Here is a 288,358-nt window from a genome sequence, read left to right as displayed (position 1 = left end):
CCTGGAAATGTAAGAACTTTACTTTATGGACTTCCTCTGTAATCCCTCCTGGAAATGTAAGAACTTTACTTTATGCACTTCCTCTGTAATCCCTCCTGGAAATGGAAGAACTTTACTTTATGCACTTCCTCTGTAATCCCTCCTGGAAACGTAAGAAATCTACTTTGTGCACTTCCTCTGTAATCCCTCCTGGAAATGTAAGAACGTTGTGCATTTCCTCTGTAATTCCTCCTGGAAATGTAAGAACTTTACTTTCTGCACTTCCCCTGTAATCCCTCCTGGAAATGTAAGAACTTTACTTTATGGACTTCCTCTGTAATTCCTCCTGGAAATGTAAGAACTTTACTTTGTGCACTTCCTCTGTAAATCCTCCTGGAAATGTAAGGACTCTACTTTGTGTACTTCCTCTTTAATTACTCCTGGAAATGTAAGAACTTTAATTTATGCACTTCCTCTGTAATCCCTCCTGGAAATGTAAGAACTTTACTTCATGCACTTCCTCTGTAATCCCTCCTGGAAATGTAAGAATTTTACTTTATGCACTTCCTCTGTAATCCCTCCTGGAAATGTAAGAACTTTACTTTATGCACTTCCTCTGTAATACCTCCTGGAAAAGTAAGAACTTTGCTTTATGCACTTCCTCTGTAATCCCTCCTGGAAATGTAAGAACTTTACTTTATGCATTTCCTCTGTAATCCCTCCTGGAAATGTAAGAACTTTACTTTATGCACTTCCTCTGTAATCCCTCCTGGAAATGTAAGAAATTTACTTTGTGCACTTCCTCTGTAATCCCTCCTGGAAATGTAAGAACGTTGTGCATTTCATCTGTAATTCCTCCTGGAAATGTAAGAACTTTACTTTCTGCACTTCCCCTGTAATCCCTCCTGGAAATGTAAGAACTTTACTTTGTGCACTTCCTCTGTAAATCCTCCTGGAAATGTAAGGACTCTACTTTGTGCACTTCCTCTGTAGTCCCTCCTGGAAATGTAAGAACTTTACTTTGTGCACTTCCTCTGTAAATCCTCCTGGAAATGTAAGGACTCTACTTTGTGCACTTCCTCTTTAATTACTCCTGGAAATGTAAGAACTTTACTTTATGCATTTCCTCTATAATCCCTCCTGGAAATGTAATAACTTTACTTTATGCACTTCCTCTGTAATCCCTCCTGGAAATGTAAGAACTTTACTTTATGCACTTCCACTGTAATCCCTCCTGGAAATGTAAGAAATCTACTTTGTGCACTTCCTCTGTAATCCCTCCTGGAAATGTAAGAACTTTACTTTATGCACTTCCTCTGTAATCCCTCCTGGAAATGTAAGAATTTTACTTTTTGCACTTCCTCTGTAAATCCTCCTGGAAATGTAAGAACTCTACTTTGTGCACATCCCCTGTAATCCCTCCTGGAAATGTAAGGACTCCACTTTCTGCACTTCCTCGTTAATTCCCCCTGGAAATGTAAGAACTTTACTTTATGCACTTCCTCTGTAATCCCTCCTGGAAATGTAAGAACTTTACTTTTTGCACTTCCTCTGTAATCCCTCCTGGAAATGTAAGAACTCTACTTTATGCACTTCCTCTGTAATCTCTCCTGGAAATGTAAGAACTTTACTTTATGCACTTCCTCTGTAATCCCTCCTGGAAATGTAAGACCTTTACTTTATGCACTTCCTCTGTAATCTCTACTGGAAATGTAAGAAATCTACTTTGTGCTCTTCCTCTGTAATCCCTCCTGGAAATGTAAGAACATTGTGCATTTCCTCTGTAATTCCTCCTGGAAATGTAAGAACTTTACTTTCTGCACTTCCCTTGTAATCCCTCCTGGAAATGTAAGGACTCTACTTTGAGCACTTCCTCTGTAATCCCTCCTGGAAATGTAAGAACTTTACTTTGTGCACTTCCTCTGTAAATCCTCCTGGAAATGTAAGGACTCTACTTTGTGTACTTCCTCTTTAATTACTCCTGGAAATGTAAGAAGTTTAATTTATGCACTTCCTCTGTAATCCCTCCTGGAAATGTAAGAACTTTACTTTATGCACTTCCTCTGTAATCCCTCCTGGAAATGTAAGAATTTTACTTTATGCACTTCCTCTGTAATCCCTCCTGGAAATGTAAGAACTTTACTTTATGCACTTCCTCTGTAATCCCTCCTGAAATTTAAGAACTCTACTTTGTGCACATCCCCTGTAATCCCTCCTGGAAATGTAAGAACTTTACTTTATGCATTTCCTCTGTAATCCCTCCTGGAAATGTAAGAACTTTACTTTATGCACTTCCTCTGTAATCCCTCCTGGAAATGTAAGAACTTTACTTTATGCACTTCCTCTGTAATCCCTCCTGAAATTTAAGAACTCTACTTTGTGCACATCCCCTGTAATCCCTCCTGGAAATGTAAGAACTTTACTTTATGCATTTCCTCTGTAATCCCTCCTGGAAATGTAAGAACTTTACTTTATGCACTTCCTCTGTAATCTGTCCTGGAAATGTAAGAACTTTACTTTATGCACTTCCTCTGTAATCCCTCCTGGAAATGTAAGAACTTTACTTTATGCACTTCCTCTGTAATCCCTCCTGGAAATGTAAGAACTCTACTTTGTGCACATCCCCTGTAATCCCTCCTGGAAATGTAAGAATTTTACTTTATGCACTTCTTCTGTAAATCCTCCTGGAAAAGTAAGAACTCTACTTTGTGCATATCCCCTGTAATCCCTCCTGGAAATGTAAGAACTTTACTTTATGCACTTCCTCTGTAATCCCTCCTGGAAATGTAAGAATTTTACTTTATGCACTTCCTCTGTAATCCCTCCTGGAAATGTAAGAATTTTACTTTTTACACTTCCTCTGTAAATCCTCCTGGAAATGTAAGAACTCTACTTTGTGCACATCCCCTGTAATCCCTCCTGGAAATGTAAGGACTCCACTTTCTGCACTTCCTCTTTAATTCCCCCTGGAAATGTAAGAACTTTACTTTATGCACTTCCTCTGTAATCCCTCCTGGAAATGTAAGAACTTTACTTTTTGTACTTCCTCTGTAATCCCTCCTGGAAATGTAAGAACTGTACTTTATGCACTTCCTCTGTAATCCCTCCTGGAAATGTAAGAACTCTACTTTGTGCATTTCCTCTTTAATTCCTCATGGAAATGTGAGAACTTTACTTTATGCATTTCCTCTGTAATCCCTCCTGGAAATGTAAGAACTTTACTTTTTGCACTTCCTCTGTAAATACTCCTGGAAATGTAAGATCTCTACTTTGTGCACATCCCCTGTAATCCCTCCTGGAAATGTAAGGACTCTACTTTGTGCACTTCCTCTGTAATCCCTCCTGGAAATGTAAGGATTCTACTTTCTGCACTTCCTCTTTAATTCCTCATGGAAATGTAAGAACTTTACTATATGCACTTCCTCTGTAATCCCTCCTGGAAATGTAAGAACTTTACTTTGTGCACTTCCTCTGTAAATCCTCCTGGAAATGTAAGGACTCTACTTTGTGCACTTCCTCTTTAATTACTCTAGGAAATGTAAGAACTTTACTTTATGCACTTCCTCTGTAATCCCTCCTGGAATTGTAAGAACTTTACTTTATGCACTTACACTGTAATCCCTCCTGGAAATGTAAGAAATCTACTTTGTGCACTTCCTCTGTAATCCCTCCTGGAAATGTAAGAACTTTACTTTATGCACTTCCTCTGTAATCCCTCCTGGAAATGTAAGAAATCTACTTTGTGCACTTCCTCTGTAATCCCTCCTGGAAATGTAAGAACGTTGTGCATTTCCTCTGTAATTCCTCCTGGAAATGTAAGAACTCTACTTTATGCACTTCCTCTGTAATCTCTCCTGGAAATCTAAGAACTTTACTTTATGCACTTCCTCTGTAATCTCTCCTGGAAATGTAAGAAATCTACTTTGTGCTCTTCCTCTGTAATCCCTCCTGGAAATGTAAGAACATTGTGCATTTCCTCTGTAATTCCTCCTGGAAATGTAAGAACTTTACTTTCTGCACTTCCCCTGTAATCCCTCCTGGAAATGTAAGGACTCTACTTTGTGAACTTCCTCTGTAGTCCCTCCTGGAAATGTAAGAACTTTACTTTGTGCACTTCCTCTGTAAATCCTCCTGGAAATGTAAGGTCTCTACTTTGTGCACTTCCTCTTTTATTACTCCTGGAAATGTAAGAACTTTACTTTATGCACTTCCTCTGTAATCCCTCCTGGAAATGTAAGAACTTTACTTTATGCACTTCCTCTGTAATCCCTCTTGGAAATGTAAGTACTTTACTTTATGCACTTCCTCTGTAATCCCTCCTGGAAATGTAAGAACTTTATGCACTTCCTCTGTAATCCCTCCTGGAAATGCAAGAACTTTACTTCACTTCCTCCGTAATCCCTCCTGGAAATGTAAGAAATCTACTTTGTGCACTTCCTCTGTAATCCCTCCTGGAAATGTAAGAACATTGTGCATTTCCTCTGTATTTCCTCCTGGAAATGTAAGAACTTTACTTTATGGACTTCCTCTGTAATCCCTCCTGGAAATGTAAGAACTTTACTTTTTGCACTTCCTCTGTAATTCCTCCTGGAAATGTAAGAACTTTACTTTATGGACTTCCTCTGTAATTCCTCCTGGAAATGTAAGAACTTTACTTTGTGCACTTCCTCTGTAAATCCTCCTGGAAATGTAAGGACTCTACTTTGTGTACTTCCTCTTTAATTACTCCTGGAAATGTAAGAACTTTAATTTATGCACTTCCTCTGTAATCCCTCCTGGAAATGTAAGAACTTTACTTTATGCACTTCCTCTGTAATCCCTCCTGGAAATGTAAGAATTTTACTTTATGCACTTCCTCTGTAATCCCTCCTGGAAATGTAAGAACTTTACTTTATGCACTTCCTCTGTAATCCCTCCTGAAATTTAAGAACTCTACTTTGTGTACATCCCCTGTAATCCCTCCTGGAAATGTAAGAACTTTACTTTATGCATTTCCTCTGTAATCCCTCCTGGAAATGTAAGAACTTTACTTTATGCACTTCCTCTGTAATCCCTCCTGGAAATGTAAGAACTTTACTTTATGCACTTCCTCTGTAATCCCTCCTGGAAACGTAAGAAATCTACTTTGTGCACTTCCTCTGTAATCCCTCCTGGAAATGTAAGAACGTGGTGCATTTCCTCTGTAATTCCTCCTGGAAATGTAAGAACTTTACTTTCTGCACTTCCCCTGTAATCCCTCCTGGAAATGTAAGAACTTTACTTTATGGACTTCCTCTGTAATTCCTCCTGGAAATGTAAGAACTTTACTTTGTGCACTTCCTCTGTAAATCCTCCTGGAAATGTAAGGACTCTACTTTGTGTACTTCCTCTTTAATTACTCCTGGAAATGTAAGAACTTTAATTTATGCACTTCCTCTGTAATCCCTCCTGGAAATGTAAGAACTTTACTTTATGCACTTCCTCTGTAATCCCTCCTGGAAATGTAAGAATTTTACTTTATGCACTTCCTCTGTAATCCCTCCTGGAAATGTAAGAACTTTACTTTATGCACTTCCTCTGTAATACCTCCTGGAAAAGTAAGAACTTTGCTTTATGCACTTCCTCTGTAATCCCTCCTGGAAATGTAAGAACTTTACTTTATGCATTTCCTCTGTAATCCCTCCTGGAAATGTAAGAACTTTACTTTATGCACTTCCTCTGTAATCCCTCCTGGAAATGTAAGAAATTTACTTTGTGCACTTCCTCTGTAATCCCTCCTGGAAATGTAAGAACGTTGTGCATTTCATCTGTAATTCCTCCTGCAAATGTAAGAACTTTACTTTCTGCACTTCCCCTGTAATCCCTCCTGGAAATGTAAGAACTTTACTTTGTGCACTTCCTCTGTAAATCCTCCTGGAAATGTAAGGACTCTACTTTGTGCACTTCCTCTGTAGTCCCTCCTGGAAATGTAAGAACTTTACTTTGTGCACTTCCTCTGTAAATCCTCCTGGAAATGTAAGGACTCTACTTTGCGCACTTCCTCTTTAATTACTCCTGGAAATGTAAGAACTTTACTTTATGCATTTCCTCTATAATCCCTCCTGGAAATGTAATAACTTTACTTTATGCACTTCCTCTGTAATCCCTCCTGGAAATGTAAGAACTTTACTTTATGCACTTCCACTGTAATCCCTCCTGGAAATGTAAGAAATCTACTTTGTGCACTTCCTCTGTAATCCCTCCTGGAAATGTAAGAACTTTACTTTATGCACTTCCTCTGTAATCCCTCCTGGAAATGTAAGAATTTTACTTTTTGCACTTCCTCTGTAAATCCTCCTGGAAATGTAAGAACTCTACTTTGTGCACATCCCCTGTAATCCCTCCTGGAAATGTAAGGACTCCACTTTCTGCACTTCCTCGTTAATTCCCCCTGGAAATGTAAGAACTTTACTTTATGCACTTCCTCTGTAATCCCTCCTGGAAATGTAAGAACTTTACTTTTTGCACTTCCTCTGTAATCCCTCCTGGAAATGTAAGAACTCTACTTTATGCACTTCCTCTGTAATCTCTCCTGGAAATGTAAGAACTTTACTTTATGCACTTCCTCTGTAATCCCTCCTGGAAATGTAAGACCTTTACTTTATGCACTTCCTCTGTAATCTCTACTGGAAATGTAAGAAATCTACTTTGTGCTCTTCCTCTGTAATCCCTCCTGGAAATGTAAGAACATTGTGCATTTCCTCTGTAATTCCTCCTGGAAATGTAAGAACTTTACTTTCTGCACTTCCCTTGTAATCCCTCCTGGAAATGTAAGGACTCTACTTTGTGCACTTCCTCTGTAATCCCTCCTGGAAATGTAAGAACTTTACTTTGTGCACTTCCTCTGTAAATCCTCCTGGAAATGTAAGGACTCTACTTTGTGTACTTCCTCTTTAATTACTCCTGGAAATGTAAGAAGTTTAATTTATGCACTTCCTCTGTAATCCCTCCTGGAAATGTAAGAACTTTACTTTATGCACTTCCTCTGTAATCCCTCCTGGAAATGTAAGAATTTTACTTTATGCACTTCCTCTGTAATCCCTCCTGGAAATGTAAGAACTTTACTTTATGCACTTCCTCTGTAATCCCTCCTGAAATTTAAGAACTCTACTTTGTGCACATCCCCTGTAATCCCTCCTGGAAATGTAAGAACTTTACTTTATGCATTTCCTCTGTAATCCCTCCTGGAAATGTAAGAACTTTACTTTATGCACTTCCTCTGTAATCCCTCCTGGAAATGTAAGAACTTTACTTTATGCACTTCCTCTGTAATCCCTCCTGAAATTTAAGAACTCTACTTTGTGCACATCCCCTGTAATCCCTCCTGGAAATGTAAGAACTTTACTTTATGCATTTCCTCTGTAATCCCTCCTGGAAATGTAAGAACTTTACTTTATGCACTTCCTCTGTAATCTGTCCTGGAAATGTAAGAACTTTACTTTATGCACTTCCTCTGTAATCCCTCCTGGAAATGTAAGAACTTTACTTTATGCACTTCCTCTGTAATCCCTCCTGGAAATGTAAGAACTCTACTTTGTGCACATCCCCTGTAATCCCTCCTGGAAATGTAAGAATTTTACTTTATGCACTTCCTCTGTAAATCCTCCTGGAAAAGTAAGAACTCTACTTTGTGCATATCCCCTGTAATCCCTCCTGGAAATGTAAGAACTTTACTTTATGCACTTCCTCTGTAATCCCTCCTGGAAATGTAAGAATTTTACTTTATGCACTTCCTCTGTAATCCCTCCTGGAAATGTAAGAATTTTACTTTTTGCACTTCCTCTGTAAATCCTCCTGGAAATGTAAGAACTCTACTTTGTGCACATCCCCTGTAATCCCTCCTGGAAATGTAAGGACTCCACTTTCTGCACTTCCTCTTTAATTCCCCCTGGAAATGTAAGAACTTTACTTTATGCACTTCCTCTGTAATCCCTCCTGGAAATGTAAGAACTTTACTTTTTGTACTTCCTCTGTAATCCCTCCTGGAAATGTAAGAACTCTACTTTATGCACTTCCTCTGTAATCCCTCCTGGAAATGTAAGAACTCTACTTTGTGCATTTCCTCTTTAATTCCTCATGGAAATGTGAGAACTTTACTTTATGCATTTCCTCTGTAATCCCTCCTGGAAATGTAAGAACTTTACTTTTTGCACTTCCTCTGTAAATACTCCTGGAAATGTAAGATCTCTACTTTGTGCACATCCCCTGTAATCCCTCCTGGAAATGTAAGGACTCTACTTTGTGCACTTCCTCTGTAATCCCTCCTGGAAATGTAAGGACTCTACTTTCTGCACTTCCTCTTTAATTCCTCATGGAAATGTAAGAACTTTACTATATGCACTTCCTCTGTAATCCCTCCTGGAAATGTAAGAACTTTACTTTGTGCACTTCCTCTGTAAATCCTCCTGGAAATGTAAGGACTCTACTTTGTGCACTTCCTCTTTAATTACTCTTGGAAATGTAAGAACTTTACTTTATGCACTTCCTCTGTAATCCCTCCTGGAATTGTAAGAACTTTACTTTATGCACTTACACTGTAATCCCTCCTGGAAATGTAAGAAATCTACTTTGTGCACTTCCTCTGTAATCCCTCCTGGAAATGTAAGAACTTTACTTTATGCACTTCCTCTGTAATCCCTCCTGGAAATGTAAGAAATCTACTTTGTGCACTTCCTCTGTAATCCCTCCTGGAAATGTAAGAACGTTGTGCATTTCCTCTGTAATTCCTCCTGGAAATGTAAGAACTCTACTTTATGCACTTCCTCTGTAATCTCTCCTGGAAATCTAAGAACTTTACTTTATGCACTTCCTCTGTAATCTCTCCTGGAAATGTAAGAAATCTACTTTGTGCTCTTCCTCTGTAATCCCTCCTGGAAATGTAAGAACATTGTGCATTTCCTCTGTAATTCCTCCTGGAAATGTAAGAACTTTACTTTCTGCACTTCCCCTGTAATCCCTCCTGGAAATGTAAGGACTCTACTTTGTGCACTTCCTCTGTAGTCCCTCCTGGAAATGTAAGAACTTTACTTTGTGCACTTCCTCTGTAAATCCTCCTGGAAATGTAAGGTCTCTACTTTGTGCACTTCCTCTTTTATTACTCCTGGAAATGCAAGAACTTTACTTCACTTCCTCCGTAATCCCTCCTGGAAATGTAAGAAATCTACTTTGTGCACTTCCTCTGTAATCCCTCCTGGAAATGTAAGAACGTTGTGCATTTCCTCTGTATTTCCTCCTGGAAATGTAAGAACTTTACTTTATGGACTTCCTCTGTAATCCCTCCTGGAAATGTAAGAACTTTACTTTTTGCACTTCCTCTGTAATTCCTCCTGGAAATGTAAGAACTTTACTTTATGGACTTCCTCTGTAATTCCTCCTGGAAATGTAAGAACTTTACTTTATGCACTTCCTCTGTAATCCCTCCTGGAAATGTAAGAACTTTGCTTTATGCACTTCCTCTGTAATCCCTCCTGGAAATGTATGAACTTTACTTTATGCACTTCCTCTGTAATCCCTCCTGGAAATGTAAGAACTTTACTTTATGCACTTCCTCTGTAATCCCTCCTGGAAACGTAAGAAATCTACTTTGTGCACTTCCTCTGTAATCCCTCCTGGAAATGTAAGAACGTTGTGCATTTCCTCTGTAATTCCTCCTGGAAATGTAAGAACTTTACTTTCTGCACTTCCCCTGTAATCCCTCCTGGAAATGTAAGAACTTTACTTTATGGACTTCCTCTGTAATTCCTCCTGGAAATGTAAGAACTTTACTTTATGCACTTCCTCTGTAATCCCTCCTGGAAAAGTAAGAACTTTGCTTTATGCACTTCCTCTGTAATCCCTCCTGGAAATGTAAGAACTTTACTTTATGTACTTCCTCTGTAATCCCTCCTGGAAATGTAAGAACTTTACTTTATGCACTTCCTCTGTAATCCCTCCTGGAAATGTAAGAAATCTACTTTGTGCACTTCCTCTGTAATCCCTCCTGGAAATGTAAGAACGTTGTGCATTTCATCTGTAATTCCTCCTGGAAATGTAAGAACTTTACTTTCTGCACTTCCCCTGTAATCCCTCCTGGAAATGTAAGGACTCTACTTTGTACACTTCCTCTGTAGTCCCTCCTGGAAATGTAAGAACTTTACTTTGTGCACTTCCTCTGTAAATCCTCCTGGAAATGTAAGGACTCTACTTTGTGCACTTCCTCTTTAATTACTCCTGGAAATGTAAGAACTTTACTTTATGCACTTCCTCTATAATCCCTCCTGGAAATGTAAGAACATTACTTTATGCACTTCCTCTGTAATCCCTCCTGGAAATGTAAGAACTTTACTTTATGCACTTCCACTGTAATCCCTCCTGGAAATGTAAGAAATCTACTTTGTGCACTTCCTCTGTAATCCCTCCTGGAAATGTAAGAACTTTACTTTATGCACTTCCTCTGTAATCCCTCCTGGAAATGTAAGAATTTTACTTTTTGCACTTCCTCTGTAAATCCTCCTGGAAATGTAAGAACTCTACTTTGTGCACATCCCCTGTAATCCCTCCTGGAAATGTAAGGACTCCACTTTCTGCACTTCCTCGTTAATTCCCCCTGGAAATGTAAGAACTTTACTTTATGCACTTCCTCTGTAATCCCTCCTGGAAATGTAAGAACTTTACTTTTTGCACTTCCTCTGTAATCCCTCCTGGAAATGTAAGAACTCTACTTTATGCACTTCCTCTGTAATCTCTCCTGGAAATGTAAGAACTTTACTTTATGCACTTCCTCTGTAATCCCTCCTGGAAATGTAAGACCTTTACTTTATGCACTTCCTCTGTAATCTCTCCTGGAAATGTAAGAAATCTACTTTGTGCTCTTCCTCTGTAATCCCTCCTGGAAATGTAAGAACATTGTGCATTTCCTCTGTAATTCCTCCTGGAAATGTAAGAACTTTACTTTCTGCACTTCCCCTGTAATCCCTCCTGGAAATGTAAGGACTCTACTTTGTGCACTTCCTCTGTAGTCCCTCCTGGAAATGTAAGAACTTTACTTTGTGCACTTCCTCTGTAAATCCTCCTGGAAATGTAAGGACTCTACTTTGTGCACTTCCTGTTTTATTACTCCTGGAAATGTAAGAACTTTACTTTATGCACTTCCTCTGTAATCCCTCCTGGAAATGTAAGAACTTTACTTTATGCACTTCATCTGTAATCCCTCTTGGAAATGTAAGAACTTTACTTTATGCACTTCCTCTGTAATCCCTCCTGGAAATGTAAGAACTTTATGCACTTCCTCTGTAATCCCTCCTGGAAATGCAAGAACTTTACTTCACTTCCTCCGTAATCCCTCCTGGAAATGTAAGAAATCTACTTTGTGCACTTCCTCTGTAATCCCTCCTGAAAATGTAAGAACGTTGTGCATTTCCTCTGTATTTCCTCCTGGAAATGTAAGAACTTTACTTTATGGACTTCCTCTGTAATCCCTCCTGGAAATGTAAGAACTTTACTTTTTGCACTTCCTCTGTAATTCCTCCTGGAAATGTAAGAACTTTACTTTATGGACTTCCTCTGTAATTCCTCCTGGAAATGTAAGAACTTTACTTTGTGCACTTCCTCTGTAAATCCTCCTGGAAATGTAAGGACTCTACTTTGTGTACTTCCTCTTTAATTACTCCTGGAAATGTAAGAACTTTAATTTATGCACTTCCTCTGTAATCCCTCCTGGAAATGTAAGAACTTTACTTTATGCACTTCCTCTGTAATCCCTCCTGGAAATGTAAGAACTTTACTTTATGCACTTCCTCTGTAATCCCTCCTGAAATTTAAGAACTCTACTTTGTGCACATCCCCTGTAATCCCTCCTGGAAATGTAAGAACTTTACTTTATGCATTTCCTCTGTAATCCCTCCTGGAAATGTAAGAACTTTACTTTATGCACTTCCTCTGTAATCCCTCCTGGAAATGTAAGAACTTTACTTTATGCACTTCCTCTGTAATCCCTCCTGGAAACGTAAGAAATCTACTTTGTGCACTTCCTCTGTAATCCCTCCTGGAAATGTAAGAACGTTGTGCATTTCCTCTGTAATTCCTCCTGGAAATGTAAGAACTTTACTTTCTGCACTTCCCCTGTAATCCCTCCTGGAAATGTAAGAACTTTACTTTATGGACTTCCTCTGTAATTCCTCCTGGAAATGTAAGAACTTTACTTTGTGCACTTCCTCTGTAAATCCTCCTGGAAATGTAAGGACTCTACTTTGTGTACTTCCTCTTTAATTACTCCTGGAAATGTAAGAACTTTAATTTATGCACTTCCTCTGTAATCCCTCCTGGAAATGTAAGAACTTTACTTTATGCACTTCCTCTGTAATCCCTCCTGGAAATGTAAGAATTTTACTTTATGCACTTCCTCTGTAATCCCTCCTGGAAATGTAAGAACTTTACTTTATGCACTTCCTCTGTAATACCTCCTGGAAAAGTAAGAACTTTGCTTTATGCACTTCCTCTGTAATCCCTCCTGGAAATGTAAGAACTTTACTTTATGCACTTCCTCTGTAATCCCTCCTGGAAATGTAAGAACTTTACTTTATGCACTTCCTCTGTAATCCCTCCTGGAAATGTAAGAAATTTACTTTGTGCACTTCCTCTGTAATCCCTCCTGGAAATGTAAGAACGTTGTGCATTTTATCTGTAATTCCTCCTGGAAATGTAAGAACTTTACTTTCTGCACTTCCCCTGTAATCCCTCCTGGAAATGTAAAGACTCTACTTTGTACACTTCCTCTGTAGTCCCTCCTGGAAATGTAAGAACTTTACTTTGTGCACTTCCTCTGTAAATCCTCCTGGAAATGTAAGGACTCTACTTTGTGCACTTCCTCTTTAATTACTCCTGGAAATGTAAGAACTTTACTTTATGCATTTCCTCTATAATCCCTCCTGGAAATGTAATAACTTTACTTTATGCACTTCCTCTGTAATCCCTCCTGGAAATGTAAGAACTTTACTTTATGCACTTCCACTGTAATCCCTCCTGGAAATGTAAGAAATCTACTTTGTGCACTTCCTCTGTAATCCCTCCTGGAAATGTAAGAACTTTACTTTATGCACTTCCTCTGTAATCCCTCCTGGAAATGTAAGAATTTTACTTTTTGCACTTCCTCTGTAAATCCTCCTGGAAATGTAAGAACTCTACTTTGTGCACATCCCCTGTAATCCCTCCTGGAAATGTAAGGACTCCACTTTCTGCACTTCCTCGTTAATTCCCCCTGGAAATGTAAGAACTTTACTTTATGCACTTTCTCTGTAATCCCTCCTGGAAATGTAAGAACTATACTTTTTGCACTTCCTCTGTAATCCCTCCTGGAAATGTAAGAACTCTACTTTATGCACTTCCTCTGTAATCTCTCCTGGAAATGTAAGAACTTTACTTTATGCACTTCCTCTGTAATCCCTCCTGGAAATGTAAGACCTTTACTTTATGCACTTCCTCTGTAATCTCTCCTGGAAATGTAAGAAATCTACTTTGTGCTCTTCCTCTGTAATCCCTCCTGGAAATGTAAGAACATTGTGCATTTCCTCTGTAATTCCTCCTGGAAATGTAAGAACTTTACTTTCTGCACTTCCCTTGTAATCCCTCCTGGAAATGTAAGGACTCTACTTTGTGCACTTCCTCTGTAATCCCTCCTGGAAATGTAAGAACTTTACTTTGTGCACTTCCTCTGTAAATCCTCCTGGAAATGTAAGGACTCTACTTTGTGTACTTCCTCTTTAATTACTCCTGGAAATGTAAGAGGTTTAATTTATGCACTTCCTCTGTAATTCCTCCTGTAAATGTAAGAACTTTACTTTATGCACTTCCTCTGTAATCCCTCCTGGAAATGTAAGAACTTTACTTTATGCACTTCCTCTGTAATCCCTCCTGAAATTTAAGAACTCTACTTTGTGCACATCCCCTGTAATCCCTCCTGGAAATGTAAGAACTTTACTTTATGCATTTCCTCTGTAATCCCTCCTGGAAATGTAAGAACTTTACTTTATGCACTTCCTCTGTAATCCCTCCTGGAAATGTAAGAACTTTACTTTATGCACTTCCTCTGTAATCCCTCCTGAAATTTAAGAACTCTACTTTGTGCACATCCCCTGTAATCCCTCCTGGAAATGTAAGAACTTTACTTTATGCATTTCCTCTGTAATCCCTCCTGGAAATGTAAGAACTTTACTTTATGCACTTCCTCTGTAATCTGTCCTGGAAATGTAAGAACTTTACTTTATGCACTTCCTCTGTAATCCCTCCTGGAAATGTAAGAACTTTACTTTATGCACTTCCTCTGTAATCCCTCCTGGAAATGTAAGAACTCTACTTTGTGCTCTTCCTCTGTAATCCCTCCTGGAAATATAAGAACATTGTGCATTTCCTCTGTAATTCCTCCTGGAAATGTAAGAACTTTACTTTCTGCACTTCCCCTGTAATCCCTCCTGGAAATGTAAGGACTCTACTTTGTGCACTTCCTCTGTAGTCCCTCCTGGAAATGTAAGAACTTTACTTTGTGCACTTCCTCTATAAATCCTCCTGGAAATGTAAGGACTCTACTTTGTGCACTTCCTGTTTTATTACTCCTGGAAATGTAAGAACTTTACTTTATGCACTTCCTCTGTAATCCCTCCTGGAAATGTAAGAACTTTACTTTATGCACTTCCTCTGTAATCCCTCTTGGAAATGTAAGAACTTTACTTTATGCACTTCCTCTGTAATCCCTCCTGGAAATGTAAGAACTTTATGCACTTCCTCTGTAATCCCTCCTGGAAATGCAAGAACTTTACTTCACTTCCTCCGTAATCCCTCCTGGAAATGTAAGAAATCTACTTTGTTCACTTCCTCTGTAATCCCTCCTGGAAATGTAAGAACGTTGTGCATTTCCTCTGTATTTCCTCCTGGAAATGTAAGAACTTTACTTTATGGACTTCCTCTGTAATCCCTCCTGGAAATGTAAGAACTTTACTTTTTGCACTTCCTCTGTAATTCCTCCTGGAAATGTAAGAACTTTACTTTATGGACTTCCTCTGTAATTCCTCCTGGAAATGTAAGAACTTTACTTTGTGCACTTCCTCTGTAAATCCTCCTGGAAATGTAAGGACTCTACTTTGTGTACTTCCTCTTTAATTACTCCTGGAAATGTAAGAACTTTAATTTATGCACTTCCTCTGTAATCCCTCCTGGAAATGTAAGAACTTTACTTTATGCACTTCCTCTGTAATCCCTCCTGGAAATGTAAGAATTTTACTTTATGCACTTCCTCTGTAATCCCTCCTAGAAATGTAAGAACTTTACTTTATGCACTTCCTCTGTAATCCCTCCTGAAATTTAAGAACTCTACTTTGTGCACATCCCCTGTAATCCCTCCTGGAAATGTAAGAACTTTACTTTATGCATTTCCTCTGTAATCCCTCCTGGAAATGTAAGAACTTTACTTTATGCACTTCCTCTGTAATCCCTCCTGGAAATGTAAGAACTTTACTTTATGCACTTCCTCTGTAATCCCTCCTGGAAACGTAAGAAATCTACTTTGTGCACTTCCTCTGTAATCCCTCCTGGAAATGTAAGAACGTTGTGCATTTCCTCTGTAATTCCTCCTGGAAATGTAAGAACTTTACTTTCTGCACTTCCCCTGTAATCCCTCCTGGAAATGTAAGAACTTTACTTTATGGACTTCCTCTGTAATTCCTCCTGGAAATGTAAGAACTTTACTTTGTGCACTTCCTCTGTAAATCCTCCTGGAAATGTAAGGACTCTACTTTGTGTACTTCCTCTTTAATTACTCCTGGAAATGTAAGAACTTTAATTTATGCACTTCCTCTGTAATCCCTCCTGGAAATGTAAGAACTTTACTTTATGCACTTCCTCTGTAATCCCTCCTGGAAATGTAAGAATTTTACTTTATGCACTTCCTCTGTAATCCCTCCTGGAAATGTAAGAACTTTACTTTATGCACTTCCTCTGTAATACCTCCTGGAAAAGTAAGAACTTTGCTTTATGCACTTCCTCTGTAATCCCTCCTGGAAATGTAAGAACTTTACTTTATGCACTTCCTCTGTAATCCCTCCTGGAAATGTAAGAACTTTACTTTATGCACTTCCTCTGTAATCCCTCCTGGAAATGTAAGAAATTTACTTTGTGCACTTCCTCTGTAATCCCTCCTGGAAATGTAAGAACGTTGTGCATTTCATCTGTAATTCCTCCTGGAAATGTAAGAACTTTACTTTCTGCACTTCCCCTGTAATCCCTCCTGGAAATGTAAAGACTCTACTTTGTACACTTCCTCTGTAGTCCCTCCTGGAAATGTAAGAACTTTACTTTGTGCACTTCCTCTGTAAATCCTCCTGGAAATGTAAGGACTCTACTTTGTGCACTTCCTCTTTAATTACTCCTGGAAATGTAAGAACTTTACTTTATGCATTTCCTCTATAATCCCTCCTGGAAATGTAATAACTTTACTTTATGCACTTCCTCTGTAATCCCTCCTGGAAATGTGAGAACTTTACTTTATGCACTTCCACTGTAATCCCTCCTGGAAATGTAAGAAATCTACTTTGTGCACTTCCTCTGTAATCCCTCCTGGAAATGTAAGAACTTTACTTTATGCACTTCCTCTGTAATCCCTCCTGGAAATGTAAGAATTTTACTTTTTGCACTTCCTCTGTAAATCCTCCTGGAAATGTAAGAACTCTACTTTGTGCACATCCCCTGTAATCCCTCCTGGAAATGTAAGGACTCCACTTTCTGCACTTCCTCGTTAATTCCCCCTGGAAATGTAAGGACTTTACTTTATGCACTTCCTCTGTAATCCCTCCTGGAAATGTAAGAACTTTACTTTTTGCACTTCCTCTGTAATCCCTCCTGGAAATGTAAGAACTCTACTTTATGCACTTCCTCTGTAATCTCTCCTGGAAATGTAAGAACTTTACTTTATGCACTTCCTCTGTAATCCCTCCTGGAAATGTAAGACCTTTACTTTATGCACTTCCTCTGTAATCTCTCCTGGAAATGTAAGAAATCTACTTTGTGCTCTTCCTCTGTAATCCCTCCTGGAAATGTAAGAACATTGTGCATTTCCTCTGTAATTCCTCCTGGAAATGTAAGAACTTTACTTTCTGCACTTCCCTTGTAATCCCTCCTGGAAATGTAAGGACTCTACTTTGTGCACTTCCTCTGTAATCCCTCCTGGAAATGTAAGAACTTTACTTTGTGCACTTCCTCTGTAAATCCTCCTGGAAATGTAAGGACTCTACTTTGTGTACTTCCTCTTTAATTACTCCTGGAAATGTAAGAAGTATAATTTATGCACTTCCTCTGTAATTCCTCCTGTAAATGTAAGAACTTTACTTTATGCACTTCCTCTGTAATCCCTCCTGGAAATGTAAGAATTTTACTTTATGCACTTCCTCTGTAATCCCTCCTGGAAATGTAAGAACTTTACTTTATGCACTTCCTCTGTAATCCCTCCTGAAATTTAAGAACTCTACTTTGTGCACATCCCCTGTAATCCCTCCTGGAAATGTAAGAACTTTACTTTATGCATTTCCTCTGTAATCCCTCCTGGAAATGTAAGAACTTTACTTTATGCACTTCCTCTGTAATCCCTCCTGGAAATGTAAGAACTTTACTTTATGCACTTCCTCTGTAATCCCTCCTGAAATTTAAGAACTCTACTTTGTGCACATCCCCTGTAATCCCTCCTGGAAATGTAAGAACTTTACTTTATGCATTTCCTCTGTAATCCCTCCTGGAAATGTAAGAACTTTACTTTATGCACTTCCTCTGTAATCTGTCCTGGAAATGTAAGAACTTTACTTTATGCACTTCCTCTGTAATCCCTCCTGGAAATGTAAGAACTTTTCTTTATGCACTTCCTCTGTAATCCCTCCTGGAAATGTAAGAACTCTACTTTGTGCACATCCCCTGTAATCCCTCCTGGAAATGTAAGAATTTTACTTTATGCACTTCCTCTGTAAATCCTCCTGGAAAAGTAAGAACTCTACTTTGTGCATATCCCCTGTAATCCCTCCTGGAAATGTAAGAACTTTACTTTATGCACTTCCTCTGTAATCCCTCCTGGAAATGTAAGAATTTTACTTTATGCACTTCCTCTGTAATCCCTCCTGGAAATGTAAGAATTTTACTTTTTGCACTTCCTCTGTAAATCCTCCTGGAAATGTAAGAACTCTACTTTGTGCACATCCCCTGTAATCCCTCCTGGAAATGTAAGGACTCCACTTTCTGCACTTCCTCTTTAATTCCCCCTGGAAATGTAAGAACTTTACTTTATGCACTTCCTCTGTAATCCCTCCTGGAAATGTAAGAACTTTACTTTTTGTACTTCCTCTGTAATCCCTCCTGGAAATGTAAGAACTCTACTTTATGCACTTCCTCTGTAATCCCTCCTGGAAATGTAAGAACTCTACTTTGTGCATTTCCTCTTTAATTCCTCATGGAAATGTGAGAACTTTACTTTATGCATTTCCTCTGTAATCCCTCCTGGAAATGTAAGAACTTTACTTTTTGCACTTCCTCTGTAAATACTCCTGGAAATGTAAGATCTCTACTTTGTGCACATCCCCTGTAATCCCTCCTGGAAATGTAAGGACTCTACTTTGTGCTCTTCCTCTGTAATCCCTCCTGGAAATGTAAGGACTCTACTTTCTGCACTTCCTCTTTAATTCCTCATGGAAATGTAAGAACTTTACTATATGCACTTCCTCTGTAATCCCTCCTGGAAATGTAAGAACTTTACTTTGTGCACTTCCTCTGTAAATCCTCCTGGAAATGTAAGGACTCTACTTTGTGCACTTCCTCTTTAATTACTCTTGGAAATGTAAGAACTTTACTTTATGCACTTCCTCTGTAATCCCTCCTGGAATTGTAAGAACTTTACTTTATGCACTTACACTGTAATCCCTCCTGGAAATGTAAGAAATCTACTTTGTGCACTTCCTCTGTAATCCCTCCTGGAAATGTAAGAACTTTACTTTATGCACTTCCTCTGTAATCCCTCCTGGAAATGTAAGAAATCTACTTTGTGCACTTCCTCTGTAATCCCTCCTGGAAATGTAAGAACGTTGTGCATTTCCTCTGTAATTCCTCCTGGAAATGTAAGAACTCTACTTTATGCACTTCCTCTGTAATCTCTCCTGGAAATGTAAGAACTTTACTTTATGCACTTCCTCTGTAATCTCTCCTGGAAATGTAAGAAATCTACTTTGTGCTCTTCCTCTGTAATCCCTCCTGGAAATGTAAGAACATTGTGCATTTCCTCTGTAATTCCTCCTGGAAATGTAAGAACTTTACTTTCTGCACTTCCCCTGTAATCCCTCCTGGAAATGTAAGGACTCTACTTTATGCACTTCCTCTGTAATCTCTCCTGGAAATGTAAGAACTTTACTTTATGCACTTCCTCTGTAATCTCTCCTGGAAATGTAAGAAATCTACTTTGTGCTCTTCCTCTGTAATCCCTCCTGGAAATGTAAGAACATTGTGCATTTCCTCTGTAATTCCTCCTGGAAATGTAAGAACTTTACTTTCTGCACTTCCCCTGTAATCCCTCCTGGAAATGTAAGGACTCTACTTTGTGCACTTCCTCTGTAATCCCTCCTGGAAATGTAAGAATTTTACTTTATGCACTTCCTCTGTAATCCCTCCTGGAAATGTAAGAACTTTACTTTATGCACTTCCTCTGTAATCCCTCCTGAAATTTAAGAACTCTACTTTGTGCACATCCCCTGTAATCCCTCCTGGAAATGTAAGAACTTTACTTTATGCATTTCCTCTGTAATCCCTCCTGGAAATGTAAGAACTTTACTTTATGCACTTCCTCTGTAATCCCTCCTGGAAATGTAAGAACTTTACTTTATGCACTTCCTCTGTAATCCCTCCTGAAATTTAAGAACTCTACTTTGTGCACATCCCCTGTAATCCCTCCTGGAAATGTAAGAACTTTACTTTATGCATTTCCTCTGTAATCCCTCCTGGAAATGTAAGAACTTTACTTTATGCACTTCCTCTGTAATCTGTCCTGGAAATGTAAGAACTTTACTTTATGCACTTCCTCTGTAATCCCTCCTGGAAATGTAAGAACTTTACTTTATGCACTTCCTCTGTAATCCCTCCTGGAAATGTAAGAACTCTACTTTGTGCACATCCCCTGTAATCCCTCCTGGAAATGTAAGAATTTTACTTTATGCACTTCCTCTGTAAATCCTCCTGGAAAAGTAAGAACTCTACTTTGTGCATATCCCCTGTAATCCCTCCTGGAAATGTAAGAACTTTACTTTATGCACTTCCTCTGAAATCCCTCCTGGAAATGTAAGAATTTTACTTTATGCACTTCCTCTGTAATCCCTCCTGGAAATGTAAGAATTTTACTTTTTGCACTTCCTCTGTAAATCCTCCTGGAAATGTAAGAACTCTACTTTGTGCACATCCCCTGTAATCCCTCCTGGAAATGTAAGGACTCCACTTTCTGCACTTCCTCTTTAATTCCCCCTGGAAATGTAAGAACTTTACTTTATGCACTTCCTCTGTAATCCCTCCTGGAAATGTAAGAACTTTACTTTTTGTACTTCCTCTGTAATCCCTCCTGGAAATGTAAGAACTCTACTTTATGCACTTCCTCTGTAATCCCTCCTGGAAATGTAAGAACTCTACTTTGTGCATTTCCTCTTTAATTACTCATGGAAATGTGAGAACTTTACTTTATGCATTTCCTCTGTAATCCCTCCTGGAAATGTAAGAACTTTACTTTTTGCACTTCCTCTGTAAATACTCCTGGAAATGTAAGATCTCTACTTTGTGCACATCCCCTGTAATCCCTCCTGGAAATGTAAGGACTCTACTTTGTGCACTTCCTCTGTAATCCCTCCTGGAAATGTAAGGACTCTACTTTCTGCACTTCCTCTTTAATTCCTCATGGAAATGTAAGAACTTTACTATATGCACTTCCTCTGTAATCCCTCCTGGAAATGTAAGAACTTTACTTTGTGCACTTCCTCTGTAAATCCTCCTGGAAATGTAAGGACTCTACTTTGTGCACTTCCTCTTTAATTACTCTTGGAAATGTAAGAACTTTACTTCATGCACTTCCTCTGTAATCCCTCCTGGAATTGTAAGAACTTTACTTTATGCACTTACACTGTAATCCCTCCTGGAAATGTAAGAAATCTACTTTGTGCACTTCCTCTGTAATCCCTCCTGGAAATGTAAGAACTTTACTTTATGCACTTCCTCTGTAATCCCTCCTGGAAATGTAAGAAATCTACTTTGTGCACTTCCTCTGTAATCCCTCCTGGAAATGTAAGAACGTTGTGCATTTCCTCTGTAATTCCTCCTGGAAATGTAAGAACTCTACTTTATGCACTTCCTCTGTAATCTCTCCTGGAAATGTAAGAACTTTACTTTATGCACTTCCTCTGTAATCTCTCCTGGAAATGTAAGAAATCTACTTTGTGCTCTTCCTCTGTAATCCCTCCTGGAAATGTAAGAACATTGTGCCTTTCCTCTGTAATTCCTCCTGGAAATGTAAGAACTTTACTTTCTGCACTTCCCCTGTAATCCCTCCTGGAAATGTAAGGACTCTACTTTGTGCACTTCCTCTGTAGTCCCTCCTGGAAATGTAAGAACTTTACTTTGTGCACTTCCTCTGTAAATCCTCCTGGAAATGTAAGGTCTCTACTTTGTGCACTTCCTCTTTTATTACTCCTGGAAATGTAAGAACTTTACTTTATGCACTTCCTCTGTAATCCCTCCTGGAAATGTAAGAACTTTACTTTATGCACTTCCTCTGTAATCCCTCTTGGAAATGTAAGAACTTTACTTTATGCACTTCCTCTGTAATCCCTCCTGGAAATGTAAGAACTTTATGCACTTCCTCTGTAATCCCTCCTGGAAATGCAAGAACTTTACTTCACTTCCTCCGTAATCCCTCCTGGAAATGTAAGAAATCTACTTTGTGCACTTCCTCTGTAATCCCTCCTGGAAATGTAAGAACGTTGTGCATTTCCTCTGTATTTCCTCCTGGAAATGTAAGAACTTTACTTTATGGACTTCCTCTGTAATCCCTCCTGGAAATGTAAGAACTTTACTTTTTGCACTTCCTCTGTAATTCCTCCTGGAAATGTAAGAACTTTACTTTATGGACTTCCTCTGTAATTCCTCCTGGAAATGTAAGAACTTTACTTTATGCACTTGCTCTGTAATCCCTCCTGGAAATGTAAGAACTTTGCTTTATGCACTTCCTCTGTAATCCCTCCTGGAAATGTATGAACTTTACTTTATGCACTTCCTCTGTAATCCCTCCTGGAAATGTAAGAACTTTACTTTATGCACTTCCTCTGTAATCCCTCCTGGAAACGTAAGAAATCTACTTTGTGCACTTCCTCTGTAATCCCTCCTGGAAATGTAAGAACGTTGTGCATTTCCTCTGTAATTCCTCCTGGAAATGTAAGAACTTTACTTTCTGCACTTCCCCTGTAATCCCTCCTGGAAATGTAAGAACTTTACTTTATGGACTTCCTCTGTAATTCCTCCTGGAAATGTAAGAACTTTACTTTATGCACTTCCTCTGTAATCCCTCCTGGAAAAGTAAGAACTTTGCTTTATGCACTTCCTCTGTAATCCCTCCTGGAAATGAAAGAACTTTACTTTATGTACTTCCTCTGTAATCCCTCCTGGAAATGTAAGAACTTTACTTTATGCACTTCCTCTGTAATCCCTCCTGGAAATGTAAGAAATCTACTTTGTGCACTTCCTCTGTAATCCCTCCTGGAAATGTAAGAACGTTGTGCATTTCATCTGTAATTCCTCCTGGAAATGTAAGAACTTTACTTTCTGCACTTCCCCTGTAATCCCTCCTGGAAATGTAAGGACTCTACTTTGTACACTTCCTCTGTAGTCCCTCCTGGAAATGTAAGAACTTTACTTTGTGCACTTCCTCTGTAAATCCTCCTGGAAATGTAAGGACTCTACTTTGTGCACTTCCTCTTTAATTACTCCTGGAAATGTAAGAACTTTACTTTATGCACTTCCTCTATAATTCCTCCTGGAAATGTAAGAACTTTACTTTATGCACTTCCTCTGTAATCCCTCCTGGAAATGTAAGAACTTTAATTTATGCACTTCCACTGTAATCCCTCCTGGAAATGTAAGAAATCTACTTTGTGCACTTCCTCTGTAATCCCTCCTGGAAATGTAAGAACTTTACTTTATGCACTTCCTCTGTAATCCCTCCTGGAAATGTAAGAATTTTACTTTTTGCACCTCCTCTGTAAATCCTCCTGGAAATGTAAGAACTCTACTTTGTGCACATCCCCTGTAATCCCTCCTGGAAATGTAAGGACTCCACTTTCTGCACTTCCTCGTTAATTCCCCCTGGAAATGTAAGAACTTTACTTTATGCACTTCCTCTGTAATCCCTCCTGGAAATGTAAGAACTTTACTTTTTGCACTTCCTCTGTAATCCCTCCTGGAAATGTAAGAACTCTACTTTATGCACTTCCTCTGTAATCTCTCCTGGAAATGTAAGAACTTTACTTTATGCACTTCCTCTGTAATCCCTCCTGGAAATGTAAGACCTTTACTTTATGCACTTCCTCTGTAATCTCTCCTGGAAATGTAAGAAATCTACTTTGTGCTCTTCCTCTGTAATCCCTCCTGGAAATGTAAGAACATTGTGCATTTCCTCTGTAATTCCTCCTGGAAATGTAAGAAATTTACTTTCTGCACTTCCCCTGTAATCCCTCCTGGAAATGTAAGGACTCTACTTTGTGCACTTCCTCTGTAGTCCCTCCTGGAAATGTAAGAACTTTACTTTGTGCACTTCCTCTGTAAATCCTCCTGGAAATGTAAGGACTCTACTTTGTGCACTTCCTGTTTTATTACTCCTGGAAATGTAAGAACTTTACTTTATGCACTTCCTCTGTAATCCCTCCTGGAAATGTAAGAACTTTACTTTATGCACTTCCTCTGTAATCCCTCTTGGAAATGTAAGAACTTTATTTTATGCACTTCCTCTGTAATCCCTCCTGGAAATATAAGAACTTTATGCACTTCCTCTGTAATCCCTCCTGGAAATGCAAGAACTTTACTTCACTTCCTCCGTAATCCCTCCTGGAAATGTAAGAAATCTACTTTGTGCACTTCCTCTGTAATCCCTCCTGGAAATGTAAGAACGTTGTGCATTTCCTCTGTATTTCCTCCTGGAAATGTAAGAACTTTACTTTATGGACTTCCTCTGTAATCCCTCCTGGAAATGTAAGAACTTTACTTTTTGCACTTCCTCTGTAATTCCTCCTGGAAATGTAAGAACTTTACTTTATGGACTTCCTCTGTAATTCCTCCTGGAAATGTAAGAACTTTACTTTGTGCACTTCCTCTGTAAATCCTCCTGGAAATGTAAGGACTCTACTTTGTGTACTTCCTCTTTAATTACTCCTGGAAATGTAAGAACTTTAATTTATGCACTTCCTCTGTAGTCCCTCCTGGAAATGTAAGAACTTTACTTTATGCACTTCCTGTGTAATCCCTCCTGGAAATGTAAGAATTTTACTTTATGCACTTCCTCTGTAATCCCTCCTGGAAATGTAAGAACTTTACTTTATGCACTTCCTCTGTAATCCCTCCTGAAATTTAAGAACTCTACTTTGTGCACATCCCCTGTAATCCCTCCTGGAAATGTAAGAACTTTACTTCATGCATTTCCTCTGTAATCCCTCCTGGAAATGTAAGAACTTTACTTTATGCACTTCCTCTGTAATCCCTCCTGGAAATGTAAGAACTTTACTTTATGCACTTCCTCTGTAATCCCTCCTGGAAACGTAAGAAATCTACTTTGTGCACTTTCTCTGTAATCCCTCCTGGAAATGTAAGAACGTTGTGCATTTCCTCTGTAATTCCTCCTGGAAATGTAAGAACTTTACTTTCTGCACTTCCCCTGTAATCCCTCCTGGAAATGTAAGAACTTTACTTTATGGACTTCCTCTGTAATTCCTCCTGGAAATGTAAGAACTTTACTTTATGCACTTCCTCTGTAATCCCTCCTGGAAAAGTAAGAACTTTGCTTTATGCACTTCCTCTGTAATCCCTCCTGGAAATGTAAGAACTTTACTTTATGCACTTCCTCTGTAATCCCTCCTGGAAATGTAAGAACTTTACTTTATGCACTTCCTCTGTAATCCCTCCTGGAAATGTAAGAAATTTACTTTGTGCACTTCCTCTGTAATCCCTCCTGGAAATGTAAGAACGTTGTGCATTTCATCTGTAATTCCTCCTGGAAATGTAAGAACTTTACTTTCTGCACTTCCCCTGTAATCCCTCCTGGAAATGTAAAGACTCTACTTTGTACACTTCCTCTGTAGTCCCTCCTGGAAATGTAAGAACTTTACTTTGTGCACTTCCTCTGTAAATCCTCCTGGAAATGTAAGAACTCTACTTTGTGCACTTCCTCTTTAATTACTCCTGGAAATGTAAGAACTTTACTTTATGCATTTCCTCTATAATCCCTCCTGGAAATGTAATAACTTTACTTTATGCACTTCCTCTGTAATCCCTCCTGGAAATGTAAGAACTTTACTTTATGCACTTCCACTGTAATCACTCCTGGAAATGTAAGAAATCTACTTGGTGCACTTCCTCTGTAATCCCTCCTGGAAATGTAAGAACTTTACTTTATGCACTTCCTCTGTAATCCCTCCTGGAAATGTAAGAATTTTACTTTTTGCACTTCCTCTGTAAATCCTCCTGGAAATGTAAGAACTCTACTTTGTGCATATCTCCTGTAATCCCTCCTGGAAATGTAAGGACTCCACTTTCTGCACTTCCTCGTTAATTCCCCCTGGAAATGTAAGAACTTTACTTTATGCACTTCCTCTGTAATCCCTCCTGGAAATGTAAGAACTTTACTTTTTGCACTTCCTCTGTAATCCCTCCTGGAAATGTAAGAACTCTACTTTATGCACTTCCTCTGTAATCTCTCCTGGAAATGTAAGAACTTTACTTTATGCACTTCCTCTGTAATCCCTCCTGGAAATGTAAGACCTTTACTTTATGCACTTCCTCTGTAATCTCTCCTGGAAATGTAAGAAATCTACTTTGTGCTCTTCCTCTGTAATCCCTCCTGGAAATGTAAGAACATTGTGCATTTCCTCTGTAATTCCTCCTGGAAATGTAAGAAATTTACTTTCTGCACTTCCCCTGTAATCCCTCCTGGAAATGTAAGGACTCTACTTTGTGCACTTCCTCTGTAGTCCCTCCTGGAAATGTAAGAACTTTACTTTGTGCACTTCCTCTGTAAATCCTCCTGGAAATGTAAGGACTCTACTTTGTGCACTTCCTGTTTTATTACTCCTGGAAATGTAAGAACTTTACTTTATGCACTTCCTCTGTAATCCCTCCTGGAAATGTAAGAACTTTACTTTATGCACTTCCTCTGTAATCCCTCTTGGAAATGTAAGAACTTTACTTTATGCACTTCCTCTGTAATCCCTCCTGGAAATATAAGAACTTTATGCACTTCCTCTGTAATCCCTCCTGGAAATGCAAGAACTTTACTTCACTTCCTCCGTAATCCCTCCTGGAAATGTAAGAAATCTACTTTGTGCACTTCCTCTGTAATCCCTCCTGGAAATGTAAGAACGTTGTGCATTTCCTCTGTATTTCCTCCTGGAAATGTAAGAACTTTACTTTATGGACTTCCTCTGTAATCCCTCCTGGAAATGTAAGAACTTTACTTTTTGCACTTCCTCTGTAATTCCTCCTGGAAATGTAAGAACTTTACTTTATGGACTTCCTCTGTAATTCCTCCTGGAAATGTAAGAACTTTACTTTGTGCACTTCCTCTGTAAATCCTCCTGGAAATGTAAGGACTCTACTTTGTGTACTTCCTCTTTAATTACTCCTGGAAATGTAAGAACTTTAATTTATGCACTTCCTCTGTAGTCCCTCCTGGAAATGTAAGAACTTTACTTTATGCACTTCCTGTGTAATCCCTCCTGGAAATGTAAGAATTTTACTTTATGCACTTCCTCTGTAATCCCTCCTGGAAATGTAAGAACTTTACTTTATGCACTTCCTCTGTAATCCCTCCTGAAATTTAAGAACTCTACTTTGTGCACATCCCCTGTAATCCCTCCTGGAAATGTAAGAACTTTACTTTATGCATTTCCTCTGTAATCCCTCCTGGAAATGTAAGAACTTTACTTTATGCACTTCCTCTGTAATCCCTCCTGGAAATGTAAGAACTTTACTTTATGCACTTCCTCTGTAATCCCTCCTGGAAACGTAAGAAATCTACTTTGTGCACTTCCTCTGTAATCCCTCCTGGAAATGTAAGAACGTTGTGCATTTCCTCTGTAATTCCTCCTGGAAATGTAAGAACTTTACTTTCTGCACTTCCCCTGTAATCCCTCCTGGAAATGTAAGAACTTTACTTTATGGACTTCCTCTGTAATTCCTCCTGGAAATGTAAGAACTTTACTTTATGCACTTCCTCTGTAATCCCTCCTGGAAATGTAAGAACTTTACTTTATGCACTTCCTCTGTAATCCCTCCTGGAAATGTAAGAAATTTACTTTGTGCACTTCCTCTGTAATCCCTCCTGGAAATGTAAGAACGTTGTGCATTTCATCTGTAATTCCTCCTGGAAATGTAAGAACTTTACTTTCTGCACTTCCTCTGTAATCCCTCCTGGAAATGTAAGAACTTTACTTTATGCACTTCCTCTGTAATCCCTCCTGGAAACGTAAGAAATCTACTTTGTGCACTTCCTCTGTAATCCCTCCTGGAAATGTAAGAACGTTGTGCATTTCCTCTGTAATTCCTCCTGGAAATGTAAGAACTTTACTTTCTGCACTTCCCCTGTAATCCCTCCTGGAAAAGTAAGAACTTTACTTTATGGACTTCCTCTGTAATCCCTCCTGGAAATGTAAGAACTTTACTTTATGCACTTCCTCTGTAATCCCTCCTGGAAATGTAAGAACTTTACTTTATGCACTTCCTCTGTAATCCCTCCTGGAAATGTAAGAAATTTACTTTGTGCACTTCCTCTGTAATCCCTCCTGGAAATGTAAGAACGTTGTGCATTTCATCTGTAATTCCTCCTGGAAATGTAAGAACTTTACTTTCTGCACTTCCCCTGTAATCCCTCCTGGAAATGTAAAGACTCTACTTTGTACACTTCCTCTGTAGTCCCTCCTGGAAATGTAAGAACTTTACTTTGTGCACTTCCTCTGTAAATCCTCCTGGAAATGTAAGAACTCTACTTTGTGCACTTCCTCTTTAATTACTCCTGGAAATGTAAGAACTTTACTTTATGCATTTCCTCTATAATCCCTCCTGGAAATGTAATAACTTTACTTTATGCACTTCCTCTGTAATCCCTCCTGGAAATGTAAGAACTTTACTTTATGCACTTCCACTGTAATCCCTCCTGGAAATGTAAGAAATCTACTTGGTGCACTTCCTCTGTAATCCCTCCTGGAAATGTAAGAACTTTACTTTATGCACTTCCTCTGTAATCCCTCCTGGAAATGTAAGAATTTTACTTTTTGCACTTCCTCTGTAAATCCTCCTGGAAATTTAAGAACTCTACTTTGTGCATATCCCCTGTAATCCCTCCTGGAAATGTAAGGACTCCACTTTCTGCACTTCCTCGTTAATTCCCCCTGGAAATGTAAGAACTTTACTTTATGCACTTCCTCTGTAATCCCTCCTGGAAATGTAAGAACTTTACTTTTTGCACTTCCTCTGTAATCCCTCCTGGAAATGTAAGAACTCTACTTTATGCACTTCCTCTGTAATCTCTCCTGGAAATGTAAGATCTTTACTTTATGCACTTCCTCTGTAATCCCTCCTGGAAATGTAAGACCTTTACTTTATGCACTTCCTCTGTAATCTCTCCTGGAAATGTAAGAAATCTACTTTGTGCTCTTCCTCTGTAATCCCTCCTGGAAATGTAAGAACATTGTGCATTTCCTCTGTAATTCCTCCTGGAAATGTAAGAACTTTACTTTCTGCACTTCCCCTGTAATCCCTCCTGGAAATGTAAGGACTCTACTTTGTGCACTTCCTCTGTAATCCCTCCTGGAAATGTAAGAACTTTACTTTGTGCACTTCCTCTGTAAATCCTCCTGGAAATGTAAGGACTCTACTTTGTGTACTTCCTCTTTAATTACTCCTGGAAATGTAAGAACTTTAATTTATGCACTTCCTCTGTAATCCCTCCTGGAAATGTAAGAACTTTACTTTATGCACTTCCTCTGTAATCCCTCCTGGAAATGTAAGAATTTTACTTCATGCACTTCCTCTGTAATCCCTCCTGGAAATGTAAGAACTTTACTTTATGCACTTCCTCTGTAATCCCTCCTGAAATTTAAGAACTCTACTTTGTGCACATCCCCTGTAATCCCTCCTGGAAATGTAAGAACTTTACTTTATGCATTTCCTCTGTAATCCCTCCTGGAAATGTAAGAACTTTACCTTATGCACTTCCTCTGTAATCCCTCCTGGAAATGTAAGAACTTTACTTTATGCACTTCCTCTGTAATCCCTCCTGAAATGTAAGAACTCTACTTTGTGCACATCCCCTGTAATCCCTCCTGGAAATGTAAGAACTTTACTTTATGCATTTCCTCTGTAATCCCTCCTGGAAATGTAAGAACTTTACTTTATGCACTTCCTCTGTAATCTGTCCTGGAAATGTAAGAACTTTACTTTATGCACTTCCTCTGTAATCCCTCCTGGAAATGTAAGAACTTTACTTTATGCATTTCCTCTGTAATCCCTCCTGGAAATGTAAGAACTCTACTTTGTGCACATCCCCTGTAATCCCTTCTGGAAATGTAAGAATTTTACTTTATGCACTTCCTCTGTAAATCCTCCTGGAAAAGTAAGAACTCTACTTTGTGCATATCCCCTGTAATCCCTCCTGGAAATGTAAGAACTTTACTTTATGCACTTCCTCTGTAATCCCTCCTGGAAATGTAAGAATTTTACTTTATGCACTTCCTCTGTAATCCCTCCTGGAAATGTAAGAATTTTACTTTTTGCACTTCCTCTGTAAATCCTCCTGGAAATGTAAGAACTCTACTTTGTGCACATCCCCTGTAATCCCTCCTGGAAATGTAAGGACTCCACTTTCTGCACTTCCTCTTTAATTCCCCCTGGAAATGTAAGAACTTTACTTTATGCACTTCCTCTGTAATCCCTCCTGGAAATGTAAGAACTTTACTTTTTGTACTTCCTCTGTAATCCCTCCTGGAAATGTAAGAACTCTACTTTATGCACTTCCTCTGTAATCCCTCCTGGAAATGTAAGAACTCTACTTTGTGCATTTCCTCTTTAATTCCTCATGGAAATGTGAGAACTTTACTTTATGCATTTCCTCTGTAATCCCTCCTGGAAATGTAAGAACTTTACTTTTTGCACTTCCTCTGTAAATACTCCTGGAAATGTAAGATCTCTACTTTGTGCACATCCCCTGTAATCCCTCCTGGAAATGTAAGGACTCTACTTTGTGCACTTCCTCTGTAATCCCTCCTGGAAATGTAAGGACTCTACTTTCTGCACTTCCTCTTTAATTCCTCATGGAAATGTAAGAACTTTACTATATGCACTTCCTCTGTAATCCCTCCTGGAAATGTAAGAACTTTACTTTGTGCACTTCCTCTGTAAATCCTCCTGGAAATGTAAGGACTCTACTTTGTGCACTTCCTCTTTAATTACTCTTGGAAATGTAAGAACTTTACTTTATGCACTTCCTCTGTAATCCCTCCTGGAATTGTAAGAACTTTACTTTATGCACTTACACTGTAATCCCTCCTGGAAATGTAAGAAATCTACTTTGTGCACTTCCTCTGTAATCCCTCCTGGAAATGTAAGAACTTTACTTTATGCCCTTCCTCTGTAATCCCTCCTGGAAATGTAAGAACTTTACTTTATGCACTTCCTCTGTAATCCCTCCTGGAAATGTAAGAAATCTACTTTGTGCACTTCCTCTGTAATCCCTCCTGGAAATGTAAGAACGTTGTGCATTTCCTCTGTAATTCCTCCTGGAAATGGAAGAACTTTAGTTTATGCACTTCCTCTGTAATCCCTCCTGGAAATGTAAGAACTTTACTTTATGCCCTTCCTCTGTAATCCCTCCTGGAAATGTAAGAACTTTACTTTTTGCACTTCCTCTGTAAATACTCCTGGAAATGTAACGACTGTACTTTGTGCGCTTCCTTTTTAATTCCTCATGGAAATGTAAGAACTTTACTATACGCACTTCCTCTGTAATCCCTCATGGAAATGTAAGGACTAGTGTTGAGCGAACATGCTCGACACTGCTCGGTACTCGCCCGAGCATCACGCTACTCGGGATGTTCGGCGAGCACCGAGCATTTCCGGGTTACTCGGGCGGGAGCTCGGGTCTCCGCCCTGCATGTTTGGCGCTCTTTACAGAGCCAATGAACATGCAGGGATTGCCAGCCAGTCACTGTAATGCCGCAGCCATGTTGTTTGTGGGCATTACAGTGATTGGCTGGCCGCACAGCGTCACCTCGAGTATTTAAAACCGGGTGCCGCCATCTTGGACACAGTCGCTCCGGATCAGACAGTGTAGGGACAGCGCTGCTGATTTAGGGAGAGATATATCCTGCAAAATAGTTAGTGTAGGGTCTGTAAAGGCTGCCAGATCAAACAAACAGTCCTTCTCAGGACTAATATCCATCCCAGGTATATCAGGCAGGCAGGCAGGCAGGCTGTATAGGAGACGCAGTGGTTATACCAGCAAACGCTGCATTACAGTCCTGTGTGCTGCTCCTGTTGCTGAAATTGCTGGACTTAGCTCCAGGTCCCGGGGGCCAGGAAAAATCCTTTTTTTTTTATCAAAATCCTCTTTTTTTTTTCCTCCTTCACAATGTACAAATACCCATCTTATTAACCTTTTGCTGTCCCGTCCCCCCCCAAAAAAAAGTGTGCCTCTGATTTTTCAGACACAAATATATCTGTTGAAAATAGTCTGGTGTAGGCCAGAGAAACAGAAGTGTGGTTTTGCAGTTCTATGGGCCATTTGTATCTAAAAAAAACAGTTTGAGTGTGTCGCTCACTGTTCAGCCGCAAATATATATATATTTTAAAAAGCCTGGTATACACCAGTAAATTATTACTGTGGTTTTGATGTTCCACGGTAAAACATCTCTATTATCCTGTTTTTGGCATTTTTTTCTGTATAAAAATAATAATAGTGTCTCCCTGATTTTTCAGACACAAATATATCTGTTGAAAATAGTCTGGTGTAGGCCAGAGAGACAGAAGTGTGCTTTTGCTGTTCCATGGTAAAAAATCTCTATTATCCTGCTTTTTGCATTTTTTGTTGTAAAAAAAAAAAATAGTGTCTCCCTGATTTTTCAGACACAAATATATCTGTTGAAAACAGTCTGGTGTAGGCCCGAGAAATACAAGTGTGGTTTTGCAGTTCCACGGTACAAACCTCTGTATTATCCACTTTTGGGCCATTTGTATCTAAAAAAAACAGTTTGAGTGTGTCGCTCACTGTTCAGCCGCAAATATATATATATTTTAAAAAGCCTGGTATACACCAGTAAATTATTACTGTGGTTTTGATGTTCCACGGTAAAACATCTCTATTATCCTGTTTTTGGCATTTTTTGCTGTATAAAAATAATAATAGTGTCTCCCTGATTTTTCAGACACAAATATATCTGTTGAAAATAGTCTGGTGTAGGCCAGAGAGACAGAAGTGTGCTTTTGCTGTTCCACGGTAAAAAATCTCTATTATCCTGCTTTTTGCATTTTTTGCTGTAAAAAAAAAAAATAATAGTGTCTCCCTGATTTTTCAGACACGAATATATCTGTTGAAAATAGTCTGGTGTAGGCCCGAGAAATACAAGTGTAGTTTTGCAGTTCCACGGTACAAACCTCTGTATTATCCACTTTTGGGCCATTTGTATCTAAAAAAAACAGTTTGAGTGTGTCGCTCACTGTTCAGCCGCAAATATATATATATTTTAAAAAGCCTGGTATACACCAGTAAATTATTACTGTGGTTTTGATGTTCCACGGTAAAACATCTCTATTATCCTGTTTTTGGCATTTTTTGCTGTATAAAAATAATAATAGTGTCTCCCTGATTTTTCAGACACAAATATATCTGTTGAAAATAGTCTGGTGTAGGCCCAAGAAATACAAGTGTGGTTTTGCAGTTCCACGGTACAAACCTCTGTATTATCCACTTTTGGGCCATTTGTATCTAAATAAAACAGTTTGAGTGTGTCGCTCACTGTTCAGCCGCAAATATATATATATTTTAAAAAGCCTGGTATACACCAGTAAATTATTACTGTGGTTTTGATGTTCCACGGTAAAACATCTCTATTATCCTGTTTTTGGCATTTTTTGCTGTATAAAAATAATAATAGTGTCTCCCTGATTTTTCAGACACAAATATATCTGTTGAAAATAGTCTGGTGTAGGCCAGAGAGACAGAAGTGTGCTTTTGCTGTTCCACAGTAAAAAATCTCTATTATCCTGCTTTTTGCATTTTTTGCTGTAAAAAAAAAAATAATAGTGTCTCCCTGATTTTTCAGACACGAATATATCTGTTGAAAATAGTCTGGTGTAGGCCCGAGAAATACAAGTGTGGTTTTGCAGTTCCACGGTACAAACCTCTGTATTATCCACTTTTGGGCCATTTGTATGTAAAAAAAACAGTTTGAGTGTGTCGTTCACTGTTCAGCCGCAAATATATATATATTTAAAAAGCCTGGTATACACCAGTAAATTATTACTGTGGTTTTGATGTTCCACGGTAAAACATCTCTATTATCCTGTTTTTGGCATTTTTTGCTGTATAAAAATAATAATAGTGTCTCCCTGATTTTTCAGACACAAATATATCTGTTGAAAATAGTCTGGTGTAGGCCCAAGAAATACAAGTGTGGTTTTGCAGTTCCACGGTACAAACCTCTGTATTATCCACTTTTGAGCCATTTGTATCTAAATAAAACAGTTTGAGTGTGTCGCTCACTGTTCAGCAGCAAAGATATATATATTTTAAAAAGCCTGGTATACACCAGTAAATTATTACTGTGGTTTTGATGTTCCACGGTAAAACATCTCTATTATCCTGTTTTTGGCATTTTTTGCTGTATAAAAATAATAATAGTGTCTCCCTGATTTTTCAGACACAAATATATCTGTTGAAAATAGTCTGGTGTAGGCCAGAGAGACAGAAGTGTGCTTTTGCTGTTCCATGGTTAAAAATCTCTATTATCCTGCTTTTTGCATTTTTTGTTGTAAAAAAAAAAAAATAGTGTCTCCCTGATTTTTCAGACACAAATATATCTGTTGAAAACAGTCTGGTGTAGGCCCGAGAAATACAAGTGTGGTTTTGCAGTTCCACGGTACAAACCTCTGTATTATCCACTTTTGGGCCATTTGTATCTAAAAAAAACAGTTTGAGTGTGTCGCTCACTGTTCAGCCGCAAATATATATATATTTTAAAAAGCCTGGTATACACCAGTAAATTATTACTGTGGTTTTGATGTTCCACGGTAAAACATCTCTATTATCCTGTTTTTGGCATTTTTTGCTGTATAAAAATAATAATAGTGTCTCCCTGATTTTTCAGACACAAATATATCTGTTGAAAATAGTCTGGTGTAGGCCAGAGAGACAGAAGTGTGCTTTTGCTGTTCCACGGTAAAAAATCTCTATTATCCTGCTTTTTGCATTTTTTGCTGTAAAAAAAAAAAATAATAGTGTCTCCCTGATTTTTCAGACACGAATATATCTGTTGAAAATAGTCTGGTGTAGGCCTGAGAAATACAAGTGTGGTTTTGCAGTTCCACGGTACAAACCTCTGTATTATCCACTTTTGGGCCATTTGTATGTAAAAAAAACGGTTTGAGTGTGTCGCTCACTGTTCAGCCGCAAATATATATATATTTTAAAAAGCCTGGTATACACCAGTAAATTATTACTGTGGTTTTGATGTTCCACGGTAAAACATCTCTATTATCCTGTTTTTGGCATTTTTTGCTGTATAAAAATAATAATAGTGTCTCCCTGATTTTTCAGACACAAATATATCTGTTGAAAATAGTCTGGTGTAGGCCCAAGAAATACAAGTGTCGTTTTGCAGTTCCACGGTACAAACCTCTGTATTATCCACTTTTGGGCCATTTGTATCTAAATAAAACAGTTTGAGTGTGTCGCTCACTGTTCAGCCGCAAATATATATATATTTTAAAAAGCCTGGTATACACCAGTAAATTATAACTGTGGTTTTGCTGTTCCATGGTAAAAAAATCTCTATTATTCATATTTTGGTAGTTTTTTCCGTAAAGAAAAACAGTAGTGTCTCCTAACTGTTGTGACACAAAAATATATCTGTTGAAAATAGTCTTGTGTAGGCCCGACATCCCAGTGTGGTTTCGCAGTTCCACGGGTCAAATCGCTGTACTATCCAGTTTTGGTCCTTTGGTATCTAAAAAAAAAGCAGTTTAAGTGTGTCGCTCACTGTTCAGCCGCAAATATCTCTATTTAAAAAAGTGTGGTATACCCCAGTAAACAATAACTGTGGTTTTCCTCTGCCACGGTTCTAATCTACTCTTTATTACCCTTTTTCCATTGATAGTGCAAGTGTAAGCTATTTTACTTCATTTATAATGGGCAAGGCGCGTGGCAAGGGACGTGGAAGTGGACGTTCTGTGATGGTTCGTGCAGAGGACGGCGCCGTGGCCAAGGTGAAAATGTGCCACAACCAACAGCCACATCTTCTCGCTCCCACTTCTTGACCGAATTACTAGGGAAGCACAGAACAACACCAGTATTGAGAACTGATCAGTGTGAACAGATTATTAATTGGATAGCAGACAATACTTCCAGTTACCTGGGCACCACCACCTCCGGTCTGTCTTCCACACGGTCAACTCTTAGTAGCCGTGAGTCTCGACCGCATACTCCTCCTCACCCTGATGCTCCTTCCTCCCACCATGCCGAGTGTCCTCAGACAGCAACTGATCCCACACTTGGACACTCTGAAGAGCTGTTCACTGGTCCATTTCCATATTTGGGCCCCTCGCCTGATACGCTTGAAGTGGTGGCAGAGGAGATCCCATGTTGCGATGCCCAAATATTTGAACAGCCATGGCCACAGGAAGTCGACGTTGGCAATCTGTCACAAGAGGTGGACGATGACGAGACACAATTGCCAGGAAGTGAGGAGGAGGATCGTGGTGCGCAAGTGGAAGAGGAGGAGGTGGTGGATGATCTAGTAACTGACCCAACGTGGAAGGAGGACATGCAGAGTGAGGCCAGCAGCACACAGGGGGAGGGAGGCAGAGTACCCCAACAGGCAGGAAGAAGCAGTGTGGTGGCCGCAGACAGAAGGCAGGCAATCGTTCCCCGTAACACCAACACGAGGGACGTTGCCAGTACAAGCGGTAGGTCTTCCAGAGTCTGGAATTTTTTTAAAGACTCTGCTGATAACCCCAAAAAGGCCATTTGTTCCACCTGCCATGCCAGCATCAGCAGGGGTGACAAAACTACCAGCCTGACCACCACCAGCATGATCAGGCACATGGCAGCAAAGCACCCGACTTTGTGGGGTGAAACCCAGGGTCCACGACAAGTGTCAGCGGGTGTCACCACTGCTTCTTCCACTGTTGTGCGTGCAATAGAACCCCCTGTTGTGTGTGCAAGGCAATCCCCTGTCCATACTGCATGTAAAAATGCCCCCTCCTCTCAGTCTTCACTTGTTATGGCAGTTTCTCAAGAAACAGCATCAACGTCCACGTCCACGTCCCACCGCAGCGTTCAATTGTCCATATCCCAGACCTTTGAACGAAAGCGGAAATTCGCAGCTATCGCCCCACAGGCCACAGTCCTAAATTCGCACATTTCACGACTGCTTGCATTGGAAATGCTGCCTTTTAGGCTGGTGGAGACGGAATCCTTCCGCAATCTTATGGCGGTGGCCGTCCCTCGGTACTCGGTCCCCAGCCGACACTATTTTGCCCGGTGTGCCATCCCCGCACTACACAAGCACGTGTCCCAAAGCATCTGCCGTGCCCTCAACAACGCAGTTACTGGGAGAGTCCACCTGACAACGGACACGTGGACAAGTGCTTGTGGCCAGGGACGGTACATCTCTCTGACGGCACACTGGGTAAACATAGTGGAAGCCGGGACCCAGTCGGACCTTGCAACGGAACACATCCTCCCCACACCGAGGATTGCGGGCCCTATGTCAGTCAGAGTTGCCCCCACAGTGTACAGCTCCTGCGCATCCTCCTCCTCCTCCTCATGTTCAGCCTCCATCTCAGATATCACCACATCAGTTACAAGCTGGAAGCATTGCAGTACTGCCTCCGCCAAGCGGCAACAGGCTGTGCTGAAACTCATAAGCTTAGGTGATAAACCTCACACTGCTTGTGAGTTGTGGACAGCTGTGAAAGAGCAGGCAGATCTGTGGCTGAGACCGCTGAACCTACATCCCGGCATGGTCGTGTGTGACAATGGCCTTAACCTGGTGGCGGCTCTGAGGCGAGGTGAGATCACACACGTACCATGCCTGGCTCATGTGCTTAACCTCGTGGTTCAGCGGTTTCTTAAATCGTACCCCGAGTTGCCAGATCTGCTCGTGAAAGTACGCCGCCTGTCAGCTCATTTTCGCAAGTCGGCTACAGCTTCCGCCGCCCTTGCTGTGTTGCAGCAGCGTTTGCAGCTTCCGGCACACCGACTGGTGTGTGATGTCCCCACATGCTGGAACTCTACCCTCCACATGTTGCAAAGGATTTGTGAGTAGAAGAGAGCAGTTGTGGAGTACCAGCTGCAACAAGGCCGTCGATATTCAGGTCAGACTCCACACATAAGACCTCAGGAGTGGACCTGGATGTCTGACATTTGTACCATCCTGACAAACTTTGAGGAGGCCACCAAGATGGTGAGTGGCGATGACGCCATCATTAGTGTCAGCATCCCACTTGTCTGTCTTTTGCAACGCTCTCTGCAGAGAATTAAAGAGGAGGCATTGCAGCCAGAGTATGATGAGATGGATCAAGAAGCCGTAGCGGGCGATTACACACAGCCCAGCCTCATCTCATTCCAATGTGCATTGGGGGACAATGAGGGAGAGGAGGAGGAGGAAGAACAGGAGCTGCTATCATGCGTTGTAGACGGTAGTACCTGTACAAGTGTCATACCGTCGGTTCAGCGTGGGTGGCCTGAGGACGGGGGGGGGGGGAGAGGAGGAGGAGGAGGAGAGCATGGTCAGTCGTCATCTTGGTGAGGACACGGAAATCTTGCCCGTTACCAGTCTGGCACGCATGGCTGACTTTATGTTACGCTGCTTTAACCGTGACCCTCGCGTTGTCAAAATGTTGGGTGACAGTCATTACTGGTTGGTGACACTTGTAGACCCCCGCTACAAGGAGAACTTTCACTCTCTTATTCCTGAGGTGGAGAGGTCTACAAAAATGGGGCAGTACCAGAAGGCCCTTGCTGCAGAACTCTTAAAAAAATTCCCATCTGAACACGCTAGCGGCAGAGGTTACAGTTCGTTGCCCAACCAAGGCGTACAGGCGAGAGAGATGCAACTCCAATCCAGCAGAGGCAGGGGAACACTGTCAACGTTCTGGGACAGTTTTCTGACACCCGCCCAGCTTACAGGCCCTGAGGCGCGGGGTACTCTCACAAGGAGTGGAAAGTTTCAAAAGATGGTGAGGGAGTACCTTGCCGATCGTACCAGCGTCCTCCGTGATTCCTCTGTGCCTTTTAATTATTGGGTATCCAAGCTGGACTCTTGGAATGAACTCGCTCTGTACGCCTTGGAGGTCCTGGCCTGCCCTGCCGCTAGCGTGTTATCGGAGCGTGTTTTTAGTGCCGCTGGGGGAATTATAACTGATAAGCGCACTCGCCTGTCAACTGACAATGCTGACAAGCTGACCCTTATCAAAATGAACAAGGGCTGGATTGGGCCAGACTTCTCATCACCACCAAATGACAGCAGAGTAACATAAAGTCAAATCCACTGTGTTATTTCGGGAGGTGTATTCACATGCACCGCTTCACACCCACACATGGGTATACGCTTCCTCGTTTCGGCTGTTTTATCTTCTTCTCCTTATCCTCAGCCTCCACCACCACTATACCACCAGGGTGCCAGCATTGCAAGTTCCTCCGTCCTTATTTTTGGCAGCTTTTGCTTGCAAGGCATAAGCAAATACTATGGGACACCCACTCCCCAATAATGGGACTTATGTTTGTAATATGCTGTACTGCATGGCTCTTGTAAGGGGCATTGCAAGTTGCTCCGTCCTAATTTTTGGCAGCTTTTGCTTGGAAAGCATAAGCAAATACTATGGGACACCCACTCCCCAATAATGGGACTTATGTTTGTAATATGCTGTACTGCATGGCTCTTGTAAGGGGCATTGCAAGTTGCTCCGTCCTAATTTTTGGCAGCTTTTGCTTGGAAAGCATAAGCAAATACTATGGGACACCCACTCCCCAATAATGGGACTTATGTTTGTAATATGCTGTACTGCATGGCTCTTGTAAGGGGCATTGCAAGTTGCTCCATCCTAATTTTTGGCAGCTTTTGCTTGGAAAGCATAAGCAAATACTATGGGACACCCACTCCCCAATAATGGGACTTATGTTTGTAATATGCTGTACTGCATGGCTCTTGTAAGGGGCATTGCAAGTTGCTCCGTCCTAATTTTTGGCAGATTTTGCTTGCAAGGCATAAGCAAATACTATGGGACACCCACTCCCCAATAATGGGACTTATGTTTGTAATATGCTGTACTGCATGGCTCTTGTAAGGGGCATTGCAAGTTGCTCCGTCCTAATTTTTGGCAGCTTTTGCTTGGAAAGCATAAGCAAATACCATGGGACAACCACTCCCCAATAATGAGACTTATGTTTGTAATATGCTGTACTGCATGGCTCTTGTAAGGGGCATTGCAAGTTGCTCCGTCCTAATTTTTGGCAGCTTTTGCTTGCAAGGCATAAGCAAATACTATGGGACACCCACTCCCCAATAATGGGACTTATGTTTGTAATATGCTGTACTGCATGGCTCTTGTAAGGGGCATTGCAAGTTGCTCCGTCCTAATTTTTCGCAGCTTTTGCTTGGAAAGCATAAGCAAATACCATGGGACACCCACTCCCCAATAATGGGACTTATGTTTGTAATATGCTGTACTGCATGGCTCTTGTAAAGGGCATTGCAAGTTGCTCCGTCCTAATTTTTGGCAGCTTTTGCTGGGAAAGCATAAGCAAATACTATGGGACACCCACTCCCCAATAATGGGACTTATGTTTGTAATATGCTGTACTGCATGGCTCTTGTAAGGGGCATTGCAAGTTGCTCCGTCTTAATTTTTGGCAGCTTTTGCTTGGAAAGCATAAGCAAATACTATGGGACACCCACTCCCCAATAATGGGACTTATGTTTGTAATATACTGTACTGCATGGCTCTTGTAAGGGGCATTGCAAGTTGCTCCGTCCTAATTTTTGGCAGCTTTTGCTTGGAAAGCATAAGCAAATACCATGGGACACCCACTCCCCAATAATGGGACTTATGTTTGTAATATGCTGTACTGCATGGCTCTTGTAAGGGGCATTGCAAGTTGCTCCGTCCTAATTTTTGGCAGCTTTTGCTGGGAAAGCATAAGCAAATACTATGGGACACCCACTCCCCAATAATGGGACTTATGTTTGTAATATGCTGTACTGCATGGCTCTTGTAAGGGGCATTGCAAGTTGCTCCGTCCTAATTTTTGGCAGCTTTTGCTTGGAAAGCATAAGCAAATACCATGGGACACCCACTCCCCAATAATGGGGCTTATGTTTGTAATATGCTGTACTGCATGGCTCTTGTTAGGGGCATTGCAAGTTGCTCCGTCCTAATTTTTCGCAGCTTTTGCTTGCAAGGCATAAGCAAATACTATGGGACACCCACTCCCCAATAATGGGACTTATGTTTGTAATATGCTGTACTGCATGGCTCTTGTAAGGGGCATTGCAAGTTGCTCCGTCCTAATTTTTGGCAGCTTTTGCTTGGAAAGCATAAGCAAATACAATGGGATACCCACTCCCCAATAATGGGACTTATGTTTGTAATATGCTGTACTGCATGGCTCTTGTAAGGGGCATTGCAAGTTGTTCCGTCCTAATTTTTGGCAGCTTTTGCTTGCAAGGCATAAGCAAATACTATGGGACACCCACTCCCCAATAATGGGACTTATGTTTGTAATATGCTGTACTGCATGGCTCTTGTAAGGGGCATTGCAAGTTGCTCCGTCCTAATTTTTGGCAGCTTTTGCTTGGAAAGCATAAGCAAATACCATGGGACACCCACTCCCCAATAATGGGACTTATGTTTGTAATATGCTGTACTGCATGGCTCTTGTAAGGGGCATTGCAAGTTGCTCCGTCCTAATTTTTGGCAGCTTTTGCTGGGAAAGCATAAGCAAATACTATGGGACACCCACTCCCCAATAATGTGACTTATGTTTGTAATATGCTGTACTGCATGGCTCTTGTAAGGGGCATTGCAAGTTGCTCCGTCCTAATTTTTGGCAGCTTTTGCTTGCAAGGCATAAGCAAATACTATGGGACACCCACTCCCCAATAATGGGACTTTTGTTTGTAATATGCTGTACTGCATGTGACGCGCCCCCTGGGCCGTGTGTACACGTGTGTGGGATACCCGGTGCCGGATCTCTGGGGTCTGTAGACTCCGTGGCAGTGACCCGGTCCCGTGGCTCAGGCTGGTCAAACCAGTGGCAGTCTTTCTTAAGTTTTGAGGTTAATTGTCCGACTGCGCCACCCGTGGATTGCGGTCAGGGAGTACCACCGCTGCGAGGCAGACCGCTGAGGCTGGTGTTGTGTGCGCAGCATAGAATGGGATAACTCCCCTCGGGAGGAGCATAGCCTCAGGGCAGTGAGTGTGGATGATGGGGGTGTTGGTGCACGAGCGCAGCAGGAACGACTCAGAGTCTTTGCAGTGCAGTTCAGGGTCTTTACTGATGATTATAAGGTAGACCCTCCCGGGAGTACTGGCTAGCATAAGAGGCCTGGTCAGTCTGTGAGCAAGCAGGAGTTCCCCTGGCCAGGTGGAGTTGTAGGCCTCCCCGTCTGTCTGCACTCTTCCTGGCTACCTTGCTGTAAGCGGGTAGAAGTAGCCCACGTCCCTGAGTGTACCGTGTAGTGCTCACCCATATGGCTGGTGACTTGGGGCCTTCTGTTAGCCTCTGCTCCACGACGGCGGTGCTGGTCCCTTGCTTGTGACTGAGCCACCGGGCTTCTATGGCCAGAGGACCTGAAATCCCCTGCCGGCTGGTTTCTGCTGCTGGATATATAAGTCCTCACAGCTTCGGACTCCTGTGTCCGGTTCCTATTGTCTTCTGCCAGGGCGAGCTCTGCTCAGCTTCCAGCCTCTGGTCTTTAGCTCCTAGCTCCTACAGAGCTCCTTGCTGTTACTTTCCCTTGCTCTCACTCTGACTCTGACTGTTCTCTGACTCACTCAACCCCGCCCCAGATCCAGTTTATAAGGGCAGAATTCTCCCCTCCCAGGACTGGGGCAGGAGGATGTTGCATGTTTAAGGGATCCTGACCAGGAAACCTCCCACTTGCTCTCCGACGTAATATCTCTATTACTGTGGTGACCAGACCCCTGGGGTGCCAAACATGGCTCTTGTAAGGGGCATTGCAGTTCCTCATAATTTTTGGAAAGCCTTCCATTCACTGCTTAGGCCAACAGTGCACGGGAGACCCAGTTGCTATAAATGGAAAAAAAGGTTTAGTTAACGCCCTCTGACCTCCATGTCATTTCCAAGGGGCATTGGAGTGGCTCGAAATTTTTGGTAGGCATTGCACTCACTGTATGCCCTATAACTGTGTAGCCGAACCGCTCCTTTTGTTACAGAAACATATCCTACAAGACATATCTGGTTGACTGGCCTGATATTGATGTGAATGGTCCCTGTTCCTCCTGCTCTTTCTCCTTTGCCACTACCTCATCCATCATTTATCACCTGAAGCTTTGTTTTAACGGGAGTCATAGAACTTGGATAGTAGCAGGAAAACATCCAGCAATCCTCGGAGGAGGTAGGATATGCGCCAAAACGCTGACCACCTCAGGTCTAGCCGCTACTACATACATGCGCTTGCATTACAACAAAACAAAGCAGATGCTAACTTCTATCATCCTCATCATGCTCCTCACCTTGGCACTCTCAACTCCCCTGATGGAGAAGCCAGGGCCCACCGGAGGAGTCTGATAGTCCGGTGGGCTCGGCCAATGCTGCCCTAAAGCAGGCCAGGCTAAGAAAAGTGTGGGAAAGGTTACCGGGACAAATAGGGGTGGCTGGGGACCGAGTATGGACACCCGGCCATGCCCTGGAGGCTGGGGAGCAAGCGGGGACACCCGGCCACCAGGCGGCTGGGGACTGAGTATGGATACCAGGCCGCCGACACAGCCATGGCGTGGTGGCCAGATTCCGCCTCCACATGCCTAAAAGGCCCAATTTAAAGTGCAATCAAGCAAGCAGTATGGTATTGCAGCCTGGGGGTGGGTGGGTGGCAGGCTGCATACTTGCGCTTGCATTGCAAGGAATGGGAGAGGTACAATTGAACACTGCCCTGGGACAAGGACTTGAATGGGGATAGTTGCAAGTCTGCAATGACAGGTGCAAGGTGGGAGGCATCTTCGCATGTACCATGAACAGGGTATACGCGCTTAATCTTATGTAAAAGGCACACCAGGACAAATATGGGCGGCTGGGGACTGAGTATGGATACCTCGCTGCCGAAGCAGCCATGTGGTAGTGGCCAGCTTCGGCCTCCTCCAAACTAAAAGGCCCCATTTCAAGTGCAAGCTAGCAGTATGGAATTGCAGTCTGGGGGTGGGTGGGTGGCAGGCTGCACACTTACACTTGCATTAAAAGAAAACATAGCAGATGCTAACTTCTGTCATCATCATCATGCTCCTCACCTTGGCACTCTCAACTCCACCGATGGAGAAGTCAGGGCCCACGGGAGTAGTCTGGTTCTCTGGTGGGCTCGTCCAATGCTGCCTAAAGCAGGCCGGTCTAAGAAAAGTGTGTGGGGGGATGTTCCAAGGAGAAATAGGGGCGGCTGGGGACCGTTTATGGACACCCGGCTGCCCCCAGGCGGCTGGGGACCGTGTGTGGACACCCGGCCGCGGGGCGGCTGGGGACCGAGTATGGACACCCGGCCGCCGGGTGGCTGGGGACTGAGTATGGATTCCAGGCCGCCAACACAGCCATGACGTGGTGGCCAGATTCCACCTCCACATGCCTAAAAGGCCCAATTTCAAGTTCAAGCAAGCAAGCAGTATGGTATTGCAGCCTGGGGGTGGGTGGGTGGCAGGCTGCATACTTGAGCTTTTATTGCAAGAAATGGGGGAGGTACAATTGAACACTGCCCTGGGACTAGAACTTGCATGGGGATAGTTGCAAGTCTGCATCTTCTGATGCGGTAAGGATCACTTATGATGGGCACACTTTTAGACAGTGACCTGGGAGTCAGAGATGCTTCCAGGGGTCTTCCCCATGCTGTTCCCTTGTCTTTTCAGCACTTTATGCATGTGTCACACAGCACATGGCCAGATAAGGTTGTAAAATGTTAAAATGACATTTCACGGTGAATGCATTTGTCATAGTTGAAAGCAATACAAAAGTGCAAAAACGCATAAAAAATGCTACTTGTGAACATAGCCGAAGGTGTGGAGGAGTATTTTTGTTTTTGGTCATTTATTTTAACTTATACACAAGTCTTTTCCCTGGAAAGGATGTTCCTTAACATATTTCACAGTAAAAAAGTTTCACTTTCGTTTTTGAACGTTTTATTGTGAGCCCGTAAAAGTGGCTTAATACCTCTGACCACGTTGTTGACAGCAGTGACCTGGGGGTCAGAAATGCTTCCTGGGGCGATCCCCATGCTGTCTCCATGTCATTTGAGCACTGTCACTATCGTTTTGGGCACTTGTTAGGCTTTTTAAAGACTGCCCGGGGTGCCACCGCAAAAATGCTCGAGTCTCCCATAGACTAACATCGGGCTTGTTGCTCGGGTCGAGCACCCGAGTATCATGGCGAGCTCGGCCCGAGCTTCGAGCACCCGAGCATTTTAGTGCTCGCTCAACACTACTGATAACCCAAGAAGGTTCTCACCTGGAGAAGGATGCTCCTCCACAAGCTAAGCAACTGTGGAATGAGAGAAGCCAGCAGTTCATCTACAGAGAGAAGCTGTGCAGAAGGTATGTCAACCCCAGAACCCATGAAATGGTGTGGCAGATTGTAGTACCCAGGACAGACATCCAGATGGTGTTAGAGGCCTACCACAATCAAGCAGGTCACTTTGGTTGGAAGAAACTGGAAACCCTGCTGAAAGACCGGTTTTATTTGGTTGGAATGCGGAGCTCCATAGAAAGGTGGTGCCGGAATTGTGGGCCCTGTAGCCTCAGAAGGAAGGACTACGGCAGCCAGAAAGCACCCCTGCAGCCCATCAAAACAACTCGACCCTTGGAGATTGTCGCTCTGGATCACGTCAAGTTGTCACCCAGCAGGTCAGGCTATTCCTATGCCCTGACCATGGTGGATCACTATTCCTGGTTCCTGGTGGTAGCCCCTGTCAAAGATCTGATAGCAGAAACTGCAGCAAGAACGTTCCAAGCATACTTCTGCAGGCCCCATGGATACCCGGACAAGGTGCTGACAGATCAAGGCCCTGCCTTTGAAGCCGAGCTGTTTAAAGAATTCTGTCATCTGTATGGGTGCAAGAAGATCCGGACTACACCGTATCACCCTCAAACCAAAGGTTTGTGCTAGAAAATGAACAACATCGTCATAGACCTGCTGAAAACCTTATCCTTGGAAGAAAGGAACCAGTTGCCAGACAAACTACCTGACCTGGTAGATCTGTACAATCACATACCTGTGAGTTCTACTAATTGTACCCCAGCGTACCTCATGAGCGCAAGACCCGGAAAGTTGCCCATGGACCTGGACCTCGGAGTGGTAGAACCTGATGCAGATGTGTCCACTGAAGACTGGGACACAACTCGACAAGAGCAGTACAGGAGAGTACAGGCCTGTGTCAAAGACAGTCTAAACAGAGTAAGGGAAAAGCAAGAAGGCTAGTATAATAAGCATGCAGCAGCAGAACCCTTGGCACCTGGAGAAATCGTGCTCAAGCGGAAAAGAAGAGGTCACAAGCTCGATGACCAGTGGGAAAGAGAACCCTACACTGTGTTAAATTCTAGATTTGATAACAGCAAAACCTGCCTGATCAGTAAAGACGGAGGTAAGACAACTGCAACAGTCTCAAGAGACCACTTGAAATTATGCCCAGGTCTATTGAAGCCACAGGAGAAGGAAGTACCTCTTAGAGTACCGGAAGAACCCAAAGAAGATGTACTTCATACAGTTCTAGGAGATTTCCCTGCAGACTGGCCTCAACTTGATGGAGCAGTTATCATACCAGTGATGCACTTCTATCAGCAACCAGAAGAACCTCCACAGCAAGTAGAACCTGTAAGCGCCCAGGAAGAGCCTGCTCAGGAACAAGAAGAATCCCCAGAAGAAGGATCACCAGTTGAAGCAGAGCCAGAAGGCCCAGTAAACACTGTACTTGCCAGTCCCATAGAGAGATTGAGGCAGTTCTATAATTTACCCACACGTAGATCTGATAGGTTAGCGGATAGTGCACGCACAGACACTAATAACACCCCAGTGCTACGTAGGTCTACACGCAGCACACAAGGCCAAATCCCTGCCAGGTATAGGGAATAAGTTAAAAATGGCTGCAGTGTAAATAGTTATCCAGTTGGGTATTGCCTGCTGTTATTATTTATGTGAACTGAAAATATATATGTGTGTTTAGTTACCCGTAAGGGTTTAAAGACTTGTAGGCTGAGGACTGTGAGCAGCCAAAAACTTTATTTGTAAATAGTTGTACTCCTTAAAGTGCCCCCTTTATTGATTTTATTTATGCAACACATGACCTCAGAACAAAAACCCGTTTGGAGTGGCCGAAGACGTGGTCCAACACCTGGATCACCTATGCCCTGCAGCCAAGACGAGGGCCTACGTTGAGGGTTTTCGGACGGGTCCCTCATACTGCTCCATTTGCACCTTCACCAATGAGATGGACACCTGTAATGGATCTCACTGAGACTTTAGAAGGGTGTATTATATGTTTTAAGGAAATGTTATTATTGTTATTATAATTGCTGTTGTTGTAACCTTTTACAAAATGCTTGAGTCCAGGAGTACTGAATTGTACTAGGGGGGAATGTGGCGCCCTGCTGTTCACAGGTACCACAGGACTCAAAAGGGTGCATGGATGGGCTTCTCCACAAGAGACCCTCGCTACACACAAACACCTCCACCCTTCCACCTCATACCACCAGAGGGAGTCTGTCAGTGACATATATATTGGAGGGTGGAGTTAGGTAGTCAGATCAGTCTGCTAGATCAGTTAAGAGTGTGCTCAGTGAAGTAGCAGCACGCTGGCTGCTGTGCTGAGGCAAGTTGAGGCCTGCAGCACATGCTGAAGCCTGAGTTGAGGGCCCCGAGTGTGGCCGGAGGCAAGGAGAGAAGGAGAGAAGTGATAAGGGGGCAGAGGAGCATCATAGGCTCACCCCAGAACGGGGGCATCTACACCCAGTAGGGATCACCGGCATACCAGGAGGACTACAAGTCCCCGGTCGACCTGAAGCTAAACCCATCGACAGGACTAGGAACCACGAAAGCCCCAGCATCCAGGGAGAGTGGTTGCCAAGAGGAAAGTCCTTCTACAAAGCCAGCAGGTGAGAGAGAGAGAGAGAAACAGCATAGAAGCCAGGCCTAGCTCCAGGCAGGTCAGAAGCTTAGAAAGAGGAAGCAACGGACCAGGAGGCCTTATACCCGCTCACTGGGAAGAGTCCAGAAGTGCACCCTTACCACCGAGTTCCCTGGACCGTACCAGTTATCCACACCAGTAAAGGTACTGATGGGAACCCCTGTGTGCGTGTCCGTCATTCCCCCTGATCCAACCTGGCCACCTCTCACCTGCATCCCCATCCATCCTACACTGCCCTGGAGCCGGCTCCACCTGTGGGGAGCCGTTCCAACCAAGCTGCCCTATCAACTGCCCCAGAGGTCTGCAGCAGCGCCGGTACCGATTACCGGAAACCACAGGTGGCGTCACGATCAAACTACAACTCCCTTGTAAATAATCCCCTTTTTGTTGACCGCCCTGGGCCACGGACCGGGCCGCAGCCACTGTGGCATACATATATCTCATTCCCCAGTATCTAAAGGCCCGGCTGCCGAGCACCCCATTGCCCTGGGGGGGCACGTCAAATAAAAAAATAAAGTTGAATTCTGTAGTGCTATAGCATGTACACATGAAACATTAGAAATTTAAATTGAATTACTCTAGATAATAAGAAAAAATGGAGATGCTTTGCGCATAATTTTGCCAATTCATGCATGCCCAGAAGCCAACAACAAGGCAATCTCATTTTGCTGGGAACAGCCTTCCAGTATCTCTTGCTGCCGCAAGTTACACCTCCTGCTGTTGAGCCAATGCTAGTGGAGCAGGTCATATTTTCTGTAAAGGAGAGTTAGCGAAGGTATAAGTAAGAACCAATGCATGTATTCTGGAGGCAAAGGGCATTAAGTTCACCTGTGCCCAGTGAAGCCGGGAAACTGCAACACCTAGGGTAGGTCGGAAAGAGATGACCCTAGGTGAAAAAGATTGCTCTCATAAACTAGTGACCGAAGTCACAGTGGCCTGTGGTGAGAAGTCTCTCTACACTACCGCCCATATTGATTCCAGTTCGGCTGCCAACTTCATCCTGTCAGGACATGGCTTTTGAGCTTCAACTTCCGACACAACGACTTGATCAACCCATGGCTAGTGCTTCCATACATGAACAACTCTTGGCTGAGCCTATCCAATTCATGAGATAGCTCGTCAGGTTCCAGATTGGAGCTCTGCATTCTGAAAAGATTTTGTTCTGCGTGCTGTCAAAATCTGTGAACTCTGTCCTGCTGGGTCTGCCATGGTTGCGTTCACACGTGCCAGCTGTCGATTTGTCCTCCGGTTAAGTGCTTCAGTGGGGACTGTCGTGCGCTACCGCTTGCCTCGCCAAGGTCTTGACCTAGTCTCTGCCTTCCATGCCTACGAACTGTTCTTCTCTGCCCACCTATTGTCAAGCCTTTGCAGGCTTGACATTGAAGGCAGAGGTCTTGCCACCTCATAGACCTTACGATTGCCCCATAGACCTTCAGTCTGGCACCTCTCCTCCCCGAGGCTGGGTATACCCTCTATCACTACCAGAGACTCAGACCATATCAGAATATATCCAAGAGAACCTTGCCAAGGGATTTCTTCGTAAGTCCTCTTCTCCTGCTGCTGCCAGCTTCTTCTTCGTGACAAAGAAGGATGGTTACCTACATTGACTATCAGGGCCTTAACAAAATCACCATCAAAAACAATTATCCTCTGCCCTTGATTTCAGAACTTTTTGACAGAATCCGTGGGGCTAAGATTTTCATCAAATTGGATCTAATAGTGTATTATAACTTGATCCAGATATGCAAAGGCAACGAGTAGATGACATCTTCAGGGACCTTCTTTATATTAAAATGGTTGTATATTTGGACGACATCCTGATATTCTCTCATTATCTACTGTATCCACCCATAGAAGACACGTACGTCAGGTTCTGCAGCGTCTATGGGAGAACAATTAATGAGTCTGTCGTGTCTTCTTTCCAGCACTTAGAAGAGGCCTTTATGAGAACTCCGGTGCTGCATCACCCTGACCCTAACAAACAGTTTCTACTAGAAGTGGATGCCTCCTTTATCGATGCTGGGGAAGTTCCTCTGCAAAAAACTTCTTCTGGGAATCTGTCTCCTGTGGATTCTTTTCTAAACTGTTCTCACCGACTGAGCGTAATTACTCTATTAGGGATTGCGAACTACTGGCCATTAAGATGGTGCTAGAAGGATGGCGTCATCTACTGGAAGGCACCAGCTCTCCAGTTATTATATACACTGATCATAAGAACTTAACCTTTCTGCCGTCAACCCAACGGCTAAATCCTCGTCAAGCCAGGTGGGCACTCTTCGTCTCTTGTTTTGATTTTGAGCTACACTTCCTTCCAGTGGACAAGAATGTTAAAGCAGATGCTCTGTCTTGATATTTTGAAGTGACTATTTTCGTGGAAGAGGCTCAGTATATCATAGATCCAGCCAGGATTGTTGAAGCAGCCCTTGTCCTCCTAAAAGACATTCATCTGGGGAAAACCTTTGTTCCTAGTGCTAAAAGAAGGAAAATACTGTCGTGGGGACAAGAATCCAAGCTAGCCTGCCATGTGGGAGTACTCACATCCACTGAGCTAATTGCACACCGCTTTTGGTGGCCATCGCTGTCCAAGGATGTTCAGGACTTTGTGACCACTTGTCCGCAGTGCCCAAGAAACAAGTCTCCCAGGAACAAGCCTGCTGGTCTCCTTCAGCCTCTGCCAGTTCTTTCCGCCCCCTGGCAACATATCGCTATGGATTTCATCATGAACCTGCCCCTCTCTGAGGGTTACAGCACCATCTGGGTCATGGTGGAACAGTTCTCTAAGATGGGTCACTTTATCCCCTTGGTCGGCCTACCTTGGACTCCCAAGCTTGCCACATAGTTCTTCCAGCATGAGTTTCATCCTCATGCTTTCCCTCTCCACATTGTCTCTGACCGCAGAGTCCAGTTTACATCTAAATTTTGGAGAGATCTTTGCAAGCTGCTGAATGTCCAGCTGGATTTCTCCACTGCGTGCCATCCACAGAGCAATGGACAAGTGAAACCAGTTAACAAAACTCTTGAAAACTACAGTATGCTTGCCCCTTTATTTCTGCTCACCAGGATGACTGGATACAACGTCTTCTATGGGCAGAGTTCTCCTACAGCAACCACATTGGACTCACAATAAAACGTTCAAAAACGAAAGTGAAACTGTTTTCCTGTGAAATATGTTAAGGAACATCCTTTCCAGGGTAAAGTCTTGTATATAAGGTAAAATAAATAACCAAAAACAAAAATACTCCTCCACACCTTGGGCTATGTTCACAAGTAGCATTTTTTATGCCTTTTTGCACTTTTGTATTGCTTTCAACCGTGACAAATGCATTCACCAGGAAATGTCATTTTAACATTTTACAACCTTATCTGGTCATGTGCTGTGTGACACATGCATACAGTGCTGAAAAGACATGGGAACAGCATGGGGAAGACCCCTGGAAGCATCTCTGACACCCAGGTCAATTCCTAAAAGTGTGCCCATTGGAAGTGATCCTTGCTGCATCAGAAGATGCAGACTTGCAACTATCCCTGTGCAAGTCCTTGTCCCAGGGCAGTGTTCAATTGTACCTCCCCCATTCCTTGCAATGCAAGCGCAAATATGCAGCCAACCACCCACCCACCTGTAGGCTGCAATACTATACTGCTAGCTTGGACTTGAAATGGGGCTTTTGGAGAAGGCCGAAGCTGGCCACTACCTCATGGCTGCGTCGGTGGCGAGGTCTCCATACTCAGTCCCCAGCCGCCACTATTTGTCCTGGGAACCTTCCCCACACTTTTCTTAGCTTGGCCTGCTTTAGGGCAGCATTGGACGAGCCCACCAGACAACCAGACTCCTCCGGTGGGCCCTGGCTTCTCAATCAGGGGAGTTGAGAGTGCCAAGGTGAGGAGCATGATGATGATAGAAGTTAACATCTGCTTTGTTTTCTTGGAATGTGAGCGTAAGTGTGCAGCCTGCCACCCACCCACCCCCAGGCTGCAATACCATACTGCTAGCTTGCTTGCACTCGAAATGAGGCCTTTTAGGCTTGTGGAGGCAGACGCCGGCCACCATGTTATGGCTGCATCGGCGGCCTGGTATCCATACTCAGTCCCCAGCCGCCCGGCAGCCGGGTGTCCACACTCGGTCCCCAGCCGCCCCTATTTGTCCCGGTGCACCTTATACATAAGCACGCATACCAAAACATTACCTGAGCCCTCCCCAGTGCATTTAGTGGGAAGGACAGCCTAACCACAAACACGTGGACAAGTGAATGTGGCCAGGGATGGTCCATCTCACTGATGCCTTCACACTGGGTTAATATTGTGGAAGCCGGGACACAGTTGAACACTGGGATGCAACATGTCCTCTAGACATAGAGGATTGCGGGTCCTGGGTAAATCAGGCTTCAACACAAAGTTCAGAAGGTAGACAGCAGCAGTGGTCGGCCTCCTACACAACGAGTAAATTATTCATGATCATGAGGCCATCTATCTCCTTAGCTTTCTGTTCCTTGGAATGGAAGCGCATGTATGTAGTAGCGGATAGGCCTGAGGTGGTCAGTGTTTTGGCGCATATCCTACCTCCTCCGAGGATTGCTGGATGTTTTCCTGCTACTATCCCAGTTCTATGACTCCCATTAAAACAAAGCTTCAGGTGATGAATGATGGATGAGGTGGTGGCAAAGGAGAAAGAGCAGGAGGAACAGGGACCATTCACATCAATATCAGGCCAGTCAACCATACATGTCTTGTAGGATATGTTTCTGTACCAAAAGGAGCAGTTTGGCTACACAGTTGTAGGGCATACAGTGAGTGCAATGCCTACCAAAAATATTAAATGTAATAGATGTAAGTCTGTGCTGGCAGCTAGGTAGTACAAGATTATAGTCAAGTAAAAATCCTAGTCCAGATTCGGTCAGGTGATTTAGAGTCAGAGAAATCCGCATTAGTGGGACCCTATGGTAAGGAAAGATATGGCAAATAACGATTCCCCCTGTATAGGATGTCAGGTGTTGAAGGGGTTAATTGCAGGACACTAAGTACTGCTTTCTATTGTTATGTTATAACAACACCCACATCAACGGAGCAGGGAGAGTGGCATCAAAAGATTAACATTACCTTGGGTCATGTTGGCAGAGTCTGGGGCAGCTTAGAGCGAGATGCTGGGGATGTGCAGTAGCCTCGACGCGCGTTTCGCATGGAAATGGCTTCGTCAGGAAGCATATCCTACCTCCTCTGAGGATTGCTGGATTTTTTCCTGCTACTATCCCAGTTCTATGACTCCCATTAAAACAAAGCTTCAGGTGATGAATGATGGATGAGGTGGTGGCAAAGGAGAAAGAGCAGGAGGAACAGGGACCATTCACATCAATATCAGGCCAGTCAACCATACATGTCTTGTAGGATATGTTTCTGTACCAAAAGGAGCAGTTTGGCTACACAGTTGTAGGGCATACAGTGAGTGCAATGCCTACCAAAAATTTTGAGGCACTCCAATGCCCCTTGGAAGTGACATGGAGGTCAGAGGGCCTTAACTAAACCGTTTTTTCCATTTATAGCAACTGGGTCTCCTGTACACTGTTAGCCTAAGCAGTGAATGGAAGGCTTTCCAAAAATTATGAGGAACTGCAATGCCCCTTGAAACAGACGTGGATTACAGCATACTAAAAACCTTCTACCCATTATTGGGGAGTGGGTCTCCCTTAGTGTTCGCCTATGCATTGAAAAGCAAAAACTGACTAAAATTAGGAGGAAATGCAATGCCCGTTGGAAGAGTCGTGGAGGTTAGAGGTAATTAAAAACAATATTTCAATGCCCCTTGGAAGAGCTGTGGAGTTCAGAGTGGTTTAACAAGAAGGTTTTAATGCCCCTTGGAAGAGACGTGGAGGTCACAGTAGCTTAACAAGACGGTTTTAATGCCCCTTGGAAGAGACGTGGAGTTCAGAGTGGTTTAACAAGACGGTTTTAATGCCCCTTGGAAAAGACGTGGAGGTCCCAGTGGAATAAAAAGACAATATCAATGCCCCTTGGAAGAGTGGTGGAGGTCCCAGTGGAATAAAAAGACAATATCAATGCCCCTTGGAAGAGTGGTGGAGGTTACAGTGGAATCAAAAGACAATATAAATGCCCCTTGGAAGAGTGGTGGAGGTCGCAGTGGAATAAAAAGACAATATCAATGCCCCTTGGAAGAGTGGTGGAGGTCGCAGTGGAAGAAAAAGACAATATCAATGCCCCTTGGAAGAGTGGTGGAGGTCCCAGTGGAATAAAAAGACAATATCAATGACCCTTGGAAGAGACGTGGAGGTCACAGTAGCTTAACAAGACGATTTTAATGCCCCTTACAAGAGCCATGCAGTACAGCATATTAAAAACATTATTCCCATTATTGGGGAGTGGATCTCCCATAGTCTTTGCCTATGCCTTCCAAGCAAAAGCTGCCAAAAATTAGGACGGAGGAACTTGCAATGCTGGAAACACGGACAACGGTCACCCTGGTGGTATAGTGGTGGTGGAGGCTGAGGATAAGGAGAAGAGCAAAAAACAGCCGAAATGAGGAAGCGTATACCCATGTGTGGGTATGAAGCCGTGCATGGGATTACACCTCCCTAAATAACACAGTGGTTTTGACTTTATGTTACTCTGCTGTCATTTGGTGGTGATGAGAAGTCTGGCCCAATCCAGCCCTTGTTCATTTTGATAAGGGTCAGCTTGTCAGCACTGTCAGTTGACAGGCGAGTGCGCTTATCAGTTATAATTCCTCCAGCGGCACTAAAAACACGCTCCGATAACACGCTAGCGGCAGGGCAGGCCAGGACCTCCAAAGCATACAGAGCGAGTTCATTCCAAGTGTCCAGCTTGGATACCCAATAATTAAAAGGCACAGAGGAATCACGGAGGACGCTGGCACGGTCGGCAAGGTACTCCATCACCATCTTTTGAAACTTTCCACTCCTTGTGAGAGTACCCCGCGCCTCAGGGCCTGTAAGCTGGGCAGGTCTCAGAAAACTGTTCCAGAACGTTGACAGTGTTCCCCTGCCTCTGCTGGATTGGAGTTGCATCTCTTTCGCATGTACGCCTTGGTTGGGCAACAAATTGTGACCTCTGCCGCTAGCGTGTTCAGATTGGAATTTTTTTAACAGTTCTGCAGCAAGGACCTTTTGGTACTGCCCCATTTTTGTAGACCTCTCCACCTCAGGAATAAGAGAGTGAAAGTTCTCCTTGTAGCGGGAGTCTAAAAGTGTCACCAACCAGTAATTACAGTCACCCAACATTTTGACAACGCGAGGGTCACGGTTAAGGCAGCGTAACATAAAGTCAGCCATGCGTGCCAGACTGGTAACGGGCAAGATTTCCGTGTCCTCACCAAGATGACGACTGACCATGCTCTCCTCCTCCTCCTCCCCCACCCCCCTGTCCTCAGGCTATCCACGCTGAACCGATGGTATGTCCGTTGTACAGGTACTACCGTCTACAGCGCATGATACCAGCTCCTGTTCTTCCTCCTCCTCTCTCTCATTGTCCCCAATGCACGTTAGGATGAGATGAGGCTTGGCTGTGTGTAATTGCCCGCTATGGCTTCTTGATCCATCTCATCATACTCTGGCTGCAATGCCTCCTCTTTAATTCTCTGCAGAGAGAATTGCAAAATACAGACAAGTGGGATGCTGACGCTAATGATGGCGTCATCGCCACTCACCATCTTGGTGGACTCCTCAAAGTTTGTCAGGATGGTACATATGTCAGACATCCAGGTCCACTCCTGAGGTCTTATGTGTGGAGTCTGACCTGAATATCGACGGCCTTGTTGCAGCTGGTACTCCACAACTGCTCTCTTCTGCTCACAAATCCTTTGCAACATGTGGAGGGTAGAGTTCCAATGTTCCATCACACACCAGTCGGTGTGCCGGAAGCTGCAAACGCTGCAGCAACACAGCAAGGGCGGCGGAAGCTGTAGCCGACTTCCGAAAATGAGCTGACAGGTGGCGTACTTTGACGAGCAGATCTGGCAACTCGGGGTATGATTTAAGAAATCGCTGAACCACGAGGTTAAGCACATGAGCCAGGCATGGTACGTGTGTGATCTCGCCTCGCCTCAGAGCCGCCTCCAGGTTACAGCCATTGTCACACACGACCATGCCTGGATGTAGGTTCAGCGATCTCAGCCACAGATCTGCCTGCTCTTTCACAGCTGTCCACAACTCACAAGCAGTGTGAGGTTTATCACCTAAGCTTATGAGTTTCAGCATAGCCTGTTGCCGCTTGGCTGAGGCAGTACTGCAGTGCTTCCAGCTTGTAACTGATGTGGTGATATCTGAGATGGAGGCTGAACATGAGGAGGAGGAGGAGGATGATGCGCAGGAGCTGTACACTGTGGGGGCAACTCTGACAGACATAGGGCCCGCAATCCTCGGTGTGGGGAGGATGTGTTCCGTCCCAAGGTTCGACTGGGTCATGGCTTCCACTATGTTTACCCATTGTTCCGTCAGGGAGATGTACCGTCCCTGGCCACAAGCACTTGTCCAAGTGTCCGTTCTCGGGTGGACTCTCCCAGTAACTGTGTTGTTGAGGGCACGGCAGATGTTTTGGGACACGTGCTTGTGTAGTGCGGGGATGGCACACCGGGCAAAATAGTGTCGGCTGGGGACCGAGTACCGAGGGACGGCCACCGCCATAAGGTTGCGGAAGGATTCCGTCTCCACCAGCCTAAAAGGCAGCATTTCCAACGCAAGCAGTCGTGAAATGTGCAAATTTAGGACTGTGGCCTGTGGGGCGTTTGGCTGCGAATTTGCGCTTTCGTTCAAATGTCTGGGATATGGACAATTGAACGCTGCGGTGGGACGTGGACGTGGACGTTGATGCTGTTTCTTGAGAAACTGCCATAACAAGTGAAGACTAAGAAGAGGGGGCATCTTTGCATGCAGTATGGACAGGGGATTGCCTTGCACGCACAACAGGGGGTTCTCTTACACGCACAACAGAGGAAGAAGCAGTGGTGATACCCACTGACACTGGTCGTGGACCCTGGGATTCACCCCACAAAGTCGGGTGCTTTGCTGACATGTGCCTGATCATGCTGGTGGTGGTCAGGCTGGTAGTTTTGTCACCCCTGCTGATGCTGGCCTGGCAGGTGGTACAAATGGCCTTTTTGGGGTTATTAACAGAGTCTTAAAAAAATTTCAGACTCTGAAAGACCTACCGGTTGTACTGGCAACGTCCCTCGTGTTGGTGTTACAGGGAATGGTTGCCCGCCTTCTGTCTGCGGCCACCACACTGCTTCTTCCTTCCTGTTGGGGTACTCTGTCTCCCTCCCCCTGTGTGCTGCTTGCCTCGCTCTGCGTGTCCTCCTGCCACGTTGGGTCAGTTACTAGATCATCCACCACCTCCTCCTTTTCCACTTCCGCACCACGGTCCTCCTCCTCACTTCCTGGCAATTGTGTTTCGTCATCGTCCACCTCTTGTGACAAATTGCCAGCGTCGCCTTCCTGTGGCCGTGGCTGTTCAAATATTTGGCCATCGCTACATGGGATCTCCTCTTTCACCACTTCAAGCGGAGCAGGCGAGGGGCCCAAATATGGAAATGGACCAGTGAACAGCTCTTCAGAGTGTCCAAGTGTGGGATCAGTTGCTGTCTGAGGACACTCGGCATGGTGGGAGGAAGGAGCATCAGGGTGAGGAGGAGTATGCGGTCGAGACTCACGGCTACTAAGACTTGATCGTGTGGAAGACAGACTGGAGATGGTGGTGCCAGGGTGACTGGAAGTATTATCTGCTATCCAATTAATAATCTGTTCACACTGATCAGTTGGCAAAAGTGTTGTTGTTGTGTGCTTCCCTAGTAATTCGGTCAAGAACTGGAAGCGAGAAGATGTGGCTGTTGGTTGTGGCACATTTTCACCTTGGCCACGGCCCCGTCCTCTGCACGCACCATCACCAGAACGTCCAGTTCGACGTCCTTTGCCACGCGCCTTGCCCATTGTAAATGAAGTATACTAGCTTACGCTCGCACTATCAATGGCAAAAGGGTAATAAAAAGGAGATTAGAACAGTGGAAGAGGAAAACCGCAGTTCTATTTCTCTGGCCTACACCAGAATCTTTTAAACAGATATATTTGTGTCTGAACAATCAGCGAGACACCCAAACTGTTTTTTTTTATGTAAAAAAGGCAAAAAGGTGGATTACACCCAGATTTGAACCATGGAAGAGGAAAACCACAGTTCTAGTTCTCTGGCGTACACCAGAATCTTTTAAACAGATATATTTGTGTCTGAACAGTCAGCGAGACACTCAAACTGTTTTTTTTATGTAAAAAAGGCAAAAAGGTGGATTACACCCAGATTTGAACCGTGGAAGAGGAAAATCACAGTTCTAGTTATCTGGCCTTCACCAGAATATTTTAAACAGATATATTTGTGCCTGAACAGTCAGCGAGACAGTCAAACTGTTTTTTTTTAACTGAAAAAAGGAGAAAAGGTGGATTACACCCAGATTTGAACCGTGGAAGAGGATAACCACAGTTCTAATTTCCTGGTGTATACCAGACTTTTTTAAATAGATATATTTGTGTCTGATCAGTCAGCGAGACACTCAAACTGTTTTTTATTATGGAAAAAAGGCAAAAAAGTGGATAATTCATAGATTTGAACCGTGGAACTGCAAAACCACAGTTCTAGCTATCTGGCCGAAACCAGACTCTTTTAAACAGATATATTTGTGTCTGAACACTCACAGACACACTCAATTTTTTTTTTGTGGGGAAAAAATACCAAAAGGTTAATAAGACGGGTATTTGTACAGTCTGAGTGAGGAAAAAAAAAAAAAAGAGGATTTAGATAAAAAAAAAAGAATTTTTCCTGGCCCCTGAGACCTGGGGCTAAGTCTAGCAATTTGAGCAACAGCAGCACACAGGACTGTAATGCAGTGTTTGTTGGTATAACCACTACGTCTCCTTTACAGCCTGCCTGCCTGCCTGATATCTGGGATGAATATTAGTCCTCAGAAGGACTGTTTGATTTTGCAAGCTTTAGAGACTCTACACTACCTATTTCGCAGTATAAATCTCTCCCTAGCTCAGCAGCACTCTCCCTACACTGTCTGATCCGGAGTGACTGTGTCCAAGATGGCGGCACCCGGTTTTAAATACTCAAGGTGACGCTGTGCGGCCAGCCAATCACTGTAATGCCCACAACCAACAAGGCTGCGGCATTACAGTGACTGGCTGGCAATCCCTGCATGTTCATTGGCTCTGTAAAGAGCGCCAAACATGCAGGGCGGAGACCCAAGCTCCCGCCCGAGTAACCCGAAAATGCTCGGTGCTCGCCGAACATCCCGAGTAGTGAGATGCTCGTGCAAGTACCGAGCAGTGTTGAGCATGCTCGCTCAACACTAATCATGATCCCTGACCCTTAAATTCTGAATAATGGCTTGAAAGGACAAATGTGAACTATAAAAAAGGAGTATCTGCGTCTTTTCGGGGAGAATCTATATGATGTTAGCCTAAGGGACCACAGTCTGGCTGGAAAAATACAGATCTGCTCCATTGACCATTGATGAAATTCAGAGACGATTTGAAAAATCCAGGTTGGGACAATCAGGTCACCTGGCCACATATCTCACGGCTCTAATCCAAGCGGGCCAGCGGAAGGGTGAGACTCTGTAATTTGTACCATCTGATGGATTTGCTGGGACTGTTCTATATGTTATTGATTGCTGGTGGTTCAATAAATTATTGCCACACTGTTTACCATCACTCCGTGTTGTCTTAGTGTTCTGCCCACGGTAAAAGAGATCGGGCATTCAATGATATGAGCCCTGGTCTAAAGATAGCTGGGCCAGCAGACAAGAGGACCCACTGACCCCCGTGCTTATCTACTGCAGAATAATATAATATACAGCTCACCTGCTGCAGAATATTATAATATACAGCTCATCTACTGCAGAATATTATAATATACAGCTCATCTACTGCAGAATATTATAATATACAGCTCATCTACTGCAGAATATTATAATATACAGCTCATTTACTGCAGAATATTATAATATACAGCTCATCTACTGCAGAATATTATTATATACAGCTCACCTGCTGCAGAATATTATAATATACAGCTCATCTACTGCAGAATATTATAATATACAGCTCATCTACTGCAGAATATTATAATATACAGCTCACCTGCTGCAGAATATTATAATATACAGCTCATCTACTGCAGAATATTATAATATACAGCTCATCTACTGCAGAATATTATAATATACAACTCATCTACTGCAGAATATTATAATATACAGCTCATCTACTGCAGAATATTATAATATACAACTCATCTACTGCAGAATATTATAATATACAGCTCATCTACTGCAGAATAATATAATATACAACTCATCTACTGCAGAATATTATATATACAGCAAATCTTCTGCAGAATATTATATATACAGCTCATCTACTGCAGAATATTATAATATACAGCTCATCTTCTGCAGAATATTATAATATACAGCTCATCTACTGCAGAATATTATATATACAGCTCATCTACTGCAGAATATTATAATATACAGCTCATCTGCTGCAGAATATTATATATACAGCTCACCTGCTGCAGAATATTATAATATACAGCTCATCTACTGCAGAATATTATATATACAGCTCATCTACTGCAGAATATTATAATATACAGCTCATCTACTGCAGAATATTATAATATACAGCTCATCTACTGCAGAATATTATAATATACAGCTCATCTACTGCAGAATATTATAATATACAGCTCATCTACTGCAGAATATTATAATATACAGCTCATCTACTGCAGAATATTATAATATACAGCTTATCTACTGCAGAATAATATAATATACAGCTCACCTGCTGCAAAATATTATAATATACAGCTCATCTACTGCAGAATAATATAATATACAGCTCACCTGCTGCAGAATATTATAATATACAGCTCATCTACTGCAGAATAATATAATATACAACTCATCTACTGCAGAATATTATAATATACAGCTCATCTACTACAGAATATTATATATACAGCTCATCTACTGCAGAATATTATAATATACAGCTCATCTACTGCAGAATATTATAATATACAGCTCATCTACTGCAGAATATTATAATATACAGCTCATCTACTGCAGAATATTATAATATACAGCTCATCTACTGCAGAATATTATAATATACAGCTTATCTACTGCAGAATAATATAATATACAGCTCACCTGCTGCAGAATATTATAATATACAGCTCATCTACTGCAGAATAATATAATATACAACTCATCTACTGCAGAATATTATAATATACAGCTCATCTACTGCAGAATATTATATATACAGCTCATCTACTGCAGAATATTATAATATACAGCTCATCTACTACAGAATATTATATATACAGCTCATCTACTGTAGAATATTATAATATACAGCTCATCTTCTGCAGAATATTATATATACAGCTCACCTGCTGCAGAATATTATATATACAGCTTATCTACTGCAGAATAATATAATATACAGCTCACCTGCTGCAGAATATTATAATATACAGCTCATCTACTGCAGAATAATATAATATACAACTCATCTACTGCAGAATATTATAATATACAGCTCATCTACTGCAGAATATTATATATACAGCTCATCTACTGCAGAATATTATAATATACAGCTCATCTACTGCAGAATATTATAATATACAGCTCACCTGCTGCAGAATATTATAATATACAGCTCATCTACTGCAGAATATTATATATACAGCTCATCTACTACAGAATAATATAATATACAGCTCATCTACTGCAGAATATTATAATATACAGCTCATCTGCTGCAGAATATTATAATATACAGCTCATCTACTGCAGAATATTATATATACAGCTCATCTGCTGCAGAATATTATATATACAGCTCATCTACTGCAGAATATTATAATATACAGCTCATCTACTGCAGAATATTATAATATACAGCTCACCTGCTGCAGAATAATATAATATACAACTCATCTACTGCAGAATATTATAATATACAGCTCACCTGCTGCAGAATATTATAATATACAGCTCATCTACTGCAGAATATTATATATACAGCTCATCTGCTGCAGAATATTATATATACAGCTCATCTACTGCAGAATATTATAATATACAGCTCATCTACTGCAGAATATTATAATATACAGCTCACCTGCTGCAGAATATTATAATATACAGCTCATCTGCTGCAGAATATTATAATATACAGCTCATCTACTGCAGAATATTATAATATACAGCTCACCTGCTGCAGAATATTATAATATACAGCTCATCTACTGTAGAATATTATAATATACAGCTCATCTGCTGCAGAATATTATAATATACAGCTCATCTACTGCAGAATATTATAATATACAGCTCATCTTCTGCAGAATATAATAATATACAGCTCATCTACTGCAGAATATTATAATATACAGCTCACCTGCTGCAGAATATTATAATATACAGCTCATCTACTGCAGAATATTATAATATACAGCTCATCTTCTGCAGAATATTATAATATACAGCTCACCTGCTGCAGAATATTATAATATACAGCTCATCTACTACAGAATATTATAATATACAGCTCACCTGCTGCAGAATATTATAATATACAGCTCATCTACTGCAGAATAATATAATATACAGCTCACCTGCTGCAGAATATTATAATATACAGCTCATCTACTGCAGAATATTATAATATACAGCTCATCTTCTGCAGAATATTATAATATACAGCTCATCTACTGCAGAATATTATAATATACAACTCATCTACTGCAGAATATTATAATATACAGCTCATCTACTGCAAAATATTATAATATACAGCTCATCTTCTGCAGAATATTATATATACAGCTCATCTACTGCAGAATATTATAATATACAGCTCATCTACTGCAGAATATTATAATATACAGCTCATCTACTGCAGAATATTATAATAGACAACTCATCTACTGCAGAATAATATAATATACAGCTCACCTGCTGCAGAATATTATATATACAGCTCATCTTCTGCAGAATATTATAATATACATCTCATCTACTGCAGAATATTATAATATACAGCTCATCTACTGCAGACTATTATAATATACAGCTCACCTGCTGCAGAATATTATAATATACAGCTCATTTACTGCAGAATATTATAATATACAGCTCACCTGCTGCAGAATATTATAATATACAGCTCACCTGCTGCAGAATATTATATATACAACTCATCTACTGCAGAATATTATAATATACAGCTCATCTACTACAGAATATTATTATATACAGCTCACCTGCTGCAGAATATTATAATATACAGCTCATCTACTGCAGAATATAATATACAGCTCACCTGCTGCAGAATATTATAATATACAGCTCATCTACTGCAGAATATTATATATACAGCTCATCTACTGCAGAATATTATAATATACAACTTATCTGCTGCAGAATATTATAATATACAGCTTATCTACTGCGAATATTATAATATACAGCTCACCTGCTGCAGAATATTATAATATACAGCTCATCTGCTGCAGAATATTATAATATACAGCTCATCTACTGCAGAATATTATAATATACAGCTCATCTACTGCAGAATATTATAATATACAGCTCATCTACTGCAGAATATTATAATATACAGCTCATCTACTGCAGAATATTATAATATACAGCTCATCTACTGCAGAATATTATAATATACAGCTCATCTACTGCAGAATATTATATATACAGCTCATCTACTGCAGAATATTATAATATACAACTCATCTACTGCAGAATATTATAATATACAGCTCATCTACTGCAGAATATTATATATACAGCTCACCTGCTGCAGAATAATATAATATACAGCTCACCTGCTGCAGAATATTATAATATACTGCTCATCTACTGCAGAATATTATAATATACAGCTCATCTACTGCAGAATATTATAATATACAGCTCATCTACTGCAGAATATTATAATATACAGCTCATCTACTGCTGAATATTATAATATATAGCTCAATACTACAGAATATTATAAAATACAGCTCATCTACTGCAGAATATTATATATACAGCTCATCTACTGCAGAATATTATAATATACATCTCATCTACTGCAGAATAATATAATATACAGCTCACCTGCTGCAGAATATTATAATATCCATCTCATCTACTGCAGAATATTATAATAAACAGCTCACCTGCTGCAGAATATTATAATATACAGCTCATTTACTACAGAATATTATAATATACAGCTCACCTGCTGCAGAATATTATAATATACAGCTCACCTGCTGCAGAATATTATATATACAGCTCATCTACTGCAGAATATTATAATATACAGCTCATCTACTGCAGAATATTATATATACAGCTCATCTGCTGCAGAATATTATATATACAGCTCATCTGCTGCAGAATATTATAATATACAGCTCATCTACTGCAGAATATTATAATATACAGCTCATCTACTGCAGAATATTATAATATACAACTCATCTACTGCAGAATATTATAATATACAGCTCATCTACTGCAGAATATTATATATACAGCTCACCTGCTGCAGAATATTATATATACAGCTCATCTGCTGCAGAATATTATAATATACAGCTCATCTACTGCAGAATATTATAATATACAGCTCATATTCTGCAGAATATTATAATATACAGCTCATCTACTGCAGAATATTATATATACAGCTCATCTGCTGCAGAATATTATATATACAGCTCATCTACTGCAGAATATTATAATATACAACTCATCTACTGCAGAATATTATAATATACAGCTCATCTCGTGCAGAATATTATATATACAGATCATCTACTACAGAATATTATAATATACAACTCATCTACTGCAGAATATTATAATATACAGCTCATATTCTGCAGAATATTATAATATACAGCTCATCTACTGCAGAATATTATATATACAGCTCATCTTCTGCAGAATATTGTAATATACAGCTCACCTGCTGCAGAATATTATAATATACTGCTCATCTACTGCCAAATATTATAATATACAGCTCATCTACTGCAGAATATTATAATATACAGCTCATCTACTACAGAATATTATATATACAGCTCACCTGCTGCAGAATATTATAATATACAGCTCATCTACTGCAGAATATTATAATATACAGCTCATCTACTGCAGAATATTATAATATACAGCTCATCTACTGCAGAATATTATAATATACAGCTCATCTACTGCTGAATATTATAATATATAGCTCAATACTACAGAATATTATAAAATACAGCTCATCTACTGCAGAATATTATATATACAGCTCATCTACTGCAGAATATTATAATATACATCTCATCTACTGCAGAATAATATAATATACAGCTCACCTGCTGCAGAATATTATAATATCCATCTCATCTACTGCAGAATATTATAATAAACAGCTCACCTGCTGCAGAATATTATAATATACAGCTCATTTACTACAGAATATTATAATATACAGCTCACCTGCTGCAGAATATTATAATATACAGCTCACCTGCTGCAGAATATTATATATACAGCTCATCTACTGCAGAATATTATAATATACAGCTCATCTACTGCAGAATATTATATATACAGCTCATCTGCTGCAGAATATTATATATACAGCTCATCTGCTGCAGAATATTATAATATACAGCTCATCTACTGCAGAATATTATAATATACAGCTCATCTACTGCAGAATATTATAATATACAACTCATCTACTGCAGAATATTATAATATACAGCTCATCTACTGCAGAATATTATATATACAGCTCACCTGCTGCAGAATATTATATATACAGCTCATCTGCTGCAGAATATTATAATATACAGCTCATCTACTGCAGAATATTATAATATACAGCTCATATTCTGCAGAATATTATAATATACAGCTCATCTACTGCAGAATATTATATATACAGCTCATCTGCTGCAGAATATTATATATACAGCTCATCTACTGCAGAATATTATAATATACAACTCATCTACTGCAGAATATTATAATATACAGCTCATCTCGTGCAGAATATTATATATACAGATCATCTACTACAGAATATTATAATATACAACTCATCTACTGCAGAATATTATAATATACAGCTCATATTCTGCAGAATATTATAATATACAGCTCATCTACTGCAGAATATTATATATACAGCTCATCTTCTGCAGAATATTGTAATATACAGCTCACCTGCTGCAGAATATTATAATATACTGCTCATCTACTGCCAAATATTATAATATACAGCTCATCTACTGCAGAATATTATAATATACAGCTCATCTACTACAGAATATTATATATACAGCTCACCTGCTGCAGAATATTATAATATACAGCTCATCTACTGCAGAATATTATATATACAGCTCATCTGCTGCAGAATATTATAATGTATAGCTCATCTACTGCAAAATATTATAATGTACAGCTCATCTACTGCAGAATATTATAATATACAGCTCATCTTCTGCAGAATATTATAATATACAGCTCATCTTCTGCAGAATATTATAATATACAGCTCACCTGCTGCAGAATATTATAATGTACAGCTCATCTACTGCAGAATATTATAATGTACAGCTCATCTACTGCAGAATATTATAATATACAGCTCATCTTCTGCAGAATATTATAATATACTGCTCATCTACTACAGAATATTATAATATACAGCTTATCTACTGCAGAATATTATAATATACAGCTCATCTACTACAGAATATTATAATATACAGCTCACCTGCTGCAGAATATTATAATATACAGCTCACCTGCTGCAGAATATTATAATATACAGCTCATCTGCTGCAGAATATTATAATATACAGCTCATCTACTACAGAATATTATATATACAGCTTATCTACTGCAGAATATTATAATATACAGCTCATCTACTGCAGAATATTATATATACAGCTCATCTACTGCAGAATATTATAATATACAGCTCATCTACTACAGAATATTATAATATACAGCTGCAGAAGATGAGCTGTATATTATAATATTCTGTAGTATTGAGCTGTATATTATAATATTCTGCAGTAGATGAGCTGTATATTATAATATTTTGCAGTAGATGAGCTGTATATTATAATATTCTGCAGTAGATGAGTTGTATATTATAATATTCTGCAGTAGATGAGCTGTATATTATAATATTCTGCAGTAGATGAGCTGTATATTATAATATTCTGTAGTAGATGAGCTGTATATATAATATTCTGCAGTAGATGAGCTGTATATTATAATATTCTGCAGCAGGTGAGCTGTATATTATAATATTCTGTAGTAGATGAGCTGTATATTATAATATTCTGCAGTAGATGAGCTGTATATTATAATTAGAGATGAGCGGTGTTCGACTAGAACTGTTCGCCAATCTCAAATTCGAGCTGTTTTGGGCGGTGTTCGAGTTGTTCGACGAACCCGAACGATTTGCAAAAAATTCGGCTGTTCGAGGTTATGTTCGATAACTGTTCGTGCACCAAAAGCGTGTCCTGCATGTCTGGCGCTGTTTAGAGCACCAATCATGCAGGGATTGTCTGCCACTCACTGTAATGCCACAGCCATGGTGGTTGTGGCATTACAGTGATTGCCCAAATCGATGGGAACAGTGCCAACAGTGAAACATGAAAAGCCGGCAATTCAGCAGCGGCATACACCTGTACCCGACAATTTAGAACCGAAAGAATAGAGCTTCACACATAGATTAGATAGATATAAACATGTCAGCCACATATATACGAAGTACAGTGAAAGTGCTGCTTACTGTACTTGTCATTTAGCGTAAAGGATTTATCAAAAAAAATAATAGTGTTTTCATGCACCGTCTCTTTAAAAAAGCCGGCCGGCAATTCAGCAGCGGTACCCGACAATTTATAACAGACAGAATAGAGCTTCACACATAGATTAGATAGATAGAAACATGTCAGCCACATATATACGAAGTACAGTGACAGTGTTGCTTACTGTACTTGTCATTTAGCGTAAAGGATTTATCAAAAAAAATAATAGTGTTTTCATGCACCGTCTCTTTAAAAAAGCCGGCCGGCAATTCAGCAGCGGTACCCGACAATTTATAACAGACAGAATAGAGCTTCACACATAGATTAGATAGATAGAAACATGTCAGTCACATATATATGAAGTACAGTGATAGTGTTGGTTACTGTACTTGTCATTTAGTATTAAAATAAAGGATTTATTATTAAAAAAATTGGCGTGGGGTTCCCCTTAATTTTAGGCTCTAGCGGAGGTTAAGCAGACGGCTGGGGCAGATGTTTGAAGCCTGGGAAGGGGGTAATACCCACGGAGCTTCCCAGGCTACTAATATCAGCCCCCAGCTGAATACATAGCCTTTACTAGCTATTAAAATGGGGGACACCCCAAAAAAAATGACGTGGGGTCCCCCCTAATTTAATAGCTAGCAAAGGCTAGGCAGACAGCTGGGGGCTGATATTAATAGCCCAGGAAGGGAGCCATGAATATTGGCCCCCTCCCAGGCTAGAAACACCAGCCGTCAGCCGCCCCAGAAATGGCGCATTCATAGGATGCGCCAATTCTGGCACTTAGCCTCGCTCTTCCACGCTGCCCTGGTGCGGTGGCAGGGGGTAATAGGGTTGGGGTTGATGTCAGCTTATAATGCCATTTTCCGGGGTGGCTGCGGACTGCAATTTGTAGCGGGGGGGGGGCCCAGAAAGCTTGGGCCTCCCTGCGCTGCAGATTCCAGCCCCCAGCTGCCTTCTCAGTGTCTGCGGGATGACAGGCTGGATGGCAGCGTTCTGCTGCGGTCCAGCCTGTCATCTCGATGTAGCAGAGCTGAAGCTGTCGTGGGAACCATGGAAAGGTAAGGATGAGGTTGCTTTATTATTTTTCTTTTATTGCAGGAGATCGTTGGCTTCAGCTGGAATGGGCGTGATGGTAAGTATGGTTTAATTTAGAACAATAAAGGATTGTGTCTTTATTTCAATTAAAGGACTTTATTCTGGGTGTTTGTGTTTTTTTTAACTTTGACTATGGGGTTAGTAATGGGGGTGTCTTATAGACGCCTCTCCATTACTAACCTGGGCTTGATGTCAGCTGGCATTATAAGCTGACATCAACCCCAACCCTATTACCCCCTGCCACCGCACCAGGGCAGCGTGGAAGAGCGAGGCTAAGTGCCAGAATTGGCGCATCCTATGAATGCGCCATTTCTGGGGCGGCTGACGGCTGGTGTTTCTAGCCTGGGAGGGGGCCAATATTCATGGCTCCCTTCCTGGGCTATTAATATCAGCCCCCAGCTGTCTGCCTAGCCTTTGCTAGCTATTAAATTAGGGGGGACCCCACGTCATTTTTTTGGGGGGGTCCCCCATTTTAATAGCTAGTAAAGGCTATGTATTCAGCTGGGGGCTGATATTAGTAGCCTGGGAAGCTCCGTGGGTATTACCCCCTTCCCAGGCTTCAAACATCTGCCCCAGCCGTCTGCTTAACCTCCGCTAGAGCCTAAAATTAAGGGGAACCCCACGCCAATTTTTTTAATAATAAATCCTTTATTTTAATACTAAATGACAAGTACAGTAACCAGCACTATCACTGTACTTCATATATATGTGACTGACACGTTTCTATCTATCTAATCTATGTGTGATGCTCTATCTTTCTGTTCTAAATTGTCGGGTACCGCTGCTGAATTGCCGGCCGGCTTTTTTAAAGAGACAGTGCATGAAAACACTATTATTTTTTTAAATAAATCCTTTACACTAAATGACAAGTACAGTAAGCAACACTATCACTGTACTTATTATATATGTGACTGACATGTTTCTATCTATCTAATCTATGTGTGAAGCTCTATTCTTTCTGTTCTAAATTGTCGGGTACAGATGCTGAATTGCCGGCCGGCTTTTTTAAAGAGACGGTGCATGAAAACACTAATATTTTTTTTAATAAATCCTTTACACTAAATGACAAGTGCAGTAACCAACACTGTCACTGTGCTTCTTATATGTGTGACTGACATGTTTCTATCTATCTAATCTATGTGTGATGCTCTATTCCTTCTTGTCTAAATTGTCGGGTACCGGTGTATGCCGCTGCTGAATTTGCCGGCCGGCTTTTTTAAAGAGAGTGTCTTCTGAGCAGTTTGTCAGCTTTTGGACACCTTTGCAGGTGTTTTCTATGTGTTTCTATGTGTTTTTGTTTGCCTGCCATTGGTTTTAACGGTGTTCGACGGTGTTCTAAGGTGTTCGACGAACCGAACCGAACCCGAACACTACGGGGGTGGCTCAACACTAATTATAATATTCTGTAGTATTGAGCTATATATTATAATATTCTGCAGTAGATGAGCTGTATATTATAATATTCTGTAGTAGATGAGCTGTATATTATGATATTCTGCAGCAGATAAGCTGTATATTATAATATTCTGCAGTAGATGAGCTGTATATATAATATTCTGCAGTAGATGAGCTGTATATTATAATATTCTGCAGCAGATAAGCTGTATATTATAATATTCTGCAGAAGATGAGCTGTATATTATAATATTCTGCAGTAGATAAGCTGTATATTATAATGTTCTGCAGCAGATGAGCTGTATATATAATATTCTGCAGTAGATGAGCTGTATATTATAATATTCTGCAGTAGATGAGCTGTATATTATAATATTCTGCAGTAGATGAGCTGTATATATAATATTCTGCAGTAGATAAGCTGTATATTATAATGTTCTGCAGCAGATGAGCTGTATATATAATATTCTGCAGTAGATGAGCTGTATATATAATATTCTGCAGTAGATGAGCTGTATATATAATATTCTGCAGTAGATGAGCTGTATATTATAATATTCTGCTGTAGATGAGCTGTATATATAATATTCTGCAGTAGATGAGCTGTATAATATAATATTCTGCAGTAGATGAGCTGTATATTATAATATTCTGCAGTAGATGAGTTGTATATTATAATATTCTGCAGTAGATGAGCTGTATATATAATATTCTGCAGAAGATGAGCTGTATATTATAATATTCTGCAGTAGATGAGCTGTATATTATAATATTCTGCAGTAGATGAGCTGTATATATATTATTCTGCAGCAGGTGAGCTGTATATATAATATTCTGCAGCAGGTGAGCTGTATATTATAATATTCTGCAGTAGATGAGCTGTATATATTATAATATTCTGCAGTAGATGAGCTGTATATTATAATATTCTGCAGAAGATGAGCTGTATATTATAATATTCTGTAGTAGATGAGCTGTATATTATAATATTCTGCAGTAGATGAGCTGTATATTATAATATTCTGCAGTAGATGAGCTGTATATTATAATATTCTGCAGTAGATGAGTTGTATATTATAATATTCTGCAGTAGATGAGTTGTATATTATAATATTCTGCAGTAGATGAGCTGTATATATAATATTCTGCAGAAGATGAGCTGCATTTTATAATATTCTGCAGAAGATGAGCTGTATATTATAATATTCTGCAGCAGGTGAGCTGTATATAATAATATTCTGCAGCAGATGAGCTGTATATATAATATTCTTCAGTAGATGAGCTGTATATTATAATATTCTGCAGTAGATGAGCTGTATATATAATATTCTGCAGAAGATGATCTGTATATTATAATATTCTGCAGTAGATGAGATGGATATTATAATATTCTGCAGTAGATGAGCTGTATATATAATATTCTGCAGTAGATGAGCTGTATATATAATATTCTGCAGAAGATGAGCTGTATATTATAATATTCTGCAGTAGATGAGATGTATATTATAATATTCTGCAGTAGATGAGCTGTATATTATAATATTCTGCAGCAGATGAGCTGTATATTATAATATTCTGCAGTAGATGAGTTGTATATTATAATATTCTGCAGTAGATGAGCTGTATATATAATATTTTGCAGTAGATGAGCTGTATATATAATATTCTGCAGTAGATGAGCTGTATATTATAATATTCTGCAGCAGGTGAGCTGTATATTATAATATTCTGCAGTAGATGAGCTGTATATTATATTATTCTGTAGTATTGAGCTATATATTATAATATTCTGCAGAAGATGAGCTGTATATATAATATTCTGCAGTAGATGAGTTGTATATTATAATATTCTGCAGTAGATGAGCTGTATATATAATATTCTGCAGTAGATGAGCTGTATATTATAATATTCTGCAGAAGGTGAGCTGTATATATAATATTCTGCAGCAGATGAGCTGTATATATAATATTCTGCAGTAGATGAGCTGTTTATTATAATATTCTGCAGTAGATGAGCTGTATATATAATATTCTGCAGTAGATGAGCTGTATATTATAATATTCTGCAGTAGATGAGATGTATATATAATATTCTGCAGTAGATGAGTTGTATATTATAATATTCTGCCGTAGATGAGCTGTATATTATAATATTCTGCAGTAGATGAGCTGTATATTATACTATTCTGCAGTAGATGAGCTGTATATATAATATTCTGCAGCAGATGAGCTGTATATTATAATATTCTGCAGTAGATGAGCTGTATATTATAATATTCTGCAGTAGATGAGCTGTATATTATAATATTCTGCAGAAGATGAGCTGTATATTATAATATTCTGCAGTAGATGAGCTGTATATATAATATTCTGCAGAAGATGAGCTGTATATATAATATTCTGCAGCAGGTGAGCTGTATATTATAATATTCTGCAGCAGGTGAGCTGTATATATAATATTCTGTAGTAGATGAGCTGTATATTATAATATTGTGTAGTAGATGAGCTGTATATTATAATATTCTGCAATAGATGAGCTGTATATATAATATTCTGCAGTAGATGAGCTGTATATATAATATTCTGCAGCAGATGAGCTGTATATTATAATATTCTGCAGTAGATAAGCTGTATATTATAATATTCTGCAATAGATGAGCTGTATATATAATATTCTGCAGTAGATGAGCTGTATATATAATATTCTGCAGCAGGTGAGCTGTATATTATAATATTCTGCAATAGATGAGCTGTATATATAATATTCTGCAGTAGATGAGCTGTATATATAATATTCTGCAGCAGGTGAGCTGTATATTATAATATTCTGCAATAGATGAGCTGTATATATAATATTCTGCAGTAGATGAGCTGTATATTATAATATTCTGCAGAAGATGAGCTGTATATATAATATTCTGCAGTAGATGAGCTGTATATATAATATTCTGCAGAAGATGAGCTGTATATATGATATTCTGCAGTAGATGAGATGTATATTATAATATTCTGCAGTAGATGAGCTGTATATTATAATATTCTGTAGTATTGAGCTGTTTATTATAATATTCTGCAGTAGATGAGCTGTATATTATAATATTCTGCAGTAGATGAGATGGATATTATAATATTCTGCAGTAGATGAGCTGTATATATAATATTCTGCAGTAGATGAGCTGTATATTATAATATTCTTCAGTAGATGAGCTGTATATATAATATTCTGCAGTAGATGAGCTGTATATATAATATTCTGCAGTAGATGAGCTGTATATTATAATATTCTTCAGTAGATGAGCTGTATATATAATATTCTGCAGAAGATGAGCTGTATATATAATATTCTGCAGTAGATGAGCTGTATATTATAATATTCTGCAGCAGGTGAGCGGTATATTATAATATTCTGCAGAAGATGAGCTGTATATTATAATATTCTGCAGTAGATGAGCTGTATATTATAATATTCTGCAGAAGATGAGCTGTATATTATAATATTCTGCAGTAGATGAGTTGTATATTATAATATTCTGCAGAAGATGAGCTGTATATATAATATTCTGCAGCAGGTGAGCTGTATATTATAATATTCTGCAGTAGATGAGCTGTATATTATAATATTCTGCAGTAGATGAGCTGTATATATAATATTCTGCAGTAGATGAGCTGTATATTATAATATTCTGCAGAAGATGAGCTGTATATTATAATATTCTGCAGTAGATGAGCTGTATATATAATATTCTGCAGCAGATGAGCTGTATATATAATATTCTGCAGTAGATGAGCTGTATATTATAATATTCTGCAGCAGGTGAGCTGTATATTATAATATTCTGCAGTAGATGAGCTGTATATTATAATATTCTGCAGTAGATGAGCTGTATATATAATATTCTGCAGCAGGTGAGCTGTATATTATAATATTCTGCAGTAGATGAGCTGTATATATAATATTCTGCAGTAGATGAGCTGTATATTATAATATTCTGCAGAAGATGAGCTGTATATTATAATATTCTGCAGTAGATTAGCTGTATATTATAATATTCTGCAGAAGATGAGCTGTATATATAATATTCTGCAGTAGATGAGCTGTATATATAATATTCTGCAGAAGATGAGCTGTATATTATAATATTCTGCAGTAGATGAGCTGTATATATAATATTCTGCAGAAGATGAGCTGTATATATAATATTCTGCAGCAGGTGAGCTGTATATTATAATATTCTGCAGCAGGTGAGCTGTATATATAATATTCTGCAGTAGATAAGCTGTATATTATAATATTCTGCAATAGATGAGCTGTATATATAATATTCTGCAGTAGATGAGCTGTATATATAATATTCTGCAGCAGATGAGCTGTATATTATAATATTCTGCAGTAGATGAGCTGTATATTATAATATTCTGCAGAAGATGAGCTGTATATTATAATATTCTGCAGTAGATGAGTTGTATATTATAATATTCTGCAGAAGATGAGCTGTATATATAATATTCTGCAGCAGGTGAGCTGTATATTATAATATTCTTCAGTAGATGAGCTGTATATATAATATTCTGCAGAAGATGAGCTGTATATATAATATTCTGCAGTAGATGAGCTGTATATTATAATATTCTGCAGCAGGTGAGCGGTATATTATAATATTCTGCAGAAGATGAGCTGTATATTATAATATTCTGCAGTAGATGAGCTGTATATTATAATATTCTGCAGAAGATGAGCTGTATATTATAATATTCTGCAGTAGATGAGTTGTATATTATAATATTCTGCAGAAGATGAGCTGTATAAATAATATTCTGCAGCAGGTGAGCTGTATATTATAATATTCTGCAGTAGATGAGCTGTATATTATAATATTCTGCAGTAGATGAGCTGTATATATAATATTCTGCAGTAGATGAGCTGTATATTATAATATTCTGCAGAAGATGAGCTGTATATTATAATATTCTGCAGTAGATGAGCTGTATATATAATATTCTGCAGCAGATGAGCTGTATATATAATATTCTGCAGTAGATGAGCTGTATATTATAATATTCTGCAGCAGGTGAGCTGTATATTATAATATTCTGCAGTAGATGAGCTGTATATTATAATATTCTGCAGTAGATGAGCTGTATATATAATATTCTGCAGTAGATGAGCTGTATATTATAATATTCTGCAATAGATGAGCTGTATATATAATATTCTGCAGTAGATGAGCTGTATATATAATATTCTGCAGCAGGTGAGCTGTATATTATAATATTCTGCAATAGATGAGCTGTATATATAATATTCTGCAGTAGATGAGCTGTATATTATAATATTCTGCAGTAGATGAGTTGTATATTATAATATTCTGCAGTAGATGAGCTGTATATTATAATATTCTGCAGTAGATGAGCTGTATATTATAATATTCTGCAGAAGATGAGCTGTATATATAATATTCTGCAGTAGATGAGCTGTATATATAATATTCTGCAGAAGATGAGCTGTATATATGATATTCTGCAGTAGATGAGATGTATATTATAATATTCTGCAGTAGATGAGCTGTATATATAATATTCTGCAGTAGATGAGCTGTTTATTATAATATTCTGCAGTAGATGAGATGGATATTATAATATTCTGCAGTAGATGAGCTGTATATATAATATTCTGCAGTAGATGAGCTGTATATTATAATATTCTTCAGTAGATGAGCTGTATATATAATATTCTGCAGTAGATGAGCTGTTTATTATAATATTCTGCAGTAGATGAGATGGATATTATAATATTCTGCAGAAGATGAGCTGTATATATAATATTCTGCAGTAGATGAGCTGTATATTATAATATTCTGCAGCAGGTGAGCGGTATATTATAATATTCTGCAGAAGATGAGCTGTATATTATAATATTCTGTAGTAGATGAGCTGTATATTATAATATTCTGCAGAAGATGAGCTGTATATTATAATATTCTGCAGTAGATGAGTTGTATATTATATTATTCTGCAGAAGATGAGCTGTATATATAATATTCTGCAGCAGGTGAGCTGTATATTATAATATTCTGCAGTAGATGAGCTGTATATATAATATTCTGCAGTAGATGAGCTGTATATTATAATATTCTGCAGAAGATGAGCTGTATATTATAATATTCTGCAGTAGATGAGCTGTATATATAATATTCTGCAGCAGATGAGCTGTATATATAATATTCTGCAGTAGATGAGCTGTATATTATAATATTCTGCAGCAGGTGAGCTGTATATTATAATATTCTGCAGTAGATGAGCTGTATATTATAATATTCTGCAGTAGATGAGCTGTATATATAATATTCTGCAGCAGGTGAGCTGTATATTATAATATTCTGCAGTAGATGAGCTGTATATATAATATTCTGCAGTAGATGAGCTGTATATTATAATATTCTGCAGAAGATGAGCTGTATATTATAATATTCTGCAGAAGATGAGCTGTATATTATAATATTCTGCAGTAGATGAGCTGTATATTATAATATTCTGCAGTAGATGAGCTGTATATTATAATATTCTGCAGAAGATGAGCTGTATATTATAATATTCTGCAGCAGATGAGCTGTATATTATAATATTCTGCAGTAGATGAGCTGTATATTATAATATTCTGCAGTAGATGAGCTGTATATATAATATTCTGCAGCAGGTGAGCTGTATATTATAATATTCTGCAGTAGATGAGCTGTATATATAATATTCTGCAGTAGATGAGCTGTATATTATAATATTCTGCAGTAGATGAGCTGTATATTATAATATTCTGCAGAAGATGAGCTGTATATTATAATATTCTGCAGCAGATGAGCTGTATATTATAATATTCTGCAGTAGATGAGCTGTATATTATAATATTCTGCAGTAGATGAGCTGTATATATAATATTCTGCAGCAGGTGAGCTGTATATTATAATATTCTGCAGTAGATGAGCTGTATATTATAATATTCTGCAGAAGATGAGCTGTATATATAATATTCTGCAGTAGATGAGCTGTATATATAATATTCTGCAGTAGATGAGTTGTATATTATAATATTCTGCAGTAGATGAGCTGTATATATAATATTCTGCAGTAGATGAGCTGTATCTATAATATTCTGCAGTAGATGAGCTGTATATTATAATATTCTGCAGTAGATGACCTGTATATTATAATATTCTGCAGTAGATGAGCTGTATATTATAATATTCTGCAGCAGGTGACCTGTATATTATAATATTCTGCAGTAGATGAGCTATATATTATAATATTCTGCAGTAGATGAGCTGTATATATAATATTCTGCAGTAGATGAGCTGTATATTATAATATTCTGCAGAAGATGAGCTGTATATATAATATTCTGCAGTAGATGAGCAGTATATTATAATATTCTGCAGTAGATGAGCTGTATATTATAATATTCTGTAGTAGATGAGCTGTATATTATAATATTCTGCAGTAGATGAGCTGTACATTATAATATTCTGTAGTAGATGAGCTGTATATTATAATATTCTGCAGTAGATGAGCTGTATATTATAATATTCTGTAGTAGATGAGCTGTATATTATAATATTCTGCAGTAGATGAGCTGTACATTATAATATTCTGCAGCAGGTGAGCTGTATATTATAATATTCTGCAGTAGATGACCTGTATATTATAATATTCTGCAGTAGATGAGCTGTATATTATAATATTCTGCAGCAGGTGAGCTGTATATTATAATATTCTGTAGTAGATGAGCTGTATATTATAATATTCTGCAGTAGATGAGCTGTACATTATAATATTCTGCAGCAGGTGAGCTGTATATTATAATATTCTGCAGTAGATGAGCTGTATATTATAATATTCTGTAGTAGATGAGCTGTATATTATAATATTCTGCAGTAGATGAGCTGTACATTATAATATTCTGCAGCAGGTGAGCTGTATATTATAATATTCTGCAGTAGATGACCTGTATATTATAATATTCTGCAGTAGATGAGCTGTATATTATAATATTCTGCAGCAGGTGACCTGTATATTATAATATTCTGCAGTAGATGAGCTGTATATTATAATATTCTGCAGCGGATGAGCTGTATATATAATATTCTGCAGTAGATGAGCTATATATTATAATATTCTGCAGTAGATGAGCTGTATATATAATATTCTGCAGTAGATGAGCTGTATATTATAATATTCTGCAGAAGATGAGCTGTATATATAATATTCTGTAGTAGATGAGCTGTATATTATAATATTCTGCAGCAGGTGAGCTGTATATTATAATATTCTGCAGTAGATGAGCTGTATATTATAATATTCTGCAGCAGGTGAGCTGTATATTATAATATTCTGCAGTAGATGAGCTGTATATATAATATTCTGCAGTAGATGAGCTGTATATTATAATATTCTGCAGTAGATGAGCTGTATATATAATATTCTGCAGTAGATGAGCTGTATATTATAATATTCTGCAGCAGGTGAGCTGTATATTATAATATTCTGCAGTAGATGAGCTGTATATTATAATATTCTGCAGTAGATGAGCTGTATATATAATATTCTGCAGCAGGTGAGCTGTATATTATAATATTCTGCAGTAGATGAGCTGTATATATAATATTCTGCAGTAGATGAGCTGTATATTATAATATTCTGCAGAAGATGAGCTGTATATTATAATATTCTGCAGAAGATGAGCTGTATATTATAATATTCTGCAGTAGATGAGCTGTATATTATAATATTCTGCAGTAGATGAGCTGTATATTATAATATTCTGCAGAAGATGAGCTGTATATTATAATATTCTGCAGCAGATGAGCTGTATATTATAATATTCTGCAGTAGATGAGCTGTATATTATAATATTCTGCAGTAGATGAGCTGTATATATAATATTCTGCAGCAGGTGAGCTGTATATTATAATATTCTGCAGTAGATGAGCTGTATATTATAATATTCTGCAGAAGATGAGCTGTATATATAATATTCTGCAGTAGATGAGCTGTATATATAATATTCTGCAGTAGATGAGTTGTATATTATAATATTCTGCAGTAGATGAGCTGTATATATAATATTCTGCAGTAGATGAGCTGTATCTATAATATTCTGCAGTAGATGAGCTGTATATTATAATATTCTGCAGTAGATGACCTGTATATTATAATATTCTGCAGTAGATGAGCTGTATATTATAATATTCTGCAGCAGGTGACCTGTATATTATAATATTCTGCAGTAGATGAGCTATATATTATAATATTCTGCAGTAGATGAGCTGTATATATAATATTCTGCAGTAGATGAGCTGTATATTATAATATTCTGCAGAAGATGAGCTGTATATATAATATTCTGCAGTAGATGAGCTGTATATTATAATATTCTGCAGCAGGTGAGCTGTATATTATAATATTCTGTAGTAGATGAGCTGTATATTATAATATTCTGCAGTAGATGAGCTGTACATTATAATATTCTGTAGTAGATGAGCTGTATATTATAATATTCTGCAGTAGATGAGCTGTATATTATAATATTCTGTAGTAGATGAGCTGTATATTATAATATTCTGCAGTAGATGAGCTGTACATTATAATATTCTGCAGCAGGTGAGCTGTATATTATAATATTCTGCAGTAGATGACCTGTATATTATAATATTCTGCAGTAGATGAGCTGTATATTATAATATTCTGTAGGAGATGAGCTGTATATTATAATATTCTGCAGTAGATGAGCTGTACATTATAATATTCTGCAGCAGGTGAGCTGTATATTATAATATTCTGCAGTAGATGACCTGTATATTATAATATTCTGCAGTAGATGAGCTGTATATTATAATATTCTGCAGTAGATGAGCTGTATATTATAATATTCTGCAGAAGATGAGCTGTATATATAATATTCTGCAGTAGATGAGCTGTATATTATAATATTCTGCAGCAGGTGAGCTGTATATTATAATATTCTGTAGTAGATGAGCTGTATATTATAATATTCTGCAGTAGATGAGCTGTACATTATAATATTCTGTAGTAGATGAGCTGTATATTATAATATTCTGCAGTAGATGAGCTGTATATTATAATATTCTGTAGTAGATGAGCTGTATATTATAATATTCTGCAGAAGATGAGCTGTATATATAATATTCTGCAGTAGATGAGCTGTATATTATAATATTCTGCAGCAGGTGAGCTGTATATTATAATATTCTGTAGTAGATGAGCTGTATATTATAATATTCTGCAGTAGATGAGCTGTACATTATAATATTCTGTAGTAGATGAGCTGTATATTATAATATTCTGCAGTAGATGAGCTGTATATTATAATATTCTGTAGTAGATGAGCTGTATATTATAATATTCTGCAGTAGATGAGCTGTACATTATAATATTCTGCAGCAGGTGAGCTGTATATTATAATATTCTGCAGTAGATGACCTGTATATTATAATATTCTGCAGTAGATGAGCTGTATATTATAATATTCTGCAGCAGGTGAGCTGTATATTATAATATTCTGTAGTAGATGAGCTGTATATTATAATATTCTGCAGTAGATGAGCTGTACATTATAATATTCTGCAGCAGGTGAGCTGTATATTATAATATTCTGCAGTAGATGAGCTGTATATTATAATATTCTGTAGGAGATGAGCTGTATATTATAATATTCTGCAGTAGATGAGCTGTACATTATAATATTCTGCAGCAGGTGAGCTGTATATTATAATATTCTGCAGTAGATGACCTGTATATTATAATATTCTGCAGTAGATGAGCTGTATATTATAATATTCTGCAGCAGGTGACCTGTATATTATAATATTCTGCAGTAGATGAGCTGTATATTATAATATTCTGCAGCGGATGAGCTGTATATATAATATTCTGCAGTAGATGAGCTATATATTATAATATTCTGCAGTAGATGAGCTGTATATATAATATTCTGCAGTAGATGAGCTGTATATTATAATATTCTGCAGAAGATGAGCTGTATATATAATATTCTGTAGTAGATGAGCTGTATATTATAATATTCTGCAGCAGGTGAGCTGTATATTATAATATTCTGCAGTAGGTGAGCTGTATATTATAATATTCTGCAGTAGATGAGCTGTATATTATAATATTCTGCAGTAGATGAGCTGTATATTATAATATTCTGCAGCAGGTGAGCTGTATATTATAATATTCTGCAGAAGATGAGCTGTATATATAATATTCTGCAGTAGATGAGCTGTATATTATAATATTCTGCAGCAGGTGAGCTGTATATTATAATATTCTGCAGTAGATGAGCTGTATATTATAATATTCTGCAGTAGATGAGCTGTATATTATAATATTCTGCAGTAGATGAGCTGTATATTATAATATTCTGCAGTAGATGAGCTGTATATTATAATATTCTCTAGTAGATGAGCTGTATATTATAATATTCTGTAGTAGATGAGCTGTATATTATAATATTCTGCAGTAGATGAGCTGTATATTATAATATTCTGCAGTAGATGACCTGTATATTATAATATTCTGCAGTAGATGAGCTGTATATTATAATATTCTGCAGCAGGTGACCTGTAAATTATAATATTCTGCAGTAGATGAGCTGTATATTATAATATTCTGCAGCGGATGAGCTGTATATATAATATTCTGCAGTAGATGAGCTATATATTATAATATTCTGCAGTAGATGAGCTGTATATATAATATTCTGCAGTAGATGAGCTGTATATTATAATATTCTGCAGAAGATGAGCTGTATATATAATATTCTGTAGTAGATGAGCTGTATATTATAATATTCTGCAGCAGGTGAGCTGTATATTATAATATTCTGCAGTAGGTGAGCTGTATATTATAATATTCTGCAGTAGATGAGCTGTATATTATAATATTCTGCAGTAGATGAGCTGTATATTATAATATTCTGCAGCAGGTGAGCTGTATATTATAATATTCTGCAGAAGATGAGCTGTATATATAATATTCTGCAGTAGATGAGCTGTATATATAATATTCTGCAGTAGATGAGCTGTATATTATAATATTCTGCAGCAGGTGAGCTGTATATTATAATATTCTGCAGTAGATGAGCTGTATATTATAATATTCTGCAGTAGATGAGCTGTATATTATAATATTCTGCAGTAGATGAGCTGTATATTATAATATTCTGTAGTAGATGAGCTGTATATTATAATATTCTGCAGAAGATGAGCTGTATATTATAATATTCTGCAGTAGATGAGCTGTATATTATAATATTCTGCAGTAGATGAGCTGTATATTATAATATTCTGCAGTAGATGAGCTGTATATTATAATATTCTGTAGTAGATGAGCTGTATATTATAATATTCTGTAGTAGATGAGCTGTATATTATAATATTCTGCAGTAGATGAGCTGTATATTATAATATTCTGTAGTAGATGAGCTGTATATTATAATATTCTGTAGTAGATGAGCTGTATATTATAATATTCTGCAGCAGATGAGCTGTACATTATAATATTCTGCAGCAGGTGAGCTGTATATTATAATATTCTGTAGTAGATGAGCTGTATATTATAATATTCTGCAGAAGATGAGCTGTATATTATAATATTCTGTAGTAGATGAGCTGTATATTATAATATTCTGTAGTAGATGAGCTGTATATTATAATATTCTGCAGCATATGAGCTGTACATTATAATATTCTGCAGCAGGTGAGCTGTATATTATAATATTCTGTAGTAGATGAGCTGTATATTATAATATTCTGCAGAAGATGAGCTGTATATTATAATATTCTGTAGTAGATGAGCTGTATATTATAATATTCTGTAGTAGATGAGCTGTATATTATAATATTCTGCAGTAGATGAGCTGTATGTTATAATATTCTGTAGTAGATGAGCTGTATATTATAATATTCTGCAATAGATGAACTGTATATTATAATATTCTGCAGTAGATGAACTGTATATTATAATATTCTGCAGTAGATGAGCTGTATATTATAATATTCTGCAGTAGATGAGCTGTATATTATAATATTCTGCAGCAGGTGAGCTGTATATTATAATATTCTGCAGAAGATGAGCTGTATATATAATATTCTGCAGTAGATGAGCTGTATATTATAATATTCTGCAGCAGGTGAGCTGTATATTATAATATTCTGCAGTAGATGAGCTGTATATTATAATATTCTGCAGTAGATGAGCTGTATATTATAATATTCTGCAGTAGATGAGCTGTATATTATAATATTCTGTAGTAGATGAGCTGTATATTATAATATTCTGTAGTAGATGAGCTGTATATATAATATTCTGCAGTAGATGAGCTGTATATATAATATTCTGCAGTAGATGAGCTGTATATTATAATATTCTGCAGCAGGTGAGCTGTATATAATAATATTCTGTAGTAGATGAGCTGTATATTATAATATTCTGCAGTAGATGAGCTGTATATTATAATATTCTGCAGCAGGTGAGCTGTATATTATAATATTCTGCAGAAGATGAGCTGTATATATAATATTCTGCAGTAGATGAGCTGTATATTATAATATTCTGCAGCAGGTGAGCTGTATATTATAATATTCTGCAGTAGATGAGCTGTATATTATAATATTCTGCAGTAGATGAGCTGTATATTATAATATTCTGCAGTAGATGAGCTGTATATTATAATATTCTGTAGTAGATGAGCTGTATATTATAATATTCTGCAGTAGATGAGCTGTATATTATAATATTCTGCAGTAGATGAGCTGTATATTATAATATTCTGTAGTAGATGAGCTGTATATTATAATATTCTGTAGTAGATGAGCTGTATATTATAATATTCTGCAGTAGATGAGCTGTATATTATAATATTCTGTAGTAGATGAGCTGTATATTATAATATTCTGTAGTAGATGAGCTGTATATTATAATATTCTGCAGCAGATGAGCTGTACATTATAATATTCTGCAGCAGGTGAGCTGTATATTATAATATTCTGTAGTAGATGAGCTGTATATTATAATATTCTGTAGTAGATGAGCTGTATATTATAATATTCTGCAGTAGATGAGCTGTATATTATAATATTCTGTAGTAGATGAGCTGTATATTATAATATTCTGCAGTAGATGAACTGTATATTATAATATTCTGCAGTAGATGAGCTGTATATTATAATATTCTGCAGTAGATGAGCTGTATATATAATATTCTGCAGAAGATGAGCTGTATATTATAATATTCTGCAGTAGATGAGCTGTATATTATAATATTCTGTAGTAGATGAGCTGTATATTATAATATTCTGCAGTAGATGAACTGTATATTATAATATTCTGCAGTAGATGAGCTGTATATTATAATATTCTGCAGTAGATGAGCTGTATATATAATATTCTGCAGAAGATGAGCTGTATATATAATATTCTGCAGAAGATGAGCTGTATATTATAATATTCTGCAGTAGATGAGCTGTATATATAATATTCTGCAGTAGATGAGCTGTATATTATAATATTCTGCAGTAGATGAGCTGTACATTATAATATTCTGCAGCAGGTGAGCTGTATATTATAATATTCTGCAGAAGATGAGCTGTATATTATAATATTCTGTAGAAGATGAGATGTATATTATAATATTCTGTAGTAGATGAGTTGTATATTATAATATTCTGCAGCAGGTGAGCTGTATATTATAATATTCTGCTGTAGATGAGCTGTATATTATAATATTCTGCAGAAGATGAGCTGTATATTATAATATTCTGCAGAAGATGAGCTGTATATTATAATATTCTGTAGTATTGAGCTGTATATTATAATATTCTGCAGAAGATGAGCTGTATATTATAATATTCTGCAGAAGATGAGCTGTATATATAATATTCTGCAGTAGATGAGCTGTATATTATAATATTCTGCAGTAGATGAGATGTATATATAATATTCTGCAGTAGATGAGCTGTATATTATAATATTCTGCAGTAGATGAGCTGTATATTATAATATTCTGCAGAAGATGAGCTGTATATATAATATTCTGCAGTAGATGAGCTGTATATATAATATTCTGCAGTAGATGAGCTGTATATTATAATATTCTGCAGTAGATGAGCTGTATATTATAATATTCTGCAGTAGATGAGCTGTATATTATAATATTCTGCAGAAGATGAGCTGTATATTATAATATTCTGCAGTAGATGAGCTGTATATTATAATATTCTGCAGTAGATGAGCTGTATATATAATAGTCTGCAGTAGATGAGCTGTATATTATAATATTCTGCAGTAGATGAGCTGTATATTATAATATTCTGCAGTAGATGAGCTGTATATATAATATTCTGCAGTAGATGAGCTGTATATATAATATTCTGCAGTAGATGAGCTGTATATTATAATATTCTGCAGAAGATGAGCTGTATATTATAATATTCTGCAGTAGATGAGCTGCATATTATAATATTCTGCAGTAGATGAGCTGTATATATAATATTCTGCAGTAGATGAGCTGTATATTATAATATTCTGCAGTAGATGAGCTGTACATTATAATATTCTGCAGCAGGTGAGCTGTATATTATAATATTCTGCAGAAGATGAGCTGTATATTATAATATTCTGCAGTAGATGAGCTGTATATTATAATATTCTGCAGTAGATGAACTGTACATTATAATATTCTGCAGTAGATGAGCTGTATATTATAATATTCTGCAGCGGAGGACAGAGCAGAGGACGGAGCGGAGGACGGAGCGGAGGGCGGAGGGGAGGGCGGAGGACGGAGGGGAGGACGGAGAGGAGGACGGAGCGGAGGACGGAGGGGAGGACGGAGAGGAGGACGGAGGGGAGGACGGAGGGGAGGACGGAGGGGAGGACGGAGGGGAGGACGGAGAGGAGGACGGAGGGGAGGACGGAGCGGAGGACGGAGGGGAGGACGGAGAGGAGGACGGAGGGGAGGACGGAGCGGAGGACGGAGGGGAGGACAGAGGGGAGGACGGAGGGGAGGAGGGAGCGGAGGACGGAGGGGAGGACGGAGAGGAGGACGGAGGGGAGGACGGAGCGGAGGACGGAGGGGAGGACGGAGAGGAGGACGGAGGGGAGGACGGAGCGGAGGACGGAGGGGAGGACGGAGGGGAGGACGGAGAGGAGGACGGAGGGGAGGACGGAGGGGAGGATGGAGGGGAGGACGGAGCGGAGGACGGAGGGGAGGACGGAGCGGAGGACGGAGGGGAGGACGGAGAGGAGGACGGAGGGGAGGACGGAGCGGAGGACGGAGGGGAGGACGGAGGGGAGGACGGAGCGGAGGACGGAGGGGAGGACGGAGGGGAGGACGGAGGGGAGGACGGAGCGGAGGACGGAGGGGAGGACGGAGAGGAGGACGGAGGGGAGGACGGAGCGGAGGACGGAGGGGAGGACGGAGGGGAGGACGGAGAGGAGGACGGAGGGGAGGACGGAGAGGAGGACGGAGCGGAGGACGGAGCGGAGGACGGAGGGGAGGACGGAGGGGAGGACGGAGCGGAGGACGGAGGGGAGGACGGAGGGGAGGACGGAGAGGAGGACGGAGGGGAGGACGGAGCGGAGGTCGGAGCGGAGGACGGAGCGGAGGTCGGAGCGGAGGACGGAGGGGAGGACGGAGGGGAGGACGGAGTGGAGGACGGAGGGGAGGGCAGAAGCGGAGGACGGAGCGGAGGACGGAGAGGAGGACTGAGAATAACCACAAGAGCCCAGCAGGGACACAGGAAACCCCGTGCTTTTATGTATCTTGGAGCCTACAGATTTACGTTACATAAGATAAATCAGATGAGACCCCCGGGATGAAATCCTATAACCCCCCCTATAAAGCGCAGCCAAGCTCCTCCCCTGTACAGTGATATCAGGACTATTATAGCGCTATTACAGGCGAGTAGGTGACGTGTCTCCAGCCAATAAGAGCGGCCCGTCCATTATCCAATCAGATTACAGAGGTGCCGGGGCAGCGACCAATCAGGACGCGCTGATGACAGTTCTGGATCGGCGGTCCCGGCTTCCCGTCCGTGCTCTTTATCGGTGTCCGCTCCGCTCTCAGGAGCGGCTGTCAGGCGGTGTCTAGTAACCGTCTGTGAATACGTTCCCGGCTTCCCTGCCTGTGACGCTGCTGGTGGAGGGCGGTTTGTGTTATGGCGTCTTATTACCTCCGTTACATCACAAGCGCTGGCTTGTCAGCTGCCGTGAGACTACAACTCCCAGCATGCCCGCCTATGTCCTGATGGTGCTGGTGTGCCGGGAGCTGTAATGTCGCCATGTTGGCTCTCCTGTGGCTTACTCTAGTCTTGCGCTGCCGCTAGACACCAGTAGGGGGAGCCCTGCGCATAGGATTTCATATATGGGCTCTATAACACAAGTCTGTTCCCCGGGCTCCCCCTGGTGGTGGATGCAGGTATAGCATGGGGCTGAATGATGAGCTGCTCTTCGCCCGGCTTCTGTAGTTAGAGAGAAACCTCCCTACTAATTCTCTGGGGTTTCCTCTTCTCCTTGTCTCTACAGTCTGTGGTAGTGCAGATGAATCATGTACTGCTGAATACATGGACCTGATGCATGAAGACTAGTGATGAGCGAGCATGCTCTCTACTGCTCGGTGCTCGCCCCAGCATCTCACTGCTCGAGATGCTCCACGCTCGCCGAGTATTTCCGGGGTTGCTCGGCGGGAGCTCGAGTCCCCTCCCTGCATGCTTGTTGCTCTTTACCGAGCTAATGAACATGCAGGGATTGCCTGTCACTCATTGTAATGCTGCAGCCATGTTGGTTGTGGCATTACAGTGATTGGCTGGCCGCACAGAGTCATCAGGTCTATATCAGACCTGGGGCCGCTGTGCTCGTCAGTCACTCCGGAATCAGACAGTGGAGGGAGAGCAGGTAGATCTGTGGCTCACACCGCCGAGCCTAAAGCCAGGCATGGACGTGTGTGACAATGGCCGGACCCTGGTGGCAGCTCTGAGGCGAGCTCACACACGTACCAGGCCTAGCCCATGTGCTTAACCTCGTGGTTCAGCGCTGTCTCAAATCCTACCTGGAGCTGCCGGATCTGCTTGTTAAAGTACGCCGCCTGTGTGCCCATTTTAGAAAATCACCTCCAGCTTCCGCCACCCTTGCCGTGTTTCCGCAGCGTTTGCAGCTTCCGGCTCATAGACTGGTGTGTGATGTCCCTACGCGTTGGAACTCTACACTGCAGATGTTGGGAAGGATTTGTGAGCAGAAGACGGCAGTTGTTGACTACCAGCATCAACAAGGCCGTCGGTATTCAGTTCAGACTCCACACGTAACACCTCAGGAGTGGACATGGATGTCAGACATATCCTCCAAAACTTTGAGGACTCCACCAAGATGGTGAGTGGCGATGACGTCATAATTAGGCTATGTGCCCACGATGCAGAAATGAAGCAGAAAATTTCTGCATCATTTCTGCATCTCCCTGGCAGATTATGCATGCGTTTTTCCTGCCAAATACATGCGGATTTGAAGCGTTTTCACATGCGTTTCCGCATGCGGATTGACAAGCGCTTTCCAGGCGATTTTAGCATCACTTGGATAGTGCTTGACAACTAGGTCACACTATATAAATCCATGCAACCAGCATGGATTTATATAGTGTGACTGTAAGAATGTTTAAAAATAAAAAAATAAACCTATACTTACCCTCCGATGGCCCGGCGTGTGTAGCTGCGCTCGCTTCTGTCTGCCAGGTGATCGCGGGACACTGCACTAAAGGGCCTGCGGTCACATGACTGTGACGTCACCGCAGGTCTTTCAGTCCTGCCCGCAAGCAAAGGGAAGGAGACCGGGGGCCGTCGGAAGGTGAATATAAACTTTATTTTTTATTTTATTCTTTTTTTTACAGGTACAATGGTACCCAGGTCTGGATGAGAGTCTCCTCTCTTCCAGAACTGGGTACCATCCGCACATTGAAACGCATATAATCCGTGAGTACAAATGTACTGACACGGATTATGTGCGTCTCAATGCAAGTCAATGGCGGCGATTACGCCGCGCTTCCGCAAAATTAATGGACATGCTGCGGATTTTTGAGCGCAGCATAAATGCTGTGGAAACATCCGCAGCATGTGCATAGAACTTGCGGAATCCCCTTGGGGACCATGGGGGGCGGTTACCTAGCGTTTAACAAGCGTTTATGCTGCGGAAATTCCACAGCATATACGCTTGAAAAACGCTACGTGGGCACTTAGCCTTAGCGTCACCATCCTGCTTCTGTCTTCTGAAATGCTCTCTGCTCACAATAAAAGAGTATGCACTGCTGGCGGAGCACAATGAGATGGAGCAAGGAACCATACAGGGTGATTACACACAGCCCAGCCTCATCTCATCCCAATGTGGATTGGGTGACAATGAGGAAGAGGAGGAGTAAGAACAGGAACTAGTTTCCTGCGCTATAGATGGTACTATCTGCACTACTGTCATACCGTCTGTTCAGCGTGGATGGCCTGGGGACAGAGAGGAGGAGAGCATGGTCAGTGGTCCTATTGGTGAGGACACAGAAGTATTGCCTGTTAGCAGTCTGGCATGCATGGCTGAGTTTGTTACGCTGCCTTTCCCATGACCCTCGCGTTCTCAAAATTTTGGGTGACCGTCATTACTGGTTGGTGACACTTCTAGACCCACGCTACAAGTAGAACTTTCTATCTCTTATTCCTGAGGCGGACAGGTCTACAAAAATGGGGCAGTACCAGAAGGCCCTTGTTGCGGAACTATTAAAAATCTGAAAACGCTGGTGGCAGAGGTCACAGTTCGTTGGACAACCAAGGAGCAGAGGCGAGAGACACAACTCCAATCCAGCAGAGGCAGTGGAACACTGTCCAAGTTCTGGGAGAATTTTCTCTGCCCCTCCCAGGCCCTGAGGCTCGGGGTACTCTCACAGGGAGAGCAAAGTTTGGGAAGATTCTGAGGGAGTACCTTGCCGACCGTACCAACGTCCTCTGTAATTCCTCTGTGCCTTATAATTGTTTGGTGTCCAAGCTGGATACGTGGAATGAACTGGCTCTCTACGCCTTGGAGGTCCTGGCCTGCCCTGCCACTAGCGTTTTATCAGAGCGGGTTTTTAGTGACGTTGGTGGAATTATAACTGATAAGCGCATCCGCCTGTCAACTGAAAATGACAGGCTGACTCATAAAAATGAACAAGGGCTGGATTGGGCCAGACTTCTCAACACCACAGAATGAAAGCAGCGTAACATAAACTCAAATCCAGTGTCTTTTTTTTGGGAGGTGTATTCACATGCACCTTTTCCCACCCACACATTGGTATAAGCTTCCTGATTTTGGTGGCTATTTGCTCTTGTCCTCCTCCTTCTCCTCATCATCCACCACCATATCACCAGGGTGACTGTGGTCCGTGATGCAACACCCACAAATTTTTTTAAAGGGTGTTTATGATGCCCGCAAAAAAATGTTTTTATATCGTATGTTATCTGTCAGGACCCTGTAATGGGTAATTGCTGCAGTGTAGACATGGCTGCTGATCGGTGCTGCTCATAGCACTATGGATCTGTGAGGACCATGTAATGGGTAACTGCTGCAGTGTAGACATGGCTGCTGATCGGTGCTGCTCATAGCACTATGGATCTGTCAGGTCCCTGTAATGGGTAATTGCTGCAGTGTAGACATGGCTGCTGATCAGTGCTGCTCCTAGCACTATGGATCTGTCAGGACCCTGTAATGGGTAATTGCTGCAGTGTAGACATGGCTGCTGATCAGTGATGCTCCTAGCACTATGGATCTGTCAGGACCCTGTAATGGGTAATTGCTGCAGTGTAGACATGGCTGCTGATCGGTGCTGCTCAAAGCACTATTGATCTGTCAGGACCCTGTAATGGGTAATTGCTGCAGTGTAGACATGGCTGCTGATCGGTGCTGCTCAAAGCACTATTGATCTGTCAGGACCCTGTAATGGGTAATTGCTGCAGTGCAGACATGGTGGCTGATCAGTGCTGCTCATAGCACTATTGATCTGTCAGGACCCTGTAATGGGTAATTGCTGCAGTGTAGACATGGCTGCTGATCGGTGCTGCTCATAGCACTATGGATCTGTCAGGTCCCTGTAATGGGTAATTGCTGCAGTGTAGACATGGCTCCTGATCAGTGCTGCTCATAGCACTATGGATCTGTCAGGACCCTGTAATGGGTAATTGCTGCAGTGTAGACATGTCTGCTGATCAGTGCTGCCCATAGCACTATGGATCTGTCAGGACCCTGTAATGGGCAATTGCTGCAGTGTAGACATGGCTACTGATCAGTGCTGCTCATAGCAGAATGGATCTGTCAGGTCCCTGTAATGGGTAATTGCTGCAGTGTAGACATGGCTGCTGATCAGTGCTGCTCATAGCAGAATGGATCTGTCAGGTCCCTGTAATGGGTAATTGCTGCAGTGTAGACATGGCGGCTGATCAGTGCTGCTCATAGCACTATGGATCTGTCAGGTCCCTGTAATGGGTAATTGCTGCAGTGTAGACATGACTGCTGATCAGTACTGCTCATAGCAGAATGGATCTGTCAGGACCCTGTAATGGGTAATTGCTGCAGTGTAGACATGGCTGCTGATCAGTGCTGCTCATAGCAGAATGGATCTGTCAGGACCCTGTAATGGGTTTTTGCTGCAGTGTAGACATGGCTGCTGAGCAGTGCTGGTCATAGCTCTATGGATCTGTCAGGTCCCTGTAATGGGTAATTGCTGCAGTGTAGACATGGCTGCTGATCAGTGCTGCTCATAGCTGAATGGATCTGTCAGGACCCTGTAATGGGTAATTGCTGCAGTGTAGACATGGCTGCTGGTCAGTGCTGCTCATAGCACTATGGATCTGTCAGGACCCTGTAATGGGTAATTGCTGCAGTGTAGACATGGCTGCTGATCAGTGCTTCTCATAGCACTATGGATCTGTCAGGTCCCTGTAATGGGTAATTGCTGCAGTGTAGACATGGCTGCTGATCAGTGCTGCTCATAACACTATGGATCTGTCAGGACTATGTAATGGGTAATTGCTGCAGTGTAGACATGGCTGCTGATTGGTGCTGCTCAAAGCACTATTGATCTGTCAGGACCCTGTAATGGGTAATTGCTGCAGTGTAGACATGGCTGCTGATCAGTGCTGCTCATAACACTATGGATCTGTCAGGTCCCTGTAATGGGTAATTGCTGCAGTGTAGACATGACTGCTGATCAGTACTGCTCATAGCAGAATGGATCTGTCAGGACCCTGTAATGGGTAATTGCTGCAGTGTAGACATGGCTGCTGATCAGTGCTGCTCATAGCAGAATGGATCTGTCAGGACCCTGTAATGGGTAATTGCTGCAGTGTAGACATGGCTGCTGAGCAGTGCTGGTCATAGCTCTATGGATCTGTCAGGTCCCTGTAATGGGTAATTGCTGCAGTGTAGACATGGCTGCTGATCAGTGCTGCTCATAGCTGAATGGATCTGTCAGGACCCTGTAATGGGTAATTGCTGCAGTGTAGACATGGCTGCTGATCAGTGCTGCTCATAGCACTATGGATCTGTCAGGTCCCTGTAATAGGTAATTGCTGCAGTGTAGACATGGCTGCTGATCAGTGCTGCTCATAACACTATGGATCTGTCAGGACCATGTAATGGGTAATTGCTGCAGTGTAGACATGGCTGCTGATTGGTGCTGCTCATAGCACTATGGATCTGTCAGGACCCTGTAATGGGTAATTGCTGCAGTGTAGACATGGCTGCTGATCAGTGCTGCTCATAACACTATGGATCTGTCAGGACCCTGTAATGGGTAATTGCTGCAGTGTAGACATGGCTGCTGATCAGTGCTGCTCATAGCACTATGGATCTGTCAGGTCCCTGTAATGAGTAATTGCTGCAGTGTAGACATGGCTGCTGATCAGTGCTGCTCATAACACTATGGATCTGTCAGGTCCCTGTAATGGGTAATTGCTGCAGTGTAGACATGGCTGCTGATCAGTGCTGCTCATAGCACTATGGATCTGTCAGGTCCCTGTAATGGGTAATTGCTGCAGTGTAGACATGGCTGCTGATCAGTGCTGCTCATAGCACTATGGATCTGTCAGGACCCTGTAATGGGTAATTGCTGCAGTGTAGACATGGCGGCTGATCAGTGCTGCTCATAGCTCTATGGATCTGTCAGGACCCTGTAATGGGTAATTGCTGCAGTGTAGACATGGCTGCTGAGCAGTGCTGCTCATAGCAGAATGGATCTGTCAGGACCCTGTAATGAGTAATTTCTGCAGTGTAGACATGGCTGCTGATCAGTGCTGCTCATAGCACTATGGATCTGTCAGGACCCTGTAATGGGTAATTGCTGCAGTGTAGACATGGCGGCTGATCAGTGCTGCTCATAGCACTATGGATCTGTCAGGACCCTGTAATGGGTAATTGCTGCAGTGTAGACATGGCTGCTGATCAGTGCTGCTCATGGCTCTGTCCGGCTCCTGTAATGGGTTGTTGCTGTGGTTGGCGGCACAGTCCTCTATTTTCTGGTCCTGGCATCTGTAGGATGATAATCGCTATAACACTGGGCACCTGCTTACCAGGAATGGCTTCCTCTTCTGAGCTCACGCTATACTCCTCCTGACAAGGACCAGCATTATGAAGGGCTCCTCTAATATTCCTGAGTTGTGGTGTGAGGAGATTGTCCAGGGGTTGGTGAGGAGATCACTACTTGTTGGTGTGTTCTAAAATGAAACGTGGCTCATTCTTATATTTTGCCTGCAGAATCTGACTATAATGGCGACCGTGATCTACACTGACCAGGAGAACGGTGATGTTAATGCTGCGCTGTTGTCCAGAGATCGTGCACAACTATCAGGTGCCGGTAAGTGGTTTCTAAAGGTAACGGCTGATCTGGCCCCAATTCATCAAGGGGTTTAATAGATTTCTAGCAGAACTCTGACAAGTCAAAACTTTTATGCAACTAGATGTTAATTTTTATATATATATATATATTTATTTATTTAAGCACTTTCACTCCAGCTCTGCCAAGTGGACGGAGCATGGTGAAGCCACCTGAGTCACAACTTTCCATAAATTAAGTGCACCCCATCACTATGGTGCGCCTCACCAGAAGTGTTAAGTGGAGTCCACCTCATAATAAACTTTGCTTTTACTTTTGCCCACCCATCTTTAAAGAATCTCTGCCATCAGTTTTTATTCTCTATATATTGCAGTCATCATATTATATAGCACAGTGTACTTACAATTGCTCATTTTGCCTTTCTACCCAGCTTATTGTCATTTACCTAATGGAAAGGAGATGTGATTAAAAACTGACTAGCTGAATCCTTCTAATCTCTATGTTAACACAAGGTGAACTTTTCCTGCATGAGTCATAAGTCCCTGCAGAGGAGGAGGGAGCAGCTGGGTCAGGAGGGGAAGAGGAGAATGATTTTTGCAGGGAAGAGGCTTCCTGTTTCTACATAGAAAAGAATTTACTGGGTAGAAAGGTAAAGTGAGCAATTGTTAGTACACAGTCCTATATAATTACAATATATTAAGAGGATAAGCTCTGATGGGAGAGGTTCTTTAAGCCTGTCATGTATTGGGTAATGAGTTGGGGTGTCAGTCTCCATCAGTGCTGGCTGAACACTGACTCTCCTGCTCAGATTACTACACATGGCGCTGCTCCTCCCTGTAGTATGGGCTACGCAGGACGGTGCCGAGGCTCCAGATTCTACCTGCACAGCAACAAGGTCCCAACACTTCTACCTCTATAACTTGCCTAATGCAGACGCAAACCTGCAGCCTTTCCACTGAGATCTTGTCGGCCTTCTACACTGCCATGGCTTTGTCTGCACAATGTAGCTTAAAGGGAATGTCCACTTCTTAAGCATCCTAGAAGTCTACAATATAAGGTCGGTATTCCTCTAACCCTCTGCCTTATTTGGCTGCCATTGAAGGCAGTCAGCGAAATGGGTTCAATTTTCTATAGAAGTGGCAGAATTTAACCCCTTCCTGACCGTGTTATTTCTCGTCTCTGCATTTTTCTTATTCTTCTAAGAGCAGTAACTTTATCTTTCGGTCAATACAGCCATATGAGGGTTTTTGTTTTTATGCCGTTCACTGATCAGGTTAATTATTTTTATATTTTGATTGGACTTTTACAGAAGTAACGCCCATATGGTTTATTTTAAAATGGGTCATAGAGGGGCAGGGGTGATTTGAATGTTCAGATTATACTTTTTCCTTTTTGTCCCCTTAGGCTGTGTGCCCACGATGCGTTTTTTAAGCGTTTCCGCAGTGGCAAAAACACTGCAGAAACGCTTAAAAAACACATGGTAGAAGGCCTGCCATGTTCCCCAATGATAACCCGCATGTGCTGTGCACATGCTGCGGAAATTTCTGCTGCGGATTATCATTGCGGAAAAAAACGCAGCACTACCAATTATTTTGCGGAAGTGCTGCTTTTTCGCCACCACTTACTTGCATTAGAACGCATGGATTACGCATCACTGTATATGTAGATGCGCAATCCACGCGTTCCAATGTGCGGATGGTTCCCAGGTATAGAGGAGAGGAGACTCTCCTCCGGACCCGGGTACCATAGAAACTGTGAAAAAAAGAATAAAATAAAAACTAAATATGATACTTACCTTCTGGCGGCCCCCGCTGCGCTCCTCCTCTCATGCCGTCAAATCGCGATGGACTGAAGGACCTGCGCTGATGTCATAGTCATGTGATGGGTCACGCGACGCTGACGTCGGCAGGTCCTTCAGTGCAGTGTACCGCGATCTGCCGGCAGTCAGCACCGAGTGAAGCAAGACTCTGGGGTCCATCGGAAGGTAAGTATAGATTTATTTTTTATTTTTTGACATTCTCTCGGGTCACACTATATAAATCCATGTCGTTTGCATGGATTTATATAGTGTGACCAAGTTGACAAGCACTTTCCAAGTGATGCTAAAATCGTTTGGAAAGCACTTGACAACCCGCATGCGGAAATGCATGTTAAGAACTCTTCATTTCCGCATGTCCCTGGCAGGAAAATGCATGTACAATCCGCATGTACAATCCGCATGTACAATCCGCATGTACAATCCACATGTACAATCCACATGCGTTTTTTCTGCCAGGGGAGATGCAGAAACGCTCAGGAAAAATACGGAGCATTTCTGCATCGTGGGCACATAGCCTTAGGGGACTTGAACATGCAATCATCTGAATTCTTGTTACGTACAGCAATACTGCAGTATATAGCCAGCATTCACAGATCTGTCATGACAGGCATGGGTCTTTTCAGCAGACTCCTTTCTGGCAGTGATGGCATCCCACGATCGTGTTACAGGGGCACAGATGGGCACATGGCATGACTCCCTTCTCAGTTCGCTGTTAATGCCGCTGTCCGTCTCTAACAGGTGGAGCTCTGCCCTACATGTGGCTATTAGAGGTTGATGATGGCTAAATATCACAGCTGGCATATGATGTAACTGCAAATCATGTTGGTAAGGGGTTAAAGTGCCACTCCAGTGGGTTTTTTTGTTTCACTTTTAGTGTAGAAATGATTTTCAAGTATGTGCTCAGATTGGGCATGGGTGCTGGGATTACTAGTACACCTGACATCCAGGTGGGCATAATTCTGTTCCTTGCGTATTGGAAGACTCTGCCTCTGCTGCTTTGGTGTTGGCAATCTTTCAGTTTCTTGCCCATTGATGCTCGGGAACAATCCTCAAAGTATCTATTTATCGGTCGACCATGACTGCACCACGAGAGAGGGAATCCGCCCACCAAGTACAAGAAACCTACAGTCTTAAAAGGGGCGGCACCTCTCGTCTCAGTTTGGTTTCCTGTCCTTGATGAAGGGAACCTGTGGCAGGCTTACCTGTTGAAGATGTACAGATTCTGAAGAATCGAGCTGTCGAGCAGCGCCCACAGCCTGGGGTCGGCAGCTCCAGCATCGCTCTGCATCAGTGGCTGTGGAGCGGCGCCTATGTCTGGGGTTGGCAGCCCCAGCATCGAATGGGCGCTGGATGGCAGCAGGGGCTGTGCCCCTGTCTGGGGTTGGCAGCCCCAACATCATGCTGGTGCCAGATGGTAAGGGGGAGCTGCGCCCCTGTCTGGGGTGGGCCGCCCAGTGTCGTTCTGGCGCCAGGCAGCGGTGTGCCTGTGGGAAGTTGCAGCTTCAGTGCCGCATGATACGGCGGGGCCACACGCTTCCGGTCTCTCTATGTAGCCGGAGGCGTGGCATGATGCTGCTGTGCGCCCCGGTGGTCACTTGACCGGACCAGGAAGTTCCGGCCACATGTGTGCAGACTCCAAAGGGAGTGCTGCAATAACCTCTACGGCCAGCAGGTGGCACACCCAGTGGTAGAATTAGCAACCCTTAAATCCCTCTCCCTTAAAACAGCACTACTAATAGCTTTAACCTCTGCTAGGAGGATTGGTCACATTCAGGCTCTGTCTACGGCCTTACCATTTACTCAAATCCTGGATGATAGGCAGGATCAGGTTTAAGAATTACTCTATCTCATAAAAGGTAGCTACTCATTTCCACTGACTTCAGGAAGTAGTACTACCCTCCTTCTGTCCTAATCCGAGTAACCAGAAGGAAGCAGAGTTGCATACATTAGACGTAAGGAGTTGTGTGGTTAGGTACCTCTCGGTTACCAAAGACTTTAGGAAAGAGAGCTCATTGTTTATATCCTACCAAGGGGTTAGGAAAGGGTTTAAAGTCAAGGTCCCTGTAGCTAGATGGATGAGGGAGGCTATTTCTCTAGCTTATGCGTTTAGTGACGAAGAAGTATCACAAGGGTTGAACGCTCACTCCACCCGGGCTGCCTATCTCCTGGGCAGAGAAGACGGGTGTCTCGATAGACATATGTAAGGCTGCTACCTGGTCTTCTCCCTCTACATTCTATAGGCACTATAGACTGGATATGGGTGTTTCATCTGACCTCACCTTTGGGAGATGGGTGCTCCAAGCTGTGGACCCTCCCTAGACTTCTTAATCTCTACAATTCTCTCGTGGTGCTGTCATGGTCGACCGATGGTCATAAGTTACTTACCGGTAATGGGATTTTTCTGAGACCATGACAGCACCCTTATATTTCCTCCCTTCATGTTTGTGGGAGCACTCTGTTTGTTAGAATTTCACACTTAATGGGTGGTGTGTGATAGAGTCATTTTGTGATTGCTTGCTATGTTTATCCTGGCAGTCCTCTCAATACTCTGTAATCCAGACTGAGGCGAGAAGTGGCACCCCTTGTTAAGCCTGTAGGTTTGCTGTCCTTGGTGGGCTGACACCCCCCCCCCCCATGGTGCTGTCATGGTCTCCGAAAGATCCTGTTACCGGTAAGTAACTTGACTTTTTCCCTATAGGAAAGTCGCTTGTCAAAAGCCACCAGGGCAAAGTGCGCAGTTCTGCATCAAGTGGGAAAACATCAAGAAAAGCTCTGGGAAATGTCAACAAGCAAGTAATGACCCAGAAGAACGGGCAGCCTCTGAAAGGAGACCGGAAAGTGCCAAAGCCTGCGCCAGCTGTTATACAGGTATAATGTATTACCGCAGCTCTGATCATACACCGCTCTTGTGTTCTGCCCTGTACTGATGTACAGACTTGTATCTACATAATCCTAAAATGCCACAGGAACATCTGCAAGAAGATCACATGGCATTTTCTACTATTACAAGTCCCATTATTATCTGTTGGATTAAAGTGGGCTAATATCTGGCTAATCTAGCTGTGTAATGTGTATGGGGGTCTCCTGGCTGCCCTAACAAATATTCAGTTCAAATACCCGCTCCTTGTTCTCTAGGCACAAATTGCTTAGAGGCAGCAGATTACCCTCCTCCCCACAGAACACATGAGAGCTCATCTGTATGTTGGGAGAGATGGCTGCTAGCCAAACAGTGTATGGCCAGGATGGAAATGAAAGAACTTTACTTTATGCACTTCCTCTGTAAATCCTCCTGGAAATGTATGAACTCTACTTTCTGCACTTCCTCTGTAAATCCTCCTGGAAATGTAAGAACTTTACTTTATGCACTTCCTCTGTAATCCTTCCTGGAAATGTAAGGACTCTACTTTCTGCACTTCCTCTTTAATTCCCCCTGGAAATGTAAGAACTTTACTTTATGCACTTCCTCTGTAATCCCTCCTGGAAATGTAAGGACTCTACTTTCTACATTTCCTCTGTAAATCCTCCTGGAAATTTAAGAATTTTACTTTATGCACTTCCTCTGTAATCCCTCCTGGAAACGTAAGAAGTTTACTTTATGCACTTCCTCTGTAAATCCTGCTGGAAATGTATGAACTCTACTTTCTGCACTTCCTCTGTAATCCTTCCTGGAAATGTAAGGACTCTACTTTCTGCACTTCCTCTGTAATTCCCCCTGGAAATGTAAGAACTTTACTTTATGCACTTCCTCTGTAATCCCTCCTGGAAATGTAAGGACTCTACTTTCTGCACTTCCTCTGTAATTCCCCCTGGAAATGTAAGAACTTTACTTTCTGTACGTCCTCTGTAATCCCTCCTGGAAATGTAAGGACTCTACTTTATGCACTTCCTCTGTAATCCCTCCTGGAAATGTAAGAACTTTACTTTATGCACTTCCTCTGTAAATCCTCCTGGAAATGTAAGAACTCTACTTTCTACATTTCCTCTGTAAATCCTCCTGGAAATTTAAGAACTTTACTTTATGCACTTCCTCTGTAATCCCTCCTGGAAATGTAAGAACTTTACTTTATGCACTTCCTCTGTAATCCCTCCTGGAAATGTAAGGACTCTACTTTGTGCACTTCCTCTGTAATCCCTCCTGGAAATGTAAGAACTTTACTTTTTGCACATCCTCTGTAATCCCTCCTGGAAATGTAAGAACTCTACTTAGTGCAAATCCCCTGTAATCCCTCCTGGAAATGTAAGGACTCTACTTTCTGCACTTCCTCTTTAATTCCCCCTGGAAATGTAAGAACTTTACTTTATGCACTTCCTCTGTAATCCCTCCTGGAAATGTAAGAACTTTACTTTATGCACTTCCTCTGTAAATCCTCCTGGAAATGTAAGAATTTTACTTTCTGCACTTCCTCTGTAATCCCTCCTGGAAATGTAAGGACTCTACTTTATGCACTTCCTCTTTAATTCCCCCTGGAAATGTAAGAAGTTTACTTTGTGCACTTCCTCTGTAAGTCCTCCTGGAAATGTATGAACTCTACTTTCTGCACTTCCACTGTAATCCTTCCTGGAAATGTAAGGACTCTACTTTCTGCACTTCCTCTTTAATTCCCCCTGGAAATGTAAGAACTTTACTTTATGCACTTCCTCTGTAATCCCTCCTGGAAATATAAGGACACTACTTTGTGCACTTCCTCTGTAAATCCTCCTGGAAATGTAAGAATTTTACTTTATGCACTTCCTCTGTAATCCCTCCTGGAAATGTAAGAATTTTACTTCATGCACTTCCTCTGTAATCGCTCCTGGAAATGTAAGAATTTTACTTTATGCACTTCCTCTGTAAATCCTCCTGGAAATGTAAGAACTTTACTTTATGCACTTCCTCTGTAATCGCTCCTGTAAATGTAAGAACTTTACTTTATGCACTTCCTCTGTAATCCCTCCTGGAAATGTAAGAACTCTACTTTATGCACTTCCTCTGTAATTCCTCCTGGAAATGTAAGGACACTACTTTCTGCACTTCCTCTGTAAATCCTCCTGGAAATGTAAGAATTTTACTTTATGAACTTCCTGTGTAATCCCTCCTGGAAATGTAAGAATTTTACTTTATACACTTCCTCTGTAATCCCTCCTGGAAATGTAAGAATTTTACTTCATGCACTTCCTCTGTAATCCCTCCTGGAAATGTAAGGACACTACTTTCTGCACTTCCTCTGTAAATCCTCCTGGAAATGTAAGAATTTTACTTTATGAACTTCCTGTGTAATCCCTCCTGGAAATGTAAGAATTTTACTTTATACACTTCCTCTGTAATCCCTCCTGGAAATGTAAGAATTTTACTTTATGCACTTCCTCTGTAATCCCTCCTGGAAACGTAAGAATTTTACTTTATGCACTTCCTCTGTAATCCCTCCTGGAAATGTAAGAATTTTACTTTATGCACTTCCTCTGTAAATCCTCCTGGAAATGTAAGAACTTTACTTTATGCACTTCCTCTGTAATCCCTCCTGGAAATGTAAGAACTTTACTTTATGCACTTCCTCTTTAATTCCCCCTGGAAATGTAAGAACTTTACTTTATGCACTTCCTCTGTAAATCCTCCTGGAAATGTAAGGACTCTACTTTGTGCACTTCCTCTTTAATTACTCCTGGAAATGTAAGAACTTTACTTTGTGCACTTCCTCTGTAATTCCTCCTGGAAATGTAAGAACTCTACTTTGTGCATTTCCTCTGTAATCCCACCTGGAAATGTAATAACTTTACTTTATGCACTTCCTCTGTAAATCCTCCTGGAAATGTAAGAACTCTACTTTATGCACTTCCTCTGTAATCCCTCCTGAAAATGTAAGAATTTTACTTTCTGCACTTCCTCTGTAATCCCTCCTGGAAATGTAAGGACTTTACTTTATGAACTTCCTCTGTAATCCCTCCTGGAAATGTAAGAACTCTACTTTATGCACTTCCTCTGTAATCCCTCCTGGAAATGTAAGAACTTTACTTTATGCACTTCCTCTGTAAATCCTCCTGGAAATGTAAGGACTCTACTTTGTGCACTTCCTCTTTAATTACTCCTGGAAATGTAAGAACTTTACTTTGTGCACTTCCTCTGTAATTCCTCCTGGAAATGTAAGAACTCTACTTTGTGCATTTCCTCTGTAATCCCACCTGGAAATGTAATAACTTTACTTTATGCACTTCCTCTGTAAATCCTCCTGGAAATGTAAGAACTCTACTTTATGCACTTCCTCTGTAATCCCTCCTGAAAATGTAAGAATTTTACTTTCTGCACTTCCTCTGTAATCCCTCCTGGAAATGTAAGGACTTTACTTTATGCACTTCCTCTGTAATCCCTCCTGGAAATGTAAGAACTCTACTTTATGCACTTCCTCTGTAATCCCTCCTGGAAATGTAAGAACTTTACTTTATGCACTTCCTCTGTAAATCCTCCTGAAAATGTAAGAACTCTACTCGAACTGTTCGCCAATCTCAAATTCGAGCTGTTTTGGGCGGTGTTCGAGCCGTTCGGCGAACACGAACGATTTGAGAAAAATTCGGCTGTTCGAGGTTATGTTCGATAACTGTTCGTGCACCAAAATCATAACTGGATTTTTTCTCAGTAATGATGAAAATTAATGTTAATATGCAGTTTGAGTGTACAGCGGGGTGGGGGGAGGGGCAGGGGATGGATCTCTGCAGGAACAATGAAGATCACCATTTTTTTTTCTCTTTCCCGCATTTACAGTGGGGAGGTGCAATCTGTCAGCCTATCAGCAGCGCACACACGGAGCGAAGTGCTTTTTTTCACACAAGCAAGGGCATGTGTCATTGGCAGTGTATGTCACATGTCCTTGCCCTATAAGACCAAGCCATTTTCCCCGTCGCCACCATTTTCTCACTGCTGCAGCTGCGTGTTAGACGGCACCGCTGTTGCTGTGTGCGCTATACCTTGTTAATTTCAAGCCAATTTTCGCACAAATCTACAGATAGCTTGGGAGTAGGGAATAGTTGTGATTGCAGTCCTTTTAAGGACTAGGTTACAGCATTTCCTACGACTTTTATCAGGCAGGTCTGTGCTCTTAAATAGATAGATTGTGGGAATAAAGACTAATTGTAATTGCAGTCCTTTTCAGGACTAGGTTACATCAGTTCCTATCAGTTTTTGCCAGGCAGGTCTGTGCCAGTGCTGTGCAAGTTTTTTTCACAGCATTTGGCTGAATCTAGCAAAGCTAATCCCTTTTGGCCTATTGCAGAGTGTGTTAGTCAGTGGAGTAGCCTATCTGTGTTGCAAGATATACCACCTGTGTATAGAATACCAATTTTTTTACTGCACCTAGTGAAGTAAAATCTTTTGGGCATAGCATCATTCTATTAGTCCATCTATACTGACCTCCATCAGGTTGCAAATTGAATATAATTTTTTTCTGCATCTAGCTCTGAAAAAATATTTGGCCTTCTAGCAGTGTGTGGGACTTGTTCTATTAGTCCATCTATACTGACCTCCATCAGGTTGCAAACTGAATATAATTTTTTGTCTGCATCTACCTCTGAAAAAATATTTGGGCTTCTAGCAGTGTGTGGGACTCATTGTATTAGGCCATCTATACCAAGCTCTACCAGCTTTGAAATTAATAATAATTTTTAGCTGCATCTAGCCCTGAAAATAATTTTTCCCAATAGTGGTAGCAATAGAAATATGGGGCGCGCGCCTGGCTAACAAAAATATACGCTTCATAACACAAAACACCAGCCTAGCGCACTGCATTAATAAGATGGCATCATCGTCTCTCCCAGTGTTAGGCCTACTACGGCAGGCTAGCATTCCTGTGCCTAAAACACAATGTATGGGTCCGCGCTAGCCACTATGCTGAGGGGTATAAAGCTGCTGCTAACGCTTTATAACAATTCAATTGGCAGATTTTCACAGAGCTCTTCCACAACGCCCACCCATCGGGCAACAGTTGCCCACCCTCCCTATGGGATCTAGTGGCGAATAGTTGATGCCATTAATCAGAGCGTCAGTTGCCCCGTCAACGTGGCAAGCATACGGTAAGGCATGGGAAGAGTGGACACGACTAGTAGCAGGCAGACGGGTTGACCAATGTGAACAAGCCAGATCACAAGTCACCATAGAATTTCTCCACCAGCTAATGATGAGGGGCATATCCGGGGCGTCAGCGCAGCGGTGTCTGACCGGAGTAGCATTTCACTTCCAACTACTGAATTGGGGATATGTGACAAAGATTCATCATCAGACAATCCATAAAAGGGTGGAAAAGGGGTCAGCCAAGTCAGGAATGTAGACGTCCCGTCCCGTGTCACTAAAACTGATTTCTCACATCTTATCCCTAACACCATTAACATGACACTCACAATTTGAAGCAACACTAATGTCTACTGCATTTGTGATCGCCTTCTTCGGGGCGCTATGTATAAGCGAATTAGTCCCTCAATCCAAAATTACCACCAGTGGAGGCTTATTACACCAGGACGTAGTCATAGCCAATAATGCAATACGTCTACGCATACACCAATCGAAAACGGTTCCAGCGGGCAGGGGTACTTGGGTACTTCTACAACCCACAAACGGTACACTGAGTCGGGTAACAATAGTAAAAACATATCTAACCATCAGATCACAAAGTAATTTCTTCCTATCACACATTGATGGAACGCCATTATCAAGATACCTGTTCCAAGCTATATTTAATAAATGCATAACATCGGCAGGGAACCACCCCAAAGATTACAGGACACACTCATTCCGCATAGGTGCGGCCACAGAAGCAGCAAGAGCAGGACTGTCAGAAACGGAAGTTCAGAGGATAGGGAGATGGCGATCCACGTGTTTGGCGAGATACATAAGACCGGACTTGTTATCCTAACGTGGTTTGTTTCTTTTACAGGTGACGCTAAGCCAACAGTGTGAGTGATAGGCCACTCGTATATATATTGGGCACAAAAAAGGGCGAAAGTCCGCCCAGGCGGGAGGAAATTAGAGTTTCATAACACATATTTCAACTGGAGAGGTATTAGAGGCCTGCTATGGCCACAGGTACTAATGGAGGTAATCAAGGTAGGGAGAGAGGCAAGAGGTCCGGTCATCTTAGTTATACAGGCCGGGGGAAACAACCTAGGTCATCACAAGAGCGCATAACTAATGGCAATAATGAAACTAGACACTGAGCGCTTCAGAGAATTTTTCACAAAATTAGCTATAGTATGGTCAGAGATTGTGCCGATAGCGGTATGGTAAGGTGCGCGAGACATCACGGCCATCGAATGGACAAGGCGGGTAATAAATATTCGGATGGCAAAATTTAGAAGAGACAGAGGCGGTGTAGTGATACGACACCGACAACTGGAAGGAGATAAAGCAGGCCTCATACGGCCCGACGGTGTTCACTTAATAGATATTGGACTGGACATAGTCCTGTCAGGACTCCAGGACGGAGTGGAACAAGCGTTAAGAGTGATGGGTGGGGGTCAGTCCTGCATACGAGTACGCTGGATCCTCCGTGGCCTGGAAATAGAAAGGACATGTTGGAGAGTTACACTTGTTGGCCAACTTGCCGGAGTGGGGACCCAGGGCATGCTGCAACAAGCTGAATTATTTTAGAAATAAAATGCCTTTCTAATGGAATGAGTATAAAGAGTTAATAAAGCTGTGACCGATCCTCACCCATCCAGTTGTAAGAGTTACATTATTGTATTGTCCATGAAAGGGGGGCGGTAGGGGGGCTGAGCGTCTGGGTTTGGTTGGGGGTCCCCACAGTCTGCCTAGGCTAGATTCATTTAAAAATTCTTATTAGATACACAGGCGGTGCAGCTTGCTTCGCAGCTGGGCTACTACGCCCAAAGTATTGCCTAGGCTAGATGCAGTTAAAAATTCTACGCTGACTAGCAGACACTGAAGATTTGGAGCAGACCTCTGAGTAAACAGCTCTTCAGACTCAACCATCTGTGTTACCCCAAGCCATAGTGTATGTAGTTTCTTACAGTTAAAAGGGGGGGGGGGGTGCGACCCAACCCAACTGGAATTGACGATGCCAACGTCACGTAAGACACAGCAAGGGGACTCCCAAAATTGTGGCACAGACACCACTTAACCCTAGAACGCATACCTGTGGCCTTGCAGGCCCGCCCAGTTAATTGTTTTCTATTTTCTGCAAGATTACTTTAGTTAGAATTTTGAAACTCTAGGTATTCTTCATGTATATAGTTGTTTGTCATTTGAGTTTGAGTTATTCCATGTTATTTGCACACGGACCTAAAGGGCCCCAGGTATGTGAAAGTGTAGATTTTTATGGTCATGCGTTCTAGGGTTAAGTGGCATCAATTGCCCCACTGTTGCTTAAAACGGTTGGTGAGGTGATTTTACCAAATCCCCAAGCTTTTAGTCTCCCAAGGATGACACAGGGGTAGAAATGTCCTTGCGAATCCATGATTTGTTCATCTTTATGAACGTGAGTCTGTCTACATTCTCAGTGGACAGCCGCGTGCGCTTATCTGTCAGCACACCACCAGCAGCGCTGAACACACGTTCAGAGAGAACGCTGGCTGCGGGGCATGACAAGATCTCCAAGGCGTAAGTGGCTAGCTCCGGCGATTTTTCCAGATTGGAATACCAAAATGAGCAAGGGTCCAGTGACACAGTCATGGCTTCGATGTTCACTTGGAGATACTCCTGTACCATCCTCTCTAGGCATTGATTATGTGTCAGACTTCTTGTCTCCTGTGGCCTTGCAAAGGATGGGCTAAAAAAGTGGTGAAACGATTCCACAAAATTGCTGTTACCAGCAGATACTGTGTTACTGTTACTGTTTGAGTGATGAAGACTCGACAGTCCCACGGTTGGCAAGTTAGAACTGTGAGATTCACTACGTGCACCACTGGTGTTTTGTGGAAAAGCACATGTAAGATTCTGCAACAGCGTCTGCAGATACTCCTGCATTCGTCAATACCTTTTTATGGCAGGAATTATTTCGGCAAATATACTTTTGTACCGGGGATCTAAGAGTGTGGCAACCCAGTAGTCGGGATTACTTCGAATTCTGACAATCCGGGGGTCATGTTGCAGGTAGTGCAGCAAGAAGGCACTCATGTGTCTTGTGCATCCAGAAGGACCAAGTCCTTGTTGTGTTGGTAGCGAGGTAAGAATCATGCTTCCTTCCTCTGCCCTCTCCCTCCAACCTCGCACAACAGAAATGTGATCAAGGTCTCCCTCATCTGATGAGTCTTCCATGCCCATCGCCAGTTCGTCCTCCACTTCTTCCTCGGCTCCTGCACCTTCCTCAACAGTTTGGCTGCTACCATGCGCCCTGGTTAATCCCTCTCCCCCACCCTCCCATGCCTGCCGCCTTGGTGCTGCCAACCGTCTGGACCTTGGAGATGTTATCCCTTCCGCATACGACTCCTCCTCTACTTCCTCCACCTCCTCTTGTCCCACCACCTGACTCTGAATTCTGTTTAATGTGTGCTCCAGCATGTAAATCACCGGAATAGTCATGCTGATAATGGCATCGTCGTCAGCACTAAACATCTTCGTCGCCATTTCAAAACTGTGCAGAAGGGTGTGTGGCGCCCCTGAGGGTTCAGTCGCCACAGAGTTACTGCATCTCACCCAGAGGTGTGGTATCTCACCCTCAGGTAAGGAAGGCGTATGGCTCGGGACCCTAACACCTGCATCCAACACATACCCGCAGTGGGGGTAGGGCGAGATTGCTCCTAAGGGAGAGCACAGTCCCAGGTCCCTAGCTGGTTTGAGGGTCCTATGTAGTGGGTGCTTAGGGGAGCACATGACAAGGAGAGTATAAATAGGAAGCCATCTTAGAAAGAGCAAGCCAGACAGAGGAGGAAAAGTGACAGGAGCAGAGACTAGACATGAGCTCTGCTCCGGAGGCGGGCCTAGCCTGGGAGGCCCAGGACTGAAGGAGAGAAGAGAGGAGTGGGAGCTGGAAGGCTCCAGGAACCGAAGGGACCCTACGGCTACGGGCCGTGCAGAAGGCCACCCGTACTCCTGCTGCTACCAGGAGGTAGAGGGGTCAGGCCAGATAAGGGGAACCGGTCCCTCAACTAGCGGAGAAACAGCAAGGCTCAACTAGAAACCGGAGGCTGCTGCATTTCATGTACTGCAGGCCAAAGTCCACACCAGTCTCACTAAGAAGGTAGCCACATAGGACCCAGGGGACGGAACACACGTCACCCGCCAAGGCCCGAGGATACCGGATAGAAGTGTCACTGGGTGTGAGGTGCAGGGAGAAGGCCAGAGAAAGGACACACAGAAGGGGGTCCTGCTAAGTACTCCGGAGCTATCTGGGGGTGGACTGAGCCCCTCACTGAGTATGCACAGCACGACGGGGGAGATTGCTCTGGTACCTGTAATCTGGACTACAACAACTGTGAGTAATATCTTGAGACGGCATCACACGGACTCTGTGTTCATTACTGACTCCCTGCACTACAACCACCATCATCCACCCACACTGCCCTGAAGCTACACTCTTCCTGTGGTGAGTAATAATACCGTTGCTGCAAAACCACCAGCTTCAGAGGACTGTTCCGCAGCGGCGGCCCCTTTGGCCGCACTCCACAGGTGGCGTAGTCAGACATTATAAAATCCATATATACAAATTACCCTTGGATTGACCGCCCTGGGTCACGGACTGGGTCACCGCCACAGTGACTACAACCCCCAGCGTCTACCGGCCCGGCTCAGGGTACCCCATGGCCCAGGGGGCGCGTCAACTTCATAGGTCCCTGATCTGAGACCACTCCTTCAGCATGATTTGCCCCACCTCTGGATCTCGTTGGCCCAGGCTATACGTCAGAACGTATTGCACCAGGGCTTGTCGGTGCTGCCACAGTCGCTGCAACATGTGCAGAGTTGAATTCCACCGTGTCGGCACATCGCATTTCAGCCGGTGAACTGGCAGGCCCAACGACTTCTGTAGAGATGTAAGTCGCTGAGCTGCGGGATGCGAACGGCGGAAGTGAGCACACAGCGACCGTGCCCTCTGCAGAAGGCCATCTAGTCCGGGATAGTGGGCTAAAAATTGCTGGACAACCAGGTTCAACACGTGAGCCATACAAGGCACGTGTGTGACATTGCCCCGGCGAAGTGCCGCACCCAGGTTTGCAGCATTGTCGCACATGGCCTTCCCTGGTTGCAGGTCCTGTGGAGACAACCTTTCATGAAACTGGGTCTCCAGAGCTGACCACAACTCCTCAGCTGTGTGACTCACATTTCCCAGACATTTCAAAGTAAACACTGATGCCGTTGAGCCCTGCTGCCAGCATAGTAAGGAGGTGCGCAGTTAGAAAGCAGGTGGCATTACCAGACAGGCTTTGGGTGCAGGTGGCGGACCGAGAGGAGGTTGAGGAGGCAGAAGCAGTGGAGGAACTTCGAGATAAAGAGGATTGACGCACAACTCGGGACGGTAAGACTTGGACAGCAGCCCCTTGTCCTGCTGTCACTCTAGTTACCCAGTGCCCAGTCAGCGACATGTAACGCCCCTGTCCATGCCTACTCGTCCAAGTGTCTGTGGTGAAGTGCACCCTGTCACACACAGAGTTTCTCAAAGAAGCGGTGATGTTGTGTGCGACATGCTAGTGGAGCGCAGGCACACCTTTCTTTGAGAAGTAGTGCCGACTGGGCATCTGGTACTGGGGCACTGCGACGGACATAAGGTCTTGAAAATCCTCTGTGACCTCCAGGTGGAAAGGCAGCATTTCTGTAGCCAACAGCTTGCAGATGGTGAAATTCAACCTCTTAGCTTTCTCATGGCTAGGAGGAAATGGTCTTTTACTTTTCCACATCTGAGGGACCGAGGGCTGGCTGTTGTGCTTAGACGGTGTTGAGTAGGGTGTCCCCGGCAAACTGCCGGTCTGTGAGGAAGATGCAGGCGGACATGTTAGGTTGCCTTGATCCAAAGGTGGTGCTCTTGATGTCGGAGAGCGCTCAACACTAGCAGGTTTTTCCACTTCCCAATGAACTGACGACCTGCCAATCACACTGGCTGTTGTGGGTAAAGAGGTGGCAGGTCTGCGTCCAAAAACATGTGTGACTGCTGTCCCCCCAGTCACAGAGGATGAAGAGGTTGCGGATGCACAAGATGGGGCAGACGGTGGTTGGCCCAGCCGGCTAGGCCGCATTGTAGCACAGTGAGCTTCCCACTGCAACTTATGCTTCATATCCATGTGACGGTACATGCATGAAGTACTCAAACTATGGATTTTTTGGCCTCTACTTAGCTTTTGCTGACAAATATTACAGATAACACGAGTTGGGTCATCCTTATCGATCTGAATAAATGCCCAGGCTATGCAAGGCTTAGAGCCCATGTGACCTGAAGAGCCACCACGACTTGTGGTGAGAGGCAGAGTTGTGTTTGAGGATGCAGTTGTTGACGTGCTTCCAGTACTCCGTCTCTGTTCAGGAAGGCGCAACCTAACCTCGTCGTCAATAGCATCTGTGATACCCCGCTGCGCTTGGTATCACAGATCCTAGAAGAGTGCATTGATGGAATCCTCCGCAAGAGACCCCCATAAACATCCACACATCTCCACCTTCCACCTCAGACCAGCAGAGGGAGCCCGTTAGGGATATAAATAGGGAAGGTGGAGCTAGGCAGTTCAGTTCCTCTGAAGAGTTCCTGCAATAGAGAAGCCTAAGAGAGGTCAGTCTGCAGTGGAGCTCAGTCTAGTCTAGAGAACGCAGTTAATAGTTCAGCAGTGGAGCACGAGGCTCCTGCTTGCTAGATTCAGGGAGCCCTGATAGAGCTTAAGGTGTGCCGATGCCGTAAGATCAGTGAAGCGCGGCAAGCTGCCGTTAGTGTGTATAGCCTAGTGAGGGCCCGAGTAGGCCGAAGGCGAGTGGCGAGTTAGTACATAAGGGGCAGAGGAGCTTAACCAGCTCACCCCGAAGCATTTACCGGACACAGGATCCGAGCTTACCGGTATCTCTATGACCCAGTAAGGCATAACCGGAATCCCTGGAGAACTACAAGTCCCAGGATCGCTAAGGTGCTGATATGTAACAGAGCCAGGAGACGCTTAGGCCCCGCATACTGGGAGCGTGAACTCCAAGAGAAGGCCCTACCACAAGGTCAGCCAGCGCAGGACAGAGACAAAGTTAGACCTAGCTCCAGGCAGGTCAGAAACTTACTACGCAGAGGCAAGAAACAGGAGGCTCTACACCCGCTCATTGGGGAGGATCCTGATATGCACCCTTCACCCTACAGTGCTCCGGGATGTGCCTGAATTTCCACCAGTAAAAGGTACTGAAGTGACTACCGTGTCCGTTCCCGTTCTTGCTCTGACCCAGCTGGGTCTCGCCTGTCCTGCAACCCCCTGCATACGCTGCCCTGAGACCTAGCTCCACCTGTGGGGAGCTATACCATCGAGCTGCCTTATCACCGGCCTCAGTGGACTGCTGCAGCGCTGGTGCTTGTCACCAGATACCACAGGTGGCGTCATGAACTCTTATAAAATTAACAATTATCCACCCTTTTAAAGAGAGACCCCAGGGTACGGACCAGGGAGCCAACCACCGCGACATCCCCAAGGCCAGGCAAATGCCCGGGTACCGAGTCATCCCCATCCCCAGGGCTAGTCACATCCTCCTCCACCTCCTCTGCTGACCTCATCGACTGGCTGACTGTGGGTTGACAGTAAGTGGGATCTCCAACCTCGTCATCATCACCCTGTGTGTTATCACACCCGTCGTCCTCAGAGCCAACCTCTTCCTGCCCTGACCGAAAAGTCAAGTTGTCGCTCCAATCAGGTATTTGAGTCTCATCATCGTCTTCATCATTGTCTCCACCAACAGGAGTTACAGTTTGGGAACGAGGGTCTACATTATGCTCAGAACCTTCTTCATCTGGTCCTGGATCCAACTTATAAAGATTCTGGGCATCAGATCAGATCATTTCCTCATCTGGATTAACAGAAGCTCTGGAGCAGACCTCCGTTTCCCAGGCTATAGTATGAGTAAACAGCTGTGCAGACTCAACCATCTGTGTTACCCCATACTCAGACGGGCAGCTGGAGACTTGGGAGCTGTGAGGAAGCAAGTGCGATTGGGGTGACACCTCTGAGGACTGGAGTATTTGTGATGTTGAAATTGAGGTGATGGAGAGCCCACTTGAAGGAGCACTTGATATCCGTAGAAGCACCTGCTGTTTTTGTGCCTCATCTAGAATTTGTAGCGATGGGCGTGTCCGTAAGAAAGAGATCGTATCACATTGTCCACGAAAAGAAGTCAACATCTTAGTTTGGCTGGAAGATGGTCTTTCTTCTGCAGATGTTACCCCCCCCCCACCGTGGGGGGCCTCGACCCACCGGCGGACAGGCACCAGTATTGGGATAGGGGGGCTGGCCGTCAGGGTTCACTGCGGCTCTGGCACAAACCCGGCGACACGGAGGTGGCACGGGCAGGAACGGACGGCCGTGTCGGCTTCTCACTTTTTGGATTTTAGAAGGGCATGACATGCCTATATCTGTGTCTCCCCCTCCTTTTACTCCTCCACCTCTTTTCTTTTCGCATGACTATATGTACTTGTCACTTTTCCATGTGTTAGTTGTGTCTTCTGAGCAGTTTGTCAGCTTTTGGACACCTCTGAAGGTGTTTTCTATGTGTTTTCTATGTGTTTTCTATGTGTTTTTGTTTGCCTACCATTGGTTTTAACGGTGTTCGAAGGTGTTCGACGAACTGTTCGACTAACAGTTCGGCGAACCGAACCGAACTCGAACACTACGGGGGTGGCTCAACATTAGTAAGGACTCTACTTTATGCACTTCCTCTGTAAATCCTCCTGGAAATGTAAGAACTCTACTTTATGCACTTCCTCTTTAATTCCCCCTGGAAATGTAAGAACTTTACTTTATGCACTTCCTCTGTAATCCGTCCTGGAAATGTAAGAACTCTACTTTATGCACTTCCTCTGTAATCCCTCCTGGAAATGTAAGAACTTTCCTTTATGCACTTCCTCTTTAATTCCCCCTGGAAATGTAAGAACTCTACTTTGTGCACTTCATCTGTTATCCCTCCTGGAAATGTAAGAACTTTACTTTTTGCACATCCTCTGTAATCCCTCCTGGAAATGTAAGAACTCTACTTTGTGCAAATCCCCTGTAATCCCTCCTGGAAATGTAAGGACTCTACTTTCTGCACTTCCTCTTTAATTCCCCCTGGAAATGTAAGAACTTTACTTTATGCACTTCCTCTGTAAATCCTCCTGGAAATGTAAGAACTCTACTTTCTGCACTTCCTCTTTAATTCCCCCTGGAAATGTAAGAAATTTACTTTATGCACTTCCTCTGTAATCCCTCCTGGAAATGTAAGAACTTTACTTTCTGCACTTCCTCTGTAAATCCTCCTGGAAATGTAAGAATTTTACTTTATGCACTTCCTCTGTAATCCCTCCTGGAAATGTAAGAATTTTACTTTATGCACTTCCTCTGTAATCCCTCCTGGAAACGTAAGAATTTTACTTTATGCACATCCTCTGTAATCCCTCCTGGAAATGTAAGAGCTCTACTTTGTGCACATCCCCTGTAATCCATCCTGGAAATGTAAGGACTCTACTTTCTGCACTTCCTCTTTAATTCCCCCTGGAAATGTAAGAACTTTACCTTATGCACATCCTCTGTAATCCCTCCTGGAAATGTAAGGACTCTACTTTCTGCACTTCCTCCTGGAAATGTAAGAACTCTACTTGGTGCACATCCCCTGTAATCCATCCTGGAAATGTAAGAACTTTACCTTATGCACTTCCTCTGTAAATCCTCCTGGAAATGTAAGGACTCTACTTTCTGCACTTCCTCTGTAATCCCTCCTGGAAATGTAAGGACTCTACTTTGTGCATTTCCTCTTTAATTCCCCCTGGAAATGTAAGAACTTTACTTTATGCACTTCCTCTGTAATCCCTCCTGGAAATGTAAGAACTTTACCTTATGCACTTCCTCTGTAAATCCTCCTGGAAATGTAAGGACTCTACTTTGTGCACTTCCTCTGTAATCCCTCCTGGAAATGTAAGAACTTTACTTTTTGCACATCCTCTGTAATCCCTCCTGGAAATGTAAGAACTCTACTTTGTGCAAATCCCCTGTAATCCCTCCTGGAAATGTAAGGACTCTACTTTCTGCACTTTCTCTTTAATTCCCCCTGGAAATGTAAGAACTTTACTTTATGCACTTCCTCTGTAAATCCTCCTGGAAATGTAAGAACTCTACTTTCTGCACTTCCTCTTTAATTCCCCCTGGAAATGTAAGAACTTTACTTTATGCACTTCCTCTGTAATCCCTCCTGGAAATGTAAGGACTCTACTTTCTGCACTTCCTCTGTAAATCCTCCTGGAAATGTAAGAATTTTACTTTATGGACTTCCTCTGTAATCCCTCCTGGAAATGTAAGAATTTTACTTTATGCACTTCCTCTGTAATTCCTCCTGGAAACGTAAGAATTTTACTTTATGCACTTCCTCTGTAATCCCTCCTGGAAATGTAAGAGCTCAACTTTGTGCACATCCCCTGTAATCCCTCCTCGAAATGTAAGGACTCTACTTTCTGCACTTCCTCTGTAAATCCTCCTGGAAATGTAAGAACTTTACTTTATGCACTTCCTCTGTAATCCCTCCTGGAAATGTAAGGACTTTACTTTATGCACTTCCTCTGTAATCCCTCCTGGAAATGTAAGAACTCTACTCTATGCACTTCCTCTGTAATCCCTCCTGGAAATGTAAGAACTTTACTTTATGCACTTCCTCTGTAAATCCTCCTGGAAATGTAAGAACTCTACTTTATGCACTTCCTCTTTAATTCCCCCTGGAAATGTAAGGACTTTACTTTATGCACTTCCTCTGTAATCCCTCCTGGAAATGTAAGAATTTTAGTTTATACACTTCCTCTGTAAATCCTCCTGGAAATGTAAGAACTTTACTTTATGCACTTCCTCTGTAATCCCTCCTGGAAATGTAAGAACTCTACTTTATGCACTTCCTCTGTAATCCCTCCTGGAAATGTAAGAACTTTACTTTATGCACTTCCTCTTTAATTCCCCCTGGAAATGTAAGAACTCTACTTTGTGCACTTCATCTGTTATCCCTCCTGGAAATGTAAGAACTTTACTTTTTGCACATCCTCTGTAATCCCTCCTGGAAATGTAAGAACTCTATTTTGTGCAAATCCCCTGTAATCCCTCCTGGAAATGAAAGGACTCTACTTTCTGCACTTCCTCTGTAAATCCTCCTGGAAATGTAAGAACTCTACTTTGTACATTTCCTCTATAATCCCTCCTGGAAATATAAGAACTTTACTTTATGCACCTCCTCTGTAATCCCTCCTGGAAATGTAAGGACTCTACTTTCTGCTCTTCCTCTTTAATTCCCCCTGGAATTGTAAGAACTTTACTTTATGCACTTCCTCTGTAATCCCTCCTGAAAATGTAAGAATTTTACTTCATGCACTTCCTCTGTAATCCCTCCTGGAAATGTAAGAATTTTACTTTATGCACGTCCTCTGTAAATCCTCCTGGAAATGTAAGAACTCTACTTCATGCACTTCCTCTGTAATCCCTCCTGGAAATGTAAGAACTCTACTTTATGCACTTCTTCTGTAAATACTCCTGGATATGTAAGGAATCTACTTTCTGCACTTCCTCTTTAATTCCCCCTGGAAATGGAAGAACTTTACTTTATCCACTTCCTCTGTAATCCCTCCTGAAAATGTAAGAATTTTACTTTATGCACTTCCTCTGTAAATCCTCTTGGAAATGTAAGAACTCTACTTTGAGCACATCCCCTGTAAATCCTCCTGGAAATGTAAGAGCTCTACTTTCTGTACTTCCTCTTTAATTCCCCCTGGAAATGTAAGGACTTTACTTTATGCACTTCCTCTGTAATCCCTCCTGGAAATGTAAGAATTTTAGTTTATACGCTTCCTCTGTAAATCCTCCTGGAAATGTAAGAATTCTACTTTGTGCACATCCCCTGTAATCCATCCTGGAAATGTAAGAACTCTACTTTATGCACTTCCTCTGTAATCATACCTGGAAATGTAAGAATTTTACTTTATGCACTTCCTCTGTAAATCCTCCTGAAAATGTAAGAACTCTACTTTGTGCACATCCCTTGTAATCCCTCCTAGAAATGTATGGACTCTACTTTCTGCATTTCCTCTGTAAATCCTCCTGGAAATGTAAGAACTTTACTTTATGCACTTCCTCTGTAATCCCTCCTGGAAATGTAAGAACTTTACTTTATGCACTTCCTCTGTAATCCCTCCTGGAAATGTAAGAACTCTACTTTATGCACTTCCTCTGTAATCCCTCCTGGAAATGTAAGAACTTTACTTTATGCACTTCCTCTTTAATTCCCCCTGGAAATGTAAGAACTCTACTTTGTGCACTTCATCTGTTATCCCTCCTGGAAATGTAAGAACTTTACTTTTTGCACATCCTCTGTAATCCCTCCTGGAAATGTAAGGACTCTACTTTCTGCACTTCCTCTTTAATTCCCCCTGGAAATGTAAGAACTTTACTTTATGCACTTCCTCTGTAAATCCTCCTGGAAATGTAAGAACTCTACTTTCTGCACTTCCTCTTTAATTCCCCCTGGAAATGTAAGAACTTTACTTTATGCACTTCCTCTGTAATCCCTCCTGGAAATGTAAGGACTCTACTTTCTGCACTTCCTCTGTAAATCCTCCTGGAAATATAAGAATTTTACTTTATGCACTTCCTCTGTAATCCCTCCTGGAAATGTAAGAATTTTACTTTATGCACTTCCTCTGTAATCCCTCCTGGAAACGTAAGAATTTTACTTCATGCACTTCCTCTGTAATCCCTCCTGGAAATGTAAGGACTTTACTTTATGCACTTCCTCTGTAAATCCTCCTGGAAATGTAAGAACTTCACTTTATGCACTTCCTCTGTAATCCCTCCTGGAAATGTAAGGACTTTACTTTATGCACTTCCTCTGTAATCCCTCCTGGAAATGCTAGAACTCTACTTTATGCACTTCCTCTGTAATCCCTCCTGGAAATGTAAGAACTTTACTTTATGCACTTCCTCTGTAAATCCTCCTGGAAATGTAAGAACTCTACTTTATGCACTTCCTCTTTAATTCCCCCTGGAAATGTAAGGACTTTACTTTATGCACTTCCTCTGTAATCCCTCCTGGAAATGTAAGAATTTTAGTTTATACACTTCCTCTGTAAATCCTCCTGGAAATGTAAGAATTCTACTTTGTGCACATCCCCTGTAATCCATCCTGGAAATGTAAGGACTCTACTTTCTGTACTTCCTCTTTAATTCCCCCTGGAAATGTAAGAACTTTACCTTATGCACTTCCTCTGTAAATCCTCCTGGAAATGTAAGGACTCTACTTTGTGCACTTCCTCTGTAATCCCTCCTGGAAATGTAAGAACTTTACTTTTTGCACATCCTCTGTAATCCCTCCTGGAAATGTAAGAACTCTACTTTGTGCAAATCCCCTGTAATCCCTCCTGGAAATGAAAGGACTCTACTTTCTGCACTTCCTCTGTAAATCCTCCTGGAATTGTAAGAACTCTACTTTGTACATTTCCTCTATAATTACTCCTGGAAATATAAGAACTTTACTTTATGCACCTCCTCTGTAATCCCTCCTGGAATTGTAAGAACTTTACTTTATGCACTTCCTCTGTAATCCCTCCTGAAAATGTAAGAATTTTACTTTATGCACTTCCTCTGTAATCCCTCCTGGAAATGTACGAATTTTACTTTATGCACTTCCTCTTTAAATCCTCCTGGAAATGTAAGAACTCTACTTTATGCACTTCCTCTGTAATCCCTCCTGGAAATGTAAGAACTCTACTTTATGCACTTCCTCTGTAAATACTCCTGGATATGTAAGGAATCTACTTTCTGCACTTCCTCTTTAATTCCCCCTGGAAATGTAAGAACTTTACTTTATCCACTTCCTCTGTAATCCCTCCTGAAAATGTAAGAATTTTACTTTCATGAAACTGGGTCTCCAGAGCTGACCACAACTCCTCAGCTGTGTGACTCACATTTCCCAGACATTTCAAAGTAAACGCTGATGCCGTTGAGCCCTGCTGCCAGCATAGTAAGGAGGTGTGCAGGATTCCTTCTGCGCAGTTAGAAAGCAGGTGGCATTACCAGACAGGCTTTGGGTGCAGGTGGCGGACCGAGAGGAGGTTGAGGAGGCAGAAGCAGTGGAGGAACTTCGAGATAAAGAGGATTGACGCACAACTCGGGACGGTAAGACTTGGACAGCAGCCCCTTGTCCTGCTGTCACCATAGTTACCCAGTGCCCAGTCAGCGACATGTAACGCCCCTGTCCATGCCTACTCGTCCAAGTGTCTGTGGTGAAGTGCACCCTGTCACACACAGAGTTTCTCAAAGAAGCGGTGATGTTGTGTGCGACATGCTGGTGGAGCGCAGGCACACCTTTCTTTGAGAAGTAGTGCCGACTGGGCATCTGGTACTGGGGCACTGCGACGGACATAAGGTCTTGAAAATCCTCTGTGTCCTCCAGGCGGAAAGGCAGCATTTCTGTAGCCAACAGCTTGCAGATGGTGAAATTCAACCTCTTAGCTTTCTCATGGCTAGGAGGAAATGGTCTTTTACTTTTCCACATCTGAGGGACCGAGGGCTGGCTATTGTGCTTAGACGGGGTTGATAAGGGTGTCCCCGGCAAACTGCCGGTCTGTGAGGAAGATGCAGGCGGACATGTTAGGTTGCCTTGATCCAAAGGTGGTGCTCTCGATGTCGGAGAGCGCTCAACACTAGCAGGTGTTTCCACTTCCCAATGAACTGACGACCTGCCAATCACACTGGCTGTTGCGGGTAAAGAGGTGGCAGGTCTGCGTCCAAAAACATGTATGACTGCTGTCCCCCCAGTCACAGAGGATGAAGAGGTTGCGGATGCACAAGATGGGGCAGACGGTGGTTGGCCCAGCCGGCTAGGCCGCATTGTAGCACAGTGAGCTTCCCACTGCAACTTATGCTTCATATCCATGTGACGGTACATGCATGAAGTACTCAAACTATGGATTTTTTGGCCTCTACTTAGCTTTTGCTGACAAATATTACAGATAACACGAGTTGGGTCATCCTTATCGATCTGAATAAATGCCCAGGCTATGCAAGGCTTAGAGCCCATGTGACCTGAAGAGCCACTACGACTTGTGGTCAGAGGCAGAGTTGTGTTTGAGGATGCAGTTGTTGACGTGCTTCCAGTACTCCGTCTCTGTCCAGGAAGGTGCAACCTAACCTCGTCGTCAATAGCATCTGTGATGCCCCGCTGCGCTTGGTGTCACAGATCCTAGAAGAGTGCATTGATGGAATCCTCCACAAGAGGCCCCCATAAACATTCACACATCTCCACCTTCCATCTCAGACCAACAGAGGGAGCCCGTTAGGGATATAAATAGGGAAGGTGGAGCTAGGCAGTTCAGTTCCTCTGAAGAGTTCCTGCAGTAGAGAAGCCTAAGAGAGGTCAGTCTGCAGTGGAGCTCAGTCTAGTCTAGAGAACGCAGTTAATAGTTCAGCAGTGGAGCACGAGGCTCTTGCTTGCTAGATTCAGGGAGCCCTGATAGAGCTTAAGGTTTGCCGGTGCCGTAAGATCAGTGAAGCGCGGCAAGCTGCCATTAGTGTGTATAGCCTAGTGAGGGCCCGAGTAGGCCGAAGGCGAGTGGCGAGTTAGTACATAAGGGGCAGAGGAGCTTAACCAGCTCACCCCGAAGCATTTACCGGACACAGGATCCGAGCTTACCGGTATCTCTATGACCCAGTAAGGCATAACCGGAATCCCTGGAGAACTACAAGTCCCAGGATCGCTAAGGTGCTGATATGTAACAGAGCCAGGAGACGCTTAGGCCCCGCATACTGGGAGCGTGAACTCCAAGAGAAGGCACTACCACAAGGTCAGCCAGCGCAGGACAGAGACAAAGTTAGGCCTAGCTCCAGGCAGGTCAGAAACTTACTACGCAGAGGCAAGAAACAGGAGTCCCTACACCCGCTCATTGGGGAGGATCCTGATATGCACCCTTCACCCTACAGTGCTCCGGGATGTGCCTGAATTTCCACCAGTAAAAGGTACTGAAGTGACTACCGTGTCCGTTCCCGTTCTTGCTCTGACCCAGCTGGGTCTCGCCTGTCCTGCATTCCCCCTGCATACGCTGCCCTGAGACCTAGCTCCACCTGTGGGGAGCTATACCATCGAGCTGCCTTATCACCGGCCTCAGTGGACTGCTGCAGCGCTGGTGCTTGTCACCAGATATCACAGGTGGCGTCATGAACTCTTATAAAATTAACAATTATCCACCCTTTTAAAGAGAGACCCCAGGGTACGGACCAGGGAGCCAACCACCGCGACATCCCCAAGGCCAGGCAAATGCCCGGGTACCGAGTCATCCCCATCCCCAGGGCTAGTCACATCCTCCTCCACCTCCTCTGCTGACCTCATCGACTGGCTGACTGTGGGTTGACAGTAAGTGGGATCTCCAACCTCGTCATCATCACCCTGTGCGTTATCACACCCGTCGCCCTCAGAGCCAACCTCTTCCTGCCCTGACCGAAAAGTCAAGTTGTCGCTCCAATCAGGTATTTGAGTCTCATCATCGTCTTCATCATTGTCTCCACCAACAGGAATTACAGTTTGGGAACAAGGGTCTACATTATGCTCAGAACCTTCTTCATCTGGTCCTGGATCCAACTTATAAAGATTCTGGGCATCAGATCAGATCATTTCCTCATCTGGATTAACAGAAGCTCTGGAGCAGACCTCCGTTTCCCAGGCTATAGTATGAGTAAACAGCTGTGCAGACTCAACCATCTGTGTTACCCCATACTCAGACGGGCAGCTGGAGACTTGGGAGCTGTGAGGAAGCAAGTGCGATTGGGGTGACACCTCTGAGGACTGGAGTATTTGTGATGTTGAAATTGAGGTGATGGAGAGCCCACTTGAAGGAGCACTTGATATCCGTAGAAGCACCTGCTGTTTTTGTGCCTCATCTAGAATTTGTAGCGATGGGCGTGTCCGTAAGAATGGGATCGTATCACATTGTCCACGAAAAGAAGTCGACATCTTAGTTTGGCTGGAAGATGGTCTTTCTTCTGCAGATGTTACTCCCCCCCCCCACCGTGGGGGACCTCGACCCACCGGCGGACAGGCACCAGTATTGGGATAGGGGGGCTGGCCGTCAGGGTCCACCGCGGCTCTGGCACAAACCCGGCGACACGGAGGTGGCACGGGCAGGAACGGACTGGCCGTGTCGGCTTCTCACTTTTTGGATTCTAGAAGGGCATGACATGCCTATATCTGTGTCTCCCCCTCCTTTTACTCCTCCACTTCTTTTCTTTTCGCATGACTATATGCACTTGTCACTTTTCCATGTGTTAGTTGTGTCTTCTGAGCAGTTTGTCAGCTTTTAGACACATATGTTTTCTATGTGTTTCTATGTGTTTTTGTTTGCCTGCCATTGGTTTTAACGCTGTTCGAAGGTGTTCGACGAACAGTTCGACTAACAGTTCGGCGAACACATGGGTTTTCGACGAACCGAACCGAACTCGAACACTACGGGGGTGGCTCAACACTAGTAAGGACTCTACTTTCTGCATTTCCTCTGTAAATCCTCCTGGAAATGTAAGAACTTTACTTTATGCACTTCCTCTGTAATCCCTCCTGGAAATGTAAGAACTTTACTTTATGCACTTCCTCTGTAATCCCTCCTGGAAATGTAAGAACTCTACTTTATGCACTTCCTCTGTAATCCCTCCTGGAAATGTAAGAACTTTACTTTATGCTGTTCCTCTTTAATTCCCCATGGAAATGTAAGAACTCTACTTTATGCACTTCCTCTTTAATTCCCCCTGGAAATGTAAGGACTTTACTTTATGCACTTCCTCTGTAATCCCTCCTGGAAATGTAAGAATTTTAGTTTATACACTTCCTCTGTAAATCCTCCTGGAAATGTAAGAATTCTACTTTGTGCACATCCCCTGTAATCCATCCTGGAAATGTAAGCACTCTACTTTCTGCACTTCCTCTTTAATTCCCCCTGGAAATGTAAGAACTTTACCTTATGCACTTCCTCTGTAAATCCTCCTGGAAATGTAAGGACTCTACTTTGTGCACTTCCTCTGTAATCCCTCCTGGAAATGTAAGAACTTTACTTTTTGCACATCCTCTGTAATCCCTCCTGGAAATGTAAGAACTATACTTTGTGCAAATCCCCTGTAATCCCTCCTGGAAATGTAAGGACTCTACTTTCTGCACTTCCTCTTTAATTCCCCCTGGAAATGTAAGAACTTTACTTTATGCACTTCCTCTGTAAATCCTCCTGGAAATGTAAGAACTCTACTTTCTGCACTTCCTCTTTAATTCCCCCTGGAAATGTGAGAACTTTACTTTTTGCACTTCCTCTGTAATCCCTCCTGGAAATGTAAAGACTCTACTTTCTGCACTTCCTCTGTTAATCCTCCTGGAAATGTAAGAACTCTACTTTCTGCAATTCCTCTGTAAATCCTCCTGGAAATGTAAGAACTCTACTTTCTGCATTTCTTCTTTAATTCCCCCTGGAAATGTAAGAACTTTACTTTATGCACTTCCTCAAAAAATCCTCCTGGAAATGTAAGAACTTTACTTTGTGCACTTCCTCTGTAATTCCTCCTGGAAATGTAAGAACTCTACTTTGTGCACTTCCTCTTTAATTACTCCTGGAAATGTAAGAACTTTACTTTGTGCACTTCCTCTGTAATTCCTCCTGGAAATGTAAGAACTCTACTTTGTGCATTTCCTCTTTAATCCCTCCTGGAAATGTAATAACTTTACTTTATGCACTTCCTCTGTAATCCCTCCTGGAAATGTAAGAACTTTACTTTATGCACTTCCTCTGTAATCCCTCCTGAAAATGTAAGAATTTTACTTTATGCTCTTCCTCTGTAATCCCTCCTGGAAATGTAAGAACTTTACTTTATGCACTTCCTCTGTAATCCCTCCTGGAAATGTAAGAACTCTACTTTATGCACTTCCTCTGTAATCCCTCCTGGAAATGTAAGAACTTTACTTTATGCACTTCCTCCGTAAATCCTCCTGGAAATGTAAGAACTCTACTTTCTGTACTTCCTCTTTAATTCCCCCTGGAAATGTAAGGACTTTACTTTATGCACTTCCTCTGTAATCCCTCCTGGAAATGTAAGAATTTTAGTTTATACACTTCCTCTGTAAATCCTCCTGGAAATGTAAGAATTCTACTTGGTGCACATCCCCTGTAATCCATCCTGGAAATGTAAGGACTCTACTTTCTGCACTTCCTCTTTAATTCCCCCTGGAAATGTAAGAACTTTACCTTATACACTTCCTCTGTAAATCCTCCTGGAAATGTAAGGACTCTACTTTGTACACTTCCTCTGTAATCCCTCCTGGAAATGTAAGAACTTTACTTTTTGCACATCCTCTGTAATCCCTCCTGGAAATGTAAGAACTCTACTTTGTGCAAATCCCCTGTAATCCCTCCTGGAAACGTAAGGACTCTACTTTCTGCACTTCCTCTTTAATTCCTCCTGGAAATGTAAGAACTTTACTTTATGCACTTCCTCTGTAAATCCTCCTGGAAATGTAAGAACTCTACTTTCTGCACTTCCTCTTTAATTCCCCCTGGAAATGTAAGAACTTTACTTTATGCACTTCCTCTGTAATCCCTCCTGGAAATGTAAGGACTCTACTTTCTGCATTTCCTCTGTAAATCCTCCTGGAAATGTAAGAACTCTACTTTCTGCACTTCCTCTGTAAATCCTCCTGGAAATGTAAGAATTTTACTTTATGCACTTCCTCTGTAAATCCTCCTGGAAATGTAAGAACTCTACTTTATGCACTTCCTCTGTAAATCCTCCTGGAAATGTAAGAACTCTACTTTGTACATTTCCTCTATAATTACTCCTAGAAATGTAAGGACTCTACTTTCTGCACTTCCTCTTTACTTCCTCATGGAAATGTAAGAACGTTACTATATGCACTTCCTCTGTAATCCCTCCTGGAAATGTAAGAACTTTACTTTGTGCACTTCCTCTGTAAATCCTCCTGGAAATGTAAGGACTCTACTTTGTGCACTTCCTCTTTAATTACTCCTGGAAATGTAAGAACTTTACTTTGTGCACTTCCTCTGTAATTCCTCCTGGAAATGTAAGAACTTTACTTTATGCACTTCCTCTGTAAATCCTCCTGGAAATGTAAGAACTCTACTTTCTGCACTTCCTCTTTAATTCCCCCTGGAAATGTAAGAACTTTACTTTATGCACTTCCTCTGTAATCCCTCCTGGAAATGTAAGGACTCTACTTTCTGCACTTCCTCTGTAAATCCTCCTGGAATTGTAAGAACTTTACTTTATGCACTTCCTCTGTAATCCCTCCTGGAAATGTAAGAACTCTACTTTATGCACTTCCTCTGTAATCCCTCCTGGAAATGTAAGAACTTTACTTTATGCACTTCCTCTGTAAATCCTCCTGGAAATGTAAGAACTCTACTTTATGCACTTCCTCTTTAATTCCCCCTGGAAATGTAAGGACTTTACTTTATGCACTTCCTCTGTAATCCCTCCTGGAAATGTAAGAATTTTAGTTTATACACTTCCTCTGTAAATCCTCCTGGAAATGTAAGAATTCTACTTTGTGCACATCCCCTGTAATCCATCCTGGAAATGTAAGGACTCTACTTTCTGCACTTCCTCTTTAATTCCTCCTGGAAATGTAAGAACTCTACTTTCTGCATTTCCTCTGTAAATCCTCCTGGAAATGTAAGAACTTTACTTTATGCACTTCCTCTGTAATCCCTCCTGGAAATGTAAGAACTTTACTTTATGCACTTCCTCTGTAATCCCTCCTGGAAATGTAAGAACTCTACTTTATGCACTTCCTCTGTAATCCCTCCTGGAAATGTAAGAACTTTACTTTATGCACTTCCTCTTTAATTCCCCCTGGAAATGTAAGAACTCTACTTTGTGCACTTCACCTGTTATCCCTCCTGGAAATGTAAGAACTTTACTTCATTCACTTCCTCTATAATTGCTCCTGGAAATGTAAGAACTCTACTTTGTGCACTTCATCTGTTATCCCTCCTGGAAATGTAAGGACTCTACTTTCTGCACTTCCTCTTTAATTCCCCCTGGAAATGTAAGCACTTTACCTTATGCACTTCCTCTGTAAATCCTCCTGGAAATGTAAGAACTTTACTTTATGCACTTCCTCTGTAAATCCTCCTGGAAATGTAAGGACTCTACTTTCTGCATTTCTTCTTTAATTCCCCCTGAAAATGTAAGAACTTTACCTTATGCACTTCCTCTGTAAATCCTCCTGGAAATGTAAGGACTCTACTTTGTGCACTTCCTCTGTATTCCCTCCTGGAAATGTAAGAACTTTACTTTTTGCACATCCTCTGTAATCCCTCCTGGAAATGTTAGAACTCTACCTTGTGCAAATCCCCTGTAATCCCTCCTGGAAATGTAAGGACTCTACTTTCTGCACTTCCTCTTTAATTCCCCCTGGAAATGTAAGAACTTTACTTTATGCACTTCCTCTGTAAATCCTCCTGGACATGTAAGAACTCTACTTTCTGCACTTTCTCTTTAATTCCCCCTGGAAATGTAAGAACTTTACTTTATGCACTTCTTCTGTAATCCCTCCTGGAAATGTAAGGACTCTACTTTCTGCACTTCCTCTGTAAATCCTCCTGGAAATGTAAGAATTTTACTTTATGCACTTCCTCTGTAATCCCAACTGGAAATGTAAGAACTCTACTTTATGCACTTCCTCTGTAATCCCTCCTGGAAATGTAAGAACTTTACTTTATGCACTTCCTCTGTAAATCCTCCTGGAAATGTAAGAACTCTTTTTTTATGCACTTCCTCTTTAATTCCCCCTGGAAATGTAAGGACTTTACTTTATGCACTTCCTCTGTAATCCCTCCTGGAAATGTAAGAATTTTAGTTTATACACTTCCTCTGTAAATCCTCCTGGAAATGTAAGAATTCTACTTTGTGCACATCCCCTGTAATCCATCCTGGAAATGTAAGGACTCTACTTTCTGCACTTCCTCTTTAATTACCCCTGGAAATGTAAGAACTTTACCTTATGCACTTCCTCTGTAAATCCTCCTGGAAATGTAAGGACTCTACTTTGTGCACTTCCTCTGTAATCCCTCCTGGAAATGTAAGAACTTTACTTTTTGCACATCCTCTGTAATCCCTCCTGGAAATGTAAGAACTCTACTTTGTGCAAATCCCCTGTAATCCCTCCTGGAAATGAAAGGACTCTACTTTCTGCACTTCCTCTGTAAATCCTCCTGGAAATGTAAGAACTCTACTTTGTACATTTCCTCTATAATTACTCCTGGAAATATAAGAACTTTACTTTATGCACCTCCTCTGTAATCCCTCCTGGAAATGTAAGGACTCTACTTTCTGCTCTTCCTCTTTAATTCCCCCTGGAATTGTAAGAACTTTACTTTATGCACTTCCTCTGTAATCCCTCCTGAAAATGTAAGAATTTTACTTTATGCACTTCCTCTGTAATCCCTCCTGGAAATGTATGAATTTTACTTTATGCACTTCCTCTGTAAATCCTCCTGGAAATGTAAGAACTCTACTTTTTGCACTTCCTCTGTAATCCCTCCTGGAAATGTAAGAACTCTACTTTATGCACTTCTTCTGTAAATACTCCTGGATATGTAAGGAATCTACTTTCTGCACTTCCTCTTTAATTCCCCCTGGAAATGTAAGAACTTTACTTTATCCACTTCCTCTGTAATCCCTCCTGAAAATGTAAGAATTTTACTTTATGCACTTCCTCTGTAAATCCTCTTGCAAATGTAAGAACTCTACTTTGAGCACATCCGCTGTAAATCCTCCTGGAAATGTAAGAACTCTACTTTCTGTACTTCCTCTTTAATTCCCCCTGGAAATGTAAGGACTTTACTTTATGCACTTCCTCTGTAATCCCTCCTGGAAATGTAAGAACTCTACTTTGTGCAAATCCCCTGTAATCCCTCCTGGAAATGTAAGGACTCTACTTTCTGCACTTCCTCTTTAATTCCCCCTGGAAATGTAAGGACTTTACTTTATGCACTTCCTCTGTAAATCCTCCTGGAAATGTAAGTACTCTACTTTCTGCACTTCCTCTTTAATTCCCCCTGGAAATATAAGAACTTTACTTTTTGCACTTCCTCTGTAATCCCTCCTGGAAATGTAAGGACTCTACTTTCTGCACTTCCTCTGTTAATCCTCCTGGAAATGTAAGAACTCTACTTTCTGCAATTCCTCTGTAAATCCTCCTGGAAATGTAAGAACTCTACTTTCTGCATTTCCTCTTTAATTCCCCCTGGAAATGTAAGAACTTTACTTTATGCACTTCCTTTGTAAATCCTCCTGGAAATGTAAGAACTTTACTTTGTGCACTTCCTCTGTAATCTCTCCTGGAAATGTAAGAACTCTACTTTGTGCACTTCCTCTTTAATTACTCCTGGAAATGTAAGAACTTTACTTTGTGCACTTCCTCTGTAATTCCTCCTGGAAATGTAAAAACTCTACTTTGTGCATTTCCTCTTTAATCCCTCCTGGAAATGTAATAACTTTACTTTATGCACTTCCTCTGTAATCCCTCCTGGAAATGTAAGAATTTTACTTTATGCTGTTCCTCTGTAATCCCTCCTGGAAATGTAAGAACTTTACTTTATGCACTTCCTCTGTAATCACTCCTGGAAATGTAAGAACTCTACTTTATGCACTTCCTCTGTAATCCCTCCTGGAAATGTAAGAACTTTACTTTATGCACTTCCTCCGTAAATCCTCCTGGAAATGTAAGAACTCTACTTTCTGTACTTCCTCTTTAATTCCCCCTGGAAATGTAAGGACTTTACTTTATGCACTTCCTCTGTAATCCCTCCTGGAAATGTAAGAATTTTAGTTTATACACTTCCTCTGTAAATCCTCCTGGAAATGTAAGAATTCTACTTGGTGCACATCCCCTGTAATCCATCCTGGAAATGTAAGGACTCCACTTTCTGCACTTCCTCTTTAATTCCCCCTGGAAATGTAAGGACTCTACTTTCTGCACTTCCTCTTTAATTCCCCCTGGAAATGTAAGAACTTTACCTTATACACTTCCTCTGTAAATCCTCCTGGAAATGTAAGGACTCTACTTTGTACACTTCCTCTGTAATCCCTCCTGGAAATGTAAGAACTTTACTTTTTGCACATCCTCTAATCCCTCCTGGAAATGTAAGAACTCTACTTTGTGCAAATCCCCTGTAATCCCTCCTGGAAACGTAAGGACTCTACTTTCTGCACTTCCTCTTTAATTCCCCCTGGAAATGTAAGAACTTTACTTTATGCACTTCCTCTGTAAATCCTCCTGGAAATGTAAGAACTCTACTTTCTGCACTTCCTCTTTAATTCCCCCTGGAAATGTAAGAACTTTACTTTCTGCACTTCCTCTGTAATCCCTCCTGGAAATGTAAGGACTCTACTTTCTGCACTTCCTCTGTAAATCCTCCTGGAAATGTAAGAACTCTACTTTCTGCACTTCCTCTGTAAATCCTCCTGGAAATGTAAGAATTTTACTTCATGCACTTCCTCTGTAAATCCTCCTGGAAATGTAAGAACTCTACCTTATGCACTTCCTCTGTAAATCCTCCTGGAAATGTAAGAACTCTACTTTGTACATTTCCTCTATAATTACTCCTAGAAATGTAAGGACTCTACTTTCTGCACTTCCTCTTTACTTCCTCATGGAAATGTAAGAACGTTACTATATGCACTTCCTCTGTAATCCCTCCTGGAAATGTAAGAACTTTACTTTGTGCACTTCCTCTGTAAATCCTCCTGGAAATGTAAGGACTCTACTTTGTGCACTTCCTCTTTAATTACTCCTGGAAATGTAAGAACTTTACTTTGTGCACTTCCTATGTAATTCCTCCTGGAAATGTAAGAACTCTACTTGGTGCACATCCCCTGTAATCCATCCTGGAAATGTAAGAACTTTACTTTTTGCACATCCTCTGTAATCCCTCCTGGAAATGTAAGAACTTTACTTTTTGCACATCCTCTGTAATCCCTCCTGGAAATGTAAGAACTCTACTTTGTGCAAATCCCCTGTAATCCCTCCTGGAAATGTAAGGACTCTACTTTCTGCACTTCCTCTTTAATTCCCCCTGGAAATGTAAGAACTTTACTTTATGCACTTCCTCTGTACATCCTCCTGGAAATGTAAGAACTCTACTTTCTGCACTTCCTCTTTAATTCCCCCTGGAAATGTAAGAACGTTACTTTATGCACTTCCTCTGTAATCCCTCCTGGAAATGTAAGGACTCTACTTTCTGCACTTCCTCTGTAATCCCTCCTGGAAATGTAAGGACTCTACTTTCTGCACTTCCTGTGTAATCCCTCCTGGAAATGTAAGAATTTTACTTTAGGCACTTCCTCTGTAATCCCTCCTGGAAATGTAAGAATTTTACTTTATGCACTTCCTCTGTAAATCCTCCTGGAAATGTAAGAACTCTACTTTCTGCATTTCCTCTGTAAATCCTCCTGGAAATGTAAGAACTTTACTTCATGCACTTCCTCTGTAATCCCTCCTGGAAATGTAAGAACTTTACTTTATGCACTTCCTCTGTAATCCCTCCTGGAAATGTAAGAACTCTACTTTATGCACTTCCTCTGTAATCCCTCCTGGAAATGTAAGAACTTTACTTTATGCACTTCCTCTTTAATTCCCCCTGGAAATGTAAGAACTCTACTTTGTGCACTTCACCTGTTATCCCTCCTGGAAATGTAAGAACTTTACTTTATGCACTTCCTCTATAATTGCTCCTGGAAATGTAAGAACTCTACTTTGTGCACTTCATCTGTTATCCCTCCTGGAAATGTAAGGACTCTACTTTCTGCACTTCCTCTTTAATTCCCCCTGGAAATGTAAGAACTTTACCTTATGCACTTCCTCTGTAAATCCTCCTGGAAATGTAAGGTCTCTACTTTCTGCACTTCCTCTTTAATTTCCCCTGGAAATGTAAGAACTTAACTTTATGCACTTCCTCTGTAATCCCTCCTAGAAATGTAAGAACTTTACCTTATGCACTTCCTCTGTAAATCCTCCTGGAAATGTAAGGACTCTACTTTGTGCACTTCCTCTGTAATCCCTCCTGGAAATCTAAGAACTTTACTTTTTGCACATCCTCTGTAATCCCTCCTGGAAATGTAAGAACTCTACCTTGTGCAAATCCCCTGTAATCCCTCCTGGAAATGTAAGGACTCTACTTTCTGCACTTCCTCTTTAATTCCCCCTGGAAATGTAAGAACTTTACTTTATGCACTTCCTCTGTAAATCCTCCTGGAAATGTAAGAACTCTACTTTCTGCACTTCCTCTTTAATTCCCCCTGGAAATGTAAGAACTTTACTTTATGCACTTCCTCTGTAATCCCTCCTGGAAATGTAAGGACTCTACTTTCTGCACTTCCTCTGTAAATCCTCCTGGAAATGTAAGAATTTTACTTTATGCACTTCCTCTGTAATCCCTCCTGGAAATGTAAGAACTCTACTTTATGCACTTCCTCTGTAATCCCTCCTGGAAATGTAAGAACTTTACTTTATGCACTTCCTCTGTAAATCCTCCTGGAAATGTAAGAACTCTACTTTATGCACTTCCTCTTTAATTCCCCCTGGAAATGTAAGGACTTTACTTTATGCACTTCCTCTGTAATCCCTCTTGGAAATGTAAGAATTTTAGTTTATACACTTCCTCTGTAAATCCTCCTGGAAATGTAAGAATTCTACTTTGTGCACATCCCCTGTAATCCATCCTGGAAATGTAAGGACTGTACTTTCTGCACTTCCTCTTTAATTCCTCCTGGAAATGTAAGAACTCTACTTTCTGCATTTCCTCTGTAAATCCTCCTGGAAATGTAAGAACTTTACTTTATGCACTTCCTCTGTAATCCCTCCTGGAAATGTAAGAACTTTACTTTATGCACTTCCTCTGTAATCCCTCCTGGAAATGTAAGAACTCTACTTTATGCACTTCCTCTGTAATCCCTCCTGGAAATGTAAGAACTCTACTTTCTGCACTTCCTCTGTAAATCCTCCTGGAAATGTAGGAACTCTACTTTGTACATTTCCTCTATAATTACTCCTGGAAATATAAGAACTTTACTTTATGCACCTCCTCTGTAATCCCTCCTGGAAATGTAAGGACTCTACTTTCTGCTCTTCCTCTTTAATTCCCCCTGGAATTGTAAGAACTTTACTTTATGCACTTCCTCTGTAATCCCTCCTGAAAATGTAAGAATTTTACTTTATGCACTTCCTCTGTAATCCCTCCTGGAAATGTAAGAATTTTACTTTATGCACTTCCTCTTTAAATCCTCCTGGAAATGTAAGAACTCTACTTTATGCACTTCCTCTGTAATCCCTCCTGGAAATGTAAGAACTCTACTTTATGCACTTCTTCTGTAAATACTCCTGGATATGTAAGGAATCTACTTTCTGCACTTCCTCTTTAATTCCCCCTGGAAATGTAAGAACTTTACTTTATCCACTTCCTCTGTAATCCCTCCTGAAAATGTAAGAATTTTACACTATGCACTTCCTCTGTAAATCCTCTTGGAAATGTAAGAACTCTACTTTGAGCACATCCCCTGTAAATCCTCCTGGAAATGTAAGAACTCTACTTTCTGTACTTCCTCTTTAATTCCCCCTGGAAATGTAAGGACTTTACTTTATGCACTTCCTCTGTAATCCCTCCTGGAAATGTAAGAATTTTAGTTTATACACTTCCTCTGTAAATCCTCCTGGAAATGTAAGAATTCTACTTGGTGCACATCCCCTGTAATCCATCCTGGAAATGTAAGGACTCTACTTTCTGCACTTCCTCTTTAATTCCCCCTGGAAATGTAAGAACTTTACCTTATACACTTCCTCTGTAAATCCTCCTGGAAATGTAAGGACTCTACTTTGTACACTTCCTCTGTAATCCCTCCTGGAAATGTAAGAACTTTACTTTTTGCACATCCTCTGTAATCCCTCCTGGAAATGTAAGAACTCTACTTTGTGCAAATCCCCTGTAATCCCTCCTGGAAACGTAAGGACTCTACTTTCTGCACTTCCTCTTTAATTCCCCCTGGAAATGTAAGAACTTTACTTTATGCACTTCCTCTGTAAATCCTCCTGGAAATGTAAGAACTCTACGTTCTGCACTTCCTCTTTAATTCCCCCTGGAAATGTAAGAACTTTACTTTATGCACTTCCTCTGTAATCCCTCCTGGAAATGTAAGGACTCTACTTTCTGCACTTCCTCTGTAAATCCTCCTGGAAATGTAAGAACTCTACTTTCTGCACTTCCTCTGTAAATCCTCCTGGAAATGTAAGAATTTTACTTCATGCACTTCCTCTGTAAATCCTCCTGGAAATGTAAGAACTCTACCTTATGCACTTCCTCTGTAAATCCTCCTGGAAATGTAAGAACTCTACTTTGTACATTTCCTCTATAATTACTCCTAGAAATGTAAGGACTCTACTTTCTGCACTTCCTCTTTACTTCCTCATGGAAATGTAAGAACGTTACTATATGCACTTCCTCTGTAATCCCTCCTGGAAATGTAAGAACTTTACTTTGTGCACTTCCTCTGTAAATCCTCCTGGAAATGTAAGGACTCTACTTTGTGCACTTCCTCTTTAATTACTCCTGGAAATGTAAGAACTTTACTTTGTGCACTTCCTCTGTAATTCCTCCTGGAAATGTAAGAACTCTACTTGGTGCACATCCCCTGTAATCCATCCTGGAAATGTAAGAACTTTACTTTTTGCACATCCTCTGTAATCCCTCCTGGAAATGTAAGAACTTTACTTTTTGCACATCCTCTGTAATCCCTCCTGGAAATGTAAGAACTCTACTTTGTGCAAATCCCCTGTAATCCCTCCTGGAAATGTAAGGACTCTACTTTCTGCACTTCCTCTTTAATTCCCCCTGGAAATGTAAGAACTTTACTTTATGCACTTCCTCTGTACATCCTCCTGGAAATGTAAGAACTTTACTTTATGCACTTCCTCTGTAATCCCTCCTGGAAATGTAAGGACTCTACTTTCTGCACTTCCTCTGTAATCCCTCCTGGAAATGTAAGAACTTTACTTTTTGCACATCCTCTGTAATCCCTCCTGGAAATGTAAGAACTCTACTTTGTGCAAATCCCCTGTAATCCCTCCTGGAAATGTAAGGACTCTACTTTCTGCACTTCCTCTTTAATTCCCCCTGGAAATGTAAGAACTTTACTTTATGCACTTCCTCTGTACATCCTCCTGGAAATGTAAGAACTCTACTTTCTGCACTTCCTCTTTAATTCCCCCTGGAAATGTAAGAACTTTACTTTATGCACTTCCTCTGTAATCCCTCCTGGAAATGTAAGACTCTACTTTCTGCACTTCCTCTGTAATCCCTCCTGGAAATGTAAGGACTCTACTTTCTGCACTTCCTGTGTAATCCCTCCTGGAAATGTAAGAATTTTACTTTAGGCACTTCCTCTGTAATCCCTCCTGGAAATGTAAGAATTTTACTTTATGCACTTCCTCTGTAAATCCTCCTGGAAATGTAAGAACTCTACTTTCTGCATTTCCTCTGTAAATCCTCCTGGAAATGTAAGAACTTTACTTTATGCACTTCCTCTGTAATCCCTCCTGGAAATGTAAGAACTTTACTTTATGCACTTCCTCTGTAATCCCTCCTGGAAATGTAAGAACTCTACTTTATGCACTTCCTCTGTAATCCCTCCTGGAAATGTAAGAACTTTACTTTATGCACTTCCTCTTTAATTCCCCCTGGAAATGTAAGAACTCTACTTTGTGCACTTCACCTGTTATCCCTCCTGGAAATGTAAGAACTTTACTTTATGCACTTCCTCTATAATTGCTCCTGGAAATGTAAGAACTCTACTTTGTGCACTTCATCTGTTATCCCTCCTGTAAATGTAAGGACTCTACTTTCTGCACTTCCTCTTTAATTCCCCCTGGAAATGTAAGAACTTTACCTTATGCACTTCCTCTGTAAATCCTCCTGGAAATGTAAGGACTCTACTTTCTGCACTTCCTCTTTAATTCCCCCTGGAAATGTAAGAACTTAACTTTATGCACTTCCTCTGTAATCCCTCCTGGAAATGTAAGAACTTTACCTTATGCACTTCCTCTGTAAATCCTCCTGGAAATGTAAGGACTCTACTTTGTGCACTTCCTCTGTAATCCCTCCTGGAAATCTAAGAACTTTACTTTTTGCACATCCTCTGTAATCCCTCCTGGAAATATAAGAACTCTACCTTGTGCAAATCCCCTGTAATCCCTCCTGGAAATGTAAGGACTCTACTTTCTGCACTTCCTCTTTAATTCCCCCTGGAAATGTAAGAACTTTACTTTATGCACTTCCTCTGTAAATCCTCCTGGAAATGTAAGAACTCTACTTTCTGCACTTCCTCTTTAATTCCCCCTGGAAATGTAAGAACTTTACTTTATGCACTTCCTCTGTAATCCCTTCTGGAAATGTAAGGACTCTACTTTCTGCACTTCCTCTGTAAATCCTCCTGGAAATGTAAGAATTTTACTTTATGCACTTCCTCTGTAATCCCTCCTGGAAATGTAAGAACTCTACTTTATGCACTTCCTCTGTAATCCCTCCTGGAAATGTAAGAACTTTACTTTATGCACTTCCTCTGTAAATCCTCCTGGAAATGTAAGAACTCTACTTTATGCACTTCCTCTTTAATTCCCCCTGGAAATGTAAGGACTTTACTTTATGCACTTCCTCTGTAATCTCTCCTGGAAATGTAAGAATTTTAGTTTATACACTTCCTCTGTAAATCCTCCTGGAAATGTAAGAATTCTACTTTGTGCACATCCCCTGTAATCCATCCTGGAAATGTAAGGACTCTACTTTCTGCACTTCCTCTTTAATTCCTCCTGGAAATGTAAGAACTCTACTTTCTGCATTTCCTCTGTAAATCCTCCTGGAAATGTAAGAACTTTACTTTATGCACTTCCTCTGTAATCCCTCCTGGAAATGTAAGAACTTTACTTTATGCACTTCCTCTGTAATCCCTCCTGGAAATGTAAGAACTCTACTTTATGCACTTCCTCTGTAATCCCTCCTGGAAATGTAAGAACTCTACTTTCTGCACTTCCTCTGTAAATCCTCCTGGAAATGTAGGAACTCTACTTTGTACATTTCCTCTATAATTACTCCTGGAAATATAAGAACTTTACTTTATGCACCTCCTCTGTAATCCCTCCTGGAAATGTAAGGACTCTACTTTCTGCTCTTCCTCTTAAATTCCCCCTGGAATTGTAAGAACTTTACTTTATGCACCTCCTCTGTAATCCCTCCTGAAAATGTAAGAATTTTACTTTATGCACTTCCTCTGTAATCCCTCCTGGAAATGTAAGAATTTTACTTTATGCACTTCCTCTGTAAATCCTCCTGGAAATGTAAGAACTCTACTTTATGCACTTCCTCTGTAATCCCTCCTGGAAATGTAAGAACTCTACTTTATGCACTTCTTCTGTAAATACTCCTGGATATGTAAGGAATCTACTTTCTGCACTTCCTCTTTAATTCCCCCTGGAAATGTAAGAACTTTACTTTATCCACTTCCTCTGTAATCCCTCCTGAAAATGTAAGAATTTTACTTTATGCACTTCCTCTGTAAATCCTCTTGGAAATGTAAGAACTCTACTTTGAGCACATCCCCTGTAAATCCTCCTGGAAATGTAAGAACTCTACTTTCTGTACTTCCTCTTTAATTCCCCCTGGAAATGTAAGGACTTTACTTTATGCACTTCCTCTGTAATCCCTCCTGGAAATGTAAGAATTTTAGTTTATACGCTTCCTCTGTAAATCCTCCTGGAAATGTAAGAATTCTACTTTGTGCACATCCCCTGTAATCCATCCTGGAAATGTAAGAACTCTACTTTATGCACTTCCTCTGTAATCACACCTGGAAATGTAAGAATTTTACTTTATGCACTTCCTCTGTAAATCCTCCTGAAATTGTAAGAAATCTACTTTGTGCACATCCCCTGTAATCCCTCCTGGAAATGTATGGACTCTACTTTCTGCATTTCCTCTGTAAATCCTCCTGGAAATGTAAGAACTTTACTTTATGCACTTCCTCTGTAATCCCTCCTGGAAATGTAAGAACTTTACTTTATGCACTTCCTCTGTAATCCCTCCTGGAAATGTAAGAACTCTACTTTATGCACTTCCTCTGTAATCCCTCCTGGAAATGTAAGAACTTTACTTTTTGCACATGCTCTGTAATCTCTCCTGGAAATGTAAGAACTCTACTTTGTGCAAATCCCCTGTAATCCCTCCTGGAAATGTAAGGACTCTACTTTCTGCACTTCCTCTTTAATTCCCCCTGGAAATGTAAGAACTTTACTTTATGCACTTCCTCTGTAAATCCTCCTGGAAATGTAAGAACTCTACTTTCTGCACTTCCTCTTTAATTCCCCCTGGAAATGTAAGAACTTTACTTTATGCACTTCCTCTGTAATCCCTCCTGGAAATGTAAGGACTCTACTTTCTGCACTTCCTCTGTAAATCCTCCTGGAAATATAAGAATTTTACTTTATGCACTTCCTCTGTAATCCCTCCTGGAAATGTAAGAATTTTACTTTATGCACTTCCTCTGTAATCCCTCCTGGAAACGTAAGAACTTTACTTTTTGCACATCCTCTGTAATCCCTCCTGGAAATGTAAGAACTCTACTTTGTGCAAATCCCCTGTAATCCCTCCTGGAAATGAAAGGACTCTACTTTCTGCACTTCCTCTGTAAATCCTCCTGGAATTGTAAGAACTTTACTTTATGCACTTCCTCTGTAATCCCTCCTGAAAATGTAAGAATTTTACTTTATGCACTTCCTCTGTAATCCCTCCTGGAAATGTAAGAATTTTACTTTATGCACTTCCTCTGTAAATCCTCCTGGAAATGTAAGAACTCTACTTTATGCACTTCCTCTGTAATCCCTCCTGGAAATGTAAGAACTCTACTTTATGCACTTCCTCTGTAAATACTCCTGGATATGTAAGGAATCTACTTTCTGCACTTCCTCTTTAATTCCCCCTGGAAATGTAAGAACTTTACTTTATCCACTTCCTCTGTAATCCCTCCTGAAAATGTTAGAATTTTACTTTATGCACTTCCTCTGTAAATCCTCTTGGAAATGTAAGAACTCTACTTTGAGCACATCCCCTGTAAATCCTCCTGGAAATGTAAGAACTCTACTTTCTGTACTTCCTCTGTAAATCCTCCTGGAAATGTAAGAACTCTACTTTGTGCAAATCCCCTGTAATCCCTCCTGGAAATGTAAGGACTCTACTTTCTGCACTTCCTCTTTAATTCCCCCTGGAAATGTAAGAACTTTACTTTTTGCACTTCCTCTGTAATCCCTCCTGGAAATGTAAGAACTCTACTTTCTGCACTTCCTCTGTAAATCCTCCTGGAAATGTAAGAACTCTACTTTCTGCACTTCCTCTGTAAATCCTCCTGGAAATGTAAGAACTCTACTTTCTGCATTTCCTCTTTAATTACCCCTGGAAATGTAAGAACTTTACTTTATGCACTTCCTCTGTAAATCCTCCTGGAAATGTAAGAACTTTACTTTGTGCACTTCCTCTGTAAATCCTCCTGGAATGTAAGGACTCTACTTTGTGCACTTCCTCTTTAATTACTCCTGGAAATGTAAGAACTTTAGTTTATGCACTTCCTCTGTAATTCCTCCTGGAAATGTAAGAACTCTACTTTATGCTCTTCCTCAGTAATCCCTCCTGGAAATGTAAGAACTCTACTTTATGCACTTCCTCTGTAATCCCTCCTGGAAATGTAAGAACTTTACTTTATGCACTTCCTCTGTAATCCCTCCTGGAAATGTAAGAATTTTAGTTTATACACTTCCTCTGTAAATCCTCCTGGAAATGTAAGAATTCTACTTTGTGCACATCCCCTGTAATCCATCCTGGAAATGTAAGGACTCTACTTTCTGCACTTCCTCTTTAATTCCCCCTGGAAATGTAAGAACTTTACCTTATGCACTTCCTCTGTAAATCCTCCTGGAAATGTAAGGACTCTACTTTGTACACTTCCTCTGTAATCCCTCCTGGAAATGTAAGAACTTTACTTTTTGCACATCCTCTATAATCCCTCCTGGAAATGTAAGAACTCTACTTTGTGCAAATCCCTTGTAATCCCTCCTGGAAATGTAAGGACTCTACTTTCTGCACTTCCTCTTTAATTCCCCCTGGAAATGTAAGAACTTTACTTTATGCACTTCCTCTGTAAATCCTCCTGGAAATGTAAGAACTCTACTTTCTGCACTTCCTCTGTAATCCCTCCTGGAAATGTAAGGACTCTACTTTCTGCACTTCCTCTGTATATCCTCCTGGAAATGTAAGGACTCTACTTTGTACACATCCCCTGTAATCCCTCCTGGAAATGTAAGAACTCTACTTTATGCACTTCCTGTGTAATCCCTCCTGGAAATGTAAGAATTTTACTTTAGGCACTTCCTCTGTAATCCCTCCTGGAAATGTAAGAACTTTACTTTATGCACTTCCTCTGTAAATCCTCCTGGAAATGTAAGAACTCTACTTTCTGCATTTCCTCTGTAAATCCTCCTGGAAATGTAAGAACTTTACTTTATGCACTTCCTCTGTAATCCCTCCTGGAAATGTAAGAAATCTACTTTGTGCACTTCATCTGTTATCCCTCCTGGAAATGTAAGAACTTTACTTTCTGCACTTCCTCTTTAATTCCCCCTGGAAATGTAAGAACTTTACTTTATGCACTTCCTCTGTAATCCCTCCTGGAAATGTAAGAACTTTACCTTATGCACTTCCTCTGTAAATCCTCCTGGAAATGTAAGGACTCTACTTTGTGCACTTCCTCTGTAATCCCTCCTGGAAATGTAAGAACTTTACTTTTTGCACATCCTCTGTAATCCCTCCTGGAAATGTAAGAACTTTACTTTATGCACTTCCTTTGTAAATCCTCCTGGAAATGTAAGAACTCTACTTTGTGCAAATCCCCTGTAATCCCTCCTGGAAATGTAAGGACTCTACTTTCTGCACTTCCTCTTTAATTCCGCCTGGAAATGTAAGAACTTTACTTTATGCACTTCCTCTGTAAATCCTCCTGGAAATGTAAGAACTCTACTTTCTGCACTTCCTCTTTAATTCCCCCTGGAAATGTAAGAACTTTACTTTATGCACTTCCTCTGTAATCCCTCCTGGAAATGTAAGGACTCTACTTTCTGCACTTCCTCTGTAAATCCTCTGGAAATGTAAGAATTTTACTTTATGCACTTCCTCTGTAATCCCTCCTGGAAATGTAAGAATTTTACTTTATGCACTTCCTTTGTAATCCCTCCTGGAAACGTAAGAATTTTACTTTATGCACTTCCTCTGTAATCCCTCCTGGAAATGTAAGAGCTCTACTTTGTACACATCCCCTGTAATCCCTCCTTGAAATGTAAGGACTCTACTTTCTGCACTTCCTCTGTAAATCCTCCTGGAAATGTAAGGACTTTACTCTATGCACTTCCTCTGTAATCCCTCCTGGAAATGTAAGAACTCTACTTCATGCACTTCCTCTGTAATCCCTCCTGGAAATGTAAGAACTTTACTTTATGCACTTCCTCTGTAAATCCTCCTGGAAATGTAAGAACTCGACTTTATGCACTTTCTCTTTAATTCCCCCTGGAAATGTAAGGACTTTACTTTATGCACTTCCTCTGTAATCCCTCCTGGAAATGTAAGAATTTTACTTTGTGCACATCCCCTGTAATCCATCCTGGAAATGTAAGGACTCTACTTTCTGCACTTCCTCTTTAATTCCCCCTGGAAATGTAAGAACTTTACCATATGCACTTCCTCTGTAGATCCTCCTGGAAATGTAAGGACTCTACTTTGTGCACTTCCTCTGTAATCCCTCCTGGAAATGTAAGAACTTTACTTTTTGCACATCCTCTGTAATCCCTCCTGGAAATGTAAGAACTCTACTTTGTGCAAATCCCCTGTAATCCCTCCTGGAAATGAAAGGACTCTACTTTCTGCACTTCCTCTGTAAATCCTCCTGGAAATGTAAGAACTCTACTTTGTACATTTCCTCTATAATTACTCCTGGAAATATAAGAACTTTACTTTATGCACCTCCTCTATAATCCCTCCTGGAAATGTAAGGACTCTACTTTCTGCTCTTCCTCTTTAATTCCCCCTGGAATTGTAAGAACTTTACGTTATGCACTTCCTCTGTAATCCCTCCTGAAAATGTAAGAATTTTACTTTATGCACTTCCTCTGTAATCCCTCCTGGAAATGTAAGAATTTTACTTTATGCACTTCCTCTGTAAATCCTCCTGGAAATGTAAGAACTCTACTTTATGCACTTCCTCTGTAATCCCTCCTGGAAATGTAAGAACTCTACTTTATGCACTTCCTCTGTAAATACTCCTGGATATGTAAGGAATCTACTTTCTGCACTTCTTCTTTAATTCCCCCTGGCAATGTAAGAACTTTACTTTATCCACTTCCTCTGTAATCCCTCCTGAAAATGTAAGAATTTTACTTCATGCACTTCCTCTGTAAATCCTCTTGGAAATGTAAGAACTCTACTTGAGCACATCCCCTGTAAATCCTCCTGGAAATGTAAGAACTCTACTTTCTGTACTTCCTCTTTAATTCCACCTGGAAATGTAAGGACTTTACTTTATGCACTTCCTCTGTAATCCCTCCTGGAAATGTAAGAATTTTAGTTTATACGCTTCCTCTGTAAATCCTCCTGGAAATGTAAGAATTCTACTTTGTGCACATCCCCTGTAATCCATCCTGGAAATGTAAGAACTCTACTTTATGCACTTCCTCTGTAATCACACCTGGAAATGTAAGAATTTTACTTTATGCACTTCCTCTGTAAATCCTCCTGAAAATGTAAGAACTCTACTTTCTGCACTTCCTCTTTAATTCCCCCTGGAAATGTAAGAACTTTACTTTATGCACTTCCTCTGTAAATCCTCCTGGAAATGTAAGAACTCTACTTTCTGCACTTCCTCTTTAATTCCCCCTGGAAATGTAAGAACTTTACTTTATGCACTTCCTCTGTAATGCCTCCTTGAAATGTAAGGACTCTACTTTCTGCACTTCCTCTGTAAATCCTCCTGGAAATGTAAGAATTTTACTTTATGCACTTCCTCTGTAATCCCTCCTGGAAATGTAAGAATTTTACTTTATGCACTTCCTCTGTAATCCCTCCTGGAAACGTAAGAATTTTACTTTATGCACTTCCTCTGTAATCCCTCCTGGAAATGTAAGAGCTCTACTTTGTGCACATCCCCTGTAATCTCTCCTCGAAATGTAAGGACTCTACTTTCTGCACTTACTCTGTAAATCCTCCTGGAAATGTAAGAACTTTACTTTATGCACTTCCTCTGTAATCCCTCCTGGAAATGTAAGGACTTTACTTTTTGCACATTCTGTGTAATCCCTCCTGGAAATGTAAGAACTCTACTTTGTGCAAATCCCCTGTAATCCCTCCTGGAAATAAAAGGACTCTACTTTCTGCACTTCCTCTGTAAATCCTCCTGGAAATGTAAGAACTCTACTTTGTACATTTCCTCTATAATTACTCCTGGAAATATAAGAACTTTACTTTATGCACCTCCTCTGTAATCCCTCCTGGAAATGTAAGGACTCTACTTTCTGCTCTTCCTCTTTAATTCCCCCTGGAATTCTAAGAACTTTACTTTAAGCACTTCCTCTGTAATCCCTCCTGAAAATGGAAGAATTTTACTTTATGCACTTCCTCTGTAATCCCTCCTGGAAATGTAAGAATTTTACTTTATGCACTTCCTCTGTAAATCCTCCTAGAAATGTAAGAACTCTACTTTATGCACTTCCTCTGTAATCCCTCCTGGAAATGTAAGAACTCTACTTTATGCACTTCCTCTGTAAATACTCCTGGATATGTAAGGAATCTACTTTCTGCACTTCCTCTTTAATTCCCCCTGGAAATGTAAGAACTTTACTTTATCCACTTCCTCTGTAATCCCTCCTGAAAATGTAAGAATTTTACTTTATGCACTTCCTCTGTAAATCCTCTTGGAAATGTAAGAACTCTACTTTGAGCACATCCCCTGTAAATCCTCCTGGAAATGTAAGAACTCTACTTTCTGTACTTCCTCTTTAATTCCCCCTGGAAATGTAAGGACTTTACTTTATGCACTTCCTCTGTAATCCCTCCTGGAAATGTAAGAATTTTAGTTTATACGCTTCCTCTGTAAATCCTCCTGGAAATGTAAGAATTCTACTTTGTGCACATCCCCTGTAATCCATCCTGGAAATGTAAGAACTCTACTTTATGCTCTTCCTCTGTAATCACACCTGGAAATGTAAGAATTTTACTTTATGCACTTCCTCTGTAAATCCTCCTGAAAATGTAAGAACTCTACTTTCTGCACTTCCTCTTTAATTCCCCCTGGAAATGTAAGAACTTTACTTTATGCACTTCCTCTGTAAATCCTCCTGGAAATGTAAGAACTCTACTTTCTGCACTTCCTCTTTAATTCCCCCTGGAAATGTAAGAACTTTACTTTATGCACTTCCTCTGTAATGCCTCCTTGAAATGTAAGGACTCTACTTTCTGCACTTCCTCTGTAAATCCTCCTGGAAATGTAAGAATTTTACTTTATGCACTTCCTCTGTAATCCCTCCTGGAAATGTAAGAATTTTACTTTATGCACTTCCTCTGTAATCCCTCCTGGAAACGTAAGAATTTTACTTTATGCACTTCCTCTGTAATCCCTCCTGGAAATGTAAGAGCTCTACTTTGTGCACATCCCCTGTAATCTCTCCTCGAAATGTAAGGACTCTACTTTCTGCACTTACTCTGTAAATCCTCCTGGAAATGTAAGAACTTTACTTTATGCACTTCCTCTGTAATCCCTCCTGGAAATGTAAGGACTTTACTTTTTGCACATTCTGTGTAATCCCTCCTGGAAATGTAAGAACTCTACTTTGTGCAAATCCCCTGTAATCCCTCCTGGAAATAAAAGGACTCTACTTTCTGCACTTCCTCTGTAAATCCTCCTGGAAATGTAAGAACTCTACTTTGTACATTTCCTCTATAATTACTCCTGGAAATATAAGAACTTTACTTTATGCACCTCCTCTGTAATCCCTCCTGGAAATGTAAGGACTCTACTTTCTGCTCTTCCTCTTTAATTCCCCCTGGAATTCTAAGAACTTTACTTTATGCACTTCCTCTGTAATCCCTCCTGAAAATGGAAGAATTTTACTTTATGCACTTCCTCTGTAATCCCTCCTGGAAATGTAAGAATTTTACGTTATGCACTTCCTCTGTAAATCCTCCTAGAAATGTAAGAACTCTACTTTATGCACTTCCTCTGTAATCCCTCCTGGAAATGTAAGAACTCTACTTTATGCACTTCCTCTGTAAATACTCCTGGATATGTAAGGAATCTACTTTCTGCACTTCCTCTTTAATTCCCCCTGGAAATGTAAGAACTTTACTTTATCCACTTCCTCTGTAATCCCTCCTGAAAATGTAAGAATTTTACTTTATGCACTTCCTCTGTAAATCCTCTTGGAAATGTAAGAACTCTACTTTGAGCACATCCCCTGTAAATCCTCCTGGAAATGTAAGAACTCTACTTTCTGTACTTCCTCTTTAATTCCCCCTGGAAATGTAAGAACTTTACTTTATGCACTTCCTCTGTAATCCCTCCTGGAAATGTAAGAACTTTACTTCATGCACTTCCTCTGTAAATCCTCCTGGAAATGTAAGAACTTTACTTTATGCACTTCCTCTGTAATCCCTCCTGGAAATGTAAGAACTTTACTTCATGCACTTCCTCTGTAATCCCCCCTGGAAATGTAAGAACTCTACTTTATGCACTTCCTCTGTAATCCCTCCTGGAAATGTAAGAACTTTACTTTATGCACTTCCTCTTTAATTCCCCCTGGAAATGTAAGAACTCTACTTTGTGCACTTCATCTGTTATCCCTCCTGGAAATGTAAGAACTTTACTTTTTGCACATCCTCTGTAATCCCTCCTGGAAATGTAAGAACTCTACTTTCTGCACTTCCTCTTTAATTCTCCCTGGAAATGTAAGAACTTTACTTTATGCACTTCCTCTGTAATCCCTCCTGGAAATGTAAGGACTCTACTTTCTGCACTTCCTCTGTAAATCCTCCTGGAAATGTAAGAATTTTACTTTATGCACTTCCTCTGTAATCCCTCCTGGAAATGTAAGAATTTTACTTTATGCACTTCCTCTGTAATCCCTCCTGAAAACGTAAGAATTTTACTTTATGCACTTCCTCTGTAATCCCTCCTGAAATGTAAGAGCTCTACTTTGTGCACATTCCCTGTAATCCCTCCTGGAAATGTAAGGACTCTCCTTTCTGCACTTCCTCTGTAAATCCTCCTGGAAATGTAAGAACTTTACTTTATGCACTTCCTCTGTAATCCCTCCTGGAAATGTAAGGACTTTACTTTATGCACTTCCTCTGTAATCCCTCCTGGAAATGTAAGAACTCTACTTTATGCACTTCCTCTGTAATCCCTCCTGGAAATGTAAGAACTTTACTTTATGCACTTCCTCTGTAAATCCTCCTGGAAATGTAAGAACTCTACTTTATGCACTTCCTCTTTAATTCCCCCTGGAAATGTAAGGACTTTACTTTATGCACTTCCTCTGTAATCCCTCCTGGAAATGTAAGAATTTTAGTTTATACACTTCCTCTGTAAATCCTCCTGGAAATGTAAGAATTCTACTTTGTGCACATCCCCTGTAATCCATCCTGTAAATGTAAGGACTCTACTTTCTGCACTTCCTCTTTAATTCCCCCTGGAAATGTAAGAACTTTACCTTATGCACTTCCTCTGTAAATCCTCCTGGAAATGTAAGGACTCTACTTTGTGCACTTACTCTGTAATCCCTCCTGGAAATGTAAGAACTTTACTTTTTTGCACATCCTCTGTAATCCCTCCTGGAAATGTAAGAACTCTACTTTGTGCAAATCCCCTGTAATCCCTCCTGGAAATGAAAGGACTCTACTTTCTGCACTTCCTCTGTAAATCGTCCTGGAAATGTAAGAACTCTACTTTGTACATTTCCTCTATAATTACTCCTGGAAATATAAGAACTTTACTTTATGCACCTCCTCTGTAATCCCTCCTGGAAATGTAAGGACTCTACTTTCTGCTCTTCCTCTTTAATTCCCCCTGGAATTGTAAGAACTTTACTTTATGCACTTCCTCTGTAATCCCTCCTGAAAATGTAAGAATTTTACTTCATGCACTTCCTCTGTAATCCCTCCTTGAAATGTAAGAATTTTACTTTATGCACGTCCTCTGTAAATCCTCCTGGAAATGTAAAAACTCTACTTTATGCACTTCCTCTGTAATCCCTCCTGGAAATGTAAGAACTTTACTTTATCCACTTCCTCTGTAATCCCTCCTGAAAATGTAAGAATTTTACTTTATGCACTTCCTCTGTAAATCCTCTTGGAAATGTAAGAACTCTACTTTGAGCACATCCCCTGTAAATCCTCCTGGAAATGTAAGAACTCTACTTTCTGTACTTCCTCTTTAATTCCCCCTGGAAATGTAAGGACTTTACTTTATGCACTTCCTCTGTAATCCCTCCTGGAAATGTAAGAATTTTAGTTTATACGCTTCCTCTGTAAATCCTCCTGGAAATGTAAGAATTCTACTTTGTGCACATCCCCTGTAATCCATCCTGGAAATGTAAGAACTCTACTTTATGCACTTCCTCTGTAATCATACCTGGAAATGTAAGAATTTTACTTTATGCACTTCCTCTGTAAATCCTCCTGAAAATGTAAGAACTCTACTTTGTGCACATCCCCTGTAATCCCTCCTGGAAATGTATGGACTCTACTTTCTGCATTTCCTCTGTAAATCCTCCTGGAAATGTAAGAACTTTACTTTATGCACTTCCTCTGTAAATACTCCTGGAAATGTAAGAACTTTACTTTATGCACTTCCTCTTTAATTCCCCCTGGAAATGTAAGAACTTTACCTTATGCACTTCCTCTGTAAATACTCCTGGAAATGTAAGGACTCTACTTTGTGCACTTCCTCTGTAATCCCTCCTGGAAATGTAAGAACTTTACTTTTTGCACATCCTCTGTAATCCCTCCTGGAAATGTAAGAACTCTACTTTGTGCAAATCCCCTGTACTCCCTCCTGGAAATGTAAGGACTCTACTTTCTGCACTTCCTCTTTACTTCCTCATGGAAATGTAAGAACTTTACTATATTCACGTCCTCTGTAATCCCTCCTGGAAATGTAAGAACTTTACTTTGTGCACTTCCTCTGTAAATCCTCCTGGAAATATAAGGACTCTACTTTGTGCACTTCCTCTTTAGTTACTCCTGGAAATGTAAGAACTTTACTTTGTGCACTTCCTCTGTAATTCTTCCTGGAAATGTAAGAACTCTAATTTGTGCATTTCCTCTTTAATCCCTCCTGGAAATGTAAGAATTTTACTTCATGCACTTCTTCTGTAATCCCTCCTGGAAATGTAAGAACTCTACTTTGTACATTTCCTCTATAATTACTCCTGGAAATGTAAGAACTCTACTTTATGCACTTCCTGTGTAATCCCTCCTGGAAATGTAAGAGTTTTACTTTATGCACTTCCTCTGTAATCCCTCCTGGAAATGTAAGAATTTTACTTTATGCACTTCCTCTGTAAATCCTCCTGGAAATGTAAGAACTCTTACTTTCTGCATTTCCTCTGTAAATCCTCCTGTAAATGTAAGAACTTTACTTTATGCCCTTCCTGTGTAATCCCTCCTGGAAATGTAAGAACTTTACTTTATGCACTTCCTCTGTAATCCCTCCTGGAAATGAAAGAACTCTACTTTATGCACTTCCTCTGTAATCCCTCCTGGAAATGTAAGAACTTTACTTTATGCACTTCCTCTTTAATTCCCCCTGGAAATGTAAGAACTCTACTTTGTGCACTTCATCTGTTATCCCTCCTGGAAATGTAAGAACTTTACTTTATGCACTTCCTCTGTAATTGTTCCTGGAAATGTAAGAACTCTACTTCGTGCACTTCATCTGTTATCCCTCCTGGAAATGTAAGGACTCTACTTTCTGCACTTCCTCTTTAATTCCCCCTGGAAATGTAAGAACTTTACTTTATGCACTTCCTCTGTAATCCCTCCTGGAAATGTAAGAATTTTACTTTATGCACATTCTCTGTAAATCCTCCTGGAAATGTAAGAACTCTACTTTGTGCACATCCCCTGTAATCCCTCCTGGAAATGTAAGGACTCTACTTTCTGCATTTCCTCTTTAATTCCCCCTGGAAATATAAGAACTTTACTTTATGCACTTCCTCTGTAATCCCTCCTGGAAATGTAAGAACTTTACTTTTTGTACTTCCTCTGTAAATACTCCTGGAAATGTAAGGAATCTACTTTCTGCACTTCCTCTTTTATTCCCCCTGGAAATGTAAGAACTTTGCTATATGCACATCCCCTGTAATCCCTCCTGGAAATGTATGGACTCTACTTTCTGCACTTCCTCTGTAATCCCTCCTGGAAATGTAAGAACTTTACTTTTTGCACTTCCTCTGTAAATATTCCTGGAAATGTAAGAACTCTACTTTGTGCACTTCCTCTGTAATCCCCCCTGGAAATGTAAGAACTTTACTTTTTGCACATCCTCTGTAATCCCTCCTGGAAATGTAAGAACTCTACTTTGTGCAAATCCCCTGTAATCCCTCCTGGAAATGTAAGGATTCTACATTCTGCACTTCCTCTTTAATTCCCCCTGGAAATATAAGAACTTTACTTTATGCACTATCTCTATAATCCCTCCTGGAAATGTAAGAACTTTACTTTATGCACTTCCTCTGTAATCCCTCCTGGAAATGTAAGAACTTTACTTTATGCACTTCCTCTGTAATCCCTCCTGGAAATGTAAGAACTCTACTTTGTGCACATCCACTGTAATCCCTCCTGGAAATGTAAGGACTCTACTTTCTGCACTTCCTCTTTAATTCCCCCTGGAAATGTAAGAACATTACTTGATAGACTTCCTCTGTAATCCCTCCTGGAAATGTAAGAATTTTACTTTATGCACTTCCTGTGTAATCCCTCCTGAAAATGTAAGGATTTTACTTTGTGCACTTCCTCTGTAAATCCTCCTGGAAATGTAAGAACTCTATTTTGTGCACTTCCTCTGTAATCCCTCCTGGAAATGTAAGTACTGTACTTTCTGCCCTTCCTCTGTAAATCCTCCTGGAATTGTAAGGACTCTACTTTGTGCACTTCTTCTTTAATTACTCCTGCAAATGTAACAACTTTACTTTATGCACTTCCTCTGTAATCCCTCCTGGAAATGGAAGAACTCTAATTTGTTCATTTCCTCTATAATTCCTCCTGGAAATGTAAGAACTTTACTTTATGCACTTCCTCTGTAATCCCTCCTGGAAATGTAAGAACTCTACTTTGTGCATTTCCTCTATAATTCCTCCTAGAAATCTAAGAACTTTACTTTATGCACTTCCTCTGTAATCCCTCCTGGAAATGTAAGAATTTTACTTCATGCACTTCCTCTGTAAATCCTCCTGGAAATGTAAGGACTCTACTTCATGCACTTTCTCTGTAATCCCTCCTGGAAATGTAAGAACTTTTCTTTTTGCACTTCCTATGTAAATCCTCCTGGAAATGTAAGGACTCTACTTTGTGCACTTCCTCTTTAATTGCTCCTGGAAATGTAAGAACTCTACTTTGTGCATTTCCTCTGCAAATCCTCCTGGAAATGTAAGAATTTTACTTTCTGCACTTCCTCTTTAATTCCCCCTGGAAATGTAAGATCTTTACTTTATGCACTTTCTCTGTAATCCCTCCTGGAAATGTAAGAACTTTTCTTTCTGCACTTCCTATGTAAATCCTCCTGGAAATGTAAGGACTCTACTTTTTGCACTTCCTCTTTAATTCCCCCTGGAAATGTAAGAACTTTACTTTATGCACTTCCTCTGTAAATCCTCCTGGAAATGTAAGAATTTTACTTTATGCACTTCCTCTGTAAATCCTCCTGGAAATGTAAGGACTCTACTTTCTGCACTTCCTCTTTAATTCCCCCTGGAAATGTAAGAACTTTACTTTATGCACTTCCTCTGTAAATCCTCCTGGAAATGTAAGTACTCTACTTTGTGCACTTCCTCTGTAATCCCTCCTGGAAATGTAAGAACTTTACTTTTTGCACTTCCTCTGTAAATATTCCTGGAAATGTAAGAACTCTACTTTGTGCACTTCCTCTGTAATCCCTCCTGGAAATGTAAGAACTCTACTTTGTGCAAATCCCCTGTAATTCCTCCTGGAAATGTAAGGATTCTACATTCTGCACTTCCTCTTTAATTCCCCCTGGAAATATAAGAACTTTACTTTATGCACTATCTCTATAATCCCTTCTGGAAATGTAAGAACTTTACTTTATGCACTTCCTCTGTAATCCCTCCTGGAAATGTAAGAACTTTACTTTATGCACTTCCTCTGTAATCCCTCCTGGAAATGTAAGAACTCTACTTTGTGCACATCCACTGTAATCCCTCCTGGAAATTTAAGGACTCTACTTTCTGCACTTCCTCTTTAATTCCCCCTGGAAATGTAAGAACATTACTTGATGGACTTCCTCTGTAATCCCTCCTGGAAATGTAAGAATTTTACTTTATGCACTTCCTGTGTAATCCCTCCTGGAAATGTAAGATTTTTACTTTGTGCACTTCCTCTGTAAATCCTCCTGGAAATGTAAGAACTCTATTTTGTGCACTTCCTCTGTAATCCCTACTGGAAATGTAAGTACTGTACTTTCTGCCCTTCCTCTGTAAATCCTTCTGGAATTGTAAGGACTCTACTTTGTGCACTTCTTCTTTAATTACTCCTGCAAATGTAACAACTTTACTTTATGCACTTCCTCTGTAATCCCTCCTGGAAATGGAAGAACTCTAATTTGTTCATTTCCTCTATAATTCCTCCTGGAAATGTAAGAATTTTACTTTATGCACTTCCTCTGTAATCCCTCCTGGAAATGTAAGAACTCTACTTTGTGCACATCCCCTGTAATCCCTCCTGGAAATGTAAGGACTCTACTTTCTGCACTTCCTCTGTAAATCCTCCTGGAAATGTAAGAACTTTACTTTATGCACTTCCTCTGTAATCCCTCCTGGAAATGTAAGAACTTTACTTTATGCACTTCCTCTGTAAATCCTCCTGGAAATGTAAGAGCTCTACTTTGCACATTTCCTCTATAATTACTCCTGGAAATATAAGAACTTTACTTTATGCACCTCCTCTGTAATCCCTCCTGGAAATGTAAGGACTCTACTTTCTGCTCTTCCTCTTTAATTCCCCCTGGAATGGTAAGAACTTTACTTTATGCACTTTCTCTGTAATCCCTCCTGAAAATGTAAGAATTTTACTTTATGCACTTCCTCTGTAATCCCTCCTGGAAATGTAAGTACTCTACTTTGTGCACTTCCTCTGTAATCCCTCCTGGAAATGTAAGAACTTTACTTTTTGCACTTCCTGTGTAATCCCTCCTGGAAATGTAAGAATTTTACTTTGTGCACTTCCTCTGTAAATCCTCCTGGAAATGTAAGAACTCTATTTTGTGCACTTCCTCTGTAATCCCTCCTGGAAATGTAAGTACTGTACTTTCTGCCCTTCCTCTGTAAATCCTCCTGGAATTGTAAGGACTCTACTTTGTGCACTTCCTCTTTAATTACTCTTGGAAATGTAACAACTTTACTTTATGCACTTCCTCTGTAATCCCTCCTGGAAATGTAAGAACTTTACTTTATGCACTTCCTCTGTAATCCCTCCTGGAAATGGAAGAACTCTAATTTGTGCATTTCCTCTATAATTCCTCCTGGAAATGTAAGAATTTTACTTTATGCACTTCCTCTGTAATCCCTCCTGGAAATGTAAGAACTCTACTTTGTGCACATCCCCGGTAATACCTCCTGGAAATGTAAGGACTCTACTTTCTGCACTTCCTCTGTAAATCCTCCTGGAAATCTAAGAACTTTACTTTCTGCACTTCCTCTGTAATCCCTCCTGGAAATGGAAGAACTCTAATTTGTGCATTTCCTCTATAATTCCTCCTGGAAATGTAAGAATTTTACTTTATGCACTTCCTCTGTAATCCCTCCTGGAAATGTAAGAACTCTACTTTGTGCACATCCCCGGTAATACCTCCTGGAAATGTAAGGACTCTACTTTCTGCACTTCCTCTGTAAATCCTCCTGGAAATCTAAGAACTTTACTTTCTGCACTTCCTCTGTAATCCCTCCTGGAAATGTAAGAACTTTACTTTATGCACTTCCTCTGTAAATCCTCCTGGAAATGTAAGAACTCTACTTTGTACATTTCCTCTATAATTACTCCTGGAAATATAAGAACTTTACTTTATGCACCTCCTCTGTAATCCCTCCTGGAAATGTAAGGACTCTACTTTCTGCTCTTCCTCTTTAATTCCCCCTGGAATTGTAAGAACTTTACTTTATGCACTTCCTCTGTAATCCCTCCTGAAAATGTAAGAATTTTACTTTATGCACTTCCTCTGTAATCCCTCCTGGAAATTTAAGAATTTTACTTTATGTACTTCCTCTGTAAATCCTCCTGGAAATGTAAGAACTCTACTTTATGCACTTCCTCGGTAATCCCTCCTGGAAATGTAAGAACTCTACTTTATGCACTTTCTCTGTAAATACTCCTGGATATGTAAGGAATCTACTTTCTGCACTTCCTCTTTAATTCCCCCTGGAAATGTAAGAACTTTACTTTATGCACTTCCTCTGTAATCCCGCCTGAAAATGTAAGAATTTTACTTTATGCACTTCCTCTGTAAATCCTCTTGGAAATGTAAGAACTCTACTTTGAGCACATCCCCTGTAAATCCTCCTGGAAATGTAAGAACGCTACTTTCTGTACTTCCTCTATAATTCCCCCTGGAAATGTAACGACTTTACTTTATGCAATTCCTCTGTAATCCCTCCTGGAAATGTAAGAATTTTAGTTGATACACTTCCTCTGTAAATCCTCCTGGAAATGTAAGAATTCTACTTTGTGCACATCCCCTGTAATCCATCCTGGAAATGTAAGAACTCTACTTTATGCACTTCCTCTGTAATCCATCCTGGAAATGTAAGAACTCTACTTTATGCACTTCCTCTGTAATCACACCTGGAAATGTAAGAATTTTACTTTATGCACTTCCTCTGTAAATCCTCCTGAAAATGTAAGAACTCTACTTTGTGCACATCCCCTTTAATCCCTCCTGGAAATGTAAGGACTCTACTTTCTGCATTTCCTCTGTAAATCCTGGAAATGTAAGAACTTTACTTTATGCACTTCCTCTGTAATCCCTCCTGGAAATGTAAGAACTTTACTTTATGCACTTCCTCTGTAATCCCTCCTGGAAATGTAAGAACTCTACTTTATGCACTTCCTCTGTAATCCCTCCTGGAAATGTAAGAACTTTACTTTATGCACTTCCTCTTTAATTCCCCCTGGAATTGTAAGAACTCTACTTTGTGCACTTCATCTGTTATCCCTCCTGGAAATGTAAGAACTTTACTTTATGCACTTCCTCTGTAATCCCTCCTGGAAATGTAAGAATTTTACTTTTTGCACTTCCTCTGTAAATCCTCCTGGAAATGTAAGGACTCTACTTTGTGCACTTCCTCTGTAATCCCTCCTGGAAATGTAAGGACTATACTTTCTGCATTTCCTCTTTAATTCCCCCTGGAAATGTAAGAACTTTTCTTTATGCACTTCCTCTGTAATCCCTCCTGAAAATGTAAGAATTTTACTTTATGCACTTCTTCTGTAAATCCTCTTGGAAATGTAAGAACTCTACTTTGAGCACATCCCCTGTAAATCCTCCTGGAAATGTAAGAACTCTACTTTCTGTACTTCCTCTTTAATTCCCCCTGGAAATGTAAGGACTTTACTTTATGCACTTCCTCTGTAATCCCTCCTGGAAATGTAAGAATTTTAGTTTATACGCTTCCTCTGTAAATCCTCCTGGAAATGTAAGAATTTTCCTTTATGCACTTCCTCTGTAATCACTCCTGGAAATGTAAGAAATTTACTTTATGCACTTCCTCTGTAAATCCTCCTGGAAATGTAAGGATTCTACTTTGTGCGCTTCCTCTTTAATTACTCCTGGAAATGTAAGAACTTTACTTTTTGTACTTCCTCTGTAAATACTCCTGGAAATGTAAGGAATCTACTTTCTGCACTTCCTCTGTATTCCCTCCTGGAAATGTAAGAACTTTACTTTATGCACTTCCTCTGTAATCCCTCCTGGAAATGTAAGAACTTTACTTTATGCACTTCCTCTGTAATCCCTCGTGGAAATGTAAGAACTTTGCTATATGCACATCCCCTATAATCCCTCCTGGAAATGTATGGACTCTACTTTCTGCATTTCCTCTGTAATCCCTCCTGGAAATGTAAGAACTTTACTTTATGCACTTCCTCTGTAATCCCTCCTGGAAATGTAAGAACTTTACTTTATGCACTTCCTCTGTAATCCCTCCTGGAAATGTAAGAACTCTACTTTGTGCATTTCCTCTATAATTCCTCCTGGAAATCTAAGAACTTTACTTTATGCACTTCCTCTGTAATCCCTCCTGGAAATGTAAGAATTTTACTTTATGCACTTCCTCTGTAAATCCTCCTGAAAATGTAAGAACTCTACTTTGTGCACATCCCCTTTAATCCCTCCTGGAAATGCAATGACTCTACTTTCTGCATTTCCTCTGTAAATCCTGGAAATGTAAGAACTTTACTTTATGCACTTCCTCTGTAATCCCTCCTGAAAATGTAAGAACTTTACTTTATGCACTTCCTCTGTAATCCCTCCTGGAAATGTAAGAACTCTACTTTATGCACTTCCTCTGTAATCCCTCCTGGAAATGTAAGAACTTTACTTTATGCACTTCCTCTTTAATTCCCCCTGGAATTGTAAGAACTCTACTTTGTGCACTTCATCTGTTATCCCTCCTGGAAATGTAAGAACTTTACTTTATGCACTTCCTCTGTAATCCCTCCTGGAAATGTAAGAATTTTACTTTATGCACTTCCTCTGTAATCCCTCCTGGAAATGTAAGAATTTTACTTTTTGCACTTCCTCTGTAAATCCTCCTGGAAATGTAAGGACTCTACTTTGTGCACTTCCTCTGTAATCCCTCCTGGAAATGTAAGGACTATACTTTCTGCATTTCCTCTTTAATTCCCCCTGGAAATGTAAGAACTTTTCTTTATGCACTTCCTCTGTAATCCCTCCTGAAAATGTAAGAATTTTACTTTATGCACTTCCTCTGTAAATCCTCTTGGAAATGTAAGAACTCTACTTTGAGCACATCCCCTGTAAATCCTCCTGGAAATGTAAGAACTCTACTTACTGTACTTCCTCTTTAATTCCCCCTGGAAATGTAAGGACTTTACTTTATGCACTTCCTCTGTAATCCCTCCTGGAAATGTAAGAATTTTAGTGTATACGCTTCCTCTGTAAATCCTCCTGGAAATGTAAGAATTTTCCTTTATGCACTTCCTCTGTAATCACTCCTGGAAATGTAAGAACTTTACTTTATGCACTTCCTCTGTAAATCCTCCTGGAAATGTAAGGACTCTACTTTGTGCACTTCCTCTTTAATTACTCCTGGAAATGTAAGAACTTTACTTTGTGCACTTCCTATGTAATTCCTCCTGGAATTGTAAGAACTTTACTTTATGCACTTCCTCTGTAAATCCTCCTGGAAATGTAAGAACTTTACTTTATGCATTTCCTCTGTAATCCCTCCTGGAAATGTAAGAACTTTACTTTATGCACTTCCTCTGTAATCCCTCCTGGAAATGTAAGAATTTTACTTTATGCACTTCCTCTGTAATCCCTCCTGGAAATGTAAGAATTTTACTTTTTGCACTTCCTCTGTAAATCCTCCTGGAAATGTAAGAACTCTACTTTGTGCACATCCCCTGTAATACCTCCTGGAAATGTAAGGACTCTACTTTCTGCATTTCCTCTTTAATTCCCCCTGGAAATGTAAGAACTTTACTTTATGCACTTCCTCTGTAATCCCTCCTGGAAATGTAAGAACTTTACTTTATGCACTTCCTCTGTAATCCCTCCTGGAAATGTAAGAACTTTACTTTATGCACTTCCTCTGTAATCCCTCCTGGAAATGTAAGAACTCTACTTTGTGCACATCCACTGTAATCCCTCCTGGAAATGTAAGGACTCTACTTTCTGCACTTCCTCTTTAATTCCCCCTGGAAATGTAAGAACATTACTTGATAGACTTCCTCTGTAATCCCTCCTGGAAATGTAAGAATTTTACTTTATGCACTTCCTGTGTAATCCCTCCTGAAAATGTAAGGATTTTACTTTGTGCACTTCCTCTGTAAATCCTCCTGGAAATGTAAGAACTCTATTTTGTGCACTTCCTCTGTAATCCCTCCTGGAAATGTAAGTACTGTACTTTCTGCCCTTCCTCTGTAAATCCTCCTGGAATTGTAAGGACTCTACTTTGTGCACTTCTTCTTTAATTACTCCTGCAAATGTAACAACTTTACTTTATGCACTTCCTCTGTAATCCCTCCTGGAAATGGAAGAACTCTAATTTGTTCATTTCCTCTATAATTCCTCCTGGAAATGTAAGAACTTTACTTTATGCACTTCCTCTGTAATCCCTCCTGGAAATGTAAGAACTCTACTTTGTGCATTTCCTCTATAATTCCTCCTAGAAATCTAAGAACTTTACTTTATGCACTTCCTCTGTAATCCCTCCTGGAAATGTAAGAATTTTACTTCATGCACTTCCTCTGTAAATCCTCCTGGAAATGTAAGGACTCTACTTCATGCACTTTCTCTGTAATCCCTCCTGGAAATGTAAGAACTTTTCTTTTTGCACTTCCTATGTAAATCCTCCTGGAAATGTAAGGACTCTACTTTGTGCACTTCCTCTTTAATTGCTCCTGGAAATGTAAGAACTCTACTTTGTGCATTTCCTCTGCAAATCCTCCTGGAAATGTAAGAATTTTACTTTCTGCACTTCCTCTTTAATTCCCCCTGGAAATGTAAGATCTTTACTTTATGCACTTTCTCTGTAATCCCTCCTGGAAATGTAAGAACTTTTCTTTCTGCACTTCCTATGTAAATCCTCCTGGAAATGTAAGGACTCTACTTTTTGCACTTCCTCTTTAATTCCCCCTGGAAATGTAAGAACTTTACTTTATGCACTTCCTCTGTAAATCCTCCTGGAAATGTAAGAATTTTACTTTATGCACTTCCTCTGTAAATCCTCCTGGAAATGTAAGGACTCTACTTTCTGCACTTCCTCTTTAATTCCCCCTGGAAATGTAAGAACTTTACTTTATGCACTTCCTCTGTAAATCCTCCTGGAAATGTAAGTACTCTACTTTGTGCACTTCCTCTGTAATCCCTCCTGGAAATGTAAGAACTTTACTTTTTGCACTTCCTCTGTAAATATTCCTGGAAATGTAAGAACTCTACTTTGTGCACTTCCTCTGTAATCCCTCCTGGAAATGTAAGAACTCTACTTTGTGCAAATCCCCTGTAATTCCTCCTGGAAATGTAAGGATTCTACATTCTGCACTTCCTCTTTAATTCCCCCTGGAAATATAAGAACTTTACTTTATGCACTATCTCTATAATCCCTTCTGGAAATGTAAGAACTTTACTTTATGCACTTCCTCTGTAATCCCTCCTGGAAATGTAAGAACTTTACTTTATGCACTTCCTCTGTAATCCCTCCTGGAAATGTAAGAACTCTACTTTGTGCACATCCACTGTAATCCCTCCTGGAAATTTAAGGACTCTACTTTCTGCACTTCCTCTTTAATTCCCCCTGGAAATGTAAGAACATTACTTGATGGACTTCCTCTGTAATCCCTCCTGGAAATGTAAGAATTTTACTTTATGCACTTCCTGTGTAATCCCTCCTGGAAATGTAAGATTTTTACTTTGTGCACTTCCTCTGTAAATCCTCCTGGAAATGTAAGAACTCTATTTTGTGCACTTCCTCTGTAATCCCTACTGGAAATGTAAGTACTGTACTTTCTGCCCTTCCTCTGTAAATCCTTCTGGAATTGTAAGGACTCTACTTTGTGCACTTCTTCTTTAATTACTCCTGCAAATGTAACAACTTTACTTTATGCACTTCCTCTGTAATCCCTCCTGGAAATGGAAGAACTCTAATTTGTTCATTTCCTCTATAATTCCTCCTGGAAATGTAAGAATTTTACTTTATGCACTTCCTCTGTAATCCCTCCTGGAAATGTAAGAACTCTACTTTGTGCACATCCCCTGTAATCCCTCCTGGAAATGTAAGGACTCTACTTTCTGCACTTCCTCTGTAAATCCTCCTGGAAATGTAAGAACTTTACTTTATGCACTTCCTCTGTAATCCCTCCTGGAAATGTAAGAACTTTACTTTATGCACTTCCTCTGTAAATCCTCCTGGAAATGTAAGAGCTCTACTTTGCACATTTCCTCTATAATTACTCCTGGAAATATAAGAACTTTACTTTATGCACCTCCTCTGTAATCCCTCCTGGAAATGTAAGGACTCTACTTTCTGCTCTTCCTCTTTAATTCCCCCTGGAATGGTAAGAACTTTACTTTATGCACTTTCTCTGTAATCCCTCCTGAAAATGTAAGAATTTTACTTTATGCACTTCCTCTGTAATCCCTCCTGGAAATGTAAGTACTCTACTTTGTGCACTTCCTCTGTAATCCCTCCTGGAAATGTAAGAACTTTACTTTTTGCACTTCCTGTGTAATCCCTCCTGGAAATGTAAGAATTTTACTTTGTGCACTTCCTCTGTAAATCCTCCTGGAAATGTAAGAACTCTATTTTGTGCACTTCCTCTGTAATCCCTCCTGGAAATGTAAGTACTGTACTTTCTGCCCTTCCTCTGTAAATCCTCCTGGAATTGTAAGGACTCTACTTTGTGCACTTCCTCTTTAATTACTCTTGGAAATGTAACAACTTTACTTTATGCACTTCCTCTGTAATCCCTCCTGGAAATGTAAGAACTTTACTTTATGCACTTCCTCTGTAATCCCTCCTGGAAATGGAAGAACTCTAATTTGTGCATTTCCTCTATAATTCCTCCTGGAAATGTAAGAATTTTACTTTATGCACTTCCTCTGTAATCCCTCCTGGAAATGTAAGAACTCTACTTTGTGCACATCCCCGGTAATACCTCCTGGAAATGTAAGGACTCTACTTTCTGCACTTCCTCTGTAAATCCTCCTGGAAATCTAAGAACTTTACTTTCTGCACTTCCTCTGTAATCCCTCCTGGAAATGGAAGAACTCTAATTTGTGCATTTCCTCTATAATTCCTCCTGGAAATGTAAGAATTTTACTTTATGCACTTCCTCTGTAATCCCTCCTGGAAATGTAAGAACTCTACTTTGTGCACATCCCCGGTAATACCTCCTGGAAATGTAAGGACTCTACTTTCTGCACTTCCTCTGTAAATCCTCCTGGAAATCTAAGAACTTTACTTTCTGCACTTCCTCTGTAATCCCTCCTGGAAATGTAAGAACTTTACTTTATGCACTTCCTCTGTAAATCCTCCTGGAAATGTAAGAACTCTACTTTGTACATTTCCTCTATAATTACTCCTGGAAATATAAGAACTTTACTTTATGCACCTCCTCTGTAATCCCTCCTGGAAATGTAAGGACTCTACTTTCTGCTCTTCCTCTTTAATTCCCCCTGGAATTGTAAGAACTTTACTTTATGCACTTCCTCTGTAATCCCTCCTGAAAATGTAAGAATTTTACTTTATGCACTTCCTCTGTAATCCCTCCTGGAAATTTAAGAATTTTACTTTATGTACTTCCTCTGTAAATCCTCCTGGAAATGTAAGAACTCTACTTTATGCACTTCCTCGGTAATCCCTCCTGGAAATGTAAGAACTCTACTTTATGCACTTTCTCTGTAAATACTCCTGGATATGTAAGGAATCTACTTTCTGCACTTCCTCTTTAATTCCCCCTGGAAATGTAAGAACTTTACTTTATGCACTTCCTCTGTAATCCCGCCTGAAAATGTAAGAATTTTACTTTATGCACTTCCTCTGTAAATCCTCTTGGAAATGTAAGAACTCTACTTTGAGCACATCCCCTGTAAATCCTCCTGGAAATGTAAGAACGCTACTTTCTGTACTTCCTCTATAATTCCCCCTGGAAATGTAACGACTTTACTTTATGCAATTCCTCTGTAATCCCTCCTGGAAATGTAAGAATTTTAGTTGATACACTTCCTCTGTAAATCCTCCTGGAAATGTAAGAATTCTACTTTGTGCACATCCCCTGTAATCCATCCTGGAAATGTAAGAACTCTACTTTATGCACTTCCTCTGTAATCCATCCTGGAAATGTAAGAACTCTACTTTATGCACTTCCTCTGTAATCACACCTGGAAATGTAAGAATTTTACTTTATGCACTTCCTCTGTAAATCCTCCTGAAAATGTAAGAACTCTACTTTGTGCACATCCCCTTTAATCCCTCCTGGAAATGTAAGGACTCTACTTTCTGCATTTCCTCTGTAAATCCTGGAAATGTAAGAACTTTACTTTATGCACTTCCTCTGTAATCCCTCCTGGAAATGTAAGAACTTTACTTTATGCACTTCCTCTGTAATCCCTCCTGGAAATGTAAGAACTCTACTTTATGCACTTCCTCTGTAATCCCTCCTGGAAATGTAAGAACTTTACTTTATGCACTTCCTCTTTAATTCCCCCTGGAATTGTAAGAACTCTACTTTGTGCACTTCATCTGTTATCCCTCCTGGAAATGTAAGAACTTTACTTTATGCACTTCCTCTGTAATCCCTCCTGGAAATGTAAGAATTTTACTTTTTGCACTTCCTCTGTAAATCCTCCTGGAAATGTAAGGACTCTACTTTGTGCACTTCCTCTGTAATCCCTCCTGGAAATGTAAGGACTATACTTTCTGCATTTCCTCTTTAATTCCCCCTGGAAATGTAAGAACTTTTCTTTATGCACTTCCTCTGTAATCCCTCCTGAAAATGTAAGAATTTTACTTTATGCACTTCTTCTGTAAATCCTCTTGGAAATGTAAGAACTCTACTTTGAGCACATCCCCTGTAAATCCTCCTGGAAATGTAAGAACTCTACTTTCTGTACTTCCTCTTTAATTCCCCCTGGAAATGTAAGGACTTTACTTTATGCACTTCCTCTGTAATCCCTCCTGGAAATGTAAGAATTTTAGTTTATACGCTTCCTCTGTAAATCCTCCTGGAAATGTAAGAATTTTCCTTTATGCACTTCCTCTGTAATCACTCCTGGAAATGTAAGAAATTTACTTTATGCACTTCCTCTGTAAATCCTCCTGGAAATGTAAGGATTCTACTTTGTGCGCTTCCTCTTTAATTACTCCTGGAAATGTAAGAACTTTACTTTTTGTACTTCCTCTGTAAATACTCCTGGAAATGTAAGGAATCTACTTTCTGCACTTCCTCTGTATTCCCTCCTGGAAATGTAAGAACTTTACTTTATGCACTTCCTCTGTAATCCCTCCTGGAAATGTAAGAACTTTACTTTATGCACTTCCTCTGTAATCCCTCGTGGAAATGTAAGAACTTTGCTATATGCACATCCCCTATAATCCCTCCTGGAAATGTATGGACTCTACTTTCTGCATTTCCTCTGTAATCCCTCCTGGAAATGTAAGAACTTTACTTTATGCACTTCCTCTGTAATCCCTCCTGGAAATGTAAGAACTTTACTTTATGCACTTCCTCTGTAATCCCTCCTGGAAATGTAAGAACTCTACTTTGTGCATTTCCTCTATAATTCCTCCTGGAAATCTAAGAACTTTACTTTATGCACTTCCTCTGTAATCCCTCCTGGAAATGTAAGAATTTTACTTTATGCACTTCCTCTGTAAATCCTCCTGAAAATGTAAGAACTCTACTTTGTGCACATCCCCTTTAATCCCTCCTGGAAATGCAATGACTCTACTTTCTGCATTTCCTCTGTAAATCCTGGAAATGTAAGAACTTTACTTTATGCACTTCCTCTGTAATCCCTCCTGAAAATGTAAGAACTTTACTTTATGCACTTCCTCTGTAATCCCTCCTGGAAATGTAAGAACTCTACTTTATGCACTTCCTCTGTAATCCCTCCTGGAAATGTAAGAACTTTACTTTATGCACTTCCTCTTTAATTCCCCCTGGAATTGTAAGAACTCTACTTTGTGCACTTCATCTGTTATCCCTCCTGGAAATGTAAGAACTTTACTTTATGCACTTCCTCTGTAATCCCTCCTGGAAATGTAAGAATTTTACTTTATGCACTTCCTCTGTAATCCCTCCTGGAAATGTAAGAATTTTACTTTTTGCACTTCCTCTGTAAATCCTCCTGGAAATGTAAGGACTCTACTTTGTGCACTTCCTCTGTAATCCCTCCTGGAAATGTAAGGACTATACTTTCTGCATTTCCTCTTTAATTCCCCCTGGAAATGTAAGAACTTTTCTTTATGCACTTCCTCTGTAATCCCTCCTGAAAATGTAAGAATTTTACTTTATGCACTTCCTCTGTAAATCCTCTTGGAAATGTAAGAACTCTACTTTGAGCACATCCCCTGTAAATCCTCCTGGAAATGTAAGAACTCTACTTACTGTACTTCCTCTTTAATTCCCCCTGGAAATGTAAGGACTTTACTTTATGCACTTCCTCTGTAATCCCTCCTGGAAATGTAAGAATTTTAGTGTATACGCTTCCTCTGTAAATCCTCCTGGAAATGTAAGAATTTTCCTTTATGCACTTCCTCTGTAATCACTCCTGGAAATGTAAGAACTTTACTTTATGCACTTCCTCTGTAAATCCTCCTGGAAATGTAAGGACTCTACTTTGTGCGCTTCCTCTTTAATTACTCCTGGAAATGTAAGAACTTTACTTTTTGTACTTCCTCTGTAAATACTCCTGGAAATGTAAGAAATCTACTTTCTGCACTTCCTCTGTATTCCCTCCTGGAAATGTAAGAACTTTACTTCATGCACTTCCTCTGTAATCCCTCCTGGAAATGTAAGAACTTTACTTTATGCACTTCCTCTGTAATCCCTCGTGGAAATGTAAGAACTTTGCTATATGCACATCCCCTATAATCCCTCCTGGAAATGTATGGACTCTACTTTCTGCATTTCCTCTGTAATCCCTCCTGGAAATGTAACAACTTTACTTTATGCACTTCCTCTGTAATCCCTCCTGGAAATGTAAGAACTTTACTTTATGCACTTCCTCTGTAATCCCTCCTGGAAATGTAAGAACTCTACTTTGTGCATTTCCTCTATAATTCCTCCTGGAAATCTAAGAACTTTACTTTATGCACTTCCTCTGTAATCCCTCCTGGAAATGTAAGAATTTTACTTTATGCACTTCCTCTGTAAATCCTCCTGAAAATGTAAGAACTCTACTTTGTGCACATCCCCTTTATTCCCTCCTGAAAATGTAAGGACTCTACTTTCTGCATTTCCTCTGTAAATCCTGGAAATGTAAGAACTTTACTTTATGCACTTCCTCTGTAATCCCTCCTGAAAATGTAAGAACTTTACTTCATGCACTTCCTCTGTAATCCCTCCTGGAAATGTAAGAACTCTACTTTATGCACTTCCTCTGTAATCCCTCCTGGAAATGTAAGAACTTTACTTTATGCACTTCCTCTTTAATTCCCCCTGGAATTGTAAGAACTCTACTTTGTGCACTTCATCTGTTATCCCTCCTGGAAATGTAAGTACTTTACTTTATGCACTTCCTCTGTAATCCCTCCTGGAAATGTAAGAATTTTACTTTATGCACTTCCTCTGTAATCCCTCCTGGAAATGTAAGAATTTTACTTTTTGCACTTCCTCTGTAAATCCTCCTGGAAATGTAAGGACTCTACTTTGTGCACTTCCTCTGTAATCCCTCCTGGAAATGTAAGGACTATACTTTCTGCATTTCCTCTTTAATTCCCCCTGGAAATGTAAGAACTTTTCTTTATGCACTTCCTCTGTAATCCCTCCTGAAAATGTAAGAATTTTACTTTATGCACTTCCTCTGTAAATCCTCTTGGAAATGTAAGAACTCTACTTTGAGCACATCCCCTGTAAATCCTCCTGGAAATGTAAGAACTCTACTTACTGTACTTCCTCTTTAATTCCCCCTGGAAATGTAAGGACTTTACTTTATGCACTTCCTCTGTAATCCCTCCTGGAAATGTAAGAATTTTAGTGTATACGCTTCCTCTGTAAATCCTCCTGGAAATGTAAGAATTTTCCTTTATGCACTTCCTCTGTAATCACTCCTGGAAATGTAAGAACTTTACTTTATGCACTTCCTCTGTAAATCCTCCTGGAAATGTAAGGACTCTACTTTGTGCGCTTCCTCTTTAATTACTCCTGGAAATGTAAGAACTTTACTTTTTGTACTTCCTCTGTAAATACTCCTGGAAATGTAAGAAATCTACTTTCTGCACTTCCTCTGTATTCCCTCCTGGAAATGTAAGAACTTTACTTCATGCACTTCCTCTGTAATCCCTCCTGGAAATGTAAGAACTTTACTTTATGCACTTCCTCTGTAATCCCTCGTGGAAATGTAAGAACTTTGCTATATGCACATCCCCTATAATCCCTCCTGGAAATGTATGGACTCTACTTTCTGCATTTCCTCTGTAATCCCTCCTGGAAATGTAACAACTTTACTTTATGCACTTCCTCTGTAATCCCTCCTGGAAATGTAAGAACTTTACTTTATGCACTTCCTCTGTAATCCCTCCTGGAAATGTAAGAACTCTACTTTGTGCATTTCCTCTATAATTCCTCCTGGAAATCTAAGAACTTTACTTTATGCACTTCCTCTGTAATCCCTCCTGGAAATGTAAGAATTTTACTTTATGCACTTCCTCTGTAAATCCTCCTGAAAATGTAAGAACTCTACTTTGTGCACATCCCCTTTATTCCCTCCTGAAAATGTAAGGACTCTACTTTCTGCATTTCCTCTGTAAATCCTGGAAATGTAAGAACTTTACTTTATGCACTTCCTCTGTAATCCCTCCTGAAAATGTAAGAACTTTACTTCATGCACTTCCTCTGTAATCCCTCCTGGAAATGTAAGAACTCTACTTTATGCACTTCCTCTGTAATCCCTCCTGGAAATGTAAGAACTTTACTTTATGCACTTCCTCTTTAATTCCCCCTGGAATTGTAAGAACTCTACTTTGTGCACTTCATCTGTTATCCCTCCTGGAAATGTAAGTACTTTACTTTATGCACTTCCTCTGTAATCCCTCCTGGAAATGTAAGAATTTTACTTTATGCACTTCCTCTGTAATCCCTCCTGGAAATGTAAGAATTTTACTTTTTGCACTTCCTCTGTAAATCCTCCTGGAAATGTAAGGACTCTACTTTGTGCACTTCCTCTGTAATCCCTCCTGGAAATGTAAGGACTATACTTTCTGCATTTCCTCTTTAATTCCCCCTGGAAATGTAAGAACTTTTCTTTATGCACTTCCTCTGTAATCCCTCCTGAAAATGTAAGAATTTTACTTTATGCACTTCCTCTGTAAATCCTCTTGGAAATGTAAGAACTCTACTTTGAGCACATCCCCTGTAAATCCTCCTGGAAATGTAAGAACTCTACTTACTGTACTTCCTCTTTAATTCCCCCTGGAAATGTAAGGACTTTACTTTATGCACTTCCTCTGTAATCCCTCCTGGAAATGTAAGAATTTTAGTTTATACGCTTCCTCTGTAAATCCTCCTGGAAATGTAAGAATTTTCCTTTATGCACTTCCTCTGTAATCACTCCTGGAAATGTAAGAACTTTACTTTATGCACTTCCTCTGTAAATCCTCCTGGAAATGTAAGGACTCTACTTTGTGCGCTTCCTCTTTAATTACTCCTGGAAATGTAAGAACTTTACTTTTTGTACTTCCTCTGTAAATACTCCTGGAAATGTAAGGAATCTACTTTCTGCACTTCCTCTGTATTCCCTCCTGGAAATGTAAGAACTTTACTTTATGCACTTCCTCTGTAATCCCTCCTGGAAATGTAAGAACTTTACTTTATGCACTTCCTCTGTAATCCCTCGTGGAAATGTAAGAACTTTGCTATATGCACATCCCCTATAATACCTCCTGGAAATGTATGGACTCTACTTTCTGCATTTCCTCTGTAATCCCTCCTGGAAATGTAAGAACTTTACTTTATGCACTTCCTCTTTAATTCCCCCTGGAATTGTAAGAACTCTACTTTGTGCACTTCATCTGTTATCCCTCCTGGAAATGTAAGTACTTTACTTTATGCACTTCCTCTGTAATCCCTCCTGGAAATGTAAGAATTTTACTTTATGCACTTCCTCTGTAATCCCTCCTGGAAATGTAAGAATTTTACTTTTTGCACTTCCTCTGTAAATCCTCCTGGAAATGTAAGGACTCTACTTTGTGCACTTCCTCTGTAATCCCTCCTGGAAATGTAAGGACTATACTTTCTGCATTTCCTCTTTAATTCCCCCTGGAAATGTAAGAACTTTTCTTTATGCACTTCCTCTGTAATCCCTCCTGAAAATGTAAGAATTTTACTTTATGCACTTCCTCTGTAAATCCTCTTGGAAATGTAAGAACTCTACTTTGAGCACATCCCCTGTAAATCCTCCTGGAAATGTAAGAACTCTACTTACTGTACTTCCTCTTTAATTCCCCCTGGAAATGTAAGGACTTTACTTTATGCACTTCCTCTGTAATCCCTCCTGGAAATGTAAGAATTTTAGTTTATACGCTTCCTCTGTAAATCCTCCTGGAAATGTAAGAATTTTCCTTTATGCACTTCCTCTGTAATCACTCCTGGAAATGTAAGAACTTTACTTTATGCACTTCCTCTGTAAATCCTCCTGGAAATGTAAGGACTCTACTTTGTGCGCTTCCTCTTTAATTACTCCTGGAAATGTAAGAACTTTACTTTTTGTACTTCCTCTGTAAATACTCCTGGAAATGTAAGGAATCTACTTTCTGCACTTCCTCTGTATTCCCTCCTGGAAATGTAAGAACTTTACTTTATGCACTTCCTCTGTAATCCCTCCTGGAAATGTAAGAACTTTACTTTATGCACTTCCTCTGTAATCCCTCGTGGAAATGTAAGAACTTTGCTATATGCACATCCCCTATAATACCTCCTGGAAATGTATGGACTCTACTTTCTGCATTTCCTCTGTAATCCCTCCTGGAAATGTAAGAACTTTACTTTATGCACTTCCTCTGTAATCCCTCCTGGAAATGTAAGAACTTTACTTTATGCACTTCCTCTGTAATCCCTCCTGGAAATGTAAGAACTCTACTTTGTGCATTTCCTCTATAATTCCTCCTGGAAATCTAAGAACTTTTCTTTATGCACTTCCTCTGTAATCCCTCCTGGAAATGTAAGAACTTTTCTTTATGCACTTCCTATGTAAATCCTCCTAGAAATGTAAGAATTTTACTTTATGCACTTCCTCTGTAAATACTCCTGGAAATGTAAGGACTCTACTTTCTGCACTTCCTCTTTAATTCCCCGTGGAAATGTAAGATCTTTACTTTATGCACTTTCTCTGTAATCCCTCCTGAAAATGTAAGAATTTTACTTTATGCACTTCCTCTGTAATCCCTCCTGGAAATGGAAGAACTTTACTTTATGCACTTCCTCTGTAAATCCTCCTGGAAATGTAAGAACTTTACTTTATGCACTTCCTCTGTAATCCCTCCTGGAAATGTAAGAACTTTTCTTTATGCGCTTCCTCTGTAATCCTTCCTGGAAATGTAAGAACTTTTCTTTATGCACTTCCTCTGTAAATCCTCCTGGAAATGTAAGAACTTTACTTTATGCACTTCCTCTGTAATCCCTCCTGGAAATGTAAGAACTTTACTTTATGCACTTCCTCTGTAATCCCTCCTGTAAATGTAAGAACTTTACTTTATGCACTTCCTCTGTAATCCCTCCTGGAAATGTAAGAACTTTACTTTATGCACTTCCTCTGTAAATCCTCCTGGAAATGTAAGAACTTTACTTTATGCACTTCCTCTGTAATCACTCCTGGAAATGTAAGAACTTTACTTTATGCACTTCCTCTGTAATCCCTTCTGGAAATGTAAGGACTCTACTTTATGCACTTCCTCTGTAATCCCTCCTGGAAATGTAAGAACTCTACTTTATGGACTTCCTCTGTAAATACTCCTGGATATGTAAGGAATCTACTTTCTGCACTTCCTCTTTAATTCCCCCTGGAAATGTAAGAACTTTACTTTATGCACTTCCTCTGTAATCCCTCCTGAAAATGTAAGAATTTTACTTTATGCACTTCCTCTGTAATCCCACCTGGAAATGTAAGAATTTTACTTTATGCACTTCCTCTGTAAATCCTCCTGGAAATGTAAGAACTCTACTTTGTGCACATCCCCTGTAATCCCTCCTGGAAATGTAAGGACTCTACTTTCTGCACTTCCTCTTTAATTCCCCCTGGAAATGTAAGAACTTTACTTTATGCACTTCCTCTGTAAATCCTCCTGGAAATTTAAGGACTCTACTTTGTGCACTTCCTCTGTAATCCCTCCTGGAAATGTAAGAACTCTACATTGTGCACATCCCCTGTAATCCCTCCTGGAAATGTAAGAACTCCACTTTCTGCACTTCCTCTGTAAATCCTCCAGGAAATGTAAGAATTTTACTTTATGCACTTCCTCTGTAAATCCTCCTGGAAATGTAAGAACTTTACTTTATGCACTTCCTCTGTAAATCCTCCTGGAAATGTAAAAACTTTACTTTATGCACTTCCTCTGTAATCCCTCCTGGAAATGTAAGAACTTTACTTTATGCACTTCCTCTGTAAATCCTCCTGGAAATGTAAGAACTTTACTTTCTGCACTTCCTCTGTAATCCCTCCTGGAAATGTAAGAACTTTACTTTATGCACTTCCTCTTTAATTTCCCCTGGAAATGTAAGAAGTCTACTTTGTGCACTTCATCTGTTATCCCTCCTGGAAATGTAAGAACTTTACTTTATGCACTTCCTCTATAATTGCTTCTGGAAATGTAAGAACTCTACTTTGTGCACTTCCTCTGTAATTCCTCCTGGAAATGTAAGAAGTTTACTTTTTGCACTTCATCTGTAAATACTCTTGGAAATGTAAGAACTCTACTTTATGCACTTCCTCTGTAATCCCTCCTGGAAATGTAAGGACTCTACTTTCTGCACTTCCTCTTTAATTCCCCCTGGAAAGGAAAGAACTTTACTTTATGCACTTCCTCTGTAATCTCTCCTGGAAATGTAAGAACTTTACTTTATGCACTTCCTCTGTAATCCCTCCTGGAAATGTAAGAATTTTACTTTTTGCACTTCCTCTGTAAATCCTCCTGTAAATGTAAGGACTCTACTTTGTGCACTTCCTCTGTAATTCCTCCTGGAAATGTAAGAACTTTACTTTTTGCACTTCCTCTGTAAATACTCTTGGAAATGTAAGAACTCTACTTTATGCACTTCCTCTGTAATCCCTCCTGGAAATGTAAGGACTCTACTTTCTGCACTTCCTCTTTAATTCCCCCTGGAAATTTAAGAACTTTACTTTATGCACTTCCTCTGTAATCCCTCCTGGAAATGTAAGAATTTTACTTTACGCACATTCTCTGTAAATCCTCCTGGAAATGTAAGAACTCTACTTTGTGCACATCCCCTGTAATCCCTCCTGGAAATGTAAGGACTGTTTCTGCATTTCCTCTTTAATTCCCCCTGGAAATGTAAGAACTTTACTTTATGCACTACCTATGTAAATTCTCCTGGAAATGTAAGGACTCTACTTTGTGCACTTCCTCTTTAATTGCTCCTGGAAATGTAAGAACTTTACTTTCTGCACTTCCTCTGTAAATCCTCCTGGAAATGTAAGAATTTTACTTTATGCACTTCCTCTGTAAATCCTCCTGGAAATGTAAGGACTCTACTTTCTGCACTTCCTCTTTAATTCCCACTGGAAATGTAAGATCTTTACTTTATGCACTTTCTCTGTAATCCCTCCTAGAAATGTAAGAACTTTTCTTTATGCACTTCCTCTGTAATCCCTCCTGGAAATGTAAGAACTTTTCTTTATGCACTTCCTATGTAAATCCTCCTGGAAATGTAAGAATTTTACTTTATGCACTTCCTCTGCAAATCCTCCTGGAAATGTAAGGACTCTACTTTCTGCACTTCCTCTTTAATTCCCCGTGGAAATGTAAGATCTTTACTTTATGCACTTTCTCTGTAATCCCTCCTGAAAATGTAAGAATTTTACTTTATGCACTTCCTCTGTAATCCCTCCTGGAAATGGAAGAACTTTACTTTATGCACTTCCTCTGTAAATCCTCCTGGAAATGTAAGAACTTTACTTTATGCACTTCCTCTGTAATCCCTCCTGGAAATGTAAGAACTTTTCTTTATGCGCTTCCTCTGTAATCCTTCCTGGAAATGTAAAAACTTTTCTTTATGCACTTCCTCTGTAAATCCTCCTGGAAATGTAAGAACTTTACTTTATGCACTTCCTCTGTAATCCCTCCTGGAAATGTAAGAACTTTACTTTATGCACTTCCTCTGTAATCCCTCCTGGAAATGTAAGAACTTTACTTTATGCACTTCCTCTGTAAATCCTCCTGGAAATGTAAGAACTTTACTTTATGCACTTCCTCTGTAATCCCTCCTGGAAATGTAAGAACTTTACTTTATGCACTTCCTCTGTAATCCCTCCTGGAAATGTAAGAACTTTACTTTATGCACTTCCTCTGTAATCCCTTCTGGAAATGTAAGGACTCTACTTTATGCACTTCCTCTGTAATCCCTCCTGGAAATGTAAGAACTCTACTTTATGGACTTCCTCTGTAAATACTCCTGGATATGTAAGGAATCTACTTTCTGCACTTCCTCTTTAATTCCCCCTGGAAATGTAAGAACTTTACTTTATGCACTTCCTCTGTAATCCCTCCTGAAAATGTAAGAATTTTACTTTATGCACTTCCTCTGTAATCCCACCTGGAAATGTAAGAATTTTACTTTATGCACTTCCTCTGTAAATCCTCCTGGAAATGTAAGAACTCTACTTTGTGCACATCCTCTGTAATCCCTCCTGGAAATGTAAGGACTCTACTTTCTGCACTTCCTCTTTAATTCCCCCTGGAAATGTAAGAACTTTACTTTATGCACTTCCTCTGTAAATCCTCCTGGAAATTTAAGGACTCTACTTTGTGCACTTCCTCTGTAATCCCTCCTGGAAATGTAAGGACTCTACTTTCTGCACTTCCTCTTTAATTCCCCCTGGAAATGTAAGAACTTTACTTTATGCACTTCCTCTATAATCCCTCCTGGAAATGTAAGAACTCTACATTGTGCACATCCCCTGCAATCCCTCCTGGAAATGTAAGGACTCTACTTTCTGCACTTCCTCTTTAATTCCCCCTGGAAATGTAAGAACTTTACTTGATGCTATTCCTCTGTAATCCCTCCTGGAAATGTAAGAATTTTACTTTATGCACTTCCTGTGTAATCCTTCCTGGAAATGTAAGAATTTTACTTTGTGCACATCCCCTGTAATCCCTCCTGGAAATGTAAGAACTCCACTTTCTGCACTTCCTCTGTAAATCCTCCAGGAAATGTAAGAATTTTACTTTATGCACTTCCTCTGTAAATCCTCCTGGAAATGTAAGAACTTTACTTTATGCACTTCCTCTGTAAATCCTCCTGGAAATGTAAGAACTTTACTTTATGCACTTCCTCTGTAATCCCTCCTGGAAATGTAAGAACTTTACTTTATGCACTTCCTCTGTAAATCCTCCTGGAAATGTAAGAACTTTACTTTCTGCACTTCCTCTGTAATCCCTCCTGGAAATGTAAGAACTTTACTTTATGCACTTCCTCTTTAATTTCCCCTGGAAATGTAAGAACTCTACTTTGTGCACTTCATCTGTTATCCCTCCTGGAAATGTAAGAACTTTACTTTATGCACTTCCTCTATAATTGCTTCTGGAAATGTAAGAACTCTACTTTGTGCACTTCCTCTGTAATTCCTCCTGGAAATGTAAGAAGTTTACTTTTTGCACTTCTTCTGTAAATACTCTTGGAAATGTAAGAACTCTACTTTATGCACTTCCTCTGTAATCCCTCCTGGAAATGTAAGGACTCTACTTTCTGCACTTCCTCTTTAATTCCCCCTGGAAAGGAAAGAACTTTACTTTATGCACTTCCTCTGTAATCTCTCCTGGAAATGTAAGAACTTTACTTTATGCACTTCCTCTGTAATCCCTCCTGGAAATGTAAGAATTTTACTTTTTGCACTTCCTCTGTAAATCCTCCTGTAAATGTAAGGACTCTACTTTGTGCACTTCCTCTGTAATTCCTCCTGGAAATGTAAGAACTTTACTTTTTGCACTTCCTCTGTAAATACTCTTGGAAATGTAAGAACTCTACTTTATGCACTTCCTCTGTAATCCCTCCTGGAAATGTAAGGACTCTACTTTCTGCACTTCCTCTTTAATTCCCCCTGGAAATTTAAGAACTTTACTTTATGCACTTCCTCTGTAATCCCTCCTGGAAATGTAAGAATTTTACTTTACGCACATTCTCTGTAAATCCTCCTGGAAATGTAAGAACTCTACTTTGTGCACATCCCCTGTAATCCCTCCTGGAAATGTAAGGACTGTTTCTGCATTTCCTCTTTAATTCCCCCTGGAAATGTAAGAACTTTACTTTATGCACTACCTATGTAAATTCTCCTGGAAATGTAAGGACTCTACTTTGTGCACTTCCTCTTTAATTGCTCCTGGAAATGTAAGAACTTTACTTTCTGCACTTCCTCTGTAAATCCTCCTGGAAATGTAAGAATTTTACTTTATGCACTTCCTCTGTAAATCCTCCTGGAAATGTAAGGACTCTACTTTCTGCACTTCCTCTTTAATTCCCCCTGGAAATGTAAGATCTTTACTTTATGCACTTTCTCTGTAATCCCTCCTAGAAATGTAAGAACTTTTCTTTATGCACTTCCTATGTAAATCCTCCTGGAAATGTAAGGACTCTACTTTCTGCACTTCCTCTTTAATTCCCCCTGGAAAGGAAAGAACTTTACTTCATGTACTTCCTCTGTTAATCCTCCTGGAAATGTAAGAATTTTACTTTATGCACTTCCTCTGTAAATCCTCCTGGAAATGTAAGGACTCTACTTTGTGCACTTCCTCTGTAATCCCTCCTGGAAATGTAAGAACTTTACTTTTTGCACTTACTCTGTAAATCCTCCTGGAAATGTAAGAACTCTACTTTGTGCACTTCCTCTGTAATCCCTCCTGGAAATGTAAGAACTCTACTTTGTGCAAATCCCCTGTAATCCCTCCTGGAAATGTAAGGATTCTACATTCTGCACTTCCTCTTTAATTTCCCCTGGAAATGTAAGAACTTTACTTTATGCACTTCCTCTATAATCCCTCCTGGAAATGTAAGAACTCTACTTTGTGCATATCCACTGTAATCCCTCCTGGAAATGTAAGGACTCTACTTTCTGCAGTTCCTCTGTAATCCGTCCTGGAAATGTAAGAATTTTACTTTATGCACTTCCTGTGTAATCCCTCCCGGAACTGTAAGAATTTTACTTTGTGCACTTCCTCTGTAAATCCTCCTGGAAATGTAAGAACTCTACTTTGTGCACTTCCTCTGTAATCCCTCCTGGAAATGTAAGGACTCTACTTTCTGCCCTTCCTCTGTAAATCCTCCTGGAATTGTAAGGACTCTACTTTGTGCACTTCCTCTTTAATTACTCCTGGAAATGTAACAACTTTACTTTATGCACTTCCTCTGTAATCCCTCCTGGAAATGTAAGAACTTTACTTCATGCACTTCCTCTGTAATCCCTCCTGGAAATGGAAGAACTCTAATTTGTGCATTTCCTCTATAATTGCTCCGGGAAATGTAAGAATTTTACTTTATGCACTTCCTCTGTAATCCCTCCTGGAAATGTAAGATCTCTACTTTGTGCACATCCCCTATAATCCCTCCTGGAAATGTAAGGACTCTACTTTCTGCACTTCCTCTTTAATTCCCCCTGGAAATGTAAGAACTTTACTTTATGCACTTCCTCTGTAATCCCTCCTGAAAATGTAAGAATTTTACTTTATGCACTTCCTCTGTAATCCCTCCTGGAAATGTAAGAACTTTACTTTATGCACTTCCTCTGTAAATCCTATTGGAAATGTAAGAATTCTACTTTGTGCACATCCCCTTTAATCCATCCTTGAAATGTAAGAACTCTACTTTATGCACTTCCTCTGTAATCCCTCCTGGAAATGTAAGAATTTTAATTTATGCACTTCCTCTGTAATCCCTCCTGGAAATGTAAGGACTCTACTTTCTGCATTTTCTCTGTAAATCCTCCTGGAAATGTAAGAACTTTAGTTTATGCACTTCCTCTGTAATCCCTCCTGGAAATGTAAGAACTTTACTTTATGCACTTCCTCTGTAATCCCTCCTGGAAATGTAAGAACTTTACTTTATGCACTTCCTCTGTAATCCCTCCTGGAAATGTAAGAATTTTACTTTATGCACTTCCTCTGCAATCCCTCCTGGAAATGTAAGGACTCTACTTTCTGCATTTCCTCTGTAAATCCTCCTGGAAATGTAAGAACTTTACTTTTTGCACTTCCTCTGTAAATACTCCTGGAAATGTAAGAACTCTACTTTATGCACTTCCTCTGTAATCCCTCCTGGAAATGTAAGAACTCTACTTTATGCACTTCCTCTGTAATCCCTCCTGGAAATGTAAGGACTCTACTTCCTGCACTTCCTCTTTAATTCCACCTGGAAATGTAAGAACTTTACTTTATGCACTTACTATGTAATCCCTCCTGGAAATGTAAGAACTTTACTTTTTGTACTTCCTCTGTAAATACTCCTGGAAATGTAAGCAATCTACTTTCTGCACTTCCTCTTTTATTCCCCCTGGAAATGTAAGAACTTTGCTATATGCACATCCCCTGTAATCCCTCCTGGAAATGTAAGGACTCTACTTTCTGCATTTCCTCTGTAAATCCTTCTGGAAATGTAAGAACTTTACTTTATGCACTTCCTCTGTAATCCCTCCTGGAAATGTAAGAACTTTACTTTATGCACTTCCTCTGTAATCCCTCCTGGAAATGTAAGAACTCTACTTTGTGCATTTCCTCTATAATTCCTCCTGGAAATCTAAGAACTTTACTTTATACACTTCCTCTGTAACCCCCCCTGGAAAGGAAAGAACTTTACTTTATGCACTTCCTCTGTAAATCCTTCTGGAAATGTAAGAATTTTACTTTATGCACTTCCTCTGTAAATCTTCCTGGAAATGTAAGAACTCTACTTTGTGCACATCCCCTGTAATCCCTCCTGGAAATGTAAGGACTCTACTTTCTGCACTTCCTCTTTAATTCCCCCTGGAAATGTAAGAACTTTACCTTATGCACTTCCTCTGTAAATCGGCCTGGAAATGTAAGGACTCTACTTTGTGCACTTCCTCTGTAATCCCTCCTGGAAATGTAAGGACTCTACTTTCTGGACTTCCTCTTTAATTCCCCCTGGAAATGTAAGAACTTTACTTGTTGCACTTCCTCTGTAATCCCTCCTGGAAATGTAAGAATTTTACTTTATGCACTTCCTCTGTAAATCCTCCTGGAAATGTAAGAATTTTACTTTGTACACATCCCCTGTAATCCCTCCTGGAAATGTAAGAACTCCACTTTCTGCACTTCCTCTGTAATCCCTCCTGGAAATGTGAGAACTCTACTTTCTGCATTTCCTCTGTAAATCCTCCTGGAAATGTAAGAACTTTACTTTTTGCACTTCCTCTGTAAATACTCCTGGAAATGTAAGAACTCTACTTTATGCACTTCCTCTGTAATCCCTCCTGGAAATGTAAGAACTCTACTTTATGCACTTCCTCTGTAATCCCTCCTGGAAATGTAAGGACTCTACTTCCTGCACTTCCTCTTTAACTCCACCTGGAAATGTAAGAACTTTACTTTATGCACTTCCTATGTAATCCCTCCTGGAAATGTAAGAACTTTACTTTTTGTACTTCCTCTGTAAATCCTCCTGGAAATGTAAGCAATCTACTTTCTGCACTTCCTATTTTATTCCACCTGGAAATGTAAGAACTTTGCTATATGCACATCCCCTGTAATCCCTCCTGGAAATGTAAGGACTCTACTTTCTGCATTTCCTCTGTAAATCCTTCTGGAAATGTAAGAACTTTACTTTATGCACTTCCTCTGTAATCCCTCCTGGAAATGTAAGAACTTTACTTTATGCACTTCCTCTGTAATCCCTCCTGGAAATGTAAGAACTCTACTTTGTGCATTTCCTCTATAATTCCTCCTGGAAATCTAAGAACTTTACTTTATGCACTTCCTCTGTAATCCCCCCTGGAAAGGAAAGAACTTTACTTTATGCACTTCCTCTGTAAATCCTTCTGGAAATGTAAGAATTTTACTTTATGCACTTCCTCTGTAAATCTTCCTGGAAATGTAAGAACTCTACTTTGTTCACATCCCCTGTAATCCCTCCTGGAAATGTAAGGACTCTACTTTCTGCACTTCCTCTTTAATTCCCCCTGGAAATGTAAGAACTTTACCTTATGCACTTCCTCTGTAAATCGACCTGGAAATGTAAGGACTCTACTTTGTGCACTTCCTCTGTAATCCCTCCTGGAAATGTAAGTACTCTACTTTCTGGACTTCCTCTTTAATTCCCCCTGGAAATGTAAGAACTTTACTTGATGCACTTCCTCTGTAATCCCTCCTGGAAATGTAAGAATTTTACTTTATGCACTTCCTCTGTAAATCCTCCTGGAAATGTAAGAATTTTACTTCATGCACTTCCTCTGTAAATCCTCCTGGAAATGTAAGAACTCTACTTTGTACACATCCCCTGTAATCCCTCCTGGAAATGTAAGAACTCCACTTTCTGCACTTCCTCTGTAAATCCTCCTGGAAATGTAAGAATTTTACTTTATGCACTTCCTCTGTAATCCCTCCTGGAAATGTAAGAACTTTACTTTATGCACTTCCTCTGTAAACCCTCCTGGAAATGTAAGAACTCTACTTTGTGCATTTCCTCTATAATTCCTCCTGGAAATGTAAAAACTCTACTTCCTGCACTTCCTCTGTAATCCCACCTGGAAATGTAAGGACTCTACTTCCTACACTTCCTCTTTAATTCCCCCTGGAAATGTAAGAACTTTACTTTATGCACTTCCTGTGTAATCCCTCCTGAAAATGTAAGAATTTTACTTTATGCACTTCCTCTGTAATCCCTCCTGGAAATGTAAGAATTTTTCTTTATGCACTTCCTCTGTAAATCCATCCTGGAAATGTAAGAACTTTACTTTATGCAATTCCTCTGTAATCCCTCCTGAAAACGTAAGAATTTTACTTCATGCACTTCCTCTGTAAATCCTCCTGAAAATATAAGAACTCTACTTTGTGCACATCCCCTGTAATCCCTCCTGGAAATGTAAGGACTCTACTTTCTGCATTTCCTCTGTAAATCCTCCTGGAAATGTAAGAACTTTACTTTATGCACTTCCTCTGTAATCCCTCCTGGAAATGTAAGAATTTTACTTTATGCACTTCCTCTGTAATCCCTCCTGGAAATGTAAGAATTTTACTTTATGCACTTCCTCTGTAATCCCTCCTGGAAATGTAAGAATTTTACTTTTTTCTCTTCCTCTGTAAATCCTCCTGGAAATGTAAGGACTCTACTTTATGCACTTCCACTGTAATCCCTCCTGGAAATGTAAGAACTTTACTTTTTGCACTTCCTCTGTAAATACTCTTGGAAATGTAAGAACTCTACTTTATGCACTTCCTCTGTAATCCCTACTGGAAATGTAAGAACTTTACTTTATGCACTTCCTCTGTAATTCCTCCTGGAAATGTAAGGACTCTACTTTCTGCACTTCCTCTTTAATTCCCCCTGGAAATGTAAGGACTCTACTTTCTGCACTTCCTCTTTAATTCCCCCTGGAAATGTAAGAACTTTACTTTATGTACTTCCTCTGTAATCCCTCCTGAAAATGTAAGAATTTTACTTTATGCACTTCCTCTGTAATCCATCCTTGAAATGTAAGAACTCTACTTTATGCACTTCCTCTGTAATCCCTCCTGGAAATGTAAGAATTTTAATTTATGCACTTCCTCTGTAATCCCTCCTGAAAATGTAAGGACTCTACTTTCTGCATTTCCTCTGTAAATCCTCCTGGAAATGTAAGAACTTTACTTTATGCACTTTATCTGTAATCCCTCCTGGAAATGTAAGAACTTTACTTTATGCACTTCCTCTGTAATCCCTCCTGGAAATGTAAGAACTTTACTTTATGCACTTCCTCTGTAATCCCTCCTGGAAATGTAAGAATTTTACTTTATGCACTTCCTCTGTAATCCCTCTTGGAAATGTAAGAATTTTACTTTTTGCATTTCCTCTGTAAATCCTCCTGGAAATGTAAGGACTCTACTTTGTGCACTTCCTCTGTAATCCCTCCTGGAAATGTAAGAACTTTACTTTTTGCACTTCCTCTGTAAATACTCCTGGAAATGTAAGTACTCTACTTTATGCACTTCCTCTGTAATCCCTCCTGGAAATGTAAGAACTCTACTTTATGCACTTCCTCTGTAATCCCTCCTGGAAATGTAAGGACTCTACTTCCTTCACTTCCTCTTTAATTCCACCTGGAAATGTAAGAACTATACTTTATGCACTTCCTATGTAATCCCTCCTGGAAATGTAAGAACTTTACTTTTTGTACTTCCTCTGTAAATACTCCTGGAAATGTAAGCAATCTACTTTCTGCACTTCCTCTTTTATTCCCCCTGGAAATGTAAGAACTTTGCTATATGCACATCCCCTGTAATCCCTCCTGGAAATGTAAGGACTCTACTTTCTGCATTTCCTCTGTAAATCCTTCTGGAAATGTAAGAACTTTACTTTATGCACTTCCTCTGTAATCCCTCCTGGAAATGTAAGAGCTCTACTTTGTGCATTTCCTCTATAATTCCTCCTGGAAATCTAAGAACTTTACTCTATGCACTTCCTCTGTAATCCCCCCTGGAAAGGAAAGAACTTTACTTTATGCACTTCCTCTGTAAATCCTTCTGGAAATGTAAGAATTTTACTTTATGCACTTCCTCTGTAAATCTTCCTGGAAATGTAAGAACTCTACTTTCTGGACTTCCTCTTTAATTCCCCCTGGAAATGTAAGAACTTTACTTGATGCACTTCCTCTGTAATCCCTCCTGGAAATGTAAGAATTTTACTTTATGCACTTCCTCTGTAAATCCTCCTGGAAATGTAAGAATTATACTTTATGCACTTCCTCTGTAAATCCTCCTGGAAATGTAAGAACTCTACTTTGTACACATCCCCTGTAATCCCTCCTGGAAATGTAAGAACTCCACTTTCTGCACTTCCTCTGTAAATCCTCCTGGAAATGTAAGAACTTTACTTTATGCACTTCCTCTGTAAACCCTCCTGGAAATGTAAGAACTCTACTTTGTGCATTTCCTCTATAATTCCTCCTGGAAATGTAAAAACTCTACTTCCTGCACTTCCTCTGTAATTCCCACTGGAAATGTAAGAACTTTACTTTGTGCATTTCCTCTATAATTCCTCCTGGAAATGTAAAAACTCTACTTCCTGCACTTCCTCTGTAATCCCTCCTGGAAATGTAAGGACTCTACTTCCTGCACTTCCTCTTTAATTCCCCCTGGAAATGTAAGAACTTTACTTTATGCACTTCCTCTGTAATCCCCCCTGAAAATGTAAGAATTTTACTTTATGCACTTCCTCTTTAATCCCTCCTGGAAATGTAAGAATTTTTCTTTATGCACTTCCTCTGTAAATCCATCCTGGAAATGTAAGAACTCTACTTTATGCACTTCCTCTGTAATCCCTCCTGGAAATGTAAGAATTTTACTTTATGCACTTCCTCTGTAAATCCTCCTGAAAATATAAGAACTCTACTTTGTGCACATCCCCTGTAACCCCTCCTGGAAATGTAAGGACTCTACTTTCTGCATTTCCTCTGTAAATCCTCCTGGAAATGTAAGAACTTTACTTTATGCACTTCCTCTGTAATCCCTCCTGGAAATGTAAGAATTTTACTTTATGCACTTCCTCTGTAATCCCTCCTGAAAATGTAAGAATTTTACTTTTTGCTCTTCCTCTGTAAATCCTCCTGGAAATGTAAGGACTCTACTTTGTGCACTTCCTCTGTAATCCCTCCTGGAAATGTAAGAACTTTACTTTTTGCACTTCCTCTGTAAATACTCTTGGAAATGTAAGAACTCTACTTTATGCACTTCCTCTGTAATCCCTACTGGAAATGTAAGGACTCTACTTTATGCACTTCCTCTGTAATCCCTCCTGGAAATGTAAGGACTCTACTTTCTGCACTTCCTCTGTAATCCCTCCTGGAAATGTAAGGACTCTACTTTCTGCACTTCCTCTTTAATTCCCCCTGGAAATGTAAGGACTCTACTTTCTGCACTTCCTCTTTAATTCCCCCTGGAAATGTAAGAATTCTACTTTGTGCACATCCCCTGTAATCCCTCCTGGAAATGTAAGGACTCTACTTTCTGCATTTCCTCTTTAATTCCCCCTGGAAATGTAAGAACTTTACTTTTTCTACTTCCTCTGTAAATACTCCTGGAAATGTAAGGAATTTACTTTCTGCACTTCCTCTTTTATTCCCCCTGGAAATGTAAGAACTTTGCTATATGCACATCCCCTGTAATCCCTCCTCGAAATGTATGGACTCTACTTTCTGCATTTCCTCTGTAAATCCTCCTGGAAATGTAAGGACTCTACTTTGTGCACTTCCTCTTTAATTACTCCTGGAAATGTAAGAACATTACTTTTTGTATTTCCTCTGTGAATACTCCTGGAAATGTAAGGAATCTACTTTCTGCACTTCCTCTTTTATTCCCCCTGGAAATGTAAGAACTTTGCTATATGCACTTCCTCTGTAATCCCTCCTGGAAATGTAAGAACTTTACTTTATGCACTTCCTCTGTAATCCCTCCTGGAAATGTAAGAACTCTTCTTTGTGCATTTCCTCTATAATTCCTCCTGGAAATGTAAGGACTCTACTTCATGCACTTTCTCTGTAATCCCTCCTGGAAATGTAAGAACTTTTCTTTATGCACTTCCTATGTAAATCCTCCTGGAAATGTAAAGACTCTACTTTATGCACTTCCTCTTTAATTGCTCCTGGAAATGTAAGAACTCTACTTTGTGCACTTCATCTGTTATCCCTCCTGGAAATGTAAGAACTTTACTTTCTGCACTTCCTCTTTAAATCCTCCTGGAAATGTAAGGACTCTACTTTCTGCACTTCCTCTTTAATTCCCCCTGGAAATGTAAGATCTTTACTTTATGCTCTTTCTCTGTAATCCCTCCTGGAAATGTGAGAACTTTTCTTTATGCACGTCCTATGTAAATCCTCCTGGAAATGTAAGAACTCTACTTTCTGCACTTCCTCTTTAATTCCCCCTGTAAAGGAAAGAATTTTACTTTATGCACTTCCTCTGTAAATCCTCCTGGAAATGTAAGGGCTCTACTTTCTGCACTTCCTCTTTAATTCCCCCTGGAAATGTAAGAACTTTACTTTATGCACTTCCTCTGTAAATCCTCCTGGAAATGTAAGGACTCTACTTTGTGCACTTCCTCTGTAATCCCTCTTGGAAATGTAAGAACTTTACGTTTTGCACTTCCTCTGTAAATACTCCTGGAAATGTAAGAAATCTACTTTGTGCACTTCCTCTGTAATCCCTCCTGGAAATGTAAGAACTCTACTTTGTGCAAATCCCCTGTAATCCCTCCTGGAAATGTAAGGATTCTACATTCTGCACTTCCTCTTTAATTCCCCCTGGAAATGTAAGAACTTTACTTTATGCACTTCCTCTATAATACCTTCTGGAAATGTAAGAACTCTACTTTGTGTACTTCCTCTGTAATCCCTCCTGGAAATGTAAGGACTCTACTTTCTGCAGTTCCTCTTTAATTCCCCCTGGAAATGTAAGAACTTTACTTGATGCACTTCCTCTGTAATCCGTCCTCGAAATGTAAGAACTTTACTTTATGCATTCCTGTGTAATCTCTCCTGGAAATGTAAGAATTTTACTTTGTGCACTTCCTCTGTAAATCCTCCTGGAAATGTAAGAACTCTACTTTGTGCACTTCCTCTGTAATCCCTCTTGGAAATGTAAGTACTGTACTTTCTGCCCTTCCTCTGTAAATCCTCCTGGAATTGTAAGGACTCTACTTTGTGCACTTCCTCTTTAATTACTCCTGGAAATGTAACAACTTTACTTTATGCACTTCCTCTGTAATCCCTCCTGGAAATGTAAGAACTTTACTTTATGCACTTCCTCTGTAATCCCTCCTGGAAATGGAAGAACTCTAATTCGTGCATTTCCTCTATAATTCCTCCTGGAAATGTAAGAATTTTACTTTATGCACTTCCTCTGTAATCCCTCCTGGAAATATAAGAACTCTACTTTCTGCACTTCCTCTGTAAATCCTCCTGGAAATGTAAGAACTTTACTTTATGCACTTCCTCTGTAATCCCTCCTGGAAATGTAAGAACTTTACTTTATGCACTTCCTCTGTAATCCCTCCTGGAAATGTATGAACTCTACTTTATGCACTTCCTCTGTAAATCCTCCTGGAATTGTAAGGACTCTACTTAGTGCACTTCCTCTGTAATCCCTCCTGGAAATGTAAGAACTTTACTTTTTGCACTTCCTCTGTAAATACTCTTGGAAATGTAAGAACTCTACTTTATGCACTTCCTCTGTAATCCCTCCTGGAAATGTAAGGACTCTACTTTCTGCACTTCCTCTTTAATTCCCCCTGGAAATGTAAGAACTTTACTTTATGCACTTCCTCTGTAATCCCTCCTGGAAATGTAAGAATTTTACTTTATGCACATTCTCTGTAAATCCTCCTGGAAATTTAAGAACTCTACTTTGTGCACATCCCCTGTAATCCCTCCTGGAAAGGTAAGGACTCTACTTTCTGCATTTCCTCTTTAATTCCCCCTGGAAATGTAAGAACTTTACTTTTTGTACTTCCTCTGTAAATACTCCTGGAAATGTAAGGAATCTACTTTCTGCACTTCCTCTTTTATTCCCCCTGGAAATGTAAGAACTTTGCTATATGCACATCCCCTGTAATCCCTCCTCGAAATGTATGGACTCTACTTTCTGCATTTCCTCTGTAAATCCTCCTGGAAATGTAAGGACTCTACTTTCTGCACTTCCTCTTTAATTACTCCTGGAAATGTAAGAACATTACTTTTTGTACTTCCTCTGTGAATACTCCTGGAAATGTAAGGAATCTACTTTCTGCACTTCCTCTTTTATTCCCCCTGGAAATGTAAGAACTTTGCTATATGCACTTCCTCTGTAATCCCTCCTGGAAATGTAAGAACTTTACTTTATGCACTTCCTCTGTAATCCCTCCTGGAAATGTAAGAACTCTACTTTGTGCATTTCCTCTATAATTCCTCCTGGAAATCTAATAACTTTACTTTATGCACTTCCTCTGTAATCCCTCCTGGAAATGTAAGAATTTTACTTCATGCACTTCCTCTGTAAATCCTCCTGGAAATGTAAGGACTCTACTTCATGCACTTTCTCTGTAATCCCTCCTGGAAATGTAAGAACTTTTCTTTATGCACTTCCTATGTAAATCCTCCTGGAAATGTAAAGACTCTACTTTATGCACTTCCTCTTTAATTGCTCCTGGAAATGTAAGAACTCTACTTTGTGCACTTCATCTGTTATCCCTCCTGGAAATGTAAGAACTTTACTTTCTGCACTTCCTCTGTAAATCCTCCTGGAAATGTAAGAATTTTACTTTATGCACTTCCTCTGTAAATCCTCCTGGAAATGTAAGGACTCTACTTTCTGCACTTCCTCTTTAATTCCCCCTGGAAATGTAAGATCTTTACTTTATGCACTTTCTCTGTAATCCCTCCTGGAAATGTAAGAACTTTTCTTTATGCACGTCCTATGTAAATCCTCCTGGAAATGTAAGGACTCTACTTTCTGCACTTCCTCTTTAATTCCCCCTGTAAAGGAAAGAATTTTACTTTATGCACTTACTCTGTAAATCCTCCTGGAAATGTAAGGGCTCTACTTTCTGCACTTCCTCTTTAATTCCCCCTGGAAATGTAAGAACTTTACTTTATGCACTTCCTCTGTAAATCCTCCTGGAAATGTAAGGACTCTACTTTGTGCACTTCCTCTGTAATCCCTCCTGGAAATGTAAGAACTTTACTTTTTGCACTTCCTCTGTAAATACTCCTGGAAATGTAAGAACTCTACTTTGTGCACTTCCTCTGTAATCCCTCGTGGAAATGTAAGAACTCTACTTTGTGCAAATCCCCTGTAATCCCTCCTGGAAATGTAAGGATTCTACATTCTGCACTTCCTCTTTAATTCCCCCTGGAAATGTAAGAACTTTACTTTATGCACTTCCTCTATAATCCCTCCTGGAAATGTAAGAACTCTACTTTGTGCACATCCACTGTAATCCCTCCTGGAAATGTAAGGACTCTACTTTCTGCAGTTCCTCTTTAATTCCCCCTGGAAATGTAAGAACTTTACTTGATGCACTTCCTCTGTAATCCCTCCTGGAAATGTAAGAACTCTACTTTATACACTTCCTCTGTAATCCCTCCTCGAAATGTAAGAATTTTACTTTATGCACTTCCTGTGTAATCCCTCCTGGAAATGTAAGAACTCTACTTTGTGCACTTCCTCTTTAATTACTCCTGGAAATGTAAGTACTGTACTCTCTGCCCTTCCTCTGTAAATCCTCCTGGAATTGTAAGGACTCTACTTTGTGCACTTCCTCTTTAATTACTCCTGGAAATGTAACAACTTTACTTTATGCACTTCCTCTGTAATCCCTCCTTGAAATGTAAGAACTTTACTTTATGCACTTCCTCTGTAATCCCTCCTGGAAATGGAAGAACTCTAATTTGTGCATTTCCTCTATAATTCCTCCTGGAAATGTAAGAATTTTACTTTATGCACTTCCTCTGTAATCCCTCCTGGAAATGTAAGAACTCTGCTTTCTGCACTTCCTCTGTAAATCCTCCTGGAAATGTAAGAACTTTACTTTATGCACTTCCTCTGTAATCCCTCCTGGAAATGTAAGAACTTTACTTTATGCACTTCCTCTGTAAATCCTCCTAGAAATGTAAGAACTCTACTTTGTACATTTCCTCTATAATTACTCCTGGAAATATAAGAACTTTACTTTATGCACCTCCTCTGTAATCCCTCCTGGAAATGTAAGGACTCTACTTTCTGCTCTTCCTCTTTAATTCCCCCTGGAATTGTAAGAACTTTACTTTATGCACTTCCTCTGTAATCCCTCCTGAAAATGTAAGAATTTTACTTTATGCACTTCCTCTGTAATCCCTCCTGGAAATGTAAGAATTTTACTTTATGCACTTCCTCTGTAAATCCTCCTGGAAATGTAAGAACTCTACTTTATGCACTTCCTCTGTAATCCCTCCTGGAAATGTAAGAACTCTACTTTATGCACTTCCTCTGTAAATACTCCTGGATATGTAAGGACTCTACTTTCTGCACTTCCTCTTTAATTCCCCCTGGAAATGTAAGAACTTTACTTTATGCACTTCCTCTGTAATCCCTCCTGGAAATGTAAGAATTTTAGTTTATACACTTCCTCTGTAAATCATCCTGGAAATGTAAGAATTCTACTTTGTGCACATCCCCTGTAATCCATCCTGGAAATGTAAGAACTCTACTTTATGCACTTCCTCTGTAATCACACCTGGAAATGTAAGAATTTTATTTATGCACTTCCTCTGTAAATCCTCCTGAAAATGTAAGAACTGTACTTTGTGCACATCCCCTGTAATCCCTCCTGGAAATTTAAGGACTCTTCTTTCTGCATTTCCTCTCTAAATCCTCCTGGAAATGTAAGAACTTTACTTTATGCACTTCCTCTCTAATCCCTCCTGGAAATGTAAGAACTTTACTTTATGCACTTCCTCTGTAATCCCTCCTGGAAATGTAAGAACTCTACTTTATGCACTTCCTCTGTAATCCCTCCTGGAAATGTAAGAACTTTACTTTATGCACTTCCTCTTTAATTCCCCCTGGAAATGTAAGAACTCTACTTTGTGCACTTCATCTGTTATCCCTCCTGGAAATGTAAGAACTTTACTTTATGCACTTCCTCTGTAATCCCTCCTGGAAATGTAAGAATTTTACTTTATGCACTTCCTCTGTAATCCCTCCTGGAAATGTAAGAACTCTATGCACTTCCTCTGTAATCCCTCCTGGAAATGTAAGGACTCTACTTTCTGCACTTCCTCTTTAATTCCCCCTGGAAATGTAAGAACTTTACTTTATGCACTTCCTCTGTAATCGCTCCTGGAAATGTAAGAACTTTACTTTATGCACTTCCTCTGTAATCCCTCCTGGAAATGTAAGAACTCTACTTTGTGCATTTCCTCTATAATTCCTCCTGGAAATCTAAGAACTTTTCTTTATGCACTTCCTATGTAAATCCTCCTGGAAATGTAAGAATTTTACTTTATGCACTTCCTCTGTAAATCCTCCTGGAAATGTAAGGACACTACTTTCTGCACTTCCTCTGTAATCCCTCCTGGAAATGTAAGATCTTTACTTTATGCACTTTCTCTGTAATCCCTCCTGGAAATGTAAGAACTTTTCTTTATGCACTTCCTATGTAAATCCTCCTGGAAATGTAAGGACTCTACTTTCTGCACTTACTCTTTAATTCCCCCTGGAAAGGAAAGAACTTTATTTTATGCACTTCCTCTGTAAATCCTCCTGGAAATGTAAGAATTTTACTTTATGCACTTCCTCTGTAAATCCTCCTGGAAATGTAAGAACTCTACTTTGTGCACATCCCCTGTAATCCCTCCTGGAAATGTAAGGACTCTACTTTCTGCACTTCCTCTTTAATTCCCCCTGGAAATGTAAGAACTTTACTTTATGCACTTCCTCTGTAAATCCTCCTCGAAATGTAAGGACTCTACTTTGTGCACTTCCTCTGTAATCCCTCCTGGAAATGTAAGGACTCTACTTTCTGCACTTCCTCTTTAATTTCCCCCGGAAATGTAAGAACTTTACTTGATGCACTTCCTCTGTAATCCCTCTTGGAAATGTAAGAATTTTACTTCATGCACTTCCTGTGTAATCCCTCCTGGAAATGTAAGAATTTTACTTTGTGCACTTCCTCTGTAAATCCTCCTGGAAATGTAAGACTTTTACTTTATGCACTTCCTCTGTAAATCCTCCTGGAAATGTAAGAACTCTACTTTGTGCACATCCCCTGTAATCCCTCCTGGAAATGTAAGAACTCCACTTTCTGCACTTCCTCTGTAAATCCTCCTGGAAAAGTAAGAATTTTACTTTATGCACTTCCTCTGTAATCCCTCCTGGAAATGCAAGAACTTTACTTTATGCACTTCCTCTGTAAGTCCTCCTGGAAATGTAAGAACTTTATTTTATGCACTTCCTCTGTAATCCCTCCTGGAAATGTAAGAACTTTACTTTATGCACTTCCTCTGTAATCCCTCCTGGAAATGTAAGAACTTTACTTTATGCACTTCCTGTGTAAGCCCTCCTGGAAATGTAAGAACTCTACTTTCTGCACTTCCTCTTTAATTCCACCTGGAAGTGTAAGAACTGTACTTTATGCACTTCCTCTGTAAATCCTCCTGGAAATGTAAGAACTTTACTTTATGCACTTCCTCTGTAATCGCTCCTGGAAATGTAAGAACTTTACTTTATGCACTTCCTCTGTAATCCCTCCTGGAAATGTAAGAACTCTACTTTGTGCATTTCCTCTATAATTCCTCCTGGAAATCTAAGAACTTTTCTTTATGCACTTCCTATGTAAATCCTCCTGGAAATGTAAGAATTTTACTTTATGCACTTCCTCTGTAAATCCTCCTGGAAATGTAAGGACACTACTTTCTGCACTTCCTCTGTAATCCCTCCTGGAAATGTAAGATCTTTACTTTATGCACTTTCTCTGTAATCCCTCCTGGAAATGTAAGAACTTTTCTTTATGCACTTCCTATGTAAATCCTCCTGGAAATGTAAGGACTCTACTTTCTGCACTTACTCTTTAATTCCCCCTGGAAAGGAAAGAACTTTATTTTATGCACTTCCTCTGTAAATCCTCCTGGAAATGTAAGAATTTTACTTTATGCACTTCCTCTGTAAATCCTCCTGGAAATGTAAGAACTCTACTTTGTGCACATCCCCTGTAATCCCTCCTGGAAATGTAAGGACTCTACTTTCTGCACTTCCTCTTTAATTCCCCCTGGAAATGTAAGAACTTTACTTTATGCACTTCCTCTGTAAATCCTCCTCGAAATGTAAGGACTCTACTTTGTGCACTTCCTCTGTAATCCCTCCTGGAAATGTAAGGACTCTACTTTCTGCACTTCCTCTTTAATTTCCCCCGGAAATGTAAGAACTTTACTTGATGCACTTCCTCTGTAATCCCTCTTGGAAATGTAAGAATTTTACTTCATGCACTTCCTGTGTAATCCCTCCTGGAAATGTAAGAATTTTACTTTGTGCACTTCCTCTGTAAATCCTCCTGGAAATGTAAGACTTTTACTTTATGCACTTCCTCTGTAAATCCTCCTGGAAATGTAAGAACTCTACTTTGTGCACATCCCCTGTAATCCCTCCTGGAAATGTAAGAACTCCACTTTCTGCACTTCCTCTGTAAATCCTCCTGGAAAAGTAAGAATTTTACTTTATGCACTTCCTCTGTAATCCCTCCTGGAAATGTAAGAACTTTACTTTATGCACTTCCTCTGTAATCCCTCCTGGAAATGTAAGGACTCTACTTTCTGCACTTCCTCTGTAATCCCTCCTGGAAATGTAAGAACTTTACTTTATGCACTTCCTCTGTAATCCCTCCTGGAAATGTAAGGACTCTACTTTCTGCACTTCCTCTTTAATTCCCCCTGGAAATGTAAGAACTTTACTTCATGCACTTCCTCTGTAATCCCTCCTGGAAATGTAAGAACTCTACTTTCTGCACTTCCTCTTTAATTCCCCCTGGAAATGTAAGATCTTTACTTTATGCACTTTCTCTGTAATCCCTCCTGGAAATGTAAGAACTTTTCTTTATGCACGTCCTATGTAAATCCTCCTGGAAATGTAAGGACTCTACTTTCTGCACTTCCTCTTTAATTCCCCCTGTAAAGGAAAGAATTTTACTTTATGCACTTCCTCTGTAAATCCTCCTGGAAATGTAAGGGCTCTACTTTCTGCACTTCCTCTTTAATTCCCCCTGGAAATGTAAGAACTTTACTTTATGCACTTCCTCTGTAAATCCTCCTGGAAATGTAAGGACTCTACTTTGTGCACTTCCTCTGTAATCCCTCCTGGAAATGTAAGAACTTTACTTTTTGCACTTCCTCTGTAAATACTCCTGGAAATGTAAGAACTCTACTTTGTGCACTTCCTCTGTAATCCCTCCTGGAAATGTAAGAACTCTACTTTGTGCAAATCCCCTGTAATCCCTCCTGGAAATGTAAGGATTCTACATTCTGCACTTCCTCTTTAATTCCCCCTGGAAATGTAAGAACTTTACTTTATGCACTTCCTCTATAATCCCTCCTGGAAATGTAAGAACTCTACTTTGTGCACATCCACTGTAATCCCTCCTGGAAATGTAAGGACTCTACTTTCTGCAGTTCCTCTTTAATTCCCCCTGGAAATGTAAGAACTTTAATTTATGCACTTCCTCTGTAATCCCTCCTGGAAATGTAAGAACTCTACTTTATGCACTTCCTCTGTAATCCCTCCTCGAAATGTAAGAATTTTACTTTATGCACTTCCTGTGTAATCCCTCCTGGAAATGTAAGAATTTTACTTTGTGCACTTCCTCTGTAAATCCTCCTGGAAATGTAAGTACTCTACTTTGTGCACTTCCTCTGTAATCCCTCCTGGAAATGTAAGTACTGTACTCTCTGCCCTTCCTCTGTAAATCCTCCTGGAATTGTAAGGACTCTACTTTGTGCACTTCCTCTTTAATTACTCCTGGAAATGTAACAACTTTACTTTATGCACTTCCTCTGTAATCCCTCCTGGAAATGTAAGAACTTTACTTTATGCACTTCCTCTGTAATCCCTCCTGGAAATGGAAGAACTCTAATTTGTGCATTTCCTCTATAATTCCTTCTGGAAATGTAAGAATTTTACTTTATGCACTTCCTCTGTAATCCCTCCTGGAAATGTAAGAACTCTACTTTCTGCACTTCCTCTGTAAATCCTCCTGGAAATGTAAGAACTTTACTTCATGCACTTCCTCTGTAATCCCTCCTGGAAATGTAAGAACTTTACTTTATGCACTTCCTCTGTAAATCCTCCTAGAAATGTAAGAACTCTACTTTGTACATTTCCTCTATAATTACTCCTGGAAATATAAGAACTTTACTTTATGCAACTCCTCTGTAATCCCTCCTGGAAATGTAAGGACTCTACTTTCTGCTCTTCCTCTGTAAATACTCCTGGATATGTAAGGACTCTACTTTCTGCACTTCCTCTTTAATTACCCCTGGAAATGTAAGAACTTTACTTTATGCACTTCCTCTGTAATCCCTCCTGGAAATGTAAGAATTTTAGTTTATACACTTCCTCTGTAAATCATCCTGGAAATGTAAGAATTCTACTTTGTGCACATCCCCTGTAATCCATCCTGGAAATGTAAGAACTCTACTTTATGCACTTCCTCTGTAATCACACCTGGAAATGTAAGAATTTTATTTATGCACTTCCTCTGTAAATCCTCCTGAAAATGTAAGAACTGTACTTTGTGCACATCCCCTGTAATCCCTCCTGGAAATTTAAGGACTCTTCTTTCTGCATTTCCTCTGTAAATCCTCCTGGAAATGTAAGAACTTTACTTTATGCACTTCCTCTCTAATCCCTCCTGGAAATGTAAGAACTTTACTTTATGCACTTCCTCTGTAATCCCTCCTGGAAATGTAAGAACTTTACTTTATGCACTTCCTCTTTAATTCCCCCTGGAAATGTAAGAACTCTACTTTGTACACTTCATCTGTTATCCCTCCTGGAAATGTAAGAACTTTACTTTATGCACTTCCTCTGTAATCCCTCCTGGAAATGTAAGATTTTTACTTTATGCACTTCCTCTGTAATCCCTCCTGGAAATGTAAGAACTCTTCTTTATGCACTTCCTCTGTAATCCCTCCTGGAAATGTAAGGACTCTACTTTCTGCACTTCCTCTTTAATTCCCCCTGGAAATGTAAGAACTTTACTTCATGCACTTCCTCTGTAATCCCTCCTGGAAATGTAAGAACTCTACTTTCTGCACTTCCTCTTTTATTCCCCCTGGAAATGTAAGAACTTTGCTATATGCACATCCCCTGTAATCCCTCCTGGAAATGTATGGACTCTACTTTCTGCATTTCCTCTGTAAATCCTCCTGGAAATGAAAGAACTTTACTTTATGCACTTCCTCTGTAATCGCTCCTGGAAATGTAAGAACTTTACTTTATGCACTTCCTCTGTAATCCCTCCTGGAAATGTAAGAACTCTACTTTGTGCATTTCCTCTATAATTCCTCCTGGAAATCTAAGAACTTTTCTTTATGCACTTCCTATGTAAATCCTCCTGGAAATGTAAGAATTTTACTTTATGCACTTCCTCTGTAAATCCTCCTGGAAATGTAAGGACACTACTTTCTGCACTTCCTCTGTAATCCCTCCTGGAAATGTAAGATCTTTACTTTATGCACTTTCTCTGTAATCCCTCCTGGAAATGTAAGAACTTTTCTTTATGCACTTCCTATGTAAATCCTCCTGGAAATGTAAGGACTCTACTTTCTGCAATTCCTCTTTAATTCCCCCTGGAAAGGAAAGAACTTTACTTTATGCACTTCCTCTGTAAATCCTCCTGGAAATGTAAGAATTTTACTTTATGCACTTCCTCTGTAAATCCTCCTGGAAATGTAAGAACTCTACTTTGTGCACATCCCCTGTAATCCCTCCTGGAAATGTAAGGACTCTACTTTCTGCACTTCCTCTTTAATTCCCCCTGGAAATGTAAGAACTTTACTTTATGCACTTCCTCTGTAAATCCTCCTGGAAATGTAAGGACTCTACTTTGTGCACTTCCTCTGTAATCCCTCCTGGAAATGTAAGGACTCTACTTTCTGCACTTCCTCTTTAATTTCCCCCGGAAATGTAAGAACTTTACTTGATGCACTTCCTCTGTAATCCCTCTTGGAAATGTAAGAATTTTACTTTATGCACTTCCTGTGTAATCCCTCCTGGAAATGTAAGAATTTTACTTTGTGCACTTCCTCTGTAAATCCTCCTGGAAATGTAAGAATTTTACTTTATGCACTTCCTCTGTAAATCCTCCTGGAAATGTAAGAACTCTACTTTGTGCACATCCCCTGTAATCCCTCCTGGAAATGTAAGAACTCCACTTTCTGCACTTCCTCTGTAAATCCTCCTGGAAATGTAAGAATTTTACTTTATGCACTTCCTCTGTAATCCCTCCTGGAAATGCAAGAACTTTACTTTATGCACTTCCTCTGTAAATCCTCCTGGAAATGTAAGAACTTTACTTTATGCACTTCCTCTGTAATCCCTCCTGGAAATGTAAGAACTTTACTTTATGCACTTCCTCTGTAATTCCTCCTGGAAATGTAAGAACTTTACTTTATGCACTTCCTGTGTAAACCCTCCTGGAAATGTAAGAACTCTACTTTCTGCACTTCCTCTTTAATTCCACCTGGAAGTGTAAGAACTTTACTTTATGCACTTCCTCTGTAAATCCTCCTGGAAATGTAAGAACTTTACTTTGTGCACTTCTTCTGTAATTCCTCCTGGAAATGTAAGAACTTTACTTTATGCACTTCCTCTGTAATCCCTCCTGTTAATGTAAGGACTCTACTTTCTGCACTTCCTCTTTAATTCCCCCTGGAAATGTAAGAACTTTACTTTATGCACTTCCTCTGTAATCCCTCCTGGAAATGTAAGAATTTTAGTTTATACACTTCCTCTGTAAATCCTCCTGGAAATGTAAGAATTCTACTTTGTGCACATCCCCTGTAATCCATCCTGGAAATGTAAGAACTCTACTTTCTGCACTTCCTCTTTAATTCCCCCTGGAAATGTAAGAACTTTACTTCATGCACTTCCTCTGTAATCCCTCCTGGAAATGTAAGAACTCTACTTTCTGCATTTCCTCTATAATTCCTCCTGGAAATCTAAGAACTTTTCTTTATGCACTTCCTATGTAAATCCTCCTGGAAATGTAAGAATTTTACTTTATGCGCTTCCTCTGTAAATCCTCCTGGAAATGTAAGGACACTACTTTCTGCACTTCCTCTGTAATCCCTCCTGGAAATGTAAGATCTTTACTTTATGCACTTTCTCTGTAATCCCTCCTGGAAATGTAAGAACTTTTCTTTATGCACTTCCTATGTAAATCCTCCTGGAAATGTAAGGACTCTACTTTCTGCACTTCCTCTTTAATTCCCCCTGGAAATGTAAGAACTTTACTTTATGCACTTCCTCTGTAATCCCTCCTGGAAATGTAAGAATTTTAGTTTATACACTTCCTCTGTAAATCCTCCTGGAAATGTAAGAATTCTACTTTGTACACATCCCCTGTAATCCATCCTGGAAATGTAAGAACTTTACTTCATGCACTTCCTCTGTAATCCCTCCTGGAAATGTAAGAACTCTACTTTCTGCACTTCCTCTTTTATTCCCCCTGGAAATGTAAGAACTTTGCTATATGCACATCCCCTGTAATCCCTCCTGGAAATGTATGGACTCTACTTTCTGCATTTCCTCTGTAAATCCTCCTGGAAATGTAAGAACTTTACTTTATGCACTTCCTCTGTAATCGCTCCTGGAAATGTAAGAACTTTACTTTATGCACTTCCTCTGTAATCCCTCCTGGAAATGTAAGAACTCTACTTTGTGCATTTCCTCTATAATTCCTCCTGGAAATCTAAGAACTTTACTTTATGCACTTCCTCTGTAATCCCTCCTGGAAATGTAAGAATTTTACTTCATGCACTTCCTCTGTAAATCCTCCTGGAATTGTATGGACTCTACTTCATGCACTTTCTCTGTAATCACTCCTGGAAATGTAAGAACTTTTCTTTATGCACTTCCTATGTAAATCCTCCTGGAAATGTAAGAATTTTACTTTATGCACTTCCTCTGTAAATCCTCTTGGAAATGTAAGGACACTACTTTCTGCACTTCCTCTGTAATCCCTCCTGGAAATGTAAGAACTTTTCTTTATGCACTTCCTATGTAAATCCTCCTGGAAATGTAAGGACTCTACTTTCTGCACTTCCTCTTTAATTCCCCCTGGAAAGGAAAGAACTTTACTTTATGCACTTCCTCTGTAAATCCTCCTGGAAATGTAAGAATTTTACTTTATGCACTTCCTCTGTAAATCCTCCTGGAAATGTAAGAACTCTACTTTGTGCACATCCCCTGTAATCCCTCCTGGAAATGTAAGGACTCTACTTTCTGCACTTCCTCTTTAATTCCCCCTGGAAATGTAAGAACTTTACTTTATGCACTTCCTCTGTAAATCCTCCTGGAAATGTAAGGACTCTACTTTGTGCACTTCCTCTGTAATCCCTCCTGGAAATGTAAGGACTCTACTTTCTGCACTTCCTCTTTAATTTCCCCCGGAAATGTAAGAACTTTACTTGATGCACTTCCTCTGTAATCCCTCTTGGAAATGTAAGAATTTTACTTTATGCACTTCCTGTGTAATCCCTCCTGGAAATGTAAGAATTTTACTTTGTGCACTTCCTCTGTAAATCCTCCTGGAAATGTAAGAATTTTACTTTATGCACTTCCTCTGTAAATCCTCCTGGAAATGTAAGAACTCTACTTTGTGCACAACCCCTGTAATCCCTCCTGGAAATGTAAGAACTCCACTTTCTGCACTTCCTCTGTAAATCCTCCTGGAAATGTAAGAATTTTACTTTATGCACTTCCTCTGTAATCCCTCCTGGAAATGCAAGAACTTTACTTTATGCACTTCCTCTGTAAATCCTCCTGGAAATGTAAGAACTTTACTTTATGCACTTCCTCTGTAATCCCTCCTGGAAATGTACGAACTTTACTTCATGCAGTTCCTCTGTAATCCCTCCTGGAAATGTAAGAACTTTACTTCATGCACTTCCTCTGTAAACCCTCCTGGAAATGTAAGAACTCTACTTTCTGCACTTCCTTTGTAATCCCTCCTGGAAATGTAAGAAAACTACTTTATGCACTTCCTCTTTAATTCCACCTGGAAGTGTAAGAACTTTACTTTATGCACTTCCTCTGTAAATCCTCCTGGAAATGTAAGAACTTTACTTTGTGCACTTCCTCTGTAATCCCTCCTGGAAATGTAAGAACTTTACTATATGCACTTCCTTTGTAATCCCTCCTGGAAATGTAAGGACTCTACTTTCTGCACTTCCTCTGTAAATCCTCCTGGAAATGTAAGAACTTTACTTTCTGCACTTCCTCTGTAATCCCTCCTGGAAATGTAAGAACTTTACTTTATGCACTTCCTCTGTAATCCCTCCTGGAAATGTAAGAACTCTACTTTGTGCATTTCCTCTATAATTCCTCCTGGAAATGTAAGAATTTTACTTTATTCACTTCCTCTGTAAGTCCTCCTGGAAATGTAAGAACTCTACTTTGTGCACATCCCCTGTAATCCCTCCTGGAAATGTAAGGACTCTACTTTCTGCACTTCCTCTTTAATTCCCCCTGGAAATGTAAGAACTTTACTTTATGCACTTCCTCTGTAAATCCTCCTGGAAATGTAAGGACTCTACTTTGTGCACTTCCTCTGTAATCCCTCCTGGAAATGTAAGGACTCTACTTTCTGCACTTCCTCTTTAATTTCCCCCGGAAATGTAAGATCTTTACTTGATGCACTTCCTCTGTAATCTCTCTTGGAAATGTAAGAATTTTACTTTATTCACTTCCTGTGTAATCCCTCCTGGAAATGTAAGAATTTTACTTTGTGCACTTCCTCTGTAAATCCTCCTGGAAATGTAAGAATTTTACTTTATGCACTTCCTCTGTAAATCCTCCTGAAAATGTAAGAACTCTACTTTGTGCACATCCCCTGTAATCCCTCCTGGAAATGTAAGAACTCCACTTTCTGCACTTCCTCTGTAAATCCTCCTGGAAATGTAAGAATTTTACTTTATGCACTTCCTCTGTAATCCCTCCTGGAAATGCAAGAACTTTACTTTATGCACTTCCTCTGTAAATCCTCCTGGAAATGTAAGAACTTTACTTTATGCACTTCCTCTGTAATCCCTCCTGGAAATGTAAGAACTTTATTTTATGCACTTCCTCTGTAATCCCTCCTGGAAATGTAAGAACTTTACTTTATGCACTTCCTGTGTAAACCCTCCTGGAAATGTAAGAACTCTACTTTCTGCACTTCCTCTTTAATTCCACCTGGAAGTGTAAGAACTTTACTTTATGCACTTCCTCTGTAAATCCTCCTGGAAATGTAAGAACTTTACTTTGTGCACTTCCTCTGTAATCCCTCCTGGAAATGTAAGAACTTTACTTTATGCACTTCCTCTGTAATCCCTCCTGGAAATGTAAGAACTTTACTTTATGCACTTCCTCTGTAATCCCTCCTGGAAATGTAAGGACTCTACTTTCTGCACTTCCTCTTTAATTCCCCCTGGAAATGTAAGAATTTTACTTTATGCACTTCCTCTGTAATCCCTCCTTTAAATGTAAGGACTCTACTTTCTGCACTTCCTCTTTAATTCCCCCTGGAAATGTAAGAACTTTACTTTATGCACTTTCACTGTAAATCCTCTTGGAAATGTAAGGACTCTACTTCGTGCACTTCCTCTGTCATCCCTCCTGGAAATGTAAGAACTTTACTTTATGCACTTCCTCTGTAATCCCTCCTGGAAATGTAAGGACTCTACTTTCTGCACTTCCTCTTTAATTCCCTCTGGAAATGTAAGAACTTTACTTTATGCATTTCCTCTGTAATCCCTCCTGGAAATGTAAGAACTCTACTTTGTGCATTTCCTCTATAATTTCTCCTGGAAATGTAAGAATTTTACTTCATGCACTTCCTCTGTAATCCCTCCTGTAAATGTAAGAACTCTACTTTCTGCACTTCCTCTTTAATGCCTCCTGAAAATATAAGGACTAGTGTTGAGCATTCCGATACTGAAATATCGGGTATCGACCGATATTCGCGGTATCGGAATTCCGTTACTGAGTTCCGATACTTTTACAATATCGTATACCGGATTCGGAAGTTCCCATAATGCAATGAGCCAGTTTCATTTTATTCAGCCAATGAGGATCCTAAGAAGTGTGGGCACATCCTGTTAGGCATGTAGGCATGTTAACTAATGGCATGGCTGTGATTGGCTGCTGAAATGATGTCATGATGCACTATAATAGCCGCCGCCGCCATTTTGAGCTCACTCTGCTGTGAATTCAGTTAGGGATAGGACGCTGTTGTTCTGAGGGACAGTTTTTGCTACCTATTTGGTCTATTCTGCTTTACCCAAGCTACCTTATAAATCGCTGTGCCTTGCAGTGCTAGTGCACAGTTCTCTGTGCTGTTCACCGCTGTCTGCAAGGTCTCTGTGTGTGAGTGCATCTCACGCTGTAGTGTGTGCTTCAGCCACGTCTGGTTATAGTGCACTCAGTGTGTGTCACTGCCTCATACATTGTCCTTTTTTGCTAATTGATCATTTTTCCTGATTTCTCCTATTAGTGTGGTGGTTTCATCCGTATTCAGCTAAATTGGTTCCAAACACACTATATAGGAGTAGATAGAGGAGCCTTTCTGCAGCATTGGGCCCTGCAGCCCCAGCCAGATTAGTATTAGCCTTTTTTTTGTAGCCTCATCTATTGCATTGTAGGTTACCTTCCTATATTGTAATAGCTACAAAAAGTTTGTGATACTATCGGTATTACATCTTTGGGCACATCCAGTGTCTTTTTGTGACAAAAAAAAACTAAATAAAGTTCACCAAACACTCCACTTTACAGTTGTGTAGGCCACATTAGCTCATATTAAAGTCTAGTCCATACTTTATAAAATTAGTGTTTCTTATACCTGTTAGCAGCTGTTCAGGAATAAGCACACTAAGCCCTTAGTACTTTTCTGCCTATCTTTATCAGTCTACCAAGATGAAGAAGGCAGGGAGTAAGGCATGTGGTCGTGGGCGTGGAGTTTCTGCAGGGAGAGGACGTGAGGATTCTGTGCCTGCAGGGAGAGGACGTGGGGATTCTGTGCCTGCTGCGGGCACCTGTGACTCAGCATCCCCCAGTTTTACCAGGGAACAGTCCTTTATGCGCAGCTTTGTAGGAGCTAGCCATACCCCACTGCTGCGGAAGGACCAAATTGAAGCCGTTGTCGGATGGATGGCAGCTAATGCATCGACTTCAATTAGTTACAGATCCTCTCAGGTCCTGAGCACTGAAGAGCACCCATCTGTCTCTTCACCACCTGCCAAATTGTCCAGGCAGTCAGAAAGCCCTGGACAGGAGCCATCTCTACTTCTGTTCTCTGAATCTCTTGGCTTGGAAAGAGGGGGCCAGCCAAGCAGAATTCTAGAATTAGAAGAAGAGGTAGTATGAAGCTTTGTCTCTCTGAATCTGAAGAGGCGGGTGGGCCAGTGCCTATGATGAGCACACCTCAGTACGCATTTGATGATGAGACTCAGGTGCTACTTTCTGGTGCGTACTGTACTGTCGAGACTACCCAGGAGAAGCAGTTGTTTGAAGAGGGTGATGTAGATGATGAGGTCCTTGACCCATCATGGCGTGAGGGACAGGAAGGTGGTGGGAGCAGCTCTGAGGAAGAGATTCCCCTAACGGCCCAAAAAGGAGGGAGAGAGAAGGGGCAGACTAGGTTGCCTGTAGCCTCCACTTCGGCACCCATTAGGAGCATGCCTCTTCCAAAATCCAAAATGGGCGCTCCCAAGATTTGCAGTGCCTGGTCCTTTTTTGACACAGTTGCAGATGACATTTGCTTTGTCAAATGCAAGCTGTGTAATCAGAAGGTGAAAAGAGGGAAAAGTGTCAGCAACCTCAATACCACAAATATGTGGAAACATGTGCGGACCAAGCACGTGGTGGAGTTACAAAAACACTCTGAAGACCTAGGCCAACCTACAGCGCCACCTACCACCTCTTCAGCTCGTGTTGTAGCCTCTTCCTCCAGCTCACACACAGCTGGTTCGGCTTCCTCACAGGATCGCCATGGAAGAATCTCTGGCACTGTTGTACAGAGACACAGTGTAATTCCACCCACAGCACCACTTTCCCTGTCATCCTCACACTCCCAGGCCAGTCTACAGCCATCGTTAGCACAGGCAAGGGAGAAAAGGCGCCCATGCTCGGCAAATCACCCCCGAGCACAGGCACTGAATGCTGGCATTGCTAAACTACTGGCCCTTGAAATGCTATCATTCAGGCTGGTGGAGACTGACACCTTCCATAACTTTATGGTATTGGCAGTCCCACAATACAACGTGCCCAGCCGCTTTTATTTCAGCAGGCAAGCCGTCCCTGCCCTGCAACAGCATGTGGAGGGAAAAATTAAACATGCGCTACAAAACGCCGTCAGTAGCAAGGTCCACCTGACCACCGATGCGTGGACCAGTAAGCATGGACAGGGACGATACCTTTCCCTCACTGCCCATTGGGTAAATGTTGTGGAGCCGGGTACAGATCTTGAGAGTGGCGCTGTACGTGTTCTGCCAACTCCAAGGATTGCAGGAATCCAGTCTGTACACATTGACTCCTCCTCATACTCCAGTTCCTCTGAATCAGCGCTGCTGGAGCCGTCACGGTCTACCTCCACATTGACCCGTGAACGGTTACCTGTTATGATGACCGATATGAGCACAGCCGTGGCCAAACGTCAACAGGCCGTATTAAAGTTAATTTCTTTGGGGAATCGAAGCCACACAGCGCAGGAGCTCTGGAATGCCATCAAGCAGCAGAGCGACGTGTGGTTTGTGCCAGCGAATCTCCAGCCAGGCATGGTAGTGTGTGACAATGGCCGAAATCTGGTGGCAGCTCTGGGCCTAGGCAAGCTCACTCACATCCCATGTCTGGCACATGTGCTCAACTTGGTCGTGCAGAGTTTTTTGAGGGACTATCCGGATCTTGATGCACTGCTTCACAAGGTTCGCATAGAGTGCGCTCACTTGCGGTGTTCCAGCAATGCAAGATCGCGCATTGCAACTCTGCAGCGCCGATTATGTCTTCCGGAACATCGCATCATATGTAACCTACCCACCAGGTGGAATTCAACGTTACATATGTTGGAGAGGTTGTGTGAGCAGCAGGCAGCAGTAATGGAGTACCAGCAGCAGCAGGCGCAAACAAGTCGCAGTGCACGCCGTTCACACTTCACCACCACTGAGTGGGCCTCTATGAAGGACATTTGCCACGTTTTTCGTGCCTTCGATTATTCCACGCGGATGGCGAGTGCAGATGATGCACTAGTCAGCATGACTATCCCCCTTATCAGCCAGCTTGAAAAAACACTGCAAGCACTAAGGGACGAGGTTTTGGAAGATGTGGAGGATGAGGAGTCACAAATGCCATCTGCTTCTCTACAGTCTGCACAACGTGGTTCCTCACAAAGGCCTAGGCAGGGGACACTTTGTGAGGAGGATGAGGAGGAGTCAATGGAGGAGGAAGACATCTGTCCAGAGGAGGGAAGTACACAATGCTCTAGTAGTTAGTATCTAGAGCGAGGGTGGGGAGATGCAGAGCAGGCAGAGATCACGCCTCAAGCAGGGGACAGCGTTTCTTGGCCAGTTGGCAGTCTGCAGCACATGGTGGATTTCATGCTGCAGTGCCTGAGAAACGACCGCCGCATCGCCCACATTCTCAACACGGCTGATTATTGTGTGTCCACCCTCCTAGATCCTTGCTACCGGGACAACTTACAAAGCCTCATAACACCGTTGAACCGGGAGCGTAAAATGCGGGAGTACCAAGACGCACTGGTGCATTCCATCATGTTCTCCATTCCAACCGAGAGCAGTACTGCTAGTGCTTTACAAAGCAGCTCAGTGCGTCGAGGCAGTGGATGAAGCTCTGCACAAAGAGGGAGCAGAAGCAGCGCCTCAGCACAAGGCAAGACCAGTATGGCCCAAATGTGGCAAAGTTTTGTGTCCCTGCCGCCACAAATGTCTACACCATCAGAGACGGCTCCAGTCAGCAGGAGGCAACGTTTCCGTCAGATGGTGACAGACTACATGTCTTGCCCTCTCAGTGTACTCCCAGACGGCTCTTCCCCCTTCAAGTTTTGGGTCTCTAAGCTGGATACATGGCCAGAGCTTAGCCAGTATGCATTGGAGGTGCTAGCTTGCCCTGCTGCTAGTGTATTATCGGAACACGTCTTTACTGCCTCAGGTGGTGTACTAACAGACCGTCGCATGCTACTATCCTCCGATAATGTTGACTTGCTTACTTTTCTGAAAATGAACAAGGCCTGGATCTCGCAGGAATTTGCCAGTCCTCTTCCAGAATAAATAATTGGTTGGCAACAGTATCCAGGTCTCCTGTTGTGTTCATGTTTCTACCACCTGAACTGTAATCCCTGAGCTCCAACACCGCCAGATGCTGCTCAGAAGTGCCGTCTGCACAGTCAATGCTTGCTGCCGTGTTATTGGGGTTAAGTAACGTCAGCTGATCCCCAGCTGTGTGTCCGGCAAATTCTCCTGTTCTGTCCACATCCACTGTACTACAGATTTAAAACTTGCACAAATTACACCTCTGGCTCCCCTGTTTTTAATATTTACCCTGGGCTCCAACACCGCTAGTTGCTGCTCAGAAGTGCGGTCTGCACAGTCAACGCTTGCTCCAGTGTTATTGGGGTTCAGTAACGTCAGCTGATCCCCAGCTGAGTGTGCGGCAAATTCTCCTGCTCTGTCCACATCCACTGTACTACAGATTTAAAACTTGATCCAATTACACCTCTGGCTCCTCTGCTTTTAGTATTTACCCTGGGCTCCAACACCGCTAGTTGCTGCTCAGAAGTGCCGTCTGCACAGTCAACGCTTGCTCCAGTGTTATTGGGGTTCAGTAACGTCAGCTGATCCCCAGCTGTGTGTCCGGCAAATTCTCCTGCTCTGTCCACATCCACTGTACTACTGATTTAAAACTTGCTCCAATTACACCTCTGTCTCCTCTGTTTTCAGTATTATCCCTGAGCTCCAACACCGCCAGTTGGCGCTCAGAAGTGCTGTCTGCACAGTCAACACTTGCTGCCGTGTTATTGGGGTTCAGTAACGTCAGCTGTTCCCCTGCTGCGCGGATGGCAATTTCTCCTGCTCTGTCCACATTCACACTACTACAGATTTTAAAGTTGCTCCAATTACACCTCTGGCTCCTCTGTTTTCAGTATTATCCCTGAGCTCCAACACCGCCAGTTGGCGCTCAGAAGTGCTGTCTGCACAGTCAACACTTGCTGCCGTGTTATTGGGGTTCAGTAACGTCAGCTGTTCCCCTGCTGTGCGGACGTCAATTTCTCTTGCTCGGTCCTCATTCACACTACTACAGATTTTAAAGTTGCTCCAATTACACCTCTGGCTCCTCTGTTTTCAGTATTATCCCTGAGCTCCAACACCGCCAGTTGGCACTCGCAAGTGCTGTCTGCACAGTCAACACTTGCTGCCGTGTTATTGGGGTTCAGTAACATCAGCTGTTCCCCTGCTGTGCGGACGGCAATTTCTCCTGCTCTGTCCTCATTCACACTACTACAGATTTTAAAGTTGCTCCAATTACACCTCTGGCTCCTCTGTTTTCAGTATTATCCCTGAGCTCCAACACTGCCAGTTGGCGCTCGGAAGTGCTGTCTGCACAGTCAACACTTGCTGCCGTGTTATTGGGGTTCAGTAACGTCAGTTGTTCCCCTGCTGTGCGGACGGCAATTTCTCCTGCTCTGTCCTCATTCACACTACTACAGATTTTAAAGTTGCTCCAATTACACCTCTGGCTCCTCTGTTTTTAGTATTTACCCTGGGCTCCAATACTGCTAGTTGCTGCTCAGAAGTGCCGTCTGCACAGTCAACGCTTGCTCCAGTGTTATTGGGGTTCAGTAACGTCAGCTGATCCCCAGCTGTGTGTCCGGCAAATTCTCCTGCTTTGTCCACATTCACTGTACTACTGATTTAAAACTTGCTCCAATTACACCTCTGGCTCCTCTGTTTTTAGTATTTACCCTGGGCTCCAATACCGCTAGTTGCTGCTCAGAAGTGCCGTCTGCACAGTCAACGCTTGCTCCAGTGTTATTGGGGTTCAGTAACGTCAGCTGATCCCTAGCTGTGTGTCCGGCAAATTCTCCTGCTTTATCCACATCCACTGTACTATTGATTTAAAACTTGCTCCAATTACACCTCTGGTTTCTCTGTTTTTAGTATTTACCCTGGGCTCCAATACAGCTAGTTGCTGCTCAGAAGTGCCGTCTGCACAGTCAACGCTTGCTCCAGTGTTATTGGGGTTCAGTAACGTCAGCTGATCCCCAGCTGTGTGTCCGGCAAATTCTCCTGCTTTGTCCACATCCACTGTACTACTGATTTAAAACTTGCTCCAATTACACCTCTGGCTCCTCTGTTTTTAGTATTCACCCTGGGCTCCAATACCGCTAGTTGCTGCTCAGATGTGCCGTCTGCACAGTCAACGCTTGCTCCAGTGTTATTGGGGTTCAGTAACGTCAGCTGATCCCCAGCTGTGTGTCCGGCAAATTCTCCTGCTTTGTCCACATCCACTGTACTACTGATTTAAAACTTGCTCCAATTACACCTCTGGCTCCTCTGTTTTTAGTATTTACCCTGGGTTCCAGCACCGCCAGCTGTTTCCCAGCAGTGTCTTTGGCACGGGTACTCCCTCCTGCCCAGCCTGGTTCCAGCACGTCAGCTGTTTCTGGGTAGTGTCAACTTCACTTTGCCTCCAATGCGTTGTCCTGTCGTGTTGCGGTCGGGTTAGCCGACTCTATGGTGCCTGCAGTTTAGGTGACTCCTATGTGGGCTGCGGGATCTGGCAATGAAGGCTGGTTCCATAGTGCCAATAGGACAAGCACCCCCTGTAGGACTGTGGGTTTTGGTAACTGCGGCCGGCTCGCGGCCCTGCAACTTTTTTTTACATGGGTACCTTCTGCTACCCATCCGGTTTCCAGTACCGTCAGCTGGTTCTCGGCAGTGCCTTTGGCTTAGGTGCCTCCTTCACGGTATCCAAGTTCCACCAACATCTGCTGGTCCTTGGTAGTGCTTTCTGGCACAGGTACCTCCTGCTTAGTAACCGAGTTCCAGTACCGTCAGCTGGTCTTCGGTAGTTCCATTGGCTCTTGTACCTTCTGCTACCCATCCGGGTTCCAGTACCATCAGCTGGTTCTCGGCAGTGTCTTTGGCACGGGCACTCCCTCCTGCCCAGCCTGGTTCCAGCACGCCAGCTGTTTCCGGGTAGTGTCAACGTCACTTTGCCTCCAATGCGTTGTACTGTCATGTTGCTGTCGGTTTAGCCGACTCTATGGTGTCTGCAGTTTAGGTGACTCCTATGTGGGCTGCGGGATCTGGCAATGAAGGCTGGTTCCATAGTGCCAATAGGACAAGCACCCCCTGTAGGACTGTGGGTTTAGGTAACTGCGGCCGGCTCGCGGCCTTGCAACTTTTTTTTACATGGGTACCTTCTACTACCCATCCAGGTTCCAGTACCGTCAGCTGGTTCTTGGCAGTGCCTTTGGCTTAGGTGCCTCCTTCGCAGTATCCAAGTTCAACCAACGTCTGCTGGTCCTTGGTAGTGCTTTCTGGCACAGGTACCTGCTGCTTAGTAACCGAGTTCCAGTACCGTCAGGTGGTCCTCGGTAGTTCCATTGGCTCTTGTACCTTCTACTACCCATCCGGGTTCCAGTACCATCAGCTGGTTCTCGGCAGTTCCTCAGCCTTCTTGTACCTTCTGCTACATTTCCAAGTTGAAGCTTTTTGAAATGGTTCTTGGTGATCACTCTGGATCTCCCTGACGAGGACCCTGAAGACGAGGACCCTGAAGACCACCCCGAAGAATACAAGGACCCCGAAGAAGAGGACCCTGAAGATGAGGACCCTGAAGACCAACCCGAAGAAGACGAGGACCCCGAAGACGACGACCCTGAAGACGAGGACCCTGAAGACGACCCCGAAGAAGACGAGGACCCCGAAGACGACGACCCTAAACACGAGGACCCTGAAGACCACCCCGAAGAAGATGAGGACCCTGAAGACGAGGACCCCGAAGACGACGACCCTGAAGACCACCCCAAAGAAGACCAAGAAGATGACCCTGAAGAAGTTGACCAAGAGGACAAAGAAGAAGAAGACAACCACCAAGATACAGAAGAACAAGAGACAGAAAACCAAGAAGCAGAAGTACAAGAAGCTGCAGAACAAAAAGCGGAAGAACATTAAGCATAAGACTAAAAATTAGAGCAAAAGATAATATCTAAATTATAAGCAGAAGATGACTAAGCAGTGTATGGGGGTGAGTCCGTTCCTCCTCGTGGTGCCCCTGGAAAAGACCTGCTGCTGCAGGCCAAACTGAACGCGGACAAATCCTGTTGTAAATCTTTTGTGACGGGCAGAACGAAAGGTGTAATGTTCAAACTTTTATAGATAACAACTACAGGAATGCCTGTCACAAATAAGAATATGATGAAGAAGAAGAATATGAAGAAGATGAAGAAGTAGAATATGAAGAAGAATAATAGTTGAATAAGAAGATTATGAAGAATGTAAAAAAAAAAGAATAATAGGAAGAAGGTGAAGAAGAAGATGTAGAAGGTGAAGAAGAAGTTGATGAAAAAGATGCTGATGCTGAGGATGATGAATGGGGAAAGTGTGGGAGAAGTAAAAAAGAAGGTGAAGAGCATGGAAGTAGTGAAACATAAATATCTGACAAAATATTAAAAAACTTAACATAGTCAATATTTCCGTAACTCAGAACGTCTTAAAAAAAATATTAATTCCTGCTATTCCATTTGATTGGGCTAAACCTCTATGCCTTTATTGTCTCCCCCACCTCCCCCAATACATTATACATTATTCTTAGTTGTTTTCCTTCATGTAGAATTAACCTACAAGGAAAGAAAGGGTTTATTTTTATTCCGATATTTCTGTCCCATTGACTTGCATTGGTTTCCGGTATCGGAATCTGCGATATCCGATACCCAAAAAGTATCGGTTCGATCCAATCCGATCCGATATTTCCCGATATCGGAAGGTATCGCTCAACACTACTTACAGCCAATGAAAACGCAAAAGTCATTATCTCAGTAAATTAGAATACTTTATAACAACAGCTTGAAAAATGTTTTTACAATCCGAAATGTTGTCCTCCTGAAATGTATGTTCAGTAAATGCCCTCAATACTTGGTCGGGGCTCCTTTTGCATCAATTAATGTGGCAATGTGTCATGGAGGCGATCAGCCTGTGGCACTGCTGAGGTGTTATGGAAGCCCAGGTGGCTTTGATAGCAGCCTTCAGCTCGTCTGCATTGTTGGGTCTAGTGTCTCTCATCTTCCTCTTGACAATACCCCATAGATTCTCTATGATAGATTCTCTATGGGGCTATAGTCAGGCAAGTTTGCGGCCAATCAAGCACAGTGATACTGTTGTTTTTAAACCAGGTATTGGTACTTTTGGCCGTGTGGACAGGGGCCAAGTCCTGCTGGAGAATGACATTTCCATCTCCAAAAAAAGAGGGAAGCATGAAGTGCTCTAAAATGTCCTGGTAGACGGCTGCGCTGACTTTGGTCTTGATAATAAACAGTGGAGCTACACCAGCAGATGACATGGCTCCCCAAACCATCACTGATTGTGGAAACGTCACAGTAGACCTCCAGCAGCTTGGATTGTGGCCTCTCCACTCTTCCTCCAGACTCTGGGACCTTGATTTCCAAATGATAATTGGAACTCTGGGACCTTGTGGAGTGTGTCAAACTAAGGGACCTTTTTTAATGCTTAGGAAGCTTTTGCAGGTGTTTTTTGTTAATTATTTTAGTTTACTGAGATAATGACTTTTGTGTTTTCATTGGCGGTAAACCATAGTCATCAACATTAACAGAAATAAACACTTGAAATAGATCACTCTGTGTGTAATGACTCTATATAATATAGTTTCACTTTTTGTATTGAAGAACTGAAATAAATTCACTTTTTGATGATATTCTAATTCAGTGAGATGCACCTGTATGTGAATACAGTGCGTATATTTACAGTATGTTTGCAGGGCTGCCATCAGGAATTTCAGGGCCCCATACTGACAACATTTTTGGGCCCCTTGATACTACGCCCAGACTCCACCCCAGCTCCGCCTCCATCTCTCAAATCTTTCATAGTGCCACAGCCCACTTCTGCACCACGTCCTTCCCAATCCCACATTAACAGTTCTCATGGAACACCATATTAGATACATTGTTTTTTTGTTTTGGCCAAAAGATTTTTTAAGCCTGCCACCACGACAAGGTAGACTCTTTTGGCAGGGCCCTACTCTACTCTAACATTAAAAATTTGTTAAAATATCCAATACTCTTTTTAGGTATATTTGTACTTATTTCTCTTTAAGGGAATGTACATACATTTTTTAAACTAATTGAAACCAGATTGTGATAATGTTTTTATAATCTGTATTTCTGATTTCAGGGTATTATATTCTGTTTCCTGTACATTTATGGAAGCTGCTCTCTTGCCTGTTTGGAGATATGGACATTGGACATATGTCACAAGATATTGTATTATAGGGGACTCTATTTCCTTGAGAGAGCTTTCTATACATGTTCTCATGTTTAGTGACATGCAGATGTTATTGTGCAGGAAGGGGGGAGAGGTGAGCTGTGACACTACCTACTGTGAATGGTGGATTATGTTATCTCTCATTGTAATCCTGCTTGTTATGATAATGAGCTGACTGCTGAAAAGGAATCTCTTCTGGACTTGTTAGTCTATTAGAAAAGCAGTTTCTGTTTATTTATTATTTTATGATATAAGAGGTGACAAACTGTAAAGTAAATTATTCCAAGACTTTAAACTATGATTAAAAGGATTGGCCATTTTCTGCTTATTGTTGACCAATGTGTTTGAGAAGAAGATAAGGCACTTACTAATATGGCCTTTCTTGAATTTCAGCACTAAATATCAAATATGGGAAACACAAATCTCGGCTCTGCTGAATTTCTGCACTGAATGCCTTTTAATCATCTACAAACACATTGGTTAACAATAACCAGAGAGTGGTCAATGCCCTTAACATAAAAACTTCCTAACACATTCCCAGTAAACATTTCACTAACTAAATGTATTTTTCATAAGAGTCATTTAGTTAAATCCTTTGGCCAATTAAACATCATAAAAATGAAGGCATTGGCTCTTCTATCATCTCTATAAAAACAGTGGGAGGGAGTGTAAAGTGCTGTAGTGCTGTAGTCGTGACCGAGCTGCAGTCCCTTTGGCACTTTACAGACAAGGGGTGTCCCAGTCCCAGTGTGCTATAAAGTGTGGGGGGCATCACACCCACTTGTGGGCCGTAGGCTTCCGCTGCCTCCAGGCTTCCGTCCTCAGGAGCCGCCGTACACAATGCATGGAACAACATTCAAACAAACAGTCAAACTTTCACTAACAAGTACAAGTTCATCATGTGGGTACAAGTGGGATAGGGCCCAGCAATGCAGACTTCCTTCCTCCTTAGCACAACTCCTCTTCTCTTCTGCCACACGTTCATTCTGGACTACCCCCAAGTCTGCTGACTCCATCAGCCCCAGGGATTCATTGTCCACTCCAGCAGTGCACCCGGGACCTGCCACCTGCTCCTCATGTAACTCCATGTCGCAATGTCAGAAGACCAGCCCGCTCCATGGTACCTGGCCTGAGCCATAGGCTCCAGGTGCTGTTGGAATGTCCATCACGGATCTCCATTTGGCCTCCCACTGTACAGAACATTTGGCCCATGCTGCCCCTAGCAACCCACCACCCCACCTGAACTTGAATTCTCTTCTACCCTTCACTGCAGACACTGAATCCCCTCTAACCAGGAAGTGCCCCCCTTCTTATCAGCACTAGTGCCCTCCCACTGGGCTAAACCTAACCTTAACCATTTCCTATCTTACATGCTAATCTATTATCCTTATGCTATATTCTATGCTATGCTAAACCACAATATTGCAATATGTAGTAAAAATCACACCACAGGCTGATCTTCAATGGAGCGCCGTCAGAACAGGCTCCAGGGCCTTCAACAGGCCAGCGGCAGCCATGACAAACCATCGGCACCCTGCATTACTGGAGGAAGGGGCAAGGTGTGCCCCCCAGACTGCGCTTTAAAAATGAGATTGACAGCAGCATTTAAGGGATTAACAGCAGCGAGTGGAGCTTAGCTCTGCCTGCTGCTGTTACAGTCAGATGCTGCCTGTATTAGGCCACGTACACACATTGAGTATTTGTGAGTTTTTTACATCAGTATTTGTAAACCAAAACCAGGAGTGGGTGATAAATATAGAGGTGGTGACATGGTCCTATTATACTTTTCCTCTGATTGTTCCACTCCTGGTTTTGGCTTACATATACTGATGTAAAGAACTCACCAAATACTCAACGTGTGCACGTGACATAGGGGTATGTGCATGTGCAGTCTTTTATACATCGGCGTATCCACTTATTTTTTTTCTATAGAAAGACGCTTCTGGAAAACCCTGGCTGTGTGGATAGATAAAATAGTGGAAGCTTAAGATTGGAACGGTCATTTCTTTTAGTTGCTTTCGAAGCCTGAAGTGCTTAACAGAAGAGACAAGAAATGAAATATATGCACAGCAATTCGTTTTGACATTGCTGTGCATATATTCATTCTTTTTTATGTTTTTTAAGTGTTTTTTCAGGTGGGTTCATGGCAGAATATGCCTGAAAATGAGGCGGTGTGCACATACCCTAACAGTCAACATCTCTGGGAAATGATGCAGACTACTACTATTGTAGGTTAGAGGAAAAGGAATCACTGGTTACAAATGCCTATAACAGGTATTCTTGTACTTCCATTTACCCACAGTGCATCTGCAGTAGTGATGGACAGTCTGGCTCTTTTTGGCGATCTGTCTCTCCTGGCTCTGCTCACCAAAAACAGCCAGCTCTTTTGGATCCTAAACCGATCCCTATTAAATATGTGTTTACAATAGGTGAACACATATTTAAGATGATGTTAATGAGGCTGAAACTCTGCCTACTTGCAGTTGACCAATTAAATTGATGAGTGGGCAGAATTTGGTCTGGGTGGGAGTTACGACCCCTGAACACTGGAATTTAACACCCAGTTAGAGCCATTCAGAGAATATAGTGGCTCTCACTGGGGGGCTGACCCCCATCGTTCACAGCAGGAAGCCGTCAGTTTGTTTCAGTTCGTTTGTGAACGACCCATCACTAATCTGCGGGCTCCTTCATCTTGCAGCATCCATCTTCATTCTTCCCAAAGTCGGGGGGGGGGGGGAGTGTTATCCAGTATGGTGGTATTGGTGGTATTATACACCTATGACCTAGGGCGGTGTCTGCCTCACACTATATTCCTTATAGCTCATGTCATTACTTTCTTGAATATGAGGAATTCCAAAGACATGTACATGGACATGCAATAGCAATAGAAAAAAAAAAATAAAAACTCCGGCCTCCTTCCACCCCTTAATAGCCGGCCATCTCACACCTTATTTCCCCGTCACCCAGAACAGCTCAATGAGTTGTTATGGAGGAGGGGGAAAAGGGTAATTATAGTCACTGGTAGTCACCGGTAAATATAATTATTTTACATAACAAAGCAATATAGCTTTAAATGCTATGATTTAAAAAAAAAAAACTGGCCTCCTTCCACCCCTTAATAGCCGGCCATCTCACACCTTATTTCCCCGTCACCCAGAACAGCTCAATGAGTTGTTATGGAGGAGGGGGAAAAGTATAACTATAGTCATCGGTAGTCACCGGTAAATATAATTATTTTACATAACAAAGCAATATAGCTTTAAATGCTATGATTTAAAAAAAAAAAACTGGCCTCCTTCCACCCCTTAATAGCCGGCCATCTCACACCTTATTTCCCCGTCAGCCAGAACAGCTCAATGAGTTGTTATGGAGGAGGGGGAAAAGGGTAATTATAGTCACCGGTAGTCACCGGTAAATATAATTATTTTACATAGCAAAGCAATATAGCTTTAAATGCTATGATTTAAAAAAAAAAAAAAAAAACTGGCCTCCTTCCACCCCTTAATAGCCAGCCATCTCACACCTTATTTCCCCGTCACCCAGAACAGCTCAATGAGTTGTTATGGAGGAGGGGGAAAAGTATAACTATAGTCATCGGTAGTCACCGGTAAATATAATTATTTTACATAGCAAAGCAATATAGCTTTAAATGCTATGATTTAAAAATAAAAAATAAAAATCCGGCCTCCTTCCACCCCTTAATAGCCGGCCATCTCACACCTTATTTCCCCGTCACCCAGAACAGCTCAATGAGTTGTTATGGAGGAGGGGGAAAAGTATAACTATAGTCATCGGTAGTCACCGGTAAATATAATTATTTTACATAGCAAAGCAATATAGCTTTAAATGCTATGATTTAAAAAAAAAAAAAAAAAAAATCCGGCCTCCTTCCACCCCTTAATAGCCGGCCATCTCACACCTTATTTCCCCATCACCCAGAACAGCTCAATGAGTTGTTATGGAGGAGGGGGAAAAGTATAACTATAGTCATCGGTAGTCACCGGTAAATATAATTATTTTACATAGCAAAGCAATATAGCTTTAAATGCTATGATTTAAAAAAAAAAAAAAAAAAAATCCGGCCTCCTTCCACCCCTTAATAGCCGGCCATCTCACACCTTATTTCCCCGTCACCCAGAACAGCTCAATGAGTTGTTATGGAGGAGGGGGAAAAGTATAACTATAGTCATCGGTAGTCACCGGTAAATATAATTATTTTACATAGCAAAGCAATATAGCTTTAAATGCTATGATTTAAAAAAAAAAAAAATCCGGCCTCCTTCCACCCCTTAATAGCCGGCCATCTCACACCTTATTCCTCACAGCCCGTGTCATTGCTGTCACGAATATGAGGAATTTAAATTACCGGTATATTTAAAAATTGTCATAGGCATTAAAAAAAAAAAAGTCCGGCCTCCTTCCACCCCTTAATAGCCGGCCTGTCTCGCACCTTTTATTTCCTCTCAGCTCAGGACAGCACCATAATCTGCTGCTATGATGGGCGAGAGGAAATGCAGTCACCGGTTCTAAATGCCTATGACCAAGGTGAAGTGCAGGTGTTATTGCACTTCTACTTACCAAGCATCTCTTGGCTCCTCCATCTTGCTGTTTGCATCTTCGCTCCTCCCGAGGTTAAGTGCCTGATGGATATTGGAGACATCTTCTTACTCCACGTCGCCCTGTAGCCAGTGCCAATCCTGGGATCCATACTTCAATCTTCCTATATTCTGATGATCTTCATTTCATTCTGTTCTTCTTCCAGGGACTCAAGAGGGCACTATCTCTGATGACACGTGAGTCTTCAAGGGTTTTCTAGCTGACAAATGAAAACCCTCTGAATGCAGCCTGTTTGTCTGGGGGGATCGATGACATTGTGGCCTCTGCTGCCTCCAACTTGCCTAGATGGAACCTTTTGCGGCGGTGATGAGGTTCAGATGTCTGGATGAAACACAACAGAAGATTAGTATTTAAGGATGATGACTTATCACATTAAATAAAGTCACAATCTTTGCTCTTCATTTGTGTATATTTTATTCCCAAGTAATCCTACATATTGGTTTTCTGGTCAATGTACTGCAATTAGCATGAGAATCAATACAGCAATTGACTATATTTGGTTTATTACCTAATCATGGGAGGTTCCATCGGTAATATACTGTAATATTTCTGTCATGTGAGATTGGTGATCTTCATGGGAAACATTTATGCCAGGTTCGTTTGGTGGCTGGCAAATTACCGCCTTTTAGGCTGCTCACCCACTAATCCAGTGTGCCGTCATACAAAGCTCATGCTAGCAAACATTAATGTATGCAGGATGACGTCAAAGATTGTTGGTGTATGAACATAAGAGCTCAAGCTAGATGCATCAAACCCGGGTGCTCTGTACAGACCCTGTGCACAATCAATTATGGAGGGGCATTAAATTCACAATCCGATGGCACTTGGCATAATTTTTTTTCTTTCAGATTCCTACTAATTCGGACAGCAGAAGCCTCTATATGCCTCCTCGAGGTATATGAGGATTGAGAAGACTGCTCATGCTCATATATAGACTTTTCTGGGAGACCTATTACAGTTTTGTACAAATTCGAGCTGTAATTCGACCTTATCCATGAGCACTTTCTCTTATGTACAATGGTTAAAGAAGAATATATTGGGCGTTGCATTCACTAGTCTTACTCTTCTTAAACATTAGATGGCTGTACAATTTCAGACTGCCAATCCTTTTGTTCTTACTGAGATAAGTCGCCACCAGATATTTGGCCAGCTACTATGTCGGCCCTCGCTCAACCGAGCTCTCCGGTGTTCCCTATGTGAGAGCTGCTGCCAGACATGCCTATAGGTGGTTTATCTCAATGAGAACAAAAGGATTGGCAACCCTGAATTGGACATGTCAGATACTTAACTCCCGCAAAAATCAATTGTCCGGGGGTTCCTATACAGATTAGACTGTTGGTAGAATCTATCGTTATCGGTGGGTTTGGCCAACAATAGTTTAATGTGTATTGGAGTAAAATGCACCAAATTTATGACAAGGTGCATGGCCTTTAGAAAAATCTGGTGCTTGAATAGTTTTACAGAGATAAATACATCTATGCTACCCTTGTATCATTTTCTATAATATGTAACAGTAAATCTATTAAAGGCAATATGTCACCAGGTTTTTGCTACCTTATCTGAGAGCAGCATGATGTAGATAAAGAGACCCTGAATCCAACAATGTATCACTTAGTTTACTTTGTGCAGTGGTTCTGATACAGAGTTCTTAGATTTAGCAATGTAGCAGAGTTGAGAAAGCTAACCCCGCCCACACTAGGCTGTGCATGTAAACAGTCCATTGACATTGAGCTGCTTAACACAGGAGGAGGCGGAGTCGGACTAGCAAGCATGTGCTGTTGTAGTCCTGGCAATGATAATCACCAGGTGATAAAACTTTCAGTGTAAGTAAACAACAGCACACAGCATTACAGGTGACATATCATTGAAATCTGTGATTTAACCTCTTCCTCATGCTGTCCACAGATTACATAGTAAAAAGTTCACCCTGACCTGGATACAATTTCTGTCCATTTACTTACTACAGGGATGTGTGGTGGGGGCATCTGAAGGGCTTCCACAGAGACCCAGTCAATATGCTGGAAAAAGGGATGATCTCTGATGTTTCTGTGGACTCCTAAGCGCTTGGCGGGATCTCTCTGGAGGAGCTGGAAATGAAAAATATGCTTAATAGTCAATCAGTGCAGGTAAAAAATCTTATAACAGAACAATTCTACAGGACTTCTGTAGTGCAACGTTAGACCCTAGGGCTCTTTCACACGTCTGTGTGTCCGGTATGTGTGGTGACAGTTTCCACACGTACCGGAGACACTGACACACGTAGACCCATTCAAATGAATGGGTCTGCGCACATGTCAGTGTGTTTCCACGGACCGTGTGTCTGTGTGATCCACACAGACATGCCAGTTTTTGCCAGCCGGCAGCACGGATCACACGGACCCATTCAAGTCAATGGGTCTGTGTAAACATGTACCGCACATAGATGCCATCCGTGTGATATGTTCCGGGCTTGGGAATCAGCGGTACAGTTAGAGCTAATCCCAAATGCCGGGTGCTGAATGCTGTCCTCATCATAGTTCCCTGCCGGCGCAGCGATCAGCACCAGCAGGGGATAGTGATGAGACTAGAATTCTGCTCCCGGTGTCTCCACCTGTAAAAATAAGAATAAAATTTACAAAATCCTTATACTCACCTGTCCTAAGTGTCCCCCACTGTAATCCACACGACCGCTCAGCAGAGGAGCTGTGCTCAGTGAGCGGTGTCCTGTCAGTCACTGAGCTCAGCGCAGCTCTGGGGCCTGCTCGCTGCAGGAGTCATTCTCCCCTGCTCCTCTGCTACTACTCTCATCATTATGTCCTGCTGGTGCCGATCGCAGCGTCGGCAGGGGACTATGATGAGGGCAGTGTTCAGCGCCCGGTGCTTGGAAACAGTGCTAACTGTACCGCTGATTCCCAAATTCCGGTGCGTGTGCTACTGATGCGCCACACGGGTGGCACATGAGCGTCACACGTGTGCCACACAGGTGCACAAGGACACGCATATCTCCGGGACCAGAAATATCAGGACATGTGAAAGAGCCCTTAGGTCCAACTGACTGTAGACTGCTAGTAGATCCATGACAGCAAGGCTCAGTGACTAAACACTTCTACCCAGCAAAACAAGTACTCATGTAGATCCTCAAATGGATTCATTGCTGGTTAGAAAGGGAAAAATTAAGAGTACATTGGCCTATTCTGTGCGGCTTCAGTACATTTACCATGGCAGTACATTACTAAGTAGTAAATCCAATATCCGTATCGTTCTCACCTCTCTAATGATGTCTTCAGCGCCGGAGGAAGATGTATCAAATAGTGCAGGATGGTAAGTGCACTCACCGGTAACCATCTCATTTATGATGAGGCCAAGCGCGTACCAGTCCACTCCGGCGCCATACTCCTCCCTAGCCAGCATCTGTCACAGAGGAGAGAACAGTTACTACATAGGTGACATGTCAGCACATGAATGTATCAGGATTTGTATCACGTTTGTGTACTTCTGTGGTAAAATGACAGAGTCAGTTGAAGTAAGAAGCATCATTGATGTTTGCTAAAAGAGGCTTTTAAGTTTCCTGGAAGAGATGTGCCGACTGCCGACTACTTCATTGTAGTTTAGTGCATTATTTTTTAACCTTGCATTTTAGGCTGTCGGCCAAAGTTTAGTGTACTCTAGGGTAATGCACATGATGTATTTTTTGGGAAGGAGGGGCAAGTCCACCGAGTTTTTCAAGAGGAAGACGCTTCAGGAAAAGTCTGAGTTATTTTTATCCTGAAGCATCTTTTTTTTTTTACCCTTCTTCATCATTTCCATGCCCCTGACGCCCATCCCCCTGCTCCCTCTCTCTGGAGCACTCTGGAATGCCTGCTCTGTCTGCAACAAGCTCCATTTTGTCCATGACCTCTTTACCTATCACAATCTCTCCTTCCTGGGCATCACAGAGACATGGTTGACACCCTCTGACACTGCCTCCCCTGCTGCGCTGTGTTACGGTGGCCTCCACTTCACCCACACTCCTCGCCCTGGTAACAGACATGGTGGAGGAGTGGGTCTACTCCATTCTACCAACTGCACCTTTAGCCCTATCCCACCTCTACCCTCTCTTATTCTACCTTCTTTTGAAGTCCACTCTGTCCGCATTTACTCTCCCTCCAACCTCCAAGTGGCTGTCATATACCGACCTCCAGGCCCGGTCACTGCCTTTATTGACCAATTCTCCACCTAGCTTCTTTACTTTATCTCTGCTGACATTCCCACAATCATCATGGACGATTTCAACATCCCCACTGACACTCACCAGCCAGCAGCATCCAAACTCCTGTGGCTTACTTCATCCTTTGGAATTACTCAGTGGTCCTCCTCAGCCACCCACACAGACGGACACACACTAGACCTCATCTTCACCCGACTCTGCTCCCTATATATCCTTACAACCTCCCCACTACCCCTATCTGACCACCATCTACTCATGTTGTCATCCCTGTCCTCCTCACCTGTCACCCATGTCCAGCAACTAGCACACCCCCGCAGAGACCTTGCACATCTAGACACTCACACACTCTCTGACTCTATTCTACCACTGACATCCATATCTTCACTCCACGACACAGACAGCGCCACTGCTTTCTACAATGCCACTCTTGCATCAGCTATTGACTCGGTCGCCCCTCTTATGCATGGCAGAGCACGACGAGTCAATAGGCAACCCTGGCACAACAACCTCACTAAACAGCTTCGACAAGTATCCAGGGTTGCAGAAAACACATTCTCAAGATGACTACATTCAAACAAGCAACACTTGCATTCAAATCAGCCCTCACCTCTGCTAAACATGCCTACTTCACAACCCTCATATCTTGCTTATCCTACAACCCCAAACAGCTATTCAACACTTTTAAATCTCTCCTCCACCCCCCACTGCCCCCTCCGACCGCCGTCATCTCTGTTGAGGAGTTTGCCACACACTTCAAAAACAAGATTGACCAAACAAGGCAAGTCTATACTGCCCAACCACCACAACCCCTTTATTTTCCAGACCATTGCCCTTCCCCCATAACCTACCTTCACAACATCACGGAAGGAGACCTTACTCGTCTCCTCTCCAAATCACACCTCACCACTTGTGCACTCGACCCCATCCCATCCCACCTCCTCCCCAACCTCACCCCACCATTCATCCCATCCCTTACTCATCTCTTCAACCTATCACTAACTTCTGGCACCTTCCCTGCTGCCTTCAAACATGCCACAATCACGCCCATCCTCAAAAAGCCATCCCTCGAGCCAACCGCCTTGTCCAGCTACCGCCCCATATCGCTGCTCCCATTTGCCTCCAAACTCCTTGAGCAACATGTTCACACTGAACTTTCCTCTTACTTCTCATCTAACTCTCTCTTCGACAACCGACAATCCGGCTTCCGCCCCCATCATTCCACTGAAACTGCCCTTACCAAAATCACCAATGACTTACTTACAGCCAAAGCTAACAGACAATTCTCTGTACTCCTTCTTCTTGACCTGTCCTCTGCTTTCGACACAGTTGACCACTGACTCCTACTACAGATCCTCTCTTGCTTTGGCGTCAAAAATCTTGCCCCATCCTGGATGTCCTCATACCTTTCTAACCGCACATTTAGCATCTCCCACTCCCACACTACTTCCTCACCCCGGTAATCTCCGGTCCTCCCAAGAACTCCTTCTCTCCTCCACACTTATTCGCTCCTCGCCCAATGGCCTCCAAGATTTCTCCCGAATATCCCCCATCCTATGGAATTCTGTGCTTCAACACATCTGATTATCCTCCACACTTGGATCCTTCAGACGGAACCTGAAAACCCATCTCTTCAAACAAGCTTACAGCCTGCCATGACCTTGCCTGCTGCCACCTCAACAACACTGGAGCCACCGCAACAACCCAACCTACTGTCTTCTTCCCCATTCCTGTAGAATGTAAGCCCGCAAGGGCAGGGTCCTCTTCCCTCTGTACCAGTCTATCATTGTTAGTTTGTTTACTGTAAGTGATATCTGTATTTGGTATGTAACCCCTCCTTATGTACAGCACCATGTACATCCTTATGTACAGTATCAATGGCGCTATACATAAATAATAATATTTTCATGAGTGCTTTTTCAGCCAATTTTTCAAACCTCTCTAAATACGTCTTTTTGCCGTCTATTTGTCCAGTGTATGTTACTATTCTGAAAAAAAGTATGGGATAGCTAGTAGAACACACTATTCCATCATTTAATACAGTATAAACATATATTTTAAATTTACACTTTTTTAACATGTAGGTCTGTGAGTTATGGATACCACTGTTTGCCATCCATCACACGCATTTGTTACAGGGATACATCCTGAACTTTTCAATAGGTTATACTGATATACAAGTGATTCGCGCTAAATTCGAATATCATCAAAAAGTTAATTTATTTCAGTTCTTCAATACAAAAGGTGAAACTCATATATTATATAGAGTCATTACAGACAGAGTGATCTATTTCAAGTGTTTATTTCTGTTAATGTTGATGATTATGGCTTACAGCCAATGAAAACACAAAAGTCATTATCTCAGTAAAGAATACTTAACAAAAAACACCTGCAAAGGCTTCCTAAGCGTTTAAAAAGGTCCCTTAGTCTGTTTCAGTAGGCTCCACAATCATGGGGAAGACTGCTGACTAGTGTTGAGCATTCCGATACTGAAATATCGGGTATCGGCCGATATTCGCGGTATCGGAATTCCGATACTTAATTCCGATACTATTGCAATATCGTATACCGGAATCGGAAGTTCCCATAATGCAATGAGACATTTTCATTTTATTCAGCCAATGAGGATCCTAAGAAGTGTGGGCACATCCTGTTAGGCATGTAGGCATCTTAACTAATGGCATGGCTGTGATTGGCTGCTGAAATGATGTCATGATGCACTATAAAAGCCACCGCCGCCATTTTGAGCTCACTCTGCTGTGAATTCAGTTAGGGATAGGACGCTGTTGTTCTGAGGGACAGTTTTAGCTACCTATTTGCTCTATACTGCTTTACCCAAGCTACTTTCTAAATCACTGTGCCTTGCAGTGCTAGTGCACAGTTCCCTGTGCTGTTCACCGCTATCTGCAAGGTCTGTGTGTGTGAGTGCAGCTCACCCTGTAGTGTGTGCTTCAGCCAAGTCTGGTTGTAGTGCACTCAGTGTGTGTCACTGCCTCATACATTGTCCTTTTTTGCCAATTCATAATTTTTCCTGATATCTCCTATTAGTGTGGTGGTTCCATCTGTATTCAGCTAAATTGGTTCCAAACACACTATATAGGAGTAGATAGAGAAATTTTTTTCCGTCTTGCAGCACTAGTGCACAGTGCTCTGCATCTGTACTGTTCACCGCTGTCTGCAAGGTCTGGTGTGTGAGTGCAGCTCACCCTGTAGTGTGTGCTTCAACCCCGTCTGGTTGTAGTGCACTCAGTGTGTGTCACTGCCTCATACATTGTCCTTTATTGCCAATTCATAATTTTTCCTGATATCTCCTATTAGTGTGGTGGTTCCATCTGTATTCAGCTAAATTGGTTCCAAACACACTATATAGGAGTAGATAGAGAATTTTTTTCCGTCTTGCAGCACTAGTGCACAGTGCTCTGCATCTGTACTGTTCACCGCTGTCTGCAAGGTCTGGTGTGTGAGTGCAGCTCACCCTGTAGTGTGTGCTTCAACCCCGTCTGGTTGTAGTGCACTCAGTGTGTGTCACTGCCTCATACATTGTCCTTTATTGCCAATTCATAATTTTTCCTGATATCTCCTATTAGTGTGGTGGTTCCATCCATATTCAGCTAAATTGATTCCAAACACACTATATAGGAGTAGATAGAGGAGCCTTTCTGCAGCATTGGGCCCTGCAGCCCCAGCCAGATTAGTATTAGCCTATTTTTTGCAGCCTCATCTATTGCATTGTAGGTTACCTTCCTACATTGTAATAGCTACAAAAAGTTTGTGATACTATCGTTATTACATCTTTAGGCACATCCAGTGTCTTTTTGTGACAAAAAAAACCTAAATAAAGTTCACCAAACACTCCACTTTACAGTTGTGTAGGCCACATTAGCTCATATTAAAGTCTAGTCCACACTTTATAAAATTAGTGTTTCTTATACCTGTTAGCAGCTGTTCAGGAATAAGCACACTAAGCCCTTAGTACTTTTCTGCCTATCTTTATCAGTCTACCAAGATGAAGAAGGCAGGGAGTAAGGCATGTGGTCGTGGTCGTGGGCGTGGGCGTGGAGTTTCTGCAGGGAGAGGACGTGAGGATTCTGTGCCTGCAGGGAGAGGACGTGGGGATTCTGTGCCTGCTGCGGGCACCAGTGACTCAGCATCCCCCAGTTTTACCAGGGAACAGTCCTTTATGCGCAGCTTTGTAGGAGCTAGCCGTACCCCACTGCTGCGCGAGGACCAAATTGAAGCCGTTGTCGGATGGATGGCAGCTAACGCATCGACTTCAATTAGTTCCAGATCCTCTCAGGTCCTGAGCACTGAAGAGCACCCATCTGTCTCTTCACCACCTGCCAAATTGCCCAGGCAGTCAGAGAGCCCTGGACAGGAGCCATCTCTACTTCTGTTCTCTGAATCTCTTGGCTTGGAAAGAGGGGGCCAGCCAAGCAGAATTCGAGAATTTGAAGAAGAGGTAGTATGCAGTGATGCGCAACCGTTTTGTCTCTCTGAATCTGAAGAGGCGGGTGGGCCAGTGCCTATGGTCAGCAGCACACCTCAGTACGCATCTGATGATGAGACTCAGGTGCCACTTTCTGGTGCGTACTGTGCTGTCGAGACTACCCAGGAGAAGCAGTTGTTTGAAGAGGGTGGTGTAGATGATGAGGTCCTTGACCCATCATGGCGTGAGGGACAGGAAGGTGGTGGGAGCAGCTCTGAGGAAGAGATTCCCCGAACGGCCCAAAAAGGAGGGAGAGGGAGGGGGCAGACTTGGTTGCCTGTAGCCTCCACTTCGGCACCCATTAGGAGCATGGCTCTTCCAAAATCCAAAGCGGGCGCTCCCAAGACTTGCAGTGCCTGGTCCTTTTTTGACACAGTTGCAGATGACATTTGCTTTGTCAAATGCAAGCTGTGTAATCAGAAGGTGAAAAGAGGGAAAAGTGTCAGCAACCTCAATACCACAAATATGTGGAAACATGTGCGGACCAAGCACGTGGTGGAGTTACACAAACACACTGAAGACCTAGGCCAACCTACAGCGCCACCTACCACCTCTTCAGCTCGTGTTGTAGCCTCTTCCTCCAGCTCACACACAGCTGGTTCGGCTTCCTCACAGGATCGCCATGGAAGAATCTCTGGCACTGTTGTACAGAGACACAGTGTAATTCCACCCACAGCACCACTTTCCCAGTCATCCTCACACTCCCAGGCCAGTCTACAGCCATCGTTAGCACAGGCATGGGAGAAAAGGCGCCCATACTCGGCAAACCACCCCCGAGCACAGGCTCTGAATGCTGGCATTGCTAAACTACTGGCCCTTGAAATGCTATCATTCAGGCTGGTGGAGACTGACACATTCCGTAACTTTATGGCATTGGCAGTCCCACAATACAACGTGCCCAGCCGCTTTTATTTCAGCAGGCAAGCCGTCCCTGCCCTGCAACATCATGTGGAGGGAAAAATTAAACATGCGCTACAAAACGCCGTCAGTAGCAAGGTCCACCTGACCACTGATGCGTGGACCAGTAAGCATGGACAGGGACGATACCTTTCCCTCACTGCCCATTGGGTAAATGTTGTGGAGCCAGGTACAGATCTTGAGAGTGGCGCTGTACGTGTTCTGCCAACTCCAAGGATTGCAGGAATCCAGTCTGTACACATTGACTCCTCCTCATACTCCAGTTCCTCTGAATCAGCGCTGCAGGAGCCGTCACGGTCTACCTCCACATCGACCCGTGAACGGTTACCTGTTATGATGACCGATATGAGCACAGCCGTGGCCAAACGTCAACAGGCCGTATTAAAATTAATTTCTTTGGGGAATCGAAGCCACACAGCGCAGGAGCTCTGGAATGCCATCAAGCAGCAGAGTGACGTGTGGTTTGTGCCAGCGAATCTCCAGCCAGGCATGGTAGTGTGTGACAATGGCCGAAATCTGGTGGCAGCTCTGGGCCTAGGCAACCTCACTCACATCCCATGTCTGGCACATGTGCTCAACTTGGTCGTGCAGAGTTTTTTGAGGGACTATCCGGATCTTGATGCACTGCTTCACAAGGTCCGCATAGAGTGCGCTCACTTGCGGCGTTCCAGCAATGCAAGATCACGCATTGCAGCTCTGCAGCGCCGATTATGTCTTCCGGAACATCGCATCATATGTGACCTACCCACCAGGTGGAATTCAACGTTACATATGTTGGAGAGGTTGTGTGAGCAGCAGGCAGCAGTAATGGAGTACCAGCTGCAGCAGGCGCAAACAAGTCGCAGTGCGCGCCGTTCACACTTCACCACCACTGAGTGGGCCTCTATGAAGGACATTTGCCACGTTTTGCGTGCCTTCGATTATTCCACGCGGATGGCGAGTGCAGATGATGCACTAGTCAGCATGACTATCCCCCTTATCTGCCTGCTTGAAAAAACACTGCAAGCACTAAGGGACGAGGTTTTGGAAGAGGTGGAGGATGAGGAGTCACAAATGCCATCTGCTTCTCTACAGTCTGCGCAACGTGGTTCCTCACAAAGGCCTAGGCAGGGGACACTTTGTGAGGAGGATGAGGAGGAGTCAATGGATGAGGAAGACATCTGTCCAGAGGAGGGAGGTACACAATGCTCTAGTAGTCAGTATCTAGAGCGAGGGTGGGGTGATGCAGAGCAGGCAGAGATCACGCCTCAAGCAGGGGACAGCGTTTCTTGGCCAGTTGGCAGTCTGCAGCACATGGTTGATTTCATGCTGCAGTGCCTCAGAAACGACCGCCGCATCGCCCACATTCTCAACACGGCTGATTATTGGGTGTCCACCCTCCTAGATCCTCGCTACCGGGACAACTTACAAAGCCTCATAACACCATTGAACCGGTAGCGTAAAATGCGGGAGTACCAAGACGCACTGGTGCATTCCATCATGTTCTCCATTCCAACCGAGAGCAGTGCTGCTAGTGCTTTACAAAGCAGCTCAGTGCGTCGAGGCAGTGGAGGAAGCTCTGCACAAAGAGGGAGCAGAAGCAGCGCCTCAGCACAAGGCAAGACCAGTATGGCCGAAATGTGGCAAAGTTTTGTGTCCCCGCCGCCACAAATGTCTACACCATCACAGACAGCTCCAGTCAGCAGGAGGCAACGTTTCCGTCAGATGGTGACAGACTACATGTCTTGCCCTCTTAGTGTACTCCCAGACGGCTCTTCTCCCTTCAAGTTTTGGGTCTGTAAGCTGGATACATGGCCAGAGCTTAGTCAGTATGCACTGGAGGTGCTAGCTTGCCCTGCTGCTAGTGTATTATCGGAACGCGTCTTTAGTGCCGCAGGTGGTGTACTAACAGACCGTCGCATGCGACTATCCTCCGATAACGTTGACCGGCTTACTTTTCTCAAAATGAACAAGGCCTGGATCTCTCATGAATTTGCCAGTCCTCTTCCAGAATAAATAATTGGTTGGCAACAGTATCCAGGTCTCCTGTTCTGTTCATGTTTCTACCACCTGAACTGTAATCCCTGAGCTCCAACACCGCCAGTTGGCGCTCGGAAGTGCCGTCTGCACAGTCAACACTTGCTGCCGTGTTATTGGGGTTCAGTAACGTCAGCTGTTCTCCTGCTGTGCGGACGGCAATTTCTCCTGATTTGTCCACATCCACTGTACTACACATTTTAAAGTTGCTCCAATTACTCCTCTGGCTCCTCTGTTTTCATTCTTATCCCTGGGCTCCAGCACCGCCAGTTGGCGCTCGGAAGTGCTGTCTGCACAGTCAACACTTGCTACCATGTTATTGGGGTTCAGTAACGTCAGCTGTTCCCCTGCTGTGCGGACGGCAATTTCTCCTGCTCTGTCCACATTCTCACTACTACAGATTTTAAAGTTGCTCCAATTACACCTCTGGCTCCTCTGTTTTCATTCTTATCCCTGGGCTCCAGCACCGCCAGTTGGCGCTCGGAAGTGCCGTCTGCACAGTCAACACTTGCTGCGGTGTTATTGGGGTTCGGTAACGTCAGCTGTTCCCCTGCTGTGTTCACGGCAATTTCTCCTGCTCTGTCCATATTCACTGTGCTACTTATTTAAAACTTGCTCCAATTTCACCTCTGGCTCCTCCGTTTTTAGTATTTACCCTGGGCTCCAACACCGCCAGTTGGCGCTCGGAAGTGCTGTCTGCACAGTCAACACTTGCTGCCGTGTTATTGGGGTTCAGTAACGTCAGCTGTTCCCCTGCTGTGCGGACGGCAATTTCTCCTGCTCTGTCCACATTCTCACTACTACAGATTTTAAAGTTGCTCCAATTACACCTCTGGCTCCTCTGTTTTCATTCTTATCCCTGGGCTCCAGCACCGCCAGTTGGCGCTCGGAAGTGCTGTCTGCACAGTCAACACTTGCTACCATGTTATTGGGGTTCAGTAACGTCAGCTGTTCCCCTGCTGTGCGGACGGCAATTTCTCCTGCTCTGTCCACATTCTCACTACTACAGATTTTAAAGTTGCTCCAATTACACCTCTGGCTCCTCTGTTTTCATTCTTATCCCTGGGCTCCAGCACCGCCAGTTGGCGCTCGGAAGTGCCGTCTGCACAGTCAACACTTGCTGCCGTGTTATTGGGGTTCAGTAACGTCAGCTGTTCTCCTGCTGTGCGGACGGCAATTTCTCCTGATTTGTCCACATCCACTGTACTACACATTTTAAAGTTGCTCCAATTACTCCTCTGGCTCCTCTGTTTTCATTCTTATCCCTGGGCTCCAGCACCGCCAGTTGGCGCTCGGAAGTGCTGTCTGCACAGTCAACACTTGCTACCATGTTATTGGGGTTCAGTAACGTCAGCTGTTCCCCTGCTGTGCGGACGGCAATTTCTCCTGCTCTGTCCACATTCTCACTACTACAGATTTTAAAGTTGCTCCAATTACACCTCTGGCTCCTCTGTTTTCATTCTTATCCCTGGGCTCCAGCACCGCCAGTTGGCGCTCGGAAGTGCCGTCTGCACAGTCAACACTTGCTGCGGTGTTATTGGGGTTCGGTAACGTCAGCTGTTCCCCTGCTGTGTTCACGGCAATTTCTCCTGCTCTGTCCATATTCACTGTGCTACTTATTTAAAACTTGCTCCAATTACACCTCTGGCTCCTCCGTTTTTAGTATTTACCCTGGGCTCCAACACCGCCAGTTGGCGCTCGGAAGTGCTGTCTGCACAGTCAACACTTGCTGCCGTGTTATTGGGGTTCAGTAACGTCAGCTGTTCTCCTGCTGTGCGGACGGCAATTTCTCCTGCTTTGTCCACATCCACTGTACTACACATTTTAAAGTTGCTCGAATTACACCTCTGGCTCCTCTGTTTTCATTCTTATCCCTGGGCTCCAGCACCGCCAGTTGGCGCTCGGAAGTGCCGTCTGCACAGTCAACACTTGCTGCGGTGTTATTGGGGTTCGGTAACGTCAGCTGTTCCCCTGCTGTGTTCACGGCAATTTCTCCTGCTCTGTCCATATTCACTGTGCTACTTATTTAAAACTTGCTCCAATTACACCTCTGGCTCCTCCGTTTTTAGTATTTACCCTGGGCTCCAACACCGCCAGTTGGCGCTCGGAAGTGCCGTCTGCACAGTCAACACTTGCTGCGGTGTTATTGGGGTTCGGTAACGTCAGCTGTTCCCCTGCTGTGTTCACGGCAATTTCTCCTGCTCTGTCCATATTCACTGTGCTACTTATTTAAAACTTGCTCCAATTACACCTCTGGCTCCTCCGTTTTTAGTATTTACCCTGGGCTCCAATACCGCTAGTTGCTGCTCAGAAGTGCCGTCTGCACAGTCAACGCTTGCTCCAGTGTTATTGGGATTCAGTAACGTCAGCTGATCCCCAGCTGTGTGTCCGGCAAATTCTCCTGCTTTGTCCACATCCACTGTAGTACGGATTTAAAACCTCCTCCAAATACACCTCTGGCTCTTCTGTTTTTAGTATTTACCCTGGGCTCCAGCACCGCCAGCTGGTTCTCGGCAGTTCCATTGGCTCTTGTACCTTCTGCTACCCATCGGGTTCCAGTACCGTCAGCTGGTTCTCGGCAGTGTCTTTGGCACGGGTACTCCCTCCTGCCCAGCCTGGTTCCAGCACGCCAGCTGTTTCCGGGTAGTGTCAACGTCACTTTGCCTCCAATGCGTTGTCCTGTCGTGTTGCGGTCGGGTTAGCCGACTCTATGGTGCCTGCAGTTTAGGTGACTCCTATGTGGGCTGCGGGATCTGGCAATGAAGGCTGGTTCCATAGTGCCAATAGGACAAGCACCCTCTGTAGGACTGTGGGTTTTGGTAACTGCGGCCGGCTCGCGGCCTTGAACTTTTTTTTTACATGGGTACCTTCTGCTACCCATCCGGGTTCCAGTACCGTCAGCTGGTTCTCGGCAGTGCCTTTGGATTAGGTGCCTCCTTCTCGGTATCCAAGTTCCACCAACGTCTGCTGGTCCTTGGTAGTGCTTTCTGGCACAGGTACCTCCTGCTTAGTAACCGAGTTCCAGTAACATCAGCTGGTCCTCGGTAGTTCCATTGGCTCTTGTACCTTCTGCTACCCATCCGGGTTCCAGTACCGTCAGCTGGTCCTCGGTAGTTCCATTTGCTCTTGTATCTTCTGCTACCCATCCGGGTTCCAGTACCGTCAGCTGGTCCTCGGTAGTTCCATTTGCTCTTGTATCTTCTGCTACCCATCCGGGTTCCAGTACCGTCAGCTGGTTCTCGGCAGTGCCTTTGGATTAGGTGCCTCCTTCTCGGTATCCAAGTTCCACCAACGTCTGCTGGTCCTTGGTAGTGCTTTCTGGCACAGGTACCTCCTGCTTAGTAACCGAGTTCCAGTAACATCAGCTGGTCCTCGGTAGTTCCATTGGCTCTTGTACCTTCTGCTACCCATCCGGGTTCCAGTACCGTCAGCTGGTCCTCGGTAGTTCCATTTGCTCTTGTATCTTCTGCTACCCATCCGGGTTCCAGTACCGTCAGCTGGTTCTCGGCAGTGCCTTTGGATTAGGTGCCTCCTTCTCGGTATCCAAGTTCCACCAACGTCTGCTGGTCCTTGGTAGTGCTTTCTGGCACAGGTACCTCCTGCTTAGTAACCGAGTTCCAGTAACATCAGCTGGTCCTCGGTAGTTCCATTGGCTCTTGTACCTTCTGCTACCCATCCGGGTTCCAGTACCGTCAGCTGGTCCTCGGTAGTTCCATTTGCTCTTGTATCTTCTGCTACCCATCCGGGTTCCAGTACCGTCAGCTGGTTCTCGGCAGTGTCTTTGGCACGGGTACTCCCTCCTGCCCAGCCTGGTTCCAGCACACCAGCTGTTTCCGGGTAGTGTCAACGTCACTTTGCCTCCAATGCGTTGTCCTGTCGTGTTGCGGTCGGGTTAGCCGACTCTATGGTGCCTGCAGTTTAGGTGACTCCTATGTGGGCTGCGGGATCTGGCAATGAAGGCTGGTTCCATAGTGCCAATAGGACAAGCACCCTCTGTAGGACTGTGGGTTTTGGTAACTGCGGCCGGCTCGCGGCCTTGAACTTTTTTTTTACATGGGTACCTTCTGCTACCCATCCGGGTTCCAGTACCGTCAGCTGGTTCTCCGCAGTGCCTTTGGATTAGGTGCCTCCTTCTCGGTATCCAAGTTCCACCAACGTCTGCTGGTCCTTGGTAGTGCTTTCTGGCACAGGTACCTCCTGCTTAGTAACCGAGTTCCAGTAACATCAGCTGGTCCTCGGTAGTTCCATTGGCTCTTGTACCTTCTGCTACCCATCCGGGTTCCAGTACCGTCAGCTGGTCCTCGGTAGTTCCATTTGCTCTTGTATCTTCTGCTACCCATCCGGGTTCCAGTACCGTCAGCTGGTTCTCGGCAGTGTCTTTGGCACGGGTACTCCCTCCTGCCCAGCCTGGTTCCAGCACGCCAGCTGTTTCCGGGTAGTGTCAACGTCACTTTGCCTCCAATGCGTTGTCCTGTCGTGTTGCGGTCGGGTTAGCCGACTCTATGGTGCCTGCAGTTTAGGTAACTCCTATGTGGGCTGCGGGATCTGGCAATGAAGGCTGGTTCCATAGTGCCAATAGGACAAGCACCCTCTGTAGGACTGTGGGTTTTGGTAACTGCGGCCGGCTCGCGGCCTTGAACTTTTTTTTTACATGGGTACCTTCTGCTACCCATCCGGGTTCCAGTACCGTCAGCTGGTTCTCGGCAGTGCCTTTGGATTAGGTGCCTCCTTCTCGGTATCCAAGTTCCACCAACGTCTGCTGGTCCTTGGTAGTGCTTTCTGGCACAGGTACCTCCTGCTTAGTAACCGAGTTCCAGTAACATCAGCTGGTCCTCGGTAGTTCCATTGGCTCTTGTACCTTCTGCTACCCATCCGGGTTCCAGTAACATCAGCTGGTCCTCGGTAGTTCCATTTGCTCTTGTATCTTCTGCTACCCATCCGGGTTCCAGTACCGTCAGCTGGTTCTCGGCAGTGTCTTTGGCACGGGTACTCCCTCCTGCCCAGCCTGGTTCCAGCACGCCAGCTGTTTCCGGGTAGTGTCAACGTCACTTTGCCTCCAATGCGTTGTCCTGTCGTGTTGCGGTCGGGTTAGCCGACTCTATGGTGCCTGCAGTTTAGGTGACTCCTATGTGGGCTGCGGGATCTGGCAATTAAGGCTGGTTCCATAGTGCCAATAGGACAAGCACCCTCTGTAGGACTGTGGGTTTTGGTAACTGCGGCCGGCTCGCGGCCTTGAACTTTTTTTTTACATGGGTACCTTCTGCTACCCATCCGGGTTCCAGTACCGTCAGCTGGTTCTCGGCAGTGCCTTTGGATTAGGTGCCTCCTTCTCGGTATCCAAGTTCCACCAACGTCTGCTGGTCCTTGGTAGTGCTTTCTGGCACAGGTACCTCCTGCTTAGTAACCGAGTTCCAGTAACATCAGCTGGTCCTCGGTAGTTCCATTGGCTCTTGTACCTTCTGCTACCCATCCGGGTTCCAGTAACATCAGCTGGTCCTCGGTAGTTCCATTGGCTCTTGTACCTTCTGCTACCCATCCGGGTTCCAGTACCGTCAGCTGGTTCTCGGCAGTGCCTTTGGATTAGGTGCCTCCTTCTCGGTATCCAAGTTCCACCAACGTCTGCTGGTCCTTGGTAGTGCTTTCTGGCACAGGTACCTCCTGCTTAGTAACCGAGTTCCAGTAACATCAGCTGGTCCTCGGTAGTTCCATTGGCTCTTGTACCTTCTGCTATCCATCCGGGTTCCAGTACCGTCAGCTGGTCCTCGGTAGTTCCTCAGCTTTCTTGTACCTTCTGCTACATTTCCAAGTTCAAGCTTTTTGAAATGGTTCTTGGTAATCACTCTGGATCTCCCTGACGAGGACCCTGAAGACGAGGACCCTGAAGACCAACCCTAAGAAGACGAGGACCCCGAAGACAATGACCCTGAAGACGAGGACCCTGAAGACCACCCCGAAGAAGACGAGGACCCTGAAGACCACCCCGAAGAAGACGAGGACCCTGAAGACCACCCCGAAGAAGACGAGGACCCCGAAGACGAGGACCCAGAAGACCAACCCGAAGAAGACGAGGACCCCGAAGACGAGGACCCCCGAAGACGACGACCCTGAAGACCACCCCGAAGAAGACCAAGAAGATGACCCTGAAGAAGTTGACCAAGAAGACAAAGAAGAGAAGACAAGCACCAAGATACAGAAAAACAAGAGACAGAAAACCAAGAAGCAGAAATACAAGAAGCTGCAGAACAAAAAGCGGAAGAACATTAAGCATAAGACTAAAAATCAGAGCAAAAGATAATATCTAAATTATAAGCAGAAGATGACTAAGCAGTGTATGGGGGTGAGTCCGTTCCTCCTCGTGGTGCCCCTGGAAAAGACCTGCTGCTGCAGGCCAAACTGAACGCGGACAAATCCTGTTGTAAATCTTTTGTGACGGGCAGAACGAAAGGTGTAATGTCCAACCTTTTATAGATAACAACTACAGGAATGCCTGTCACAAATAAGAATATGATGAAGAAGAAGAATATGAAGAAGATGAAGAAGTAGAATATGAAGAATGTAAAAAAAAGAATAATACGAAGAAGGTGAAGAAGAAGAAGGTGAAGAAGAAGTGGATGAAAAAGATGCTGAGGATGATGAAGGAGAAAGTGTGGGAGAAGTAAAAAAGAAGGTGAAGAGCATGGAAGTAGTGAAACATAAATATCTGACAAAATATAAAAATACTTAACATAGTTAATATTTCCGTAACTCAGAACATAATAAAAAAATATTAATTCCTGCTATTCCATTTGACTGGGCTAAACCTCTATGCCTTTATTGTCTCCCCCACCTCCCCCAATACATTCTACATTATTCTTAGTTGTTTTCCTTCATGTAGAAATAACCTACAAGGAAAGAAAGGGTTTATTTTAATTCCGATATTTATGTCCCATTGACTTGCATTGGTTTCCGGTATCGGAATCGGCGATATCCGATACTTTTTCGGTATCGGTCCGATCCAATCCGATCCGATATTTCCCGATATCGGAAGGTATCGCTCAACACTACTGCTGACTTGACAGATGTCCAGAAGGCAGTCATTGACACACTCCATAATGAGGGTAAGCCACAAAAGGTCATTGCTAACGAAGCTGGTTGTTCACAGGGTGCTGTGTCTATTAATGGAAAGTTGAGTAGAAGGAAAAAATGTGGTAGAAAAAGGTGCACAAGCAACCAGGATAACCGCAGCTTTGAAAGGATTGTTAAGAAAAGGCCATTAGAAAATTTGGGGGAGATTCACAAGGAGTGGACTGCTGCTGGTGTCATTGTTACAAGAGCCACCACACACAGACGTATCAAGGACATGGGCTACAAGTGTCGCATTCCTTGTGTCAAGCCGCTCATGACCAATAAACAATGCCAGAAGCGTCTTACCTGGGCCAAGGAGAAAAAGACCTGGACTGTTGCTCAGTGGTCCAATGTGTTGTTTTCAGATGAAAGTAAATTTTGCATTTCATTTGGAAATCAAGGACCCAGAGTCTGGAGGAAGAGTGGAGAGGCCACAATCCAAGCTGCTGGAGGTCTAGTGTGAAGTTTCCATAATCAGTGATGGTTTGGGGAGCCATATCATCTGCTGGTGTAGGTCCACTGTGTTTTATCAAGACCAAAGTCAGCGCAGCCGTTTAACAGGAAATTTTAGAGCACTTCATGCTTCCCTCTGCCGACAAGCTTTTTGGAGATGGAAATTTCATTCTCCAGCAGGACTTGGCACCTGTCCACACGGCCAAAAGTACCAATACCTGGTTTAAAAACAACAGTATCACTGTGCTTGATTGGCCGGCAAACTCGCCTGACCTTAAGAGAATCTATGGGGTATTGTCAAGAGGAAGATGAGAGACACCAGACCCAACAATGTAGACGAGCTGAAGGCTGCTATCAAAACCACCTGGGCTTCCATAGCACTTCAGCAGTGCCACAGGCTGACCGCCTCCATGCCATGCCGCATTGATGCAGTAATTGATGCAAAAGGAGCCCCGCTATAATATATGAGTTTCACTTTTTGTATTGAAGAACTGAAATAAATTAACTTTTTGATGATATTCTAATTTAGTGAGAAGCACTTGTATCTGTTAAGCGAATACCTTTATGGTCCATGGGTGATGGATGCCACTGTCAGGTATCCATCAAAGCTTCCATTTAACGTAATTGATAGGTTTTACTGGCCCATACATTAAAAAGAGTCAAACAAAATATTTTGAACCAGCCCTTAGGTTTTCCATGAGAATATTTAAAGGGGTTTTCCAACTTGTAGAAATTTAGTAAAATTAACTAGCAACACTGTAAAATAACAAAATCATCACTACTCACTTCTCCCACTGCAGTGCTCCCAGTCTTCATTTAAATGGAGGTGGCATTTGACCACTGCAGCCAGTCAGTGGGTGCAGTGGTCATGTGCCATATAAAAAGCATCACTGATCTGTGATGTACGCCATGATACCAGTAATTTGGCATATAACCGCCAGGACAACAGACTGACTGGAGTGGTCACATGCCGCAAAGTCTGGGAGCGCTGCAATAATGTTACCGTTGGATCGATTGGGAAGAGGGTGTGTGATGATTTTGCTATTTTACAATTTCGGCAGCCATTTCTATAATTTTTCTACAAGTTGGATGACTCCATTAATAGCAATACAGATACAAATTAAATCATTAATACATCAGTCAGCAAGAGAGTTCTCTTCTTCTCACCTCAGGAGCCATAAATTCCCTAGTTCCAACATATTTGGTGGCTGTGCGGTCTCCAAGCATGTTCTCAAGTGCGAGACCGAAATCCGTGATTTTAATATGCCCCGTGTCAGCCACCAGGATGTTCTCGGGCTTGAGATCTCTGTGGATAATGCCCTTCGAATGGAGAAACTGGATGCCACACACGAGCTCAGCGGCATAGAATCTATCGGAAAAGAAGATGAAAGAATGTCAGAATATGACAGGGAATTTTTAGAAATTCACATGAGTCAGTAGACTGTTATCTCTTTAAGGTCCCTGCTTGATGTGAACAGCCAGAGACTTGACCGGTACCTCCTGGCTTTCAGAAACATGGGCGCTAAAGCAACAACTGCAGAGAAGGTCACTGCTGACTTAGGACCTGCACGACCAACCATCAAAAGACATTGGGTGGTTAGGAAACGATTAAAAATAAGAATGTGTTGTATCGTTATGGAAAAAAATAGGCATTAGTATTATAGGAAAACATTAGAAGTATTGTATCCTCATGATGGAGCTTTGAGAAATGTAGGCTATTATTTGCAATTTACTTTACCTAAGATAAAACTTAAAACTATACCTTGCGCTGGGGATGTCAAGCCGCCCCTTCATCTCTAGAAAGTCGAAGAAGTCCCCGCAGCTCATGTATTCCAGCCCAAGTAGCGCAAGCATCTATAGAAGAAATAAAAGAGAGAGAAGACTTTTGCGTTGATTCATCAGGACTGGCATTTTTCACACCGTTCTTGATGAGCAGGTGGAATGGAGTGCTGATTTGTTAAGAGACACGTCTCTTAAAGAATTAGGCCAGGAGCCTAGTGGCGTCTGTCTTCGTGCGCACCTAGCCACAAATGCTACACCTGTAGGTAACTGGAGTAAAATTTGTGGCGTAAAGGTCGCAGCTGCGCTTCAAGAATTTGACGTCACCACATCCTATCATGCACCAGCTCCACCAACCTTGTTGGAGTTTGGCGAAAATGGCTTGAAAATGCCAAAAGATGCAACATTTTTGCGCAGCCTTGCGTTGCACAAAGATTTTGAGACTTTTCAAAGCTTTTTATGCCATCATTTTGACATTATAGCTTTGATGAATCAAAAAGCCATAGTTGCCAAACCATTGTGACATGTACACAGTTACTACAAAGAAGAGATCAGTGGCTTTTCTACATCTTTACAAATTTTCTCATGATCCTCGCAAGTATGGGTTGTAATTCCCCAAATATTAAGCTTTTTTTTATTGATGGTAACCTTAAAGAACACTTTGTTATATAAAATACATTTGTGATTATTTTATATACAATGGGAAAGTTTGTGTTACATAGGGGGACATTTAATAAGGAGCAATAAGTCACTACTGTACCTTGGTCTGGAATGCAAAGTCTGCGCGGACAAGGAAGGGGCTCCCAGATGCCAGCTGTAAAACTCGGCGCTCCACCATCACATATTCCTCATTGCCAGAAGCGAGCAGGGATCTCTTGCTGATGATCTTAACAGCATACTTCTGATGGTTAGAAGTGTCCTCCGCCAGCACAACTTTTCCAAAGCTCCCCTGCCCGAGCACATGATGGAATAATAATCTCTTTCTGATGTTATGTGAGATTGCACTTCTAGAGCAGGTTGGCCGGACACTGCTGTCCTCTATTAGAATGAAAAATAAGAGAGCATGAGAAGACATTTACATTTACATATACTATACTGTTTACACTGTGCTGATAGGAAAAAAAGTTATAAACACCTACAAAAGAGTTAAATCCTAAATACAAAAATTAAGTGGGTATTAAAGGGAATCTGTCAGTAGGATCGTCCCCCCTAAGCCATCTATATGTGCATGTAGGTCATAGGAAGCTGAATAAAATGATACGTTGATATCTGGGATCCAATGTCTTCTTCCAGAGAAATCTATGTTTTTTTATGTAAGTGAGCTTTCCAGGTTATGGGGTGGACACTGATCTGCATGAGAATCTGCCTCCAGAGCTTATTTTCCATGAAGGGAGAGTTACCAGTGTGATGTGTAAAGGCCGCTCTCTGATCTCACTGCAGAACTGTGTGTGATTATGACGCGCCCAGGGGGATGGGGACGACTCAGCGCCCGGGCCTAGTTGTTGCCTGATCTTGGGGGATGTCGCGGTGGCCGGCTCCCGGGCCTGTACCCTGGGGTCACTCTTAAAAGAAAGGGGGGGAAGTTATATGGGATAGGGAATGTTCGTGACGCCACCTGTGGTGTCTGGTGAGGATCACCAGCGATGCAGCAGTCCTCTGAGGCCGGTGTTTAGGCAACTTAGTTGGTACGACTCACCACAGGTGGAGCGGGGCCTCAGGGCAGTGTAGAGAGGGTGTAGAGTAGAGCGTTGGCGGGTGCAGAGCCGCGGAGGAATGACCAGACAGAGGCGGTAGTTGAAGTCATCCAAGTCTTTACTCACTTTGGTGTTTTCTCAGCTCAGATCTTCTCTATGCTGTCACACGATGAGCTGCGGCCGCCAGGGTGGGGTTCAGCACTCCCCAGATAGTTCAGGAGCACTTGACAGGACCCCCGCTCTATTGTGTTCCTCTCTTGTTCAACTTCTCCCGCCTTGTGTCCCCCACTGAGTCCCGTACAGGTACTGCGATGTCCCTTGTGGGTAACGTGTAGTCCCCAGACCGACTGGGTGCCCTTTTTGGTGACTTGTGGTGAGAACGTGGCGTAAGGCCGGGTCCCTCTGGATAATCTCAGATTAGGGCATATGTAGCACCCCGAGTGCTCGGCTGCTACAGGGGTATTGCACCTCGATCCAGAGGTGTGGTATTCCACTCCCGGGTAAGGATGGAGTGTGGGACCGAGCTCAGTTAGCTGCATGCACTACACTCATCCCATTTCCGGGGGACAGAACAACGGTACTCCCACTAGGTAGATGTGCAGGTACGACAGCTTCTGTCCCTGGCTGGAGTGGGAGGGGGGGAGGAACATCCCAGTAGTGTAGGAGCAGACAGGGGAGGGACTCTGGGCATAGGAAGGAGCCCATTGGGTGCTAGTCACCTGGGCTCGGGTGTCAGAGGGAGTATAAGAGGTGGGCACCATCTTGAGACAGGGTCTGTTCTGAGAGAGAGTTCAGCCAGAGAGGGCTGACAGGGAGCTGTGGCTCCGGCTGGGCCCAGCTCCAGAGCCAGGCCTGGACTGAAGGCCTGAGGCAGAGAGAGGAAGGAGAAGAAGGAACAGGAGCACCAAGAGAAGCCCAGAGACGCATGAGTAGAGGGAACCCTGAGATCCCACAAGAGAACAAGAAAGGGTGAAGGGTTGGCAGAAGAGGGTACCGGATCCCAAACTGGTAGAGGCTAAACATCCTTAGCCAGGAACCGGAGGTCGTGGACAAGTTTTGGCGCGACCCCTCACCACATCCACCAGGAAGGCAAACCACGCATAGGGTCAGGGAAGCCGGGAAAGGTTTCGCCACCAAAAGACCCGAGGGAGCCGGACAAAGGTGGGTCCCTGGTGAGGACGGCCCGTAGGAAGGAATAGAGGGGAGCTTGGGACCACGCTCTGGAACTGCCTGGGGGTTGGCCGAGTCCCGCACCTGGTGGACGCAGCACGGCTCGGGTGGTCACTGCTGGCCGAAGTGACCGGAGCAACACCTGTGAGTAAAAGCCTTGAACTGCACCACACGTCTCTGAGCTTCCTTGCTGCACCATCACTACCACTAACTTCCACATCTGCTGCCCTGAGGTCATACCCCTCCCGTTGGGGGTTCTACCAGCTACGCTGCACAACCTTACCACCGACCTCAGCGGTCTGCCCTGCAGCGGCGGCTTCATAGCCGCATTCAACGGGTGGCGTAGTCGAACATTCTAACATCTACTGCTGAAGACTGCCGCTCAGTTTGACTCCCTGGGCACGGACCGGGTCACCGCCACGAGACTACTACCCCCATCTGATCCGGCTCCGGGTAAGCCCCCGTGCGCGCGATGCCGCATGACACAGCAGGCCCAGGGGCGCGTCAACTTTGGCGTAGTCGGCAGGATTACGTGCCCGCAACCGACGGGTACTGCGTGCCTGAAGAAAAGTTCACATTTACCGTAAAAAGGAGTCTCCCGCCAATTCCGGAGGGTCCCCGCCATCGGACGCCATCTCGGATCGTTTCCCGCCGTTTGCCCGCCATCTGCAGCCTTTTCCCGCCATCCACGGAGTTTCCCGCCATAAGGAGACGATTCCCGCCATCTGAGACGATTTCCCGCCCTGGCAGAGCGGACGCCATTGTGGGCGTGCCAGAGGGTGGCAAGAGGCCACCTCCCATCGTGGGCCAGGTCCAGGAATGGCGCCAAAAGCGGAAAGCGCCCCCACCAGCAGAGACTGCAATGATAGAAATGTCCATCAGTGTGAGAGGGCTGCCCCTGGAACTGACAATCACTAAGTTGCCACGGGACCACCCTCAATGGGGGCGGATACAGAACAAAACAGAGAAGATGGGTGCGGCCTGGAGGAGTCTGGACAGATCGCACCCGGAGATGGAGGAAGAGTCAATCAGCACCGACCCTGTGGTCCGGAACCTGTTGCAGGCTGCCACCCCAGAAGGCCTGGTGGAGATCCTGGCACAGCTCCCCAGAAATCGGGAGCGTGCACAGACCGCGCTGGAGGCCTTGGCCCGGAAGATGGCCCGAGTGCAGCAAGAAGCACTGGCCGAGTGGAGGAGAGAGATGGTCCAGCAGGCTGGAACCCGCCAGCAGAGGATGCCACCCGCAACGTGGAGCGTGTCTGCCCCTGAGGATGGTGCAGGAGGAACGGAGGCCGGAGACGACGCCGCGGAGGGAGCCGCAGAGATGGAAGCAGGTAATGGGGACGTCATCACCCCGAGCCCCGTAGCCATAAGCCTGCCCCAGCTCCCCGTCGCAGAGCCCGAAGTTCCACTCACCGCACCCGTTGCCGCACCGCCGCTGCTTTCAACTAGGCCTCAAGCGGCAGGAGCCGCGGTCGCATCCTCTGTTACGCCACGCCCCTTGACCCTGAGCGCGGCAAAAGAGGAAGTGCCCCCGGCCCGGTCGCAGGGCCAAGTACCCCAGGGCGCCGCCGTCTCCACAGTACCCTTCACCTTCAGAGTGCCACCGGCCTGGTCGCAAGGCCTGGTGAATCTGGGCGCCGCTGCCCCCACCGCGCCCTCAACCTCCACAGTGCTGCCCCTGGGTGAAGACCTATTCACGCAGCACACTTGCCCGGATGGGCAGTCCTTCGTGTGGCCACCGGAGTACGTCAACCCCCGACTCCGGAAGGAGTGGCCCCAGTGTAAGCCTCTGATCCCGGCTCCGGCGCCCGCCAACATTGTCCCGCTCCCATTGGAAGAGGCCCAATTTGCGTGGGACCCCACCGGCGAAGACCTCATGGGGTTCACCCAAGAGACCCGGGCGGCCGCAGCCCAACGTGAGGAGTGCTGTCGTCAACAGCTAGAGGTCTTTCAGAGGGAACGGCTAGAGAGGCGGGTCCGCGAGGAGCGGCTGCAGGTCCAAAGCGCGGAGCAGAAAAGCCGGACCCGACGAAACCGCCGTGCGGCCTACGGTCCCCGCGCCACCGGGACTGTAATAAAGTTTCAAATGGAGCACGGCTGGGGCTTTATCCGGGATCACAGAACCCCCGGCGATGTCTTTGTCACCCGCAGGGATGTCGAGTCTCACCTGCCGGAGGGACACCGAGGACGTGACCTCTACCCGGGTGATGAGGTTACCTTCACCCGGCACCAGTGTGCCAAAGGACCATACGCCCTTCACGTGCACCGGTTGACTGAGGAGGAGTTACAGTGGGAGGAAGATCAAGAGGACCCAGACGGGTCTGAAGACTATCCTCAGGAGGAGACAAGGAGAAGACACCGCTACTGAAGGGAAGTAGCCCAAATAAAGTACTGTAAATAGTTACCCGTAAGGGTACTTCACATGCTGCTAATCAGAGTATGGTCCCCGTTGGGACTAGTGTGGAACTGTTTAAAGGAACTGTTTCCTGTGTGCCCCTATCCCTTACCAGGCTGAGGACTGTGAGCAGCCATTCCCCTATCCCCACTGGCCGAGGACTGAGAGCGGCCATACCCTGTAAATAGTTGCGCTTCCTAAAGCGCCCCCTTCTGGTTTTATAAGGAACTGTTTTTTCTATTAGTGACTGTTGCACTTTACCCGGTCATAAGTTGCACCGTGGCCGGAGGAACAAGAATGCTTTATATGGAAAAGTTTTATATCAAAAGTTTATGCTGCTAAGATAGTAATCTAAAAAAAAAAAAAAAAAAAAAAAAAAGTTACCTGTAACGTTATATTTTTCTGATAATGTTTTTTATAATGTTTTATATGTTAGTGTGTACTTTAAAAAAAAAAAAAATTTTGTATGTTTTGTTTTATTCTTTTACAGCCCGAGGACGTGCTGTGATTTACCAGGGGGGAATGTAGCACCCTGAGGGCTCGGCTGCTACAGGGGTATTGCACCTCGATCCAGAGGTGTGGTATTCCACTCCCGGGTAAGGATGGAGTGTGGGACCGAGCTCAGTTAGCTGCATGCACTACACTCATCCCATTTCCGGGGGACAGAACAACGGTAGTCCCACTAGGTAGATGTGCAGGTACGACAGCGTCTGTCCCTGGCTGGAGTGGGAGGGGGGAGGAACATCCCAGTAGTGTAGGAGCAGACAGGGGAGGGACTCTGGGCATAGGAAGGAGCCCATTGGGTGCTAGTCACCTGGGCTCGGGTGTCAGAGGGAGTATAAGAGGTGGGCACCATCTTGAGACAGGGTCTGTTCTGAGAGAGAGTTCAGCCAGAGAGGGCTGACAGGGAGCTGTGGCTCCGGCTGGGCCCAGCTCCAGAGCCAGGCCTGGACTGAAGGCCTGAGGCAGAGAGAGGAAGGAGAAGAAGGAACAGGAGCACCAAGAGAAGCCCAGAGACGCATGAGTAGAGGGAACCCTGAGATCCCACAAGAGAACAAGAAAGGGTGAAGGGTTGGCAGAAGAGGGTACCGGATCCCAAACTGGTAGAGGCTAAACATCCTTAGCCAGGAACCGGAGGTCGTGGACAAGTTTTGGCGCGACCCCTCACCACATCCACCAGGAAGGCAAACCACGCATAGGGTCAGGGAAGCCGGGAAAGGTTTCGCCACCAAAAGACCCGAGGGAGCCGGACAAAGGTGGGTCCCTGGTGAGGAGGGCCCGTAGGAAGGAATAGAGGGGAGCTTGGGACCACGCTCTGGAACTGCCTGGGGGTTGGCCGAGTCCCGCACCTGGTGGACGCAGCACGGCTCGGGTGGTCACTGCTGGCCGAAGTGACCGGAACAACACCTGTGAGTAAAAGCCTTGAACTGCACCACACGTCTCTGAGCTTCCTTGCTGCACCATCACTACCACTAACTTCCACATCTGCTGCCCTGAGGTCATACCCCTCCCGTTGGGGGTTCTACCAGCTACGCTGCACAACCTTACCACCGACCTCAGCGGTCTGCCCTGCAGCGGCGGCTTCATAGCCGCATTCAACGGGTGGCGTAGTCGAACATTCTAACATCTACTGCTGAAGACTGCCGCTCAGTTTGACTCCCTGGGCACGGACCGGGTCAACGCCATGAGACTACTACCCCCATCTGATCCGGCTCCGGGTAATCCCCCGTGCGCGCGATGCCGCACGACACAGCAGGCCCAGGGGCGCGTCACATACAGGTGGCGACTCCGCTCTGTCCGTATCCCCCTGGGATCCACATAAGCCTCCGGACTTTTCCGACAGAAACGTGAAGTGCAAAGTCAGATAATCGGGACCGGTACCCTCTCTTGCGGCAGGGTCTCTCTGGCTGGGCCAGAATAAGGTATGCAGGTGGCGACTCCGCTCCGTCCACACCCCCTGAGATCCTTTCGCCTGTGGAGCCTATCTCCTCTGCTCCCCTCCTGGGCTTTCTTGCTTGGACCCTGACCAGGGACAGTGTCGGTTATAACTCTGCCCCGACCCCCCGTCTCGAGGCCTGAGACCGGGGACGGTGGACTCTCAGCCGGCTGCAGCCTTGTGCTGACTTGCCGTCCCAAAGAACCACGACCAAAGACCTTGTTATTAAAATGGCCTCCAGTTATATAGAATTCTAATAAAGTGCTTAGGTAAATGCTTCCTCCACCCTCGCTCACTATGTGGTTCCCCCTTACTTTGGTTCCCCCCAACTCCTCCATTCAGGCCCGGGGCAGCACTATGGTGCTTTAGGCCCCCTTCAGAACTTGAGTGGTGTAGTGTTGAGTGTGTGGTTGGGGTCCTGTGTAGTGCTCCATCCCTTACCTGGGAGAGGAGATACCACACCTCGTTCTGAGGTGCAGTACCCCTGTGGCGACTGAACCCTCAGGGGCACCACAATTATACCTCACACATCTGCAGGTTCCTCTCTTGCAATGTTGTTGCAATACAGCAGAGCTCAGAGAGCTGCAAAAAATGTGTTTGTAAGAAGACAAAGTTAATTTCTCCTGTTCTGTGTCAGGTACTTGTCTCACACTGGTAACTCCCCCTTTTATTTAAAATAAGCTCTTGAGGCCGAGTTATCTTCCCGGCAACATCCTCCCTATAGCCTGGAAAAGGTCAGAAAATGTGCATTTCTCTGGAATAAGACATCAGATCGCAGATATCAAGGTATTATTTTATTCAGCTTCCTTAAACCTGCATGCCCATATAGGTGGCTTAGGAGGGTGGATCCTACTAACCGATTCCCTTTAAAGGGAATCTGTCGCATGAAAAAACACTACTAACCTGGGGTTAATCTGCAGGTTAATAGCATTTTTAACATGCCCAACACCGGCACTTATAACCCTGCTTTATTCCTCCCGCTACCATTTGGGTTTCAGTCACGGAGGTGGCGCTGGTGCAGGTTCAGCCACAGTTCTGTGTATAGAGACCAGCGACTGTAATCACACCCCCGGCACTAACTGACAGCAGGCTCTGCATTAGGATCAGTTTTCACCCCTGTGACTAAAACCCAAACACAACTGGAAGGAATAAAGTTAATTTCCTCCTGGCAGCAGGGTTCTAAGTGCCGGCGCCGGGCAGGTTCAGAACGCTATTAACTTGCAGATTAACCCCAGATCTGCAGGTTAATACCGTTTTTTTATGTCACAGGTTCCCATTAAGCTATTTAAAACTATAAAGAATAAATGGCCACCACTCAAAAGATAACTACAAATTAAATTTTATTAAAGTATTAATATTGAGAATTAAACAAAATTCCGTTAAAATACATGGAGAGCGTCACACAATAGAAATTTTATGGAAAGCATATCACATATGGGTATAATTTAATGATCAGTATTCAACTCTATAATAAGTAAAGTGGCGGTGAATTAGACACATAGTATTTATGCAGGTAAAATAGTGGTATATAGTGTAAGGCGGCGGTGTTCACACCGTGCAGTAACTGAGGCAGTGACCCAAGCAAGTCCAACATAAACAGCTTTATTCAAATACTCACGGGTAAACAGAAAAGTCCTCTGGCTCGCAGCCGGGTTAACATGAGTCCTTAAACAACGGTGCCGCGCCGGGCCGCTCAGAGCCTGACAGGTGCAGAGCCTTCCCAGGCACGGGTTCAGCCACATTCAATCCTGCTGAGCTTTCCTGCTATGCTCCTAGCAGGTTCCAACATAGAACAACACTAATCCTTAGTGCAGGGTTTTTAACCCCTTTAAAGCCCATGAAGTACTAATACGTGTCTGTGCCCTGGGACTTAAGAGCCTGACCCGTATTAGTACGTCATCGCGATCGCGCTCGCACACAGACTGTGCGGGCGTGATCGCCGCCGGGTGTCAGCTGATTGTCATAGCTGACACCCGGTACTATGTTCAGGGAGCGGTCCCGCACCGCTCCCGGCACATTAACCCCCGCAATGCTGCAATCAAAGTCGATCGCAGCATTGCGGTGGCTAAGGGGAGGTGATCGGTATACTCACCTCCTCTTCCGCCTCCAGCGCTGTCTGCCGCGGCTTCCCGGGTGTTGCCATGACGACCTGATGTCGTCATGACAACATCCGGGTCACCAGACAGCAGGAAGATTTTTTGGTTATGCGCAGTGCATGACCAAACAATCTTCTCACTGTGCAGCGCTGATTGCCAGCATGGCACAGGGATGGTGCTCCATCACTATGCTATGCAGGCGATCAGAATAAAAAAGTGAAAGTCCCATAGTGGGACAAAGTAAACAAGTAAAAAAAACTCTCAGAAAGTGAAAAAATAAAAATAAAAAAAAATTGTAAAAATATTAAAAATAAAATAAAAAAAATAATCCACTAAAAATAAAAATATAATGTACCCATCAATAAATATTATTATGAAAAAAACAAACAAACAATAAAAGTACACATATTTGGTATCGCCGCGTCCTGACCTATAAAACTGTCCCACTAGTTAACCCCTTCAGGTAAAAAAAAAAAAACGAAGCAAAAAACAATGCTTTATCATCATACCGTCAAACAAAAAATGGAATAACACGCGATCAAAAAAACGAATATAAATAAAAATGGTACCGCTAAAAACGTCATCTTGTCCCGCAAGAAAAAAGCCACCATACAGCTCCATCATCCGAAAAATCAAAAAGTTATAGCTCTCAGAATAAAGCGATGCAAAAAAATTATTTTTTCTATAAAATAGCTTTTACTGTGTAAAAGCGCCAAAACATAGAAAAACAATATAAATGTGGTACCGCTGTAAACGTACTGACCCAAAGAATAAAGCTACCTTATCAATTTTACCACACACGGAGTAGAATAAAAAAATTTAAAAAAAAAAACAATTCCTGAATTGTTGATTTTTGTTTATTCTGTCTCCCAAAAGCTGGAATAGAAAGCAATCAAAAAATGTCACGTGCCTGAAAATGGCACCAATAAAAACGTCAACTGGTCCCACAAAAAACAAGCCATCACATGACTCTGTAGGCCAAACTATGGAAAAATTATAGCTCTCAAAATATGGCGATGCAAAAACTAGATTTTACAAAATATGTGTCTTTTAGTGTGTGACAGCTGTCAATCATAAAAACCCGATATGATTCTGGTATCTCTGTAGTCGCACCGACCCGAAGAATAAGGTCGTCTAATCACTTATACCGCACTATACCATAAAAAATAAACGCTAGGGCTGGGGTTGGGGTTAGGGTTGTGCTAATGTTAGGGTTGGGGTTAGGGTTGTTTTTTTTTTTCAAAAGTAAAAAAAAAAAAAAGATGACGATATGACAACTAGTGTTGAACGCAAGTGCTCGCTACTTGAGTTTGCATCGGGTGCTCGGGTATGCACTGAGTATCGCGGGTGCTTGAGTCTCCGCTCCATATGCTTCGCGGCCAAAAAAACCTTGCGGGGATTGCCTGCCATGCACGAGCGATCTCCGCATGTTTTTTTGGGGGTGTCTAATAACCGTGAAACATGCGGGCGGGGACTCGAGCATTTCACTTGAGCACCCATGATACATGGTGCATACCTGAGTAACCGATGCAAACTCAAGTAGCGAGCACTTGCGCTCAAGACTAATGACAACTTATTCAATATGATGACCTAATGTCATCAAATTCTGTGTCGTACCTCTGGGTTCAAAATGTTCACTATACCCCTTGATAAAATCCTTTAGGGGTGTAGTTTCCAAAATGGGGTCACTTGTGGGGGGTTTCAACTATTTAGGCACATCAGGGGCTCTCCAAACGCAACATGGCGTCCGCTAATTATTCAAGCAAATTTTACTTTCGAAAAGTCAAATTGCGCTCCTTCCGTTCCGAGCCCTGCCGTGCGCCCAAACAGTGGTTTTCCCCCACATATGGGGTATCTGCTTACTCAGGAGAAATTGCACAACAAACTGCATGGTGCAATTTCTTCTGTTACCCTTATGAAAATGCAAAAGTGGGGGCTGAAAAACATTTTTGTGGGAAAAATGTGAAAATGTTATTTTTACGGCTCAATGTTATAAACTTCTGTGAAGCACCTTGGGGTTCAAGGTGCTCACCACACATCTAGATAAGTTCCCTGAGCGGTCTAGTTTCCAAAATGGTGTCGCTTGTGGGGGGTTTCCACTGTTTAGGCACATCAGGGGCACATCCGCTAATTATTCAAGAAAATTTTACAATCAAAAAGTCAAATGGCGCTCCTTCCCTTCCGAACCCTGCCGTGCGCCCAAACAGTGGTTTACCCCCACATATGGGGTATCTGCTTACTCAGGAGAAATTGCACAACAAACTGCATGGTGCAATTTCTCCTGTTAACCTTATGAAAATGCAAAAGTGGGGGCTGAAAAACATTTTTGTGGGAAAAATGTGAAAATTGTATTTTTACGGCTCAATGTTATAAACTTCTGTGAAGCACCTGGGGGTTCAAGGTGCTCACCACACATCTAGATAAGTTCCCTGAGGGGTCTAGTTTCCAAAATCGTTTCACTTGTGGGGGGTTTCCACTGTTTAAGCACATCAAGGGCTCTCCAAACGCAACATGGCGTCCGCTAATATTCAAGCTAATTTTACATTCAAAAAGTCAAATGGCGCTCCTTCCCTTCTGAACCCTGCCGAGCGCCCAAACAGTGGTTTTCCCCCACATATGGGGTATCTGCTTACTCAAGAAAAATTGCACAACAAATTTTGGGGTCCACTTTTTCCTGTTACCCCTGCAAAAATAAAAAAAATTGGGTCTAAAGTAACATTTTTGTGAAAAAAGTTAAATGTTAATTTTTTTCTTTCACATTCCAAAAATAATTCCTGTGAAGCACCTAAAGGGTTAATAAAGTTCTTGAATGTGGTTTTGAGCACCTTGAGGGGTGCAGTTTTTAGAATTGTGTCACTTTTGGATATTTTCTGTCATAAAGACCCCTCAAAGTGACTTTAAATATGATGTGGTCCCTAAAAATATGGTTTTGTAAATTTTGTTGGAAAAATGAGAAATCGCTGGTCAACTTTTAACCCTTATAGCTCCCCAATAAAAAAAAATTTTGGCTCCAAAATTGTGCTGATGTAAAGTAGACATGTGGGAAATGTTATTTATTAACTATTTTGTGTGACATATCTCTCTGATTTAAGGGCATAAAAATTAAAATTTTGAAAATTGCAAAATTTTCTAAATTTTCGCCAAATTTCTGTTTTTTTCACAAATAAACGCAAGTGATATCGAAGAAATTTTACCACAATCATGAAGCACAATATGTCATGAAAAACAGTCTCAGAATCAGGGGGATCCGTTGAAGCGTTCCAGAGTAATTACCTCATAAAGTGACAGTGGTCAAAATTGTAAAAATTGGCCTGGTCATTAACGTGCAAACCACCTTGGATTGTAAAGAGGTTAAAGGACCTGTGGCAAGAGCCACTGGAAAACCCAGGTTGAAGGAAGGAGGCCGCCCCACTGCCTCCTGTAGCCTCCTTCAAGAAATGAAGGCCCTGCCGGGTTTTACTTAATCTGCCTTAGCCAGGTAGCCTGACCAGGTCATTGCTCACCTTCATTCCTGCATTGCAGCCGCAGGAGAGTTTGTGACTGCAATGCACTCCAATGGGTTTAATAGGTGTCTGTACACATTCTGGGGGATATATAACGTCCCTCATATACGATTCCAGTCACTGCCTCACAATAGATATAAAACCATATGTAAATAATATGGCGTAATAAAATAGCATAACATTGACTCAATACAAATGTCCAATGTAAAGATAACATGTGCATGAAGAGAGACTGACCAGAAGAGTGAATCCCCCAGGACTTCAATGTATGTTTCGCCATAGCCTTCTCAAGGACTACACACTTATTTTAAAGGAATTTTGTTGAATCTACTTTAAGAAAATTGAATTTGCAGTTATCTTTTGATTGTCTATTTATTCTTTGTAGGTTTCCACGGTGTTGATAGAAGCTTAAAATACAGAATTGTCAGCTTATAGAACTTCCCTGGAGGAGTCCTAAATGGAGGCTGTTTATGGATCCTGTGCTCCATCAATACGCTGTGGTACAGACTTTCACATTCTGTGCACAGTTTTGACAGCTTGAGTGTTCACTAGTGATGAGCGAGTGGATTCGTTACTATTCACACGGATAGTACGGTATTCGGGTTACTGCTATTCTGCGAGTATTTGTGTACTCGCCTCGCTATATTCGGTTGTCCCGCCCTGCAGTTTTGGTGCCTTCTTTGCCGCCACTAGACATGTTGGGCTTCTTAACCAGTCACAGTAATACCGCAGACATCTTGGTTTTGGCATTACTGTGATTGGCTGGCCGCCCAGCGTCATAGGGTCTATTTAAGCCCTGCCGCTGCCATTTTATGCACATTGCATCTGGAGCCTGCGTTGTAATAGCCTAGGGAGAGATCGCTGAGCTGCTAGGGAGAGTGTTTAGGCCTCTTGCTAAAACAAAAGCCATTTTACGGGCTACCTGCAGGGTATACTAGTTCTGTGTTTAAAGGAGCCGCTTACTAGCTCCATAATTCCACCAAAAGAGCTGAAGGCTCACAACAAAGTCAGAGTACAGGGAGGGAAAGATTGTGTATTAGGTAGGGAGAGGTTAAAGTGTTCTTCCAGTGTCCATCTTAAAACAGCTCTTGTCAGATGCAAAGCAATATTTTTCCTGCACACAAAGAAGTAGTATTTTGTGCTGCCTTTCTTTTTTTAGCACCGGTCTATTTTCCCTGCTGTTTTAGGGGTTAGAGCCTGGCTTATGCTGTCTACATTAGTCCTCTTAAAAAAGTGTTTTGTGCCCTACACAAAGCAGTAGTCCCCACATTTCCTACTGCCTGCTACCAAGCACTCACCAGCCCATTTTAACCACTATTTTGGGGTGTCAACCTGCCTTCTGTCCATATTAGTCCACTTAAAAAATCATTGAGTGCCCTGCACAAAGCAGTGGTCCAAACATTTCCTACTGCCTGCTACAAAGCACGCACCAGGCCATTTTAACCACTATTTTGGGGTGTCAGCCTTCCTTCTGTCCATATTAGTCCACTTAAAAATCATTGAGTGCCCTGCACAAAGCAGTGGTCCAAACATTTCCTACTGTCTGCTACAAAGCACGCACCAGGCCATTTTAACCACTGTTTTGGAAGCCACCATCCCAAGGGCCACCAATCACAAATAGTAGTTAGGCTGGAGTAGGAATACTGTCCTGGTTTGTCCACTGCACAATTTGCATAGGGTTTGTAAAAATTAGCCCTATAAGCTGAGTTATGGTTGACGAAGGAAGGAAAAGGGTTCTTATGGGAAGGGGGTGATTTTAACAGCAGTAGCATGAATCTGCATTTTTGGTGAATTTAGGTTGGCTTGCTATCATCTGGAGGGATTACAAACTATGGAGATCTCCAGTCCTTGTTGAATTTAATCAGTGTAAGTCTGTCTGCATTTTACATGGAGAGGCGTGTGTGCCTATCAGTGATGATTGCCCCAGTGTTCAGCTTAGACACCCAATAATTAAAGGGAACTGAAGCGTCAGAAAGGACGCACGTATGGTCACTTAAGTACCCCTTGACCATGTTCTGCAACTTATCCCTCCTTGGCATTGTTACAGGCACAGATAGCCTTTACTGTTGTGCTGGTTTATTGAAAATTGCCCAATTTGTGCACATTCCCCCCCCCCCACACCTCTGTTGGAGCTGGTGTTCTTTTCTCTTCTCATTATCCCTTGGTGTTGAAAAGAGCCGGTACCTCTGCCACCAGCATTATCTGAGGGTGATGTTTTCAGCAACTGATCTACAACGGCCCTCTTGAACAATTCAATTGTAAAACTCTTTGTTGACTCCACAAGGAGAGAAGGAAATTTCTCCTTGTACCATGGATCGAGAAAGGTGGCCAACCAGTATAGGTCGCTCCTGTCACCTGCACCTTAAAAATATCTCCAGAATCCGACCTTTTCTCACCTTTGAAACTGCTAAAATTCTTACTGTCAGTCTTATTCACTCTCGTCTGGACTACTGCAACTCTCTTCTGATCGGTCTCCCTCTTACCAAACTTTCTTCACTTCAATCCGTCCTGAATGCGGCAGCCAGGGTCATATTTCTGTCCAGCCGCTTCACCGATGCCTCCATCTTGTGCCAGTCATTACACTGGTTGCCCATTTGCTACAGGATCCCATATAAACTCATCACTCTCACTCACAAAGCTCTCCACAGTTCTGCACCGCCTTATATCTCCTTTCCCATCTCTATCGCCCTACAGTCATGGCCAAAAGTATTGAGAATGAGACAAATAGTAATTTTTCCAAAGTTTACTGCTTCATTTTTTGTAATGGCAATTTGCATATACTCCTGAATGTCAAAGAGTGATCAGCTTAACAGCAATTACTGTACTTGCAAAGTCAATATTTACCCAGAAAATGAACTTTAACCCCCAAAACACATTTCAACATCATTGCAGTCCTGCCTTAAAAGGAGCAGCTAACATCGTTTTAGTGATTGATCCATTAACACAGATGTGGGTGTTGATGAGGACAGGGCTGGCGATCAATCAGTCATGATTAAGTAAGAATGACATCACTGGACACTTTAAAAGGAGGCTGGTTCTTGGTATCATTGTTTCTCCATGGTTATCTCTAAAGAAACACGTGCAGCCATCATTGCACTGCACAAAAATGGCCTAACAGGGAAGAGTATTGCAGCTACAAAGATTGCACCTCAGTCAACAATCTTTCGCATTATCAAGAACTTCAAGGAGAGAGCTTCCATTGTTGTCAAAAAGGCTCCAGGGCGCCCAAGAAAGACCAGCAAGCGCCAGGACCGTATCTTAAAACTGTTTCAGCTGCGGGATCGGACTACCAGCAGTGCCGAGCTTGCTCAGGAATGGCAGCAGGCTGGTGTGAGTGCTTCTGCACGCACTGTGAGGCGGAGACTCTTTGAGCAAGGGCTGGTTTCAAGGAGGGCAGCAAAGAAGCCACTTCTCTCCAGAAAAAACATCAGGGACCGATTGATATTCTGCAAAAGGTACAGGGAGTGGACTGCTGAGGAGTGGGGCAAAGTCATTTTCTCTGATGAATCCCCTTTTCGATTGTTTGGGACATCTGGAAAACAGCTTATTCGGAGAAGAAGAGGTGAGCGCTACCACCAATCTTGTCTCATGCCAACTGTAAAGCATCCTGAAACCATTCATGTGTGGGGTTGCTTCTCAGCCAAGGGAATCGGCTCACTCATAGTCTTGCCTAAAAACACAGCCATGAATAATGAATGGTACCAGAATGTCCTCCAAGAGCAACTTCTCCCAACCGTCCAAGAGCAGTTTGGCGCCCAATAATGCTTTTTCCAGCATGATGGAGCAAATTGCCATAAAGCAAAGGTGATAACTAAATGGCTCATGGAACAAAACATAGAGATTTTGGGTCCATGGCCTGGAAACTCCCCAGATCTTAATCCCATTGAGAACTTGTGGTCAATCATCAAGAGACGGGTGGACAAACAAAAACCAACAAATTCTGGCAAAATGCAAGCATTGATTATGCAAGAATGGACTGCTATCAGTCAGGATTTGGTCCAAAAGTTGATTGAGAGCATGCCAGGGAGAATTACAGAGGTCTTGAAGAAGGGGCAACACTGCAAATATTGACTTGCTGCATTAACTCATTCTAACTGTTAATATAACCTATTGGTACTCATAATATGATTGCAATTATATTTCTGTATGTGATATAAACATCAGACAAACACTAATAAAAACCAGAGGCCAGCAGATCATGTGAAAATATAATTTTGGTGTCATTCTCAAAACTTTTGACCATGACTGTACATGTGCCCTCCGTTCTACAAATGACCTAAGACTAACATCCCCCATAATCCGAACCTCGCTCCTTCGTCTTCAAGACTTCTCTCGTGGTGCACCAGTTCTCTGGAATGCTCTACCCCAGACGATCCGACTGATGCCTAGCCACCACGTCTTCAAGCGCGCTTTAAAAACCCATCTCTTTAAACAAGCCTATCACCTCAACTACTCAGCAAACTAACTTTCCCCTGTTCCCTCCTTCTAAATATTATTCTTAATCTGCACCCTACTATTCATCTGTCTCCACACCCTCCATGCACATGATAACTACACTCGATACTTGATTATTGCACTTAAACATACTGGCTGATGACCGGCTCATGCAGTCTTATATGAAAATCCCTTCTTATTATAATTGCCTGACCTGAAATAACAAGCACTTTTGACCTATTGTGTCCATCCATTTCCTTGTTGAATGTAAGCTTGCGAGCAGGAACCTCACTCCTAATGTAACTGTTTAAACTGTCTTACCTTGTATTGAATTTATTGTATGTACATGTCTCTGCTTTATTGTAAAGTGCTGCGGAATATGTTTGCACTATATAAATACAAAATATTATAATTATTACTGTTGGATAAAATGTGTATCAAGCGAGGGTCTTGCCACAGACACCTATACATGAACGGTGCCATGTGGGCCAGCTGCAAAAAGGCAAATGTTTTGTGTCCCCAACAGTAGAAACAGTACCCATCCTCTCCTCACGCTGACTCGCCTCCTCCTCCTCCACCTCCTCCTCTCCAGCCCATCCAGGCTGGACAGACATGAAGTTTGGGTTGGGTGTCCCCTCTGTAGCATTACGAGTCCCCTCGGTAGCACAGAAAATCAAGTCCTCTCCCTCCTCATCTTATTCCTCATCACCCAATGTTGCCTCAGAATATTGGCTGGGCTGGGTAGTATCACCCATTGGGAAATCTGGCTCCATACCAACATGCTGGGCACTCAAAGTTTCCTCTTTGAGATTATGCAGTGATTGTTTAAAGAGACACAGCAGCGGGATAGTTACGCTGATAATAGCCTGATCACCGCTCACAAGGTTGGTGCAGTACTCAAAGTTCTCAAGAACCTCACAAATGTCAGCGATCCACACCCACTCTACAGTTGTTATGTGTGGTGGCTGACTCTCAGTCTGACCGGCATGCTGAAGCTGGTATTCAGCTACTGCCCTCTGCTGTTCACTAATCCTCGCCAACATATGATAGTTGTTCCACCCTGTGGGCAGGTCGCAAATGAGTCGGTGACTTGGCAAATTCAAGCGCTTTTGCAGTGCTGTAAAAGCAGCAAAAGCAGTAGAGGAATGGCGAAAATGGGTGCTAATATGGCGCACCTTCTCAAGTAGGTACGGCAAGTCACGGAAAGTTTTCAGAAATTTCTGAACAACTAAGTTCAGCACGTGAGCCAGGCATGGCACGTGTACCAGCTTGCCGATCTTTAAAGCCGCCACCAGGTTAGGCCCATTATCGCAGACGACCAGACTGGGTTGGAGGTGCAGCGGGGAGAGCCACTGATCGGTCTGTTGCTTTAAAGCTTGCCACAGCTCTGTTGCAGTGTGTGCTTTCTGACCTAAACAGATCAGCTTCAGCAGAGCGTCTTGCCACTTTGCCGATGCACTACTGCACAGGTCCCAGCTTGGCAGTGATGGGGAGAGTAATTCAGCAGAGGATGAGGAGCAAGAGAAGGGGAGAGAGGAAGTGGAATATGAAGAGGTGGAAACCCTGACAGAAGTTGGGCCCGCTATTCTTAGCGTGGGTGGGATGTGTGATGTTCCAGTTTGCGCCTTTGTCCCACTCTCCACCAGGTTACCCCAGTATGCCATGACAGAAATGTATTGTCCCTGTACACAACAATTTGTTCAGGTGTCTGTTGTTAGGTGGACCTTCTGGGTTACGGCTTTGGTGAGAGCACGGTTCAGATTGTTTAACACGTGCTTGTGTAACGCAGGGACGGCACACCGGGCAAAATAGTGGCGGCTTGAAACACTGTATTGTGGGGCAGCCACAGCCAAGAGATCACGGTAGACTGTGTTCCCACAAGCCTAAACGGCAACATCTCCACAGCTAGCAATTTGGCAATGTGCGAGTTTAGTATTTGTGCCTGTGGGTGCGTGGCTGGGTATTTACGTAGCTTTCCAAGCTCTCAGACACGGACAATTGGACGCTTTGCTTGCACAAGGAAGTGGATGTGGTTGATGTTTGTTGTGTGAGAGCAACCGCAGCTTGTGGGCAGGAGATATGAGCGCCTGCTTCTTGAACAGCAGATTCTGAAGGACATAGCCCAGGCAACATGGCATAAGTCTCCACCGAACCCAAAAGCACTACAGATACTGGCTGGTGATGAGCTCATGCAGCCTTTATTTATCCCTCATCCCCTCAAGATGGCTGGACCATCATTGTAAATAAGCCCCTGTACTTTGTGTCACCCCCACCTCATTGTAGATTGTAAGCTCTTACGAGCAGGGTCGTCATTATTTTTGCTTTAATTATAGTATTATCTTTAGCTATGTTACTTATGACTGTTGAATATGAACCTCTGAATTGTAAAACGCTGCGGAATAGGTTGGCGCTATATAAATAAAGAGTATTATTATTATTATTATTATTGGTTTGACCCGTAGATGCAGATTTGGTACCCTGGTGTCCCGCCCACCTACTAGGCTGCTTGGTTGCCATGTGGTTTCTCATACTGGTGGTGCTCAGGTTGCCTTTGCCCTGGCCTCTGCTCAACTTGGTATGGCAGATGCTACAGACAACAATGTTTTTCTCTGAAGGACTTTCAGAAAAAAAAATTCCACGCAACAGCTGAACACCCCCTAGCCCTGACTTGGCACACAGCGGGGGTGCTCTTGGGAACAGTTGACCCAGTTCTCACTCTGGGTAAACCACGACCCCTTGGTGCCTGCATTGGTGCTACATATCCATCTTCCTCTGTATTGCTGTCATGGCTATGCATGCCAACGGTCCAGGTCAGATCAGTCGACTCATCATCGACCACCTCATCTTCTATCTCATCCTCCTTCCCAGTTGTAGGCTGACCTGATGGCAACGTTGTCTCATCATCATCAGCCTCCACCTCTGAAGACAGTAAATGACGTTTCTCCAAGTGGCTTTCTTCTGGCCATAGATCCTCAAATTCTTGAGCATCAACGCACGCCACCTCCTCTTGTCCCTCTTCAATGCTGTACAATGATAGACCAGAGCCAACCAAATGATACGTACCAAACAGATCCTCGGAGTAGCCAAGCTTGGGTCATATGTCTCCTGTGACTGATAATGGCGGGAGAAAGGAGAACCAGCTTCAGGATTAGAAGGGCCAGCCTTCTGTGTATCCACAGTAGACTGTGTGGTCATGGAAGATATGTTGCTGCTTGAAAAATGTGTAAAGGCCTTGTCTGCTATCCAAGACAGAATCTGCTCTGGCTCTTCTGGCTTCCACACACGTTTACGTTCCAGACCGGGAAATTTTTCCAGGAACATAGTGGATGCATCAAGCTTCTTCTAACCTGACACAGACTGAGTGCCATCTCGAACACCACTGACAACACCACCTCCACGTCCCTTAACAACAGGCTTTTTTGGCATTTTGGGTTTTGTTGACAGATTTTCAGATGTTGATAGCACAAGCCAAGCTAGCTGTCACAGGCACAGCCAAAATAGTGAGTCAATAAATAAATAGCCATAGGGCTAATTTTTTACAAATCCTATGCACATTGCGCAGTGGACAAACCAGGACAGTATTCCTACTCCAACCTAACTACTATTTGTGGTTGGAGGCCCTTGGGATGGGGACTTACTGCATCAACCATGACTCAGCCCATAGAGCTAATTTTCACAAACCAGATGCACATTGTGCAGTGGACAAATCTGGAATCTACAGTAGTCCTACCAAACTAATATCTGTCATTATGGGCCCTTGTTACAGGTTGTGTCACACTGTGATTGAGATAGGGGATACATATTCAATAGAAATTTACACTGACTGTTGATGACCGAATGATGGCCCTCTGAAAACTTGAATTGAGGGCCACAACTACTACAGTACTCCATCGTAGATAATGTTTGTCAAGGGAGGCCCTTGTCATGGAATCTTCCTGCACCTATGACACAGCCCCCAGCCCCAGGAGTAATTTTTGGAAATGCGATGCACATTCTACACTGGACCAAGTAGAACAGTATCATGAAGTCTTTACTTGCTATATAATCTGGGGAATATTGAAAATCAAAATCTCTAAGCCATTTGGAGAAGCTTCTCCAACCCATTCTGGAAGGGGGTACCATATATCCTTAGTCCATTGACTTGCACAAGTGATATATTTGAGCTCATCATCCAGTTGACTTGTGCAGATTTATTTTTCCGGATCACAGAGTTCAGCTATACCTGAGGTTCGTAGGCCGCACTCACTGCTACCTTCTAGTACGCCATGTCGCCATGTCTCTTTGCCATTTTCTCTGTAGTCTCTGCCCTTAAATTAGTTAAATAATAGTGAGGGCCCTACAATATGAATAAGTGAGGGCACTCTCAAATGTACACAAGAGGCACCCCCAAAATTTCTAGAGGAGGGCACTTCAAAATGTATGTTACAGGGCCACACGAGGGCTCTCACAAAACTCAGCTTTCCTGCCTACTGCAGGGACTCTGAACATTTGAATTTAGTGCCGCAGTATCACATGGTGGTGGAGGAGGAGGAGGAGGGGGTCAAGCCCAACGCTAAAATGGGCACATTGTAAACTGGTATGGAATATGTATTCCACTATCTGAGTGTCAATGATGGAGGGACCGCCCAAATGTCTAAGTAACAGCTGTCCCTCCAAAACGCATGTTACAGAGCTACCTGAGGAATCTCAAGTCAAAGATCAACATATCTACTAGTATGTTCTAGCAGTGCTGGGGAATAGCGAGCTAAAAATGATGTATGACAGAGGGACCTACAAAATGTATAAGTCAGGGCCCTCCCAATTGTAAAAGGCGAAAAAAAGCCACAACAGTATGTGTGAACAAACGCTAAAAGAGATATTTTTTGGTTTTTCTGGTTTATTTGGCCTTATAAACAAGTGATTGTGCAGGAAAAACTGTTTCTTAACCTTTTTGGCCTGTTAAATGCAATTTAGGTTAGGTTTGGTAGTTGTTCTTGTGTGTCTGTAAAAGTGGCGTAATACTGCGACAAACTTATTCCCAGAAACCATGTGTGAGTCAGAAATGCATGCAGGCCCATTCTCCAGGCTCTTCCCATTCTGTTTCATCACTTTCCCATCCTTTTTAGCCTTTTCCTCAAGCCCCCAGACCCCTTTGTAGGGTCCAGCAGAAAATTACTTGCATTTCCCATTGACTTACATTGTACTCGCTATTCCGAACGAATACGCAATTATTACAAAGTACTCATTACGAGTATAGCGATTACGAATATTACGGTACTCGCTCATCACTAGTGTTCACTGTGCAGAATAATCTTTGGAAAAGTAATTATGATTCATAACATTATTGGGGAATTGCTATTGATGTCATTTTTAAGTTGTCATTCAGTAAACCATGGGGCAGATTTATTGTCCGATGAACAAAAGTAGATTTTAATCAAGAGATCATGAAAACTAAAGTAGTTCCACAAATGGATGTGTTTATAAAAAGTGCTGTGATAAATTTATCAAGGTGCCTCTGCTGTATCCTGTGTAACTAGCTATGCCCGACCCTGTAGAGATGCTACAGCTGATGGCCATGCACACATAACTTCTGGCAAGGGGTAGAGGCATAAGAGAATACATTGTATTGATGCCACATGACTGGGTATGGATCGAAATTACCCCTTCATCTTCCCTCTCCAATACCACTTCACTCCGTCTCCCCAATTAAAACACTGACACTTTTTTCCTTTGGATAATTTTCACCACAGCGGCCACTTATTATAACATTATAACATTATATTAAGAACAATACCATGTAAACTTAAAGAGGTTGTCCACTACTACACTGTGTGCAGAATTATTAGGCAAATTGTATTTTAGAGGATTATTTTTATTATTGATCAACAACTATGTTCTCAATCAACCCAAAAGACTCATAAATATCCCAGCTTAATATTTTTGGAAGTTGGAGTGGTTTTTTTTTAGATTTGGCTATCTTAGGAGGATATCTGTTTGTGCAGGTAACTATTACTGTGCAGAATTATTAGGCAACTTAATGAAAAACAAATATAATCCCATCTCACTTGTTTATTTTCACCAGGTAAACCAATATCAGTGCACAAAATTTAGAAATAAAGATTTCTGACATGCAAAAACAAAAACCCCAAAAATTAGTGATGAATATAGCCACCTTTCTTTATGATGACACTCAGCAGCCTTCCATCCATAGATTCTGTCAGTTGCTTGATCTGTTTTCGATCAACATTGCGTGCAGCAGCCACCACAGCCTCCCAGACACTGTTCCGAGAGGTGTACTGTTTTCCCTCCCCGTAGATCTCACATTTTATGATGGACCACAGGTTCTCTATGGGGTTCAGATCAGGTGAACAAGGGGACCATGTCATTATTTTTTCTTCTTTTAGACCTTTACTGGCCAGCCACGCTGTGGAGTGGTTGGATGCATGTGATGGAGCATTGCCCTGCATGAAAATCATGTTTTTCTTGAACGATACCGACTTCTTCCTGTACCACTGCTTGAAGAAGTTGTCTTCCAGAAACTGGCAGTAGGCCTGGGAGTTGAGCTTCACTCCATCCTCAACCCGAAAAGGTCCCACAAGTTCATCTTTGATGACACCAGCCCATACCAGTACCCCACCTCCACCTTGCTGGCGTCTGAGTCAGAGTGGCGCTCTCTGCCCTTTACTGATCCAACCTCTGGCCCATCCATCTGGCCCATCAATAGTCACTCTCATTTCATCAGTCCATAAAACCTTTGAAAAATCAGTCTTAAGATATTTCTTGGCCCATTCTTGACGTTTTATCTTATGTTTCTTGTTCAAAGGTGGTAGTTTTTCAGCCTTCCTTACCTTGGCCATGTCCCCGAGTATCGCACACCTTGTGCTTTTTGATACTCCAGTAACGTTGCAGCTCTGAAATATGGCAAAACTGGTGGCGAATGGCATCTTGGCAGCTTCACGCTTGATTTTCCTCAATTCATGGGCAGTTATTTTGCGCCTTTTTTGGCCAACACGCTTCTTGTGACCTTGTTGACTATTTGCCATGAAACGCTTGATTGTTCCGTGATCACGTTTCAAAAGTTTGGAAATTTCACGACTGCAGCATCCCTCTGCAAGACATCTCACAATTTTGGACTTTTCAGAGCCCGTCAAATCTCTCTTCTGACCCATTTTGCCAAAGGAAAGGAAGTTGCCTAATAATTAAGCACACCTTCTATAGGGTGTTTGCTACAGATCCGGGTGGTGGAACCTCTGTGCTGCGGTGAAAGACGGGACCTGAGGGGAGTAACTAGGTATCAACTTGGACCGACCAAGATCGTACGGCGGCTCAATCGACTCCGTGACCAGGGAAGGACCGAGCAGAGGGACCAGGTGCTACTCTGGGGACCGACCTTGTATGAGAGCAGGTGACTCCCACGGGTCAGAAGGCAGGGACTGACCGGTACAGCAGATGAGCACGGCAGGCAGGCTGACGAGTGATCCGGGCAGACGGACTGGCAGACACGGCAGGTAACAAGCAGGAGCCTCCAAGTAGGCTGGCTGGTAGGCACGGCAGGTAACAGGCAGGTGCTTCTAGGTAAGCGGGCTGGCAGGCACGGCAGGTAACAGGCAGGTGCTTGTAGGTAAGTGGTCTGGCAGGCAAGGCAGGTAACGGGCAGGTGCTTCCAGGTAAGCAGGTGGGCAGAGCCCATAGACAGACTGGCAGACTGGACTGTAGACAGACTGTCGGGCTGGAGAGTAGACAAGCTGGCGGACTGAACTTGTAGTCAGGCTGGTGGACTGGACTTGTAGTCTGGCTGGCGGACTGAACTTGTAGTCAGGCTGGCGGACTGGACTTGTAGTCAGGCTGGCGGACTGGACTTGTAGTCAGGCCGGCGGGCTGGACTTGTAGTCAGGCTGGCAGACTGGATTTGTAGTCAGGCTAGCGGGCTGGACTGGTAGTCAGGCTGGCGGGCTGGACTTGTAGTCAGGCTGGCGGGCTGGACTGGTAGTCAGGCTGGCGGGCTGGACTGGTAGTCAGGCTAGCAGCGGGACCTGAGGGCTGAAGCAGAGTAAAACACACAAAGCTACAACCTTGCACGGGCACCTCCATTTTGGAGGAGGTGCCTTTTATATGAAAGGTCCTCCGGCCATTGGCCGGGGACTCCTTAGGACGGCGCGCGCGGCCCCTTTCAGAGGGAGGAAGCGCGCGCGCCCTAAGAACAGTGCCCGGGAAGCTGCTCGTGCCGGCAGCAACAGAAGCAGGAGCGCCGGAGGACGCCGGGCAGGGAGTGCAGCGGTAATTGGGACGGAGTCTCTGCCTGTCAGGGGGCAGAGACGCCGATACTACAGTGTTGATGTCATTAGTCAACACTCCTCCTCATTACAGAGATGCACATCACCAGATTTACTTAATTGGTAGTTGGCTCTCAAGCCTATACAGCTTGGAGTAGGACAACATGTATAAAAAGTATCATGTGATCAAAATACTCATTTGCCTAATAATTCTGCACACAGTGTATAGAGAATGCCCCCTTCTATTTAAAAGGTGGAAATAAGATTTTTTATAAGTACCTTGTGTTGTGATTCTTGCCTGTGAGCAGCGATATTGCAGACCACTCACCAGTGATCATGTGATCCCGGCTGCAGCCAGGCGTGACCCATTGACGCCCTCCCCCCTGATTGATGGGCTATGGGTGGGGTTTCCCCGCGTGTCACAGCCCAGCATCCACCGCGCTTTCCCTCTCCTCTGCATTCATTGGTGGATGCTGGACTGTGACGTGCGGTGAAATCCCGCCCACAGCCCATCAATCAGGGGGGAGCGCGTCACTGGGTCACGCCCAGCTGCAGCCAGAACCTGACGTGACATCAGCGGATGTCAGAGCCGGCGTCACATGATGCCTGGTTAGCAGTCAGTGATAGCGCCATCCACAGGCAAGAATCACAACACAAAGTAATTACAAAAAATCTTATTTCCACCTTTTAAATCGACGGGGGCATTCTCTATAGTAGTGGACAACCTCTTTAAAGAAAGAAGGTGGGAGGGTTTCTTGGAGCTAAAACATCTGGCACCACCTAATAAAATTATTAACCGACCATTTTACCCTCAGCCGTGAAACCTTAGCTCGAGTGCACCATACTACCACAGTCTGGGATAGCTTGTCAAACCATAAGCTCCCAGGGTAAAACCCCGTCCAGAGCCCAAAAAAATGCCAGATTAACCCTTTCTCCATATTATACTGAGAGTGAATTATCCAATATAATTCCTTCCACCACCAATAATACACCAACTCCCAGGACCCCTCCCCCTCCCACCAACAACCACTGTGACAATTTTTTTTTTAATAAATATGTATACATATATAACTATAAGAACATACAGCTCCTACCAATCCCTGCTTCACCTAAGGGAAGGAGGGTGGGTCACTCTCAGCTTCACTGACCCAAGATGGCCCCTCTTTCCGGCATTTTTCCCCTAAATACTGCTCATCCTCCACCCCCTTTTTCTAAACACTAATGACCACCCTATAAACCCCCTGCATTATTTCAAATTGACCCTCTCATTCAATCTCAGTCATGAGGGGCTTTCACCTAATTCCCTTTCTGGAAGAGACTGATAGAGCTGCTTCTTTGTGTGAATTCACTCCTTTCTCTCCCCATTTGTTTCCCTGAAGGAGGAGAGTATCTGCTGCTTCACCATCTTGTGAGCTCATCATGAGTCCAACCATTGAAGTACAAGCTCAGTGGTCGGACACCTAATCTGAGCCCACAGATTATCATTACAGTGAATGCTGAGACCTCATGCAGTGCCTGGGGGGCAAGCACACAGCAGTGGCCCATAAGTAGCGGCCCATCCTTAACATGCTTATTTCCAGCAGCTTCATAGGCTATATTCACACAACCATATTGTCTGTCTGAGAGCTGCCCATGGAAAAACCCACAGCACTTGGACCAGGTCAGATGAGCGTTTGTAGTGGTAAGACGCAGTACATATTATGCTTATGCATGACCATTTTTCAATTGGATATACAATATTAGAGATGTAGTAAAACAAGGTATGCTGTGCTTTTCTACACTCCTAAAAAACATATCAGCAGAGTAAAGGTGGCCACACATAAGTCCAGATCTGCCACATAGATACCTGTGAATTATTATTTTGTGTATTTTTTCAAACAAACTTGATCAAGCAAATCATCATTGTAAAATTCCATTCCATATTATAGTATACTAGCTATTAAACCCGTTCTACGCCCTGGTGGCGAGCATTTTTATTGGTATATGGTCCCCTATCCTGGTTCATGCTCCCCCATTCTGGTCCCCCATCCAGGTATTTGTGCCCCCACCCTGGTTGCCCATCCTGATATATGCTCCCCCATCCTGTTATATGCTGCCCCATCCTGTTATGTGCTACCTCATCCTGGTCCCCCATCCTGGTATATGCTCCCCCATCCTGGTCCCCCATCCCGGTATTTGCGTCCTCATCCTGGTCAATGCTCCCACATCCTGAATCACTTTGGGGAGACAACTACGGTTGGATGCAGAGTTGGATTCCCCCCAAGGTATCTGCGGTGACGTGAAGGGTCATCTGCTAGCCTGTCAGACTGAAACTGCGTTCCTGTGACAAGCCCAGCATTCCCTCCTTGGTCTCGCAGCTAAGTGGCTGATCGGACGATTAGACAGCCTCTTCAGAGATCAGTTAATGGCCGGTAAGTTCTGAGCTCAGGCCCCAAAATAGGGATCCCAGTGGAAACGTGCACGCAGACTATAGAGAGAGTTTGGCACCATAGATTCTCAGTTAGAGACATTGTTTGCTAATAGGGTTGTGTGAACCTTAGCTAGATACTCCCCTCAGTGGGTGAGCTTGTGTATAGATAGTGTAACAGTATTGTAATCGTAGTAAGTTGTTAAGTTTGTGAACTTTTGCACTGCACCCCTGCAGGGGCTGCCCCTTGCACCCATCTAATTACATCCTTGCTTCGGATAACCCGCGGTTACCGCATTAGGTGGAACCACTGGTCAGGCAAATTATAGTTCATCTTTTAGTACATCCTGGTCCTGTCAGTTGTACAGCGCAGGGGTCCTAGCTGTGCTGAGCTAGGTATGTGTGAAGTTCATTTGTGTTCCTTTCTTACGTTGCTGGGGCAACCAAGTTTCTGTTCTTAGTAAAAAGGTGGTTCCCTAACAAATTGTCTGCTAGTATCCTTTGTCCTCGGGCCGTTGTATTCTGATAGTGACCTCCCCGCTACACGGTCTACACTGGTATGTGCTTCCCCCATCCTGGTATGTGCTTCTCCCAACCTGGTATGTGCTCTTCCATCCTGTTCTGTGCTTCCCCCATCCTGTTCTGTGCTTCCCCCATCCTGTTATGTGCTCCCACCATCCTGTTATTTGCTTCCCCCATCCTGTTATGTGCTTCCCCCATCCTGGTATGTGCTTCCCCCATCCTGGTATGTATTCCCCCATCCTGTTATCTGCTCCCCCATTCTGTTATGTGCTCCCCCCCATCCTGTTATGTGCTTCCCCCCATCCTGTTATGTGCTTCCCCCCATCCTGGTATGTGCTTTCCCCCATCCTGGTATGTGCTTCCCCCATCCTGGTATGTATTCCCCCATCCTGTTATCTGCTCCCCCATTCTGTTATGTGCTCACCCTCATACTGTTATGTGCTTCCCCCCATCCTGGTATATGCTCCCCCATCTTGGTATATGCTCCCCCAATCCTGTTATATGCTCTCCCATACTCCATCAATTAAGTAAAAAAAACACTCCTACTCACCTTTCCATCGCTCCCCTGCAGTGCGTTGCCTGTGTTATTTTACTAAAATGGCACCAGAATCAGCGCCTGCATAGCACGATATCCGGCGCCATTTTAGTGAAGACACATTTGCAGAGTGTATTCAACAAAATGGCGTCGGAGTACGCACATGTGCATACCATGCTGTCTGGCGCCATTTTGTTGAAGACACACTGCAAATGTGTCTGTACTAAAATGGCGCCGGATATCGCGCTATGTGCAGGCGCCGATTCCGACGCCACACTCCTCCCCGGCCTCCGGCCCGAACAGAGGTGCAACACTCTTCCCAGGTAGGTATGTGCTTATGGAGCCAGAGATGGCGGTATGCGTTAAGTGCCTACACATACCGCGATCTCTGGCGCCACACTCCTCCTCCCTGTAACCTGCAGCTGCTGGATGCGTTCTTCTGTCTGGGGCCAGACTGCGCAGGCGTATTGCACAGGCTCAGTCCACATATGCTTCGGACAGACGGACACATCCAACGTTATATTATAGATGATGTCACATTATTGTAGCAGTCACTAATTATCCTGTGTGCACTATCTGATGTCTGTGCACACAGTGTACATATTATACCACATACAGTACAATATACATAGGAGAAGATATGGCTGCTATATAGAGACGAGCAATCATCTAGTGGTCAGATGATTATTCAGTGGCTACTTGATCAGAGCCCTATGGCCGCCTCCTACCTGACACCATTCTTTTTGTCTTTCTTTGATTTGTAGGCAGGCACAATGTCTTGCATGTGTCACGCCACAAAGATGACACCACTCAAGGTCTACAAATCAAAAGAGGAGTCCGAGATGCCGGCAGGTAGGAGGAGGCTCGCAGGCCCTGGTCTGGTGGCCATGGACTACTGACGTGACTGACCAGTGTCCTGTGAATCAATTGGCACATCTGTACTGGTATCTGACATATCATGACTATACATACAGTATCAGATATTATATACAGGATATCATGTGACAGCTATATATGACACTATGACTACAGACGTCAGATATGACACCATATTATGTTGTGTCTATTATGGGATGTTTGATCTGATAGCCCTCGGCCCAATGTTATTCTATGGGCCGGCTCAGATCTGTGATTATTTTCTCATGCTGATGCAGCATGCTGCGATTGGCAGCAAGACTTGGCTCACACTCTCCCATACAAGTCTATGGATGCGTGTGAAACATCGGACTGCACTTGGATGTCATCCCAGTGCAGTGCAATTACCATGGACGCTGGCAATGGAGGAGATGGAGAAATGACTTTCTTCGTCTGCTCTGCACCTACAGAGGATGGAAGCACAGTGCACTGACACTCGGCTCACTCTCGCAGCAGATGCTATACGCTAGTGTGACCCCAGCCTAGCACTGGATGTCTGTATCACAGGATATTACATCCAGTATACAGCATAATATGTGATGGTATATGATATACTGTGATACAGACATCAGATATTTTACCAGCCATCAATTATCTTGTATATAATATGGGATGTCTTTGCATATAGTATACCACATACAGGATAATATGTAACTAGTGCATATTACACTATGACTACAGACATCAGATATTACACCACTCACATATTATTCTGTATATACCATCTGATGTCTGTGCACAAAGTATATCACATCCAGTATACGGGATAATATGGGATGGTATTTGACATACTTTGATACAGACATAAGATGGTATATACTGGATAATATATGATAGCATATGTCAGGGGTGGGCAATTAATTTACCCGAATGGCCACATGAGAGAACGTGACTGTTGTGGAGGGTCGAACCAATAGATTGAAGTTAATTCTGCTCAATATTAATATTAACAAACATTAATATTAACAAAAATTTATATTAATATAAAATATTAATTATATCACTTGATATTGAGCAGAATTAAGTATGTTGACATCCCCTTAAATACCGCATGAACGCACACACATAGCCCCCTTTGTTTAGTATGAGCCCCACATAGCCCCTTATACACAGTATAAGCCCATTATACACTGTGTGACCCCACATAGCCCTTATATACAATGAGTCCTCACATAACCTCCTAAATACAGTATGAGCCCTCACATAACCTCCAATACACATTATGAGCCCTCACATAGCCCCTATATACAGTGTGAGCCCTCACATAGCCCCCTATATACAGTGTGAGCCACACATAGCCTCCTGTATACATTATGAGCTCCCATATAGCCTTCTATATACAGTGTGAGCCCCCACATAGCCTCCTATATACATTATGAGCTACCACATAGGCTCCTATATACAGCGTGAGGCCCCACATAACCTCCTGTATACAGTGTGAGGCCCCATATAGCCTCCTATATACAATGTGGAGACCTACATAGCCTCCTATATACAGTGGGACCCCCCACATAGCCTCTCTATATACAGTATGAGCCCCCGCATAGCCTGTGTATACTATATGCCCTCACATAGCTTCCTATATACAGTATGAGCCCACACATAACCTCCTATATACAGTATGCGTTCTCACACAGCCTTCTTTATGCAGACACACATCCCAAACACATATAAAAGAAAAAAAACAACACCATCTCACTTCACTCTTGTTCCCCCAGTTTTGATTCTCCACTTAAAAAAGTAACTGCAGTTTTTTACATGCGTTTTTTTTAGGCTCCACATAGAAGACAAGAGAAAGAAAAAAACACCAAAACTGCACAGTTTAGCAGCGTGTCGAGACTACAGAAGGCGCAGTTCTCATGAAATCACATCCACTTCGCTTGGATAGCTAAACCCAGCAGAATTTATGTGCAAAAAAAGCAGCAGAAAATATGCAACATTTATGCTACATGGGAACAAGTAAATGTGATTGCATGAAATCTCCGCCCTCTGTGCATGTAAATACGCTGCTGTACTCTGCGGTTTTAGTGCCTTTTTCTCTATAGGCTTCTTCTGAAAAAAATGCATGAAAAAAACGCTGATGCATTTTTAAGCGCAGAATCAAAGCTTTTCTGTACTATTAAAAAAGTGCTAAAAACTGTGCTTTATATCTGCCACAAAATCGCATGAAATAAGGGAAACACGCATAAAAGAAACGCAGCAAACACACAACAATCAGGGAAGATTGTTATTGCATCGTTTGGTGAGGACACCTGCAGAAAAAAGCTGTAGAAAGAACGCAGCATTTGCGCTACGTGTGAACACGGCCTCAGCACTACAGTTTTATTACATTTTTTATTGGTTTAATAGAGAAATATCAATCACGCCTTTTTTTATGCCATTTACTGATTCCCATAAATAATTTGATGGCTGTGTTGTGCGGGTTATCACGATTACAGGAACACCAAATATGTCAGTGTTATTTGCTGATTTGTGATGTTTTTTATTTAAATTTAAAAAAATGCATTACAAATGACAATATTTTTTTCATTATCAAGTGTTTTTCATTATTTTTTAGTAATTTTATCTCTAGAATACAAATACATACATTGTACACAGCAGTGTATTTCTATCAGTAGAATCTGTTTGTTGAGTCAGAGCCTGCAATAGAGATAAAGTATACTAAATTCTCCTCATGACCTCACCAGAGCTTGTAGCTCAGTAGCTTAGGCTCCTGCCTGTAATGTTAAGGTTATGGGTTCGGGACCTGGGGAGACTCACAAAATTAGAGAAAATTATGTTTTTGTAATTGCTTCTAATTTTTACTACTTTTATAGCAATCTTTTTCTTCACCTCAGTATACAGGGAACATAGAAATACATTGTTATATATACAATGGATCTGTATGGACATGTATAATCTGATTCTGGGTTCACTGCCTGCAATAGAGGTCAAGATTGCCAAATTCTCCTATGTGAATCATTATAAGTTGTGGCTCATTAGTAGAGCGGCAGCTTGTGAACATGGAGATGTGAGTGTAAGACCAGATCACTGGAGAAGCAGTGAATATATGTGGCGCCCCTGAGGGTTCAGTTGCCACAGGGGTACTGCACCTCAGCTCGAGGTGTGGTATCTCCTCTTCCAGGTAAGGATGGAGCATTTCTCAGGACCCTACTTCACCACTCAACACTACACCACTCCTGTCCTGTAGGGGGCCTAAATGCACCAGGGTGCTGCCCTGGGCCGGGATGGAGGAGATGGGGGGAACCAAAGATAGGGGGAACCATGTAGTGGGTGAGGGTGGAGGACACACTTTTAGGAAACACTTATTCTTTCATATTTAATCTACGGCCATCTTAAGTTCAAGGTCTTTGATTGTGGTCTTCTGTCGGGGTCCAGCAAGAGGCTGTAGCTGGCTGTAGAGAAAACTTAGTGGGAGAAATAACCAAGGAGAGGAACACACACCAGAGGATTCTCGACAGGTGCTCCTGATCTACCTGGAAAGTGCTGAACCCCCTTCCCGGTGGCCGCATTACGTCGTGTGTAGCAAATGGAAGCTTTGCGGCTAAAGATCATCTGAAAGTGAGTAAAAACCCTGGATGACTTCACACACCGCTTCAGCCTGTTATTTTCTGTGCGGCACTGCACCCATCATCACCTTCATCTCACTGCCCTGAGGCCTGCTTTGCCTGTGGGGAGCCATCCCATCTTAGCTGCCTGTAACACCGGCCTCAGTGGACTGAAGCAGCGCTGGTGTCCATCACCGGAAACCGCAGGTGGCGTAGTCGAAATACCACTCTCACTTAAAAGCCCAATTTTTTATGAGGCAGCCGTGGGCACTCAACGGGTCTAGGCCACGACTGCATCCCCATCCCCTACAACCGACCCGGCTCCGAGTAACCCCATCTCCCAGGGAGGGCGTCTCAAACTTGGCGTAGTCGGCAGGATTGCGTGCCCACAGCAACGGAAGAAGATAGTCCCCATTGCCGACGGGTACTGTGCGCCTTTTCACAAAAAGACTGTCGCTTCACACTTAAAGTGGCGCCCGCCCAAGAAGAACGGACGCCATTATGCGCAAAAACAACAGCAGCCAAAGTCCTCCCATCGTGGGCCTGGCTCCCCAATGGCGCCAAAATTGCAGACCGCCCTCTCCAGCAGAGAAAGTCCGTATAGTAGTGTCCGTCAAGACGGATGGGACATCCCAAGGAGTGCCCGTCAGCCAGCTGCCCTGGAGCCGCCCCAAAAGAAGGAGGAGAAAGAGACTGCACCCAGCAGCAAAGATGGAAGCAGCAAAGGAGATGTCCTCCGAGTCATCCGATGCTGGCCCACCAACTGCCACCTCCCTCGGTATGGAGGGAATTCACCTGATCCCGGAGGAGGCCGAGTTCCTCCGTGGAGAATCGCAGGACCTGACCCGGAGGGTCGAAGAGGCCCAGCGACTGGCCGCCGCAGAGTGGAGAGAGGATGTGTTGCGGAGGATCCGGGACCGCCGCCAGAGCTCGTTGCGCCTGTCAAGTGAGGCTCCAGCCCAGGAGGAGGAAGCCCAGGAGGCCCCGTGCAGCCCAAGTGCGGGTAAGGCAAAAACCCCTACCCCGGGCGAGAGACACACTGAAGCCCTCCTAAGTATCCTGCCAGCACCCCTGTCCCCGGATACACCCCTGTCCCAAGCCACCGCCATAGTCGGAGACCTGCTATGCCTCCCGACCCCCGATCCGGAAGCGCCTGCCCTAACCTGGGTGTCCACCTGCACCAACCCGAACTGGGCCGCATCAACAGAGCGCACGCAGCAACCCCCGTTACAGCCACTGCCCGCTCCACCGGTCGCTTGCCCGGCGGCAGAAGAGTTCGCCTGGGATAACCGGGGGGGCGACCTGATGGGCTTCCCCCGGGAAACCAAGACCGAAGCGCGGAGGCGGGAGGAGACGTGCCGAAAGGTACTCCTCCAATTTGAAAAAGAGCGACGGGAGAAGCGGGTCCGCTGTGAGCGCATGGAGGTGCGCGCCAGGGCTGCTAAGTCGCAGGACCGTCAGGCGGAGGCCACCCGTCCAAGCCCCTGGGAAGAGGGCCTAGTCGTGCGCTTCCACCAGGTGGCAGGATGGGGCTTCATCCGCAGCCCACAGTTCGACCGGGACGTGTTCGTCAACCGGCGGGACGTCAAGCCGCAGCTGGAGCAGGGCCATCCTGGCCGGAACCTCTACCCGGGCGATTTGGTGTCCTACACCCGCCACCATGGGGAGTGTGGGTGGTATGCCCTGATCGTCCACAGGGTATTTAAGGAGGATACCCCCACTCACCTACCTACAGAGGACCGGTCGGGCTCCGTCGGGAAAGATGAACCATTTCCCCGGTGGGGATACCACTTCTGAGCAGCCCTCGGAGATGTATCTCCCCTTAGTTTGAACAGTTATGTGTTTTCCTTTTTCTTCACCCGGATTTGAGTTAACAGAGACATTTGTCCCTGCGGACGTTGAGCAGTAGACAGACTAACTTTGTAAATAGTTTGCACCTATAACGGTGCTCCCTATTGGTTTTATACAAAACCCCTTCTAACTCAGACCTCAGAAGCAAAACCTGTCTGGTGTGGCTCTCCTGGAGGTCCAACTCGGGATATCCATGCCCTGCAGCCACCCCAGGGCCTACGTTGAGGGTTTGGGACAGGTCCCTCATGCTGCTGAACTGACACTTTCTACCGTATTTTCTACAGAACTGTCTACATGCATAATGTCTCTTTAATGTTTTCCATACATGTATAATGTCTCTTTAATATTTTTCTATATTTATATTCTATATACATATATATATATATCATGCAACGTTAAAAGAGTCCTAACCTCCCATAAAGGGAAGAATGTTTTACTGTTTACAAAAGCATTTAAAAATTTGAATGTCTGTACCAACTTTTTACTCTATTGCAGCCCGCGGACGTGCTGTGTTTCACCGGTGGGGAATGTGGCGCCCCTGAGGGTTCAGTCGCCACAGAGGTACTGCACCTCAGCTCGAGGTGTGGTATCTGCTCTTCCAGGTAAGGGTGGAGCATATCTCAGGACCCTACTTCACCACTCAACACTACACCACTCCTGTCCTGTAGGGGGCCTAAATGCACCAGGGTGCTGCCTCGGGCCGGGATAGAGGAGATGGGGGGAACCAAAGATAGGGGGAACCATGTAGTGGGTGAGGGTGGAGGACACACTTTTAGGAAACACTTATTCTTTCATATTTAATCTACGACCATCTTAAGTTCAAGGTCTTTGATTGTGGTCTTCTGTCGGGGTCCAGCAAGAGGCTGTAGCTGGCTGAAGATACACGGTCCTCGTACTCTGGCCTTGAGACAAGGAGCGGGTCAGAGTTAACAGCTGTCTCTACCTGGTCAAGGTCCTGACCTATGAAGGCCTGGAGGGGAGCAGAGGAGATTGGCTCCACAGGCAAAAGGATCCCAGGGGATACGGACGGAGCAGCCTACGCCACCTGTACTCTTTATTCTGGTTTAGTCAGAGGGATTCCTGCTGCAAAAGGGGTGACCGGCCCCCGATATCTGACTTTGTTACTTCACGTCTCAGTCGGAAATGCCCGGAGGCTTAGTGGATCCCAGGGGGATATGGATGGAACGGCATACGCCACCTGTATCTCTTAAAGTGCGTTTATCCAGTGGGACCCGGCCTTACACCACGTTCATACCACGCACAGTCAGGAGAAGACTTAGTGGGAGAACTTACCAAGGAGAGGAACACACCAGAGGGGTCTCGACAGGTGCTCCTGATCTACCTGGAAAGTGCTGAACCCCCTTCCCGGTGGCCGCAGTACGCCGTGTGTAGCACAGGGAGGCTTTGCAGATAAAGTTCATCTGAAAGTGAGTAAAAACCCTGGATGACTTCACACACCGCTTCAGCCTGTTATTTTCTGTGTGGCACTGCACCCATCATCACCTTCATCTCACTGCCCTGAAGCCTGCTCCGCCTGTGGGGAGCTGACTCGCCCCCTGGGCCGTGGGGCACTCGGAACCGGGCAATAGGGAGACGATGGGGGTAGTAGTGGCAACCCGGTCCCATGGCTCAGAGTGGTCAGACCAGTGGCAATCCTTTAGATATTTTAAGTGATGTCCGACTACGCCACCCGTGGATTGCGGTTATTAGGAACCGCCGCTGCAAGGCAGTCCCCTGAGGTTGATGGTGTGTGCAGCTGAGATTGGGTAACTCCCCACGGGAAAAGTGTAACCCCAGGGCAGTGCTGAGAATGGTGGGGGTGATGGTGCAGAGAGTCCCAGTGCCGTTAGTGCTGGAGGAGCGAAAGAGCACACAGACAACGTACTACAGTCCAATGTCTTTTACTCACAGTTCAGATTCTCCGGGTCACTTCTGTACAGGTAGTGACCACCCAAGCCGTGCGGTGTCCACCAGGTGAGGGGCTCGGTCAACTCCCAGACGATTCAGGAGCATGGCACAGGACCCCCTTTTATCCTTTCTCTGGCCTGCCTCACGAGTGACCCACTTTTGTCCAGCTGCTGCGAACTTGTGTGGGTAAACGTGGATCCCGTTCCCCGCTGTTCTATATGGTGCCTTCCTAGCAGGTTTGATGAGGTGTCGCACCAATAAATGATCACGACCTCCGGTCTTTGGCTGAGGGTTGTTTCTCCTCCACTAACTTGGGATCCGGTACCCTTAATCTGCCTGACCCTTCACCCTGTATTCTCGTGGGTTCTTAGGGTCCCTTCTGCCTTCTTGTTCCTGAGCCCTTCTGTTCTTCTCTCTCTCTTTCCTGCTGTTTCTTACTGTTTCTGTTCCTTTCTGTTCTTGTTCCTTTCTGTTCTTGTTCCTTTCTGTTCCCGGCATTCACCCTAGGCCTGCCTCATGGAGCTGGGCCCAGACTGAGCCACAGCTCCCTATCAGCCCTCTCTGGCTGAACTCAACTTCTCTCCTTCTACTCTGAACTGGCTGAACTGACCCAGAACTAAGATGGTGCCCACCTTATATACCTCCCTCTAGAACATGAGCCCAGGTGACCAGCAACCAATGGGCTCCTACCTACGCTCAGGAACCAACCCCTATCTGCTCCTACATCACTGGGTATTCCTCCCCCCTCCCCACTCCAGCCAGGGACATGGTCTGTCGTACCTGCATTTCTGTCTAATGGGAGTACCGTTGAACTGTCCCTCGGAAATGGGGTGAGTGTGCTGTATGCAGCTAACTGAGCCCTGGTCCATACTCCATCCTTACCTGGGAGTGGAATACCACACCTCTGGCAGAGGGGCAATACCCCTGTAGCGGCCGAACCCTCGGGGCACTACAGAGCCATCCCATCTTAGCTGCCCGTAACACCGGCCTCAGTGGACTGAAGCAGCGCTGGTGTCCATCACCAGAAACCACAGGTGGTGTAGTCGAAATACCACTCTCACTTAAAAGCCCAATTTTTTATGAGGCAGCCCTGGGCACGGAATGGGTCTAGGCCACGACTGCATCCCCCTCCCCTACAACCGACCCGGCTCCGAGTAACCCCATCTCCCAGGGAGGGCGTCTCATATATAACTTAATTTATGCACTGAGTAGAGAAGCGGCCCTGCCCCAAAAAGGAGGAGTTACGGAGCGACGAAAACATTGGAGAGAGGTGAGTATCAGAAGCCAGGACAAAAGCGCTGACGTTTCGGGAGAGTCCTGCTGAATACGGGATAGTTGTGAGCTACCAGAATATAGGGGGGGAATTCATGACTGGTATATAATATACTGTGACAACAGACATCTGATGGTATATAGCAATGTGTATTTTTTAAAACATCTGATTTCTGTATCACAATAGATCATACACCAATCTGTATACTAGATGTGGTATATTATGTACACAGATATACAATGCAGTGTACTGATCACACCTGGACCGGCCTACAGGACCTAGCATATTACATATTGGGCCATATAGTACAATCTGTCATGTGTTGTAGGTTCAAGTGTGATCAGTCAATCCAGGATCCTGTATAGTGATGTCTGTGGGCCTCTCTGCTGGGACTCAGTGTGATTTATTGCTCCAGACTGAACTTTCTGCATTGACAGGGCGACCCTAATCTGCATCGAAGTTCAGACCCCTGCAAAAACTAACACTGAGCACCAGCAGAGCGACCACCGACAGGACAAAACACAAATCTGTGTGGGCTTATGAGGAGATGAGCAGCTTCCTGCTACCTCCTCCGTGTGGGCTTATGAGGAGATGAGCAGCTTCCTGCTACCTCCTCCGTGTGGGCTTATGAGGAGATGAGCAGCTTCCTGCTACCTCCTCCGTGTGGGCTTATGAGGAGATGAGCAGCTACCTGCTACCTCCTCCGTGTGGGCTTATGAGGAGATGAGCAGCTTCCTGCTATCTCCTCCGTGTGGGCTTATGAGGAGATGAGCAGCTTCCTGCTACCTCCTCCGTGTGGGCTTATGAGGAGATGAGCAGCTTCCTGCTACCTCCTCCGTGTGGGCTTATGAGGAGATGAGCAGCTTCCTGCTACCTCCTCCGTGTGGGCTTATGAGGAGATGAGCAGCTTCCTGCTACCTCCTCCGTGTGGGCTTATGAGGAGATGAGCAGCTTCCTGCTACCTCCTCCGTGTGGGCTTATGAGGAGATGAGCAGCTTCCTGCTACCTCCTCCGTGTGGGCTTATGAGGAGATGAGCAGCTTCCTGCTACCTCCTCCATGTGGGCTTATGAGGAGATGAGCAGCTTCCTGCTCCCTCCTCACTGCAGACCTCTTAATGTCACACTTATCCACGGAGGTCTCCGATCCCCAGGCTCCTCTCCAACAGAATGAATCAGCTGCAGGCGCGCTGTGACGCCACTTCTGCAGGCGCAGCCAGGGTCGGTCTGGCCTGGCGGGAAATCGGGAAATTTCCCGGTGGGCCCCGATATGAGAGTGAGAAAATTGGTGGCGGGGGCTCTTTAAAAGCGCGGCTGAAGCAAATGTAGCGTCGCGCGCACGGCACATTCATTGGTGACAGCGGGCCTGCAGTGACGTGCATGCAGCATACTTACCACGTGAGTCTCTGACACTGAGAGGACGGATTCTTTCTGGGCGGTGACACGCACTGCGCTCTGCTCTCCAACTGGCTGGCAGACTGGTGTGGTGTCAGGTGACGCTGACGCCGCTCTCTTCTGGCCTCTGATACGCCGCGGCCGCGCTCTGCAGTGCTCTCTCTCTGCTCCAGGGCCGGCCTCTGAGACGCCGGCGCCACCAAAGCTGATGTTTCGCTCTGCTCTCCCTGCTCCCGGGCTTCTGATACGTCCTATCCCGGCTCCATATCTGCCCTGGCCTGCTCCCCTGTAGTAATACCAGCTCCCGACCAGGTGGTGGCACCGCCCCCTTCTCTCCTGCTCTGACTCTGGGCTTTTTTATACCGGTTCCGGGGCTGGATATGTGGACGGTGACCTGCAGCACTCTACAGTTCAACTCTCCAACCAGGCCTGGAATTGGAAACAAGGCTGCAGGCCTACAGCTGCCACTGCTTCACTTTCAAGTCAAGAGCACCATGCCAAATATTCAATAACGTTTTTATGGGTGAGTCATATGCCTGTGTGTGTGTATATGCCTGCTGGTGCGTGTATATGCCTGCTGGTGCATGTGTGTATATGCCTGTGGTGCGTGCGTGTATATGCCTGCGTGTGTGTGTGTACAGTGTGTGTGTAAATGCCTGTGTGTGTACAGTGTTTGTGTAAATGCCTGTGTGTGTACAGTGTGTGTGTATATGCCTGTGTGTACAGTGTGTGTGTATATGCCTGCGATGCGTGTGTATATATGCTTGTGTGTGTGTGTGTGTGTATATATGCCTGCCTGTGTGTATATGCATGTGTGTACAGTTTGTGTATATGGCTGTGTGTGTACAGTGTGTGTGTATATGCCTGCCTGCATGTGTGTGTATATGCCTGCATGCTGTGTGTGTATGTATTTGAGTGCCTGCATGTCTACATGTGTATATGTGTCTTCACACGTGTGTGTGTGCTTCCCTGCATGTCTGCATTTCTGTGTGTGATTGTCTGAGTGTGTCTGTGCATGACTGCGTGTGCATTTCTGTGTGTGCTTGCCTGCGTGTGTACGTGTCCCCATTTCTGTATGTGTATCTGCGTGTGTATATTAGGGCTCTTTCACATGTCCTGATATTTACGGGACTGGAGATATCCGTGTCCACCTGTGTGTCATCCGTGTGACACATACCAGTGCTTGGGAATCAATGTACAGTTAGCGCTGTTCCCAAGAGCTGGGTGCTGCCCTCATCATAGATCCCTGCCGGTGCTGCGATCAGCAGCAGCAGGGTCAATGATGAGAGTAGTAGTCTACTCCCGCCATGTCCAACTGTAAAAATAGGAATAAAATTAAAAAATCCTTATACTCACCTCTCCTAAGTGTCACCCACTGTAATCCGTGCGAGCGGGCAGGAGAGGACAGTGTGGAGAGCAGGTACCATAAGAGGGGTAGAGTGTATGTCATGTTTTGTGCAGGGAGCATTGTAAGAGTTAGGTTTATTCAGGGGCTCAGTGTAGATATTTTTATTCAGGAGCATTATAATGACTCTGCTATCTTTAAGGGCATCGTGTGGGGATGTGCTGCAGAAGACCGGAGAAGATGGAAGTCTGCAGAGACGCGCTGTGGATGAGAAAAGTCATCATGGAGACTGGACAAGAGGTAAGATACCTGGATGTAAATGTTCATTTGTGATCCTGCCTGCGTCTCATCAGTACTGTGGTTCCTGTATGGTCCGCAGTCTGATGATGACTGATAACTCCCAGTATCTCTATTGTTAGTTACATACTGGGAGTTGTAGGTTTATGCGATACAAAGATATATGGGGCTGACCTGACATTACAAATGATGGTGGTTCCGATGATGTATTCATGTACTGATGTGTTTGTGCGCGTCTGCGTGTTTGTGCACGCCTGCGTATCTGGAATAATATGTATTTTTGTAAGATGCGTGTATGTAACTGTGCATTGTGGTGTGTAATAACATTCATATGCTTGAGGCACCTTTACTAAATCTATTAGGTCTCTTTCACATGTGTTAGGGAATTCCATTTGTCTTTCCACATTTAGGAACAGACAAGTGAAATTTGCTAACCTTGTCATAACTGTCACCATTGGGATGTGCTTGTATGGAGCGGGTTCGGGAGCTGAGCCTGCTCCATACCAGGCAGATGTCGGCTGTGTTACATAGCCGGCATCTGCCTGTAACAGCAGTGATCAGAGCTCGCCTTGATTGCTGCTGTTTTGAGTATTTAAGTGCCCTTTTCAATCACTGACAGCAGCATTTAGATAGCACAATGGCCGGTGCATGCAGTCACCTGTTCCCTTCAGCCCCCTGTGACGCAGTTGCAGGTTCCTGATGGGTTGCCAGTAGTGCTGAGTGAGCGTGGTCGGATAAGAGACATTACAGTCACCGCGAACTACAAAGTGAGCGTGCTGCAATAACTTCCGGCACCTTGATTGTGACACTTCCATGGAGCCCAACCTCAGGCTGAGCTTCATTGAATGACTAACATGGTAGCTGCACCTGGCAACTAGTGCTGAGTGAGTTTGGTCGGATAAGGTGTGATCCCAGCATGCTCGGGTGTTATCCGAGTATCTTGTAGTGCTCTGCTAATATGCTCGAGTCCCCGGGGTAGCATGTTTTGCGGTGATAGACAGAAGCAACACATGCAGGGATTACCTAACAAACCGGCAATTCCTGTATGTGTTGCGTTTGTCTACCTCCGTAAAACATGCTACCCCGAGGACTCGAGCATAGTAGCAGAGCACTACAAGATACTTGGATAACACCAGAGCATGCTGGGATCACACCTTATCCAACCACGTTCGCTCAGCACTAGTTGCCAGGTGCTGCTGCCATGTTAGTCATTCAATGAAGCTCAGCCTGAGGTTGGCCTCCATGGAAGATGTCACAATCAAGGTGCCGGAAGTTATTGCAGCACCCTCACCAACCCTATGACAGGAAGTGAGTGGCGGCAGGGAGAATAAAATGTAATTTTCTCCGTGTATAAAATGCTTTTCCAATAAGCCGTCTAACCAGGCTTTACACCCTATTTACCTGCAGATTACCCCTATATCTGCAGATAAATATCATTTTTCAAGGTGGCAAGTTACCATTAAAGGGACTCTGGCAGTGCGGAATGACTGTTCGAAGAAAGTCCTGCCGCTTGGTGCTCCACAGCGCGGCCAAACATGTAATTATAGTACATTATAGAAAAACATAACAAGTAATAAAACCGTTTAGGTGGGCTGTAGTGTGGGCCCCTAGAGTCAGTTCCCCTGGTGGGCCCTAGGCACCCCAGTCCGACCCTGGGAGCAGCACACATAGCATGCAGTTGGCATGTCTGCATCACTGTGATGTGGCCAGGACAGCAGCTACAGTGCAGCTCCCCGGCAGCCCCCCTGAGTAGCTTCATGGGATCCGGCGCGGGGGGACATCCCTCCCCCCCAGCCCAGTGCAGTCTTAGTATGAAGAAGCTAGTAAAAAGTCCAATGCAATAGCATGTATCCTTAGATGAAAGGCCCAAAAGAATAGGGGCATACTATTAGACCAGTGATCGCCATGCATAAAAAATCATTAGCTGATATTAATAGAAAAATATATATCAATTTTATTAGGAAAAATACATACACATCAACGACACAAAATCCATTAAAACACAAGTAAAAACTCAGTGGAATCCCTCACTGAGTGAGAGCCCACCCACTACAAAGACCACCCTGCAAAAATAAATCATCATAAATAAGATAGGTAAAAGTTTTATATGAAAGCCGGCTGGAATAAAACTATCTGTGATAATCAATACCCCACCTGGGCAGAAATATAATATGGTAACAGGAATCCTCTAATCTTGTTGTACATGAATAAAGAGTGTGATATTAAAGTCACACACACCACAATAACAATGATTGCCCAAGAAGAGGACACCAGATGAATGTCAGCAATGACCAGATGAAGCCTAATAAAGATACAAAAGTCACTAGACAATAGATCAAATTTAGGCTTCCTGTTCAGCCATTAGATTTTAAGGGTAGATTATAAATTCAAGGAAAATAACACTAGCATATCCTAAATAGGCAAAGACCTATCACCAGGGACCGGGGTGGTGTGGATGAGCTGTCAATGCCCAACGCGTGTCGCCACGCATGGTGGCTTCATCAGGGGCCTATGAGGTAAGTGTTGCAATGCTGTTAGTCCTTAGATGAAAGGAATAAGCAGAGAGAAGACTAACGTCGTTCACTCTAGGGCTGAGTGATAGCTCCGTTTTTTTTGTAACGATAAGGCCACGTTCACACCTTCAGTATTTGGACAGTATTCTACACCAGTATTTGTAAGCCAAAACCAAGAGTGGAACAATCAGAGGAAAAGTATAATAGAAACTCCTCACCACTTCTGTATTTTTCTCCCACTCCTGGTTTTGACTTACAAATACTGATGTAAAATACTGACCAAATACTGAAGGTGGGGACGTGGTCTAAGCTGTGTGCTCAGTTTAGGGGTTCGTCTGCTGAGCTTATACTTTACTGGTTTGATTCATGATGAGCTCACAGGAACACAGCAGATACAGCTGTGTAAAGATACGGGCACTAATTTGATTAAACAAATAGGCAGGGACAGGGGCGTACATTGAAATCATGGGAACCCATGACAGATGTCCTGGTAGAAGGTCCTTAAAGATGATTTCAGGGAATTAGGCTGCAAGCTTAAAGCAAGGACTCCCAAGGTGGTATTCTCTGATATACTGCCTGTACCACAAAGAGAGGCAATGGAAGATTAGGGAGATAAGGGAGATAAATAAGTGGCTCAGGAATTGGTGTAGGAAGGAGGAGTTTGGGGTCCTGGAGAACTGGGCCAACTTCTCAGGTGGCTACAGGTTCTACGCTAGGGACTGGCTGCATCTCAATGAGGAGGGTGCAGCTGTGCTGGGGGAGAAAATGGCTAGAAGGTTGGAGGAGTGTTTAAACTAGGGATTGGGGGGGGGGGTATTCATTTTATAGGTGGGGAAGATAATGCAGATAGTGACCTGGGCACACATAAAGAAATTGGGGGTGGGCTTAGAACAGTCAATATAGTAGGAAGGAATACAGGTACAGAGAGATACATGTACATGCATGTACACTAATGCCAGAAGCCTCACCAACAAAATGGAGGAATTAGAATTAATTTTGTTGGAAAATAATTATGACATGGTGGGGATATCTGAGACAGGGCTGGATGAGAGCCATGACTGGGCAGTTAATTTACAGGGCTATAGTCTGTTCAGAAATGACCGTACAAACAAGTGAAGGGGGGGGGGGGGTGTTTATATGTAAAATCATCCTTAAAACCCATCTTGCGTGAGCATATATGTGAGTCTAATGAAAATGTAGAGAGTCCCTATGGGTGGCGATAAGGGGAGGGGGAAAAAAATAATAAATTACTGATAGGGGTTTGTTATAAGTCTCCAAAAATAATGGAAATATTGGAGAATATCCTCATAAAGCAAATAGATGAGGCAGTGACTCAAAGAGAAGTCATTATTATGGGGGACTTCAACTACCCTGAAATACATTGGGGAACAGAAACCTGTAGTTCCAGCAAAGGTAATAGCTTTTTGACAACTATGAGAGACATTTACCTTTCACAACTGGTTCAGGACCCAATAAGAAGAGAGGCACTGCTAGACCTAATACTAACCAACAGGCCAGACCACATATCAAATATACGAGATGGGGGTCACTTGGGTAATAGTGATCACAAAATAATAAGTTTTCATGTTTCCTTCAATACGATATGTAGTAGAAGGGTTACAAGGACACTAAACTTCAGGAAGGCAAATTTTCAACGGTTGAGAGATGATCTTAGTGCAATAAGCTAGGATGATATCCTGAGACATAAAGCTACACAAAGCAAATGAGATACATTTATTAGCATCCTGAATAGGACGTGTGCACAATATATACCCTATGGGAATAAACATGCTAGAAATAGGAGGAAACCACTATGGCTAAATAAAGCTGTAAGGGGCGCAATAAGTGCCAAAAAAAAAGCATTTAGAGAACTAAAGCAAGTAGGTAGTGATGAGGCATTAAATAAATACAGAAAATTAAATAAATTCTGTAAAAAAACAAAATCAAGGCAGCAAAGATAGAGGCAGAGAGACACATTGCCAGAGAAAGTAAAAATAATCCCAAAATATTCTTTAACTACATAAATAGTAAAAAACTAAAAAATGATTGTCTTGGCCCCCTTAAAAATAGTCTGGGTGAAATGGTGCATGAGGATGAGGAAAAAGCCAATATGCTAAATGATTTTTTTTTCAACAGCATTTGCCCAAGAAAATTGCATGACAGAAAACATGATTAGTGATGAGAAAAATTCTCCATTTAAATGTCACTTGCTTAACCCAGCAGTAAGTACGGCGGCGTCTAAAAACCTCTAAAGTTGACAAATCCCCGGGCCCGGATGGGATATACCCACGAGTACTGCAGGAATTAAGTAACGTCATAGATAGGCCATTATTTTTAATCTTTAAAGATTCCATAATAACAGGGTCTGTACCACAGGACTGGCGTATAGCAAATGTGGTGCTAATATTCAAAAAGGGGACAAAAACCGAACTTGGAAAATATAAGCCGGTAAGCTTAACCTCTACTGTGGGTAAAATCCTGGAGGGTTTCCTAAGAGATGCTATACTAGAGTATCTGAAGAAGAATAACCTCATGACCCAATATCAACATGGGTTTACCCCATTCCTGTCAGACTAATCTGATCAGCTTTTATGAAGATTTACTTTAAGTTCCAGACTGGACCAAGGAAATGCAGTGGATGTTGTGTATATGGACTTTTCAAAAGCTTTTGATACGGTTCCACACAAAAGGTTGATACATAAAATGAGAACAATGGAGATAGGGGAAAATATATGTATGTGGGTTAAGAACTGGCTCAATGATAGGAAACAAAGGGTGGTTATTAATGGAACACACTCAGACTGGGTCTCAGTTAACAGTGGGGTACCACAGGGGTCAGTATTGGGCCAGCTCCTTTTTAACATATTTATTAACCCCTTTAGAGCCCATGCCGTATTAGTACGCACATTTGCGTACCCCCCCATTCAGTGAGGGCTGCTGCGCTGAGCCCTCACTGAACCGAGCACATGTCAGCTGATTCTTACAGCTGACATGTGCCCGCAACAGCAGTGGGTGGAATCGCGATCCACCCGCGGCTGTTAACATGTTAAATGCCGCTGTCAATCTCCGACAGCGACATTTAACGCGCGCTTCCGGGTTGTGCGTCATAAGCCCCGCCCACCGGCGACCCCGTCACGTGATCGCGGGTCACCGATGGGCGTGCATGACAACCCAGGGTCTGCAGCAGACGCCTGTGGTTGTCATGATCTCGTCGCTATGAGCGCCACCTAGTGGTCGGCGCTCATAGCACAGGACCATTTCTGCTATATGCAGGGGATCTGCTCGTCCCCTGTATGTAGCAGAGACGATCAGACAACTGCTGCTTCTAGTCTCCTATGGAGACTATTGAAGCATGCAGTAAGTGAAAAAAAAATGTTTTTAAAAATATAAAAAAAATAAAAAAAATATAAAAGTTTAAATCACCACCCTTTCGCCCCATTCAAAATAAAATATATATATAAAAAAAAAACCCACATACACATATTTGGTATCGCCGCGTTCAGAATCGCCCCATCTATCAATATAAAAAAAGAATTAATCCGATCGGTAAACGGTGTAACGAGAAAAAAATTCTAAACGCCAGAATTACGTTTTTTGGTCGCCGCAAAATTGCAATAAAATGCAATAACGGGCGATCAAAACATCGGATCTACCCCAAAATGTTATCAATAAAAACATCAGCCCGGCACGCAAAAAATAAACCCTCACCCAGCCCCAGATCCCGAAAAATGGAGACGCTACAGGTCTCGGAAAATGGCGCTATTTTTTTTTAGTTTTTTTTACCAAATTTTGGATTTTTTTTTCACCACTTCAATATAAAATAACCTATACATGTTTGGTGTCTACGAACTCGTAATGACCTGGAGAATAAGAATGGCAGGTCAGTTTTAGCATTCAGTGAACGTGGTAAAAAAAATAAATAAAAAACAACTGTGGTATTGCACTTTTTTTGCAATTTTACCGCACTTGGAATTTTTTTCCCGTTTTCCCGTACACGATATGGTAAAACTAGTAATGGCGTTGAAAAGTACAACTTGTCCCGCAAAAAATAAGCCCTCACACGGCCATATTGTCCAAAAAATAAAGACGCTATGGCTCTGGGAACAAGGGGAGCAAAAAACGAAAAAGCAAAAATGACAAAACCCAAGGTTGCGAAGGGGTTAATGACCTTGTAGGGGGCATACAGAGTAGTATTTCAATATTTGCAGATGACACTAAACTTTTCTACCTTTTGCCACATTTCTGGCTCAAACATAAAGATATAAAATTCTAATTTTTTTGGGAAGAATCAACAACAAGTGGGACACAATCATGAAGTGGAACGAAATTTATTGGATATTTTAAACTTTCTAAATAAAAAAAAAATTACAAACTGAAAAGTGGGGCGTGCAATATAATTAGGCCCCTTTACTTTCAGTGCAGAAGTTCAGTGAGGATCTCCGAATGATCCAATGTTGTCCTAAATGACTGGTAATGATGAGTAGAATCCACCTGTGTGTAATCAAGTCTCCGTATAAATGCACCTGCTCTGTGATCGTCTCAGGGTTCTGTTTCAAGTGCAGAGAGCATCATGAAGACCAAGGAACACACCAGGCAGGTCCGAGATACTGCTGTGGCGAAGTTCAAAGCCGGATTTGGATACTAAAAGATTTCCCAAGTTTTAAACATCTCAAGGAGCACTGTGCAAGCGATCATATTGAAATGGAAGGAGTATCAGACCAATGCAAATCTACCAAGACCCGGCCGTCCCTCTAAACTTTCATCTCGAACAAGGAGAAGACTGATCAGACATGCAGCCAAAAGGCCCATGTACACTCTGGATGAACTGCAGAGATCTATAGCTGAGGTGGGAGAGTCTGTCCATAGGACAACAATCAGTCGTACACTGCACAAATCTGGCCTTTATGGAAGAGTGGCAAGAAGAAAGCCATTTCTCTAAGATATCCATAAAAAGTCTTGTTTGAAGTTTGCCACAAGCCACCTGGGAGACACACCAAACATGTGGAATAAGGTGCTCGGTCACATGAAACCAAAATCGAACCTTTTGGCCACAATGCAAAACGATATATTTGGCGTAAAAGCAACACAGCTCATCACCCTCAAAACACCCTCCCCACTGTCAAACATGGTGGTGGCAGCATCATGGTTTGGGCCTGCTTTTCTTCAGCAGGGACAGGGAAGATGGTTAAAATTGATGGGAAGATGGACAGAGCCAAATACAGGACCATTCTGAAAGAAAACCTGCTGGAGTCTGCAAAAGACCTGAGACTGGGACGGAGATTTATCTTCCAACAAGACAATGATCCCAAACATAAAGCAAAATCTACAATGGAGTGGTTCAAAAATAAACGTATCCAGGTGTTAAAATGGCCAAGTCAAAGTCCAGACCTGAATCCAATCGAGAATCTGTGGAAAGAGCTTAAAACTGTTGTTCACAAACGCCCTCCATCCAACCTCAATGAGCTCGAGCTGTTTTGCAAGGAAGAATGGGCAAGAATTTCAGCCTCTCGATGTGCAAAACTGATAGAGACATTCCCCAAGCGACTTGCAGCTGTAATCGCAGCAAAAGGTGGCGCTACAAAGTATTAACTCAAGGGGGTCGAATAATATTGCACGCCCCACTTTTCAGTTTTTAATTTGTTAAAAAAGTTTAAAATAGCAAATAAATTTCATTCCACTTCACGATTGTGCCCCACTTGTTGTTGATTCTTCCCCAAAAAATTTGAATATTATATCTTTATGTTTGAAGCCAGAAATGTGGCAAAAGGTAGAAAAGTTCAAGGGGTCCAAACATTTTCACAATGTACAGTATGTAAACTAGAAGCTTGGGCTGATAAATGGCAAATGAGCTTTAATGGAGATAAATGTAGAGGAAATAAAATGTATAATTATATGCTTAATTGTAAAACACTGGGCAAAACTGTCACTGAAAAAGACCTGGGTGTATTGGTGGACGACAAGCTCACGTTTGGTGGCCAGTGTCAGGCAGCTGCTACAAAGGCAAATAAAATAATGGGATGCATTAAAAGAGGCATAGATGCTCATGAGGAGAACATAATTTTACCTCTATTCAAGTCATTAGTACCACCACACTTAGAATACTGTGTACAGTTCTGGTGTCCGGTGTATAAGAAAGACATAGCTGAACTAGAGCGGGTGCAGAGAAGAGCGACCAAGGTTATTAGAGGACTGGGGGGTCTGCAATACCAAGACAGGTTATTAGAGGACTGGGGGGTCTGCAATACCAAGACAGGTTATTAGAGGACTGGGGGGTCTGCAATACCAAGACAGGTTATTAGTAATTACACTTATTACACTTGGGGTTATTTACTGTGGAAAAAAGAAGGCTTAGGGGTGATCTTATTACTATGTACAAGTATATGAGGGGACAGTACAAAGACCTTTCTACTGATCTTTTTACTCTGATGCCTGAGACGGGGACAAGGGGGCATCTTCTACGTCTGGAGGAAAGAAGGTTTAATCATAATCACAGACGCGGATTCTTTACTGTAAGAGCAGTGAGACTATGGAACTCTCTGCCGCATGATGTTGTAATGAGTGATTCACTACTAAAATTTAAGAAGGGCATGGATGCCTTTCTTGAAAAGTATAATATTACAGGTTATATATACTAGATTCCTTGATAGGGCGTTGATCCAGGGAACTAGTCTGATTGTCGTATGGAGTCAGGAAGGAATTTTTTTCCCCAATGTGGAGCTTAGTGTTTGCCACATGGTTTTTTTTTTGCCTTCCTCTGGATTAAAATGTTAGGCTATGGGTTGAACTAGATGAACTTAGTCTTCCTTCAACCTTAACCCTTTCGCAACCTTGGGTTTTGTCGTTTTTACATTTTCGTTTTTTGCTCCCCTTGTTCCCAGAGCCATAGCGTTTTTATTTTTTGGTCAATATGGCCATGTGAAGGCTTATTTTTTGCGGGACGAGTTTTACTTTTCAACGCCATTACTACTTTTACCATATCGTGTACGAGAAAACGGGAAAAAAATTCCAAGTGCCGTGAAATTGCAAAAAAAGTGCAATACCACAGTTGTTTTTTATTTTTATTTTTTTACCACGTTCACTGAATGCTAAAACTGACCTGCCATCATTATTCTCCAGGTCATTACGAGTTCGTAGACACCAAACATGTATAGGTTCTTTTATATTTAAGTGGTGAAAAAAATTCCACAATTTGGTAAAAAAAAAAAATAGCGCAATTTTCTAAGACCTGTAGCATCTCCATTTTTCGGGATCTGGGGCTGGGTGAGGGCTTATTTTTTGCGCGGCGGACTGACGTTTTTATTGATAACATTTTGGGGTAGATCTGATGTTTTGATCGCCTGTTATTGCATTTTATTGCAATTTTGCGGCGACCAAAAAACGTAATTCTGGCGTTTAGAATTTTTTTATCATTACGCCGTTTACCGTTCGGATTAATTCTTTTTTTATATTGATAGATCGGGCGATTCTGAATGCGGCGATACCAAATATGTGTATGTAGGGTTTTTTTTTTAATATTTTATTTTGAATGGGGCGAAAGGGGGGTGATTTAAACTTTTATATTTTTTAAAAATTTTTTTATATTTTTAAAAACGTTTTTTTTCACTTTTTGCATGCTTCTATAGTCTTCATAGGAGACTAGAAGCAGCAACTATCCGATCGCCTCTGCTACATACAGGGGATCAGCAGATCCCCTATATATAGCAGAATTGGTCCTGTGCTATGAGCGCCGACCACTAGGTGGCGCTCATAGCGTCCAGCTCATGTCAACCGCAGGCATCTGCTGCAGACCCTGGGTTGTCATGCCCACCCATCGGTGACCCGCGATCACGTGATGGGGTAACCGATGGGCGGGGCTTAGGACGCGCTTCCCGGAGATTGACAGCGGCATATAACATGTTAACAGCCGCGGGTGGATCGCGATTCCACCCGTGGCTGTTGCGGGCACATGTCAGCTGTAAGAATCAGCTGACATGTGCTCGGTTCAGTGCGGGCTCAGCGCCGGAGCCCTCACTGAACCGGGGGAGGTAGCCTATGACGTACTAAGACGTCATAGGTTGTAAAGGGGTTTTAAAAATGATGTTAATACTGTCTGTTGCTATGTTACATACTTGGGCAAAGCTAGATACACGGTATACATGAGGGGCGCATTTATAAGTTTATCTCAACAATATGATTTTTTTTTAAATATATCCAATTGTGCAACTGCTTCGTTTTTCATGATCTATTGATTAAAATGTTCAATTGTTCTTGGGATAAACTTTTTAAGGTCTTAAACTTCCCATAAAGAGGTTTTCCATCCCTGTATTTTAATCAGCATATGTCAGAATGTGCTTTAAAAAATAAATAGCCCATGTTCACTTATGGATTGTATGTTCAGGCCATATGTTCAAGGGCAGGGCCGGCTCCAGGTTTTTCTGGGCCCCGGGCGAAAGAGTCTCAGTGGGCCCCTTTAACACATACACGATTCATGATGCAGAGATACGGCGGAGAAATATATATATATAGTACAATGCAAAGATTTCACTTCTTACATTACATGAGTGATATCTATTGTAAATTCTACAATAGCTCAGAAACTGGTGAATCGCTCCACACAGAATACTGGCCCCCATATAAGGCTCCATACGGAATACTGGCCCCCATATAACGCTTCATAAGGAATACTGGCCCCCGTATAAGGCCCCATGCGGAATACTGGCCCCCATATAAGGCCCCATAAGGAATACTGGCCCCCATGTAAGGCCCCATACGGAATACTGGCCCCCGTATAAGGCTCCATACAGAATACTGGCCCCCATATAAGGCTCCATACAGAATACTGGCCCCCATAAAAGGCTCCATACAGAATACTGACCCCTATATAAGGCTCCATACGGAATACTGGCCCCCATATAAGGCTCCATACGGAATACTGGCCCCCATATAAGGCTCCATACAGAATACTGACCCCCATATAAGGCTCCATACAGAATACTGGCCCCCATATAAGGCTCCATACAGAATACTGGCCCCCATATAAGGCTCCATGCGGAATACTGACCCCCATATAAGGCTCCATACGGAATACTGGCCCCCATATAAGGCTCCATACGGAATACTGGCCCCCATATAAGGCTCCATACAGAATACTGGCCCCCATATAAGGCTCCATACAGAATACTGGCCCCCATATAAGGCTCCATACAGAATACTGGCCCCCATATAAGGCTCCATACGGAATACTGGCCCCCATATAAGGCTCCATACGGAATACTGGCCCCCATATAACGCTCCATACAGGATACTGGTCCCCTTATAAAGCTCCATACAGGATACTGGCCCCCATATAACGCTCCATACAGAATACTGGTCCCCTTATAAAACTCCATACAGGATACTGGCCCCCATATAACGCTCCATACAGGATACCGGTCCCCTTATAACGCTCCATACAGGATACTGGCCCCCATATAATGCTGCATGCATAATGCCCCATACAGGCTGTCCCCCCCTTATAATGCTCCATGCAGGCTGTTACCCCCCACATAATGCCCCATACAGGCCCCCCCACTTTTAATGCTCCATGCAGGCTGTTACCCCCCACATAATGCTCCATGCAGGCTGTTCCCCCCCACATAATGCACTATGCAGGCTGCCCCCCCCCCCTTTATAATGCCCCATGCAGGCTGTTCCCCACCTTATAATGCCCCATGCAGGATGTCCCCCCCTCTCTTTATAATGCCCCATGCCGGATGCCCCCCCCCTCTCTTTATAATGCCCCATGCAGGATGTCCCCCCCTCTCTTTATAATGCCCCATGCAGGATGCCCCCCCCTCTCTTTATAATGCCCCATGCAGGATGCCTCCCCCTCTCTTTATAATGCCCCATGCAGGATGCCCCCCCCTCTCTTTATAATGCCCCATGCAGGATGTCACCCCCCCTCTTTATAATGCCCCATGCAGGATGCCCCCCCTCTCTTTATAATGCCCCATGCAGGATGTCACCCCCCCTCTTTATAATGCCCCATGCAGGATGTCCCCCCCTCTCTTTTTAATGCCCCATGCAGGATGCCCCCCCTCTCTTTATAATGCCCCATGCAGGATGTCACCCCCCCCTCTTTATAATGCCCCATGCAGGATGCCACCCCCCCTTCTCTTTATACTGCCCCATGCAGGATGCCCCCCCCTCTCTTTATAATGCCTCATGCAGGATGTCACCCCCCCCTCTTTATAATGCCCCATGCAGGATGCCACCCCCCTTCTCTTTATACTGCCCCATGCAGGATGCCCCCCCCTCTTTATAATGCCCCATGCAGGATGCCACCCCCCCTTCTCTTTATACTGCCCCATGCAGGATGCCCCCCCCTCTCTTTATAATGCCCCATGCAGGATGCCCCCCCTCTTTATAATGCCCCATGCAGGATGCCACCCCCCTTCTCTTTATACTGCCCCATGCAGGATGCCCCCCCCTCTCTTTATACCCCATGCAGGATGCCCCCCCCCCTCTCTTTATAATGCCCCATGCAGGATGCCCCCCCTTCTCTTTATAATGCTCCATGCCTCCATACATTAAAAAAAAAATCAAATACTCACCTCCCTTCTCCTCACCTGCTGCCCGCTGCTCGGGTCCGAACTCCAGCGTTGTCGGCGTCTTCCCGCTCAGCGCTCCCTGTGACGGCTCAGGGGAGGGCGCGGTGTAAAGATGTCACCGCGCCCTCTGACCTGAGACGTCACACGGAGCGCAGAGCAGGAAGACAGCTGATCTGCGGAGGCACGGGGAGAGGTAAGTATCCGGCTGCCGGGGCCCTGAGCAAGAGGCGGAGAAGGGCGGGCGCTGACACCGCTCTCCTCCGCCCATAGCCCAGCGGGGTGCGCGACCGCCAGTGGGCCCCTCTGCCTGCTCAGGGCCCCGGCATTTGCCCGGGTGCTGACGCCGGCCCTGTTCAAGGGGTTGGTGATCGGTCTCGGACTCCCAGCACCACCACGATCATTTGGTATGTGAGTTGCCACCAGCTAGATGTGCACAGTGGACATTGTTTAATGGCTGCTGTGGGGTACTGCCGATCAGCTCCTAGTCACTTCACTAGAAACCTATCTGCAGTTCCTGGCAGCGGCCACTACACAATGTCCAGCGCTGTGCTATTCTGCTCCATACACTATTTACATCCTGCCAATGGCGGATAACAGACGATCAGTGGGGGCTGGGTGGCAGTCCCTCACCTATATTATATTCATGACCTATCCCATCTATGCTGTATGATACATTTTGATCTTGCTAGACCTGTTGAACACTAAGCCACACTTCTTTACTTTATATCAACCCCTTTTCTAGACCCTTAATAGTGAGGCTCAAAAAATGCCAATAACACAAAATAATTCAGGCCCATTTAGCCCAATAAAACTCCCAAACCTCAATCAAAATCATGACAAAACCTGGACTGTGAATAGACCTTACCACATTTTTATTAGACATTAAGGAGTTTTCATACCAAAGACATTATGTTTTTTATTTCATATACTTTCCCACTATAAAAATATTAAAAAAGCTATTCTCATCCACTCTTTAAAGTTGATAGGCTATAGGGATAACTTCACAACTCCAGCATATCTGACCGCTGCAGCCAATCGCTGGGCTCAGTGGTATTGTGATGACTGTATCAACATCATTGCTGAACCCCTATGATTGGCTGCTGCCATAATGTGCACTGTGGTCATGATGCTTC

This window comes from Phyllobates terribilis, unplaced genomic scaffold, assembly GCF_046119375.1.
Source record: "Phyllobates terribilis strain yellow unplaced genomic scaffold, ASM4611937v1 Scaffold_273__1_contigs__length_2535887, whole genome shotgun sequence".
In the NCBI taxonomy this organism is placed as follows: Eukaryota; Metazoa; Chordata; class Amphibia; order Anura; family Dendrobatidae; genus Phyllobates; species Phyllobates terribilis.
The sequence above is the reverse complement of the archived record's forward strand: the minus strand, read 5'-3'. Positions refer to the sequence as shown.